The sequence below is a fragment of the Cervus canadensis genome, chromosome 25, assembly GCF_019320065.1.
Source record: "Cervus canadensis isolate Bull #8, Minnesota chromosome 25, ASM1932006v1, whole genome shotgun sequence".
NCBI lineage: Eukaryota > Metazoa > Chordata > Mammalia > Artiodactyla > Cervidae > Cervus > Cervus canadensis.
This window is the reverse complement of record NC_057410.1, coordinates 34,168,984-34,421,450: the sequence shown is the minus strand read 5'-3', so window position 1 is coordinate 34,421,450 and position 252,467 is coordinate 34,168,984. Positions and strand designations below refer to the sequence as shown.

At 37.6% G+C, this 252,467-nt stretch overlaps 1 protein-coding gene and 1 pseudogene across 6 annotated transcripts; one reads left to right on the top strand and one right to left on the bottom strand.

The window, feature by feature from the left end:
- The first annotated feature begins 17,247 nt into the window (after positions 1-17,247).
- LOC122427551 lies at positions 17,248-146,227 on the top strand. Of its 5 annotated transcripts, XR_006265439.1 has the most exons (6): positions 17,248-17,856; positions 52,502-52,687; positions 68,489-68,581; positions 89,274-89,392; positions 144,608-144,697; positions 145,970-146,227. XR_006265439.1 is itself a non-coding variant. In XM_043447103.1 (5 exons), the coding sequence occupies exons 1-5, from the start codon at positions 17,738-17,740 to the stop codon at positions 101,888-101,890; spliced, it is 690 nt and encodes a 229-aa protein (XP_043303038.1). In that variant the 5' UTR covers positions 17,248-17,737; the 3' UTR covers positions 101,891-102,441. The 5 variants fall into 5 exon arrangements, 2 of the variants coding, with proteins under 2 accessions (XP_043303038.1, XP_043303041.1); XM_043447103.1 differs by lacking the exons at positions 144,608-144,697; positions 145,970-146,227 and adding an exon at positions 101,718-102,441; XR_006265440.1 differs by lacking the exons at positions 52,502-52,687; positions 144,608-144,697; positions 145,970-146,227 and adding an exon at positions 101,718-102,441 and having other exon boundaries at positions 68,489-68,577.
- LOC122427550 lies at positions 38,463-39,826 on the bottom strand (annotated as a pseudogene). The gene has a single exon (XR_006265438.1). The product of XR_006265438.1 is annotated as a Y-box-binding protein 1-like (transcript).
- Positions 146,228-252,467: the final 106,240 nt, after the last annotated feature.

Here is a 252,467-nt window from a genome sequence, read left to right as displayed (position 1 = left end):
CGTTAGGAAGCATAACTATGAAAAAAGCTAGTGGAGGTGATGGAATTCTAGTTGAGCTATTTGAAATCCTATAAGATGATGCTGTGAAAGTGCTGCACTCAATATGCCAGCAAATTTGGAAAACTCAGCAGTGGCCACAGGACTGGAAAAGTCAGTTTTTATTCCAATCCCAAATAAAGGCAATGCCAAAGAATGCTCAAATACCACACTCATCTCACATGCTAGTAAAGTAATGCTCAAAATTCTCCAAGCCAGGCTTCAACAGTACGTGAACTGTGAACCTCCAGATGTTCAAGCTGGTTTTAGAAAAGGCAGAGGAACCAGAGATCAAATTTCCAACATCCATTGGATCATTGAAAAAGCCAGAGAGTTCCAGCAAAACATCTACTTCTGCTTTATTGACTATGCCAAAGCCTTTGACTGTGTGGACCACAACAAACTCTGGAAAATTCTTAAAGAAATGGGAATACCAGACCACCTTACCTGCCTCTTGAGAAATCTGTATGCAGGTGAGGATGCAACAGTTAGAACTGGACATAGAACAACAGACTGGTTCCAAATAGGAAAAGGAGTACTTCAAGGCTGTATATTGTCACCCTGCTTATTTAACTTATATGCAGAGTACATCATGAGAAACCCTGGACTGGATGAAGAACAAGCTGGAATCAAGATTGCTCGGAGAAATATCAATAACCTCAGATATGCAGATGACACCACCCTTATGGCAGAAAGTGAAGAAGAGCTAAATAGCCTCTTGATAAAAGTCAAAGAGGAGAGTGAAAAAGTTGGTTTAAAACTCAACGTTTAGAAAACTAAGATCATGACATCTGGTCCCATCACTTCATGGCAAATAGATGGGGAAACAGTGGCAGACTTTATTTTTTTGGACTCCAAAATCACTGCAGATGGTGACTGTAGCCATGAAATTGAAAGACACTTGCTCTTTGGAAGAAAAGTTATGACCAGCCTAGACAGCATATTAAAAAGCAGAGACATTACTTTGCCAACAAAGGTCCATCTAGTCAAAGCTATGGTTTTTCCAGTGATCATGTATGGATGTGAGAGTTGGACTATAAAGAAAGCTGAGCACTGAAGAACTGATGTTTTTGAATGGTGGTGTTGAAGACTCTTGAGAGTCCCTTGGACTGCAAGGAGATCCAACCAGTCCATCCTAAAGGAAATCAGTCCTGAATATTCATTGGAAGGACTGGTGCTAAAGCTGAAACTCCAAAACTTTGGCCACCTGATGGGAAGAACTGACTCATTGGAAAAGACCCTGATGCTGGGAAAGATTGAAGGCAGGAGGAGAAGGGGATTACAGAGGATGAAATGGTTGGATGTCATCACCGATTCAATGGACATGAGTTTAAGTAAAGCTCAGTAGTTGGCGATGGACAGGTAGGCCTGGCATGCTGCAGTCTATGGGGTTGCAAAGAGTTGGACACGACTGAGCGACTGAACTAAAGTGAGACAGAAGGATTGGTGTTCTAAGGCACTGAGTGTTGGCATCAATCGTCATTTGGCAATAGACAACCAAAGTACAAGGAATTTTCAGATAAGGTTGATTGGAAAAAAGTCAAAACTCACCAAATATCACCACCCCAAATGCTGTTATTTACAGATTTGTAGGGAAAAAAATGCATTTAACAGCAAACATAAGAAATAACCACATTTTAAAATAGCATTCACTTCTATGTATTTATGCATTAATTTACATGTTTATGCATATACATGGGCTTCCCAGGTGGCTCAGTGGTAAAGGATCTGCCTGCCAATGCAGGAGACACAGGTTCAATCCCTGCTTTCGGAAGATGCCCTGGAGAAGGAAATGGCAACCCACTCTGGTATTCTTGCCTGGGAAATCCCATGGACAGAGGAGCCTGGGAGGCTATAATCCATGGGATCACAAAAGACTCAGACACATCTATCGACTAAAACAACAACAACAAATATGCATGTACTCACACATACTTTTACTGCTTCATTTATTCATGTCTATTTTAATAATAATTGAGGACCAAGTTAGTATCAGGCACTAGACATATGAAGTAAACTATTGAATAAAACTAATGTATTTCACAGAAATTGTGAAAGATAGTAAGTATTTGCATCATTAAGCCACCATGTTTTATGTAATTTGTTACAGAGGAATAGATAACTAATTGGGGAGCTCTATTTCTAATAACCCCAGGGCCCACAACTTTGTTGCTTACAAAACATGGGTTCTGAAATAAGATAGACCTGGTCTCTGATTACAGATTCATGACTTCTGATTCTTGTGTTCTTGAACAAGTCCCTTGACAGTTTTGAGTATCTTTGTGCATGTTAGAAAAATTGGGCTGTAACATTTATTTCTTGTGAGTGTTTTGAGGGCTTAAAAAGACAAATATTAATATAAGCTTTGTTGTCATTTCTGCTCACGTCACATGTCCCTTTAGAAGAAATTCTCTAACTGCTAAATTGATAGGGAAATTAGGGAGTGGGGATCAAGAACTGACATGAAAAGACAAGTGATTAATTGCCTCTGGGGCCCAGACAATGCATAATGGTGGCTCAAGGAGGGTTGGATCAAAATAAGACACAATGAGAAACTAAAAGGAACAGAAATTCTTCTTGATGATGTCCATTAATTTTTAAAACTTTTATATTCCTTTAAATATGCCTTCACATCTTTAGGCTAAATTTTTCTACTTCCTTTAAATATTTCTAATATACCATTTCAGTCATTCATCTATAAATGTATTTTAATCCTTCTAAATGGTTCTAAATGAAGATACCCAGAACTGAATGAAACAGTCCAAGCACTGACTAATCAGTACAGAGCTGAAGTGTTGCTTCCCTAATTTTAACTACAGTACACTTCCCTTAATAAACTTTGAGATGGTATTGTCTTCTTGGTGATGAAATCACCCCTTTATTTGATATTGAGTGTGCTGCTAACCACAAAGCTGCCAAGTCATGGCTTCCTTATTTTGTACCAGTGAATCCTGTTGACTGCACATGCATGGAAGTCTCATATTTACCTTTGATAAATTTAACCTTGAAACACTTCCTATATCCTCAGTTCATCACCATCTCTTTGCAGACACACTTGTCCAGAGACACATTTGTTCTCTTCCTCACAGCTCACCATTAATTTCAATTTGGCTAATTTTACCAAAATTATAGCTAAACGCATGGATGCCTTTATCTACATGTAGATGAGGAAATATTAATTAATAGAATATAATCAGCTTCAAAATGTATTTGAATATATCTAAAAATCATCTCAATGAGTGTAAACGAAATAACCAGGTGTGAGTGATTCATATTATTATGTTTATATTTCTTTCATGTAATATACTGATGAGAAATTTATTCATTTACTCATATTTTTCAGTGTGAGCTGTGTTCTTTGCTGGGTGCTGGAGATACAGCAGTGAACAAGACAGACTAGGTCTGTGGTATTACAGAATTCATGACAAGCAAACAATGGCAACATGGAGTAGACTCTATTTCACTGACAACCATCACATGAATTCTGCACGTGTAATCAATTTTAATTGTCAGATTAATAGCAACCTCACCACATTAAAATAAATTTCAGAACATTTTGTTCTACAGCTGAGATGAGACTACTTGGTTTATAATTTGGGGTTGTTTTTGAAAGGCCATCAGCCTATTTCAGAATGTTTTATTTTTACAGCACATTTCTGATATCAGTCTGGGTTTTCATGGATTGCACATGTCTATTCAAAATATATCTAGCCTGTGCCTCTGCTTTGGTACATCAGCTTTTTAAAAGAGTTGATATTATAATGGTTAAATAGCCATGTTTAAAAGAACTACTCCATTGTAAGTTCTATTTTCTTTTTAAAGTTGGTTATAATTTTGTCTTTGCGATGTAGCTAGATTACATCCAAGTGTCTATTTCAAAGGAGAGAGATCACTGAAAATGCAAGATGCATTCAGTGGACGACACTGACCCGACATATACTGCTACAACCGAGTGTGTAAAACTAGATGGCAAAGAAAGCTTAAAGATATTTGGTTATATGTGCCTCATGTTGTAAATGAGTTATGGGGAAAATAGAGGATTCCCAGGATCTAGCAAAGACCTGAACCCAGATTTTATGTCTTCCATTCAGTGGTGTTTCCAGTACCCCATGTTTCATGCTTATACTAGGAATGCTAGGGATGTTTATACTAGGACTGCTAGGGATGTTTATAATAGGACAGACATAGAGAAAACAAAATTGGCTATGTCCTATTTCTGGATCATTGTTCAGTATGGTATTCTCAACTGAAATTTTCAATATAAGACATTTAAAAGTAAGTATAATAGAAAGAGATCATCTCTCATTTAGCATGCTATCATAATTTATACTGTAGAGGCTACTGAGTATTATATAATTTTTGAGGAAAGTAAGTACAAATTAGAAAATATTTGCCACTTTTGGGCACATATCCAAACAAAATCATTCTAGAAAGAAGAAAGCAGAGGGACCTCCCTGGTGGTCCAGTGGGTAAGACTCCACGTGCGCTCCCAGTGAAGGCGGCCGGGGTCCGATTCTTGGTCAGAGAACTAGATCTCACATGCTGCAACTAAGAGTCTGCATGCCACAACTAAAGATCCCACAGGCTGTGTTGAAGATCCTGAGTGCTGCAACTAAGGTCCAGCACAACCAAATACGTAAGTAAATAAATGTTTTAAAAAAGAAGAAACTAGAGGTTATTCTAGGAAATTATCATGTTATAGAATCATCATTTCTGTTATGGTAGAAACTTCTTTTTGTTTTCATGCCCACTGTATTCAGTACTCTTGATAAATTGCTGTTTCTGCTGCCGCTGCTTAGCTGTTCAGCGGAGTCCAACTCTTGGCAACCCGCCCCCTCAGTCTCCTCTGTCCCTGGAATTCTCCAGGCAAGAATACTGGAGTGAGTTGCCACGCCCTCCTCTATGGGATCTTCCCAACCCAGGGATAGAACCATGATCTCTTCCATTGCAGGTGGATTCTGGTAGCTTTTCTACCAGGGTAGCCCTTGCTGTTTTTGTGTTGTCCAAAATCTCAATACTTGTGAATTCAGGTCACAAAGTATGTTAAATACATCTTAGAAAGTTGCTAAAACAAGGATAAAAAGAAAAAAAAAATTCTTTTGTATATTTTTGCTAACTAGAAAATTTTACAAACAGAACTAATCATATTATATGAATTGGGGTTATTCAGTGAGCTTCAGGGTACTTATTCTGTAGGATAAAGTGCATGACTCCAACAAATGCAGTGCTGATAACATCCCTGAGTGTCGAGAATGCTCTCAAAATTTTCCTCATGTCTTATCTAATGTTTATGGCAGAGAATAAAGAAATGGAAAATTTTTGCCAATGACTCTAAAGATAGTGGATTGCTAAACTCTTTCCCAGATTCAGGACTATTCTTGTTGCTTAAGACACCGCAATTCATATTTTTTTAATTACTCATTCTTAAGAGCCTAGTGTGTCATGAAACTTGTGGCTATAACTTTGAAAATTTATTTTTTCCAGAGTTTTCAAAATGAGCAAAAATATTATAGTAAGCCACTGAACTTTCCAGGCTTCTTCTTCACAACCACAAACTGCCAGCTCTCTATATTTCATCTGAGATGATTCAAAGATTGCTCACCCAGTATACATCCCCAAATTCCCAGTTTGAGCAAGCATAGAGCAAGGATAGACATTTGATGAGGAGTCAAATCCAGAAGAGCATGCCTAGGCTTTTTTGCACATGAAATTGCTTAGAATTAAGACTAACTCATTCAGGGACCCCAGACCAGGTAACAGTTCTTTTATTCTTTGATCTCTGTCACTGCAGGAGAGATATTGTATTCATTCATTTATTCATTCATCTGTTCAATCGTTCATTCATTTATCAAGTACTTATTTGTAGAAATCAATCCCCCTTGTTACCATATGAGACTTACACTCTGCTGGGTCTGACAGACAATAGTATGTAAACAAATAAGCAAGGTGATTTCAATAGAAATAAATAAAAATTTATCCCATCTCCTTTCTTCTAGTTGTGTGAATTTGATAGTTTCCTAACTTTTTTTGATATATTAATTTTTAAGATGTTAATGTTAGCATTTCTCCTAGGTTTTGTGAAAAGATTAAATTAGATTAGGCAACAAAGTTCTTGGAAAATAATATGTGCTTCATTTGCATAAGATATATGCTAGGATGTCTGCAGTGCTATTTTTAATGGAAAAAAATGGAAACAAGCCAAATTTCCCCAGAGGAAAATGGAATGGATAAATAATATGTATTATATTTGTATGATGTTTTGCTTCCCGGCTATTGAAAGGTACATAGTCCTTGATTTTAAAAACTATAGACCTTAAAATATAATTTGAATTAAAAAATGTGGCATTAAAAGTAGAGAGAGATATAAAACATTCATTTACAAATAGGTATGTATGCAGCAGTATTTTAAAAGGAAACGAAACATATATATCATATTAATGATGATAAATATACCCAGAAAGAAGGAAAAGACACTGTGACCAGGAAGAGGATAGAGGAATTCAGTGCTCTATACTTTATCTGTTATATATTTTTTATTTTACTTTGAGAATAAAGCATGTGATAAACTGAGTTAGAAATAGTAATAGGCAAAGTGGTAAGGGAGATAAAATCAATTGTATGGATAATTGAGATACAATATGAAAAAATATTCAGGAAATCAGCCCTGAGTATTCATTGGAAGGACTGATGCCGAAGCTGAAACTCCAATACTTTGGCCACCAGATGCGAAGAACTGACTCATTAAAAAATACTCGTATGCTGGGAAAGATTGAGGGCAGGAGGAGAAGGGGATGACAGAGGATGAGATGGTTGGATGGCATCAAGGACTCAATAGACATAAGTTTGAGCAAGCTCTGAGAGTTGGTGATGGACAGGGATGCCTGGCATGCCACAGTCCATGGGGTCTCAAAGAGTTGGACTTAACTGAGCAATTGAACTGCACTGATATGAAAAAAAAAAAAAAAAATGGTCATGTGAAAGGAAAATTGTTTGTATATTTGTGGCCATCCTTTCTACAGCCAGTTACTTTAAGTTTGAAAGTTCATTTTCTTTGACTTAGCAAAATTTTGTGAAATGGATGTGATATTGGGTTTTAACTCCCATTTTTGAGTTAAAACATATTTACTTAGGATAATCAAGAAGATTTTTCTTGATATTTCATTTTTTATTATTGCCTTTTTTAACTTAATGTTTTATTTAGGAAAACATTTTTGCACAGTGTTTTTCGCCAGGGACTTCAGCACATCTGGGTTACGGCACAGAACTCCTGACTGCTATTCTTGAGTTGGAGAAGAAGTCAGGGTGTTTCAGTGAATTGTCACAGAATAGCTGGCACATGATTGCTCCCTGCCTCATGTATTACAAAGACTTGATTGACTTTTACAGATTCCAAATGGTCATTCTTCATGGCCTCATGGTATTACTAAATATACACATTTGTCTGTCATTGCCAGCCTAAATCCTTTCCAATTCTGATGGCTTTTAACTTTCACTGAGTACTGACAGTCCACGCACATAGTCACTAAGTGAGATTGTTAAATTTCCATTTTCCATCTGACATAAATAGCTACTCAAGCAGATGTGGACTGGGATGGGTATCCCCTAAACCAAAGCTATTTGGCAGAGATCTGTCTTTCCTTACACAAGGGAAGAAAGGGTTTTGATGACTAACATCTTGACTCACTGCATTAATACTTCGTGAAAACAGATCTCCTCAAAAATAGTTTTTGGGGACTCACGGTAGGGAGAAACTACTTCTAGATGGGAATTAAGATATCCTATGTGGAGAAAGTAGAATTTGACTTTAGAGAAGTTTTCATTCATTCATTTAACACATAGTTTTTCAAGTAGCTAAAATTACTTTGCATTGTGACCTACACTGGGCTGAAGAAAATTTTACTAGGTGAAGAGAAAGGGATAAAAATCAATGAGCAGATGAGTAGTTTAAGTAGTTACAAGAATGCTTGAGCAATTGCAGTGGGTCAGTCTAGTGTTCAATTATCTGTTAATACATTCAGCAAACAGTTATACCATTTCTATATGGGCTTCCCTGGTGGCTGAGCAGTAAAGAATCTGCCTGCAATGCCAGAGACTGCCTGCAAAGTAAGAGGCATGGATTTGATCTCTGGGTTGGGAAGATCCCCTGGGGGAGGGTGTGAAAACCCACTCCAGTATTTTTGCCTGGGAAATCTCATGGACAGAGGAGCCTGGCAGGCTACATTCCATGGGGTCATAAGAGTTGGACACAATTTAGTGACTAAAACCACGTAGTTGATATTGGATTAACTTCTTGGAATAAAAACATGATACGGAACAATGCTGTCTTTTTGCAAGAATTCAAAATGTAGTGAGACAAATAAAAAAATTTCAGAAAAAAATGTGATAATCAGCGTATATAAGTAGCCATGCCCCCAGAACTAATCAACACCAGAAAAGAAAAAAAAAAAAAAAAAGATTAATCTCTTGCCCTTAGTGAGAAACAAAAAAGGTAATATAACTGATATAATAAATAATGAGATTAAGAAGAGATACAGGTAATATTTGCTTTGGGGGATTTGAAAAAATGTTAGGAAAATTTTAGGAGATTATAGATTATAGGAGAAAGAGACCATGGCTAGATACTGGATTAAAGAAAAACAAGAGGTCCAGGTCAATGAGGGCCAGGTAGTCTGAACTTTAGCCTATAACCAGTGGAAATCTTTGAATTTTTAGTCAGAGATGTGATCACAATGGCCAGTTTTGATGGTCAGCTTCACTTGTGACATAATGCAAAAGAAGGATGGGACAAAATTTCCAAAGGTTGGTTTAAAAATGAGGCTATAATGTGGCAGAGGATACCACAAACATTGGAGTAGGCAGGGAAATCAATAAAAACTTGCTGAATAATTGATTCAACAATTCTTTCCTGGTTTCTTGCCTGAGAGAAGAAAAGCACAAAACTTGGAAGATTTTACTTGTATTTCAGTCCAAATTCCGCTGGAGAGGAGCAGGAACACAGGAGGAAGGAAGGGCACTGAGCCACGCCACATGGGCCACGGCTGTCTGCAAATCCGTGTCCATCTGGTCAAAGGGGAAATTGGTTGGCCTGAGGTAAATAAATGGCCCAAAGACCATTTATTCAGAGTTAAGTAACAATTTTCTTTTTGGGAAATTTACCTGTTATATCATAACTAAAAAGTAAAGTTCCACATACAGTGGTTCATAGCTTCACAGTAGCTATTCACATAGCTTCTGTTCAACATTCCAGAAAGTTCTGCTTTGCTTTTCCAGTTCCTCTCTTACTGAAAGTATTTGGAGGTAATTAACAGTTGGGAAGTCTACATTCTAAAATCTCCTCTACATATGCTTTTTTGTGAAAACACTGGCATCTCAAATTCTGTGGTTTCTTTCTTCACTTGAAAACATATCTCCATGTCCCTTTTGGTTTTAATATTTTATAAATCTCTTATAATAACCTATAACAACCATTTTACTTGAGAAATCAAGTAATACTAAATACTTTCAACATCTCCTTTTAGTTCTTACTATTTTATCGTCTTACCTTCACTCAACTCACATGCTCAGTTGATCAGTTGTGTCCGACTCTTTGCGACTCCATGGGCTATAGCCTATCAGGCGCCTCTGTCCATGGAATTCTTCAGGCAAGAATACTGGAATGGTTTACCATTCCCTTGACCAGGGATTGAACCTAGGGAGTGAGCCAACATCTCCTGCATTGGCAGGCAGATTCTTTACCACTGAGCCACCTGGGAAGCCCCTCACTCAATTTAACCATTCTTTTATTATTGATGCTTTTGAACTGTGGTGTTGGAGAAGACTCTTGAGAGTCCCTTGGACTGTAAGGAGATCCAACTAGTCAATTCTAAAGGAAATCAGTCCTGAATACTCATTGGAAGGACTGATGCTGAAACTGAGACTCCAATACTTTGGCCACCTTATGGGAAGAACTAAGCCATTGGAAAAGACCCAAATGCCGGGAAAGATTGAAGGTGGGAGGAGAAGGGGATAACAGAAGATGAAATGCTTGGATGGCATCACTGACTCGATGGACATGAGTTTGAGTAAGCTCTGGGAGTTGGTGATGGACAGGCAAGCCTGGCATGCTGCAGTCTGTGGGGCTGCAAAGAGTCAGACACGACTGAGCTACTGAACTGAACATTTGACTTTTTGTCTTCCTGTTGTTTCTTTGTTTTATTTTTCTTAAACTAACTTCCCTTTATCATTGACAAACTTTTCTAATAACTTTTAATATGTCATACTTTGGGTCCCAAATAATTTTTCTTGTCATTTAAGTCTTAGTGAAATTTTATCCTGTTAAATAGATTGTCCTTGATTTTTGTATGATCATGCAAAACTACACACCAAAACATTCCATCTGAATTCATTCAATTTGAATGAGTTTGTTAGTTAAGCTAAAATGTATTATTCAATTAATCATATATTCATTGCTACACACACACATACACAAACACACACACCCATCTGACATAGTACTCATTGGTCTTGTTTACCTATTGCACTATTAAATGTCTGAGGACAGAGATCTACCTAACTTAATTCTACTAAAATAATGTAGAACTAATATAGATCCACATTTATTGTAGGTGTGAACTAAATATAGGATGATGATGATGTTATACATTGTTATAAGAGCTGTGTCCAATCATCAGAGTGATTGAATTGGCTAAGATATTGTCAAACTTCTTGTACAAATATGAATAAATGGAATTATATGTTTAGAGGGAAAATGTACGCCCAAAGAAATTTTAAATATTAAAAAATTACCCTCATACCCTTACACCATTTTTTCTAAGAATAATATAATTTTAAGGGACTATCTGAAGAATACACAATGAATGAGATTAAAAACAAGAAATTAAACATTCTAATACATATATTATATTGCTAAGGGGCTTCCCAGGTGGCACAGTGGTAAGGAACCTGCCTGCCAATGAAGAAGACATAGGCGACATGGCTTTGATCCCTGGGTCAGGAAGATCCCCTGGAGAAGGGAATGGCAACCCACTCCAGTATTTTTGCTGGAGAATGCCATGGACAAAGGAACTTGGCAGGCTATAGTCCACAGGATTGCAAAGAGTTAGACAGGACGAGTGAATGAGCATGGATTATAGCACTAAGTGTTAGTCGCTCAGTCATGTCCAACTCTTTGTGACCCCATGGACTGTGGCCCATCAAGCTCTGTTCATGGAATTCTCCAGGCAAGAATATTGGTTTGGGCTGCCATGCCCTTCTCCAGGGCATCTTCCTGACCCAGGGATGGAACCCAGGTTTCCTGCATTGCAGACCAATTCTTTACCATCTGAACCAACAGCACTAAAGAGCTACATAAAATTTTAATTATAATATTCATTTGAAAAAAAAATTTTATTTTGCTCTCCCTCATTTATTTCTGAGGGGGTTGATATATATATCTGTAGGATGGGGGATAAATATTCAATTTTGTACCCAAACCAGACTTTATCACTAACAACAGGTCAGTGGAACTCTTTTGACATGTCAGCAGGAATCCCCACTACAGATTCTGTTCATTTTATCTGTCTCTCCTTTTGTTCTTTTTCTGAATATGAGGTTGTCATTGGCCCTAGGATAAGTATACATTATTGGGGTTTGGTTTATCCAAAACAGTATATGCTCAACTATGCTAAGTAGAGGTTTAAACTTGAAAATGATGTTGAAATACTACTTTGGTTGTATACACGAGGGAGAAAAAAGAAGAATTTGACTTTCCATTGCCAATGTTTTCCACATCAAGGAGACTGGGCTACAGTTGTCACTGGTGTGTTTCCTTTTTTATTTTGCACCTCAGAAGCCCTTTCTCCCTTCTTTTCCTCACTTTTCTTCATGTATGAGAAAGGTCAAAAGGCCACAAATGCTTTTCCTTTTAGATTGAGTAGCCATGGGCTTCTTTTCTAGGTTAAGAAAGAGATGTAGTATCTGGAGACACCCTCTGCTTAGCTCTGACTTACCAATGAGTATCATGGTAGAGTCATAGGTTAATTTGCTGAAACAGCAATTTCTGTTTTGTTCTTATTCTGAATTCCCTCTGGTTTGAACAAGAGAGGCAGACACTTTGTACTCTTTCACCCCAGAAGAGTCCGTGTAGTGTATTCTGCCTCAAATATTCCTTTCTTTTTTTCGGAAAATGAAACTATTTAAAAATAAGATTATAGGGATGAGAGGAAAGAGGGAGAAACCAGTCAAAGGGGAGAAAAGTTTTCTTCATTCCAACACAGGGGCTGGAGGCTCACTGCCTTGTGAACAGTGCAGACCAAAGCCTTGAAGCATCCAGAGAAGTGGGAGGAACAACATATTGCTGCAAGCGGCACTTGACTTCCAGCACAAACAAATTATGATTTGCTCAAGAAACGTAGACATAAACTGAGCATCGGTGCTCAGCAAGGTACTTTATGATCTTGGACAATGGATGTCTAAGGGGTAACTCAGTATGAACAAAAGGCCCTTAGCTTAAATAATCTGAATGGGAAATAGGGAATAAGTTAATGATTCAAATTGAAGCTTTTGCTGCATCTAAGGGACAGAGCCTTATTGTCAGATTTATCATGATTTAAAGGGTGGTTATGACCAACCTAGATGGCATATTAAAAAGCAGAGCCATTACATTGCCAACAAAGGTCCGTCTAATCAAGGCTATGGTTTTTCCAGTGGTCATGTATGGATGTGAGAGTTGGATGGTGAAGAAAGCTGAGTGCCGAAAAATTGATGCTTTTGAACTGTGGTGTTGGAGAAGACTCTTGAGAGTCCCTTGGACTGCAAGGAGATCCAACCAGTCAATCCTAAAGGAGACCAGTCCTGCATGTTCATTGGAAGGACTGATGCTAAAGCTGAAACTCCAATATTTTGGCCACCTCATGCAAAGAGTTGACTCATTGGAAAAGACCCTGATGCTGCGAGGGATTGGGGGCAGGAGGAGAAGGGGACGACAGAGGATGAGATGGCTGGATGACATCACTGACTTGACGGACATGAGTTTGAGTAGACTCCGGGAGTTGGTGATGGACAGGGAGGCCTGGCGTGCTGTGATTTATTGGGTCGCAAAGAGTCGAACACAACTGAGCAACTGAACGTAACTGAACTGAAAGGGTGGTTAGAATCCTACCCTATTTATATAAAGTCATACTAATAAAGGGGTGGAAAACTAAACAAAATAATATTAATATAAGAATGCATATAGCAAGTGGATACCTCACGGCAGGTAGTTAGCTCATTTGTTTGTATAACTCTTAGATAAAATTGCAGAAAGCTGTCTGATCCTTTAAAGGACTAGGTTCTGGGCCTTAAATAGTTAATATATTAAGTCCATTGTTAATTTCTATTAATATGACTTTATGACTTTAGAGTTTCACAGGATGGTAAATGTCAAGCCTGAATGCTGGCTAATAGTCTTGAAATTTTGTCCTGATGGGTATTTTAGCACAAACCTTACAGATTGTACATCTCCTGGGAAGAACTGAATAGTATTTGCAAGTAGCCTCCATAGAGTAAGGGAAACTGTAGGCAAAAGTTGAAGTAAAACTTCTAGCAAAATAACACAGCAGCTTGCAGTTATAGACTGTGAAAATCAAATACCCATGGCATATCTCAGCTTTTCCTTTGTCATTAATTAATCTAAGTTTATTTATTCATTAATTAAACATCTATTTAGTGAGTCTCTATTAAAGTAAGTCTCCCCAACCTACTGGCTGAGGACTGGTACCTCCTGTTGGATCAGAAGTGGCGTTAGATTAGAAATAAAGTGCACAATAAATGTAATGTAATTGAATCATCCCGAAAACCATCCCTTCTATCCCCAGTCTGTGGAAAAAGTGTCTTCCTTAAAACCAGTCCCTAGTGCCAAAATGGTTGGGGACAACAGTATTAAAGGATAGAAATATTTGTAATAAATTACTGAACAAAATAAGCAGTGGAGTGACCTTGTGGAGTTTATAGTCTAGGAGGCAAGTTATCCATAGTGAGATACTTTTTTTGGAACAACATAAGAACACTTAATTGTTAACTAAAGTCTAGCTAGGAATAGCAAGCTCTGAAATAGTAAAGGAGATAATAATCTGTCCCAAATAACCTGTGGTTGTTTGGAACTGGAATTTTGAGCTGCATCTACATGCATAAAGATCATTTAGCATTTATTTTACAATTTATTAGACCCTGATAGACTGTGTGCTAGCTATTGCAAACACAAAAAGGCAACGTCCCTGTAATATAGACATAATGGCTTATGAGATAAATGTTATTTTCACCATTCATTTTGAAGAACAAGAATAAAGATGGTGTAGAAAAGAAAGAAAAATAAAGAAAAATAGAAGTCCCTATTTATGAATCACATACTTCAGGTCTGATACTATGCTGAGCATTTTATAGATTACTTCATTTAAGATCTATAACAGCTCAAAAATATATTATTATTCCATATTCATGATGAGAAAGCTAAGGGTGAGAAGATATGTTACTTGCTAAAAACTAATCAGTTAATTAGTAGGAAAGCTAGAATTTGAAACCCAATCGGTATTATTTTTTCACCTATATCTTAAATCCTAGCAATAGGACAAATTTCTATGTCATGAAAATCTTTTAAAATGTCTAGTGCATTGGAATAACCAACTAGGTAAAATGTGAACTCCATGGCTGAAAATTGCCCATAAATATTCAATTTAAAAATATTTTCTGGGAAATTAAAGAGCTGCTATAAATGACTGACAATGAATGAATGAATACATACATACATACATTTTATATATATATATATATGTGTGTGTGTATATATATATATATATACACACACCCACACATAAGTCAATCCGGAAATTTAGAAAATTTAAAAATATCTCAGTACCTCCTAACTTAGTTTTAAATGGATTGTCTAGTTTTCACATAATTTTATGTTGTTGTCAGGCAAAGATTTTTAAATTTAACATTATCTGCTTCAGGGCAAATTAAGCATTGCTTAATGATCAAAGAAAGAGTTATATTTTAAAATCTAAACAAAAGTATACCTTTTGGTTACCATTTTCCTTAGGAAAATCATGTTAATTTCAATATGAATAACATATCTTATAATTAGCTTATAATTTTCCTGTATTACTTTTTCTAATATTTGAGGTTTTAACTGAATATATGAAAATGTGTCAGCCTTTGAGAGTTTGAAAAAAAATCTAAAATTTTAGAGTCTCTGGTTAGGTTAGGCGTAGAGTTATGCAAAATACTTTTCACTTCTGGCAAAAACAACAGGAAAAAAGCATTAGTCTCTCCAGGGTGATTTGGTACTTCCTACTCTAGGGTAGTCCAGAAACAAAATGAGGTCAGAATTTTTCACTAATTTCTGGCCTTCTGTTCCTCCACATTCTGGCAATGAAATGTGGAAAACATATTTGTTCAAGGGCAATGTGAACTTTTTCTGAACCTCTTAAGACATCCACTCTTAGTCATAGGAAAATAGAACTTTTTGGTTCTTTTTTAACTTCAACTACTGAAACCACTAATGAATCGTACAATGGGTTCTCCCAGTCTCCACTCAATCACAAATCATTTTCCTTTATTTACTTATCTCCTCCTTTTCCTTTATTCACATTTTAAGTAACGTTATGCCAAGATGTGGATTTACAGAATGCTTGATCAGAGACAGGAAATCAGTTTTGTTGTCAGAATGAAATAGCCAATATTCTTAAAAATGTTCCCTTTCTGCCTCCTGAACTATTTAAGCCAAAACAACTAATGAAATAGAAATCATGGTTAATTGACTGAGTAGGATGAATTCTTTTCTAAAAGGTCGGAGCCTATTACCATGTTTATCTCTATTAGCCTATTACCATGTTTATCTCTATTAGCCTCCAGAGTTATTTGCTTATTTGAGGGTGGTTATGGAAAGGAGTTTGAGGTTGTTTTTTATTTTATGAATGGAAAGAGAAAACTGCATCAGAACAGCAGGCAATATTTGTTTAAATAAGTATTACACTATTGACTGGAGTCCCAAGAGTTTTTCAAATACTAAATGCTTCTTCTAACACAGTGATTAATAAAAGTAGGAATCTGCACAATGTCTAATTGCAAAAGAATTTACACACATATAAACTAAAGAGTAGGAGCCCTCTTGGAAGAGACAAATATGCTGAAGAGAAGTCAAGAGTGTCTCCGAAATGAAGAAACAAGAAAAGAAAGCAAAGAGAAATTACCTTTCCATCCATCTTCCCCCAAATCGTCTGCTTCACTAGTAGAAGGGGTGTTGAGTAACTTTCAGGGATTGCTATTACAAGTTCTCAGCTGAGGATATTATTACAGGTTGTGAAAGACAGCCTTAGGTATACGAATTTTTATTTTATTTCACTCATTTCTTCAGTAGAGTTATTCAGTACTTCATTTTAAGAAAATCCACTGATAGCATTACTGGTAATAAATTTATTTAAATTCTTTTTAGAAATATCAACCTGAGATTTATATTTTCATTTGACTTTTTTAAAAAGTGAATTTAGAGCTTAATGTTATAGAATATAAAAGGTGAGCTACATGATTTGGGCACACACTGATCCAGACCATATGTTCTACCCAGTTTAAATATCATGTTCCATGCTGTTTCTATTGTGTTGTGACTTAAGAAACACCAGGTTTCCATTTCAATTTTCTTATATAGCTTCAGGGCTTAAAAGCACAAAGAACAATTACTTTAGAAATTCTTTGAAAAGCTATTTAATTTGCTTTCCTGTTTTCAAGAATTTTCTAAAGTCATGAAAGCATATACCTTGGATTACAGTACACCAGAGAAGAAATTCTCTTTACTACATGAGGTGTCTTTGTGCATGCATGCTTGCTAAGTCACTTCAATCGTGTCCAACTCTTTGCAACCCTAAGGACTGTAGCCCACCAGCCTCCTCTGTCCATGGAATTCTTTAGCCGAAAATACTGGAGTGGGCTGCCACGCCCTCCTCCAGGGAGTCTTCCCTATCCAGGGATCAAACTGGGTCTCTTCTATCTCCTGCATTAGCAGGTGAGTTCTTTACCAATAGTGCCACCTGGGAAGCCGGCCTTTGTGCAGTGGCCAGTAAACTTTTCTGTAAAAAAAAATATTTTAAGCTTTTTGGCCACAGTCACCTATTTGCACGTCAAAGAACTTTCACTTTCCATAAAGTATTATTATTATTTTTATTTTTTTAACCTTTAAGTGATTAAGTATATAAAATTACTCTTAGCTCATGGACCATATGAAGAAACCAGGCTGAAGCTGGATTTGCCCCTGGGTTGCAGTTTGTTGACCCCTGACTTGGTGCATTGGTTAGAAAAATTAGTCTTGAAAGTAGCTAGTCTTGAATATAATGAAAATTCTGCCACTTATTTTACAAAATAAAACTCTCCCTATATTCATTTTTACAAGCACAACATCTATTTTGAAATATGAGGGTTAAGTAAAGTTCTTATTGTATACTCCTTGAAGTAGGTTCATTATTGGGCTATAACTTTTTCAAGCAGAGAAGGAGACCTGCATCACCCTGCTTCAATCTCTGTGTAAACAATTGCCAACTACTATCACTGGCAAATAATATTTTGCAAAACTTGAAACTTTTTCATGTCATTCTCCTTCCTACCTCAACCAATGCTGATTCTTCCAGATTTAACTTGGAGATATTTTTCTTCCAACTCTTTACTCATGTTCTGAAATTCTTGTAAATGCTCTGAAATGATTCATACTCCTCTGAATTTTGACATCAAGAAAAGACTGAATTTTTTTACTGAATATGAGCCCTATTCAAAGTCATTGCTTAACCACATGAAACATTCCCAGAAGAAGAATTGCTGGTTGGTATTTTCTGAAAATTTAAGTTACATATCTAATGCTTTATATTACTAAGCTTTCATTTTTCAATTTATATTACAGTAGTATTTGCTGTTTTATACAAATTCAAAATCTTGTTAATGCTTAAAAGGATATCTTGTTTGATTTTTTATTCCTTCAACTAGCTACCTCAGTAGTGCTCTTGAGAATTTCCCTTTTATCTTTATTTCCTCCTTAAATTTTCACTGCAAAGAGGGCTTCCCAGGTGGGGCAGTGGTAAAGAATCCTATCTGTCAGTGCAGGAGACACAAGAGACTTGGATTCAATCCCTGGGTTGGAAAGATGCCCTGGAGCAGGAAATGGCAACCTACTCCAGTGCTCTTGCCTGGGAAATTCTATGGACAGAGGAGCCTGATGGGCTACAGCCCATGGGGTTGCAAAGAGTGGAACATGACTGAGTGACTAACACTTTCACTTTTTTCTTTTTAAACTTATTAATATGATTGATTACATTGATTGATTTTTGAATTTGGAAACAACCTCCCTTACTTGGAAAACACCATTTGGCCATGGTGTATAATTCTTTTTATGCATTGTTGGATTCAATTTTCCCTTATATTTCACACATTTATTCACGAATAATATTGGTCTAAATTTTTAATTTTATTTTGTTTATTTGTACTGTTTTTGTCTCGTTTTGCCATCAGGGTAATTCTGGCATCATAAGATGAAGTGAGACATTTCTCCTCCTTTTCTTCTTCTGAAACAGATTGGGTAGAATTAGTGTTCATTCTTCTTTAAATGATTGGTAGAATTCACCACTGAAGTTTTTTGGTCACAGAGATTTATTCTTCATGAAAGTTTTAATTATGAACTCAATTTCTTTAATTGTTATAGGACTATTCAAATGATCGATATCACTTTAATTAAGCTTTTTAAAAACATTTTTTGGCTTACCATGATTTGGCCCATTCATTAATCTAGATTGAATTTATGAGCACAAGTTATTCATACTCTTCCCTTCTTATCCTTTCAATGGCTGCAGGAATTGTATTTAGAGCCCATTTACATGTAATTTGCATTTTTTCTCATCTCGCTTTTGTCAATTGTGCTAGAAGTCCATCAATTTCATTTTATTTTCAAAGAAAGAACTTTTGTTTCATTGTTTTTCTCTATTATTATTTTATGATTTTGATATCATTGATTTCTGCTCTTGTCTTTATAATTCTACTCTTTTCCTGCTTTGCATTTATTTTACTTTTGGTTTTCTAATTTCTTGAGTTAGTATTTAGATTTGCTCTTTTTTCAACATAAATATTTTGTGTTATAACTTTTCCTCTCAGAACAACTTTACCTGCATCCCACATACTTTGATTTTTTGTAGTTTCCTTTTTGTTCAGTTCTGTGCATTTTATTTCCTCTAAGAATTTCGTTTCAAGCAATGATGATTAAGAAGTATATTGCTTAATAGCTAAGTGCATGGAGATTATCTTGTTGTCTCTATATTTTTAGTTTTTAGTTTAATTCCATTATGCTTATTATGATTTCAGTTCTTTTAAAGTTGAGGTTTGTTTTATCACCTAGTATTTGATTTGTCTTAAAGAATGTTTCATGAGCCCCTGAAAAAAATGTATATCTAGGTGCTGTGTTCTATAATTGCCAATTATACTATTGTGTTGGCTGTTTGATTGTGTTCTTCAGATTTTCTATATCCTTGTTAATTTTTTCCTTACTGTGTGTGTGCTCAGTCATGTCTCACTCTTTGCAACCCCATGGACCATAGCCCACCGGCTCCTCTATCCATGGGAATTCTCCAGGCAAGACTACTAGAGTGGGGTGGCATGCCCTCCTCCAGGGGATCTTCCCAACCCAGGGACTGAACCCAGGCCTTCCACACTGCAGGCAGATTCTTCACCATCTAAGCCACCAGGGAAACCCTTTCTCAGTAGGTCTACCCATTTCTGAGAGGGGGATTGGTTGAATTCCCTAACTATAATTATGGCTTTATCATTTTTTGAAGAGAATTTATATACCAGCTTAATCACTTTACAATTCTTAGAATTATGACAGAATGTGATTTTTTTCAAAAATTGAGGCATAATTGATATATGACATTGTGTAAGTTGAAGGTATACAGTATATTGATTTGATACATGTACATGTTATAGTATGATTACCACCTAGAGTTAGCTAACACCTCTATCATGTCACATAATTGTCATTTCTTTTTTGTGGTGAGAACATTTAAGATCTAGTCTCTTGGCAACTTTGAAGTATATAATACAATTTTGTTGACCTTGGGCTTCCCTGGTGGCTGAGCAGTAAAGAATCTGTCTGCAATGCAGGAGATGCAGGAGAAGCAGGTTCAATTCCTGGGTTGGGGAGATCCCCTGGAGAAGAGCATGCAACCCACTCCAATATTCTTGCCAGAAAAAATACCATGACAGAGGAGCCTGGTGGGCTACAGTCCATGGGATTTCGAAGAGTTGTACATGACTGAATCGACTGAGCATGCATGCATGTATGCGTTGTTGACCATAATCACTACACTGTGTTTTAGATCTACAGGAGAATGTGATCTTGAAAGTTCTTTTACCACTGCAAATTTCTTACTCAGGCAGTAGAAGGAAACAAAATAACAGAATTTTTATATATTCCACATGACTAGTGACCAAACACACAAACTGGGTGTTGGAAAAAGTAGTAAATTTTAACCAGTTGGTGGCCAGAAGTCCAAGTATATGCTGAAGAAGTCAGTTCTCTGTAGCACTTCTGGTCCTGTATAATATGCATGTATATGTGAAAATGGCGCAGCATTTCTTAATAGGCAAAGTTGGCTTGACTTTTTGTAATAAGTAAATAGTGAGTAACAGTAGTTACACTAGGGCATATGACAAAGCAATCACTAACAAAGTTGTGAGTGGAACCCGGTTTATCTAACATTTACATTCTATTTACTAGACTCAATGGCCTTACATATGTAGGTCTATTTTACCATCTCATTACAGAGACTTCTATTAAATTTGAAACAAGAAAACTTTTTTCTTGTTTGGGCCTTTGTTTTCCGTAGCCACGAAAGACCTATAACTAAGGGAAAACAGGAACATTCTTCCTGGTAGTGCTATTATCTAATGGATCACATCTGATTTTGTTGGATAAATAGTCTCAGAAGAAAATTTTATAATATATTGAGAGTTTAATAATTGCTGATTCAGTACATCTTTATATAACAGGAAAATAAGAAAACTCTGCCGTAAGCATGTTGAACAAGGTTTTAATTAAAAGCAGTTCTACAGCTGGCAGCAGACTCTGCCCTAACTGCGCTTTTACAAAAGTCTTCAAAATATTTTAAATTTCTACCTTTACTTATTATAAAGCCTGTTTTGCATTCTTCTCACAGATATAAATAAGAATTATTTTCAGCTCATGTAACTAATAGAGCAATAAATTTACTTATATATTAGAGTCAGCCAGCAATGGGTGTGTGTGAAATAAAAAGCCCACTCCTATCTCCCTAGTGTATGACCTCAACTTTGGAGAAGATAATAGAAATGGCTTATGTAAGAGATTAGTTCCTGATGTTTACAGACTTAAAATCCACAGAATGTGCTCTTTGTACAAAACCAGAAATGGGAGCTTGCTCTTGTAGTCGATGCCTTATTTACATGTATACACATGCTATGTTTTTGAATATGTCTTCAAGTATAAACTCTATTTTGCTTCCAACTTCCATCTCACTGTTGTGACAAATTTTCTTTCTCATCCTCTCTTACTTCTATTTATGACAAGTGGTAATCTGACATTACAAGGAAAAGGCTAATCAAAATAGCCTGCAGCTTTTTCAGTTTTTAAAAAGAGAGCACTGTTTGAGGTTTTATAAGCCATGTTAAATGTCCTCAGTTCTCCAGTGACTTTGACAAATGACTTTAAAGAAGTTTTGTTAAAACAAAACAAATCCCCGGGATATACATTTCTCTTGTAGCCTCATCTCCTTATTTTTCTCATAATTGCGCTGGGACTCTGAGAACATCTGGGAGAGCTCTGATTACAAAATCCGAACTGTTTTGAGCACAGAGTAGTTTGTAATTCTGATTTGCTTTGTTTGTAATTCTGAATCTTGCCTTCTCATCCTTCCTTCTCTCTTTTCAGATAGACACCAAGTCCAAGATGCCTTTTAAATGGGTTAACTAAACTTAAGTGCCATGGAGTTAGAATTTCTCATCACTTAAGGGAAATCTGACACAACAGTTATCACTATATGTCAGTTGATGTCATGTAGGACGAGGCAATTTAATATAAAGAGGGACAAGTGCTGTGGAACAGGGATCTGAGGTTGCAAAGCAAATTTCTTAATTTCAGTATGATAGCACCCAGTGAAGTTCCTGTAAGAATTGGCTCATATACTTATTAGGACCTTTTACTCAAAATGTCATCTTGAAATTCATTAAAGTTAAAGAATGGATTTTGCTGTATTCCTATGTGAATTTCCAGTGCCTAACTCAGAGACCAGCACAGAATATTCAATAATCATTTCTTGAATCAAATTTATATACAATTGATATATAGGTAAAAAGATAGATTAAGAAATAATTATTTTTTAGGTTGTGAGTTCATTATCATTCTAAAGATCTTTAGTAAAATTTAAGCACAAAAAGTTAAATTTATAGGTATAATTTTTAAGAATCTGTTTTTGTCTATTATATGTGATATTAAGATAAAATTAGCATTATCAGCTTGATATATTACAGCCTTACACTGAGTGGTATAATAATCATCATAACTAGCACTTATTTGGATCTTACTCTATGTTCTTAGCGTTTTACAGCCATTATTTAGCAATCTCAAAACGATCTCTGAGTTAAGGTATTATTATTTCATTATGTGGCTCAGTGGTAAAGAACCCATCTGCCAATGCAGGAAATGCAAGAGATGTGGGTTTGATGCCTGGGTCTGGAAGAGCCCCTGGAGGAGGACATGGCAACCCGCTCCAGTATTCTTGCCTGGAAAATTCCATGGATAAAGCAGCCTGGTGGACCACAGTGCTTGATGACACAGGGTCAGACATGACTGAGAGCCTGAGCTTGCATACTCACAAGAAAAGAATTCAAAACTGAAAATGTTAAATAACTTTCCTAAAGCGCTCTGACTGAGATTTGAATTCAGATATGCTTGACTCTAAAACTTGACTCTTGAATCATTATTGATGAAACTAGTACTGGATTGAGAATGAGACCAAATTTTATACTAAGCTTTGATAATAGCTCTGGGTCACGTTGGACAAGTGATTTAAAATTCTCTGACCTCTTCCTGATTTTGAAAATAAAAGTAGAACTAGTTAATGTATAAAGTCCTTTTTAGTGTTAAATGTTGGAGAAGGAAACAGCAACCCACTCCAGGGTTCTAGCCCAGAGAATCCTGTGGACAGAGGAGCCTGGCGGGCTGCCGTCTATGGGGTCGCACAGAGTCGGACACGACTAAAGCGACTTAGCAGCAACAGCAGCAGTGTTAAATGTAATTATTCAGTGAACATAGATTGTGGTTGTTAATTTCAGTCACTATTATTTCCTTTCTCTGGTGGCTCAGATGGTAAAGAAGCCACCCACAATGCAGGAGACCTGGGTTCTATTCCTGGGTTGGGAAGATCCCTTGGAGGAGGCATGACATCTTGCTCTAGTACTCTTGCCTGGAAGCCCCATGGACAGAGGGGCCTGGTGGGCTACAGTCCATGGGGTCTCAAAGAGTCTGACATGGCTGAGTGACTAGGCGCAGCACAGTTCTTTTCCACCAAGGACAGCAAAGTCATGACCAGGGCAGTGAGGCTGCAGTGATTCCTGCGTGCTCTCACCTGTGAATACATAGGAAATAAGTAACTTATGAAAGAAGCCACTCCTGACTATAGAGGAAAATAAAATCAATTTAAGACAGGAAGGGACCCGGAATGCACCCAGTTAAAGGCCCTGATTTTACAAATAAGGAAATTTGGGACCTACGAATTTATGACTTGCCTAAGCTACAGGGTTACTTTGCCAGTGACTGGACTACGTCCAAAATCTCAATATATTATTCTTTCTGCTATGGTATGATGATGATTTCGTCATGAAGATCTTAAAATTCAGAAGTAAGGATCGAAGCATAGATAGTGTTACACACACACACACACAAAACAGTGAGAAATCTGCCTCTAAAACAAATACATTCATCTGTGCATTCAGTCAAAAAACATTCATTGACCACCTCTGTCTCAAGACTGCTTACTTAAGACATGATGCCTGAGACAACAAAGAGCTTCCTGCTCAATGGAAGAAGCAGATAAGTAAATAGACTGTTAAAGAAGTAGTAAATCCTATGGGAGAAAGCACAGGCTGCTCCAAGATAGCACATCTTGCCCAGATTGGGTGGGTTAAAGCACAGACCTACAGTATTTTTTCTCATTTACCCGTAAAAAGATAAAATCCTGTACTCTCTTGTCTCTTTTAAACTGATACCTGAAATTTTTCATCACCGATATTATAGTTACAAAGTATTTCATTTATATTATAAATACTGATTTTTAGAAATAAAATATGTCTCTCTTTTAAGTATATTATATCCAGTGGAATTCAAATTGCAAAGCAGTATGTCACCAACCACTTTCCCTAATGTATACATGAACCAGCTGTTCTTTGACAGTCAGAAATTTTCCATCATTTAAAAAAATTTTTGAATTCATATTTCCTTTTCAATTCTTCCACTGATGTTTTTCAAATACAGACTTATACCTAAAAATATTCTCTTGATTGCCCTAATATCATTTCTACAACCAAAATATTTCATAGATTATATAAATTCTAATGTATGATTTTATACATAAGAACACTTGGTATGTATTATGCAATATAATTATATTTAAATAAGATAATATATAATAATATGGGGTTTCCATGGTGACTCAATATAAATAAATTATAAAAATTTTAATTTATATATATGTTCAATTTCGTGGAATCTTACGGCAGTAACTGCTAAAACAATTTCTCTGGAGTTATTTATTTCATTTTAATGTTTATTACTGCCAACTGATAAAACAACATAAATATGTGACTAATTTAATGACATGAATAAGAATAGTTTTCATTTAGTATTTCAGATATTCATTCTTGAATATTAATTATTGCTTGAATAAAGCAGATTACAATGTGAATTTTAATTCTGATTTTAAAAATTCATGTTTATAGAAGCTAACACTTATAAACATTATTTACATAAATGCATACTTGTGAATGGAAGGAACTTCATGGAGAAAAAGAACCAATTTAAAAAAAATTTTTCTATTTATATGCCATGAATCACATAATAACATATCATCAAATATTTTGAATGAACCAAAGCTCAAATAGGCATTTCTTAACTTTATCAAAGGCAAATAAATAAAAACTATCTGGCATTAAATGAATTTGTTATCAAAAGTCACTTGCTTTATTTCAGAAAGATTTATGTATAAGGCTTAATCAAATCTCATCAAATTATTCCTTTATTTTGCTTACTACCTTTTCATTTAGAGGCATATTTATTGAACCAAAGTTAGGCAAAACTGAGAATAAAATTTCATAAAATTGGAAATTTCACATTTTAGTATTTTCCCCCTCTTTAAAATGCATGAGCAATGGACAGAAAAACAGCATTTGATAATTACACTAGTTATTTCTCTTTATGGTTGAAAGAAATCCTGTTCATAATCATGCCTTTGACAGAATTAATGTGGTATATCAACTGAGAAAGAAGGAACTTGATCCTACTTGAAAGAAACTGATTTTAAGGCTCAGAACATATTTATACATGGGTAACTTTTTTATCATAATCCACTACGTGAAAATTAACACTAAGGAATTAAAAACCAAAATATTGGATCTCTACTAAAGCAGCTGTGAAAGTGTAGTAGTAATTATTGCTAATTGTATTATCAGCTGCTGATTGTATTTGTAGATTCTATACTATTCTATAAATAATTAATAGAAATGAATAATGAACAAATGTATATATGATTGCAAGGAATCTTGGAGATATGAAAAATTGCCTAAATTTAAAAAATAGATATACTAAATGTACCTTTAACTTTATAAGAAACCACCACTTATGTCTTTTTCCCCAAAGAATTTTATTATTTGGTATTCCTACTGCATAAAAGTGTTAGTTTTCCCAAATCGACAAACGACACTTGGTATCACTAGCTTTTTAAATTACTACTCTTGTTAGTATGCAGTGTTTTATATCATTGTGTTTTAATTTATATTTCCTGGTAATTTATGACTCAGAATATTTTCATGGTTTAGTTTCTATTTATATGTCTTGTTTGGTCATATATTTGTTTAATTCTTTAGACTTAAAAATTTTATTATTAGGCTGTAAGTGTTCCTCATATATTTTGGGTCAGGGTTTTTTTCTTTTTCTTTTTGTTTTTTTAAATCAGGAATAAGTATTGCTAACATTTTCTCCCTGTTTATAGTGTGTCTTTTCATTTTCTTAACAGTATCGTTTAAAGAGCAAAGTATTTCTAAATTTTATGGATTCAAATTTATTCTTTTTCAGTATTTCACCTTTAGATGTTTACCTAAGTTTAGAAAATATATGTATTTGTATAGCCCAAAGTTGAAACAACCTATACATCTATTGACTAAATATTTCATATCCATACAATGGAATACTACCTAGGAATAAAAATAAACTACTGAGATACACATAACATATATGAATCTCAATTGCATGAAAATGAAAAGTGCCCAACAGAAAGGGCTATATGCTATTTGATTCTGTTTTTATGAAATCCTGAAAAAGACAAAGCTATTCAACAGAAAGCAGATCATTGTTCCTAGAATGTGAGCACGTGTGTGTGTGCTGAGTCCCAGCCGACTTCTTGCAACCCCAGGGGACTGTAGCCCACCAGCCTCCTCTGTCCATGGGATTTTTTCAGGCAAGAATACTGGAGTGGGTTGCCATTTCCTGCTCTAGGGGATCTTCCTGACCCAGGGATCGAAACTGCGTCCCCTGAATTGGCAGGAAGATTCTTAACTGCTGAGCCACTGAAGAAGGGTTTTGACTACAAACAGGCACAAGGGGACATTTTGTAGAGATGCAATTATTCAATATCATGATTATGGAGGCTTATAAAAGGAATGAATATAGCTCTCAAAACATTGAATTGTATATTTAAAATTGGTGAATTCTTTTACTCATAAATTACAAATAAGTTTTTAAAAAATGAAAAAGTATAGATTTATATCACTTTATTATTTTTTAAAAAGCTAATGTAAAAGCTTCTGTAATGTATTATAAATGTAATGAAAAATATCTTTCCTCCAATAGGTATTCTCTTTAAACAAAAACTATTAAATAAGGTTAATTGGTAAAAGTATCAACAAATGCATAAAAAGAAGAGTCAAATGATTTAAAAAAAAAAGTTATCACTTCCACCTCTTCACTCTACTATACCTGAATTTGAAACATTTCTAAGGCCACAATTAACCCAGAAGGGAAATGTATTTAAGATTAAAAATTAAGTCCTATATCAATTAATTAAGACTGATTCATCGACACTCAGTCTTCTAATAGGTTCTTTAGTTTTCTGAAGGATTTTATGTCCTGGAGCAAGATAAGGATAGATGCATAACCAAAACTGTCAAAAGCTCTTTTACTGAAAACTCTTGTTGGACATCAAGTTCATAGGATGTCATTGCCTCTTAATAAGATAAGGCACAACAGGAAGGGAAGACTACTTTACTCTGGAGGTCAAATGTCATGGCCTGAAAGTAATTCCTAACAGCTTTCATCTAAATTGAGAAGAGAGAGTACAAAATCCTTCAGAGGCTGACAGAAGCTAGAGTTGTTGCTAAAACACTTCTGCAAGTCTTCTAAAACTAGCTGCGAAGATGTTTGAAAGAGCAGGACACATAATATTGGACAGAAAGGTGAAAGATAATTTTAATCCTTCCCCTCTCTCTCTACATGTATACATAAAATTATTAAAAGAAAAAGTATATTTCCCTCCCAACATCATTAAAAGAGATGAAGGTATTTCAAATCTTGCTTACCCCTACGTCTCTGTGTGTTGCACATTTTTGGGACATAAATAGATTCCAAGCTTCATCTTTCTCAGTTGAAGACCCTGAAAGGTAATGGTTCTTTATAGTTAAGCTATTTTGAATCCCTTGTGTTCATTTATTAGCCAACTATGTGAGTGCAAGTTCGATCACATCATTTTGGTGATGTCTTTCTCCTCCTTATCCAACGTTTGCCTCTGTATCCTCTCCTGATTTCCTTACTACAGCCTGGAATTAGCTCAATTAAATTTTAATTAAATAATCATTTTCTAATTTGTTTTGGTTTCCAATAAAATTAGTGAAGAATTTAATTTAGTAAAGATTAGCAAACAACTAACATGTGTAAGACCCTGGGCTAGACATTGTCCAGGATATAAAGGTGAATAATATGAAATTAATTTATGAAAGGCCATCTAGTAAGAGACGGAGGAGAAATTAAAAAAAAAAACTAACAATGTATAATGTGATGTTTGCAATATGAGAGATATAAAATGCTATGAAAGAACCTAAGAGGAAGATATTATAGATGTTTTAGACATAGGACAGACCTTGGAGATCATCTAGTCTAATGGTTCTCAAACTTTAGCAGCAATTAGAACTACCTAGAATCTCTGTTAAAACACAGGTCACTTGGATCCATCTCCAGAATTCCTGATTCATTAAAGCTGGTGTCGGCACTAAGAATTTGCATTTCTAACAAATTTCCAGGCAATGTTCATGCTGTTGGTCCAGGGACTAGACTCTAAGGGTCATTGATTTATTTCATATATTCTTAATTTACAGTGGAGAAAAACTGAGTCTGAGAGAGGTGTACTGTGTGCAGTTGTGTCTGACTCTTTGCAGCCCTGCCAGGCTCCTCTGTCCATGGGGATTCTCTAGGCAAGAATACTGGAGTGGGTTGCCATGCCCTCCTCCAGAGGATCTTCCCAGCCCAGGGATCGAACCCAGGTCTCCAGCATTGCAGGCGGATTCTTTACCATCTGGGCCACCAGGGAAGTCCCTGAGAGAGGTGAAAACTACTCAAAATGCGCGTAGCTTATTAGAGGCTTCCCTTGTGGCTCAGTTGGTAAAAGAATCCATCTGCAATGTGGGAGACCTGGGTTTGATTCCTGGTTTGGAAAGATCCCCTAGAGAAAAGAAAGGCTACCCACTCCCTTATTCTGGTCAGGAGAATTCCATGGACTGTATAGTCCATGGGGTCGTTAAGAGTCGACCCAACTGAGCGACTTTCACTTTCACACTATTAGAGACAAGATTGGGATTAAGATATACAAGGCCCTTGACTGCAGTTGAATTTTCCTTTTCTAAATGCATATTTCTTTGAAACAAGATGTGAAAGGAAGGGAAAGATTTCTAAAGATTGAAATTCATAACAAGGCCTTCCCACACCCAGGAGCAGGGACCCAGGTAAAAGGTACAAGAATCACAGTATTTCAGTTTGGCTGAATTCATTGGTTAGTGCATGAACCGTGATGGAATCGTTCACTTAAGTTATGTACTGAGCAAACTGAGGGAGAAAACCACCTGAGCTCTAGGAAGTTTGCAAAATCCAGTCAAGAGGTAAAAAAAGGCCACAACTAACATTAGAGCAACAATGAAGTAACAAACTGTCTATGGTTCAGAAGGTAACCAAGTATCTCTTTTTGACTAGAAAGCATCCCTAATTATAAATTTAGAGTAATACTGAAATTCAGAAGACCTTGAGTGGAAAGGAAAAAAAAATCATATTCAATTGAATTTTAAATGTCAGAATTAACTCTCTAATGTTGCAGAAGAGATATACTCTGAATATTTCAACTCGTAATAAGTTAGAATGATAAATAGTTTGAAAAGAAACATGAATTTCCTAAGCCAGGTCTAAAATATTTTTATTAATAACTCAAAAAAACCAGAAATGATATTCATGTCTTCTGGCTCCTGCTATCCACTTTAATAAAATAAAACAGAATAGAATAAAATAAATAGAAAAAATAAAAAATTGAATAAATTCTAAGTTCAGAGATCTAATATTTCTTGTTTAAGGGGTTGAAAATTATAACCTTTTGAGGCTGGTTTTAGTGAATATAAACTTCAAAATTATGCTTTGTCCAAAACTACACGAAGGGTTTTATTTGAGGGGAAATTAAAAAGGAGGATTTAGCTCAAGAATTTAATTTCCTAAATCTGACTTTTATTCTTTTTTTTTTTTCCCACAGAAGGTCAGCACAAAATTTCACAATTAGAACTCATCTGGCATTGTTTTCTACAGGAAGACTAAAAACTAAAGGGTCTGTTGTGTAGCTAAAAGCCAATTTATTTATTTATTGGGGTTTATATTCATGCCTGTGGGATGGTACCTTAATATTCTACCCAGTGTTTTGGAAGACATCAAGAAGCCAGGGGAAATCATGAGGTTGGAATAAGTATCTCTGGTGTTCCTTGAATTAATGGATGATTTTCAACCCTTCTGAAAAATCAGCAAAATTAGTACCGTTTCCTCTTGTTCCAAGGATCAGACTGTGCCCTTAGTCATCCATCCCAACCTCTGTCAGGACAGCTGCTTCTACACAGTCTAGTATGTCGTGCAGATCATACCCTGTGACTCCCATGTCCCTCCTGTGAAGTGGGTGCCTCGGTCAAAGGCTATTGTGTGAGAGTTCCCGTTTGTACATCTACACTGTCTTAGCCCCTGAATAGTCACACTGTGTGAGGCTCTATGGAGATAAAAAGCAAATCTACATCTGGAATAGGTATACCTTTCTGTGAAGGTAAACCCTGGCCCTTCTAGAATGGAGGGGACCCAAAGAGATGACTTGCCATCAGTGGGCACTTGGTCTCCTTGAGGAGCAGTGCCATGGGAAGTCTCAGCAATGGTTTCTGTGGTTGCCGGTTTGGACATACAGAAACGTCTGTAGTCTGACTCAGTGGACGGCCATTGGGCCAATTGCGTAGCTTCTACCTCTGCTACCATAGCCAGTCTGTCCAAGTGCCCATTGTATTCAGGGTAGCTGAATACAAAGACTGGTGGAATCATTTTACCTACTCAGTATTCCATGCCTCTCCAGCGTGAATGTTTTCTGGTGGATATTAACATGCAATAACACAAATCTTCACACAAGTCCTGTTTCATTATGTTCATTCACATATCTCCACTCCAAACATCCTTGTCCTTGATCCTCCAGTAGGTTTCCTTCCAGTGTATCTGTAACACTGGCCCTGTCCATTTGTGGTTTGTACCAAAATATCATGCTGATTCCTCCATAAACCAAACTTAGGCTTTTTATTCCTCTTTGATCTGGATGTACAAGACCCTTATCCGGCCATGGGAAAATGAAAACTGAAGGAAGGTCTCAGAAGCAACTCTGGTGGGTGATATGGGAATCTGGGCCATGCATCTTATTCAGGCCTTCTGATCTGGTCAAACTCAGTTACATTTTTTTCTCATGATAGACCATCCTAGGCCCTTCTGACTTTATGCTTGGCAGGTCTGACAGAACCTAGCTCATGATGAGCAGTTTCGGAGACATGGTTACTTGGCGTGTGTGTATGTGAGCTCTGTCGCTCAGTGGTATTCGACTCTTTGCAGCCCCATGGACATTGCAGCCTGCCAGGATCCTCTGTCCATGGGGATTCTCCAGGCAAGAATACTGGACAGGGCTGCTATGCCCTCCTCCAGGGTATCTTCTGAACCCCGGGATTGAACCCACATCTTTTGCATCTTCTGCATTAACATATGGATTCTTTACTAATAACCCCACCTGGGAAGCCCTGGTTACCTGATACTCTATGGAAATTCTTCTACATCTTCCAGGACTCAGTCACTTACAACAGGCTGCTTCTCAAAAGGAATATAATTCTCCTCTGCTGTTAGCATGGCCATGGTCTAGAACTCTAGGAGACGGTGTTAGGATCTCCCTCTGGGGCTTGTCCTAAAGCCACACGGACACTATTTTACCCACTTACTCTTCAAACACAACTGGGATGGATCATCTGACCTAAATGGCAGGGCTGTTTGGCAGCAGCCTAAATTCTCTGCTGAGCCCTTTATTGCTTTTGGTTCTACTCAGGTCTGGCAGCCTTTTGTGTTCCCTGGTACATCAGTCAGAGAAGTAGACCTACACGTGAAATCTGTTGCCTCTAGAACCCAACAACCCCTCCGAGCATTGTGCTTCCTTCTCTGTAGTAAGGCATCAACATGTAGGAATTTATTTTTTACTTTGTAGGGGTTATATCAGCGTATCCCTCACCGTGTGTGTGTGTGTGTGTGTGTGTGTGAGTCACTCACTCGTGTCCAAGTCTTTGTGACCTCATGGACTGTAGCCCGCCAGGCTCCCCTGTTCATGGAATTCTCCAAGCAAGAATACTGGAGTGGGTTGCCACGCCCTTCTCTAGGGGATCTTCCCCATCCAGGGATCAAACCCAGGTCTCCTGCATTGCAGGCAGACTCCTTACCGACTAAGCTATGAGGGAAGCCCCTTAGGGAAAGCAGACATAACAAACAGCTAATAACTATCCTGGCTATAATTGGAATCATAACTCACGTTACTATTGCTATTTTACCTCAGTGATTCATCCACACATACAAAAAACACCAAGGGGCTGTTTTGGGACTCCGTACTAGATGCTTGAGCTCATATAAAAAGGAATTCAGATACAAGGCTAACAAGTTCTGAAATTTGCCAAACTTCTCACTTGGCAAGGCATACAAATTTAAGAAACAGTTTTTAAAGACAGTTGTTGTTAATTTAATATAAGCATATTTTATTTATGGTATTAGTTTACATTCTTTCAAGGAGTTTTAAGTTCTCATTTATGCAATTATTTTGTTATTCGTTTTCTAAAAGGGCACTCAGTTGAGTTCAGTGCAGTCACTCAGTCATGTCCAACTCATTGCGACCCCATGAGTCGCAGCACACCAGGCCTCCCTGTCCATCACCAACTCCCGGAGTCCACCCAAACCCATGTCCATCGAGTCAGTGATGCCATCCAACCATCTCATCCTCTGTCGTCCCCTACTCCTCCTGCCCTCAATCTTTCCCAGCATCAGGGTCTTTTCAATTGAGTCAGCTCGTCACATCAGGTGGCCAAAGTATTGGAGTTTCAGCTTCAACATCAGTCCTTCCAATGAACACCCAGGACTGATCTCCTTTAGAACGGACTGGTTGCATCTCCTTGCAGTCCAAGGGACTCTCAAGAGTCTTCTCCAACACCAAGTTCAAAAGCATCAATTCTTTGGTGCTCAGCTTTCTTTATAGTCCAACTCTCCCATCCATACATGACCCCTGGAAAAACCATAGCCTTGACTAAAGGGACCTTTGTTGGCAAAGTAATGTCTCTGCTTTTTAATATGCTGTCTAGGTTGGTCATAACTTTCCTTCCAAGGAGTAAGCGCCTTTGAATTTCATGGCTGCAGTCACCATCTGCAGTGATTTTGTAGCCTCCCAAAATAAAGTCAGCCACTGTTTCCACTGTTTCCCCATCTATTTGCCATGAAGTGATGGGACCAGATGCCATGATCTAAGTTTTCTGAATGTTGAGCTTTAAGCCAACTTTTTCACTCTCCTCTTTCACTTTCATCAAGAGGCTTTTTAGTTCCTCTTCACTTTCTGCCATAAGGGTGGTGTCATCTGCATATCTGAGGTGATTGATATTTCTCCCGGCAATCTTGATCCCAGCTTGTGCTTCTTCCAGCCCAGTGTTTCTCGTGATGTACTCTGCGTATAAGTTAAATAAGCAGGGTGGCAATATACAGCCTTGACATACTCCTTTTCCTATTTGGAACCAGTCTGTTGTTCCATGTCCAGTTCTAACTGTTCCTTCCTGACCTGCATACAGGTTTTTCAAGAGGCAGGTCAGGTGGTCTGGTATTCCCATCTCTTTCAGAATTTTCCACAGTTTATTATGATTACACAGTCGAAGGCTTTGGCATAGTCAATAAAGCAGAAATAGATGTTTTTCTGGAATTCTCCTGTTTTTTTGATGATCCAGTGGATGTTGGCAATTTGATCTCTGGTTCCTCTGCCTTCTCTAAAACCAGCTTGACCATCTGGAAGTTCACGGTTCACATATTGCTGAAGCCTGGCTTGGAGGATTTTGAGCATTACTTTACTAGCGTGTGAGAAGAGTGCAGTTGTGCAGTAGTTTGAGCATTCTTTGGGATAGCCTTACTTAGGGATTGGAATGAAACTGACCTTTTCCAGTCCTGTGGTCACTGCTGAGTTTTCCAAATTTGCTGACATATTGAGTGCAGCACTTTCACAGCATAATCTTTCAGGATTTGAAATAGCTCAACTGGAATTCCATCACTTCCACTAGCTTTGTTCGTAGTGATGCTTTCTAAGGCCCACTTGACTTCACATTCCAGGATGTCTGGCTCTAGGTGAGTGTGAGTTATCACACCACTGTGATTATCTGGGTCGTGAAGATCTTTTTTGTACAGTTCTTCTGTGTATTCTTGCCACCTCTTCTCAATATATTCTGCTTCTGTTAGGTCTATACTATTTCTGTCTTTTATTGAGCCCATCTTTGCATGAAATGTTCCCTAGGCATCTCTAATTTTAGACCCTTTAAAAAAATTGCACCAGGGGCTTCCCTGATGGTCCAGTGTTTAAGACTCCATGTTCCCAATGCAACGGGAAGAGGTTCAATCCCTGGTCAGGGAACTAAGATCCCGCATGGTGCACAGCACTGCCAAAATAAATAAATACATAAAATGAAAAGAATAAAAAGACTGAGAAAAAACATTTAGGTTAATGGATTAAAATAATGTAGACATTGACTTGTGTTATTGCATGCAACACTGCACCACTGGAGGAAGCCCCATTCACGAGGACTATGACCTGATTAATACCCACTATGTTGTGCAGCACATAGTAAATAAAATTGTATAGAAAGGTCCTATAGTTCTATTACTTGCAATCATGATGTAGCCAGCGCCTCTCATGCAGGAATTAGTAGGAAAGTTTTGCCTCATCCTCGCATTTGAAAGCCTTGAATTTAACATTTGGATAAACCCAAATGAGTTGATGTACTCCACTATTATAATGTCATGCTCTATAAAGTTTTAATTTGGTAAATGTAAATATTTAAAATGTGCAATGAATTTTTAAAACATTGCTACTTTGTTCTTTAGCAAACAGCATTAGAAAGCAATTGAGCAAGCAACACTAAACAAACAGAAGCAGAAAGGTCCAAGCTTTAGTACATGCCAGCAAGGTACAGAGATTATTACCATTACCATTTCCATCTATCTTTAAAAAAAAAAGAAGTGAATTGCAAAAGACCAGGTGTTGAATTACAAATGTAGCTTCTTTAATGTTAGTTGATGTTGTGATGCATCTCTATGAGGAGATAAGGAAAGAAAACAAAAAATTGCCTCTCCTGGCAAGGTAGGGGCTAGCACTTTGTACTCCTGGGAAAATAACCTCTGTTTCATAAACATTTATTGCTCTCAGTTGGGGAATAGAAAAAGGAATATATCTCCTTTCTCTTGAAATTTAGACTTGTTGAGAAAGACCAAAAATATGGTAATTATTTCTATATAATTTCTATGTATTCTATACACTTTCTATGTATTCTATACATACAGCTTCCCAGGTGGCTCAGCCATAAAGAATCCACCTGCCAAGCCGGAGATGTGGGTTTGATCCCTGGATCAGGAAGATCCCCGGAGACAGAAATGGCAACCCACTCCAGTATTCTTGCTTGGAAATTTCCATGGACAGAGGAACCTGGCGGGCTACAGTCCATGGCGTCACGAAAAAGTGGAGTTGGACCCCACTTAGAGATTAAACAGCACAACAAAAACAACAACTCTATATAATGTACATGTGCTGTTTACTCTGCGTAATGAATGATAATTGTGTGCAGTTACATAGGTCACATACCCATGATATGTTCCTGCATAGTCAATTCTTCTCTGAAACACTACTGAACCTATAGTATTAAGCATTTTATTGACTCCTTGGCATTCATTCCATTTCATCCCATCCATTTCGTTAAGGTGGAATTGGCGCCACCCTCAGATCCAAGTGAATCCTAATTGATATGAACCAATCATTGTAATCTTATCCCCTTCCCCTCAGTAAAACATGCAATAACCTGAGTTTAGGCCAAACAGTCTGAAGCCTAGATCTAGACCCAAGTGATCTGTTCATATTGATCCAATCTTATTGAAGTTCAGAACTGTTATTTGACTGGGAAAGAAGGTCTTTCTCTTGGTGGTATGACATGCAGAAATGCGGTTGAAATTTCTGTATGCCACTTCCCTTCCATGGAGGAAGCAGACAGAGGACATAGGTCTCAAATATTTTCATGTCCCATGCTTTCAAGTCTTTGTTTATAAGCCAGTGAAAATCCATCAAGGCTCCTAAGCATGAGAAAGAAGACATTGACAGGTTTACAGCAGGATTTCAAAATTTCAGAAAAAAAAAAAATGAAAAAGGAGACTACTGGATGATCAATGTAGAGACAAGTCATGCAGATGTAGTAGTAGAAGAAAAAAAATATTGTAAGAACAAAACAGCAAATGTGAATCTGTAAACTGGCTGTTCTCAAGATTGAATGTTCCCCTTTGGTCCCTCTTAGGACCTTGGTAAATGTCAACTGTCAGCTGCAAGTAGGAATTTTGAAGAGGGAAAACAGGAAATCCTGAGAATTTGATGCAGTGGGAAGAGGAGAGGGGAAAAATAAGAAAGAATACAATTAAGAAAGAAAATGACAAGAGACTAGTTAGTTATTTAATTATACTTCTGAGGTGGAAAATAACATAAGAAATAAGAAAAATTTATCATGAAAAATTTATGATGAATAAGGCAAGAACACTTACTCTGCTCCACTTTGATATACTTCCCCTTTTCCCCAGTAAAACTGAATTCCAAATCTGCGCCCCATCCAAAAGCCCCATCTAATCCCTGAATGTCCCACTCTATTCATTGAAGTTATTTCTCCTATCACAGAAATGTGAGACCACCAGAGGTCAAATGACTCAGCATTCTGCCACTCTAATCACAATAGCATCTCCTACGCAAGAATCTTTTCTTCTCTCAAGTCTCCAAAAAGGAGGTTCTGTATATCTTTGTGCTCACTCAGTCGTGTCCAACTCTTTGCAACCCCATGGCCTGCAGCCTGCCAGGTTCCTCTGTCCATGGGGATTCTCTAGGCAAAAATACTGGAGTGGGTTGCCATGCCCTCCTCCGGGGGATCTTCCTGACCCAGGGATCAAACCCACGTCTCCTGCATCGCAGACAGATTCTTTACCATTTCAGCCACCCAGAAAGCCCCTGTATATCTATTATTGAGGCTAAAAAAACCCATTCATACTCTTCACCTTATTTCTAAACCTTGGTTTATCTATTTTCCCTTCAAACTCTCTCATTTCCGGCAGAATCCTTCCTTTCAGCTCAGACATGTGTTTAACCTCTCCATCTTTGAGAAATTTCTTCAATACATTATATTGCTTTCTAGCTAACTTTTTAGAAAAAATAAAACTTTACACTTGCTTCTTTCACTCATACAATATTATAAAAGCCACATTTTCAGATAATAAATGATCTGATGACCACATCCAAAGTGTAGTCTCGCTATGATGTTTTATTTTTTAATTACTCCTTCCATGTAGAAACCCTACGCCCTCTGTTTCTCTGACATTTGCTTTTGGTTTTCTTCCTACGTATATGATTCATTTGCTGGAAACATTTTGCCTGCTCTTTAAATATCTATGTTTTTGACTACATATGTCTTCTCAGTCTCTATCTTCTTCCCTAGGGAACCTACATTCCCCAAACTTACATGATGGTACCTTTCAACTTTATATTAACATCTCTAGACTTTTATGCAAAGTGTCTGACCCAGAGAAACTATTGTCTACTAGGGATTTGCACTAAAATATCTCACTAGAAGTTATATCTTCTCCAATAATCACTGAGATCTTGTCTTATTCCCTGGCTTAGTTAGGGACAGATAGTCTCCCAAGCAAGAAATATGGGAATCAAGTCAACAGTTACCCTTCTTTAGTTCCTATGACTTTACCATCATATACATACTAATTCAACTAGCCTTCTAACTTTCAATCTTACCCTCTTTCATCCTTTCCTCTACAAGCTGCCAAGAAGCATATCTCTGATACAAGTAAAATATAAGTCTGATCATGTCATTTTCTTGTTCAAAATTTCCCAACTGTTTCCCATCACCTGCAGGATTAAAGCTAAATGAAGGCTAAATGTCTTTGACAGGCATACAAGAACCTACATGTTTTGGTTCCTATATACTTGTCCAGCCACATGTAGCTTACCAAGTAATTGCTTAAAATTCTCTACTTGTTACTGCTTCAAGTTCTTGAAACTTCATGCATGCTAGTCCCTCTGGTCTGACTGGCATCTCTTTCTCTTTTCTTTTTCTTTTTTTTTTTTTTTTGACAATTATTTAAGACCTTTATTAACAGGTGCTTGCAGTTTGTTGACTTTTTTTTTTTTAAAAATCAAGCTGTAAACTTTTATTACAAATTAAAAATGAGGTTCTTAAAAATCTCAACTTGACCAGATATGAAACAATTTAAAAACCTTTAAAGGTGTATTGAGAAAAAACAGGCTTTTTTTTTTTTTTAAAAAACACGTTTGTCATTACCAAAAAGAGACGTCTTTAGGTAAAAATAATAAAAACCCCATGCTGCATAGATAATGCAGATAGTTCTAGTTATCTGGTCAACAGGCAAAAAGCAAGCACTTAAGGTCTTCAGCTCCAATCTTTTGTTCATTTCTTATTGCTGGAATTTCATATTCATTTCTTCTTGTTGGATGACTAAGCCGGATGATGGTAGAGATGGTAAGCCGGCATTTACTCAGCCCCGCCCTGCTCAGCCTCGGGAGCGGACGAATTCTCAGCTGGTGGATCGGCTGCTTTTGTCTCTTTGCCATCTTGTGGTTTAGGGTTTTCTGGGCGTCTGCGTCGGTAATTGAAGTTGCGGCGGTACCGACGTTGAGGTGGTTGCTGACCTTGGGTCTCATCTCCTTGATTTTCCTTATCTTCTTCATTGCCGTCCCCTCTGGGCTGTCTTTGGCGAGGAGGGCCCCTGCGGAATCGTGGTCTATAACCCCGATACATATTCTGTCTCACTGGTCTACCTTGTTCTCCTGCACCCTGGTTGTCAGCACCCTCCATCACTTCTCCCTGCACAGGAGGGTTGGAGTACTGTGGTCGACGCCCATAGGGTCTCCGCATGTAGTAAGGTGGGAACCTCCGCCTGCGGTAGGGCCGGCGCTGTTGGGCCTGGCCTTCGGGAGCGCTCTCCGATCCCTCATTCTTTTCCCCACTCTCACTATTCTGGTAATTCTGCTGGTAATTGCGTGGAGGACCCCTGCGACGTGGATAGCGCCTATAATGGTTACGGTCTGCTGCGTATTTACTGCCTTGCACTGGAACTCCACCAGGGCCTGTAACATTTGCTGCCTCCGCACCCTTTTCTCCTTCAACAACATCAAACTCCACAGTCTCTCCATCTCCTACACTGCGAAGGTACTTCCTGGGGTTATTCTTTATGGCAGTCTGGTGTACAAATACATCTTCCTTGGTGTCATTCCTGTTGATGAAACCATATCCGTTCCTTACATTGAACCATTTTACTGTTCCCAAAACCTTCGTTGCGATGACCTTCTTGTCCCCGCCGGCAGGCGCCGCCGATGTGAGGCCGCCGGGGCCGCCGCTCCCTGCGCCGCTGCCCGTCGTGCCGGGCTTGGTGTCGGCAGCGCTGAGGGCGGGGGCGGCGCGGGGGCGGCGGGCGGCTGCTGGGTCTCGGCCTCGCTGCTCATGGTTGCGGTGATGGTGACTGGGGCCGGCTGCGGCAGCTGCGGCTCCTCCCGGGGTGTGATGGTAACTAGGCCGGCGGCGGCGGTGGGGCTGCTCAGGGCTCTCTGGGGTCCGCTCTCCCTCTTTCTCTTTTCAACTCTGAAATGTTCTCATGTATCTTTTGAAACCTAGCTAAACATCATCCACTCCAGGAAATGTGACCTCTGCCCCTAGACAAAATCCATCCCCCCCCACCCACTGTATTATCATTGTATCTTTAACTTCTTTTCTTGTACTTTTCAAAAAATACCACAATTTTTATTCACTATCTTTCTCTCCTGTTAGTCCATAATCTCTTGAAGGTAGAGTCTTTGTCTTATTTATTTTCTATTCCCATAAACATAGAACAGTCTGATTCATGTTTCATCTCAACAAAGACTGGTTCAAATGAATTATATTTCAATCCATTCAAGACTTTTAAAGAGAATATATGTTATATGAATGCACTCAAGTTAGTAAAGGCATGAGAAGAGCTGCTACTAATGGGTCATTTAGGAACCTTAATTATTGTGTCATATTTAGGGCCCAAAGAATATTCTATGTAAGCTCCAAAGAAGCTTTTATGTAAGCTTCAGAGTATGGAAGAGCATGGATTTACTTTGGAGATTGTACAATTACAAAAGGATTAGGGCTTCTTCCACATAGCAGATCGAGAATAAAAACTTCTGTTCCTCATTTTCCCAGTTGTGAAGGGACAGCTGGGTCTGTGTAAACGGATATCAGGATACATCAGTGGTTCAGGAAAAGAAGCAGATGGATTAAGAGTTTAGCTACAGAATAAGTGAAGGTAAGAGAGTTGTTGTAAGGGCAAGGTAATGAATATAGCCTAGCTGCCAGATATTGTTTTAATCCATTTACAGTGAGAGATTTTGGTAGGAAAAGGAACTAACTAAAGATACTCTATAGACATGGCTGAAGAAGTATATGAAAAATCAGTTAAGCATGGGTCATTTTGTAACTTTTATTTTGTTGAAGTATATTGTTTGTTTACAATGTTGTGCTAATTTCTGCATATAGCAAAGTGATTCAGTTATACTGATACATATATATTCTTTTTCATTATCATTTATCACAGGATATTGAATACAACAGCTCCCAAGTAGGACCTTATTGTTTATCCATCCTACACATAGTTTGCATCTGCTGATCAAGCATGGGGCATTTTTACTTTATACAATAAAAGCACTGAATATGGGAGTGAATTTTAACTAAATCTTGGTAGAATTTTGATAGCACTAAAAATAAATCATATACATAGAGGCAAATAGGAATTAAAGATTTTCTTTCAGAGTTGAGAAAGTGAAGTTGTGTGCATCTCAATAAATATAAATTGTGAAATAAAATTACAATTGTAAAGAAAAATGACATGCAATCAAGTTCGTTTTCTACATTTGGTCTCTAAGGCCTTTTCCTCTTAGGTCATTTCTCCACCTGGTAAGCCTTGGTGAAGACACAGATAGCCTCCAGTGGAAGCGAAAGGTCATTTTCCAAGACAGTCACCAAGGCTTAGCAGGTAGTGCAGAGGTAAAGAATCTGCTTGCTAGTACAGGAGATGCAGAAAACAAGGGTTCGATCCCTGGGTCAGGGAAGATCCCCTGGAGGAGGAAATGGCAGCTCCCTCCAGTATTCTCTCCTGGAGAGTCCTATGGACAGAGGAGCCTGGCCAGCTACAGTCCATGGGGTTGCAAAGAGTTGGACACAACTAAGTACACATACAGAGCACACACAGCAATCTCACCAGATCCTAACTCTTCAGCTCAAAGGTGTTGAATTCAAAGAAGCAGGCTGGTGAGAAATCCATGTAGGCAAAAGTAGGCCATCAAATAAAGATGCATAAAGTTTCAGAGCAGGCAATGGTTGTGATTCGGTCTACCTGTCCCAGTTCTAGCATTCATGATTTCCATAGTACCACAGCTCTGCCAGTGCATGATTGCACAGAGGTCTGTTCATGCTTAATCACTTCAGTCTTGTCTGACTCTGCAATCTCATGGATTGTAGCCCACCAGCCTCCTCTGTCCATGGGATTCTCCAGGCAAGAATACTGGAGTGGGTTGCCATTTCCTTCTCCAGGGGACCTTTCCAACCCAGGGATCGAACCAGCAACTTTTACATCTCCTGAGTTTGCATGTGGGTTCTTTACCACTAGTGCCACCTGGGAAACCTGCATAGAGGTCTATATGGACCCAATTCTCCGACATCACTTTAAAGATTGTTCCTTATAGTCTGGTCTGTAAGCCCAAGTTCTAAATGTTCTTTCAAAATTAATTTTCTGTTTGGTTTATGATATATAAAATGAAAAACTTTGACTGATCATCTCCCTAATGCATCCAGAACTATAATCTCCTATTGAACATTTGCTGCACACACAGGGAACGACATTATGTGCTGGGCCGAGTGGGTGTGGGAGAGGCGAACACCAAAAATGTAAGACACGGGCAAGCTCTCAGGGGCGAGCAGCATAAAATATCAAAATATGGGGGCAGGATGTAGTACTCCTAGGCTAGAGTACAGGCTGTGTGGTACAGAAGAAGTAAAATCATTGCTGACTGATGGAAGCATGGGGGACATCACAGAAGAGATAGATCTTTAATAAAGTCTAAAATAATGAGTAGGATTTTCAGTATGGAAATGCTTGGAGTGAAGACAGCAGGGATTCCTATTGAGGGATGATCAGTTTAAGGGACATTATAATCAAAAGCAAGGAAGAGGAAGTAGAAAATGTGGTGGATCAAGATGGAGGCTACTGTTTAGTCCAGCTATAATCAGGTACTGAGGAGCATTGTCCACTTTCAAAGTATAGTCCACTTCAAAGTGGCCTAATTGTTTTTAGAAGCAAGAGAATTCCCAGGCACACACTTGGAGGGCCTGAGGTTCTGCCACAAGCCTGAGTTCTAAGGATGCTATTTCCAGGCCTCCAGGAGGTGTAAACAATTCAGTGCCTTGTAGACCCAAGTTCCTTGGGTAGCTTCAGGTGTACTAAACCCACCTCAACCTGATGCTTATCTCGTGTTTTTCAGAGTTGCACAAATCTTGAGTCAAATGACAATTTTCCAATTTGGGGGGTTAGGAATAACTTCTTCAAAATACTATTCAGAAGTCTAATATTTAAAAGCAATGAATATCTTCTCTGGTGGATGGAAACATGGGAAAATCTCACAGCCTTGCTCTCCGCCCCTCTTCCCCTCCTCACCACATAATACTCTTTGACACTTTACCTTGGAATTTCAAAGAATTTGGAGAATTAAAGTTTCTAAACGACCAGGTTATGAAGAAATGGAATTCCATAGAAAAAGCCAGAGACCACCTTAGGAGGAGATATGATGGAGGAAATCATACTGACATGTGCTTGATTTCTAAATCAGTTGTCTCACAGACTCCTGGAATCACCTAATCTATACTGTGGTATAGGAAAAAGAATGAACAAATAAGTTACATATATAGAGTTTATGGGAGCTCAATAAAATTATGAGAAAAGGAGAAAATAAATGTTATATTTTGGGAGATGAAGGCATTTTTAGATACAAATGATAATGATAATAATAAAGACCAAGATACAACTCCAAAAAGACTTCCTAGGTGGTGCTAGTGGTAAAAAACCTGCTTGCCAATGCAGGAGACATGAGACACAGGTTTGATCCTGGGTCAGAAAGATCCCGTGGAGGAGGGCATAGCAACCCACTCCAGTATTCTTGCCTGGAGAATCCCATGAACAGAGCAGCCTGGTGGGCTACAATCCATAGGGTTGCAAAGAGCCAGATATGACTGCCACTTAAACCATAGCATAATACAACTGTGAAACGCTTGTTGTCAATGGCTATAGAAGAATTTAAAACTTAGGCATAGATATGCATTTATTGTTTTTATAATAAAATCATCTGTGATGATTATGCTTAAAGTTATCTTTTTAATGCTAACAATGTATAAAATAATATAATGAGTGAATCTATGATTTTGGGGGTTCAAGACAGTATGAAGAATACACTTAAGCTATCAACACGAGGATTCTAGGGCCAGACCACCCAGGAGCTAATTAGACTCAATAAAGGGTGTGTTCTGTTTGGCTGGTTATGTGTCTGTATTCCCAGAGAAAGAAGTTTTTAGAATGTGGTATATTAAATTATACACATATGCCCTGAAGCATGTAGTGAGTTCAAGCATGTTTGTTCACTCTTTTATGCCAAAGCAGGCATGGCAAGATGTTTCTAAATCTTTAAAACAATAAATCAAGGTACTTTCCTGAGAAGGATTCTTTGGAGAATGGTGATCTAGGGTCCTGGGTTACTACTTAGGAGTTACACCAAGTCACCTACAGATTAACCCATTTTTTTTTTCTTTCGCAGTAAGCCTCAGTTGTGCTTCTCTTCAAGAAGTAAGAAGACCAAAATAGAACAGTAAAAAAGAAAGGGAACTAAGGAGTCATGGAGGATAGACAGGATAAATTAATTTTTCCACAATGTTAAGAATAATTTCCACCTATAAAAATAGGTATGGTTAAGTGCATATTTATATAAAGCTCTCCGAATGTTGCCTAACACAGTTTTAGGCACAGACAAAGTGCCTACCTTCTAATAGGGTAAGAAGGTCAATAAATAGGAAAACAGAAAGATGAACTCAAAATGCAATAACCTGTATAGAGAAAATACACTGAGAGATGTAATAGTAACAAAGAAAGGGTTTTATTTCTTTAAGTGCTTTCATTTTATTAATAATCTTCATTATAAAGAGTGCTGTGAGGGAAAGCCTTTCTGAACAGGTGCTCCTAGTGCACAGAGCTGAGTAAAGTGACGTTGGGTATCATGTGAAAGTTCTAGGGGAAAAAACAGTTTAGGCAGAGTATCAGCATATGTAAATCTCTGAGAAGGAAGTTGTTTGGTATGTTTGAGGGAAGAGTATGAAGTGCAAGGGCTTCCCCTACGGCTCAGCGGGAAAGAGTCCGCCTGCAATGGAGGATACTCAGGAGGTGGGGGTTCGATCCCTGAGTCAGGAAGATCCCCTGGAGGAGGAAATGGCAACCCACTTCAATATTCTTGCCTGAAAATCTCATGGACAGAGGAGCCAGGCGGGCTACAGTCCATGGTGTTGCAAAGAGTCAGACACAACTGAGCACATTACAACATGAAGTGCAAAGAGTAAGGTAGATAATGGTGAGAGGAGGGTGGAGAGCTAAACAGTGGTCAGGCCGTGCCTGACCTTTTAGGCCACAATTGTTGTTGTTCAGTTGCCAAGTCGTGTCAAACTCTTTCCTGCAGACCCCATGGACGGCAGCACGCCAGGTTTCCTTATCCATCACCATCTCCCAGAGTTTGCCCAAGTTCATATCCATTGAATTGGTGACGCCATCCAACCATCTCATCCTCTGTTGCCTTCTTCTCCTTCTGCCTTCAATCTTTCCTAACATCAGGGTCTTGTCCACCGAGTCAGTTGTTTGCATCAGGTGGCCAAGTATTGGAGCCCCAGCTTCAGCATCAGCCCTTCCAATGAATATTCAGGGTTGATTTCCTTTTGGATTGACTGGTTTGATCTCCTTGCAGTTCAAGGGACTCTCAAGAGTCTTCTCCAACACCACAGTTTGAAAGCATCGATCCTTTGGTGCTTTGCTTTCTTTACTGCCCATCTCTCACATCCATACATGACTACTGGGTCACAATAAAGAGCTGAATTTAACTCCAAAATATTTGGAGGACACTTAAGGGTTTTAGTAGGAAAAATGACCTAACCTGGTTCACTCTGTCAAAGAACACTGTGGTTGCTGTGGGGAAAATTAAATATGCCAGTGGAATGTATGGGAGAAAGGAGATTAATTAGAGGCTATTGGAAGATGGCATATTCCAGAAGCAAACTGGAGGTGAGGCTGATGAGCTTTCTGACAGTTTAAATGTGGCAAACGGGTCAAAGGCTCCCAAGGGGAAAGGGGAGGCTCTGTAACAGTCACAAGTTTGGCTTGAACAACCGGATGTACTTGCCTTCCATTTACCAAAATGTGGAAGGGTGTGGAGGATAATTAGGTTTGTGGAAGAAACCAAGAGTTCTATGTTGAGTCTGAGATGTTTCTGAAACATCTAAGTAAGATGCCAAGAGTACAGATAGATCTACTAGCAGAGCTTTCTCATATGGTGCTTAGGCAGCTGATACATTACACAGAAGCACCCAGTGGAACATCCCCAGGGGCAGAACTTTTTTGAAAAACTCTACACAATAACTCTGGATATGTAGATGCATCATGGCTTGATTTGGGTCTGGATTCTAATCCTCAATACCAAAAGTGAAAGTGAAAGTGAAGTCGCTCAGTCATGTCCCACTGTTTGCGACCCCATGGACTATAGCCTACCAGGCTCCTCTGTCGGTGGGATTTTCCAGGCAAGAGTACTGGAGTGGGTTGCCATTTCCTTCTCCAAGGGATCTTCCTGACCCAGGGATTGAGCCTGGGTCTCCCGCATTGTAGGCAGATGCTTCATCGTCGGAGCTACCAGGGAAGTACAATACCTAAAGTATCTTCCAAGTCTAAAATCCATTTGCAGTATGGAGGACTTATAAACATTGGAACTGTCCTCCTTGTAAAAATTCTGATCTATAACATGCAGTATATTTCCATTATGTCCAACGGGAGATATTTTACTACTTAACCTTTACCTCAGGTGGCCTGCCTGCTGTTATTTTCAAAAGATGAATCCTAGGGGGTTGTATTGCATAAGGCTGTTCTTTATTTGACCTGAAGCATGCCTTCACTCCTAAAGACAGACAGGATGTGTCCTAATAGGAAAGGGTTCACGAAGCTCCAGCCCCAGTTCAGCTGGCGTCCATTCCCTGCCTGTTGCTGCCAAGGCTGGGAGATGGCTGCTTCTCTGTGCAAGTCAGACTCTGCAGCTGGGAAGGTGCAGTTCTCTGGGAATAGCTTCTCGCTGGGTCCCCGAAGTGGGTGGTATGTTTATCTTTCCCCTTGAAAAACAAAAGGTCAACTAGGAACACATGTTTCTATGACAACAATAAATTCAAAGGAGATGCTAAGTCCCAGCAAGTGTGCACGTGGGGGAAGAAGGAGAGAGAGGTTGGCCCAGTTCTGGAGGACAGGTCTTGATTGTACATTGAGTTTCTTTTTATTTCAGCTGATTCCCTTCTGAATTTATACTGGATGAAAATCTTTGGTGAAGAAAATATATGAAGAAATGATTAATGCCCCAAAGATTGTGATCTGTTCACCACTTAAGAGGGAGGTCTTCATTTGGTAAAACAAACTAGTGACCTTACATCAGTAAGGAATGCTATTGATTCTTAAATGGGTATCTTGTCAGTATTAGAAATGACTCAATCTAGTCTGCCTTCTCTGCCTTTATTGAAAAAACACATCTGTAAATGTGTGATTGAAACCTTTTTTATTTTGCCCTTTGCATTTTCAGTGGCCCAACCTATTTTATTCTGCCACAATTTTGCTATATTTTTTCAGTACACAGGCACTAATATATGAAATGTGGAATACTATGTCAACATTGTACAATAAGATAATAGGAGAAAAAAATGAAAAAATCAAATGGAAGGAAAATCCTATTCAGAATTCTTTATATTTAAAATGAATAGAGAGAGTAGAAGTGATAAGCATGTAGAAAAATCATACTACAGAAAAATAATACTCCAGAAGAGGGTTATGTGTCATTTCTTTCAATGTATAAAAATGGAAAGAAATACTCCAGAGTGTTACAAAATATTCTCTCCAACTGTCTCAGGAATAACAAAAACAAAAATGACCAAATAGAAATCATTTTATTTTAAAAATCACAAATCTAATGCATACTTATTGTGAATGCTTCAAAAAAAAAGTCACAGAAAGATGGAGAGAAGGTAAAATTCTCTTCACTGCTGTCTCTTCATTCCCACTGTAGAAACATTATCTGTCAGAAGTTTGTTGTGTAGTTTTCCAGAGCTGGTCCAGTTACACTTTAAGGGGACTTGGAAGGGAGGCAGCTTGAGGTAGTGGAAAAGCACCAAAATGGAAAAGTCACTTCCCAGGTCTGCCACTCTGCAGCTTTTGGAGAATCAATTAACTTCCTTGGGACTCTGTTTACTGACACGGAACACGAAGTGGATCTTGGGAAGGCGACTTTGGGGAGGCTCTCCTAGTCATTTTGAGAAAATTGCCAAAACATTTTGATACCATGGGGTACTGGAAGTTGGTAAAGATATTTTGGCAATTTTCTCAAAATGAGTAGGAGAACCTCCTCATGTTTGTTTCCCTGAGAACAGGGATGCCAAACATTTCCAAACACAATAAAGAATTCTCTCAGTCTGAATCTCAGTAGTACCCTTGACCCCAGGAAAAAAAATCTAGATTACTGGAGTCTCTTCTAATTGACCTAACATAGAATACTTACTGGTGATATGAAGCAACATCAACACTTGTTGGCTTACAAAGTGAACTTCCTACTTACAAAGAACATTTTTGCATTTTTGTACACATCATAAATGGTATGACAGTGGGGTTGGTGGTTTAGTTGCTAAGTAGTGTTTGGCTCTTGCGACCCCGTGGACTATAGCCCTCCAGGCTCCTCTGTCCATGGGATTCTCCAGACAAGAACACTAGAGTGGGTTGCCATTTCTTTCTCCAGGGGATCTTCCCCACCCATGTATCAAACTTGGGTCTCCTGCATTGCAGGCAGATTCTTTACCGAATGAGCTGCAAGGGAAGTCCATAAATGGTATATTTACATTAAAATGGTTTTCTTTGTTTTCTAATTCAATAGGAAAGGTCATGTATACGTCTAGATCTATTACTTATTTTGTTGATCTCTCAGCTTGCACTTTGCTTTTATTTACATTAAGAGCCTCTGCTATAGAAGCAGTTGTTTTGATTTTTCTTTTCCTTTTTTTCCTCTGGTATTATGTGCATCTCATTAGTTTATTTTTTTTTCCACAGAATTTTGTCTCTGTTATCACACATGCTAATATCAAAAAAACTTTGTTATACATACTAAGTGTACACTATAACCTAATCGCCTCAGAGTTAATGTTGCACCCAAGTGATTTTTAAATGATTATTTAATATTTAAATATTTTCTAAAATGCTCTAAATGCTCCATGAGGGCCCAGTGTTCAAACCTTCCTATTAATTTTATTTCAGGAAAGCTAGCTTTATAGACTGGCCTAATAATAATAGTGGTAATAATCAGCTACAGAGTAATACTTGGTAGAACGTAGATGAAAAATTAGAGCTTATTTATTCTAATGCCATCAGGATAATTATCTTATGTGACACAACAAACTTGAGAGGCTGGGTAGGGTATTACTATTTTCATTTTGTATTGAAGGAAAGGAACAGTACATAGTTAGCTTGAAGTCCAGAGCAACTTCTTATAACAATCTAATTTTCTTTAAGGGTTTAAAAAATACCAATGTGAACTTTATTTTTTCTTCTTTTTTGCAAATACGCTTAATCTGGCAAGATTCTTTCACAGAGCAGTAAATAGTATTTGTTATCTTTGAGGGAAAGCCAGCTGGTCTCCTTCCTAGTCCTCAGATAAACAGCAGGCTGCCTGCTTGCCTTGGGTCTGCTCTTGCTAATTAGAGAATTTGTGGTCTGTTTCACTTTAAGGACCTTCTGGAAAATAGTAGTTCCTTTTTCTCTCAACTTTCTACAGAGCTCTGTGTTGGAAATGTCTCCTTGAGCACTGTTTTCTCTTCCATGGGGGTGACAGGGAGAAAATCCCTAAGATCCAAGGATCTTAGTGAGCAGGAGCAAAAGAATGTCTGGATAAGGAATTAATCCATAGATGGAATGAAGGCCTTGAGTTTTCATCTGTATTCCAATTTAAACTAAACAAAGAATAAGCAAAATGCTTTGACTTAATGTAAATATGTCTCATTAGTTTTTTAGTTGAAAATCTTAAAGATCAAGTGAAAAATTTTTCTCACCACCTTCTACTCAAGCCCTCTCTACAATTTAATTGGCCAAGAGTAAAGATATGAAACCTTGAATTTTTACAGTCTAGTTTCCTCCCCACTTCAGCTAAAGAATATTCAGTCTTGCTAAGAGGTTTCTGGATACTTTTATGTAAATGAAGATTGTAACAGATGAGGGGGTGGAATAAAGGCAATGGAGGAAAAAAGCATCTAAGGTTCACACAAGCAAAGGTGAAGGGAAAGTTTTAGGGACCATTAGAAAGAAGATACATTTGAGAGAGCCACTTCTTGGTGGGAGATACTTTAAAATAAGAGATGTGATGAACGGACATATATGAGAAGTTTTCTTCAAGTGTTAAGTATATTTTCTTCATTTCCCCACTTTTGGTAATTTTGAGAGAGAATCAGTAAAAATGCAATATGCTTTGAACTTCTTGTTGACAGGCTGTTGTTGTTTGTTTGAAAGTGATGTTGGCACAGGACAATGAGAAAGCTTGTTTTTAGATACATTTAAAGGTTGACACTTTCCTTGTGGAAAAGTCATACGTCCAAGAAAATCAACTGTCTACTCCCCAGAGATGAAATTTTTCCACATAACTACTATCAAGTGACACTAAGAAGAAAAAAATGGCGAGTTACAAATACTAATGACAAACATGTCTATATTCATTTTTGTTTATTTTTACTTAACTTTCCAGATTATTTTTTCTGTTTTCCAGTTTTACTGTGATATTATTGCTTAAGGTGTACAATACGGTGATTTGATACACGTGTATATTGTGAAACAATGACTATAGTCCCCTCACAGAATTGTTTTTTATTTTTTTGGCGTTGATGATATTTGATATCTACTCTCAACACTTTTGAATGATATTATTTTTGAATACTTTACTTAATCTTTATTTTTAAATTCTTCTTACCCTCTGAAACTTTTCCTGGTATTAGTATTCATGTTGTAAAAAATGTAAAATTCAGAAAATAAGAACTATTAATGTTTTTCAAATCAATTCAGTGTTTGAATATCCACTCTGTTTCCAGAATTAAACATTCACTTTTACTTTACTATGGAAATTTTATACAAGTACATTGGCACACATCATATACAATGAAATAAGATAACTGTTTCAGACACTAATGCAAGTCTGGAAAGAGAAGAGAACTAAAATAAGCCCCTTAAAATTATGCAATTACCTCCACTTTTCATTCACTGAGTCCTGAAAGAATTTGGGAAGACAAGACATATGTTGATTTCCTCCTTACTTTATGACTTTTTTTCATTAAAGAGTTGTTTTTAGTTAGGCTTCCCCAATGACTTGGTGGTAAAATCTCTGCCTGCAATGCAGGAGACACAAGAGACACGGGTTTGATCCCTGGATCAGAAAGATTCCCCTGGAGGAGGAAATGATAACCCACTTCACTTTTCTTGCCTGAAAAATCCCACGGATAGAGAAGCCTGGTGGGCTACAGTCCAAAGGGTTGCAAAGAGTCAGACATGACTGAGCACGCACACATGCATCTTTAGTTAGTGTTTTTTTTTTTTTTTTTTGAAATGTGAATTATTTATTTCTCCCTAAAGTCACATATGCTGACCAGAAGTCTGTACTATCCTCGGAATGATGTGATTTTCAAAAATCATCATTTCTCCTAAGAAAACTTCCTGGAACTTAGGGAAATTGGGTAGAAGCTCTTCAATGTCCTCTGCGTTATCATTTCTTGACCTGTCCAAGTGGTTGTTTTTCCATCATTGTTTTTCACATCTTTCCCTTCAGGCAGTTTGATGAATTGTTGCTTTTATGCCTGCTTATTACTTTTATGCCTCTTCTGAAAAGTAAAATCAAATTCAAAAAGATGTTTACAATAGTGATGTCTATCATTGGAGCCAAGACAAGGCTCTGTGTGTTTTATATTCAGACCAGTTATGAAAACTTGGCATCCCTGTGTCTCTACCTCCAAATCTGTGAACATATATGAAAAATGATTGCTGTGTGTGGTTTTAACAATAAAACCTTGGAGGCCAAACCACAACCATCTCTTGTGCAGTTGACGAATCATTGGGTATCTTATAACTGACTCACTGTCAGTCATCAACAAAATCTGCTACCTTTAATTTTGACCCTCTGTCTTTGTTTTTTTTACTTTAGTTACAGCTTGGGAGATCTTTAGTTGTGGCACGTGGGATCTACTTCTCTGATCAGGGATCAAACCCAGGCCCCCTGCATTAGGAGTGCAGAGTCTGAGCCCCTGGACCACGAGGGAAGTCCCAGTTAGCCCACTTTTGATCTCTATTTCTCTAATATCCCATCTCTGGAAATCCTATAATTACTTTCCCTGTGACCTTTTCACTGTTCAATTCAGTTCAGTTCAATCAGTTGAGTCTGACTCAGAGACCCCATGGACTATAGCACACCAGGCTTCCCTGTCCATCACCAACTCCCAGAGCTTGCTCAAACTCATGTCCATTGAATCAGTGATGCCATCCAACCATCTCATCTTCTGTCACCCCCTTCTCCTCCTGCCTTCGATCTTTCCCAGCGTCAGGGTCTTTTCCAGTGAGTCAGTTCTTCACATCAGGTGGCCAAAGTATTGGAGTTTCAGCCTCAGCATTAGTCCTACCTATGAATATTCAGGACTGATTTCCTTTAGGATGGACTGTTTTGATCTCCTTGCAGTCTGAAAGACTTTCATGAGTCTTCTCCAACACCACAGTTCAAAAGCATCAATTCTTCAGCACTCAACTTTCTTTATAATCATGTTCATACTTCTCATTTACTTCTGATTTCATTATCTGCATTATAATCATTACTTGACACATATTTTCAATCCCATTGTCCTCACCTGGGTAGCTACACCCATAACCTTGGTTAAATCCCCTTTCCTATCTACTCAGCACCCGGATCCACGTAATCAAACATACTGGAGAAAAAGAAAAACATCCAAGCTTTTCTTGGTGTTTTGAGGAGACACCATCAAAGCAAAACCCTGTTTTATTGACTTTGACAAGAGATATACTCTTAGAAACAATGACACATGCTTGGTTTTCTTCTGAGACAATCAACTTTATTTTCTTGAGAAGGTAAGACCTGAAACAAACCAAAATCGGACAAAATTTTAGTTATTCAAGGATTAAGTATTCATTCTGTAATCAATTCATCACTATCTATGTAACCGCTTCCCTCCTGCATTTGTGTGATTTCAAAGGAACGGACTAGTGCCTTTCTCTGTTTTTGAGTAGTAGGACATGTTCATCACTACGGGGCTTGTCAATCATTGCAAACTCCCAACAATTAATCCCTGGTGTAACAACTATTAGCCACTATTACAAAATAATAATAATTATAATTAATTTTAAATTCAAATTTATTAATACAATCAACAGATATACTACTTGTATACTTCTAGTTATGAGTTAGATGTAGCTTAAAACTAATAAAATTTGGTTAATATAGTGGATTTAATGATATTTTGGCCCATGGTTGTTATTAAAATTCAACTCTAAAAATCAGAGCTTGATAATAAATTCTAGGATAAAAGAAAACATATTCCCATGTTTCTGAATATTATATAAAAACAAAAAGAATCATAACAATAATAGTATTTATTTTTTTATGAACTGACACAGTGCCCCAAGAGCAGTGTTAGTTTTTTATCTACTTATTGCTATAATGCTTATATTTACTAGTATAAGGAAAGACTTCACAAAGTAGCAAGATCTAAGCTGATACACATGATTCAGTAGGAGACAGTTTCAAAAGTGATTTGGGCTTTGGGTAGGGAGGGGGTAGGATGAATTGGGAGATTGGGATTGGCATAGCTATACTATTATCAGTATATAAAATGGTCACTAGTGAGACCCTACCGTATAGCACAGGAAACGCGACTCAGTGCTCTGTAGTAACCCACATGGGAAGAAAACGTAAAAAAGGGTGGATTAATGTACATGTGTAACTGACTCAATTTGTTTTATAGCAAAAGTACCTAGAAAAATAGCAAAAATTCTTAAAAAAAAATACTTGCAAACTAAATTCAACAGTGTAAAGGATTATGCACAATGACCTTGTGGAATTTATTTCTGGAATGCAAGGAACATTCACCATATGAAAGATGATCGGTGGAATACATCACTTAACAGGATGAAGAGAAAAAAAAGCACATGATCATCTCATTTGACGCAGAAAGAAACATTTGACACAATTCAACATTTCATGATATAAAGAAAAAACAGAAATAGAAGAAAACTACCCCAACATAATAAAATCTATGTGTGAAAAATCCATAGTGAACATTATACTCGACAGTGAAATACTAAAAGCTTTACTTCTAAGATCAGGAACAAGGCAAGGATGATTTCTTTCACCACCTCTATTTAACATAGTACTGGATGTCCTAAATAGCAGCTGGGCAAGAAAAAAATAAATAAGACGGTATCCAAATTAAAAAGGAAGAAGTAAAATGATCTCTGTTCACAGATATGACCTGTTATACAAAAAAAAAAATTTTTGTTTGAACTAATAAAACAAATTTAACTAAGTTGTGGAGTACCAAGTCAACACACAAAGGTCAGCTGCATTTGTCTACACTAACAGTGAACACTCTGAAAGGAAAATTAAGAAAATGATTTTATTTACAATAGCATATAATGACGGTATGGGCTTCCCAGGTGGCTCTAGTGATAAATAACCTGTCTGTCAATGCAGGAGACATAAGAGATGCAGGTTCTATTTTGGGTCAGGAAGATCCCCTGGAGGAGGGCATGGCAACCCACTCCAGTATTCTTGCCTGGAGAATTCCCATGGACAGAGGAGCCTGGTGGGCTACAGTCCATGGGGTTGCAAGGAGTGGGACATGACTGAAGCAACTTGGCATGCACATGGCAACCCTCTAAAACATCACTGAAAGAAATGAAAATCAAAAGTAAATGGAAATACAATCCACGTTTGTAGATTTGGAAGATTTAATATTAAGATGTCAACAGTTATCAAAATGATCTACAGATTCAGTGAAATCCCAATCAAAATTTTAATGACAATTTTTGGAGAAATAGAAAAGTCCATCTGAAATTCAAATGAAATTTCAAGGGACCCCAAAAACGCAAAACAATTTTGAAAAATATCAAAGTTGGAGGATCTGTACTTTGAGATTTCAAAACTTACTACAAAGACACAAACTTACTGCAAAGATAATCAAAACGGGTGATGTTGGCATAAATACAAACTCATAGACCAATGGATTAGAGCAGAGAGCCCAGAAGTAAACCCTTACATAAAAAATCAAATTATTTTCAACAAGGCTTCTAAGATCATTTGAAATTGGATATCCAAGTGCAAAAGAATGAATTTGGACTTTACCTAACATATATGCTTAAGTTGACTTAAAATGGATCAAATGCCTAATTATAATATCCAAAACAATAAAACTCTTAGATGATAACACAGGGCCAACTTCACAACATTGGATCTGGCAGTGCTTTGTTTTTTGTTTTTTGTTTTTTTTTTGATATGACAGAAATATCAAGACAATAAAAGCAAAATTAAACAAATTGAATTTAATAAAAGTTATAAATGTACATCAAAGAATACTATCAACATAGTAAAAAGGTGATCCATGAAATGGGAAAAATATTTGCAAATAATTTGATAAGAGGTTGATATCCAGCATTGGAGACATCTTAAAACTTAACAACAACAACAAACAAATAAACTTATTAAAAAATGGGCAAAAGACTTGAGTTAATATTTATCCAAAGACATGAATGGCCAATAAACACACACACAAAAATGTTCAATACCACTAATCATTAGGTAAATGCAGATAAAAATCACAATTGCATATATATAATCCAAAACTGACAACAATCTTTATGCCCATTAACAATAGAATGGATATATGGAATAGTGAAAAGGAAGTATCTGAGTATACATAGTATGGATCTGAAATACGTAAGTGAAAGTCACTCAGTCATGTCCGACTCTTCGTTACCCCATGGACTGTAGTCCATGGAATTCTCCAAGCCAGAATACCGGAGTGGGTAGCCTTTCCCTTCTCCAGGGGATCTTCCCAACCCAGGGGCCAAACCCAGGTCTCCCATATTGCAGGTGGATTCTTTACTAGCTGAGCCACAAGGGAAGCCCTAAATATGTAATGATGCTCCCAAATAGTCAGACACAAAAGAATAGACATCATATTATTCCTTGTGGATATAGTTTAACTGAAATAATACACAAAAAGCAAAGGTATATGCTATTCAAAGTTAAGAAAGCAGTGACAGTTTGGGAGAAGGAATGGATAACAATTTGGAGGTGGCATATCAGAGAGCATTTTGGTTGGTAGTGATACCTATTTTCTGACTTAGAAGTGCTAAAAATGGTTACTTAGATGCACGCTTGGTATTGATTCACTGAATTGTACATTTATATTTTCTTGCACTTTTGTACAGATGTGCTCTACTTCTTAATAAAAAGACAAAAAATCAAAATACAAAAGAACTGTAAATACCTAGTGACAAAATTAGTAATATAGGTAAGTTGTCTATATGAAATAAACTATAAAACAAAACCTGAATAAATTAGGAGATGACCTATGTTCCAGAATATATAAAGACTTCCTACAAATTGATACAAAACAATCAAAATGGAAAGCATCAGTTGGTAAAAGAGATGGACAGGCAATTCACAGGAGAGACAATTCAAAGACTAAAAAAATTTATTTCAAAGGTGTCAACCAGAGTTCAAAGGAAAACTCAGGAAAATGCAGGTTGCAACAATAATCAAAGACCTATAATATTCAAGTCTAATAATGTGAGAAAACAGAAATTTTCTTAGTCATACTGCTAGTAAGAGGGTGTTAGCTGAAACTTGTCTTGAAAATAGTTTGGCAGTATCTATTATAATCAAATCTTATAAGCCGTTTCTTTGGCTCTACCAAAAGGACAGTGCCATATATAAAAATACCTACAATGTTTTTGTTCGTTTGCACCACTGCTTATAATGGCAACACTGGAAACAACTGGAATGCTCATCGTGGATGGAACAAATCTTTGCCTACTTAACTAAAGAGCTGCCATAATCCACTGCAAAATGAAAAAGACAGTTGCAAACAAATGTGGTCATATCTTGGTTCTGTAAAAACATTGCCACACAAGCCCATTTATCTGTGTGAGGATTTGTAAAAGACATAGTTCATCTTCTACTCCCAGAAGCATGGAAGTAGTTCGGGGTGGTGAACTGGAAATATTTTTCTCTTGCTTATGTTCTTCTGTTATTGTTTCATTTGTGATAATGAACATGTATTTGTATTTTTTCAAATCAGGATTTTATAAAGAAAAATGTTTCCTTCACTGATTAACATGGCGCTTTTCTTTCTTTCCCATGTGACCTCATCTTTTCAGTTTCACCCACTGAGAGCTCCCAATACAAGTTGTTTCTTGCCCCTTTTCATCCACTTCCCTTGAAACTGGCCTAACTGTGCCAGCTTCTCTTTTATTATAATAGTTATTTACATTCTACAAGTATTTATAGCTTGTTAAGATGGCTCTGTGGCCTAGTTTAAAAGGGGATTCTGGTAAATCCCTTCCACTTACAACACTTTTATCTATTAATTTGCTGTAGTTCATTGCTCTACTTTTGTTTACTTAAAGATTTCATCTAGGTTCTTTAAGCTTTGCCAGCACCCAAAGGCACACTTTTCTCTTCGTGCATTCCAGTTGCCATAGTACTATTTGCTGGCTTGATTCTCTAAGAGACAATCCTTTTATTGAATTCAAAGACTCTAGATTGAACCCAAGATAAATGTTGAATATTGCTTGGGGTCCTGGAAAGCATTAGACACTCTGTGAAGGAGTGGCCCTATCTCTAAGTTAAAAGCAGCCTGTTTAAAGTTTCAAATGCACATTCCATGCCAGTGTACACTGTCACCATAAGATTTCTGTACCCTGGGCTCACCTTGACAACCTGAATCCTGTTCTTTCTGGATCAGTTTCTTTCCTCTGGGAATTCATAGACATTAAGATTACTTGGTTTTCCCTTATTGTTTAAAATAACCTTTATTCTTCTGTTAATTCCAGGTTTTCAAAGTCACAGTGGCCCCAACCATCCTCATGGTCAAAAACAGACTCTTTACATATGACTCTCCACATGCTACAGAGATAGCTTAACCCAGTAAAATCCCATCTAGAAAGCTCAATCCAACCAGTTGTCTAAACAAATCTGCCTCATATCATTTTCTCCTTAACATTCAATGGTCCAAGAGTCTGATAGAAAATATCCAATCTAAACCCTGCTCTCTACCCGACCCAGTTCAATGACCACTAGCTTGCCTGGATTTTTTTTCAAGTGTCTCCTGATCAATAAAATAGTCTTCTCTCTGAGCTTCTTACTGCCAATCTTCCCTGTCATACTAATCCTGTATATATGTCTGTCAAAGTTACTTTTTTCAAAAATAAGAACCCAGACTTTTGACTCCCTCCCTAAAGAATTTTCATGTTTCCCTAATAGTTCATAGAAAAAGACTGAAAGGCCTCAATATGTTACTGAAGTCTCTCTGAAAATTCATTTCTGCCCATCTTCCTTATCTTGATGCATATATTATGCCATCATTGCTCTCTCTCAAAGATGAGAGGCTTTGCCATGCCTTCTTGCATTTGGATATGCTCTTTCCTTTATGGGGTGTTTTTCTGACCCTCTTCTGCTTGGTGGTGTCTAATTCATCTTTACAGACTCTACTCAAGTGTCACAAGCTCTGAAGCCTTCCAAACTCCTTTGGGCAAATACCTGTTGTTTGTTTTTGTCTCCATAGTGCTATTCAGAATTCTGTTTTAGTATGTATCAAATTGTACTTTAACCATCTGACTCTATACCTCGCCTGACTCCCTTCTTAAATCATGAGTTCCTCAAGGGCAGGGATGATAACCTTATACCCACAGTTTCGGGTTCAGTTCCCGATATGGAGAAGGCGTCCAGTGTGTGGTTATTTGAGGATTGCAGGAAAGGCAGAATAAACAGAGCTCTTTCACAGAAATAAAGTGTCTCAATATTCCACAGACTCTTGTTAAAACTTGACTAAGTAAGATCAGGAAATGAATCAGGGAGACGTCTCTGTTATTTTGTTTAAAGAATATCCTCCCAAAAAAAAAAAAAGAATATACTCCCATAAACTTCTGTTGAGATTCAGTGGAAAATGACATGAATTTCCATCATTTCAATTGTGGACTAAATAATATTACCGAAACATCTATTCTTAAAAACTGAAGATTTGGTTTCCAGACTGCAGAATGTCTCAAACCCTTGTCTCCTTTCACTATTAATAAATCAAGGTTGCATTTTGTTTTCCACTCAACATTTGATTTTACTGCAGGTTCTTAGAGAAACCTTTCATGTTAGTGAATTTGTATTTAAAGGGCAAATCCTGCTGATCAACTTGTGGTGTTTTCTCCTTCATCGTAACTATGATTTAGCTGTTATAATCATAGTATATAACCTGCTAAAAGAATGAATTTTTTTAGGCACTGTGGTAGAATATAGGTATATCTGAAAAGAAAAAAAAAAAGATTTAAATCTCATATGTATACATATTGCACTAGTGGTAAAAAAAAAAATTGACCTGCCAATGCAGGAAATGCAAAGACTCAGGTTCAATCGCTGGGTGTAGAAGATCCCCTAGAGGAGGAAATGACAGTCAATTCTAGTATTCTTGCCTATAAAATGCCATGGACAGAGGAGTCTGTCCATGGGGTCACAAAGAGTTAGATGCGACTGAGCGACTGACCCCACACAGCACATGTCTATGTTTCAGATGAAGGATCTGAGACTTAGGAAGCCCAAGTCACCTATTAGTGTGAAGGGCCATCCTAACTTACTCAAGATAAAAAGGATTCTTTGGACCCTGGGCTTTTGATTTTAAAACCAGGAAACTCCCAAGTAAATCAGGAGTAGTTCACTCTGTCATTTATTCAAGGTCATACAATAAGTTGTAGATACAAAATTCAAATTCAGTCCTTCACATGCTCCCAAATTTCATATTCATTTACATGCTGCCTGTTTGATTTGGACTTCATCCATAATATTTATTTCCACATTGAAAATCCTATAGTGTCAATAATTAAGGTTTCCAAGAGCAATAGAGAAATGAAAAAAATTCTAGTGAGGTATTTTAACAGAATTTTAAATTATGTAGTATTAGCAAATTTTATTTCTGCTACAGATGTTCATCTTCTTATTACTTGCCAAAATTACTAGCTAATAGATTTATTTTGCATACTGCTACATTATAAAATCATATCTAATTATTTATGGGCTTGTTGAGACTCTCAAATTAGACAATTATTCCACTTTCACTGTGAAAGTAGAAGTTCTTAATAATTTTTTGTGAATGTTCAGAGAGATTTAGTGTCCCTCACTGGGCCTCCATTTCCAGTATCAATATTAGAGACATTTACAATACATAAAGAAGAGACAAAATAGTAACATTTGAACTGTTTTGAAGATAAAGGTAGGAAGCTAATGGATATGTCATGGGGAATGAGGAAGTGTATCAAGACAAACTGGATGAGGGGACAGTTAAACTTTAAAAAGGATGGCAGGTACCACAGAGTAGTTCTAGCAATGTTCTCCAAAAGACATATGAGCTTAATATATTTTTCCTTGTGAAATTTCACCACCAACCTGTGTGCATTTCTAAGGAAATACTTTATCTTTTCTTGGATATAATTTCTAAACCTTCAATGACATTTGATTACTTTCTTTCCAGGTATACTTGAATAGAATGTTACAGATATGGTTATTTTTCCAAATGTGTCTTTAACAATAATCTAAAATTTGTATCTTAATATTAAAAACATTGAGATAAATGGGGGAAAATAACATTTATAGCATTGTACATTAAACAAACAACAGCATGATAATAGTCCACATTTTAAGCCAAGGATTAAGGATTTTGAGTACTTGTTTTCATTCTATTAAAACTTGTGACTAACTAGCTGGGTAACCCTGAGAAAAATCATGTAATTTCTCTTTTTGGTTTTCTATTAGTAAAGTGGGGAATACATTTGCCCATAGGCATGGAAAGAAGTTCATCTATGTGACCATGATGCATGTTGGGAAGGAGAGTGTTTGGTAAATTTGAATAAGGAAAAGAATAATCTTAATAGTCAATAGCTATATGTAAACCCAAAGAAAATCTAGGAGGCTTTTGAGGCAAGATGGGTTGGGTACCAATCACAAGATACTTGAGCTCACTCAGTTAATTCTTAGGCACTTTTAAGTTTGTGAATATTGCAGCACATTGGCACTTCTTAAACTTCAGTGTGAGTACATACTACCTAGAGAATCTTGTTAAAATGCAGATTACAATTCAGAAGACCTGTGTTTAAGTTTGAGCACTTGTGCTTCTAACAAGCTCCCAGGGGATATTAATAGTACCTGGACCAGCTACCACATTTGAGCAGCAAGGTGGAAGGCTATTTAGTTTCCCAGTTGCTCAGAGGGATGATGAAGATAAGTGGCACTGTGATGTATAAGCAAGAGTCACTCTGATGTACTGGATATTACAATATGAGACTGATTTGGAATTTGGATAAAGGAATATGAGTGTGAAGTAATAATATGGCAAGAGAGAACCTGAAAAGGGTAAAGGATATCAAAGAACAGACTGGAAAAATCTTCCAGAAATCTATAGTTGAGAAAAGTCTGAGTATCTAGAATACAGAAGCAACTTGCTTAAAAACAAAACAAACTCAAACAAAACAATAAGGCAGAGAGTGGTTCTTGACCAGAGAAGAACAAATTTAAGCAAACTTCTTCATAATAAGTTAAAATAAATGGAGACAGATACAGTTGGATCATCTTCAAGGTCTCAGAACGAAGGAGGAATCTCCAACATTGAGTGGTAACATCTCCACATGTAGGGAAGAACCTAAAGCCACTAACAGAAAAGGACAGAGGATGAGGGGGTTTTTGAAGAGAAAATAAAAAAAAATTAGATGCTTTTCAGGTAGTGATATGGCAAAAAGGCAAAAGAAAACGGGCTAATAATTGATGTTGCAAGTCACCTCCTTGGGAAATAGAACCCATTCTTTGAAGAGTGAATAGCAGAGGGCAATCCTTCTGAATCCACTGGGAAGGAAAGAAGAAATGAGAGACATTATCTAGAGCAGCAATTAGGGAGGGAGGCTACAGAAAATGAAATGTTCCCTGCTGGGTTTCAAGCTAAGAAGATCAAAGAGGTCAGTGAAGGAGATGAGCAGGAATTGATCCTGAATCAAGAAATAAATGCGGAATGAAAAAAGTCACAAGAGAAAAAAGAAATCACATTCAAAGGGTGTCTTTACAAATTAAAATCACAAAAAAATGATTGTTTTTATGATTCCCTATTAAGAAGGGAGGCGATGACATCAGTTCCAAGTTTTGACAAATTCTAACTAACCAAATTAAAGACTGATGGAAATGGATTGCATCATAAGAATAGAAATTATTTTTAAAAGCTGAAAAGAGCAACATGATTAAAGAACATGTTGAAATAAAGTGGTGGGGCAAAGAGTAAAAACCAATGACCAACTCATTGAAAAACATTATGCAGAGAGCAGAGTAAAGGAAAAGAATTTGCAGATGTAAAAATAAGAATTCTGTTCATTTGAAGGAAGTTGGGAGGTTTGTTGAAGCTTGTCTATGACAGACACACTGGAGTGCTCTTGACCCTTGATGAGCCCCAGTAGACTTCCTCTCTCTTTGGTCCTTTTCCTGACTTCTCACCCTCACTCATTTGTTAGTGATATATTGCCCCATCTTCTTTCCAAAGATATCTGAGACTGTTTAAAAAACCAGAGCCAGAGAGTAGTTAGCTGGTAAAAGTGGTAAACAAGACAATTTTGTTCAGGAACTATTACAATAGAGGGAATGAGACCTCAGTACAGAACTGGATTCAATTCCAAATACAGCAGTGAGAATTTGGAGGCAAGAAGGGAATTTACAAGGATCAGTGGGAATTTACAGCAAGAAGCAGGTTATGGGGAGGGATAGACAGAAATGACTGAGCGGAGATTTCAAGGCTAGGGGGAATTCTTGATGGCTAGATCTAACAGGATTCTTGCTGAAGGCAGCCCAGGATAAAACAGCTGCCACCTTGATGGGTGGAAGGATGAGGGTTTTAATCAGTTATCAAGAACGATCACATACTGAGGATGAGAGTTGGGCATTCTCACTAAATTGACTAGCAGGATTCTTGCTAAAATTGAGTTATGCAGATGTAAGGGCAAGGCCCAAGGATAAGGTCTACTGAAAAAAGCACTTAGAGGAGGTTGGCTTAAGTTTGGTCAAAAAGAGACTTCGTCAGTCAGAGGTTCAACTCTTCTCATATTCTCCCTAGACTCTCCTGGCCTTCCATGTGTTTGGCATCACCATGTCTTGAAGACCTTTACTTTTTCATCTCTGCCAACAAAATATCAAGGTTTTTCTCTTCTCTGGTTTTCCTTCAGGTCCTAGTAGATAGCTCATTGGGCATTTGATAAATGAATTTGAGTTAAATGCTTAATAGTAGCTTCTATCTCAGTTCTTCCAGACGTGTTTGTAAGACTAAGTAAGTGATGTCTGCATTGGGATTATAGGACCAGAAAGCAGATAACTTCATTTTGAGGGTATATTTAGCTGCATGTACTCCCTGGAAAGAAGATCAGTTATATGTGATAGGCACAGCACTATAATTTTCAAACATCTAATTGGACTTGGTCTGTATCCAATCTGCCATTAGTCAATGTTCTCAAATGTATTTTAGGATTTATCAGAGAAAGAGAGGGGAAATTATCCAAAAACAAATAACCACATGAATCATTACTGATTATGATGTGTCTCATTAAAAAACAAACAAACAAACAAAAAAAACCTTTGAGATGCACAGAAAAGTAGACCAGAGGTATAATCAATGACTATCATGTTAAGGATAAAAGGAAAAATGATCAAGCATTGAAAATAATTTAAAAAATAATAATTTTAGCATAATATACACATAGAACTAGCTGGCATCTTTCATTATAGTCATCATAAGAGATATCGTACAATGATGATTCTATTGCTCATGACACTTTTAAAACAATTTCTGGAAATTTTCATCAGGACCATTTTATAAGTTATACAAGGAAATTATTCCTGTAAAATTATAGTCATTGCCTGCATATTCACCATAGCATCTGGATCTTTATTTTTAAAAGCAAACAAATAAAAATGCTTATTGTTGAAAATTATCTGAGTGAATGTAAGTGAAAGGATCCACGTGACAGGTTGGAATAAGAACCTAAGTAACACTGAACATAGTTTTCAATCTCAATTTGCTTTGAGGATCAAATTTCCTTACTTCTTACTGATGGTGCTCTCTATTGGCATTTGTTTTCCAAGGCAAGAAAGAAAATAAACTTCATTCACAATTTATTTGGAATAAACAGGATGACATATTCCCTTTGCAATTTCTTTAGGCATGAAAAGGAAATAGCTCCACAAAAGATTAACTTGGAACAGCATATTAATATACTCACCATTATCAAAGCAGGAAACTAAGCTAAACTTTTGGCAATTTCAAAGAGTCATTTTCAGAATGGAAATTACAATGTGTTTATCTCCCAGTATGAACAACGCGGAATCCCTATATAGGCATATCACTCCGATGTCCAGTTTAGAATTTGGGAATCACATTGCATGTCTATCATTGTGTTATGTATTAACATAATATTTTTGTGTTCCTTCCTCCCAGTGTGAGTCAAAACCACTCGATATGAAAACATTTCCCTTATAAGCGGAGGGTTTGATCATAACCACATGTATAAATGATTCTATTCTTTTGGTATGGATTATTTTAATTAAAAGTTCTCTGATTAGATATTACATATAAGGAAGTCAAATTAAGAATATGTCAGTAAAAAGTTTATTTCCTTAAAAAAATTCCCATTAAACATTCACAGTAAATGCCCTCCTGCCTTGCATTTTACAGTTGTGTCATTGGGTAATTGTTTGGGGACTAGCCAAGAAGAAATAGAATAGTCACCGGGTTTTGGACAAAACTGCTATCTTTGCTTTCCATCTACAAACACAGAGTTATAATAACATTAAGTCCTGGCATGTCTAAAGTAGTTTATAATCTTTGAAAGAGAAAAAATGTGGGTGTATATATAATTGTTAGGAATAGTAAAATGCACACACCATCTTTTCAAGGAGGTAGAGAAGTCACATGCTTAAGGCTGTGGACTTTGGAACACAGACCTGATATTAGATTGAATCAATCTTTTCCCACTAACCAGCACTGTGGCTTTCTGAGTAGGTTGCTTATCCTCTCTGAGCCTTGTCTGTCAAATATCAGATGCAGATGATAGCACATTTTTAAGACATTTATTAGAAAAAAATTATTAAGGTAATACATGAAAAGTGCCTACCAAAGTAGTGTGCCTTATATGTTGTAAATAATTCATAAAATACTGGTAATTCATAAAACATAAATATATGTGTTTATTATATATCCTCTTTAGAACAGTTTATTATATGTTGTATTAGTCAAGTCCACTTTAGAACTGATTTCAAGGCCTGCCAAGGGAGAGGAGAATATAATGTTGTTTTCTGCTTCTATTTCTACTTTAATAAAAAATGAACATATGAATAAATATCTGGAAGAGGTTTTGTAAAGCACAAAGATCTCCACTACAAGATTCATTCATTCAACAGAGATCAGTTTAGGTACCCAAGAGAAGTTGGATTGTGTTTTGTTTGGAAACCAATAAAGACTTTTAACCAAAGTGGCATGATATGTTTAAAATAAGTATTTTGCTGCCATGTGTAGAAATCCTTGAAGGGGAACAGGACTGAAACTAGCATGGTCAGTTAAGAAGTTTTCACAATGGCTTAGATAAAACATCATGGTAGTGAGTGGGGAGGTACTTGGATCTTCACCCATGGAGCAGACAGAATGTATTAATAATTAGATATCAGGAAAAGGAAAGCATGAACAATTTAGGATAATTCCTCCATTTGTAGCTTGATCAACTGCAATAGACAACAGTGCTATTTCGTGAAAGAGAGATGACAGAGACAGAGAATCAGGTTGCAGAAGAAATGAATCAAGCATTCTCAGTTGGCCATATTAAGGCTGAGATTCTTACTCTGAGATTCTTACATCTCCACAGGGAGATGTCCAGGAGGCAGTTGAACATAAGGTACGACATTAAGGAGAAGGGACAAGTTAGAAATAAAAATATAAGAATCTGCAGATCATTGGCATAATCAACTTAATTAGATGAGTTTAACAAGGAAGAATTGGAGAAGGCAATGGCAACTCACTGCAGTCCTCTTGCCTGGAAAATCCCATGGATGGAGGAGCCTGGTGGGCTGCAGTCCATGGGGTCGCTAAGAGTCGGACACGACTGAAGTGACTTAGCAGCAGCAGCAACAAGGAAGAATAGAAGTAAGAAGTGAACTCAAAACATTCCCAAATTAAAGGTTGACTAGACAAGAATAAGTAAAGGAAAAGGAGAGAAAAGCCGTAGCAGCATGGCTTTTCATAATGAAATGTTTTCCAGGAAGGAAAATGTTTTCAAAACAGAGACTGGATGATGGTGTCAAGCCCTTCTGAAAGGGCAATAAATGAGACAGTGCTTGTGGAAGCATCTAGTACACTTAACAACACACAGTAGGTGCTTAATAAATACTCTTCCCTCTACTTCTTATTTCCTTTCCAAGAGGTCGTCTGTTCAGTTCAGTCGCTCAGTCGTGCCCAACTCTTTGTGACCCCATGAATCGCAGCACGCCAGGCCTCCCTGTCTATCACCAACTCCTGGAGTTTACTCAAACTCATGTCCGTCGAGTCGGTGATGCCATCCAGCCATCTCATCCTCTGTCGTCCCCTTCTCCTCCTGCCCCCAATCCCTCGCAGCATCAGGGTCTTTTCCAATGAGTCAAATCTTCGCATGAGGTGGCCAAAGTATTGGAGTTTCAGCTTCAGCATCAGTCCTTCCAATGAACACCCAGGACTTATCTCCTTCAGGATGGACTGGTTGGATCTCCTTGCAGTCCAAGGGACTCTCAAGAGTCTTCTCCAACACCATAGTTCAAAAGCATCAATTTTTTGGCACTCAGCTTTCTTCACAGTCCAACTCTCACATCCATACATGACCACTGGAAAAACCATAGCCTTGACCAGACGGACCTTTGTTGGCAAAGTAATATCTCTGCTCTTGAATATGCCAAGAGGTCGTAGTGCTTAGTAATTAAGAGCATAGGCATAGGGACCAATCTGCCTAGGTTTAAATCCATCCTCTGCTGTCCCATAACTGTATGACCTTACACACAAGTCATTTTACCTTTCAATAGTTTGGTTCTTATATTTTAAAGTGGGGGCAATGGCAATGCCTATTTCATAGAGATAAAACCAACACATTGCTATTAATCACTCAGAATAATTACCATTTTCATTCCTGTTTATTTTTCCCATGTTTAGTATTTTCAAAAACTATCCAGTAATAAATATGAATTACCTTTTGATTTCCATAATGAATTCTTAGTTGAGTGACAATAATTAATTTTATTTCCATAGCTAGAGAGACAATGAGCAAATTCCACCTTGCTTCTCACGTGGTGCACATGTCTGCCTTTGAAGAATAAACTTATTTTTATTGACTAGAATCCTGACAGTGTGTGCACACAGTAAAGGCAGAAAACAAAGACTGGCGGGGTACCCAGAAAATTACAACAATGGAAAGTCATTTCCACCCATGGTACCCAAGGAACAAGAGGAAGAAATGGTGCTAGTGGAGGGCACCATTCCTACAGAACTGGAATTGCAAAAGAGTGGTTTCTTGGTGGGAAAGAGGAACTGATGCTTACCAGGGACAAGATGCTGATAAAAGGAGGGAGAGGGGATGAAAGGTACAACTTTCCCTTTCTTTCACCTTCATATCCCATTCCACTGGGACCAGTGATGATTCTAAGGAGAAGTCAGCTGGCAAGGGAGCCCAGAGAAGCATCTTCAGATATTGCCTTCAAGGCCCAGAAGTCTAAGGCCCAGCATGGAGCAGAGACTAAGAAGCCAAAGAGAGAACAACCAGGCATGCTTTGTTATTCTCCAGTGTTTTGTTCCTAGCCAAGTCCTAGTAAATGATACCCCAATAAGGGTGAGTCCTTCACATCTCAATACCTTCCTGCCATGCTGGTAGACAAAGCACCATCAGCTTCTAAGTTGCATTTAACATCAACTAGGTTTTCAAAGATATCAAACAATATGGAATCTCCTTAGTACTTTGCTTCTAACTTTAATAACTATACACACACACATATATATATATCAGTTGAAAGAATGTAAGTTATAAAAATGAAAAGCTTATCTAAACTTTTCTGAAGCATAAGCCAAATATTTTGTTTGTTTCAAAGATTTGGACAGAATTCCTTGACTTGATGACATCCCACAAGAATGCCTTCATTCCTGGTTTTTACTGGAAACTACTAAACTGTTGACACCATGGATTTTAAAAAGTAAACAGATGGGCATGTCTCCATGACTTCATTTTAGGTTGAGAATATAAATATTCAGAGAGGCAAAAGACAATGTCCCTATTTTTCAATGTTTGTAAATAAAAGAATTTGCTAATGTCATTTTATCCATCCATCCATTGCCTGCTTGTTGATGTTTGTCTATGTCTGTGTTGGGAAATTCTTCAATCATCACTCATTCTAGGTAATTTAGAGTTGTTTTTTTTAACATATAAAGGAAAGAAAATTTTGAAAATAGGCTCAGAAGTCAAAGTACCTAAAAATGTGAGATTAGTAAAATTTGTTATAATCATGACAAGATGAATGAAAAATCCTTTTCAGTGAAAATAACTTTTCTTTATAAAGAACCCCCTTTTTTCATTTTACAGGCCAAAAAGAAAAGATATTTGGCATGGAGTAGTACTGGACTTTAGCCAGAGGAGAGTTTGTTCAGAACTTTGTCCCTCCTTTAATCTGGGTGAGTTCAAGCTACAGCAAAATTATAGTTTCCAGTATCCCTTGAATTTCCAAAGAGTTCTGCTGAGAAGGAACCTCAGAAGATAATGACTCAACACTGTTAAATTCGAGACAGGGAAGCATAAAAATCTTTGATGTTTAAATAATACCAGAAAACCAGTTTGCTATCTCTCTTGCTATGACATTTGAGATGAACAGACCATAACCCATAGATGCAAAATGTTACCATCTTCCCAGTAAAAGACACTTTGGAAAGTAATGGACACTATTTACTTTCATATAATAAGCTGGCATACACTACCTTGTCATTTTCAAACAAGATCAGTTCTTATACAGTTCTTTTGAGTGGATACTGTACTATCACATTCTGGTGACCGATTATAAGCTGCATTTTGCCAAATAGAATCAGAGAGCAGCAAAGATCTTTCATGACAAATTAGTAAGCAATTATTATAGACCAGCTAAGTACAAAGGCACATAGTCAAATTAGTAAAAGCAAACAGTTTGTTAATACATTCCTTGTCTCTGTTTATTTCTCAATTTTTAAAATTTTGTTTAAGAGTACTTTGTACAAATTATTTTTTTCTGTAATGTAATGCCATTAAATTTATATCTTAGGGAGAGGATATGATCTTCTGACCTCTGGTTGGACCTTTGCTCACATCAAAGATGCACAATAACCAGATCATGCACTTCAGGATCTAGCATTTTGTCTGTCAAGAGCAGAGCCATATTAAAGAGAAAAGCAATGAGGGGAAGAGCAGGGTGATAACAGCCAACAGGTGTCTTAAATATTCAGAGTAGGTGGTGGTGGTCTGACTAAGTCTAAGTCGCATTCGACTCCTGTGACCCCATGGACTGAAGCCCATCAGGCTCCTCTTTCCATGGGATTTCCCAGGCTAGCATACTGGAGTGAGTTGCTATTTCCTTCTCCAGTGGATCTTCCTGATGCAGGGATAGAATCCCCATCTCCTGCATTGCAAGAGGATTCTTCTACCGCTGAGACACAAGTGAAGCCCCTCATAAAGGAAAGGGAGCCCAAATATTCAACAAGTTTCAAGATTGGAACTGATAACACCAGCAAGATTGAGTGCATAGCCCACGGAAGTAACTTTTATTTAGAAGCAAAGCCTACAGAGTGGTGGTCTGGCTATTTTGGTTTCTAAAAGACTTTAAAAGTAACAACTCATTTAGAACCTGTCTGTTGCACAAAAAATTTTTCTTTTGGTATGAAAAGTTGCATATTTCAATGTGGTCAAGGTGCATACCTTAGGGAAAAAAAAGCCAAGTTGACTAGTTGAAATATACTGTGGCTATGAAAGAGGAACACGGAGGCTTTACTGGGAGATAGCTCTGTGCGCATAGTCGATGGAGAGATTCCCAACCACAGAATAAATACAGATGATTCCAGCTGAGACAGGCATCAGTGCCATTTTAAGTATGAATCCAACTTCTGGGTATGGCTTATTAAAGGATTTTTTTTTCAGCACTTTATAATGCTGTGTAATATAAATTGGAATATATTTTAATGGTACCAATTCACTCTTCAGCTAAACATGTATGGATCATCCCCTATTTTTTTTTTTTTTGTAGCTAGTATCAGAGCATATTTATTTTGCAAAATGCAAACCTCTAGTTTTCTAGCAGAGAATCATACAAAACCTCAAGAATATAACAAATTTTATCTTTGACCAAATGCTTTTGTTTTCCAAAATTATTTTTTTTAGTGATAACACATTCTAGAAAATGTTTTGAGTTATACTATCACACAGTCTATAGGAAATAGATTTACTAGCTACATTGTTTTATAGACTCTCTTAAAATAAAACAGAAATATAGAATATAAGAAATAAAATTTTCTTTTTATTATGTTTTTCCAATTAATTTTTTTTACATGACATTATAGTCCAAAATAATAAATTCATTTTCCCAAAGCCACATAGGTAGGGAATATCTGCTCTGAAAAAGTTATGGTGCTTATTCATTACCCTGGGCAGCATATATATTAGTTGATACATGAATACACTTTTGTTATGCAAGGAGAGTGTATTGAAAATGCATGAACAATATTATTGGTTATGAAAGCCTTTATATTCTAAGATACTAGAGGACAATACTGAAAGGTAGAAATAAATGAATTGTAGACCAGAAAAGGAAGTTTCTGTCAATTGATGGGTTGGGAAGAAAAGAATATGACCCACTGAAATGTAGAAAATTCATTCTAAAGATGATTTTTGCTGGATTGTTTGTTTTGTTTTCTTTGTTTTGGTAGAAGAGTATGACAAAGTGAAAAAGATGATGAAATCAGGGAAGTACTCTATGAAGGACTGAGAAAAAGTGTCAGTCAATTAAATTCTGTATGGAAAACCTGATGACTAGGATAAGAAAACTTGGCAGGTTTATTGAAAGTTTCCATTTGATGAAGATAAGGACCATCTCTAGCTAGGTTTCTTTTATAAATAAATGCAGTACTATCTCATTGTCATACAATTTGTGATTAAAATAATTGCAAGTAACACAGGGTACCATGAGATCCATCAAAACATAACAAATAAGATTTGGCTGATAACTTGAATGTATGAGGGAAAGTCTTATTATAGTAGTCTTCATACAGAGTGACATGATGTGTAGGTAAAACCTTGCAAATACTGTGGTGTGGAGATGGTTAGTGATGGTCTGTTACAGCCCACTACCAAACCACTACAATGATGGGACAGTGGTATCACATTCCAAGCAAAGACTACTGGAAAGACAAAATCTATGTAAGACCTAGATTTTGGATAACATCTGGATTTAGGTTGAATCATTCATTTATGCAGAAAGGCACACGAAGTGCCAAAACTCAAATGTTGCATATTACTGATATTGCCCTGATTGCCTGCAAATGGTGTGATTTTTCTTCATCTGCCAATTGATAAGAATTACATACATTCTTTTCTTCCTTAAGAAAGAACATTTGTCTAATCTATACTTAAGCTCTTTCAACCCTTACAGGTTCTAAGTATTACTGATAATAGAACATTAAGCACAGGTCAGTTTCACACAAGGACCTTCTACAAGCCCTTAGCTGAGAGTTCCCAAAAGAAGCCCATATAAAAACACAAATATAATTCTGACTTTATTCAAAGGAATTATGAAAACTGGACTTAAGAGAATATTGATATATAGAAGGCACAACTTATTTGATAATTCATTGGCAGATGTCAGAAAAAATTAGGAAGTTGGCATCTGGTCCCATCACTTTATTTCAAATAGATGGGGAAATAATGGAAACAGTGAGGCACTTTATTTTGGGGGGGGGGGCTCCAAAATCACTGCAGATGGTGACTGCAGCCATGAAATCAAAAGACACTGTTCTCGGAAGAAAAGCTACAACCAATCTAGACAGCATATTAAAAAGCAGAGACATTACTTTACCAACAAAGGTCCATCTAGTCAAAGTTATAGTTTTTCCAGTAGTCATGTATGGATGTGAGATTTGGACTATAAAGAAAGCTGAGCACCAAAGAATTGTGGTGTTGGAGAAGAAACTTGAGAGCTCCTTGGACTGCAAGAAGATCCAACCAGTCCATCCTAAAGGAAATCAGTTCTGAATATTTATTGGAAGGATTGATGCTGAAGCTGAAACTCGGATACTCTGGCCACCTGATGCGAAGAACTAACTCATTGGAAAAGACCCTGATGCTGGGAAAGATTGAAGGCGGGAGGAGAAGGGGACAACAGAGGATGAGATGGTTGGATGACATCACCAATGCGATGGACATGAGTTTGAGCAGACTTTAGGAGTTGGTGACGGACAGGGAAGCCTGGTGTGCTGCAGTCCATGGGGTCACAAAGAGTGGGACATGACTGAGTGACTGAACTGAACTGAACAGGCATAAATCAATCTCTGAATTTGTCATAGATTTGAAAAAGCACAGATTTGGTGTAAAAAGACATCCTCATTCCAGAATGAGGATACCTTTTATTACCACTTGTATTATTTTGGGCAAGTCACTAAACTTTTCATAATAAGCTTCCAACTCTTTTTTAAAAAAATGTTTATTTCTTTACTGTTGGTTGCATTGATTCTTTGTTGCTGTGAGCTGGTTTTACTCTTTACTGCATTGCACAAGCTTCTCATTGTAGTGGCTTCTCTTGTGGAGAAGCACAGGGTCTAGGTGCACGGGATTCAGTAGTTCCAACATGCAGGCTCAGTAATTGTGGCCCCCAGGCTCTAGAGCATGGGCTCAGTAGTTGTGAAGCAAGGGCATGGTTGCTCCAAGGCACGTGGAATCTTCTCATATCAAGGACTGAACCCACGTCCCCTGCACTGGCAGGCGGATTCCAATCCACTGCTCCACCAGACAAGTCCAAGCTTCCATCTCTTAATTCAAAGAATTATTCTAATACTACTTGCTTTTGCTAATTCAGCTAGTTAGAATAGCTCATTCAATACCCTGAATCAGTTCTGGAAATGTGTTTTCCTCCTTCCTGATTCATTATCACAGAGCATCTAAGTCTTCCTTTTTAGTTACCTAGTGCAGTTTGTCACACAGTAGGTACTCTATAAACATTGTGAAACGTAATTGAATAATGCACAGAAAAGGGAATATAGTACTTACAGACTTTTCTTGAACACTCTAAAGTGAAGAATATTGGTGAAGGCAAAAGTACAGTGAAAAAGGGAGGGAGGGAAGACCTAAACATACATAAACCTGCTAGTTTTCCAGAATTGGTTGTAAATCTTCTTATAAACCCATGTAACAAATGCTTCTAGCCATTACACACTGGATTACCCCATGATGCTGTGTGCCTGACTTTATGTTGCCCTCTTCTCACGCTCGCTACAGTTAATGATCTGTACAAGTGTTGTCCAACAGAACTTTCAGCAAGGATGGAAACTCTATGTGTACCCTGCCCTGTTAGTAGCCACTTGCCATTTGGAGCTGTTGAACACTTGAAATGTGGCTAGTATAATTGAGGAGTTAAGTTTTAAACTGTACTTAATCTTCATTATTTTAAAATTCAATTAAATAGTCACATGTGGCTAGTGGCGACTATACTAGACATGACAGATCTAATAAGTTATAGGGTTAATGAATGATCATATTCCTTCTTGGAGCAGGAAAAGGCTTCTAAGACCGCATAGTGACTCAAAATTATATGTGCCTGAAAAAAAAAAAAAAGAACCATGGTTAAACAGATTCCAGTTTTCAAAACTATCTGAGATTTTGTTTTCTACAACCTGTGACTTAACACATCTCTTTGACAGATCATTGCATTCTTTCATCAGAAGTACACACAAAATTCAGTTGCATTGCATTGAACACTTACTCTTTAGCTTTCTGGGACTCAGTTTTTTCGTCTGTAAAATGAGGTGGTTGGACTTCATTAGATCATATTTAAAATTCTTTTCATCTATAGGGATAGGGAGCAAACTTGCTTGAATTGTTGGAAAGAATCTGCTAGTTGGATTTAAGTCTCATTTGTTCATTTCTGTATCATCATCAGAACCTCTCCAATATGCTTTCCTTTCCCTCTATGCCTCTCACACTTTCTTGTCTGTTCACAGTTCAAAAGACTTCTCCTGTCCGAATGATTTATCCTTCTGGATTTATGCTGTCAGAAAGGCTTGTTTAGATAGAATCCAGACATACTTGTGTGTTGCTTATGCATTCTAATTAAGAAGGACAACTTCAAATGGATCAAGGTTATCTTAAAAAAGAATTAGAACCTTAGTCAAAGATCAGAAGAGAAGAAGAACATTATAAAACAAACTTAGGATAAAGAATTCCAAAGTTTAAACCAGACTAAGACGGGAAGCATGTTTTTCTTTCTCAAAATCAGACTACTTCTTATTTGAAGGGGTTTTAAGAGCACAGAGTAGCTGCAGTTGCAGAAACACAGGTTTCTGACGTGGCTACTTGGAATTTGTTAAAGAAAAACAATTCTGAAAATTCACTCCGGTCCCTCTGGCTCCCCTGGTTCTCTGCACCCTGAGAAAGAAAAAGATTACACAAGTGCCATCTTTTGGAGAAAACAGCAATAGCAGCAGATGCCAGATTTTAAAACATTAACTCTATTTAACTCTCAAAAAGAGAAAAGAAGTTGTAAACATCATGTTAATCTTATAACAATGTTTTATCTAAGAGTTTATAAATCATCTGATTCAAAAATAAAAGTAAAAGCTAAATTAAAATCTGGCTTTGGTTTTCTTCATCTTTGAATTATAGTAATGAAGTATATCTGATTCTGTTTTAAAACAATGTTTGAGAAAACGACAAAAGAACAAAATGCTACCCCAAATCCCGATGTTATTATTATTTTTAGGCTTGATCATGGATAGAGATCTACTGGGGATATTAATTGTTTGCACCCAGTGACTCTGCCCTAGGTTAGGTAATCCTTAACGTCACTCACATAGTGTCTTGTTTTTAGTGTTTAGAATGGAAAACCAGAGAGGCAGAGAATTCTTATTTATCTGAAACAAGGAAAAATTGGTGCCAGGAACCTGCTAAGTTTCTTGGACTTGGACAGTCAAGGTTTTTGAAATCCTACGAAGCTTGGTAGAGGATGTAAGCATACTTACTGTTTAATGTGTGCAAACAGCTTTCACATGTCCTGGGCAATCTGGGTGTGCTCTCCATTGGTACAATGGCTGTCTAGCACAAGATTCTGCAACTAAACAGATGAAGCTGATCTTTAAAATACTCAAAGACAGAGATAAAGGGATGTCTGAATTTTGCTTTAAGCAATGTTGAGATAGCCAAAAATTTGACTTAGCAATAATTGTCATTTTACTGATATATTGAAATCATAAGTATAAAGCACCCCTCCTTCTATATTTTCTTCTCTGAGGGCTTCCCAGGAGGCACTAGTGGTAAAGAACCCACATGCCAATGCAGGAGATGTAAGAACACGGGGTCAATGAAGCACCTTTCAAACATAAGCTATTAAAGGCATAGAGGTAAATCTGATATGTGGCTGATGGCTTCCATGTTTCTCTGAGTTTACTCTCCCAAACTATTTTCTTCGTGTAACCACCCACTCATACAAATTTAATATGCATACAAGTTTTTAATGTTTACCTTAAGTCATACTCTAAATCAGATTCTATGTTATCCCCTAAATCAAGTATCACAAAAACTGCCGTGATTTTAAAGTAAGAAATGAAAGCTGCCCTTCTAAATAGCCATAATATTTTGAAGAGCAGTATATTACTGAATATACGTACTACATTTTTTATATCACTTCCTTCTCCACTCTGCCATGTAAATTTTAACAAAATTATTATGCCTGAAAATAAATACTAAACAGATAACTAAAACAGCATTTTGGATTTTACACTCGGCCAACGTGAGACTGCTAGGAGTTGGAGTTAAAATTCTCCAGCAAGCCCTGCTGTGGTTGTCATTCATTCATATCTCTCCCTTTCTGAAAAACCTCAAAATAGCTTATGATGCCACGTACCATATGCGGAGTAATAATTAGGCTTACCAGGGTGCTTTCTGCTGGACACTCTCTTTGGCATAGACAAAGCCATAAAATCCAGCTTTTTACACAGTGTCATCCAATTTTTTTTCAAATGCTTTAAAGACCATAACTGTAATATCACTTGACAACTTTGGCCACGCTTGAAGCTAACTAATGGGTACTTTTAGATCTGGGTTTTTTTTATACATTTTTTTTTTCCTACTGGGACAACTACCAGAATTTGGGAATTGAATCAGTAGTACACATCCACAAGCTTTGAACTTTGAAAAATTAAAGTGAAGACATTTAACAGTATCTCTTGCAACTGACTTTTGCAAAAATTATTTGTAATTTCAAATTAAAAGTCAATATGAAGAACTTCCAAGGAAATGTAATATTTTTAATGACCTTCTGGGAGCAATATATATGTATCGTTTTCCTAATTAGAATCCTTATATCTGGTCTCTCCCAATGGGTGCGTGTGTGTGTGTGTGTGTGTGTGTGTGTGTGTGTATGCTCAGTTGCTCAGTCATGTCTGACTCATTGCGACGCCACGGACTGTAACCTGCCAGGCTTCTCTGTCCATGGGATTTTCCAGGCAAGAATACTGGAGTGGGTCGGCATTTCCTACTCCAGGGGATCTTCCCAACCCAGGGATCAGACTTGCATCTCTTGCATCTCCTGAATTGGCAGGCAGGTTCTTTACTACTGCACCACCTGGGTTCTCTGGTGGCTCAGTAGTAAGAATCTGCCTGCCAGTGCAGGAAATACGGGTTGAATCCCTGGGTTGGAAAGTTCCCTAGGGAAGGAAATGGCAACCCACTCTAGTATTCTTGCCTGGGAAATCCCATGGACAGAGGAGCTTGTTGGGCTACAGTCTGCTGGGTCACAAAAAAGTCAGACAGGACTTAGAGACTAAACAACAACATTGATGGGTACAAAAACCTCTGTAATTTGGCCACATAGAAGTCTTTTTGGGATTTGCTCTTTGCATCCGAAACAGTCACAAAGCACTTGCATCTAAAATCGGTGTCCTCTGATTCTGTCATATCATCAGGAAAGTCAAAGAATTATCAGAAATAAAAGATCTAAATATTTAAAAAGTAAGATCAGGATGGTTGAAGCTTGTTTTCTTGACATCAAGAAAAGGGGATGGGTCTTAAAAGTCTGTGCTTTACCTCTTCAGACGTATATACACACACACTCTCAAGCATAGACATTGAGGCATATTTGCTTATATAAGCAAGTCTAAGGTAGGGTTCTTTAGGACTGCAAGACTATGATGATATCCTGAGTAAAATAAGAGAAAACTATTCATAACTATTTGATAAATTCATTTTCTATAAAGTGCAGCTTCCATCAAATTCTTGTTTCTTCTATGTTTTATTAAAATTCATAGGGGGGCATGGCAATAAAACAGAAGCAAGGATTTGCACAACCAATATATTCAGAATGTTCCTGATTGTTTTCACCTTAGCTTAGAAACTGGTCTATTTTGTAGTTAATTTTCAAGTACCGTAGCCCATATATTTCAGTACTTGAGTAAGAAAGCAGTCAAAAATCATGTTTAAGATTTCTTTTTAAAACTCTGCTTAAAAAAAAATAAAATGTACACACACACACACATGTAGAGAGAGATATATTCACATATGGGCTTTCCTGGTGGCTCAGACAGTAAAGAATCCACCTGCAATACAGGAGACCTGGGTTCAATCCCTGGGTTGGGAAGATCCCCTGGAGGAGGGCATGTCAACCCACTCCAGTATTCTTGCCTGGAGAATTCCATGGACAGAGGAGCCTGGAGGACTACAGTCCATGGGGTTGCAAAGAGTCAGATAAGACTGAGCGACCAAGCAGAGCACATATTCACATTTATATAGATATAGATGTATATATATTTTACCATGTTGTATGTAGGAAGGGTGGGATATAGACAGTCTGGGAAAAATGTAGAGCCTTTTATGACCCAAGTAAAAAATGTTCTCAAATGAATGCACAAAATTAAAAATTATTCACATTCTCAACAGGAAAATTATTAAAATAGAGGCTCTTTGGCTACTCATACTTTTATAAAATGCAAAATGCAATATTTTGTTACTTAAAATTATATAATAGGAGAATGTGGGCTTTAAACCATAAAGTCTGGGGTTTGAAACTTATTTGCAATATCTTGAGTAATAGTCAAGATCTTGTGATCTTGAGCAGTTATTAAGCTTCTGAAGCCCCAGTTTTCCAGTAAGAAAAATCTGACTTTGTGGGTTATGGTGAGGATTTAGTGCAATTTCCTGTGCCTTTTCCACAAGGGATACTTAGTAAATATTAACTCTGCTCACTTTAACAGTCTAAATACTTTTCAGTGAAACCACCCTGATATATAAGGTAAATGAGCATCATTGGTTTGCTAATGTTGAAATGGAAATGAGGAAAAAAAGCCCTTTAGAAAGGCTTTCTTGTTGCATTTTGCAAACACAGGCTTCTTCCTTCCAAAGCTTTGCAAAAAGGCTCTTCCTCCAGGCGATCCTTATCAATAAACTCCACCCAATTCAATCAGTCTCATTCATCCCAGCATAAAGTTAATTGATTTAAAAACTTCAAAAGGATAAATCACTTCTGAGATTCTGCCCAGTCATATCTGATGAGCAACAGGGGGACCATACGTCCTTCTTTTCATTTTTTCCCTCACCCTTGCACTCACTTCTTCATTCAATCAGCCATTGAAACATTAAACACTAAGATCTGGGTGTGTAGAAGTGTTGGATTTCTCTAGAAAAGGTAAAGAAGAGCAGGGGACACAAGTGTGCATAATTGACCTACTGGGTGAGTACCTCACAATCTTCTGAGTTTTCCTCTGTTCATTTGACACCCTTGTGTATGAAGTAGGTAATCAGAGGTGAAGAGGATGATACCTCCAAAACTGTAGGGTGTTTCACTGTTCATGAAGGGCTGTTGGCTTATTTGGGGCTTCCCAGGTTGCTCAGTGGTAAAAGATTCATCTGCCAGTGCAGGAGACTCAGGTTTGATCCAAGGTCAGGAAGATCCCCTGGAGTAGGAAATGGCAATCCACTCCAGAATTCTTGCCTGGAAAATTCCACAAACAGAGAAGGCTGGTGGGCTGCAGTCCATGGAATTGCAAAGAATTGTACATGACCGAGTAACTGAGCATGCATGTTGGTTTATTTGATCTTGACAACCCCATGAGCCCATTATTCTCAACTCAAAAAGGCCCAGAAACATCCCCAGGATGACAGTAAGTGAAGCTGGCCTCAATGCTTAAGCCTCAGAAGTTGATTTACTCTGAAGACACTGTAACAAGTTTTCTAATTTTCTATCCCATGGAGAAGACTATCTATCCCATAAAGAAGACCCCAGTGTGTATTGGTCTCAAGCCATGTAAACCTGATCAGCCTCTGCTAGACCTGTACTGCTTCTTTTTGTTGTTGTTGTTTTAACTAATGTTATGAAGATAACGCTTTTAGCAACTGTATTTAAAATATCCAAACCAGTGGTTCTCAGCTATATTGTGCATAATATTTATCTGGAGAATTTGTTCAAATATGATTCCAAAGTTCCTACCTTAAAGAGCTTCTGTTTCAGTAGTCTAGTTTGCAATTTTAAGAATACAGATCTTCCTCAACTGGAAATATTCTAAGTTGAAAATGCACTTAATATGCCTAACCTATCAAACATTAAAGCTCAGTCTAGCTTACCTTAAACTTGCTCAGAAAGGTTACTTCAGCTTACAGTTGGGCAAAATGATCTAACACAAAGTCTATTTTAGAATAAAGTGTTGAATATCTCATGAAATTTATTGCATACTGACTCTTTGAGACCCCATTGACTGTAGCCCAAGGGCTTCTCTGCCCATGGAATTTTCCAGGCAAGCGTACTAGAATGAGTGCCATTTCCTACTCCAGGGGATATTTCCAAACCAGGGATCAAACCTGTATCTCCTGTGTCTCCTGCATTGGCAGGCAGATTCTTTACCACTGAGCCACCTAGAGAGCCCATTGCATTTTGCACTGAAAATGAGAACTAACGGTTGTCTAGGTATAGAATGGTTGTAAGTGTATTGTTTGCTCACTCTCGTGATCATGTGGCTGACTGGGAACTGTGGTCACTGCCTCTACCCAACATCACAAGAGTATCTTATCCTGGGAAAGGATCAAAATTCAAAATTTGAAGTACAATTTCTACTAAATGCAAATCACCTTTGTACAGTCATAAAGTTGAAAAATCATTAAGTTGAAAACCATCTACATATATGTTGAATATTATATGTGCTATATATGCAATATATATGTGTCTAGTCAAAGCTATGGTTTTCCAGTAGTCATGTATGGATGTGAGAGTTTGACCATAAAGAAGGCTGAGCACCAAAACACTGATGCTTTTGAACTGTGGGCTGGAGAAGACTCTTGAGAGCCCCTTGGACAGTGAAGAGATCAAACTGATCAATCCTAAAGGAAATCAACCCCACATATTCATTGGGAGGACTGATGCCAAAGCCCCAGTACTATGACCACTTGATGCAAAAAGCTGACTCACTGGAAAAGACCCTGATACTGGTAGACTGAAGGCAAAAGGAGAAAGGGGTGGCAGAGGATGAGATGGTTGGATGGCATCACCGACTCAACTGACATGAGTTTGAGCAAACTCCAGGAGATAGTGAAGGACAGGGAAGTCTGGTGTGCTGCAGTCCATGAGGTCGCAAAGAGCTGGACGTTGTCTATATATGATATATTGCATATAAGATGTATATGCAATATATTTGTGTGTATAACATAGGATCGTATGTTTCATACTATATGCAATATATTTCTGTGCATATTTATTTATATAAAACCCAAGTACCTGCACCCCAGTTAAGCCCGCTTATCTTTGGATGACATGTTAAGAATCAAATATAAGCTAAGAATTTTAAAACTGAAAGGAGCCTTAGAATTTTTCTTCTACTGACATTTTTCATTTAAAAATAAGCTGAAGTTTTTGCTGCTCTGTTGGGTGACTTCCTATCTTTAAATGACGACAACTGTAAGGTGCTAGGGAGGGGGCAGAAGTTTCAATTTGTAAGCACTCTTTCTAAACGTAGCCCTTGAGCACTAATTTGGAGGTATTGATTCTACTCATATGAACTCTGTCACAGACACACCTGATCATTCAGAACACCATTAAAACTCCAGTTGCAATGTCACAGCAATCATAATAAAAATGCTGAAGTTGTATATATAGATTGACCTAAAAATAAAATGTAAATAGTTGCCACATTTCCACTTTGTAGACTCTGCTTTATAGCACTTTTAGTCCTATTCATCTTATTTTGCTTTAGCTGCTGTCTTTATTTTAACCCCTGTTCCTTCCACAGGATCCCTAATTTCTGCCAACAACCAGTTCTCTACCTCATTCCAACACTTCCCAGCCTCTGCCACTCCACAACTCCATCCCATCTGCCATGAAGCAGGCACTGTGGTGGAACATTCATTAAAACCTTGAGAGATGCCATCTGCTACCTAATAACTGCCTATGAATCATTCAAGATTATAAATATTACCTTTGCATTGTAGACCTGGGACCTTTGAAAGACTGGCTCAAATAATTTGACATCATAGTTATCATCAATGGCCTAGTGAACTACAACATTCAAATATTATTTCACCAAAAAGAGCAATGGCTTTTTAAAAAGTACAATACTCTCCTTTTTCCTTATCTTCATCCTACTCCAACCAAATGCACAGCTGGAATGAAAACTGGGAAAACACCAACAATTTAAGCTTCACTAAAAACCAATAAAGAGCTGAAATATAGCCAAAAAGCAAATAAATTATTTACAGACATTAAATAGAGTGGAAAGGGAATATAGATTGATGAGTAACATAAAGTATATAGTGCATTATAGGGTTGGTTTTAAGTTTATTAAAAGCAATAACTGTACTCAATTAAGAGTGAGATTTCAATTAAATTTCAATTAATTGAAAGAATGAGACAAAGCTTTATTTTTCCATCCATTCTTTTACCACGTGAAAAGGACCCGTTAACATTATGAGTTATATAATAATTAAAATTTGGAATTTATTTTAGATAATAATTAATCCCAAATATTAAATAATATTTATTACCAAAAAAGTTAAAATCATTTAAATAATTATATGACATACCAAACTACATAGAATGATTTAAATAATATGTGTTTTATATATATACAATCATTTTCTTCTGAAGCAAAGGCTAATAGAGTTTTGCCAAGAGAATGCACTGGTCATAGCAAATACCCTCTTCCAACAACACAAGAGAAGACTCTACACATGGACATCACCAGATGATTGACACCGAAATCAGATTGATTATATTCTTTGCAGCCAAAGAGGGAGAAGCTCTGTACAGTCAGCAAAAACAAGACTGGGAGGTGACTGTGGCTCAGATCATGAACTCCTTATTGCCAAATTCAGACTTAAACTGAAGAAAGTAGGGAAAACCACTAGACCATTCAGGTATGACCTAAATCAAATCCCTTATGACTATACTGTGGAAGTGAGAAATAAATTTAAGGGACTACATCTGATAGAGTGCCTGATGAACTATGGACGGAGGCTCATGACATTGTACAGGAGACAGGGATCAAGACCAACCCCATGGAAAAGAAATGCAAAAAGGCAAAATGGTTGTCTGAGGAGGCCTTACAAATAGCTGTGAAAAGAAGAGAAGCAAAAAGCAAAGGAGAAAAGGGAAGATATTCCCATTTGAATGCAGAGTTCCAAAGAATAGCCAGGAGAGATAAGAAAGCCTTCCTCCGCGATCAATGCAAAGAAATAGAGGAAAACAATAGAATGGAAAAGACTAGAGATCTCTTCAAGAAAATTAGAGATACCAAGGGAACATTTCATGCAAAGATGGGTTCAATAAAGGATAGAAATGCTATGGACCTAACAGAAGCAGAAGATATTAAGAAGAGGTGGCAAGAATACACAGAAGAATTGTACAAAAAAGATCTTCATGACCCAGATAATCATGATGGTGTGATCACTCACCTAGAGCCAGACATCCTGGAATGTGAAGTCAAGTGGGCCTTAGAAAGCATCACTACGAACAAAGCTAGTGGAGGTGATGGAATTCCAGTTGAGCTATTTCAAATCCTGAAAGACGATGCTGTGGAAGTCCTGCATTCAATATGCCAGCAAATTTGGAAAACTCAGCAGTGGCCATAGGACTCAAAAAGGTCAGTTTTCATTCCAGTCCCAAAGAAAGGTAATCCCAAAGAATGCTCAAACTACCACACAATTGCACTCATCTCACACTCTAGTAAAGTAATGCTCAAAATTCTCCAAGCCAGGCTTCAGCAATATGTGAACCGAGAACTTCCAGATGTTCAAGCTGGTTTTAGAAAAGGCAGAGGAAGCAGAGGTCAAATTGCCAACATCTGCTGGATCATTGAAAAAGCAAGAGAGTTCCAAAAAAACATCTATTTCTGCTTTATTGACTATGCCAAAGCCTTTGACTGTGTGGATCATAATAAACTGTGGAAAATTCTGAAAGAGATGGGAATACCAGACCACCTGACCTGCCTCTTGAGAAACCTGTATGCAGGTCAGGAAGCAACAGTTAGAACTGGACATGGAACAACAGGCTGGTTCCAAATAGGAAAAGGAGTACATCAAGGCTGTATATTGTCACCCTGCTTATTTAACTTATATGCAGAGTACATCATGAGAAACACTGGGCTGGAATAAGCACAAGCTGGGATCAAGATTGCCGGGAGAAATATCAATCACCTCAGATATGCAGATGACACCACCCTTATGGCAGAAAGTGCAGAGGAACTAAAAAGCCTCTTGATGAAAGTGAAAGAGGAGAGTGAAAAAGTTGGCTTAAAGCTCAACATTCAGAAAACTTAGATCATGGCATCTGGTCCCATCACTTCATGGCAAATAGATGGGGAAACATTGGAAACAGTGGCTGACTTTATTTTTTTGGGCTCCAAAATCCCTGCAGATGGTGATTGCAGCCGTGAAATTAAAAGATGCTTACTCCTTTGAAGGAAAGTTATGACCAACCTAGATAGCATATTAAAAAGCAGAGACATTACTTTGCCAACAAAGGTCCGTCTGGTCAAGGCTATGGTTTTTCCAGTGGTCATGTATGGATGTGAGTGTTGGACTGTGAAGAAAGCCGAGCACCGAAAAATGGATGCTTTTGAACTGTGGTGTTGGAGAAGACTCTTGAGAGTCCCTTGGACTGCAAGGAGATCCAACCAGTCCATCCTAAAGGAGATCACTCCTGGGTGTTCATTGGAAGGACTGATGCTGAAGCTGAAACTCCAATACTTTGGCCACCTCGTGCGAAGAGCTGACTCATTGGAAAAGACCCTGATGCTGGAAGGGATTGGGGGCAGGAGGAGAAGGGGACGACAGAGGATGAGATGGCTGGATGGCATACCAACTCGATGGACATGAGTTAGAGTAAACCCTGGGAGTTGGTGATGGACAGGGAGGCCTGGCGTGCCGCGATTCACGGGGTCGCAAAGAGTCGGACATGACTGAGAGACTGAACTGTGTGTACTGAACTGAATATTTTTCAAGTAATATAAGACTTCATAAGGTATATTATTTTATAAAGTAAATTTTTAACAGGATGATGTAACTGGTTCAGAAACCAAAATATATATTACATATTATTTTCATTAGCAGCCAGGTTGTAATTAAGGACTTTAATTTACTAGAATGACCCAGTACCGCCACCTGCTGTTTAAAACAGAAAATACAACTCAATGAGTACAATTTATAGAAACGGGAGCTCAAAGTTTGGCTTAGTACCATCATTATGATTATCTCTCAGATTTTAAGATTTTTAAATAATGTATTTTTTGAGCATATGTAGAGATCTTTAAATATGCTGATATTATGAAAAAGGAAAGAGATCAGTGGAATAAAACGAGTAAAGCCAAGTGAACAAAATAAACACAACTTGAGTACTCTGCTGCAATCTAAAAATAAGAGAGAATTTGATTTTTCTGCCACGCAATCTCATCAGCTCTTGCTGATCTCACAGACTTTACAAGTTTATTCCTCTGTATATTTATTAATGGTAGCAGATATATTATCAATGTAATGCCGAGAGAAAACATGGCCTTTTCAGTTAGGACAAACTTGGATATGTATTCCAGCGCTTCTGCTTGTTAGCTTTGCATTCAGTTCAATTATGTAGCCTTTTCAAAACCCCTGCTGCAGATTTTAAAAATTGAGACATCAACATGGACTTTGTAGGGTTTTATTAGACTTTCAAATGTTACATTTAAGGCCCTGGGGATACATATTGGGCACTGTATAAATGACATCTCTGGCTATATTTTCCCATAATTTTTGTATTTAAACATATGAAAAAATATACATCTTCTATAGTTTCAAATAAAAGCTTATTAGCACACAAATTTCTGAAATGTATGGCCATGCACTTAAGTTAAATTGACTTAATTGATTTCATTTGTAATCACTTGAGTTCCATCCTGTACCTTGGCAATATAATGGAGTAGTGTCACTAATATCCCAAATTTGGGAAGTTTAATGGGCAGATGTCACAAATGTCATGAGAGGATGTAAGAAGTCTTAATCTTTTGAGCAAATGTAAAGCATAGGACTTGTTAGACACTCAATCTGAGAAAAATAGCAAATTTACAATAGTCAGGACTTACAGTTTTAGCCTAAAATCCAATCAGGGATTATTTTTGACAAGGAGACTAGGAGAGGACTGCAGACAACCTAAATTCATGTTCCTTAATAGATTTGGATTCATTTGATGACATGAGGTCATTTTGGAAAGTATGAATCTCTCACTTATGGATGAGCCTCCAACAGAGTTTTAAGAATGGACTTTATCCTGTTTTCTGACGTAATCCCATGAAAAAAATAGTAATTTTTTAAAACCTTAGTTATCCTTAGGGAAATGATATTTTGAGTAGGATCATCATTGTGAGTTTTCTGTGAAAATTCAATTAGGTGAGAAAAATGAAATAGGTCTGTACCATGGGATTTTTGGGCCTTCCCCAGTGGCTAAGCGGTAAAGAATTGACCTGTGATACGGAAAATGCAGGAGACCTGGGTGCGGATGATCCCCTGGAGGAGAGCATGGCAGCCACTCCAATATTCTTTCTTGCCTGGAGAATCCCATGGACAGAGGCGCCTGGCGGGCTACAGTCCATAGGGTCGCAAAAAGTCAGACACAACTGAAGCGACAGAGCACGCGTGCATGGAGCTTTTTGGTACTACCCAGAATGATGCAATGGGTGGATTAAAAATGACTAAACAGATGGATGTATTAATATATGGATTAACAGATGAGGAGGGCTCAGAAAAGAAGTTTACCAGGGGAGAAAGGATAGCTCTTCCTTACAGTAGAATTTCTATTAATCAAGGTGGAAGGAACTACAGAAGTATATAAATCACTATTTGGAAACCAGCTTAGTACCCCAATAATAATCAAATCTAATAAAAAGATCAATGGGTTTGTAGCAGGATGATGATATAATCTCAAAGTAACTCTCAACAAGATACTTATTAATGACAATAGGGGAAGTGGTAACTTTACATTGAAGAAAATTGCAGGTACCACATTTATCAAGTGGACAAAGTTAAATTGTGTGTGGTGTGTGTGCGCTCAGTTATGTCCAACTCCTTGCAACCGCATGAACTACAGCCTACGAGGCTCCTCTGTCCATGGAGTTCTCTGGGCAAGAATGCTGGAGTGGGTTGCCATTTCCCTCCCAGGGATCTTCCCAATCTGGGAATGGAACCCCCATTTCTTGTGTCTCCTGTGTCTCCTGCACAAGCAGGTGGATTCTTTAACTGTGCACCCAGGGTCACTATCATAGTAAGGGTATATATCATGGTGCATTGAGAAAGACACAGCATCCCTATGGTGTTCTTTCCCAAAATGCACGACCTAAATCTAATTAAGGAAACATCAGACAAACTCAAACAGAGGGACATTTTACAAAGTACCTGCCTTGTATTCCTCAAAACTATTTGTCATGAAAGTCAAAAAGCAAACCAACAAAACCATTCATACACAAAATTTAACAAAATGAGGATCTGTTCCAGATTGAAGGAAGAAAAAGAAACATGATAACAATATACTACATGTCATCCTGGATTGGTTAAAAACAGTAGTAGTACAGATAGCGGAATCTGAATGTTTCACAGATTAGACACTAGTACTTCAGTTTCTTTAAAAATTTTTTAAGTTTTACTGAGAAACAATTGACATAAATGACTGTATATGTTTAAGGCATGATGGTTTGATTTACACGTATTGTGAAATAATTATCACCATAGATTTAGGTAGCCTCTATCATCTCATATAGATGCAATAAAAAAAGAAAAAAATTCTCCTTGTGATGAGAACTTTCGGTATCTACTCTCTTACAAACTTCCACACGTAAATATCACACAGCAGTGCTAATGATAGGCATCATGTCATTTGTTACATCTCTAGGACTTATTTATCTTAAAACTGGAAGTTTGTACCTTTTAATTCTCTTTCTCTAAGGCCTTGTTTCCCTCTCCTCTGATACCAACAAATCTAATCTCTTTTTCTATGTTTTAATTAGATTCCATGTACAAGTGAGATGATACAGTATTTGTCTTTTTTCTGACATTTCACTTAGCATAATGCCTTTAAGTCCATCTGTGTTGTTGCAAATAGTAGGATTTCCTCATTTTTATGGGCAAATAATATTCATACATATATATATGTATATGATGGACTTGTTAGTTTCTTGATTATATTCATGAGATGTGATTACATAGCAGAAAATATATACTAATATATTTAGATGTACAGGGTATCACGTCTACAACTTGCTTGAAATATTTCAGAAAAAATTTTAGATACAGGTATATTATTATCAACACTTATATCTTTACCCAGGGCTTCCCTGGTGGCTCAGTGGTAAAGAATCTGCTTGCCAATGCAGGAGATGTCAGCTCGATCCCTGGGTTGGGAAGATCCCCTGGAGAAGGAAATGGCAACTCACTGCAATATTCTTGCCGGGGGAATCCTATGGACAGAGGAGTCTGGCGGGCTACAGTCGGTGGGGTCGCAGAAAAGTCAGATATGACTCGGCAACTAAGCAAGAACAATATCTGTATCCATAGCCATAGCCATGGTGCGTTGGGGGGACAGAGAGTGAGTACAAGAAATGGTGATAAAAAGAAATCTGGGTTGGGGCATAAGGGAATTCTTTGTACTAATTTTGAAAATTCAGGAGGCATCTGAAATTATTTCAGAATTAAACACTGAAAATGGTAAAGGAAGTGGGAGAGAAAAGCAAAGAGAAAAAGATGGAAGAAGAGGAGGAACGAAGAGGAGGGAGATGAGGAGAAAGGCTTACCTTCTCAGAAGATCTTATACCAAAATCCTCTCTCTCTGAGCTGTTCCATAACCTCAGTAATGTACGTGTGAATTTACTGAATTAAGATAATTTGGGTGGAAATGAGGAATGAAGAACTAGAAGCTTGAGTTTGGAGTAAACTACACATCTAATTGAATGCATGTCCTGTACTATAAGCTATTTAAGGGCAAAAAGCCAATCACTTTTTTCCTCACTCTTGTTCATCGGGCTCCGCTATGATGCCCAACACACAGGAAATGTTTGATGAATATGTATGAAAAGAATAATGTACAATACCTACTTTGTGATTTTCTCAACTCTTATGCTTCTATTTTGCAATTATCTTAATGCCTTCTTAGAATCTGTCCACCAACTGTCTAGGGATATTAAGTATATAATTATTTGCTTGAGTAGCCTTTTTAAGGAAAATCAAAATGTGTGAGGCAAAGATGAAATCTAATAATTCATTAGCGACAAAACACTGGCATCTCTTTGCTGACCAACACGAAAAAGAAGGTTTGTGCTTTATTCCTAGTGAGTAATTGTAAACTTCCTTGAACATTAATTCAATATGATAGCCTTAAAGGGCTGTCAATTGTTGTGGTAAAATAAGATGGCTGGTAGAGTGTAGGATTACATTTCAAACTAAAGTTCAAAGTCTCAGCAATATCTACTTTTTTGGAATGTGGATTGTGATATTTGAAATTACCAGGATAAATGGAAACATTAAAAAAGTGTAACGATATCACAACCAGACTGGACCTGCAAACCAGCCTGAGGGGCAATGAGCGGTAAGAAATGTTTTAAGCCTAACTCACTAATTTTCTGTCTTTTCTTGGTGACATTTGCGTTTTCTTTTACATTAGAAAAAACAGACCAAGTCTGAGAATGCCTGCAACCCTTCAACCTAAGGCAACTTGCTTAAAGAGAAGTCTTCAGGATGACAACATATGGATCCCACATCTCCACACTCCACCCACAGCTGGTAAAGTCACAGTGAGCCCTTGACCCGATGCCAACCTATCCGTCTAGTCAGTGATACCGATGCAGTGGTCGGGAGCTAAAGACTGATGATGGCCTTTATACTGCTTTGTGTGGTTTTTTTTCTTTTTAAAGAATCATTGAGACATAGCTGACATAAAACAATTACACATATTTCTATATTTATATCTATATCTGTATTCATCTCCAGGAGGACATCGCCACAACAGACATGTTGAATGAAACTGTCACTTCTAAAAGCTTCTTTTTGCCCCTTTGTAATTCCTCACTCTTGCTCCTCCTCACCTTCCTGCCATAGCAGGCAGCCACTTACCAGCTTTCTACTACTATACATTAATTTTCATTTGCTAGATTGGATAGAACCCTACACTATGTCCTATTTTACATAGCTGCTTTTACTCAATATATTTTGCTAACTAACATTTACATCCATGTAGTAGGATAAATTCCTTTTTATTAGTGACTAACCAATATTTTATTTTATAAATGTACAGATTATTTATCCACTCAGTTACTGATGAACATTTGAATTGTTTCCAGTTTTTTAACTATTATGAATTGGGCTAATAATTAACATTCACATAAAAGTTTTTGTAAAAACATATGCTTTTATTTCTCTTGAATAAATAAATAGGAGGAAAGCAGCTGAGTTTATGTTTAATTGTTTAAGAAAAGCCAAACTATTTTCCAAACTGTTTGTACCATTTCACTTTCTTCCCAGGAATACATGACAGTTCTAATTCCCCAGCAATGTTGCCAACACTTTGTACAGTAGGTCTGTTTTATTTAACCATCCTAATAGATACATAGTGTTAGCTCATTGTAGTATCTCATTAATTTGTACTTCCAAAATTCATCATCAGCATGTATCCTTTACTGAACTACTTATTCAAATGTTCTAGTTGTGTTGTTCATTTTCATTATTATTCCATTGTAAGTACCCTTTATATTCTGAAGACATAGCCTTTATCAAATATCATAAATCATATGTATTACCTGCATAAATATATGTATATTACATGCATATATATATATTTATATATATATATGTTGTGCAAACTTTTTCTCCCAGAATGTGACTTGCATTTTTATTCCCTTAACAATGATTTCTCATGAAGAGAAAATTTTTTTAAATTATATATTATTTATTTGTTGGCTGTGCTTGTCTTCATTGCTGACCATGGGCTTTGTCTATAGTGGGGGCTCCTCTCCTGTTGCGGTGTGAAGCCTTCTCATTTTGACGGCTTCTCTTGTTACTGAGCACAGATTCTCGGGTGCGGAGGCTTTAGCAGTTGTGACACACAGGCAGAGTTGCCCAGGGTCATGTGGAATCTTCCTGGACCAGGAATTGAACCTGTGTCCCTTGCACTGGCAAGCAGATTCTTAACTACCGGACCACTAGACAAGGCCAGAGTAGATGTTTTTAATTTTAATGAAATTCAACTTATCAATTTATTTTTCTATAAACCACGCTTTTGTTTTATCATGGTGCTGGAATAGGTGTGGACTAGGAGGACTTATGAAAGGGCTAACGAGTGAGGAAAGATCCAGTTCATTTAAAATTTTGTGAAAACTTTCTACCATAAGTTGTACTTTAGGACCCAGAACATATTCTCTTGATATGAATACGCAGCAAGAGGTCAATAAAGCTGCTAAGACTTACTTTCTAGATTGGTCACTGTTAGTCTTCATTATGCTATGTAGGTGACTCCAGGGAGGCCATAACCACTGGGAGGCCCTGCAAAAATGGCAACTGGTGTCACCTACAACCAAATGTGTCAGGAAGATCAGAATACCAATATAAAGTTGATCCGTCAAAACCTGCATCAAGCAGATGGACTCCTGGATAGCACAGCTGCTGTGAGATGCTCATTAAAGCACAATAAATCCCCAAACACTATGCTGTGAAACAAAGTGAAAATTGTAATAAGAATATCAGGACACATCATTAGCACCTAATGAAATACACTATAGACAATTCATCAGAATCCTCTAAATCAGAAATCTTTTTGGATTATGCAGTAAGAATGAACTATATAAAAAGCAGGAAGATACCACTGCCATTTTGAAGAGAGAAATCTTCAAAAAAATTGGGGCAGGGAGAGTTTTTTAAGACCTGGGTCAAAAATCCTTCAAAATCCACCCTCTTCTATTTAATCTAATGACTTACTCAACAGGTATCATGATATTTGAGGTTCATTGACAAGACTTCCCTGGATGATAGAAAAGATTGTTTAAATTATTTCTCTATTCAACACATATACATTAAGCCCTATAGAGTTCCAGGCACTGTTGTAGGCCTTGGGGATACAGCAGAGAACAGATTATATATTAAGTAGAGATAAATGCAATGCAGAAAAAAAAACAGCAACAAAGAAAGTTAGAGGTTGATAGGAATGTGCTGTTTAAATAAGAGGATAGAAAATTTATCTCTAATGAGGTAGCATTTGAACAGACATCTAAGTAAACTGATGGAGTGGACTCTGTGACTATCTGGGAGAATTTTCCAGATATGGAGAATAGCAAATGACAAAAAATCCAAAGCGGTAGCGTGTTTGGGCATGTTCAAGAAATAGCGCAGTGACCAGTGTGAGCTGGAGTAGAGCTTGCCAAAAGTTCAACGTGGACTGGAGGTGTCCTTCAACCTGCTACTTCCCACCAAATTTACCTCCTCTCTCTTTAAATTCAATAATGACCTTGCAGAATAAGTTATTTCAAAAATTCTGATTCTTTCAAGTTCCTTTCATCAGTTGCTTTTCACATGTATTTTATGAATTTCAACATGTCTGTAATCTTTGGGTATACTTAATACCGCAGGAAAAATCCCTTTGTATTTGCCACAGGCTTTTTTTCCTTCCTGTTTTTTGATGTCTATGTGGACATGTCCATCTAGGAAAGGCAAAGGCAGGTGCGGCTGATAGAAATGAGCTCTGATATGTTCAGATTCAATCCATAAAATTTCAAGGGTTTATATTTCGACTTCGCATCATCCACCGAAAAATATAAGAAGGATAAAAGGAAAGGGCTAGATTTCAACAGAAGAAAGATAGACAATAGCTGTATTTTGGAAAACTTTTCTTGGGAGCCAGTTTAGAATTGCTGGCAATGCTTGTTATTGAAAGAACAAATAGAAAAATAAAATCTGTACGTTACTTCTGTTAACTTACTGTGAAACCTAAATAGTAAAAAACATAGCTAAGAATTTCCCTCACATAAAGTAGCCCTCGACAGTACACTTTTTGCTTTCTTCTGTTTGTAAGAGCTCTTGCAGTATTTTGTTCTTGGTGTTTTTCAAGGAAGAGAGGAAAAAAACAAACAAGTCATACAAATTACTTATATTGGCTAAGCAAGGGCGATATTTGTGTATGTAAAATAACCAGCAAGCACAAAAATGATATGACAATTTATAAATATTTTGATATCATTAGGTTTTGACCAAATTGAAAAACTAAATTTCCTCCACTCTGTTTTTGTGACATATCAAATAGTCATTGGCTCTGTGCGGGCCTTTAATCTATGGTGATTTTATATCTCCAATTGTAAAGGAATGCTGGTAATTTAATTCCAATCAATTTCACAACAAGTAACATGGACTTATTTTTTTTTATGATATTTCTTCCTCCTTGGTCATGAGTTTTCAGAGAAAAAGAACAGATCAAGAAGGGGTTGGGGCAAATGCTGGAGAAGTTGTCAAGAAAAGGAAACTCTCTATTACTGCTGGTGGAAATGTAATTTGGTGCAGTCACCATGGAAAACAGCATGGAGGTTCCTCAAAGAGCTAATGGCATTGCCATATGATCCAACAATCCCACTCCTGGCATATACTCAGGCAAAACCATAATTCAAAAAGACACATGCACTCATATATATATATATATACATGTATATATATATATATATGGGGCTTCCCTGGTGGCTCAGATGGTAAAGAATCTGCCTGAAATGCAGGCAAGCTGGGTTCAATCCCTGGGTTGGAAGATTTCCTGGAGAAGGGAAATGGCAACCCACTCCAGTATTCTTGCCTGGTGAATTTCACGGACAGAGGAGCCTAGTGGGCTACAGTCCAAGGGGTTGCAAAGAGTCAGATACAACTAAAGCGGAACATTACTCAACCATAAAAAGAATGAAATAATGCCACTTGCTGCAACATGGATGGAACTTGAGATGATCATACCAACTGAAGTTAAGTCAGAAAGAGGAAGACAAATACCATATGATATCACTTACATCTGTAATTTAAAATATGACACAAATGAACATAACTGCAAAACAAAAATAAACTCACAGATATAGAGAACAGATTTGTGGTTGCCAAGGGGTGGTACAGGTGGGAAGGTTTGGGAGTTTGGGATTAACAGAAGCAAACTGTTATATATGGGATGGATAAATAATAATGTCTTACTGTATAGCACAGGGAACTATATTCAAAATGTTGTGACAAACCAAAATGGAAAAGAATATGAAAAAGAATATATACATGTATATGACAGTCACTTTGCTGTGTAGTAGAAGCTAACACAACACTATATATCATTTATACTTTAATAAAATTTTTTTTAAAAAGAAAACTCTTTATATGCAAAAAAAATTATAGAAAAGGTTAAGGGAAGTAAGGCAAATTTCCATTTAAAGATAAATCCAGCAACATAAAGGAGTAGATAGGATTAATTACATGGATGAGTCTTTCTTCATGAAGAAAATGTGCTCTAGGGCACTTTCTGTTTAAAGCACTCAGAATAACCAGTGGATTCAAAGTACATTTGGGGGATAAACATATTAAAAAACACTGGGGATTCCTGACCCAGACAGTAAAAGAGCTCTAATACATGGCCTTCATGTCAACACAGCACTTACCATTCTACATTAAAAAGGGTTGAATGTTTATATTAGTTTCACTTAGTTGGGATATTGAATCATGTGGCTTAACTCACAAAATTGAAAATAAAGTCATTTCAACATGATCTTTAAATAAATATAATTCAGTTTGAATTCAGTTTTCTGAATATAACAAAAAAAAAGCTTACCTAGAATTGTCTTCTCATCTCTCAAGTTGCAAGGATATATATTTCCTTATTAAAAACAGTTCTTTGGGATTCTGCATGCCCCAGCATTTTCTCTGCTTTCTCATTGCAGATAATTCAGGTCTTTTAGGGAATTTATAGATTAAGAAAAGTACTACATTCCTTCCATATTATATAATATTTCTATCATTGTGTATAACTTAATGCCAGTTTCTACATCACCCATCTATATGACAAAAGGCCCAATAAGCACTGAAGTTGGGAATATTTGTATATTTTTTAAGATATTTCTGAGGTTTGGTTGGCAAAAATCATAGTGCTGAAATTGTGTCAATGATACTAATGTTTCACAGAACTGGAATGAAATTTAACCGTGTTTTTCTGGCATGAGTATAAATAAAAAAAAATTTCTTTCTGTTTTAACAACTACTTAAACATAAATCATTTCTTTATGTTGCAATCAAAGTTTTGTCTTCACATTGGGGCGTATAATACTGCAGTGAGTTTTCTATAATCCTTTTGTTGTCACGGTTGTTTCCCCTTATTTACAGTTTTGCTAAATAGTTTTTCTTATTGCTCCACTAGCTTTATTTTGAATCTACATGTTACTTCTTCCTTTCGCATGTGCCTTTTTAATTCCATTTCAGGGCATGTCCCAGTGCACCAACTGCCCAGGTCCTATTGGACTTGCATCACATAACTGAGTTATTAGACAGTCTTGAGTACTATAGCGTATTCAGGGCCTGAGCTATGCTTTACTATTAACTAATAAATTTTTTTTAAAAAGTCCTTCAATTTAATAATAAATTAGTCCATCAGAAATGGCCTAGAAGAGTTTGGGGCACAGTAACAAACCTACAGGAAGTCAGTCATCACAGATCCTGAGTGGTATCTGGAGGGCGATTTGTTCTTCCCATCCCCCTAAGTCCTGTGGGATCCTTAATATTATGTATTTCCCAGAAGTGGAAATATCCCCCTGTAAGGTATAAACTGAAAGATAATTTATATAATATATATAATAATAAACCACGAGACTTTCAGGTTCCGGAAGAGAATCTGAACGTACATACCTTAAAGGTGCTTCTCCTTTTATCTGTCTTGAAGAACACACACACATTTTCTAAGTAAAGGGACAATTTCAATTTTCTCTAAAAAATTGTTTGCAACTATAAATCTTGCTTGATTCTGACCAGAACCCAGCTGAAAGACCAATGTGAGTATATTAAATAGAAATGTTAGAAAAGAAAGAGAAAGTTCAGTTCAGTCGCTCAGTTGCGTCCGACTCTTTGCAACCACATGGACTGCAGCATGCCAGGCCTCCCTGTCCATCACCAACTCCCAGACTTTACTCAAACTCATGTCCATTGATTGAATCAGTGATGCCATCCAACCATCTCATCCTCTGCCGTCTCCTTCTCCTCCCGCCTTCAACCTTTCCCAGCATCAGGGTCTTTTCCAATGAGTCAGTTCTTTACATCAGGTGGCCAAAGTATTGGAGTTTCAGCTTCAGCATCAGTCCTTCCAATGAATATTCAGGACTGATTTCCTTTAGGATGGACTGGTTGCATCTCCTTGCAATCCAAAGGACCCTTAAGAGTCTTCTCCAACACCACACAGTTCAAAAACATCAATTCTTTGGCATTCAGCTTTCTTTATAGTCCAACTCTCACATCCATATATGACTACTGGAAAAAACCATAGCCTTGACTAGACGAATCTTTGTTGGCAAAGTAATGTCTCTACTTTTTAATATGCTATCTAGGTTGGTCATAACTTTTCTTCCAAGGAGCAAGCATTTTTTAATTTCACAGCTGCAGTCACCATCTGCAGTGATTTTGGAGCTCCCAAAAATAAAATCAGCCACTGTTTCCACTGTTTCCCCATCTATTTGCCATGAAGTGATGGGACCAGATGCCATGATCTTAGTTTTCTGAATGTTGAGCTTTAAGCCAACTTTTTCACTCTCCTCTTTCACTTTCATCAAGAGGCTCTTTAGTTCTTCTTCACTTTCTGCCATAAGGGTGGTGTCATCTGCATATCTGAGGTGATTGATATTTCTCCCGGCAATCTTGATTCCAGCTTGTGCTTCTTCCAGCCCAGCATTTCTCATGATGTACTCTGCATATAAGTTAAATAAGCAGGGTGACAATATACAGCCTTGACGTACTCCTTTCCTATTTGGAACCAGTCTGTTGTTCCATGTCCAGTTCTAACTGTTGCTTCCTGACCTGCATACAGGTTTCTCAAGAGGCAGGTCAGGTGGTCTGGTATTCCCATCTCTTTCAGAATTTTCCACAGTTTATTGTGATCCACACAGCCAAAGGCTTTGGCATAGTCAATAAAGCAGAAATAGATATTTTTCTTGAACTCTCTTGCTTTTTTGATGATCCAGTGGATGTTGGCAATTTGATCTCTGGTTCCTCTGCCTTTTCTAAATCCAGCTTGAACATCTGGAAGTTCATAGTTCATGTACTACTGAAGCCTGGCTTGGAGAATTTTGAGCATTACTTTACTAGCATGTGAGATGAGTGCAATTGTGTGGTAGTTTGAACATTCTTTGGCATTGCCCCTCTTTGGGACTGGAATGAAAACTGACCTTTTCCAGTCCTGTGGCCACAGCTGAGTTTTCCAAATTTGCTGGCATATTGAGTGAAGCAATTTCATGGCATCATCTTTCAAAGTATGTGATTAAATATTTTTTATCAACATGAATGTATTCCTACCTACATGGTACACTCAAAGAAAAGAGAATATTTAAGAAAGACCCAATATAAACTAAAAGATCTAACATAAATTGAAACTCCTAGATATAAAACAAAAAAATAAGTAAAAGGTATAGTCTATGTTCTATTCAGAGGCAAATGGTGAATATATCTGAGATATATTTTATAAGAAATAAATAGCAATTGACTTGTTTTTAAAACACAAAGTCTGGAAAATGTAGCATATAGATACTTTACCCTTCATCTTGATTCCTTAGAATCTCGACCATAATTTGCTGAGAATTGAAGTTGGCTAGGCAAAGGGTTGTCAAAAACCCAGGCAACCAGTAAGTGAGTTTAATTTCTTAGATCAAAAGTATTCCTCATAGTCTTGTTTCTGAAATTGCCAATTTTGCACATTGGGATAAATGGAAAGATGTAAATTTTTGACACCCTACCATGTACATTTCACATAAAATTTACGTGTAGTGCTCACACCCTCCTCTGAGCTGGGAACCATGCCTGATCAAGGATAAGGAGACAAGAGTTTGTAGAGGGATTAGAATCCCTGCCTCAAATCCTCCAGCAAGCAAGTGATGGAACCAAGATTCATGCTCAGGTCTATGTTTTCTGAAGTCAGCATTTTTCCTTAAATTCTATTGCTTTTCATTTCACAGGCAGGTATTCAGGACCTTGGAAGACTGATTTCAAGGATCAGGATGCCTGTGAGAGAGGAAAGACTAATTAACATTCCAAGGGGAGGCAGGAAAAGAATAGGTAGTTTCCTGCAGTGTGAACTGTGGAGAGTGGGTATTGATATGGTCCCTGAAGCAGCTGTGGCACTTCCAGGGCAGAGTAGAAAATTGGGGTATGGAGGGTCTGCTCAGAGCAGAGAATGATTGAAAAGGTGGGGGAATCTAAGAGAGATAAATAAATAAATAACAACTCTACTAGAGTCTAATTTATTCCAGAGTCAGGACTGGTTTTGTATGTGTTTGTGTCCACCATGCATTTTATTTACTGGGTGGTTGTCTCGTCTCCCTCCACTAATTATATTCAGTAACCTCTCTCGGTCAAAGCCAAAGTCTTCCTTTTTCTCTGAAGTTCCTGGAGGGAGAGTACAGTGGACAGATCAAGCTGGCCAGATGACTAAAACTTCAAAAAGGCCCGATAACACAGAAAGAAATGTTTTGCGAGTGCATATGTTAGTGGCACAGCAAGAATTTCCTTCCATGGAGATAGGGCTTACCGCCACACGCTGACCCAGAGGCTCCGTGGTAATGAATCCGCTTGCAGTGCAGGAGACACAGGAGACCAGGAGACGGGGGTTTGATCCCTGGCTTAGGAAGATGCCCTGGAGGAAGAAATGGCAACCCGTTCCAGTGTCCTCGCCTGGAGAATCCCATGGAGAGGTGCCCAGTGGCATATAGTCTATGGGGTCACAGAGAGCCTGACACGACTGAGCAACTGACACACAGCACGCTGATGTCAATCACCTCCCCTTCCAGACCCTCCAGGAAAAACAACACATTAAAGACAGGAATCCGGGGGTGCTCTGTTTCGGGAGATTCCCCCTCTACGCGGGTTGCTGGGTCTGATTTTGTGGCACAGGGCACTCATCTGTGAGGGTAAACAGAGGGTCCCTGGACCGGGTCCACTCTGTGGCCTACTTGGCCACGTGTTTTCTCGAAGCTTTGTTTGTTTGCTGATTCACCAGTAGCCCAATTGTATTCCAAGTCATCATTCTCTCTGATGCTCAAATTCAGACCACCTTTAGTGCTCTAGCCTAGTTCAGGTAGGATGCCAGGACTCCTGATAATTGTTACAAAGTACTTTATAATTATCAAGCTCTAATATCTATCTAATTTTATTGTTCAAAGCTGTCATTGAGAACTAAGATACTATTTTTTCCTCAGTTATCAAGATGTGGAAACTGAGGGCCAAAGCTGTCACATCTTTTTTCATAACACCTCATGGATGACTTAGGAGCCAGAAGTTTTCATCTTCACTGCTAGCCTGTCTTATCCACATGACTTTATAAATATGATCTATAGAGTATTTCTACACAGATCCCTGCTTTTAAGTGGCAATTCTCCCAGTGTTGGGAACTTTTAAATTCCTGTTATGTTTTAGCACCTTCCAAAGCAAATGTAAGACGAGATAAAATCTGACTGGTGGAAATAATCACAGAAACTTGAACTGATTTCTTTTCATGTTTAAGAATACAAGTAACCCAGAACACAGTCTTGGAAGATATTCTAAATAAGGAGTCTGATGACAAAGTTGATCTCATTAGGAAAGTGTGAAGACAATATCCAAAAGTCAAACCATATGTCATGTAACAGTCTGGAGGTAAATAAAGAAAAGCTGCTTTGGTGTTTAGAAATGAGAAAGTCATAATTACACACTAGTTGGCATCAAAATATTCACCACTATAACTCATGAAACAGATTTAGCCTATACCAGCTTGAGAAAGAGGTAGGTCAAGGACAATGGACAAGGACTTGGCACACAGTCAAAGCTTAACTGATGTTTATTGGATATATGAATGAGCATATGGATGGAACTATTGTCACAGACATGGTGAAAAAAGAATAGGAGGTATTTCCCCCCAGTACAGATCTAATTCTGTGCCATTCTACGATTTATTCCTCAACTGTTTTTTTTTTTTTTAATCTCTGCTTTTCTCTAGCTCATGGATCTGTGGGTCTCACCTAGCTCTACATAGACTGAAGAAATGTTTAACTGCAGAAAAATTAGACTTATGATGGTAGTAGTAGAACAGAGCTGAGAGAATGTATCTACAGAGAGGGGTTCAAAATTAGTGATATTAGCTGCCACTGTCTCCCTGTGTGCTAGCAGCTTTATCACTGCTAACTTGAATTATTCTCCAAATTCTTGGAGGTAGATATTTCTACTCCCAACTTATTTGTCAAAAACTAAAGATAGAAGCATCATGTACAAAGGCAGCAATGCTGAAATTCTAACATATGTCTATCTGAATTCAATGGTCCCTGCTATTTTCACTAAACCACTCTCAGACCATCGAAATAAACCAGCTTCTGCATTTTGCACACGAGCAATAATGGGTTTGCCAGGTGGCACAGTGGTAAAGAATCTGCCTGCCAATGCCGGAGACACAGGAGATGTGGGCTTGATCCCTGGGTCGGGATAATCCCCTGGGATGGGAAATGGCAACCCACTCCAGTATTCTTGCCTGGAAAATCCCATGGACAGAGGAGCCTGACTGGCTCAGTCCACAGGGTCACAAAATGTTCAACGCCAACTGAGCATGCATGCACGCAGTGAGAGGTAATTCCACTGACGCCAGAAGACTGCAGGTGGTTATGGATCCAGGTACTTTAAATCCTTTTTTGGCCCTTTCTATAGTATATCAAAGCTGGCCATTGGCTTATTAGTTGAAGACGAATCTAAAATGTACATCAGATATACAGATTTAGCATTCTTAAGACAACTGCTAGTCATGTTAGTAAAAGACAAATGAGCTTCTCCTACAGAGTCCTTGCCTCCAGATGTCTCATCATGAGGGTGGCCTGCAGCTGCTCTCCTAAAAAGCTCTGTGATGCCCAGTCCTGGAGAACTTGGCTACTGGATCTTGGCTCCCGGTATCCCTTATCTTGGTAGCTGAGTACCTTAGCACCTGGGAGATCAGTTTCAGAAGCTTGCAATTTATATACATATCTTGCATTTCTTTTTTTATTTTAGGTGCCATAAAATGTAGGTAATGATTTATAATTCTTGAATTAATCAAAATCACAAAATTAAACTAAAGCAAATATGCTTTTCTTCTTCCCTGTTTATAAAACTATAGTATTACAGTAAAAGACGTTTAAAATTGTGTTTCAAATACTCTATCTGGTATCTAAATCCATCCAAAAATGTAAAATTCTATAGTTCTTAAAAATATTTCTTCAAACTACATAATTCTAGCCTTTGTAAGTTTTCACATATTTGCTAGTATAAATTTGATCTCAAAAGTTAGCTATTTTGATTTATTTAGAGGAAAAAATTTTTTTTCTGATTATTTATTTAAATCATTTTGACAAAACTGTCAAAATAACCTTGAAAAAAACAAAAAGTGATTTTGGCATGCTGTTTAGGGTCTTCCAATTTAAAATAAAAAGGAAAAATAGAAACTGGCATATGCTTAGAGACATTAATGATAGGCTTAGATTGCTGAATACTCCCCCAAAAGCAATAGAACATTTTTCCTTTGAAATAACAAAATAATGGCATTCACAGCCCACAGTTACAGTGAAAAACTGGAATAAGAAGACAGTGGGAAGAAATTCCAAGGTGAATGCCAAATGCCAAGGTGAAGTGAAAAGAATGATAATAGTTCCTTACTTTCCAAAGATGAGCTGACCAGTGCTCCTGGGAATAAGTATGGAAGTGCATTGCATGGGTAAAATGCATACCTAGCCATATGAAAAGTTTGCTGAGAACAATTACAAAATCCTAAGTAGCATTTATTCTTGAATGTTTGCTCTCAAATCTTATTACTTACCAATTCAGAGTGAGGACACTGCTGTTAGTTGCTAAAATGAGTCTTTTCTGGTCCTAGAAAATGGCTGTGAGATCTCAGACTCTTGGAACTCAAATAAATGGTACTCACAGGAAATCAAACAGATCTATCCGTGTCAGTACAAAGAAGTGGATGTCCTTGGCTGGCTTTGGGAAGATGATGGAATTGTTGTCTTCACACCTGCCTTCTTGTATGCTGGAAATTCGACCTGAAGTAGTGTACCTATTCAACGTAAATTCTCCTGGACCCACCACAAGTTAAATAGGTTTAATCTCCTATCCTGTGCTGACTCTGTTAGTAAGTAAAACTGCCTAGAGGATGCTTGAGGATGATTTTGAGAATAGAAGAAGGCTTAGTGTGAAATATTGCTGTGATGAAATAGCCATGTCTGTTGACTGATGGCAAAGACAAGGGAAAGAGGGATTGGAGAAACATTGGTGGAGGGTAGGGGAGCAAAGGCACTTAAAATGCTTGTTTTCCAGTTCTGTTTCAAATCATTATTAGTGAACAACTAGCAAGATGTCATTAATGAGTAGGTACTTGTTAAGTCTAATTTTATCTATTGACATCCCTAGAGAAATGTGTCTTTATGATGCAAATGAAATGAGACAATGTTCATCTAACAGACTATGATGTAATATTTGCAAATTTTAAGGGGAGCTGAACACCCATCAGAACAGCATAAATGAGAGATACTTATTGTCATGGGGGATCAGGAGCACTTCCTTTATGTATTCTAACTAAATAAACAATAAACCTGAGATATAAGTTCTAGTCCAAGCATGTGAATTTGGAGAAGTGTCTTCTTTTCTTTTTCAGCTGTCCGTTTGGAGTTAGCTACATGCTTTGGTGGCAAAACTCGGCCTCAAATATCACAGGCGATGTTTTTACCAGATGCTTTGCCACAGTACTTCAAGCATCATCAGGTCTCTGAGCTGGAATAGTTATTTGTTTACCATTCACTGTTTGACTGCTAATCAACAGCCCTGTGTTTTTTGTTATAAAAATGAGGAACATCCAGACACTAATTTCTATAGTAGCTAGTTGTTGTAACAAAGTACTTTTAAATGGAGTCGATGTTATAAGACAATAGCCTATAAGTCACTCTTGTAACAAGTGATGAGCTGTGGAGGGCTGGGGGCAGCTGCTACGAACACTGGTCTTCTAGTCCATGCATCCGAGGAAAGAGGCTACATGGAAGCTGGGCGTGTTACTTGCACTCATCTTCCATTGGGGGCTGGGGAATTCAGTCGTAAGGCTTCACTTAAAATTAACGGCTTTTATTTGGGGCTTCCCTTGTGGCTCAGCTGGTAAAGAATCTGCCTGCAATGTGAGAAACCTGGGTTCGATCCCTGAGGTTGGGAAGATCCCCTGGAGAAGGGAAAGGTTACCCACTTCAGTATTCTGGCCTGGATAATTCCACGGACTGTATAGTCCACGGGGTCACAAAGAATCAGACACAACTGAATGACTTTCACGTCTTCATTTCATTACCAAGAGGAATTAAAAAAGAAGAAATACTGAAAGATCATTGGTAATCTCTTCCACAGTGGACTTTCAGTCAAAAGCAAAGCTAAAATTGCATATTTACAATCTTTGAGAATATTTGTCTCCTAGACACAGGCCAAGTGCTCTCTCCAACCTGTTTCCCTCAGTCAGTGTTCTCTACTTGGAAGTCATTTGAAAGGATCAGCCTATGAAATAGAGGCACAATTCTAATGAACAATCTCTGCTACCCATGTGTACATAAAAAGTGCCACTTTGTTGAGTGAAGGCTGTTTTATTGGATTTATTCCTACTATCTTTTTAGCTTGTTATAACAACAACAAAAAGCTATGTGTTTTCAGTTCTTCAATGTTTCATGTTATAGTACTCTGTCAATATTAGATTACAAGCCATGGGCAAAAGACCTCTCCTCTTTTTCTTCCTTCTTTGTTTCCAGAAATGTTTCTTCCAATCTAGGAACATAGGGGAAAAAATGTATGTTATGTGAATATATATATATATATGTATGTATCCCCGTATATATGTTGATATATATTTGAGATGTGATACTACACCCAAGAAAAAGGTGAAAGTTGCTTAGTCATGTCCAACTATTTGCAACCCCATGGACTATACAGTCCATGGAATTCTCCAGGCTAGAATATTGCAGTGGGTAGCCTTTCCCTTCTCTAGGGGATCTTTCCAACCCAGGGATCGAACCCAGGTCTCCTGCCTTGCAGGCAGAGTCTTACCTGCTGAGTCATCAGGGAAGCCATACACACACACACATATATATATAAACAAAAGAAAGCATTCAAATTGAGGCCAAACTTATAAGTAATCTATGCAACTTGGTAGAAGGAATATAAATTTTTTGAAATACCGTTTTATTTATGTATTTATTTGGCAGCGCAGGGTCTTAGTTGGCGGTATGCAGGATCTTTAGCTACTGTATGTGAACACTTAGCTGCAGCATGTGGGATCTAGTTCCCTGATCAAAGACGGAGCCCAGTCCCCCTGCCCTGGAAGTGCAAAGTCCTAGCCATTGGACCACTAGGGAAATCCCAGAAATATAAACTTTAAAAAAATTACTGTGTTTAAATACTGATTCAACTCAAGCTTGAGATAAGGGAATCTCATCATATCACCTTGAGAACTTGTCTCTTTGGCTTTTCCCTAGCCTCTGCATAGGTTGGATAAGTCTTCCCAAGGAAATAATATCTCCCAGGGTACAAGCACAATAGCAAGCGCTGCAGCTAAGGCATTACAATTCTGTAGACTTAGGATCACCAAATGAGCCAGCCTAAGAGCATCCAGCTATGAAGAACTTGGTAGACAACAGCTATGGTGAGACAAATCAGAAACTCTACCTTTTCCCTATTCTGAACCAAAGGAAATGGTTTTCAAGAACAAATATTGTGATCTGAAAGGGCACATCTAGCTTCTCTCTGAAGCTGTATCTGTTAGATTTGTTGGTGTGTGCCTCTCATTCAGCAGTATGCTCCTAGTCTCTCTTATTGTAAAAACTGGAATTGGTGATCTTGGTAGTGACCTTAGCAAATTTCCTTAATCTATCTGTGTCTCCCTTTCATTCTCTGTAAAAGAAAGATGATAACCCTTCATATGTAGTGTTGTCATAAGGATTTAAGTAGTTCAGTATTAGAGGGCTGGGCACAGTCCCTTGCAATAAATAAATAATAGTAGCCATTGTTACTGTTATTTCCCTGAGACCTTACACAGAGCCTGGCACAGAGAAGGTGTTCAGTAAGTGAATGTTCTGGTTGTGAACTCCAGGTAGATGCTTCCCAAGGTGGTGCTAGTGGTAAAGAGCTGGCCTGCCAATGCAGGAGTCTAAGAGACTCCAGGTTCTGTCCCTGGGTCAGAAAGATCCCCTAGAAGCGAGCATCGCAACCCACTCCAGTATTCTTACCTGGAGAATACCCTGACAGAGGAGCCTGGCAGGCTACCGTCCATAGTCCATAGGGTCCTGAAGAGCTGGACACCACTGAAGCGACTTAGCAGGCACGCAGATGCTTAGTACATTTATTCACCGTACGAATTTATCGGTGATACAGCAGTGAACAAACCCAGCGTCTGCAGCACTGTGGATCCTCATCAGGACCCTGATTCAGTAATTTTGCACTTTCACAATTGGTCAGGCCGCCCTGGCATGGCTGTTACACTTTGCTTTTACTCATTTGCATGTGCCCGTTTCTTGATCTGTGTTCCAGCGCTGGCTTTAAGTTGACTGTACTTCTTCCTTTTGCTTATGGATGGCTAGCAACCTAAAACACTTTCTCCACCAACCTAAAACACTTTCTTTTGACAAAGGATGTGGTGGGTTCTCAACTATAACACATATCTATCTTGGAAAAACTTCTGACTGTGGGAAACGACCTTGGTCACAGCTTTCCTAAGAGCGAGCGCCGGCCCCGGCACTGAGTTGAGCTGCATTGCCATCTAGTGGTTAGATTATGTGGTGTCCAGGTACGGAGTTCCCAGTAAGTGTGTGAGTGAGTAGGTTTCCTAAGTCAGGTAGAGTTGAAGGGGACTCTTGACTACTTTCCTTATTTATGCATAAGAAAAATGAATCCGAAACAAAGGAATGACCCAAATTTTATGTTACAAAGAATGGTCTGCAGAAGTGCCATCCCATTTAGTTGCTATTTCCCTCAACGGTGTGGAACAGGGGTTGTGGCACTGTGGCTGCATATTTGCGTTTTCTTTCATGCAGCTATACAACCCTCTGTGAACCTGAGTATTCTTATTTTTAAGATGGGGACGATGTGGTTGTTCTAAGCATCAATCGAATAATAGGATATATAAAGTGTTAGTCGCTCAGTCGTATCCAACTCTTTGCAGCCCTAAGGCCTGTAGCCTGCCAGGCTCCTCTGTCCATGGTATTCTCCAGGCAAGAATACTGGAGTGGGTTGCCATGTTTTCCTTCAAGGGATCTTCCTGATCCAGGGATCGAGCCTGGGTCTCCTGCACTGCAAACAGATTCTTTACTGTCTGAGCCGTCAGGGAAGCCCACATAAAAGGGCTTTATAAATAATGTATTATTTAAAATAATTATAAATTAATAAATTTTTATTTTTTATTATTAATTTTTTTTGGTATGGAAACAGATGTATCTCACTCAAAGCTGCTCTTGCACTTGAGAGTCACTCACTCATGTCTTCATAGCTTGCTTTCACAAGTACATATTGAGTGGCTGCTATGTCATCATCATAGAGAAAGAGGACACAAGGACCAAGAAAACACAGACTTTTCCCTTGAGGGAAACCACAGTCTAATAATAAAGACAGACATCAATACATGCAATGTGTTGTCATAACAGATATTGGAGTAGAGACTGGTATTAACTTCAGTGCTTGCTCATAAAATGAGATTACTCACTTTAGCTAAGTTGGGGTAGAGAGGGGTTGCAGAGACAGAAAACATTTTATGTAGGAAAAAATAAAGTAGGGTTAAGTTTAAGAGAAACACTAACGGTATTCCAGAGAAATAGATGGGGATAGAGGTAGAAATCCTAGATGTGGAATATGAACACCTTGAAAAAAAATTTAAAAAGAATAATATCATCCTATAGCTATGAAAACATTCCAGTTCTGGTACATATGTCTTCATAACTCATAGGTGGGATCCAAACAAATGACAAATTAATCTGGTTTGGAGCCAATATTTCATAACATAACAAAATTTGATACTTTGTTTGCAGTTATGAAAACAAAGATTATTTTAAATTGTGAAATAGTGTATAATCTAAAGAGCCAATAGAAAATTATGAGAACTGCATGATTTCATGAAAGCTAATCTAGACTAATCATTCATTGGTTTCTATATTATATACCTGCCCTTCAGTTCTGTGTTCATGGTTGTTGGTTTTTGTTTTTTTTTTTTCCTCCCTCTCTCATCATACTGCATATTTGAAAAAAAAAATCGTAATGGCCTAGGAGTCACACTTTCTCTTTTCAAATCCCTCCTAGTCTTCCTCACCATCCTCTCACATTCAGAGAATTGCTTTCTAGACATATTGATTGACTGTCATCTATCCACACATCATTCATTCCAAATGCCTCCCTTCTGGGCCGTTTCAGGGTAAGAAGTGTTCATTAGTCCTTCAAAACTTATCAGTAAGGACAAGTCTGTCAAAAAGACATTTCCATGTACAGTGGAAGTCTACAATGACATTCTTCAGAAGAAGGTTTTCCTACACTTCTGCATGTCAAAGAGAACCAGAAAAAAAAAACAACATGATTTTTTTTAATCAAATAAACAACAATGCGACAAAATAATCAAGTGAGAAAGAAAGCAATCTCCTTTGATTAAGGGAATAGGGGCTTCCTGGGTGGCACAGTTGGTAAAGAGTCTGTCTGCCAATGTAGGAGACGCAGGAGACGAGCTTTCAATCCCTGGGTCAGGAAGATCCCCTGGATTAGGAAATGTTGGCCCACTCCAGTATTCTCGCCTGGAAAAATCCCATGGACAGAGGATCCTGGAGAGTACAGTCAGGGGGTCGCAAAGAGTCAGACATGACTGAGCGCGCACACACATATACACACACAAGGAAATAGAACATTTCCAAACTGCACACACAAAAAACGTCTGTTTTAAAAACTGGTTTTGAACCTCTCTTCTTCATTTACCCACCACAAGCAGCATCATTTCCAACAAGGTGTTGTGTCCTGATCTCATGCTTTCTTAGGTCAATCTGTCTGCCTTGAAGTGCCATCCTCTCCCCGACTTTTCACTTTTTCAGTGACAACTATCATTACAGATGAACCCTGGAAATCACATCCTCTGGGAAATATCCCCTGACTTCTTTTCCCTAAATATATTCACATTCTTTCCACTCCCTCAGCACTTTGTGTGGTCTCACTGCGGGGGATTGATTGCAGGCATGGCCCCAGTTGCTTGCCTCCCTCTTTCATGTTCTTTAAAGTAAAACTTTGGACCACTTCCCATTGAGTCTATTTCCCCATCCTTTGAATCTGGGTTAGCTTTGTGACTTTCTCTGGCCAGTAGAATGCAGAGGAATAATTTGCCAGCTCCAAGCTAGATCTCAGAAAGACTGTATTGTGTGGAATCAAGGATTTGTGAGATTCGATCAGCAGACACTGATTCACTGCCTGGGTTCTTCACCCAGTAGCTCTCCGGCATCTCCATCATGGTGGTTCATAAAAAAAGATGACAAAATGCAGACATTCTGAGATCTTCTTACACTGAATAATTTCACTGACATTGACCAGGAACTGTACCCTGAGGCCAAATGGCCTTGGACAGTGTCTTTCAAACTAACTGGTTGTCAGGCTGATCCTGAAAACTGGATATTATCAAATCTGTATAACTAATGAGGGGAGAACAAAAGCAAGCAAATTATTTACGTATATATACCCTGCGGGATTCTCTCAATCTTAAAAGATGCTCATAGTGAGCTGTTTGACCACTGTCAGTGTTCATTAATTAACAGAAAAGATTGCTGGGGAATATGAATTACTTTGTGGTGTTAGCCTATTTAGTGACATAATTGGTCTTGGCAGAACTCTGAAAGGACACACATGACAACATCTCAAGGTGCCAGCTGCCTTGAAATTGAAGGCTTAAAATTGTCCCTTGGTGATTGACAGTTCTGGCAAAGCTCTGTGAAGAGCACTGTACATCTAATATTCCAACAAGGAGAAATCAATACATCAGGAAAGAAAAAAAAATCAGTGTCCAGCAATGGGCTTGGTCCCATGAATCAAAGGGAACAAAATGTTTTCCATCTGGGGAGGGGGGTTGTGGCTCCTATGGGAGGTTTCAGACTTCTCTCAATTATTAGAGTCAAGCTGGGGCATGGGGTTCACAGAAGAAGAAAGGTGAGGTACAGCTGGAGCTCATTTCTCCTTCTCTCCCCTCTCCCTGAAGTCTCTGTACTAATCCTACTATGTTCTTCATTTGCTTTCAGTTTCATGCTTCCCAGGTGGCCCTAGTGGTAAAGAACCTGCCTGCTAACTCAGGAGACACTAGAGATGCAGGTTCAATCCCTGGGTCAGGAAGATCCCCTGGAGGAGCGCATGGCAACCCACTCCAGTATTCTTGCCTGGAGAATCCCATGGACAGATGGAGCCTGGCAGGCTACAGTGGCAAAGAGTCAGACACGACCGAAGCGACTTAGCAGCAGCAGCGGCAGCTTTCAGTTCAGGGGAGAAGCACGGGCATGCCAACAGTCTTCACCATCTAGAATTTTTTTTTTTAACGTCAGACATACTATCCTCTTCTCAGGGTAATATTTCTAGCCTAAAATCTTTCCATTACAGAAAATTATGTTGGTGTAGCTTTTGAATTATAGCATAACAACAATTCATATGCATGCAAAAATACCAATGCTCAATTTCCCAAATGGCAATGACAGGCAGAGTGTGTGCATGCTAAGTCGCTTTGGTCATGTCCAACTCTTTGAGACCCTATGGATCATAGCCCATTGGGCTCCTCTGTCCGTGGGATTTTCCCCTGGGCACCTGGCTCTCTTAGCATATTTTCATAAGAAGCCCAGGAATTATGCCACAGGATTTCCTTCTTCAACTTTGCCATTTAAGAAAATCTTATATGTTACCATTGAGGTGGTTTGCTTTCGATTTCTGCTTCGAGGTGGGTGACAGAAGAGTGATGCGTGAGCATCCTTTTCAGTGTTCGGTTTGCTTTAAGAACGTACTACAGAAACGGAACTTTCTGAGCTCTAACACAGTTTAATGCAGTGCAGACCACAGCGGTCAGGACTGTGATGGCGGAGCAAAGCGTCCAGTTCTGCAAGGAGGGCAGAGGATTGCTCTACACTGAGGGCTTCTGAGCTGGAGGGAAAGAGCTGCCGTTGGGAATCCCACCTCCTTTCTAACTCCTAACCGAGGGTCAAAGTGCGGGAGAAAAACAGACCTGACCAAGTAAAGGAATTTCACTGCAGTGGGGCGGATTTTCCTGAATAAAATTATTTAGATGATAAACTACTCTCATTGAGAGAGTTGAAAGAAAGCTCACTGGAAAGAAAATGGGAACCTTTCACTACTCTTCTGCACCAAGGAATTAGTAAGCCAAGTGAAGTAGTAGATGGGGGCATTACCTGTAAGGAGGTGCGGCAAACCTGCCTATGGGCCAGATCTCAAATCCCACTGCAGAGCGCTGATCTGAAAGACAAGGCAGGAAAAAAACCACTTTGGGAGAGGGTTCTCTACCTTCTCTACCGCAGGAATGTGCCTGGGGAAATAAGCAGTTATCCTCAAAGGAGCAATTTACATTCAATCACCTGATTCTGGGAGAACCGGGTGGGAGGGAAGGGTGGGAATAGGGCTCACACTGTCTGAAGTTGCTCAGAGAGAGGAATTTATTGTCTTGGAGTGGTGATTTAGTCTCCAAATTGTGTCCGACTCTTGTGAACGCATAGACTATATCCTGCCAGGCTCCTCTGTCCATGGGATTTCCCAGGCAAGAATACTGGAGTGGGTTGACATTTCATTCTCCAGGGAATCTTCCCAACCCAGGGATCGAACCGACATCTTCTGCATGGCAGGCAATTCTTTACCAGCTGAGCCATCAGGGAAGCCCCCTTGCCTGGGAGAAACCAATTCAATACATTTTCCTATTGTCTATGAAAGTTCAACACCTAGAGAACTCTGTACTATTTTGCAGGGGTGCAGTTTTTCCAGGAGATATGCAGGGATAATATTTTGAAATACCTCATACTATTTGTTTCTTTCTTAGTAATTCATTTTCTTGCTCTTCTCTCCTCCATGTGGAGTTGAACACAGGGTTTCTAGAGAAAAGTATGATCAGGCAGAAACTAGAGGAAAAAAGAGGTGTCTTTAATGTAAGAAAGATACCAAGCATTTCTTTCTATCATTGGGAGAGCACTTGTTTAGAAAACATTTTCCCAGATAGTAGAAGAAAAGGAAAGACAAAGAGGGCAGAGATAAGAAGAGTGATAATGTTGGGGTTCTGTTTATGGGATTGCATGTGAAGGGGCCACATTGACAAGAATGTAGAGTGCCATGACACAGGGCTACCCATGAAGGACATTGTTTGTATTCCCAGGGGTTGTAGGGACATTGATTCAGCATACAGCCGACTACCCAGCCTCAGCCCCAGGAAGGACCATACACAGAGGCTCCCCTGGGTCTGCACTAACTTCTTCCCTCCAGCATGGGAGGAGGATTCCCTTTACAATAGCTGCATACAGATGAGAGTTTCTGCGTCACGATGTTGGTGAAAATCCACTGCATCGTAAACAGAGTGGTCACCTCTCTTATCTCCCTACTCCTCTATGTCCCCCGTCACTCCTGACTCCGCACTGCTCTTCTCTGACTGTGCCTTCTCCTTTTCTGTCACAGGCCATTTACACCTGCGGTCCCTGGTGTCTGGAGGGCTCCTGTCACCTGTCCACTTGCTCCTGCCGCTTTCTCCTCTACACACATACATGTTCAAGATATTTATTCTTCAGATTTCAGCTGACAGGTGCATCCTTGGGGAAAAGCATTTTATTAACTTTCAAGAGCATTTAGACTCTTATGTACATATACACATACTTGAACTGTCATTCTTAACAGAGTGTAGCCAAATTATAATTGTGCATACATTATTATTAGTATAATTCTGTGATTAATGTCCCCCTGTTCTATTTGGCCCTAAATGCACTGAGAACAGGGATCACATCTTTTTGGCAAAAACACTGTATTGCCAGCGCACAACATAATGCATGGCAAACCTGTAGCTGCTCAGTAAATATTCCATGAATGAAAAGATGCATCTTTATCTAATAATGTCCCTGGCATGCATATAATACACACATATTTATAGACAAACATATGTGCATATACATCTTAAGTAAATATATAAACCAAACATGTTAAGATATGTTAAATAAATAAATTCATGAATGATTTTTTAAGATGCTGTGTGGTAAAGTAAAATAAAAATGAACTTTTCAACCAAGCACACGTTAGGATTGAACTGCAGTTCTTCAACTAACTGACTAAGTTTGGGCAAAATATCATTCTGAGCCTCAGTTCACTGACCTGAGGGAAAGAATAACAACTCTGAACATTGCTTGTCATGTCAAATGAAATAATGTACAAAAACTGCCAAGGCTGGTGATTAGTATTAATATATACTAAGTGTTCAAGAAATCATGGCTATTGAAATGATTGAATTAGTGTAAATTAGGATATAGAGCTCAGTTTAGTTGAGTTGTCCACAAAACAGTGCTGGATACATAAAATGGATTCAATAAATAGGATAAACAAGTGAATAAATGCATGTTCAGAGTGACTTGAAATCTCTATTGTGTGAGCAACTTATTTTTCAAGTTTCCTAGAACAATGCAGAATCCTGCCGCTAGGGGTCAATAAATAGACACTGAAAAAACAAGGCTTCAGATTACTAGATTCTGATAACTGATGTAGAATTTTTTTGTAAAAGTAATATTAAGGCACGACAAATATTTATGTAAACAAAGTAATGTGCTCAGTCAGTTATTCAAAAGTTCTCAACCATCTAACAGTTATCTATCAAGTAAATCATATATTCACAATCTTTCTCTTTCTTCCTCCCTCCCTTCCTTCTTTTCTTTTCTCCCTATCCGACCTGTCTCTCCCCCCCTCTCCTTCTTCCTTCATATCAGGAAACAAAGAACAAAACCTTTACCTGAATTCTCACTATAACTTTATAAGGCATTATTGTTGTTCAGTCGCTAAGTCACAGCTGACCCTTTGCAGCCCCATGGACTGCAGCTCGCCAGGCTACCCTGCCCTTCACTATCTTCCAGAGTTTGCTCAAACTCATGTCCATTGAGTCAGTGATACTATCTAACCATCTCATCCCCTACTCCTTTGGCCTTCAATCTTGCCCAGCATCAGGGTCTTTTCCAATGGGTCAGCTCTTTCCATCATGTAGTCAAAGTATTGGAGCTTTAGCACCAGTCCTTCCAATGAATATTCAGGGTTGATTTCCTTTAGGATTGATTGCTTTGCTCTCCTTGCAGTCTAAGGGACTCTCAGGAGTCTTCATGCCCAGGCATAACAGGGAAGCTAAGGCTCTAGAGCTGGCCCAGGACTAGGCTAAGAATGTGAACTTTCCACTCTATCTCAACTGCCTTCAGTTTGCACCAACTCCAGTAACTGTTTAAAGGTCACTCCACCTCTTTCTCATTGTGGTGCAACTTCCTTGATCTTTTCCCCCAGTTCATCCGTGACTCAGATTTCTTCTATTTTCCTCTATTTACATCTGGGTAAAGACTTATCTCTTCCTTGGCTCTGTATTTAGAAGGCATCCTCAACAATGTCTGATTTTAGCCGTCCCTCACTAGATAAGGATTCTGTGTTACGTGCTATATTAATTTGCTACAGCAGCTATAACAAAGGTTCACAGACTCTCTGGAAACTATTAATGCAACTTCAAGAACAAGATATCTGAAGGGTTGGTTTTTCCAGACCTCTCTCCTTGACTAATAGATGGTCATCTTTTCCCTGCATCATCACATTGTCTTTTCTCTGTACATGTCTGTATCCAAATGTTCTCTTCTTATAAGAATACCAATCATACTGGATTAGATTCCACGCTAAAGACTTCCGTTTAACCCATTTTCTTCTTGAAAAACTTTATCCCCAAATACAGTCACATTCTGAGGTACAGCGAGTTAAGACCTCAACACGTGAATTTTGAAGAGACACAGTTCCTCTCATAACATAAACCTTCATAGTACCCCAAAATTTCTCAATTGCACTTACCATAACTGTAATTATTTACATGCAGAAGTCATTCTAAATGTCTCCTACATACTTGTAGGCTGAAAATTTCTATAAGGGTAGGAATCAGCTATGTTTGGTAACCTTGGTATCTGCAAGTGTACCTGGCACCTTGTCCACAATACACAGTACATTATCTTCTTTACACTGCTCTTAAGATCACCCTCTTTATTATTATTTCCAATGTAACTCCAGTCTCCAGCATGAAGTGGCTGCGTAAACATTTGAAGACATGTAATAGCAGCTGAAAAGAATGCTCTGAACACCTTTTTTTTTTTTTAATTAACTATTCACTCTCTTAGAATGCCAACCCACTGGTGAGGCCATCCTGCCCTGGCCACGCATTTGCATTAGTAAACAGAGTAAGGATAATTCACACAGTCAGGTGTGTTTCATAAAAGCTAGTTTGTTGCAGCGTTGTGTTTTTGATCGTTCACTAAGGACACAAACTGTGCTGCTCTGTGACCGCAGGCAGGCGTCCTGTGGCGCCAGACTCAGTGCTGCCCGGATCCCAGGCCCTGGGGCTGCCCGCCTGGCTTGTCCCACTGCTCTGCGATCTGCACTTCTCTCGCCAGACAGGAGTTTATGCAGCAGAAGTGCATGGACACCTGTTACCCACATTCCCTATCTTTCCAGACTTTTCTCCAGTTACTTAGGACCCTGAATTTCCCTGCTGGAATTCCCTAAGATTGCTTATGGGGTTTGCATAAACCCCTTCTTTCCCAGCTCCATCCTGTTGAGAGTACCCGAGACCTAAGAAGTGCTTCCTAGGTGGCTTAGTGGTAAAGCATCTGCCTGCCAATGAAGGAGACGTTTGATCCCTGGGTCAGGAAGATCCCCTGGAGGAGGAAATGGCAACCCACTCCAGTATTCTTGCCTAGAAAACTCAGTAGACAGAGGAGCCTGGCGGGGGGAGAGTCCATGAGGTTGCAAAGAGTTGGATGCAGCTGAGCATGAGCGTGGGAGCAGGAGGGCAGGCCTAAGAAACTGCCAGTGATCCCTCATGGTGTAACCTCAAGAGCCAGGTTTGGAAGGAAAGGGGGACAGGGCATGATCAAAGGTCCCTATGTGATCTTAGTTCTGTCTCTCGAAATATAGCAGCAGGCCTGGATGTCTTTGCATATTTTATATTCTAGTGTCTCACCTAACCAATTACACTAAAATCCACAGGAAAGTTTCCCAAGATGCAGCCCCAGGAAATCTTATGCCTCTCTGGAGTCAAAGTTGTTGAACGTGTTTGTTGCCTGGAGTCAGTCTGGCCTAAACCTGAATATCAAATCTACTAGCACCATCTGTGTGACTTTAAACAAACTGCTTAAACTTTCTGAGCTACAGTTTTCCAAAGAAAAATAGATTTTGAGGAAGTTAAATATGATAATGTATTTATGACAAAATTTTGTGATGTTTTTCTGTTGCTCTGGAGTTGATTGCTAGAACCTAAAGCTGAGGAGCAAGAAGTATTGTGTATCCCACATTAAAAGAACACATCAGGTAACTATGTATCCAAAACGGGGGCCCAATACCTCTGACAGGGTATTTAAAGAGAAGGCCAAACCCTCTCTGCACTCCAGTTCATCACCCTAACCCTCTTCCTCAGCATAATCCTGGCAAGAGTAATTAAAGAGGGCTAAGGAATGCATGAAGAAGTAAAATATAGCAATTGAAAAATGCATACAAAGAAGAAAAGCAGGGGGAGAAACACTGGTAATGAAATGTGGAAAATAACAGACCTGGTGTTCTTAATGAGTCATAAAGTAAATGGCAGTGAGAGGCAATGTTTGCATTTCAAGCAGAATCCTTCCTTTTTAGGCTATTGTACCTGTGTCTTTTTCCATTCATGCTGGGCACACGCACTAAATGAAATGAGGTCTCGTTTTTAGCCCCTGACATTGAGAACCCAGAGAAAAGGTGAAGAGATCATCAACCAACTGGGAAATAAAAGGACTAAAAACAAACAAAAGAAGGAGGACATGAGCAGAGAAGCAAGTTCCTTTTCCATGTATCTTAAAGTATGATTTTTTAGGGTCCTGTGCAGTCTTAAGAAGAAAAAAAAAAAAAAAAAACACAATATCAGAGGAATTGAATTTCTAGAGAGTATTAGGATTTGGGCCAATGATACCCAGTTATTAACCAGATGTATGCTCTGAATATCTGAAAGGACATTTACCGTTATACTCCTTTGACACTTTCTCTAAAACCATAAGTTCAGGCACATGACAAACTGTCTTGTTACCAAGATGAATGTGCCCAGAAAGTCTTCTAATTGTAAACAATTTATCTAAATTAGGAAGGTAGTTTACTGATTAGAATACTGAAAAAGAGCAAGATGCCTGATTCTAGTGGGAAGTTTCAGCTTTGTGTTCAAATCTTGGCTCTTCCTGCTAGCTAAGCAATTTCAGGTGAGTCACTCAAAATTTCTGAGCCTCACTTTCCCTTTTAGAACGTGGGATCACAATCTCTACCTAGCAGATATGTTGAGAGTGTTAAAAGTGATTTCAAGTAGAAAGAACCAACAGTGTGCCTCGCAAAATGCAAATGCTCCAGTCATTTCTGCCTCGGTAGTTTTGAATTTCTCTACTACAAATAAAATGGAGACTATCTCAGCACCATTTACAGAACGGGTAATTCCTGAAACGTTAATTGTTATTGTTGTTTAGTTGAAAAGTTCTGTCTGACTCTGCGACCTCCTGGACTGCAGCATGCCATTCTTCCCTGTCCTTCACTATCTCCTGGAGTTTGCTCAAATTTTTGCTCATTGAATCAGTGATGCTATCTAACCATCTCATCTTCTACCACCCTCCTCTCCTTTTGCCTTCAGGCTTTCCCAGCATCAGGGTCTTTTCTGGTGTTATTATCTCTTCATATTTAAAGAGATCAAATTAATTCCCTTTTTTTTTTTTTTGAGGTCTCGAACTTCCAGTTATTAAATAAATAAGGTGTACAGATATAATGTATAGCTTAAGAAATACAGTCAATAATATTGTATATTAACATTATAAGGTAAGTGAGAGTCGTGTCCAACTCTCTGAGACCTCACCAACTATACAGTCCATGGGATGCTCCAGGCCAGAATACTGGAGTGGGTAGCCTTTCCCTTCTCCAGGGGATCTTCCTAACACAGGGATCAAACCCAGGTCTCCCACATTGCAGGCAGATTCTTTACCATCTGAGAAACAAGAGAAGTCCAAGAATACTGGAGTGGGTAACCTATGCCTTCTCCAGGGGATCATTCTGACCCAGGAATCGAACTGGGGTCTTCTTCATTGCAGGCAGATTCTTTACCAACTGAGCTATCAGGGAAGCCCCCTTTGTAAGCTAATTGGATGGTAATTAGACTTACTGTGGTTACCATTTTGCGATATATACAAACATCCAATCACCATGTTGTACATCTGAAGCAAACCACTAATTCTTATACTTTTGAAAATTGACATAATTTTACTTATATATTAGAAGAATGAAACCTAGCAGAGTCAAGTTACTGATTTGGGGGCATTGTAGAGAGAACTAGGAGTCAAATTCAGCTCCATCCTGTCAGGCAAAAATGAGCTCTTCTTTTAATTTGAGTAGTACATGACTAAAGAGAAAAAATAGCTCTGCCATTAATACTCCATTAAACTGATAAAATAGCTACTTTTTTATTTAGCCCAGAACACGTAAGAGTTCTGTGTATCTGAGTGGTGTGTGGCCACATCCTGATCCACTCGCCAGCCGCGGCACCTCTATTGCAGCCTCAGTTCCTGAGATGGCAGCTGCTCACAGTTGTCCCCTCCTCTGGAGAATTTCTCTCTTTAATCCCGTACTGCCAAGCCTGAGAGGCTATGCCCACCCCACTCTACCCTTTTACAACCCATAGCCAATGACAGACTGTTGTTATTTTTGTCGCTAAGTGGTGTCTGACTCTTTGTGACACCCGTGAACTGTAGCCCGTCAGGCTCCTCTGCCCATGGGGCTTCCCAGGCAAGAGCACTGGAGTGGGTTGCCATTTCCTTCTCCAGGGGAATTTCCTGACTCAGGGATCAAACCCATGTCTGAGACTAACCAGGGATAAAAATGATAGAGCGCTTGCCTCAATGTGAGCTACAATGTATGCTTCAGAGATCCAGTAGGATCTGGCTGGAGTATCTCCCGCCGAGTGTCCATTCTAGTTTAGCTCCTCCTCCGGCCTGTCCTGCTTCTCTCGCTCCCTTCTCTTGAAGGCTGTTTTGTTGATTAAATACCCCCATCTGAATTCCCGTCTCCAGTTCTGCTCCTAGGAAACCCAGTCTAAAACACTGAAGAAAGGAGATTATTAATGATTAATTTTATGTTTGAAAGAAATGGATTCAAAGAATAAAAATTAGGATTCAGTTTCAATGCCAGAGAAAAAGCATTTAAAACTTGGAATCCTAGAACAACTTTAAAATCTTCTTGTCGTTTGAATAGACAAATTGTAAAAAACTATGAATGCAAAATGTTAAAGCATTCCCATTACATTTATCCCCAGATCCATAATGGCATAGAATTGGAATTTGCCATCTAAAATAGCCTATTAAATTTCTCAGTGTTTTTATGGTTTAGGAAAAATACTTTCTATATCTCCTCCCTATCAACCCTGAAGATTGAAGCCTCAAATTTCCCAAGTTTTGAGAAAACATTAGTGACTTTAAGTGGCCAGCAAGGTAACTTTTAGTCAAACTCTTAAATAAAAGTGACAGGTATATCTGCCATCCTAATGTTTACAAATTTTCTTTTTTTTTTTTTTTGGAGTATATGCGGTTTATACACTGTGTCAGCCTCTGCTGATATACTGTATAAGATTTCAGCACTCAAATATCTTCTTTTTTATTATAAGACTAAAATTAAAAATTGCTTAGAAAGCCACCCAAAGTCTTTAAGAATGAATATCTGAGATAATTCCAAAAAGATATGGGATTTCAAAACTGTAAAAATTGAGAAAATTAAGTAAGAGGAAATTAAGGTTTTAATTTACTAAAGTACATGATTTCCAACTTCTATGTTCTTTCAGAAGTAGGTAAAAATAAGTTTAAAGAAATGCTACCCTATAACCAAATATTCAGAATAGCTCATTGCTAAACACTGACCTAAAATGCTGTATTTTCTGTTCTTTTAACCACAGTATTTTGCAACTGCAACTAATGTTCTCACAAGATATGTTGTCATGGTTCTTCGACATATTCAGACAGACATTTGCACAATAAGTTGTGAAGTTGCCAGTGAACCTGAAAATCATATCTAAGAAGAAACCAATCCAAAACTCATAAAAGAGTGTGAGTGTGAATAACATTAGCCCTAACTGGTCACAGCGAGGTTGGTCAATTCTGATGAAGGACACCTCAGGCCTTAAGACACTTGCCAAAGGCAGAGTGACCATACCGCCCTATGTGCACTGGAAAGTCCCTGGGATGTGTCTTCAACATTGCCAACCATGCTCAGACAGCCTAAACTGATGAAGAGAAAAACAGCAGAAGATAAGATAAATTGGCTAGTTCCTAATTTTGCTGTGGGAAAATCTTCTTCCTTCTCTGGTTTTTGATAGTTGAGGAATGCAACAAATATCTTTTGTAAGACATCAGGGGGCAAAGAAGTTCATCCAAAGTGAAATGAATGGTTTACTTCTCTTTTTCCAGTCTGTTCTTACTTCTTCAGTGGAGACTGGATTATTGTTGAAAAGAGTTGTGGAAGGAGAAACTCTTTTATAAACTAAAGGATGTTTGTATGATTTTCTGGTAGAAAATATCTGATCAGTTGTCTTCAGCCTCCGTATTTCTTCTGGCTAAATATTGTTTATCTTCTTGGAAGACTTTGGCAGGTTTTCTATCCTTAGGAAATGAGTCAGGAAACAGCAGTGAGACTTCAAAGGAAGGCTCAGGGTTATCTCCTGATTTATGAAATGATTATTTCCATCACTTATCAGAACACCAAGTCCTTCCTGTGGAACTACAATCCTGGCATGTAAATAGAATGGGGGAACTTCTGGTTATCACAGTCATTATAAGAAACATCACTCCTGAAAGGTCCATACCAAAGTGGTGGGAATCCTAAAAGTCACATTGAGGTTCAGCTGAATGTTTAGTGAATGTAAAACTTTGGAGATTGGGGAACAAGCTTTTTTCCTTTAATTTATGCTGTTACACTTTTGTCCAAATTAGGGCATTAATTCTCTTTCTGAAGTTCCTGTTGATTTTCCCTATTTCTTAATTCCCTTGCTCTCAATAACTAAGAATGAAGAATAGTGGATCTCATTCTGGTTGTGCCTCTGTCTTGTTATCTGAGCTTGAGAAAGTTATAAGACGCCAATAGTCCTTAATTTTACCACCCCTTATATGGAAATCATAGGCCAGGAAAGCTCATAGTAAAAAAGATAAAAATAAAATTGAAATCCAGATGCTGCCCCTAGAGATTCTGATGTAGGAGACTCTGGTCAGCTTGGAAAATAAATAGAAGTAAATATATAGAGAGAAATAGAAATAGAGAGAGCTGCCTTGATGACTTTGATCATGAACTAGTTTCAGGCACCACTGGACAATATTAGATAAGCTCTGAGGACTTTCACAGACTTATGAATATTAAATATATTCTACGATAAAAGGAAATACTGATGTAAAATAATTTCCTCACTTCAAGGTTGCCAATTCTTCAAATGGCAACTTCAGAATCATTCTGCATATCCTTGGTAATATTAAATAGCCACTCACCTCAATGAGAATGGAGAGACAAGAAAATGAGGGGAAAATAAAATTATTTAAACCTGGCAACTCTGGGCAGAATGAACTTCTAATTTTTCCTCAGTTATGTCGTTATATGAGTGTATCAATCAGGATATCATTAGAATATAGTTGTGCTTAAGTGGGATAATTGAGGGAAGTTTTACAAAGGGACTGTCTACTCCAATGTGGGCAGTGGGCAGGGAACCCCCAAATCGATGGCTCTGTGAAGCATGGAGAAGGAACCATTACCAGCATCGAGAGATTTGAGGTTGTCTGGTAAGAAGTGTGGCCTTCAGTAGAGGGATAAAGCCAACCTGTAGTAAATGTAGCAGGGAGAAGCTCAGGGGACTGCAGTCCTGGCTTAATTGCCTCCCTTCTCCCAGGGTGCTCTTGATGTCTACTGCTTCTTATAGACAGATGCCAAACAGGAGACGGAAGGCTAGATGAGGCAATGCCTACTTTGTGCCAGTCTCCTGGGGACACGAAGCAAGATATATAGGGATGCTGCAGGACAAACATGTGATTAATATGCATAAAGACCTCTTTCCCAGTGGTTTCAAACTTAAATAATTTGATCTGAATCTTCTTTCAGTTCAGTTCAGTCGCTCAGTCATGTCCGACTCTTTGTGACCCCATGAATCGCAGCACGCCAGGCCTCCCTGTCCATCACCAACTCCCAGACTTTACTCAAACTCATGTGCATCAAGTCGGTGATGCCACCCAGCCATCTCATCCTCTATCATCCCCTTCTCCTCCTTCCCACAAGCCCTCCCAGCATCAGGGTCTTTTCCAATGAGTCAACTCTTCACATGAGGTAGCCAAAGTATCAGAATTTCAGCTTCAGCATCAGTCCTTCCAATGAACACCCAGGACTGATTTCCTTTAGGATGGACTGGTTGGATCTCCTTGCAGTCCAAGGGACTCTCAAGAGTCTTCTCCAACACCACAGTTTAAAAGCATCCATTTTTCAGTGCTCAGCTTTCTTCAGAGTCCAATGCTCACATCCATACATAACCACTGGAAAAACTATAGCCTTGACTAGACGGACCTTTGTTGGCAAAGTAATGTCTCTGCTTTTTAATATGCTGTCTAGGTTGGTCATAACTTTCCTTCAAAGGAGTCTTTTAATTTCACGGCTGCAATCACCATCTGCAGTGATTTTGGAGCACAGAAAAACAAAGTCTGACACTGTTTCCCCATCTATTTGCCATGAAGTGATGGGACCAGATGCCATGATCTTAGTTTTCTGAATGTTGAGCTTTAAGCTAACTTTTTCACTCTCCTCTTTCACGTTCATCAAGAGGCTTTTTAGTTCCTCTTCACTTTTTGCCATAAGGGTGGTGTCATCTACATATCTGAGGTGATTGATATTTCTCCTGGCAATCTTGATTCCAGCTTGTGCTTATTCCAGCCCAGTGTTTCTCATGATGTACCCTGCATATAAGTTAAATAAGCAGGGTGACAAGATACAGCCTTGATGTACTCCTTTTCCTATTTGGAACCAGTCAGTTGTTCCATGTCCAGTTCTAACTGTTGCTTCCTCACCTGCATACAAGTTTCTCAAGAGGCAGGTCAGGTGGTCTGGTATTCCCATCTCTTTCAGAATTTTCCACAGTTTATTGTGATCCACATAGTCAAAGGCTTTGGCATAGTCAATAAAGCAGAAATAGATGTTTTTCTTGAACTCTCTTGCTTTTTCAATGACCCAGTAGATGTTGGCAATTTGATCTCTGGTTCCTCTGCCTTTTCTAAAACCAGCTTGAACATCTGAAAGTTCATGGTTCACGTATTGCTGAAGCCTGGCTTGGAGAATTTTGAGCATTACTTTACTAGCATGTGAGAAGAGTGCAATTGTGCAGTAGTTTGAGCATTCTTTGGGATTACCTTTCTTTGGGACTGGAATGAAAACTGACCTTTTTGAGTCCTATGGCCACTGCTGAGTTTTCCAAATTTGCTGGCATATTGAATGCAGCACTTTCACAGCATCATCTTTCAGGATTTGAAATAGCTCAACTGGAATTCCATCACCTCCACTAGCTTTGTTCGTAGTGATGCTTCCTAAGCCCCACTTGACTTCACATTCCAGGATGTCTGGCTCTAGGTGAGTGATCACACCATCATGATTATCTGGGTCATGAAGATCCTTTTTGTACAGTTCTTCTGTGTGTTCTTGCCACCTCTTCTTAATATCTTCTGCTTCTGTTAGGTCCATACCATTTCTGTCCTTTATTGAAACCATCTTTTCATCAAATGTTCCCTTGGTATCTCTAATTTTCTTGAAGAGATCTCTAGTCTTTCCCATTCTGTTGTTTTCCTCTATTTCTTTGCATTGATCACTGAGGAAGGCTTTCTTATCTCTCCTTGTATTCTTTGGAACTCTGCATTCAAATGGGAATATCTTTCCTTTCCTCCTTTGCTTTTTGTTTCTCTTCTTTTCACAGCTATTTGTAAGGCCTCCTCAGACAGCCATTTTACTTTTCTGCATTTCTTTTCCATGGGGATGGTGTTAATCTCTGTCTCCTGTACAATGTCACTTTAAACGTTTCTTATTTTATTCATACAAATGCTTCCTATTTGGCTCCATAACCCAACTCAGATGTCTTCTGTTCTGTAATGTCTTTGCCTTTAGCCTACATGCAGTAGCAAGTCTCTCTAAGAGCCAACTTTTACAGTTGCTCTTTTCACATCACAATCTAGGCCCATACTTAAATTATTTTTGAATCTCTCATATTTTGAATAATCTATGTCAATGTGTCCTTGAGGTTTTTGGTTGAGTTAAATAGATCAGCCTGCAGTTTGGTTTTCGTTGACAAAAGGACAGCATTTACTGCTGGTTTGTTCTCTCTCCCGTTGTTGAGATGCCCACCTGAGAAATCACAAGCTGTGGTTTGGGAGTACAGAAAGCTAGATGGACCTTGTAGAACAGCCTTCCTGGCTAATGCTCCCAGCTCTGATATCTTGGTATAGTCACCTCCACTGTGTAGGTGGGTTAGCCAGAGAAAGTCAAATAACCATATCAAATGATTACAACCCCTTCTTCACCTCTGGCCCACCATCTTTGTTCTAATTGTCATTGGCACTTAATCTCTATGTCACGGCATTATTTGAAATAAGACAATTTTCTGTAAATGGATTACTGCTTCCTTTCCATGTAAATACTGCATCTTCAGTCATGGTCCCTGTGGATAATTCTAATCACTTGTGTTGAACTTAGAAGGTACCCTGCTAACTACTACTGATAAACTATTTCTTAGAAAGGGCTATTTTGGATAAATAGATTTGTTTTTGTGAATTCTCTTGAAGTTACAAATTTAGGTATGTTTGAGTTATTTTATTTACAGATAATAGTTAAGTGTTGGTGGTTTAGTTGCTAAATCATGTCCGACTCTTGCAATCCCATGGACTGTAGCCCACCAGGCTCCTCTGTCCATGGGATTTCCCAGGCAAGAATACTAGAGTGAGTTGCCATTTCCTGCTCCAGGGGATTTTCCCAAATGAAATCATGTATATGAAGACATTAATTTAAATATATGATTTATAGAGAACTCTCAATAAAAAAGTAACCATGGTTATGTTTGGAGTCGATAACAGTAGCTTACATTTGTAAAACTGTTGCATTTTTTGTTGTTTTAATACATATTATCTCATTGACTCCCATGAAGTAGGTATTAGCAGACCTCCTGCACTATTGAGAAAATTAAGATTGAGTGGTTACCTGAGCTTCTTATAAAAGATCACACAAGAGAAAAGCAGCAAATCTTATATTCAAATTCAGCTACTCTGATTTCCAAATATGGTTGCATTTTACTATACAATTTCCCTCTGTGGCAACCAGTTTGCATCTCTCTGCACACTTATTATGTCATATTATCACATTTTCATTTTCCGCACCTGGAGTTTATGATGCCCCAGGTACAGAATAAATCCCTTTCAGTCGAGGGAACTTTGAGGAGTCCCGTATAGGGACTTGATGTGTTGTTGTGACAAACCAGGATATTTTCTTACATGGACCCGTTACGCTAGGCACAAGGCTCCTGAATTCTCTTGGCAAACACTGCTTTCTTGGATCCATGTCTTCATTAACTTCCGAAGGACTCCATTTCGTCTGAACTTTGAGTCTTGCTTGTTATTGACCTCTCTTATAGGCTGAACTGTGTCCTTCTGAGATGCTTATGTTGAAGCCCTGACCTCTAGTATGTCAGAATGTGACTATATTTAGATACTCATCTTTAAAGATGTAATTCAGTTAAAATGAGGCCATTAGGGCTTCCAACATGACTGGTGTCCTTATAAGAGGTGATTAGGACGCACAAAAGGACACTTGGATGTATGTGCCAAGGAAGGGTCTTGTGAGGACACAGAAAGAAGGCAGCTGTCTGCAAGCCAAGGAGGGAGACCTCAAAGAAATCAGCCCTGCCAATGCCATGATCTTGGCCTTCCAGCCCATGGAACTGTGGGAAATTATCTTGTTAGTTAAGCCATCTCGTGGTGTTTCGCTCTGGTGGGTGTGCACGCTTAGTTGCCTCAGTTGTGTCGGACTCTGCTATGGACTATAGTCCACCAGGCTCCTCTGTCCCCACGGACAAGGATTCTCCAGGCAAGAATACTGGAGTAGGCTGCCATTTCCTCCTCCAGGGAATCTGCCCAACCCAGGGACTGAACCTGAGTCTCCTGTGGCTCTTGCATTGCAGCTATATTCTTTACCACTGAGCCACTGGTGACTAAGATGCCATCCTCCTGAGGAGTCCTAATTGGAGCTCACAAATGTTTTCTGGATCATCCTTCCTTCGGACTTTCCTCCTATCTGACTGGAGGGATCCTAGGGGCTCCCTAACTCAATGCTCCCCGCTGTGCCTCTTTCCTCTTTGGTTTTATTTTGACTTACTTTCCTGGTGTGTAAAACCCACCTGTGACCTCTGATAGCAGCTGTGGTTTTCATTACACTGTTGTTTGTGGATGTGATGGTACGCATTGCCTGCCCTTGGAGAAGAGATGTAAACAGTCCCAACCCATTACTATGTGAAGTGCCAGCCTCTCTGAATTCCTCCTGAATTCTGAATAAGCTCTGCTATTTTTCTAGCCTATTTCAGGATATATCTCCTTGGACTTGATTTTGGCCCTCTCCCGCCTTCCCCTTGCTTGCCCACTTTCTACTAATCCATCAATTCTTCATTTAGAAATAACTTCTTTGGGAAACTTCCCATGACCCCACAATCGAGTTAGCCCCTTTGCACATGTTCTCCCATACCACCCAACGTTTCCATCTTACTATATTGTACAAGTTTGGTGGTTCTCAAATGAGAGGGCCTCAGAGTCAAGCATAGGCTTGTTAAGCAAGGACCACTGGGCCCCAACCCAGAGTTTCTGGCTCAACAGATTTGGGACAGGCTCAATAATCTGCACTTTTTAGCAAGTTCCCTGGTGATACAGATGCTGCTGGAACTGGGACCACCCTCTGAGAATGACTGCTACAGATAAATAGCCTGTGTTTATGGTTCCTTCCATTAACCTTCCCCATTTACCTATGATAAATTGTACACCCTTTAAGAGTAAGGATTTTGTCTTTCAAATAGCTATGAGCCCAGGATTTTGCACAGTGCCAAGGGCATGACAAATATTCAACAAATAACTGTTTAATACATGAATGAATGGAAATGAGAATTCTTCACGTGTTTTAGAGTAACAGCGTGCTCGAAAATTCTTGTTGTACCAAGGCTAATTTAAAATACACAAACAAGAAAATCAGTACTCATTTAGAAAGGGCTAAGGGTCTAAAAGCTTAATGCTATTTGTACTGGTCTGGTATGTACACAAAACTGTTTTATAAGAACTTTGACTAGGGTTATTTTGCCTCAGGGAAATGTAAAATGTATAGCTCAAAAAAAGAAATGTGAAATATGATGTGAAAATGAGTCATTAGGAAAGCAGGTCATTATCTAAGGAACACGGAATGGAGCCCAAAAGCTAATACAAAACGGACGAGCCTCCACGACCCAGGATTCCTCCACTGGTAAAATTTTAAATCGCAAATCGAAGTCCAAAAGATAAAGGAAATAAAGCAGAAAGTTTGACTGTGAAAACATTGTATGCCAAAGCAGAAACAGCTGCACTCGCTTGAGGCCCAGTCACTTTTACAAGAGTGATTTTCTGGACGTTTTGATGTGCCCTGCAGCCCCCCTTCCTCCCTTTCTACCTCCTTTCGTGGCCCCGCCAGCCCACTACGGCAGAGAGCATAGTGCTGGGATCCAGCAGGCTGCACATCGCTGCACCAGCTGAGCTACGTAAATATTAGTGGCCTGAGACCAATGAGAAAAAGGAGCAGTGATTTGCCAGCTCCTCAGCTCTTTCCCCAATATTTTTCTTTGAGTAAAATGTCAAGACAAGAAGCCTTGTTTTGCTGACTAGCTAGCTCACCAGCAAGTTATATTTCTAGGGAAGTAAAAGAGCAAAGCAATATTGCTTCTTGAGCATCTGAAGGGGTGAAAAGGGAGGCCTCATGGATTCACTAACCCGATTGAGTTTTTCTTTAGCCCTCCAGGAAAAAGTGGGCCCTTGGGTTCATGTCACTAGCAAAAAGTTCCTTCTAAACGCTAGTTCTCAATGTCCAGAAATTTAATCCAGCCTTCACCCTGGTATCAGAGTGTTATCAATCTAAAAATTACAACTCATATCAACATTTTCCTCTTCGGAATCCTTCAGTGGTACCCTTTGCCTAAAGCTAGGGTAACCATGGGTCTCAGTTTAACAAAGACATTCCTGGTTTACATTCTCATCCGGGGAAATAGTAATAGCACCCCTCTATGTCTCACAAAAGCATCCTGGTTTAGATTATAAGTTACCTGGTCACCCTAAATATAGCATGACACAGCAGACTTTTTAGGATATGGAGCCAACTTTAAGTCTAGGTCACCAGCTGTTCCTAATACATTATTTTCTCTGAATATATTTCATCAATGCCTTTGCACAAGGAGTTCCCTTTGCCAGGATGTCCTTTCTGTCCTCACTCAACTGAACCATCCCCTTCTGAAATACCCACTTGTCTTCCTGGTCTTAGTTTAAAGGTTTCACAATATCTTCTCTCATGTAAGTATTCCTGTTTAATGCCTATAGCATATAGCAAACATATGTTTATTAAAGTACTGGATACTTTATTTTGCAAATGTTTCCACAATAATCTATATGCCAGTCATAGGTAATTCTCAAGGATAGCAGTTATGCCTTTTCATCTTTACATGAAACCTCAATGTAGAATGAATGAATGAATATAAAGAATGTTCTGAAAATAAGCTAAGGGAAGTCAGAAATAATTTGGAAGGAATATTTAGTTCTGTGTGTTCTCCAAGTCCCCCTTTTAGTTCAAGTGCTTAAACCAATCTGGAGCAACACATGCGCCATGGGCTCTGTTTAGAAACATCTTCATATGTCCATCTCTTGCAAGAAATTGGATATCCTTCCTAAGCAGGGAAAGCTCTGTGATCACTTCACTTCCTTACATGGTCTTGGTAGTTCGCCATCTTTCTTACTGCCCAAGTTAGCTAACTTAACCTTATCAGGAGCCATATCAGTGGTCTGATGGACCTACCTTTTACTTCCTCCTAGAAACCAACCCACCCCCACCCCCCCCACCGCCCCGGCCACCAAACAAATTCATTGTAGGTATTAGGGATAACTCTCTGAGCAGCCTTCCTCACTTGTTCTTCAAGTTCTATGGGCTATGTTAGCCTTGAATTATGACTATACTGTTTGGTGAGAGTATAATATACGAAATCCAAATTGTGAACATACTACCTGACTCTTGAGTCCTGAGAAATTATATTAAATGAAGAAAGATAAACTGGCAAGAGGGGAATTCTAAAATGGATTGGGTTAGAAGCTTATGATTTTTCTTTCAGCTTCCTTAGTTCCAAGTGTGCTCAGCAAATTCTAGCATAAGGTGAAAGGTTAGAGAGTAATTTCTTGCATTTCTCAGCCTTAGCATGTGGAATGACCACACCTTGTATATTTTCTGCCAGGCAACATGAATACTTCAGTGTCCAGTTTCCCATGCTGTCTCATTGCCTTTTGATACCAATGGGTACATTTAAAGAAAAATTTACACAAAGTCTGGGATGATTTTAGTGAAGGAGATTTAGTCCCAAAGGTTAATGGGGGTTCTCCATTGTGTAAAGAGTAACGCCTTTCAATGGTGACAAAAGTGATACTCAGCAACTTTCAAGCTACCTCATCCATCATCAATTTGAACTGTGTCTTGCTACTGATGTAAAGTTTAATATGGAGTCCGTCACAAAGCATCATGACTCCTTTTCCCAAGCTGACCCCAGGGGCATATGTCAGCCAGCATCTGGGCACTACAGCGGTGAGGTTTTTGAGAAGTCTGTGCGTACGTCTCTTTCCAGGAATAATTTGCTGAACAGCTCATGCGCTCATCTGAAGCCTGCACTCTGGCGCCACAGGCACTGGTCCTAGTGTGATGGGTCCTATAAAATATTCAATCATGCATTTTATTATTGTAATCAAAGGAAGCAGACCATTGACATTCCAGTAAGTAAACACAGGAACAAAGCAGGACCTTGACATGGACGTTAGTACTCACACCCAAATGGAAAACAGATTAACAGAAGCCCTTTTCAAAACAAACCTAAGTCATTATGTGTCAAGACAAGCTACAGTTGTCGTTCTACTTTTAGGGACTCCACAGAAGGACAGAGGTGTTCCAGTCAAAACAAAAAACAAAAAAGAAAAAGAAAAAAAAAAGGTTAAGTGATTTTCACAGCATTTTCCCAATAGTCTGTGTTTGGCATAGGCTTTTAAAAGCATTCTTTTGTTAGTTCTGTCAGTAGTAACCAACAAACCTCACTTAGAAATTACAACGCCTTTCAAAATGCAAGAAAGGAAAGAACTACCATTGGAACGGTCAGCTGTAAATAAGACTCTTAGGCATAGAGCTACCATGAAGACTATTCATGGTACCAATTCATGGCGCTACTTTCATTGTGAACAATTTCTAATGGGACAGGAGGACCTCACCTAGGAGCTATATAATCTTTAAGGCTCTTTAAATTCATATTTATGGGTGACCAACATCCAGTTACATACCTTCTCAATTGATCACATCTAACTCTATGATGAATCTTCACATGATTAACAATCTTAGATGCTGTTGAAAAAGAATATTTAACTACTCTTTACAGATTCTTTCAAATTGTTGTTACTTCAAAATTGTTTACATGATTTTGCCCCACCTAAGTTTCTCCTCACCTTCTTTATTTACGTTCTTCCAGTATTTTTCCTTAGCATAAAAGCCATAGAGATAAGCTCTGTTTTATTAAAAATACGAGGAATATTGGGATGTTATTTCTGTTGCTCTGAGGTCTGTTTTTCCACTCTTCAGCATCTACCTTTGAAATCTAATAGGCAATGTAATGTAAATACAATTATTTTTTCATTTGGGAAATATAATTCTGAGTAAATGCTAGCAATATACAATGTGTGTTTTGATAAAATCCAGAAGATTAAGGCAGAGCAAATTCCAATTACATGTCCTATTTTTACTTTAAACTTGATATTTTGCTTGTTTCCACGATTAGTGTTTTTTTTTTCTTTTTCTTCAGTTCAGAGTTGTAAAAATTTTAATGACATCTATTTGCCCCTAAGTCACTTGTCACAATAAAATCTTCATTTTCCCCATAGAATTTACCTCATTCAAGTTAAAAGGTTGATGTAGACAGTTTGCTTTAAAATTGTTGTTTCAATTTGTAGGCTATGTTGCACTGTCAGTTTCTAAAATTTTCAAATGTCAGCCATCCCTGCACAGTATTGCACTTTAACTGAAACCATTTCCCCGAACTTCCCCTGATGCCAACCTAGGATGCCCTCATGTCATTGAAGATCCCTGTTTCCTATAACATACTCAAAATTTTGTGGAAACTTACCTCACTCACAACTAATCTACTAAATCACACATATGATTCTAATTTTCTTCTCATGTTTTATGGTTTTCATATTAATATTGCACAAATTGTCTGCCCAACAGTGAACCATTCACAAGATTTTTTTAAAGGCCAAGAGACAAGTGACAGGCAACTATTAAGCCTATTAGGGTGAAACTCTTAAGCCTGAAAGTATATTTATATAGACTGGCTTCCTGCACAATAGACTCGACACAGCTAACATAATTCACACAGATTTTCTGTGAGACCACAAATTAATCAGATTGAAAGGATGACAACCCAGGAAGACAAGGAATGTGTTCTGTGGCACGCACACACACACGCACACACACTTATGTTCCACAAACTTGTGTTCAATGGCACAGTAACACACACAGACACACATATACAACTGAAGAAGAGCAATTTTAGAAACAGCTACCATATTTTCAATTGAATCTAAGCAGAAAAAAGAAGGCTTTTCTATTCACTTCTACCTGCAAATTTGGAAGATGGGGAAGGAGTGTTTGGGGCCATGGGGTAGTCTTGGCCTGTGGTAAGGCTACACAGAAGGGAGAATTAAAACAAGACTTGAAAGCACTGCATTCATGAGGTGAGAAGAAAGCAGGAGATGCCAGAAGTACCCGTGAGGAACTTGGCTTACTCCACAGTTTCTCCAAAACACAGGAAACTCTGTACTCTAAGAAAATATTTACTTCACTGTAGGTGAACCTAGAATTTGACCCGTTATAGTTGTGTGTGTCTGGCTTATGGGATCTATACATTTGTAGCCATTAGTTGCAAAATCAAGTTATTTCAGTTTTTCACAATTAATATTGCAGCAATTATCTATCAATTACTAGCACAGTGGTAAAGAATCCTCCTGCCAATGCAGAACAGGTTGCATTGCTAGAGATACAGTTTCAATCCCTGGGTCTGGAGGATGCCCGAGAGTAGGAAATAGCAACCTACACCGGTATTCTTGCCTGGAAAATTTCATGGACAGAGGAACCTGGTGGTCTATCGTCTATGGGGTCATAAAGAGTCAGACACACCTGAGCGCGCGCGTTCGCGCACACACACACACACACACACACACACAGAGTAATCATTCACTTCTTACAACTACAGTCACAGATTCCAGGATCACATGTAGGTACAGAAAAGTAAAATAAGCAATATTACATTTTGGTGCCTCCAGGCAGTCTATAGTTCCTCTATCCTTTAGGTATCTATTAAGACCCTTTTCCTTTTCTGCTCACAACTCCTATGGAGAAGCAGTTGAATGCAAATTTGCATGTTTCTCCTCCCACAAGGAACAATGGTGGCTTAGTTGCTAAGTCATGTCCGTCTCTTGCAACCCCATGGACTGTAGTCTGCCAGACTCTTCTGTCCCTGGGATTCTCCAGGCAAAAATACTAGAGTGAGTTGCCATTTCCTTCTCTAGGGGAACTTCCTGACCCAGGAATTGAACCTGGGTCTCCTGAATTGCAGGCAGATTCTTTACAAACTGAGCTACGAGGGAAGTCCCACAAGTGCCTCAGTTCCCACAGAAAAAAAAATGCATACCACCCAGGTTTAAGACTAACCAAATGCTAGGTAGGAAGGTTATGATATAAAAGGAGTAACACATTATTTGTTTTATTTAATTTGCTTTAAAAGAGTTTAAATACAAATGTATAGAGAAAATTAGAAATATACAGAATTATAACATTATCATTATATTTATTATGCATTTATTTTTTAAGCAGACAAGTATAAAACTAAAGAATTGCTCAGATGACCAAGTCTGGAGCCAAAACACCTGACACAATAAAGTGAGAAAATAAAATGTAGGTCTTAAATGGAAAAATCAGTTCAGTTCAGTCGCTAAGTCGTGTCCGACTCTTTGCGAACCCGTGGACTGCAGCATGCCAGGCTTCCCTGTCCATTAACAACTCCCAGGGCTTGCTCAAACTCATGTCTGTTGAGTCAGTGATGTCACCTAACCATCTCATCCTCTGTCGTCCCTTTCTCCTCCTGCCTTCAATCGTTCCCAGCATCAGGGTCTTTTCCAAGGAGTCAGTTCCTCACATCAGGTGGCCAAGGTATTGGAGCTTCAACTTTAGTAATCAGTCCTTCCAATGAATATTCAGGACTGATTTCCTTTAGGATTGACTGGTTTGATCTCCTTGCTGCCCAAGGGACTCCCAAGAGTCTTTTCCAGTACCACAGTTCAAAAGCATCAGTTCTTCAGCACTCAGCTTTCTTTATGGTCCAGCTCTCAATACAATGGCCTAATTTCTGCTAGGGTTCAACATGCCATGCCATGACACATAAATACGAATCTCACTTGGTCTCAATTTATCAGATTGCTTTAATTTACTAAGACTGCATATTAAACTATTAGCAGCTGGTTGTCTACAAAAACCTAGCTAAACTCCTGGGAGCCATGTATGTATAGCTGCCTTCTTAAAATCTGTCCCCACACCAAACTGATGTTGAAAAAAGTAGATAACTCTTCCCAAAGTGCCTTATTTGAGTTTCATCTTCATAAACCCAGGGGACATATCCCCTCAATACCGAATTCTGTACCACTTAAAGTACGGAAAGTTTACTTTTAAAACTTCTTTGTGTTCCATTCACTCTGGTAGAATTTTTTGTGCATCACTTGGCCTATACCTGCTGTATACCTGGCCATCCTTGCTCATAGAAGACCATCACAAACCACTTCTGCAATCCCAGGGTTGGATCTTAAATCTTTTCTCCTTCTTGAAGTCTTCCAGTTTTCTGGATATATATATATATATACTCATATTACAGATTCCCTGTTATACGTCTTAATGGCATGATGATCTCTTGCAACCAGAAGTAAAAAGGGATTTTTCTTAAAACAAGCAAGCAACAGCAAATGAGTTCACAGTCCAAGTCTGAGTAATAAATATTGGGAAATCTGCAACCTCAGCATATTTTTAAGAATTAGACATAGATTTGCTCTCCCTCCCCCCTCAGGAAGTCTCCTTTCCTGTTAATAAAATTGCTTTATGCTATGAAATTTTGGTTCAGTCTAGCTCTGCCTCCTTTTTGCCTGGTTAGCTAGATGGCTGATGGAAAACCGGTTTCAGACCTGAATTTTCTCATTTGACAATTTTCATTTCCTGATAATATTACATAATTAACAAATTGTGTGGGCTTCCCTGATAGCTCATTTGGTAAAGAATCTGCCACCAATGCAGGAGACCCCGGTTCAATTCCTGGGTCAGGAAGATCTGTGTTCTAATGCTTCATCACTTCAAGTGCATTTGGGAAAAAATACTCTTGTGCCTACTGAGTAATGGCTCAAACGAAAGAACAAGATCAAAAGAACGCTTAATCGCCACGCATAAAACACACTGAATATTTATGATTTTAATTGCTACACACCATGTGCATACTCGTTCGGACAATTATATACATCTCTAAAGGTCAAAGGAAAAGGGTGACTTTTTAAACTCATGATGAGCAAGCCCTTTAAATATTCTATTAACTTGAAATGATAATTTATAGAATTTTTTCAAAGGAAAAAAACTCGTTAGTGTTCTGTGTATGATAACTGGCATTTTTGTGTATTTGTGAAATAATTAGATGCTTTTGGATTAAAAAAAAAAAAGGAATAGTGACTATTTCTTTGACTTCCTGCCTCTTTACTAAAAGGATAATTTGGAACTAGAAAATGTAGTTCTATTCCTAAATTTATTGTTTACCAAAACTCATGCTAATATAACAGTGTATGAGTAATTAAAGGAAAAATGCCAAACACGTTGCGACAGGCAAAATGTACTTCGCTGTTTGCTTTAACTATGCTACTTTCATTCTGCAGCCTACCCTCTCCAAGACCAAGTATTTTTGAGAGTGAGGCTAAAAATAGCCAGTCAAGCCTAACAACTAGCTTCTGATTGGCTCGGTGAAAAGGCCACTCAGCCAATGAGAGCTTCTGGGAACAAAAGCAATTCTTTTGTGTGTGAGATGCTCAGCCCACGTCAAAACAGCTTCAGGCTGTAGAAATGATTTTGGTTGAGATTTAACAAGGTAATAATGCATTGCAACTCTCTGAAAGGTTTGAAGCAGAACAAAGGGGGTAGTGAAATCTACAAAACAAATGGAGCGCTCAGGCTTTCAAGAGATGAATCATCCCGGAGCATGAGCTACACACATTTGCAAACCCAGAAAAGCAAGAGTGCTAGGATTCTTTTTTTTTTTTTCTCTTTCTCTCTGATATTTTACATTATTTTCCAAGCTTTTTTTCTGCCCAAGCGAATCAAAGGCGTTGTGTTCTGACTATGCACAAATGTGTTATTACGCTAATTTTCTGATAAATAGAAAGTAATTCATTCATGATACCTTTAGATCGCACAAAGAGAAGATAAAAATTAATGTGCCATGGAGAGTAGGTAGTAAAGCTCTCGAAACTTTGGACTTGGGTTTCTAGGCAGCAAAAATACCTCTTGTTCTCAAAATAAAGGCAGTTCTGTATTAATACTGTGATAGCTCTTGGGATAAACACAATAAAGCGAGACTCGCTTTGAGGCAGAAGCTTTGAGCTCTGAGAGGTTTTGGCCACTGGCAAGGCATTTCGCCTCTAGGGGGCGCTGTTGCACAGCTGACGAACCTCTCGCGTCTCTTCAATCTCAAATGAAAGGAGAAAATGGGCTTGGTAAGTGCCTTTCAGGTTGGACAAAAGGGAGTGGGGAGTCAGTGTTTGAAACCCTTAAGCACGGTTTATGATCATCAGCATGGGACATGCATCCTGTAACAATACAGATTACTTCACATGGAACTGAAATGTACAGGACAAAATGTTGCTACAGTAACCACTGGAAATGTTACATAACACATAGGAGCCCATAAGCCATTTCAAGGTTCTAAACTGGCTGTATTGAGCAGATGATAATTCAAAGATAGTGTGATGCTCCATAGGCTCCAAGCTGTAGGAAATACACAAGGATGCACACTTTAACTTCTTGAATAGAAAACCTGTACAGTTTACTAAGCCCAGAACACTGTTGACAAGGAAACACAGATTGCAAACACATTATTTGTGCATTTGTTCCCTTTCCAAGAAACCACAGGTTCAATGCATTTTTGTCTTCAATATAGCTTTTCTGATAAATGATTATTGAATGAAGCCTTAACTTTTATTCTTGGTGTGACACAAAAGACCTAAATAAATCAAACATCTCAGTAAAATGGAATTACACTTTTATTATGTGATCAGGTGTAATCAGAGAGGAATATTTCTTTAAAAGTTACCTGTTTAAGGAAATGCATAGTCTTAAAATATTGCATTTGCTAATTGTTGGTTCCAACTGTGTTTAGGAGCCTAAATAAATCTTTTGCCATAAAACCTGGATGGCAGAAAGGGGGTTTGCAGAGAGGCGTATCCTCCTCTCCTAACAAATAAAGCAAAATCAAGAGAGGTAATATACCATTTTGGCACTCACTTTAAAAGTCTCCTATGGGGAAAGATCAACCTAGAAATTATATTCCTGAGCAGCTAAATCCCCGGAGAACTGTGTTTATGTCGTTTTTAGCATTCCCTGTCTAGAATGCATTGTTCTCTTGCAGTACTTTTGTGAGTTGTATGGTCTTGGTTTTATCATGTGGGCTCAGAGTCTGTTAAAGGGATTCATCTCCAACTGTGTAGTTACACTACCCGAGAGGGGGTGTCCAGCACGGGTTTCCAGTGGGAGAGGCTGGGGGAGCAGTCTGCGCCGTGTCCCCCTGAGCCTAGCAGCTGCCGAGTTGCTCAGGCCCCAGCCCTGACAGCTGTTCCTGCGTCAGGGTGCTCTGTAAGAGGAGAAGAGAAAAGAAGGAAAGCAGAAAACCCTCTCCTGTTCCCAGTGCAACTCTGACGCTGGGGTCAAATGCACAGAGTAAGCGCCTTCCCTCCTCTTCTTACAGGCCGAAAGTATCCCTCACAGAAAGTAAAGCCGCTTTCTTTCCTCTACTTATTATCAAAATATGAAGCCTTATATGAACGTTTGCATAAAATGTGTTTTAAAAATCTTGTTTCCCTCCTGTTTTGCACCCCTGCCTTCCCTTCTAAGGAGTAACAGATTCTGTGGCTCAGGTTCATCTCTTCAGAGAGGAACGTGGTAAGGCAAGAAGCAGAAGATGGACAGACCCTCCGGCTTTGGTTCCCAGGCCCATCCCAATAATTAAGAAGAGACTCTTATTGGCAATGGGCGTCAGGGCAGTGGAACCAGAGCCCTGGTCCCTGGAGGAATGTTGGAGAGGCAAGATGACTCCAGAGTTCAACACTAGATACTGGAAGCCCCCAAGAGTAAGGTGGATACAGAGAATTGTGACAACACCCAGGGTCCCACCTCTTTAGAGAGTCCCCACGGAGAACATTAGAAAGCATGTGAGAGCCACCAGACCTCAAGGGGATCTCTTGGGTAGTAAGAAAAATCAGAAGGAACCATGTTAACTGGGATGTGACAATCTCTTCCCTGTGTTCAGGGAGATTTAAGCTTCCCTAGTCTTTGATACTATTTTGAGAAGGCTACAAAAATCCTTGACATTATGTTGGAATTGGGTCTTGGAGTTAAAAGTGGGTTAATTTAAGAAAAATAACACAAAAGTCATGTCTTGCATACCTGAGACTTAAATTATACAGAAACCATACTTCATATTTCCTAACGATGTTACTGGTTACTTCATCTGATCTTCAGTGCAGTCCTATAAAGGAGTTAGGTGTTTATCATTTAGCATTAATAAAGCAAGTCATTTTCATTTTTGTGTTATTCTTTAAAACATTCACAAGGATATTTCATTGTTACAATCTCCATTTAATAAACATTTTAAAAGGTTTATAAACACTAAGTTGAGGGATTTGGTGATCATTCAGGCTGTCTCTTCTATGTCAGAACAAAATTAATATTTGAGGTATTCTTTTGGGTAGTTTTTATTTTCAAGTTCTCCTCTTTTCAGAATTACCTGTAGCACTTATGTTTTATTGTTCATTTTGGAAACAGAACCACAGGCTCTGGAAGGAGCACTGAGTTGGAAGTTAGATTTTGAGATTAATTGTTACATAAGTGCTTAGGATTCAGTCAGTTATAGGTATCAGGGAGAAACTGGTCTTAGTTGGGACACTAGGAGGTGAAGGTCAAAGGACATAAAAGACAAGAAACTATGACTGTGCACTGCGTGGAGAGATACGGTCGCCAAGACCAGAAGCCTAGCCATTCTACAGTTAATCACGATCCTTCTCTACAATTAGTAGAATTGCTGCTACAAAATCACGTAAGTAACTCAACAGAGAAGCCCACAATTATGACATTATGGATAGACAAAGAATCTAGATACCAGAAGCACAGCTAGAACTGGGAGTGTGTGTGTGTGTTCTTAGTCACTCAGTCATGTCCAACTCTGTGCAACCCCAGGGACTGTAGCCCGCCAGGCTCCCCTGTCCAGTGGATTTTCCAGGCAAGAAAACTGGAGTGGGTTGCCATTTCCTCCTCTAAGAACTGGAAGCAGTAGGTAACAAATCTGAAGTCCAGAGAATCACAGGTGTGGCTACATGGTTAGCAGGACACAATTTGGTTACCAGTGGATCTGAGCATTCTTTTCTGTGAAGCCCAGAAGCAGCCTGAGAAGGCTTCTCAACAGTGCCCCATGAAACCACAGGTATTCCACTGGACATTACAATTTTAGGTCTATATAAAGCAAATAAGTCAGTATATCCTACTAGAGAATGAGAATCATGGTTCTATAGGGTAAGGTAACTACACATCCCAGATTTTCCAGAATGGTTCTGGTTTATATCTCTTGTTGCAGTGTAATTATTAATATCATTCCATTCATTCTCAAAAGTGTTCCAGTAGAAACTACAGATTATATGGCCCTGCTATTGGGCAAATATCAAAGCATCTAAATCCTACTTCTGACTGATCGTGTAATCTTCAGGTTGTGTAAAATCAAGTCAGCGAAGAAAGCAGACTCCCTGAGTATTTGATACTATGGAGACAGCAATTGTCTTATGCATACCTATCCTGTCTGTACAGACTCAGAACCTCAGATTCCCTTCTAAGGGAAATTAATACCTGTATCCAAAATGAAAATGGAGTAAGTAGTGACATAAGAGGTACTTGGTGGATTTTGTATCATTTAGACCAGAGGCTCTGAGAGCTGGTAAATGACATTTTATCTATTAAATAACGTCACTGGATAAATTCCGGGTGTTATTACTATTTGTGTAGCATATGTACTCATTCTCTGAATAGTTACAGAATGCCCTGTAAAGAAGCAAAGGTGAGGCACGTGCACTGCCATTTCCAGTTTCCTGCTCCCATGGCAGACGTCACCAGTTGATCGTGGAATTCTTTTCCTCTTAGAACAAGTTCAACATCAGGATCCTCTTCTATGAGAGCTCCTGGCACCCACACCAGGAAAACAGAATTGATACTAGAGCTGAAACTAACTTTCTGTTCATCCCTGGCCTACTGTATGTCAGACATCATGTTAGGAAACATTAGTAATTGCCATTGCTTTGAGGTTCCTCATATATTGAAGGAAGGAAACACCTAGACCATTCATTGCAGCGGTAGAAGGACTCAGCGCTGCTTGTACAACAGATACCAATCACATCATTGTCTACTGATGATGGACCTATATATAAAGTCTAGAAGGATTATAGATGAAACTCGGGAACAGTCCAGGGAAAGCTTTGCAGTTAGAAGTTACTTAAGTTGAAAATTAGAGTGCCTAGGAATAATTAGCCTAAGAAGAGGGAAGGGATTTCAAAGCAGAAGAAACAGCATGTGCAAAGTCTTTGTAGACCAGATGAGAGGCAATAGAATGAGGTAGTGAGGGAGAGGTTGGCATGCCGATACAGAAAGATTTGGTTTTAAGGGTTTAGTGCAAAATACAAATTAGAGCACATTGAATTGACCATATTGAAAACAACTCACTAGGAATTTAAAGACTCACCAGTTAATTGATAGTTCTGCCTATACATGAATCTACTTTGATGGAATCTTTTTAAATGAATTAAACAATAAAGAATTTATTAAATCAACTGCTCTCTCCCACTGTCACTACCACTTTGCCTTAATGTAGCCACAGATACAAATTCCATCATCACTTGTTTGGTCTTTTGCTTCTTTCTCCTGAAATTCCCATCTTAAGTGAAGAACAGATAGCATTGTCTTCCCTAATACATTAGTCAGGTCTTAATGTTTGTTGTTTATGTTTTTCAACCTAAGATCAGGTAAACTTTAGCTATGATATCTACATTTAAATCTAAAACATGTATTTGCTGAAGACCAAGTGAAAAATCATGATGGTATTTTATTTCAATATGTGGAAGTTTCAGTTAATGATTCCTAACCTTCAAATATTATTGGAGACGTAACCCGGCAGGCTACAGTCAGTGGGGTCGCAGGACTTGACTTAGTGACTTACCAACAACAATCTGTCCGTAAACCCACAGTCCTTCCAGACCAGTCTTCAGAGAATGTAATCAAGCTCCATTCTTTGGACTCTCTAGTTGTGCTTGCTTTATCCAGTAAAGTGTGTTTAGCTTTGTGGACTGGATTGCCACTAATTTTAACCCATATTTGTCATAATGTGTATCTACCTATCTTATACAGCTAGCTTTGGGTTCTGTGCTACCCATTGCTCTGGTCTACCACTAGAATTACTCAAAATTACCTTCTAGAGCACCTGGAAAACCTTTGTTTATTTCCAATATTCTCAGTCCCATGCCAAGTATCCTGGGGTTTTGTCTGTGTTACCTAAAGATTATGTCCTCTTAAGAAATTTTTTAAATTTTGTAGCTTATAAATGTCCTAAAATAATTGAGTGAACCCCTTTAAGGGGACTATTATTCGTTATTCTGCCAAAATTTCATTGAAGCACAATGATTTATAAACCTATCTCTACATGTGATATAGTATAGTTTGTAAATTTAGAGGTAGTTTTTCTCAAGATACATATTAAAAGTAAACTATAGTCTGGTTTTTTTGTAGAAGGTTTTTTTTTTTTTTTCTTTTTTATAGTACTCTGATGGTTATGACTGATATGAAAACCTCAAAATATTTTGGGTTTGGTTCAGATAAGCATCTGTGACTTCGAATGTTATTTGAAACTCTTGAGTCCATAAATTAAAAATGCATGAGCAAATGGCTTATGCCAGATTTTTACTCTCAGATATAATCAGCTTCAGCAACAAAGCATGAGAATGACAAGTGCAGTATAAATTGTTCCTGATCCATAGGCAATCTCATGCTTATGAGCAGGTTCTTTCCCAAGAGTTTATGTGTAAGGTGCTTAGAACTCAGAATCAGGTCGTGAGGTACCTAGCATCAGAGCCTGGCATGGAGTGAGTGCAAAAGCTTCTGATTACCTTCTGCCTTGATCTGAGTTGGAGAAGAGTAATAATGTAGTGGATTATTCAACTCTACATGTATTATCTCCTTTAGCAACAACTCAGAGATTCAACAATTTGGGTTTCATGCTGAGTTTATGAGAACAAAGAGATCTAGTCACCTACACATAGACTCAGTTGATAGAGGCAGAATTTAGGCCCAAGTATTCTGGCTTCAAGGTTAATGTTCTCAACTACTTCTTCCAGAAAGGGTTGTGAGGGGTAGGATGGACAGAAGAAGCTACTGGACCAAATGTGTAAGTGAGGGGAGAAGACAACGGGATGATGAGTTGAGAACAGCTAGCACCTAGGAAAGGGCACTCATTTTTTAACAGCGTAGAAGTTTTCCTTCATTCTTTTTTACTATTCCTAATTCCTTTTTAATCTTTTCTATTCTTCTTCTTCTATTCCTTATTCTTTCTATTCCTAATTCTTTTAAAATCTTTTCTATTATTTTCATTCTGATATGAAGAACTGACCCATTTGAAAAGACGCTGATGTCGGGAAAGACTGAAGGCAGGAGGAGAAGGGGACGACAGAGGATGAGATGGCTGGATGGCCTCACTGACTCAATGAACATGGGTTTGAGTAAACTCCGGGAGCAGGCGATGGACAGGGAGTTCTGGCGTGCTGCAGCCCACGGGGTCGCAAAGAGTCGCATTCGACTGAGAGACTGAACTGAACTGACCTGACCCTTGCTTACCTGTTCCTTCCGTTCACTTCTTGCACTACTGCAGACTCCATCTACTATTAAAGGCAGGACTGGGCTCGGATGGACAAGGCTGACTCCCTGTGTTGGTGTGCCCACGCCACAGGGGTTTCTGAAGACACCAGATCTTTAGTCTAAAACCAGGAAATTCCCTGGCAAACTAGGACTAGGCTGGTGACACAGTGTGTGTATGACAGGAAGAAGACTCTATAGAGATACAAGGAGGAACAAAATAAGGACCAAAAAGAATTCCTCAGGAGTGACCATGGGACATTGCTATGAGCTGAACTTCAAGCAGTTGAGTTTCAAGTTTTAAACTCAAAGTGCATTGGGAACATTAAGCAAAAGTTCTTAAGTAGTATTTAGACATGTTAAATTTGGCCTCAACCTAGGTCACAAGGTTTTGAAAGAGTATAGGGCAGAGTGGGAACCAACTTTAATCTGATGAAAGCAACCGGAAAAACAACTCTGTTTAAAGTTTCCTTGTCCCTACAGGAAAGAGATATTCAGATTACTCAATGGAATTTTTTGTTGTTTTTCTGATTTAGTGATTGAAGGAATAAGTAACACTGCTATTCACTTAAGTTTCATACATAAATACTTTCTGTGATGATTATTAAGTTATATCTTATTAAGAAACTGTAAAATTTTATGCTATCTACTATGTTCTGGTTTACCTTAAAGTACACATTTATTAGCTATCACTTGAATTACTGTCCTTATCTTCTTAAAAATATAATTGGTTGAGAGTTTATTTTTTAGTATTTTTAAATATTATTAAATGAATGAAAATTGTTTACCATTATTGACTTTAAATGAGTGCTATCTTTCTTGAAAATGAATTTTGAAGAGGTTTACAGTGAAAAAAATTCCCAAGTCTGCAAAAATAATAACCTTTGAAATGCTTTATTGATTGTTCAAAGGCCCATATTATATATTTTAATTTTTTTTGAGATAGCATGTTTTAGATAGATAAACTTCCTAGACTACTCTTCATGAAGTACTTTTAAGTTGGAAATATCATGGCATAGTAATGCAGTCTGTATAATTAAATAGAAATGTAAAATGCTCATTATTCAAGATTTTATAATGAAAATTCTATAACATTTTGAATAACAAAGGTGAACCTTCTCTTATTTTCTCCCTTCTGTCACTAAAAAGAAAAAACAGAATAAGATAAAAAAAAAATCTATGCAATAACCTCACCTCAAACCTTGGTTACTATAGCAGTCAATTTTGGGTGAAATAAAATATCAGTGACATGACATAAACATTTAGTTTCTGTTTATGTTACATGAGTACTAGGACTCACCTGGATCTTGTTACTGCACATCTTATCATTCAAGATTAAAAAAGCAGCTGCTGTCTGGGACTTGCAAATTTCATGGCAGAGGGGAGCAACCCAAGTGTGAACTGAGTTTGATGCAAACCTAGGGTCACATATTATATCACCCTAACCTATGTTAAAAAAAAAAACCCACACAACTCCTGGGTTTAGTCTTTATTCTCACATTATTACCACACTCACAACATTTTTGACAACAGATGGGTGGGGGGGTTTTCACCCATCAAGCAATTCTGAGCCATCAGTTGGGTGTTCTACAATTTAACTCAGCTCTGACAGTACCTACCTTTAGATAGAGTCCACAGCTTAAGGGTTCCATCTCACAAGACTGCCCCCACCCCTTCAGATGATTGCAAGTCCAGATCATCACCTGTGCTTCTGACTGATAGGCACTAAATCAGAGGTTCCCCCCACTCCCTCCTCACATTCTATTAATTTGCTAGAGCTACTCACAGAACTCAGGAAAACAGTCACTGTTTGCATTTATTATATAAGGACTTGGCAAAACATGCAGATGAACACCCAGATGGAAGAGATACATAAGGCAAGGTGTGGAAAGAGGGACAGTGAGCTCCCTGCACCGCCCTGAAGCTCTCCCGACCCTGTACAGCACTTTGGGGATTTTTATGGTGGCTTGATCCCATAGGCATGATTGATCATTAACTCCATCGCTAACCCCTCTCTCTTCTGTAGAGAATGAGGGATGGGTCTGAAGATTTCAAGCTTCTAATCGTGATTTGGTCTTTCTGGTGACCAGCTCCCATTCAGGAGCCTCCTAAGAGTCCTCTGTTAGAACATGGGCTTCCCCGGTGGCTCAGAGGGTAAAGAATCTGCCTGCAATGCAGGAGACCTGGGTTCAATCCCTGGGTTGGGAAGATGCCCTGGAGAAGAATGGCAACCCACTCCAGTATTCTTTCCCGGAGAATGCCATGGACAGAGCAGCCGTTGGAGCTACAGTCCGTAGGGCTGCAAAGAGTCGGACTCGACTAAGCAACTAGCACTTTCACTTTAGAACAAAGGACGCAAATATCACCTGGGAAATTTCAAGGGGTTTAGGAACTCTATATTAGGAACTATGATCAAAGGCCAAATATTATAACAAAAGATGTTCCTGTGTGCATTCTTATTACTTAGGAAATTAAAATAATTTTAGGAGTTCTGTGCCAGGAACTGAGGGCAGAGACTATATATATATATATATATATATATATATATATATTTCTATCTAAAAAATATATACATGTATATATATACATGTATATATTTCTATTTCTCAAAGCCCACTTCTGACGCACTAGACATGTGACCCTTAGCTTTTCTGTCTCTGGGCTTTCTCTGTGGCACTGGTAGTCCATTCAGACTGCACACATTCTTTGCAGAGCAGTGTCTCCAAGTTGGTGCTTCAGCTTCAGCTTCAGCCTTCAGCAGATCATTCCCAGAGTCTTTCACTCCTTTTATGCCTCTGCCATTTTGCTTGGCAATTCAGGAATTCTAATATTATCAAGACTTTCTGAGATTCTTACCAGAACATCATATCCCATTTTTCAAGGGAATGGCTCCACGTCAATAAATTCTTTCTTTTTTAGTCATGAACTTCCTGAGCTGTTGACCACACACTCTGAAAATCCAATCCCAAGGATCCTTTCCTGACTGGCTAACTCTTGAGGATTCATGGGGTAATTATCTCTTTTCTTATGTATCAGTCTCAGTATGCTTTCATCTTACTGCTTGGTAATACTGGAATTTAACCATAGTTTTCAGCCTAGAAGCCAGGAGAGAAGGTAGGCAAATCCTGAGGGATGTACCTTTGTGGGAGCAACCTCTGAACTATCCTCCTGCAAGGGAAACTGTCTAGCTCTTCACAGAGCTGTTTGGACCAACTCTGCAGGTACTTGGGTTGTAGCCCTTTGAGGGAATTCACCTAGAGGCACTCATTGTATGTATCCATGCTCCAACTTCTCCTAAGCAGACCTCTGGCCTTATCATAAGAACATTCCTCAACAGAACACATTGAATCATCTTTGCAGTTCAGTGACCCTAAATATCAGATTCTGAATATTCTCTCCAGCTCTGTGGACTCTCCTCTTGCAAAAGACAAGAAACTGTTTATAAGCTACCCAAGAAGCCTTCATGCTTTCACACTGACATTTGAGCTATTTCTTAACCATGTTCAGTTTCTTATTAACTCTCTTTAGATCTACAATATAACTTACTAATAATCAGCCATTCCACTGTCTTTATATTGGTTCTTTGCACCACATTTTTTCAAATGCCTGAATATTGTCCTAGCTAGGGAATTCACGTTCAGTGAGACATTCTCCAAAGTCACCACTGACTAAATGTTTATCAACAGAACTGCTGCTCTGAGTCAGAAACTATTCATGATCCATATACCCCTTGGGGAGGGATCCTCATTTGCTGGTAGGTGGCAAATGACCCTGTTGCCAAACTCCACCTTATTCACTGAAACCATAAACTGCTTCCAGTGTCAGCCACACCAGTTTAGCTCTTTTGGAAAGCAGAAGCCATTAAAATTGCATAACAAAACCAAATGCCCAAAAAATGTATTGGGAAAAAATTCCACAAAGCATAAGAAGGCAAAGGGGGCAAGAACATCCAATGAAAGCCCTCCAACTGTGATAAATTCCTGGCTCTGGTCACAGAGAGAAAGGAAAGCCAGAGGATTGGGTAGGGTGAGCCTCACATAGCAGCACAGCTCAGAAAATCTCAGCTGACCTCAGGGGAAGCTTCTTTGGAAAGGCTGCCTTTTGGGGAGTCCTGTTCTGCCTCAAAGTTGAGCTTCTCTTCCACTGCCATTTTCAGGGGCTGAGCATTGTGGGAAACATGAAGCCTTGGCCCACGTTCAGGGTCGGGATAGCCTGAAGGCACATGGACCGGGAAGCTGTGAATTAACTATACTTCTGTCAGATTGTTTTTTTTTTTTTTAGAAGGAAGTCTGTGCCTCACATCTCCATGGCTGCCCTGAAGACTTCTGACTAACACAGAGTCATTTCAACAACTTACTCAAACAGCTAAAACTTTCATCCCAACACAAAATAGCTCCAAAAAGTACAAGATTAAAGGAAGCCATGAATGCCTGTTTTGCAATAAACTCCTTCACACTATTTGCTATGTTTTTCACTCTTTCTCTACTCATTGTCTCTTAATATCCTTCTCATTTTATCCCCTGTTGTGACAAAAATGTGCCTTCCATCTTTACATTTCCTTGAAGTAAAACCTGTCATTATATTCCTTTTCTTCTCATAGCTGTGATACTGTTTTTATGTAAAATCTGTGCTTTTTGTTCATTTTTCTAAGGAGCAAAACCTAACAGCCAATATGAAAAGACGGTTTATTGCACACACACACACACACACACACACGTGCGCGCACAACACACATACATCTCTAACTTCTACAAAACATTGAGTTATAGGAAATAAAAGAAATTTCTTATTTGGTGTCTTACTCCAAGAAGCCCACAGTTAGCTAATCAAAGGGTAGAATTATGCTATCTTTTCTCCCCTCCATCTCTCATATCATAAAAATAACACTGCCCTTTGTGGAAGATAAAGACAGTATCCTCTTTCCACTTCCTGCTAAGAGAGATTAATTTGCCAGGACGTGAGGATGTTGATCTTCATGAAAGCTAGTCTCTTGCCTAATTAGGAGAAGTTTTCTTATCCATATTACTAACTGCCTTCCTGCTTCTCTTTAGTGATAAATAATTTTTTTCTGGGTGAAATTCATCTTTTCTACAGCCTTAACTCTATATCTCATCTCAAAGTACAAAACTCAATGACCACATCATAACATTCCAAGACACACTTAATCAGAAGTTATTAAACACTTTTGAGAAAGTGATTCCAAGTGTGTATGCTTTTAAAATTTTTAAATGAATACCCCAAAAATACTTCTGGGTGGATGATGCTATTTTAGGGACCCCAACGTGCTTCCTAACAAAATAATGTTCGTATTCAAACATGCAATGGCTCCAAATCATGAAATGCATTTGTTTTTGTACTTATGTATTTGTTTAGTTATTTATGCCAAACATTGAGCTAAATACTCTGAAATTTATACACCAAAAATATAAGCTGGGTCTATGTTCCCAAAATATGCAGTAGATACCACTCATTAATTCTTTCTAAGAAGAAGATAACAACACAACTAAAATTGTTGATGATCCAGAATGCAAATGAACAATCAATTCTGAACTAAGTAAGTGGCTATCATATATATGGCTGGTCATAAAAAATGCGAAAACCAGAAGACATGTTCCTTTGAAAACACATTCATTCACTTCATTTTTTTTTAACAGGTTGCATTTTGCACCTTTGCTTTATGTATATCACATAGAACAAGTTAGTGGTTTAACTACTCCTCTTGTTTTTCTCGCCTACCCCAAACTTGGCTCTTTTCTAAAATAGAATGTGACTAATGTGCTTTAGTTGGGAACATGTGCAATTATGTTGGTCCTAAAACACTGCTTAATAAAAACTATTCACAGTGAACTTGCCTTCCCTTTGAAATATGGAATAAACTTCTATTAAAGTCCTGAGATGATCAATAAAGTCAGTGGAAATTTCATCAGAATTTCTTCCATTTATTTGTGTTATTCTTTGGCCCATTTTACATGTAACTGAAGCTAGAGATGACCCCCAAATTAAGCCAAACAATGAGTGGAAATAGCAAGAAAAACTAATAACATCGTTTGGAATGTTGGCTTCTTGAGAACAAAGGAATTTTAAATGTGGTGAGGTGATACAGGGCAGAGTTTAAGATGAAGGACTTTTGGGGTCATATTGACAGTGGGGCTTTGTAGAGTTTATTTAACTGTTCTGAACTTCAACTTCCTAATCTGTTCAAAGTATCAATAATACCTTTGTTATGGAGTTGTTTTAAAGATCAAAATAATTTATATCAGCACTGACACACTGCTTTGCATACAGTAAATGCTTAGTAAATTGTTATTAACCATTATCAGTATAACATACATCTCCAGAATATTACACTTATTAACACAAAATAATTTGGCAAAAAGTGAACTCTTGCTTTTAATATTCTACAAAAATATATCACATTCTGTTATAGGCAAGTTACTAAAAATACATCACTTACTATAAATTTGCTCAAATAAATATATGTTAGATTTCTAGGACCCATTTGGTAACAAATAAAATAATAATTAAATAACATTAAGGTCAGCCAAATGGAATAAAGGTGTTTCTACCTTATTGCATGGAGTGAAAGGAAATGAGAAGACAACTCCCCAAAGTCCTGGAACCATTTGAACATTTTTATCTCTTAATTTTTCTATATGAAGATGTACATAAGAAATTTTACAAGTTTGAAAGTCATGGCACACATACTTTGTTTAAAATGTTTTGGAGCAGAGGCCAGTTAAAAGATACATATAGGGTTTGTGGGTGAGTTAGTCTGCTCACCCTCAACAGTCAATTCTTGCTTGGTAACACAGTTACTTGGCTTCCCAGATGACTCAGTGGTAAAGAATTCCCTGCCAAAACAGGAGACATGGGTTTGATCCCTGGGTCAGAAAGATCCTCTGGAGAAGGAAATGGCAACCCACTCCAGTATTCTAGCCTGGGAAATCCCATGGACAGAGGAGCCTGGCGAGCTATAGTCCATGGGGTCCAAAGAGATGGACACAACTTAGTGACTAAACAACAACAAAAAGCCATGGTTATTTACTTGATACCAAGGGGCCTTGTTCTGGGCCCAGAGAAGAACTTTGGGAAAGAATTAGGCCTTGTTATCTGCATACAAAGTTTTTGTCCCTGAAGATCAGGATGATCCCTCAATGTATCTGGATCACTTGCAGGATCGGTTTCAATTTTTATCATACGGGCTAATGTTAATAGTGGTTTATGCGAACTTAAGATCCAGCAAGCTGACCTGATTTAGAGTAAGAAAGTGTATAAGGATACAAGCCTTAGCCTTCTATCAGTCAGTCCAAATGCTGACTACAGAATATAAATTCAGCGTTCACAGACCATGTCTGTTCTGTAGAGGACTGTACTCCCCTGTCTGCTGATGCCAAGGACAGAGTAGGCTTTGAATGAATAAATGGACTCTGGCCCTTTTTTGGTTGGATTTTATGCCTAATCAAGGTATTAAGATTTCAACTCAGCTGGATGCCAGTTGGCCCCTTTGCTTTTACTGATGGGGCTTTCAGAACATTGTGGAAACCAATTCACAGGTTTCTCTCTGGATCTAATCCTTGGTCAGTTCCTTTTAAGCCCTGGGCTGCTTGATACTTCCAAGGTAAATGGTTTCAACGTATAATCAGACCATTTCCATTTGAGTTTAACAGCTCAAAATAATTTCTCGACTCTCCCTCTAATCTGTTATTCAAGAAACACTCCTCTCTATCCCATCGCCTCCATCTCAACCATGGGAATGGCCTTTGAAGTTTTACAACTTAGAAACATTATAAACAAACCCTGCAACAGCAGCAGAGAAAATTTATAACTTCCCAGAGCAAATATTAAATCAGTCTTAATGCTTAGCTAAACCAAATAATTCCTGACTTTTCATTTTGCTACCACCAACACAAAACCATGAATAAAGACAACCAGAGATGGTAGCAGAAAGGGCTCACCTATACTAATTTGACATAGGCCCACAGTTTAATTCTGTTCCAACTTAGAAGAGCCAATTCAAATTGCCAAGTTAAATAATCCTTACTCAATAAGAATTTCCTTACAGGCTTTGCTTTCTTAGTTAATTATTTTATCTTTATCATAATTATAATTTTCTTCTTCTGCTTGTCTACCATCTGTCTTCAGAGAAGAGTCTGTTCAAACCTTTTGCTTTAAAAAAACCAAACTATTCTCTAATCATTGAATTTTGAGAGTTCTTTGTATATTATGGATACAAGTACTTTATTAAGTATGTGATTCACAAGTACTTTCTTCCAGTGCATAGTTTGTCTTTTCATTTTCTTAAGAGACTGGGCCTCAATTCCTTTGGCATCCTGTCCACAGAAAAAAGTCACTTCTATGACTTTCATGGAGCAAAACTTGTTTACTTATTTTTTTCAAATTTTGGTATAAAGTCCAAAATATGGTTTAAATTAATCACACATTGTATCCTTTACCTAAAAGAACTTTTATGGTTTTAGATTTTATACTTAGATCTATGGTTTATTTTGTGTTAATTTTTGTGTAAGTTGCAAGGTATAGACAATACTTACTATGCCTATGGGTATTTGTTGTCCCAGCACCATTTGTTGAAAAGATTATCCTTTCTTCACTGAATTGCTTTTGAGCTTTGGTTAAAAAATAAATTGAGAATATGTGTGTAGATCCATTTCTAGATTCTTTTCTATTATATTGATCTATGTGTCTACCTTTTTGTAAATCTCACACTGTTTCAATAACTACAGATTTATGATAAGTCTTAAAATCATACAGTATACATTTTTCTATCTTATTACTATTTTATAAAGTTATTTTAAACTATTTAATTTTTTTTCATTTCTCTATGGATTTCAGAATTACTTCATCATAGTAATGTGTTATTAAATATTCCTGCCTCTTCAATCGTCTTGAAGATTTTGTGTAGAGTTAAGATTTATCATTTTTTCCCCACCATTTGGTAGAAACCATCTGGGCTTGGACTTAACTTTGCATTTTGAGGGTGTTTGACCAAGGAGGGCAAGAATTCATTGATGTAGAGACTCTCTCTTTAGGACAAAGGGTGTAAAAACTTGCCAATGAATCCTGAGGTAAGAAACATGGAAAATGATGGCCAACACTGAGCAAAGTGGATTTCTTGATGCCTTTGCAGAGAGTAGAGGAAGGGATAAAGAGACTGAGGAAAGTGGGCCTGCTGTGAGGTCAGAAGGTAGCCAGAAAGTTATACTTTATTAGAGGTCCCAGAGAATACCATGTGCCATGATTGTCCAAAATGTACTGGTGATTTTGGCTCCAGTGAGACTTACGAGGTCAGTATAGGTTCTTTTCTGCAGACCAGCTCTGAGCATGTAAAGTCATTGGGAACAATGGGACTGCAAAGAAATAGAGGTCAAAGGACAGCTCTTAACCACCAGAAGCCTGGGGGCCACAATCATCATTAATACCAGCAAGGTCAGAAGGACAGTGAAAGGGATGTGACCTTCAGGGGGTTATGGCTATGGTTAATTGAGCATGGTATCCCTAAAAGCAGAATACACAGGCAGCCAAAAGATGGTTGATTAATATCTACAACCAGAAATAGTCAAAAATGGAGAACTAGGAAGTTGACAGTAGTCTTCCAGATAAAAAGTCACAATTCCCTGTTTAGTTGCTAAACTGATTTTCAGATCTAGAATCTACTGACTGAAAACATAACTAGGTCTCTAGTATGAAGGACTCTGCAACATCAAAACAACTAAATAATGTAATGGTTCCCTTAGTCCTCTCCTAAAAGGACTCATGACCACCTACACAAGTGGGAGAGATAATCAAGAAGTACAGGACACAGGGTCTGAGCTGATGCTGATAGCCAGAGATTCTAATCATTCTCATGGCCCTTCTGTTATAGTAGGATCTTGTCGAAGCCAGATGATAAGTCCTGACTACAGCTCAGCTCACAGTGGACCACTGGGTCTGTGGATTAATATCATCATCATTTCTTCAGATTCTAAGTATAGAATTGGAACTGAGGCAGTGGGTATTAGAGTAACCTCCATAATGGGTTCTTGACTGATAGGGTAAAGCTATTATTGTGGTAAAAGCCAATTGGAAACTTCTGAAACTGACTCCACTGGTCCAGATGGAAATTAAAAACCATATCACATTGTGGAATAAGGATAAGGTAGTGAAGATTGGTGCCATCGGTAAAAAGTTATAACTTTGAATGACACGCATTTGCTGACATGGTCTTTTGGGTCAAAGAGGAAAGCTGGAGAGTGACCCTGTTTTATCAGTCTTTGTGTCCCTGGCATCTAGGACAGTGACTTGCTATTATGGGGACTCTAGTCAGCGTGTCAGAGTCTTTAACCATGGTGACCAGTTTAAATTCCTAACAATTGCCAAGGATTCACAGCTGAGCAACTTCCAAGAACTATTCTAGTCAACTAATGACCTAAAGGAAGCAATAGCTAGAGATTACCACTTGCCAGTGAATCTGAAGAACCAAAAAGACATTGAAGTCATAAAGTACATGGCTTTCAAGACAGATTTTCCCCAAGCTTACATGATTTTTTGTCTCGGGGAAAAGCATAGATAAATACAGATAAATACATAAATATCATGCAATCTTTTATTTCTCAGACAGAATATGATGATATGTCTTCAATATCCAAACTGTTTTTCATTTGTTATCATTTTATGGAAATCTTGTAAAAGGCATTATAATTGTCTAAGCTTTATCAAACAGAAATTGGCATTTTTGTTAAAGAAATATGTCATGACAAAATACAGAAAGCTAGAATGATGATTACTATCATATTTCCTTTTCTGCTGCTGTCTGGTCCCAGCAGAAATAAGATGGATGCTAGAGATACCCAAGCTCAACCAATTACTAGTACTGATCACAGCTGGTGTGTGTAATGTGGGATCATTGCTAGAGCAAATTAATAAGGCCTCAGGTTTATGGCATAAAGCCACTGATTTGTCAAATGTGTTATTTTATATTCTCATTGGAAACAAGGATCACTAACAGTTTGCTTTCACATGCAACAGTATTAATTTACAGTTTTGCATCAGGGCTATATTAACCACACTCCCTACCATGACATAATATAGGGTGAAAAGCTCTGAAACATAGGGACATTGGACAGGAAGACAGATGTGGCTACCATACCGGAAATCTTGGCAAGACAATGTGCACATCATAGAATAGGAGATAAAGCCTAAGAAGAATCTTGAATCTGCTACTTAAGTATTGATTTAGAGGTTTATTTGTCATGGGTGTGCTGGGATATTACCTCAAAACTGAAAGACATATTGCTGAATTTTGCATCTCCTACAGTAAAGAACATAGCACAGTGTCTGATAGACCTATTAGGGTTATGGTGACAACACTATATTTAGGAAATGAGAGATAAAGAGAGAGAGATTTGTGCAGTGGCAAGTTACCTAGCCATCTGGTCAAGGTCCTGGAAGGAAAGGGGTTAGAAGATTGAAATCAAGGACGTCTCACACAGAAGCAAGTGGCTGGACATACTGGAGTGGAAATTAAATGTGAAGAATTTTGTATCATATGGTAATGGCTACTAGAAAACATCCAACATGGAAAAGGCACTGAATACCACATAAACATAGTGATTCAGCCAGCTGGCATTAGATGACCTTCATCATTGGCTTCCCTGGAACTGGCATGATGGACAAAAGAATGCAACAAACATAGTGGGAGAGATGGAGACTATATATGGCATCAAAGGCATGGGCTTCAACCTACAAAGCCCATTCTACCGACTGCTGCCTTTCTGTGGCCAGCAGATACCAACTCTGAGCACAGGATCTGGCTCTTTAATCTTCTAACCTATCTGCTAGTGGCAAGTTGACTACATCACACCTTTTTTTATGGCTAATCCTGATAGGGATAGATACCTATTACCTGTATTGATTACCTTTTGTGCTTTAGTCAGTTCAACTGTTCAACTGTCAGTTCAACTGCCAGGAATGCCTGACCCACAAACACGAAATCCCAAACAATAAACACCCAACCAATGAGCCCACTTTACAGCAAAGAAGGTGCAGCAATGGACTGCATCATATATCACAAGATCTAAAAGTAAATAGGAACAGTGAGCTGGAAAATGCTTCTAAAGACCAGTTGAATTACCGGCTCAGCATAAACAATCTGAAAGAAAGGCGTGCCACCCTTTGTAATGTGGTATAGACCTTAAATCAGAGGTCTGTATACTGCTTTGTGTCCCAAAGAGGAAGACTGTTTGGGATACAAAACCCAAGGGATGGAAACAAGGGTGGTCCCACTTAGCATCACAATTCTACATCTACTGTGTAGAAGCCAGTGATGCTGCTAAACATCCTAAAGGTGAAGGACAATCCTCCTACTACAAAGTTTTATCCAGCCCCAAATGTTAAAAGTGCTGAAGTTGAGAAACCCTGCCTTAAGGATGCACATTTATTAGGGGAACAGCAAGAGTAGTATTGAACTACACACTGCTGTGTTCCCAGGGCACTTAGGATTCCTTGTGTCAAGAAAAACAGTTGCCGTCATACAGGAGAAATTGACCCTCAATGGTAGGAAGAGGAGCATGTGTGGAACCTGGGTGCTTTCTCACATTCCCTTGTTCCACTCTAGTTATGGATGGATAGGACCAACAAATCCTGCCAAGAATGGTTGCCTAGGGCTCCGATCCAGGAGGAATGAAGGTTTAGCTCAAGCCGACAGGTGAGATACCTAGAACTGCTAGAATCTGGAATGGATGGTGGGGGAAAGATAGGATGAGTATCCGTTGCTGCCCCAAGAACAACTGTAGTGATGGGAGTTGCAGTCCTTCCATTAGCCTCATTTTGATTTTTCTCTCAGGAAGAGAGGCCCACAAAGACCGTTAAGGAGCTGCTCCCCCAAATATGAGGAGAGTGGCACAAGGTGAGGCTGTGGTAACTATGGACGAGCTCTGGTCAGACTTGCCTTCGAGGAAGGACTTGTCACACGGGTGTGATTAACTGGCCCTGGCTGCCAGGTGGGTCGTACCTGCCTCAGCTGCTGGTCACCGGCTTTGTTTTCTCTCTGCTTGATATAAAGTGCGGTGAATACATGTGAAGCTGGAAAAACAGGTTAACTTATCATTAACAGGAATTAGTAGTGGCTTAACGTAATTGGTAGTGGCTTGTCAGATGTCTATGACTCATGTTAGCATACAGCTTCCTTGTTAATGTTTTTTCCCCCTTTAAGAAAGAGTAATTCATCTGCATTTCATTTTATAGTTCTTTTCGTACACCTTGTAATGGATAGGAAATGCACATTTAATTGCAACTTTCACCTGTAGAACTTTATTGGTTAACCAAAGGAGATGAAATTAACAAAAACAATAATTTAGAGGGAAATATTTCTGCATTTTGCTTAGAATCCTCATAGACCTGATATATACTCTGTCCCTTTGCATACTGGTTATATTAGACTTCTATTCAATGTTGATTATTGACCATTTCCAAGTTGTTTCTTATTTTAAAATGACTGTGGTATCTTATCAAATTTGACCTGTGATACATGAGTTTGAGTAAACTCCGGGAATTGGTGATAGACAGGGAGGCCTGGCGTGCTGTGATTCATGGGGTCACAAAGAGTCGGACATGACTGAGCGACTGAACTGAACTGAACACTGTTTATGAACCTGGATATCTATCTTTAAAATTTGGGATATCCTGTTTCCAAATTATTTCTTGCTTTTATTTAAAGTGATTTTTGTTGATCATGTTTCAACACATCTGCTTAAAGAATGATTTTATTTTTTAATAGTTTTTAAAATTTACTTATCTCCTTCCTTCCTTTCCTCCCTCCCTCCCATAGTATTTATTGAGCTTCTGCCTAGAATGCTTCTGTTCTTTTTTCTTTGACATGTAGCTCAGTGGAGCCTTACAGCCATTCATCTCAGAGCTTTATCTGCTTGCTCAGGTACAATGATATAATTAAGTGTTCTCTTTTCATTTTCTTTATTTAGTAAGTAAAAGTGAAACTTTAAGAAGTAGATCAGCAGCAGCATAAGAAAGACAGAATTATCTCCCACTAATTTACCACGAAGAGGTAGAAAATTGAAAAAAATAATTAGTAAATAAAAGGCATAGATATACCCAAACTGAAATAGACTAGGGGACATTTAGCTTTGGAAAGTCATGTAGCCCAGTTGACACAATGGTACAAGATAGTAAAATTCTGGTGAATAGGTGAATAAACACTTGCACTTTATGAGATAGAGGTGTTAATAAATTTGTTACAAATTAACAATCCTATACAAATACTGCAGATAAAGTTAATCAACGATAAATTAATTTGTTGGTTCGAGTAACATTGTTTAATAATTTAAAAAATTTTTCAGTCTGCAGACAACTCACTTGATTACATACCAAGTGAGGGTTAATTAACATACCAAAGAGGGTTTAAAAAAAAAAAAGGAAGAAATAGTCTCGGGAATGAGAATAAGCACAAGTAGAATCCGTCAGTGTCTGATTTGAGAATTGAACCCACCTACATCCTTGTAGCTTAACTATTAGGAATGAGAACTGAGCCCACCTATGTCAACATGACTTAAGTGTTTGTTCCAGAAAAGTTCTCACCTAGGAAGATAAGAATACAACCAATAAATAACTTCACTCTTGGCTTTAGGAAATTTGTGCAAACCAATTTGGGCAAATAGTTTGCTCAACTAGGTAAACAGCTCTCCTATCAGGACAATAGATTGCTCACCTGGCCAACTGCTCACTTATCAAACAGTGTTTTACTTACTAGAGCTGCTTCAAAGCTCTTGTATAAAACTGCATCCACCAGTTTTATGCCACCAACCATGTCCAATCTCGATCAGTTTTCCATCTTGAAAGAGCCACTTTAAGCCAACAGTGACCGGATCTCAAACCTGATACAACTATCCCTCTCTGACTTTCCCTTTCAGAGACCTAACTAAAACTGTCCAGGTAGTGTTCCTTCTTACTGCAATAGGTCTGATATGCACCTCTGTCTAATTAACATATTTTTTGTGAATTTTGAGGGGGAGTCGATGAAATTAACCTAGCACCCCTTCCCTTTCCTCCACTGCTACCAACACCATTCATGTACCACCATTAACTCAATCAAAATCAACTGATTTCAGTTGAACTAATACAAAACATCAAAATACATAAACACACACACTAAAATTAAGAAAAAAAATTATTCTATAAGAGAATGAAGCTGATTTAGGCAAGGAGGTGCTTAAAGTATACATAGCTTGCCAATTCTACAGTTATACATGAACACGTTTGGATATGAACAAAATGTGGGCAACAATGACTGGACTATGTGACCTTGGAAAAGTATCTAACCTAAGTATCATCTGTAAAATAATGATTTTTATATATATTTATAATTTTTAAATAATAATGGAAATTTCTAATACATATTTAGCCCTTATGACATCTGATATGAAAATGAACTCAACACACTTTTCTGTTGTGGTAAATAATTCTTGGACTGGGTAAAAAATTAACAACAAACAACTACAATTGTTCCTGGAAGACACAACAACTAAAGCAACTCATTTAGCAAGATTAACTGCTTCTGCATCAGTACTCGTACCAAGCCCCTTGCCTCACTGTGCCCACCAGTCCATAACTCTCACAACAAATATGGCCTAATCCCTATCAATCACCTGCTCGTAAAGACTCCTCCAAAAATCACCAGTCCAAATTCTAATACCATACACACATAAACATATATATATGTACACACACATAAAATGTACATATATGGTATTTTATATATATATATATTTATGTTATATGTATATATTTTTTCTTCCTTTTGACTTCCTCTGAGACTCTCCTAAGACTATGGTACTCCCCTTTACTGCAGTTGTTCAGTCAGCAAGTTATGTATGACTCTTTGTGAACCCATGGGCTGCAGAAAACCAGGCTTCCCTGTCCTTCACTGCCTCCCAGAGTTTGCTCAAATTCATGTCCATTGAGTTGGTGATGCTATCCAACCATCTTATCCTCTGCCACCCCCTTCTCCTTTTGCCTTCAATCTTTCCCAGCATCAGGGTCTTTTCCAAAGAGTCTGTTCTTCACATCAGGTGGCCAAAGTATCGGAACTTCAGCTTTAACATCAGTCCTTCCAAAGAATATTCATGGTTGATTTCTTTTAGGATTGACTAGTTTGAGCTCCTTACAGTCCAAGGGACTCTCAAAAGTCTTCCACACCACAATTTTAAAGCATCAATTCTTCAGCACTCAGGCTTCTTTATTGTCCAGCTCTCACATGCATACACGACTACTGGAGAAATCATAGCTTTGACTACAAAGGCCTTTGTCAGCAAAGTGATGTCTCTGCTTTTTAATACTCTGTCTAGGTTTGTCATAGCTTTACTACAGTAGGTTTAACAAATTGAGTTCTGCTGGTTCAGCTGGCTTTTGGGGGCTCCTTATTGGGGTTGATAGATAGCTTAGACCTTCTCCTAAATACCATATATGTATTAAATTCTTTAATCTTTAAAATAGCCCTATGAGAAAGGTAATAATAGTATTATTATCCACATTTTACAAATTAAACAACAAATCTCTACTATTTAAACAACTTAGGTAAGTACTTTTTGAGGATTAAATATAAAAATGCAGAAAAAAAGTACAGCATAGGTACTAGCACAAAGTAAGGTTTATGAAATATGACTATATTTTTCTGTTATATTAATAATATAAAAGAAAAAAAATAAGCAAGTCAGCCAAGAGATCTCTACTATGAATACTTTAGTGCTGGGAGAATTGTATGCATTTTTCAAATCCCCCAAATGTTTGGTCACAGTGAAGCTAGAAGGTGGGAATTTTGCAGCAAGTGTTCATTTTTGACTGTCATAGGAAAAAATAACACATATTCATATTTATGTTTGTTTGCTAATAATATCTTCTTTTTTAAAAACTATTCTCCTAATCCTTGATCTAGAGAGAGAATGGGACACTCAGGAAGCTTTTGTTTTATGGCCAGAGCTGAGAAACTAATGGTTATTAGCTACATACCATCTAGATCAGGAGTCAGCAATATTTTCCTGTAAAAATCCAGGTAGTAAATTGCCCTCCCTCTGGTCTTTGTCACAATTACTCAAAGTTGCCACAGTAGCACAAAAGCAAGCATTAGTTTTATATGGAGGAATGGGTGTGGGTGTGTTCTAATAAAACTTTATTGAAGAAAACGGCTGGCTCTTTTTAGTCTGTGGACCATAGTTTGTCTACCACTCTTCTGGCGTGACTTTGAAAGAGTGGGGTTTCCCAGCTGGCGCTAGTGGTAAAGAACCTGCCTGCCATTGCAGGAGATGTTAGAGATGCAGGTCCATCCTTGGGTCAGGAAGATCCCCTGGAGGAGGGCATGGACACTCACTCCAGTATTCTCGCCTGGAGAATTCCAGGGACAGAGAAGCCTGGCAGGCCACAGTCCATGGGATCACAAAGAGTCAGACGCAACTGAAGTGACTTCGCAAACAAACAAATGAAGCCCTGTGCTGTTTGATTTCCTTGATTTCCTCCTCTGGTCTGACAGTCCTGGAAAGCATGTATTCAGGGATATAGCATTACTACTCCATTCACATACTTTATCACTAACTGTTCTGGGTTGTCATGACATTTCATATTGTACTTTGATGGCTTCTGTGACAAAATAAAGATATCATAAGTAAACCCTGGCTGAGAAACAACGCAGTTCGCTGCTGTTTTATGTGAGATCCAAAAGGCTGAACAGTACAACACTGGCGTCACCCGGGCTGGGCTTTAGAGAAAGCAGTCTCTGTGGGAGCTTAGACAACTTCACTAGGGATAAACGAACTATTTTGTGAAATTCAGCACCCAATCTGGTTCCATTATTTTAGAATATAAAAGTGTATGGTGATTAGCTTTGTTTACACTTGGCAAAGTATTGCTTCCTTTTCTGAGGGGAGAAAAAGGACAAAAAGGCTCATAAAAATTTCAAAAGGCTTTTCACTTCAAATAGTTCTTGCAAAACTACATTTGGATGAGTTAAGTGTAAAGGAATCAAAACCATATGGATTGTACTTCTTTTAAAATAAACACTGATTTAAAAATTGAGGAAAAATTCTTGGAAAAAGTAGGCTTTAGTCTTCACAGACTCCAAATACTCAAAAACAACATCGAGAAATTTGATAAACCCAAAGCACAGCTGGGTTTACCCATTCTTAATTATAGTGTTTTCATTGTATATCATGTAAAAATAAACAGCCTCAGGAGTGGCCTACATTCAGTTATTTTAGAAGAGTATAGGGATTTTCATATATCTCTGGAGTAACCTCTGCCCAAATCCTGGATTTGAGATAAATCACATTATAGTATTTGAAAAGCTAAAATGTTAAGCAATTGTGACTCATCAGATTTTATTTTCAAATGTCCAGTCTTTGCTCTAAATCAGAATGAACAAAATGTTGAGAAAGACCTACACTTGATTCTCATAAGGTGACTTACTCTGATTAAATCTATATGCCTAGATATTTAGTCATCCAAAACTGAGAACCTGGTACTCTTAATTAAATGACATTTCTGGATAGGAATTAATACTCATCACAAATAACCAAAACCAAGTTTTCTCAACCACAGTCTTAGTTTCAATGAAATCAGTTCAAATAAACATCAATTTATTCCTTTCCGTATTGCAAGACCTTTGCTATGCACTGAAGCTTCCAAAACAGAAAGGCACAGTATATCAGAGAAACAAAAGGTGAAATATAGTTAGGCAAATTATTATAAGACAATGTGATATTCTTTGTAACACATGTAAATATAAATTATTATGACTCCAGAGGACAGTTGACCAGTTTACTGGAGAGAAAAAAAGTAAAGACGTTTTACATGAACAGACATTTAAATGGGGAATGACAGGTCAATAAGAGTTTGCCTGATGAAAAAAAGGAAGTAAAGCATTCCGTGTACAGGAAACAGAACATACAGAAAGTGAGATACTTTGGGAGAACCTGGAGAATCTCTGCATGGTTAGAAAACAGGCATAACAAAGATATTTCAGATTTGGTTCCTGACCACCATGATAAAGTGTGTGTCATAACAAAGTGAGTCACACAAATTGTTTGGGTTTCCCAGTGTATATAAAAGTTATGTTAACACTATACTGTAGTCTAGCAAGTGTGTGATAGCACTGTGTCTAAAAAAACAATATACATACCTTAATTAAAAATACCTTATTGCTAGAAATGCTAACATCATCTGAGTCTTCAGCAAATTGTAATCTTTTTGCAATGGTAATATCAAAGATCGCTAATCACAGGTCACCATAAGAAATATAATGATGAAAAAGTTTGAAATATTGCAAGAATTGTCCAAATGTGACATAGAGACACAAAATGAGCAAACGTTGTTGGGAAAATTGTGCAAACAGACTTGTTTAATGCAGGATTGCCACAAATGTCCAATCTGTAAAACAAAACAAAACAACATGGTGTCTATGCCAAGTGCTATAAAACAAGATATACCTGCATAGGTGGGTGGGGAATGATCAGAGATAAAGCTGGAATGTCAAGCTAAACCACATAGAAAAAGACTATGTATGTCATGCTATGGCTTCTGTGGTAGCTCAGCTGGTAAAGAATCTGCCTTCAATACACGAGACCCCGATTTGATTCTTGGGTCAGGAAGATCCGCTGGAGAAGGCATAGGCTACCCACCGGTGGCTCAGCTGGTAAAGAATCCTCCCACAATGCAGGAGACCTGGGTTTAATCCCTGGGTTGGGAAGATCCACTGGAGAAGGGAAAGGCTACCCACTCTGGTATTCTGGCCTGGAGAATTCCATGGACTGTATAGTCCATGGGGTTGCAAAGAGTTGGACACGACTAAGTGACTTTCACATAATTCCTTACTATGTCATGCTATGGAATTTGGAGTTAATGGGCAGTTATGTACTATTTCTAAGGTCAGATGCAGTGAGAAAAATAATTCTGATAGCTGAAGGATAATTTTCAATGCTAAGTCGCTTCAGTTGTGTCCACTTCTTTGCAACCCTATGGGCTGCAGCCCACCAGGCTCCTCTGTCCATGGGACTCTCCAGTCAAGAATACTGGTATGGGTTGCCATGCTCTCTTCCAGGGGATCTTCCTGACCCAGGGACTGGACATGTGTCTCTTGCATGTCCTGCATTGGCAGGTGGGTTCTTTACCACTGCCATATAACAGTCAGGAGAGATGAGAGACCCTATTCAATAACTGGGGATCTTATTAGGATTCTCCAAACACGCATACAGGCTACTACAGCGTTTGCAAGTGCAACTTAAAAGTAGATTCTGTGAAGGTAGGGGCTGTACCTGGCCTACTTACTGCAGTATTCCCAGCCACCAGCATAGTACCTGCTACATAGGAAATTAGTAGTAAGAACCTGTCCAGTGAATAAGTGGAAAATGAAAAGATAGGTTCTCACTCTCAGCACCCTGCTCACCTAGCAAACAACAGAAAAAGACCTAAGAAACTCTTGTGAAGTTCACAGATCAGTAACGAAGACTGACTATAAGACTGAAATTTCATCATAGGAACACAGAATTTTTCTCCTATTCCACATATCACTAATACATTACTAAGGACCAGTTTAGAGCAGTTCATCATGCATTGCATCATGCATTGCATTTACAGCAGTGCATTGCATCATGCATTGCATTTACAGCAATGTGTCATGTCCACAAACCAGTCTGAAGACACAGAGCAAGCATGATATCAGATATAGCAGGGATGCTGGAATTATCAGACTAGGAATTTAAAACAATTCTGCTAAGGGATTTAATGTATAAACAACATGCACAAATGGATGAGGAATGTAATCAGAGATGGAAATCCTAAGAAGGAAGCAAAAAGAAATGCTAGAGATGAACACATAAAGAGAAGTAGAAAATTCCTTTGATGGACTTATTTGTATGTTGAACCTACCTGAGGAGAGAATCTCTGGGGACATATCCATAGAATTCCTAAAAATTGGAAAACAAAGGAAACACACAGAATGGGAAAAAAAAAAAGAAGAACATAATATTCAAGAACTGGGACAACTACAAAAGGTGTAACACGTATAATGCTAATACCAGAAGGCAAAGGAAGATAGAAAGGAACAGAAGAAATATTTGAAAAAAAAAATCACTGAAATTTTCTTCAAATTAATGGCTGTTATCAAAGAGCAGATCCAGAGAGTTCAGAGAACACCAAGCATTATAAATACAGGAGAAAAAGAACTGTATGTAGGCATTCATTTTCAAATTACATCAAAAATAAAGAAAAAATTCTGAAAGAAGCTGGGGTCAGGGAGGGGACACCTTATCTATAGAGAAACAAAGATAAGAATTACATCTGACTTCACTTGAGAAATGATTCAAGCAAGAAGAGAATAAAGTGAAATATTTAAAGTGTTCAGGGGGAAAAGATATCAATGTAGAATTCTGTACCTTGCAAAATTATCCTTCTAAGTGAAGAAGAGATAAAGACTTTTTCAAGCAAACAAAAACTTAGAGAATTTTTTTGTCAGTTGATCTGAACTGGAAGAAATGATGAAAGAGGTTTTTCTGGCAAGATGGAAAATAATATAGGTCAGAACTCAAGTCTACAAAAGTAAGAAAGAGCATCAAAGAAAGAATAAGTGAAAAGTGAAGTGAAATTTTTCTTTTCCTTAATTGATACCAGGTACTAGTTTGTTGGATGCAATCTAAAAAATGACAGAATGATCTCTGTTTGTTTCCAAGGCAAACCATTCAATATCACAGTAATCCGAGTCTATGCCCCAACCAGTAATGCTGAAGAAGGTGAAGTTGAACGGTTCTATGAAGACCTACAAGACCTTCTAGAACTAACACCCAAAAAAGATGTCCTTTTCATTATAGAGGACTGGAATGCAAAAGTAGGAAGTCAAAAAACACCTGGAGTAACAGGCAAATTTGGCTTTAGAGTACAGAAAGAAGCAGGGCAAAGGCTAATAGAGTTTTGCCAAGAGAATGCACTGCTTGTAGCAAACACCCTCTTCCAACAACACAAGAGAAGACTCTACACATGGACATCACCAAATGGTCAACACCAAAATCAGATTGATTATATTCTTTGCAACTAAAGATGGAGAGGCTCTCTACAGTCAGCAAAAACAAGACTGGGAACTGACTGTGGCTCAAATCATGAACTCCTTATTGCCAAATTCAGACTTAAATTGAAGAAAGTAGGGAAAACCACTAGACCATTCCGATATGACCTAAATCAAATCCCTTACAATTATACAGTAGAAGTGACGAATGGATTCAAGGGATTAGATTTTATAGATTGCCTGAAGAACTATGGACGGAGGTTCATGACATTGCACAGGAGACAGGGATCAAGACCATCTCCAAGAAAAAGAAATGCAAAAAAGCAAAATGGTTGTCTGAGGAGGACTTACAAATAGCCGTGAAAAGAAGAGAAGCGAAAGACAAAGGAGAAAAGGAAAGATATACCCATTTGAATGCAGAGCTCCAAAGAATAGCAAGGAGAGATAAGAAAGCCTTCCTCAGGGATCAATGCGAAGAAATAGAGGAAAACAATAGCCTTTCTATTGTAAGGGAAAGGCTAGAGATCTCTTCAAGAAAATTAGAGATACCAAGGGAACATTTCGTGCAACGATGGGCACAATAAAGGACAGATATGGTATGCACCTAACAGAAGTAGAAGATAATAAGCAGAGGTGGAGGATACACAGAAGTACTATACAAAAAGATATTCACGACCCAGATAATCATGATGGTGTGATCACTCACCTAGACCCAGACACCTTGGAAAGAGAAGTCAAGTGGGCCTCACTACGAAGCATCACTACAAACAAAGCTAGTGGAGGTGATGGAATTCCAGTTGAGCTATTTCAAATCCTAAAAGATGATGCTGTGAAAGTGCTGCACTCAATATGCCAGCAAATTTGGAAAACTCAGGGGTGGCCAGAGGACTGGAAAAGTCAGTTTTCATTCCAATCCCGAAGAAAGACAATGCCAAAAGAATGCTCAGACTACTTCACAATTGCACTTATCTAATGCTCTAGCAAAGTAATGCTCAAAATTCTCCAATCTTCAACAGTACATGAACTGTGAACTTACAGTTGTTCAAGCTTGATTCAGAAGAGGCAGAGGAACCAGAGATCAAATTGCCAACATCCGTTGGATCACTGAAAAAGCAAAAGAGTTCCAGAAAAACATCTACTTCTGCTTTATTGACTAAGCCAAAGCCTTTAACTGTGTGGATCGCAACAAACTGTGGAAAATTATTAAAGAGATGGGAATACCAAACCACCTGACCTGGCTCCTGAGAAATCTTTACTCAGGTCAAGAAGCAACAGTTAGAACTGGACATGGAACAACAGATTGGTTCCAAATCGGGAAAGGAGTACGTCAAGGCTGTATATTGTCACCCTGCTTATTTAACTTATATGCAGAGCACATCATGAGAAATGGTGAACTGGATGAAGCACAAGCTGGAATCAAGATTGCCAGGAGAAATATCAATAACCTCAGATATACAGATGATACCACCCTAATGGCAGAAAGTGAAGAGGAACTAAAGAGCCTCTTGATGAAAGTAAAAGAGGAGAGTGAAAAAGTTGGCTTAAAGCTCAATATTCAGAAAACTAAGATCATGGTATCTGGTCCCATCACTTCATGGCAAATAGATGGGAAAATAATGGAAAGAGTGACAGACTTTATTTTTGGGGGCTCCAAAATCACTGCAGATGGTCACTGCAGCCATGAAATTAGAAGACACTTACTCCTTGGAAGAAAAATTATGACCAACCTAGACAGCATATTAAAAAGCAGAGACATTACTTTGCCAACAAAGGTCCGTCTGGTCAAAGCTATGGTTTTCCAGTAGTCATGTATGGATGTGAGAGTTGGAATATAAAGAAAGCTGAGTGAGAAGAATTGATGCTTTTGAACTGTGGTGTTGGAGAAGACTCTTGGGAGTCCCTTGGACTGCAAGGAGATCCAACCAGTCCATCCTAAAGGAAATCAGTCCTGAATATTCATTGGAAGGACTGATGCTAAAGCTGAAACTCCAATACTTCGGCCATCTGATTAGAAGAACTGACTCATTTCAAAAGACCCTGATGCTGGGAAAGACTGAAGGTGGGAAGAGAAGGGGACAACAGTGGATGAGATGGTTGGATGGCATCATGGACTTGATGGACATGAGTTTGAGTAAACTCCTGGAGTTGGTGATGCACTGGAAAACCAGGTGTAATGCAGTCTATGGGGTTGCAAAGAGTCAGACAAGACTGAATGACTGAACTGAATTAAACTAGTTTGTTGAGGTTTCCCAGGTGGCCAAGTGAGTAAAGAATCCACCTGCAATGCAGGAGACACAGGAGACATGGGTTTGATTTCTAGATTGGGAATATCCCCTGGAGGCGGGCACAGCAACCCACTCCAGTATTGCTTGGATAATCCCATGGAGAAGAGAATACAAGTGGGCTACTGTCCATAGGGTCACAAAGATTAAGACATGTGCTAAGTGACTTAGAGTGCATGCAGGCACTAGTTTGTTAAAAGTAAAATTACCAACAATACATTTGATTATGAATACTTGTGTATATATTTTATATATAAATACATTCTTATGCATGTTTATGAGCTTCACAGGTGGCATAGTTGTAAAGAATCCACCCGTCAATGTGGGAGATGTAAGAGACAAGGGTTTGATCCCTGGGTTGGGAAGGTCTCCTGGAGCAGGAAATGGCAACCCACTCCAGTATTCTTGCCTGGAAAATTGCATGGACAAGAGGAACCTGGGGCTCTACAGATCATGGGAAGGCAAAGAATCAGACAAGATTAAGTTACTGAGCATGCACACACACATATATGCTTATATATAAGTGCAGTGAATAACAGAAATGATAAAAGGTACAGGAGGAAGAAATAAAATAATTTTTAATTATAAGGTATTCACGCTACCCATAAAGTGTTATAGTGTTATTTTAAAGTGAAGTTAGATTAGCTGTAAATTTCTGTGTGTTCAGTCGCTAAGTCTCACTCAACTCTTTGCAGCCCCATGGACTGCAGCATGCCTGGGTTCCCTGTCCTTCACTGTCTCTTGGAGTTTGCTCAAATTCATGTCCATTGAGCTGGTGATGCTATCTAATCATGTCATCCTCTGCTGTCCCCCTCTCCTTTCACCTTCAATCTTTTCCAGCATCAGGGTCTTTTCCAATGAGTTATATCTTTGCCTCAGGTGGACAAAATATTGGAGCTTCAGCTTCAGCATCACTCCTTCCAATGAATATTCAGTGTTGATTTCCTTTAGGATTGACTGGTTGGCAAATTTCTAGTGCACACTTTAGAGTAGCCTCTAAAAACAGTAAAATAATAATGTGCTAAGCTTAGTCGCTCAGTCGTGTTCAACTCTTTGCAACCCCATGGACTGTAGCCCGGCAGGCTCCTCTGTTCACGGGATTCTCCAGGCAAGAATACTGTAGTGGTTGCCAAGCTCTCCTCCAGGGTATTTTACCAACCCGGGGATCGAAGCCAGGTCTCCAGCATTGCAGGTGAATTTTTTACCTATTGAGGCACCAGGGAAGCTCAAGAATATTGGAGTGGGTGGCCTATCCTTCCGCCAGTGGATCTTCCAGATCCAGGAATCGAACCAGGGTCCCCTGCATTGCAGATAGGTTGTTTACCAGCTGTTACCAGCGAAGCCCCAATAATAACAAGTATAATTAATATGCTGCAGCTGCTGCTAAGTAGCTTCAGTCGTGTCTGACTCTTTGCGACCCCATAGATGGCAGCCCACCAGGCTCTCCCGTCCCTGGGATTCTCCAGGCAAGAACACTGAAGTGGGTTGCCATTTCCTTCTCCAGTGCATGAAAGTGAAAAGTGAAAGTGAAGTCGCTCAGTCGTGTCTGACTCTTAGCAACCCCATGGACTGCAGCCTACCAGGCTCCTCTGTCCACGGGATTTTCCAGGCAAGAGTACTGGAGTGGGGTGCCATTGCCCTCTCCGAATGAATATGCTAAGAAAGAACAAAGTGGAATCATAAAATGCTCAATTAAAGTCACAAAAGAAGTTAGCATGCTTGAGGGGCAGATGGGGCTTCTTTTTACTTTCCTCCACATCTTTTTATGGTTTTGTGCTGAGAAGGCAAGAATTCACACCCAAACTTATTTAAAGACAGAGTAAGAATAATGTCAGTCTACAAACAAACATCTAAAAACAATTGCTTAGACTTTTAGAGCTGGCAACAACTTCCTGGCCCCCTTCCCCATCCACTCTTCCCTGCCCTAAAAAAAAAAAAGTAAATACATAAAACCACAAAATTAGAGAAAGTAGAAATAAGAACAAAAAATGAGAGCAACAAATATGGTGAATAGTAATCTATGTCAACAATCACGTTGAATGTTAATGGTCTAAAAGTACCAATTAAATGACAGAAACTGTTGGATCAAAACCTATGATTGATTCATGTTGAGGTTTGACAGAAAACAAAATAATTCTGTAAAGCAGTTATCCTTCAGGAAAAAAATAAATTAAAAAATCCCTAAAAAAAAAAAAACAACACCCAACTACATACTGTGTACAAGAAACCCCACTTCCAATAGATATACAATATAGATTAAAAGTAAATGGATGGAAGAAAATATGCCAGGCTAACACTAATCAAAAGAAAACAGGAGTTACTATATTAATTTCAAACAGAGCATCTGTAAATAGGTGTTCACTATAAAATAATTCTGACTTTGCTGTATGAAAATTATTAAAATAAAATGTTGGAGAAAGATTCAGTAAATAATGTATTTAGTAATATGATAATATCAAAGAAATGTGAGTGCAGACTGGATATTCAATGATATTAAGGGCTTCCCTAGTGGCTCAGACAGTAAAGAATCTGCCTGCAATGCAGGAAACCTGAGTTCAATCCCTGGGTCAGAAAGATCACCTGGAGAAGGAAATGGCTACCGACTCCAGTATTCTTGCCTGGAAAATTCCATGGACAGAGAGAGGAGCCTGGTGGGCTACAGTCCGTGGGGTCACAAAGAGTTGGACAGGACCAGCAACTAACATTAATCAGAACTACTATATTTATTTTTGAGGGTGATAATGGTATTGTGGTTATATTCTTTAAAGAGATCTTATTTTTTATAGATACATTGCAAAATATGGAAGCCAGAGACCCTCGGCTTTTTGAGACCAAGACTTTGACAAGTTTTTCTTTATTCCTCAAATTTATATTTTTTAAACTCATGTAATTGACCTTAAGGTCTTCTCAGTTCTCTTCTTTTTACCTATGGCTATAACATATTAACCCTGAAAACAGTATCTGTATTAAATCATGGGGCAAAAAATAGAGCAAAAGAGTGATCGTTAGTGTAGGAATTTACAAGTTAGAGCATATGAGCTCAAAAAGTGCTGAACTTAAGAGAATCACCTCATATAGTCTATCACATCAAAGGGCTAAAAAAAGAAAAATCTCATGGTCACATTAATAGACACAGAAAAAGCATTTGACAAAATCCAGCACCCATTCATGATAAAAACTTGTGTAAAAGAAACAGCATGGATTTGGAAATAGAACAATTTGGATTTATATCTTAGTTCCCTCACTTACTAGTTGTATGACTTGAGGCAAATCACTTAGTTTCTCTGAGATTTGTAAGATGAGCACAATAGACTACACATTACAGAGGCTTTATGAGGATTAAATGAGCTAATTCATTTATTTTCATTCATCCAACAAAACGAGCACCTACTATGAGCCAAACACTGTGTTTCATCTAAAAGATACAACATTGGAAGAGAGAGGGTACCTAACCTCAGAAAATTTTACACTAGTGCAGAAAGGCAGTAAAAAATTAAACAATTACAACTTTGTAGATTGTTATAAATTTTATGAAGAAAACAGACATGATGCTGTGCTAGATGATGATGGGAAATGATGTATGATATTTAAGGTGACCAGAAAACATGTCTTTGGGGGAACAGCTGAACAGTGTATAGTTTGTGCTCTGAATCAATAAGGGTTAACCAGTGGAAGACACACACACACACACACCAAAAAATTATATCGTGCAATCAGTCCTCAACAAAAAAGAAATATACGTTATTTATAATTATACACAAAATACTCTAACTGAAAACACACATATATACCATGTAAGTATGTGAATGTATGCTTATATGAATATATATATATATATTTGTATATAATCTAAATGATTTATTGCAAGGATCTAGCTTATGAGATTGGCTAGCATGGCAAATCCAGAACCCATTATTTCAGCCTGGAAACTCTAGAGGGAAGCTGATCCTGCAGTCATAGGTGAAATTTCTTTTTCAATGAAATCTCAGTTTGGTTTTTTTTTTTTTTCCCCCAAGATTTTCAACTGATTGGATCAGGCCCACCTAAATTATCAAAGATAATGTCCATTATTTAAAATCAATTGATTGTAGAGTTAATCACATTTACCAAAAATCTTCACACCATCACCAAGATTAATATTTGTTTGTTGGAATAGTTGGGTACTCTAGGTTATCTAAGTTGTTATGAAATTAATTCATCACATGATCTAAGATTCTAGTTTTTTTGCCACAAATGACTTAAAGTATAATTTTGCCATAAATGACTTAAAAGTATACTTTGGAGGACCTGGGTGTATAGTCACCTTTCTGATGAAAATCATTCTCCCAAGGCTTTTAGACCATCTCTCATATCAAAACCACAGTAAATACGGATTTTGAAAAGACATATGTTTCATTTAACGAACTGAAACAAAGCCTTAGTCAATCTTTCCTGTTGTAAGATTCTATACCATGACAGCTGAACAGGTTGAATTCCAATCTGCTCATTATTTTTAAATATGAAAAAAATAGTAGAAAGATTTCACTGCTCCAAAAGACCCAACAGGCAGTACAACTATCAAATACCCTTAAATGATTAATGGCAAAAAAGCTATGCTTCCTTCCTTATGGTACTTCATATTTTTGATTCTAGAGAAATATGTTTTTAATATTCATTTAGTATTGATCAAATACCCATGACTTTCATATTAAAACAAAATTGAAAGCACATTTATTTTGCAAGTTAATATTATACAACATATGAGTTGGAAAATCCAAGTTAAAAATCAGTATAGAAAGTTTGTTAAAATAAATCACATGTAAAATAAACTAGAAATATATATATACCCTTATCCCTCTTCATTTATCAAGCATGAATGCTCTTGTGTGGGTTTTTTTTTTTTTTCCTTTACATGAAAAAGTAATTTTAAAGTAATGGATGCTTGTTTACCTTTTTTCCTTTCTTGGTTTGTGAATTCCAAACAGTATAGTCTTAAGTTCTTGGTTTCATAAATGTGGACAGACCTTGGTACTTCTTGCCAACTTTTCCCCTCTAAATCAGGGAACATCACTTTTGGCAGAGTTCCAGAAAGATGAAAGATAACCATATTAACTAAAGAAAGTATTAATAAAACAGCTCCTAGACTCATTGCAATTTGTTATTGATTATGCCATTCTGTCACATTGACTGGAAACTTATGCTTTCACTAGAGTTTGAAGACATTCTTCCTTTGGGTATGAAGGGAGCTTGGTTTAATCTAACTGCTGAAACTTTTTAAAGTGCCTATCTTCCTCCTAGTCTGACCATAGTGTTCTGTATCCTGATGCAGAGTACTTCTAGTCATCTTGACCATACTAGCTATAACCCATAATTGATACTTTGAGATCCAGTTTTCCCCTCTAACCACAGAATGGGAGATTGGAATATTCCTGTAATTCAGAGCTATGCTCCCCTCCAAGATGATTTTGTTTTTTTAAAACTATTTTCACCCCTGTTCTCTCTTTCAAAATTATTGTTAAAATACATGTTACACTAAAAGTAATTTCTCTTGCTTCTAGTAGAAAGCTATCTCTCAAGTTAAGGAATATTGTGTTGAAATTTTTGTGGTGCTAGTGGTAATGAATCTGCCTGCCAGTGCAGGAGAAGCAAGAGTTGTGGGTTCAGTCCCTGGGTAGGGGAGATCCCCTGGAGTAGGAAATGGCTACCCACTTCAATATTCTAGCCTGGGAAATTCCAAGGACAGAGTAGCCTGGTGGACTACAGTTTATGGGGCTGCAGAGAGTTGGACACCACTGAGTGACTGAGCCCACACCTGTACTTGTATAACTGTTATAATGATGAATATTAAATAAAGATAAAAAATCATGAATTGATATTTTATTGAGTAGCAAAATCTCTGCTAAATTTCAAAGATGAGAGTGGAAAACTATACATAAATGAAACAGATGAGGAAACTAAGTAATTGGAAGATATCTAAATTAGTGGAGTTCCCATGCTAGGCATGGCAATTTTTAATGCCTTATTACTTGCTCAGGGTTTATACCATGAGACTTACAGGTCTAGTAAATGCCATATGTTGTAATTTCTTCCCTGTGATATATGATGCATATTAGCATATTAAAGACTTCAAAGTGAAGAACTCTGAGCTTGTGTTGCCTAAATTTACAACTTTTCCTTGGTATCCCTGGGGAATTGCTCCCACTCCACTGATAACCAAAATTTGCAGATGCTCAAGTCCCTTGTATAATGTGACATGTTATTTGTGTATAACTTACACATATCCTCCCATATACTTTAAATAATTTCTAAATTACTTACAATACCTAATACAAGGTAAATGCTATGTAAATAGTTGCCTGCAAGAGACAAGTTCAATTTTTGCTTTTTGGAGTTTTCTGGAATTTTTAAAAAATATTTTCTATCTGTGATTATCTGAATCCACAGATGTGGAATCAGCATATGTGGATTGGCTGATTCTATCTAATAATATTTCTCTTTTTTTTCTTTTTCTTTCCTGAGGTGCTGTGGCTTTCTGGAATATGTTTTAGATGATATTATGCTAGTTCTAACGGGTGGTATAAAATATAGTCAAAGATTTGGGAATTAGAACCAGAAATATATAGTCCCCAGGATTCAATGAGGAAACAGAGGTTACAGAAGGAAAAGCAATGGAGGGGAAAAAAAAAATCAAAACATCAAGAAGGAAAGAACCAAGGAAAAGAACATTAGGTTTTGATCAGGATGGGAACGCTAGTGACTAGTGGTGTTAAGTTGCAGGCCAAACTAGATCTCAGAAATGTTAGTGATAAAATGTATTAAGAGCAATTCAACTCCATTGATTTAGTTGTGAAAGAAAATAAAGAACTAGTTAGAAAAGGTAAGTGTGTTAAAACGTGAACTGAGTATCGTTTAATTAGCAACAGTTGAAGCTTGCTATGTTAGAAGTTAGAAAGGAAAGACTGACTGTTCAGTTCAGTCGCTCAGTTGTGTCTGACTCTTTGTGACCCCATGGACGCACGCCAGGCTTCCCTGTCCATCACCAACTCCTGGAGCTTACTCAAACTCATGTCCATCGAGTCAGTGATGCCATCCAACCACCTCATCCTCTGCTGTCCCCTTCTCCTCCCACCTTCAATCTTTCCCAGCATCAGGGTCTTTTCAAATGAGTCAGTTCTTCTCATCAGGTGGCGAAACTATTGGAGTTTCAGCTTCAGCATTGTCCTTCCAATGAATATTCAGGACTGATTTCCTTTAGGATGGACAGGTTAGATCTCCTTGCAATCCAAGGAACTCTCAAGAGTCTTCTCCAACACCACAGCTCAAAGACATCAATTCTTCGGTGGTCAGCTTCCTTTATAGTCCAACCCTCATATCCATACATGACTACTGGAAAAACCATAGCTTTGACTAGACGGACCTTTGTTGGCAAGTTAATGTCTCTGCTTTTTAATATGCTGTCTAGGTTGGTCATAATTTTTCTTCCAAGGAGCAAGTGTCTTTTAATTTCATGGCTGCTGTCACCATCTGCAGTGATTTGGGGACCTAAAAAATAAAGTCTGTCACTGTTTTCACTGTTTCCCCATGTATTTGCCATGAAGTGATGGGACCATTTGCCATGATCTTAGTTTTCTGAATGTTGAGCTTTAAGCCAACTTTTCACTCTCCTCTTTCACTTTCATCAAGAGGCTCTTTAGTTCTTCTTTGCTTTCTGCCATAAGGGTAGTATCATCTATATATCTGAGGTTATTGATATTTCTCCTGGCAATCTTGATTCCAGCTTGTGCTTCATCCAGTCCAGTGTTTATCATGATGTACTCTGCATATAAGTTAAATAAGCAGGGTGACAATATACAGCCTTGACGTACTCCTTTCCCGATTTGGAACCAATCTGTTGTTCCATGTCCAGTTCTAACTGTTTCTTCTTGACCTGAGTAAAGATTTCTCAGGAGCCAGGTCAGGTGGTCTGGTATTCCCATCTCTTTAAGAATTTTCCAGTTTGTTGTGATCCACACAGTCAAAGGTTCTGGTGTAGTCAATAAAGTGCCAGAGATGCTTGGAGGACTCAAACAATCCTCATGTGCACCAGGACCCAGAGACCCCATAGAGACTGAGCTAGAATTGTGTTTGAGTGTCTCCTGCAGAGGTATGGGTCAGTAGTGGACTTCCGCAGGGGCAGGGGCTCTGGATGCAGTAGATCTAGGTACGGCATAAGCCCTCTTAGAGGACATCACCATTAACCCCACCACAGAGCCTCCAGAACTTACACAGGACTGGGGAAACAGACTCCTGGAGGGCACAAACAAAACACTGTGCACACCAGGAACCAGGAGAAAGGAGCAGTGACCCCACGAGAGACTGACCCTGACTTGCCCATGAGCGTTCAGGAGTCTCTGGCGGAGGCGTGGGTCAGCAGTGGCCTGCTGTAGGGTTGGGGGCACTGAGTGCAGCAGCGTCTGCATGGCACCTTTTCAGGGAGGCTGCCATTATCTTCATTACCTCCACCATGGTTTGGCCTCAGGTCAAATAACAGGGAGGGCACACAGCCCCACCCATCAACAGAAAATTGGATTGAAGATTTACTGAGCATGGTCCTGCCCATTAGAACAAGACCCAGTTTCCCCCTCAGTCAGTCTCTCCCATCAGGAAGCTTCCATTAGCCTCTTATCCTTTTCCATCAGAGGGCAGAAAGAATGAAAACCACAATCACAGAAAACTAACCGACCTGATCAAATGGACCACAGCCTGGTGTAACTCAATGAAACTATGAGCCATGCCATGTAGGGCCACCCAAGATGGACAGGTCATGGTGGAGAGTTCTGACAAAAGATGGTCCACAGGAGAAGAGAATGGCGAAACACTTCAATATTCTTGCCTTGAGAACCCCATGAACCGTATGAAAAGGCAAAAAGGTAGGACACTGAAAGATGAACTCTCCAGGTTGGGAGATGTCCAGTATTCTATTGGAGATCAGACTGATTGTGGGAAAATAAAAATTAAAGATCAGAAACAAAGCTTCCAGTAAAGAGATGAGATAAAAGCACATGAATTTATCTTCTTTCCCTTCCAAACCCAGTATTACTAAGATTGGGCTTGGGAGATTCATTATTGTTGAAGTGTCAGTTCTTCTCAGAGGTCTATAGATTCAATGCAATCCTCACGAAAATTCCAGGGGGCAATTTCATAGAAATTGGCAGACTGATTTTAAAATTCCTATGGAAATGCAGAGGACCTAGAAAGATCAAGAAAATTTTGAAAAATTAAAATGTTGGAGGAATAGCATTACTGGTTTTCTGGACTTACTATAAAGGTACAGGGAGCAAGATAGTGCTGACTTGGTGTCATAGTAAGGAATTAAGTCACTATCTCAATATTCCAGAGACAGTGAGGAATTTGAGTCTTTATATTGAGAAATCTCCCTGAATATTCAGCACAATCTACATTTATGTAAAAATTGCAAAATTTTAGAATATTTCACCCCAATTCCTAATAACTGAGCACAACATCCAGATCCTAATTCTTATTTGTCAATAATCTGGGTGTTCTAAAATTTCATATATTTTTTCTATAAATCCTATCAGGAAGTAGGGTTATTCAAAATAAGAACAGAAGTCAAAAAATTATAAAAACTCCATTTGTTTCAGGGTTGCAGAAAAAAAAAGGGGGGGTTAATGATGTAGAGAAATGGGGATGTGCTAAGTACTCCATTTCTCCAATCACAAAGGGGAAGATTTAATAGAGGATTTCATGCTGGGTGATATCAATTTCAATAGAAGAGTATAATGTCCCTAGTTTTAAGAAAGAATGTTAAAATGGAAATTTAGAGGAAGGACATCTCCTGGTAATGTCATCATGGGAAGACAGACAAATCAGTTCCTCCAGTTACTTGGATTAGCCACCATGTGTTTCATTTGTAACACCCTATTTCGCTCAGCTTTTGTACAACCTCAGTTAGATGAATACTTCTTATCACCTTGTAAGGAAATGCAACCAAATAAATGCTTTGTTTTTAGGTGCTGGATTCCCTTGGGCTTTCTTGGTGATACTGGCAGAGAGCAGTGAAACTGGGCAGGGAGGGATGGCAGTTCAGGGAAAGCTTGCGGTCTACTCTCTTGAGAGCAGAAAATGGCCTAGAGAAAGAGCCTTGGCTCCAGGATCAATGTACCATAAAAAAAATCAGGCTCAGCCCTGCTATGGAAACAAGGCCTGGGTGGCTTCCTTGTCACTGGTTTTTAAGATATCATGCGTTCTAAAAATTGTGTGCAATACTGAAGAGAGTCAACTCAGCACTTGTGCTTGGTATTCTCATAATCCTTAATCGTTGACATTCACTACAACTTTGATCACTCTTCATCACTGTTTTTTATCATGTGTCAGGAATTTTAGGATCTTTGCTGCTGACAAAGATCTGCAAATATTCTCATAGACAGATGATGTTATTTTCACAGGGGTTGCATGATGTTTTGCCTCATCATAGCATAAAACGGGTGCAAAACAAAAAGTATGTAGTCTTTCAGTTAAAAATTCCATGAGGTTTTGTATTATTGGAGTGGAGTTTTCAGGTTAAGTATGTCGTGAACTGACCCCTCCTCAAGAGAAATTTGTTAACGAATCCATGAAATATCACCCATTTTTATTTAATCAAGGTACATTTACAGAGCACCAAAAATATGCATGGCAATATGAGATGTTCTGGAAAAGGAACAGAGAGATTAAGAAGAGACTGAAATATCACAGAATATTTAAAATGACATTGACAAAGAAGTTCTATAATAGAAGGATGTAAAGAGTATTATAAGAGCACAGAACGGATCTTTAGGAAGTTTCCCTCAGATGACATTTAAATTACATCCTGGAGGATAAATATACAAATTCACTTGAGGAGTGTCATGGATCAAAAACAAAAAGACAGGAAATGTTCAATGGAACAATACAAGATCATGGTTTTGGTGTTTTTAAAACAGCATGGATTTTACTAAAGTTAAACAAAAGTTGAAACTAAAGTTTACCAATGGTATACCTGGGGCAGGTGGTGAAGAAAGACACATGAAGCCAGAAAGGTAGCTTCAGAATAATAGTAAAAAACAGACAAAAGAACTTTTTTTACATTAAAGGTGAAAAGTGAAAATGAAGTCACTCAGCCATGTCTGACTCTTTGCGACCCCATGGACTGTAGCCTACCACTCTCCTCTGTCTATGGGATTTTCCAGGCAAGAGTACTGGAGTGGGTTGCCATTTCCTTCTCCACATTAAAGGTAAAAGGTAACTAAAGGTGGTTTCTAAGGAAAAGACCAACATGATTAAACAGATGAAGAGCTTAGATATATTACTATAGTAGAGTGAAAGGTGGCCTGGAAGGAATGGTAAACAGTAGGAGACAAACTAAAATGCAAATCTCTGAATTGACGTTTTTCTCTCCCAAATATTTATAATTTCTAAAATATAAGAGGTTTGATGTTTGGAGGAAATTCATGAAGCATTTTCTAGATCCAGAACTGATGATACACGCATTTCTAAAGGAAATATCCACTTTTTAAAGGAATAATTCTGGCAACTCTTGGGTTTGAGCAGTGCTGGTAGCCGAGGACCAACAAGAGGGGCATCTTTGGAATCAAAGAGCAGGGCAACATAATTGTTTTCACAAGTAACTGGTGAATACTCTAGATGGCTAAACTGTTTTGTGTTGGACCAAGAAAGACCTCCTCTCTGAGATGTGTTCCCAGAATTACTTTTTCTGGGTAGAACTGTATTATATATTATGATAACTTTTGGCATGGTTCAGATCTGATACTGTTTGGATAAATACCTTTAAAAGCTAATTAGAAAGGGTTGCTGTTGTTTAATGATGATGTGGGATAGGAAAAACACTGTTGTATTCTTTAGGGAAAATAATAATAATCAGATTTCAGCTGACAAGGTTTATATTTATGGTGAACCTTTGCAAAGCTCTCTGCTAGAAGAATCCTGTATCCTGAATGTCACTAAGCTCCCAGCACGGTCACTGTAAATGTATGAAAAACGCTTTCTTTTTGGCTCTTTAAACTCCTAAATTGGACTAACTCTGTGATTAACCTATAACTCATTGCAGAGAGCTTGGTCATTTAAATATTTGGGGGTCCCAATGCCTTGGGAAATGCAGATCTTGCTTAAGTTTAGCCTTCTACCTAAACCAAAACCAAATTACAGCATGTGAGAAAACCTCATATTTTTATTTTTTCAATTTATTTCCAAATGACTGCTCACTGAACATTCTCCAGAGACTGTTATTTATCTCTACTTCTTGAAGGTGATATTTTTCTTAAATAATTCAATTAAAAAATTAATACTCACTATGAGTTAGATGTCATGCTGGACACTAATTCAAAGATGACTTAGACCTGCCAAGAAGTCATCTATAAATGCTGGTGTAAGTGTGAACTGCTGTGCCATCTTAGTGTTATTAGGCAATGAGTTCAGTTCATTTCAGTCGCTCAGTCACGTCCCATGGACTGCAATACACCAGGCTTTCCTGTCCAGCACCAACTCCCGGAGCTTACTCAAACTCATGTCCATTGAGTCAGTGATGCTATCCAACCATCTCATCCTCTGTCACCTCCTTCTCCTCCCACCTTTAATCTTTCCCAGCATCAGGGTCTTTTCTGAAGAGTCAGTTCTTCCCATCAGGTGGCCAAAGTATTGGAGTTCCAGCCTCAGCATCAGTCCTTCCAATGAATATTCAGGACTGATTTCTTTTAGGATTGACAGGTTGGATCTCCTTGCAGTTCAAGGGACTCTCAAGAGTCTTCTCCAACACCACAGTTCAAAAGCATCTATTCTTTGGTGCTCAGCTTTCTTTATGGTCCAACTCTCACATCCATACATGACTACTGGGAAAGTAATAGCTTTGACTACATGGACTTTTGTTGGCAAATTAATGTCTCTGCTTTTTAATATGCCGTCTAGGCTGGTCATAACTGTTCTTCCAAGGAGCAAGCATCTTTTAATTTCATGGCTGCAGTGACCATCTGCAGTGATTTTGGGACCCCCCAAAAGAAAGTCTCTCGCTGTTTCCACTGTTTCCCCATCTATTTGCCATGAAGTGATGGGACCAGATGCCATGATCTTAGTTTTCTGGATGTTGAGTTTTAAGCCAACTCTTTCACTCTCCTCTTTCACTTTCATCAAGAGGCTCTTTAGTTCTTCTTTGCTTTCTGCCATAAGGGTGGTGTCATCTGCATATCTGAGATTATTGATATTTCTCCCAGCAATCTTGATTCCAGCTTGTGCTTCATCCAGTCCAGCATTTCTCATGATGTACTCTGCATATAAGTTAAACAAGCAGCGTGACAATATACAGCCTTGACATACTCCTTTCCCGATTTGGAACCAGTCTGCTGTTTCATGTCCAGTTCTAACTCTATTAGGCAATAGAGGTGCATAATCCCTTAACTACAATTCTGAAATGCAGATAACACTGAAAAACAGATTTGCTGTCAAGACTTGCCCTGAAATGATGGAAATGAAGTTATTTCTGATCTTATTCAACAGGAAAATTCATACATTTTGCTGTGTAGATGCTAGCATGTTTAATTACTAGGCGTTAACCCAGATAAGACTCCTAGTGATTGACATGATATATGTCACATGTCTTGTTATTATTATGTCATCAAAATATGAAAAATTCTCAATTCTGAAGCAATCTGAAATTGAAAATTTTTATCTAAGTGTTTATGGATCTGTATTTCCCTCTTCCAATGTTATTAAACATTTTGACATGCAAAATGAGCTGTGTAAATAAAACTATTAGCATTTACCCCAAATCTTTTGTTTTATAGACTACATTTAAACAGTAAAGAATCTGCAGACCTCCTACCCAGCTAACTTAATAGTGCTAAAAAAAAAAGACAGAAAAAAGAAAACCTCATTATGGTGTTTTAAAATGTTTATTATTTTTTTTAATGTTACTTTTTCTATAGTGAGAGTTCTCTTTTCACCCATTTTTTCCCTTTGTTACTTGTATTGGGTATTGTTATACAGATCGCTGTGGAGGATTTTTATGGAGCCAGAGGACCCACATTGAAAACCACCCCTGGAAGGGACTATTTTAGATGGTGTATTAAATAGTACAAAAGCAATTTTGTGTTGCTGCCCCTCAATTTTGTATGTGGCACAGAACCAAGACCTTCCTTCACTCTTAACTGGGACCCATGTTAAATTAGTTCCTTATGTGCCTGGTGTTTTTTAGTTTTTCAGTTTATCTTGTGCAGTCATATAAATTTATAATGAAAGCTGAGCTAAGTCTAACAAGAAAAAAATCACACACAACAGGATTCAAGAGAAGATAATTAAATCCCTCAACTGCTGTAAGGCCAATATTTAAAAATATGAAGAAATTGGTCTCTCTTTTATATTTTAGCATGCCTCTTCTATCATCTGCACAAATGTAGCTTCTTAGCCAGAACTTACTTAATCAAATGGCAAAACAACTTAGAGGCTTAGTTCAAGGGCTTAGTCATAGTTTTGAATTCAAGCCACATGAGGAATAAAACAAACAAACAATCAAATTTACAGGAAAATCTTGCCACTGAATCTAAGTTTATGATTTTCATGATTGGACCCCCCCTTAAAATAACTAATTTGCATATGGATGAAGGTTGAAGGTAATATTGCTAATTGAGCATTCTCTTCCACTAAGAAAATATATTCAAGGAAAAGTTATAAGGTTGACATCCTTAGGTACCATAGCCAAGGATTAAAATGTTGAACACCAACTATAACCTTACCACAAGTTTTTATTTACTTCCAGTTTTAACCACATTCTTTTTTTTTTTTTCATACAAATTGTTTGTTCCAAATGATGTTTTTACCTTTGGTATGAACCATTATGAGCCCATTGGCTTAGGAATTTCCATTATTTCTCTACAATGCCAAGATCAAAATATTTTTGATGTGTGTCACATAGACATTCTTTAGGGTGTGTATTGGCTGCAAATTGTTTAGGGAAGTGTGATTGTGACACTGTATTTTTGTGTATTTAACTCCCTGATGCTTGCCAGCTATCTGATGTGAAGATCTACAGCTTCGGCAGAGTTTCAAAAGAATTATAGTTCTTAAATAAAGGGGGTTAGTTGTGGATGTGCTGTTTTGAGAGGTGATTTTCACACTGTTTTCTATTGAAACTTAGTTCTTCAAGGTGTCTTGAAAGGTTTATTGACATTTGATTCCAATTTAACATTTTGAGTGTAATAAATTGTTAAGACACACATTAAATGTGTTATATACTAAATTTCAACACATTGCAGACCACCAGCACACTGACTTCTGCTGCCAGGTGAGTTCATTTTTGTGCATGCCTAACATAAAACCTTTCTTATCATCTCTGGGACTGTATTTGAATTTGTAGACATGTGTCCTTGATTAAGATGGTTATAGTGGTGCTGATTTTTTGTTTTTGTGACTGATATCTATTTATGCCTGTATACACACACGCACGCGCATGCGCACACACACACACACACACAAGGTCATACCCTCCTGCTGGTCTGTAAGTGTCAAGATGTTCTATTCCTAAACAACCAAGTAAATTTCAAAAATAAATTGAATGTCAAGGTTGATCGGACCTCAGCAATCACCTAAATTACTATCAGAAAGTTTTATGGTTGTCAAAGAGAATCTTCACTGGTTTCTATGTTATGTGTTTCCATGCTATTTGAATGTTTACAATGTATATGCATTATTATTGTCAAAAGAAGAATAATTACATGATATTACATTTTTTATGTAATACATGTAATATATTTCATGTAATATTACAAGAAATATTACATTATAAAATGCAGTCAGTCTCCTTTGCATTAGATTTTTTTTTAAAAAAGTATTTCACTGCTAAAATATTTGAAAAGACTACTTTAGATGAACTGATTTCAAAATGTACTTACAGTCATGCTAATTTGTAATTGATAAGTACTCAGGCAACTGATTTATATTGCTGTTGTATCTCTTTTATTAGTTTTGTGTACCAGGGGAAGAAACAAGAGTATTTCTAAGCTACTTCCTCAATAGTAAAATATAGTTAAATAGCTACCTAGTTAATATAGTAAAATATAGTTAATAGTTACCTCCGTGGTTGTTGTAGGGTTAAAATAGAACATTTAACATTGTTCCTAGCTCATAATAAGTCTTTAACATATGGAATAAAAGAATTAAATGCACTGAAATTATTTTGAAAAACTAAGCAATTCAAAATGCATAAAGCTTGATGCTGTAATGTGAAAGAAACAAGTAAACACAAGAGCTGTATTAATTCAGTTTTCCACAGCATCTATTCAAATAGATATAAAACGGTTAAGAGCTGGGTTCTACTGGAAATATGCTAAGATCAATTATATTTCACATTTTCTCAGCTTTTCTAAATTGAATTTCCCAGTTTGCAGATGGCATTAAGCTTTCTCTGAGTAGTGAAATGCCAGACAGTGGGGTGGAGGGGGATGCACAGTATTACTGTGAGTGGGTAGAAAAGAGCTTGGATGAATTCCAGGGAAAAAGGTAACCTGTTGAAAGGGAAAAACATGCACCATAAGATGTCCAAGAAATGATTCTTCTAAGCAACTCCTCACAAAACAGGAGTGGAGAGGTTGCTATAATGGGAGTTTCCCCCACGAAATGAGTTTTCAATGCTGCTGACAATTAAGTGTTAGACATCTACAATAAGTTTTCTGGACATCCAACCAAAGAATTTACTTTTACCTATATTCAAAACTATGGTGTATCTACATCTAGGGCAGCATTTGCAAAACTGACCAATTCAATAAGAAAAAAAAATGCAAACAAGTACAAACTGACTACTAAAATAATTATATGCTTAAGGGGATATTTACTTGACTGTAAAACTGAAATTCTTAAAATCATCACAAGAGCTGACTGGAGGCAAAATCATGGTATAAATAGAACTTGCTTCAAGATGGCTTTCAGGAAATACCTAGCAGTGACCTACCGTGAAGCAAAACAAGTGACATTTGCCTAGCGCATGACTATTCACAGAGCAATTGTTTACCTGGTACCCCATTTTGTCTTCAAAGGAGTTCAGAAGAGCTCCGGGTGAGGTGAAAAACTGGCTGGCGGGGAGGATTCTGTGTATTCTCAGCCATTTGTAGTGTGGAGCAGCAACAATAACGATAATATTCTGTGGAGGAACAAAGGACTCTAAGACAAGAAAATATTTTTTTATACATAAATCTTTGAGTTCTTTTAGTGATTTTATTTTTTTATTTTTTTTTCTTTTAGTGATTTTACAAGGTTTTATTAAAAAATATTTTTCTCTTAAGCCCATATCATTGTGGGATTCCTGTAGATATTTTAATTACTTTTAGTTTGTTAAGTACAAATATAAATTAACATTGTATATGACTACTTATTTTTTCAGCTATTTCTTGGGAGGGGATTGAAATTTGTATTTGGAACCAAACATTGCAATCACCCTCTCCCATTCCAGTCTTAAGCTAAACAAATAAAATGCCATAAATCTGTGGTTTTCCATTTCTTTATATAGTCAAAGATCATTCAGCATGCCTAATACTAAAAGTTTCTTTACATCCATTCATTTTGATATTTTGTTTTTGGTGATTCCTAGTGATGGGATCCAAACTGAGATTAAAACCAATTAACCTTGAGGTCATTGCAATGCAAAACAGAATTTTCCAAGACTGGGCAGGTGGCCTGAACTTCTTGTTTATTTGGATTTAAATGATCTCTGGACATTATTTTATATCAGATTGGTATAGTGGAACTAAGTAGTCTGATTAAAAATCCTTGATTTTTATTCAAAATTGCCATACTCTGAGGACAAAAAATGGATATTCCTTGGCATAAAATAACTCCAGGGATGTTTTTTTATCAGGACACAAGAATGTCTGAAGTATTCACCTATGTAAAGATGAGACAAGTATACCCCTCTCTCTGGGGACTGCCTTTCAAAGTCCTCCTCTCAATTTTACTAGAACTGGACTTTGTTCTCCACTGACTGACATAGCAATTGTAATAAAATGATGCTTAATGGTGGTTAAAATGTGCCAGTAAGCCCACAAACACATAAACTAAGAACGGTGACAACAAAATCCAACTTAAGAATGTCAGATGCAATATTTTTAATCAAAGTAATTTACCTCTTTCATTTGTTTTGCCTCCATTTCCCCTTATTTTTATGTGTCATTATCATGCCTATTTTCAAAAATTGTGACCCAGTTTTTCTCATTAGAAGCTCAACAAATTTTTTCACTATTCAAAGCCTTTCAGATCACTAGCAGCCATGAGAAAAGTATTTCAATATTTCAAACAGAAAAATAAAAAATTTATTATAAAGGTCAGAAAAAAAGGAGACTCTAAGAACAGGCAACTGAAATGACATATTCTATATTGGGGAGTTCAGAAGCATTGAATTTGATATTTTGATGATGAAGGAGTCTGTGGAATTAGGTAGCTCCCTAATGTTTTCAGCTCATGTTAAACGTAAGGACAGAACCAAGTAAAGAAAACCAAAACTAGTTCTGCGTTACTGAGAGTATTTAAATTTTTCCTTCTTGAAATCAGGCCCAGCAATAAATAATGCACACACTTTTGAACAAAGCACAATTTAATTAGAAAAAAAATGAATTTTGTGTCATTCTCTAAATGAGGACTATTCTATGTAATATACATAATATACATTATTAATTGCTCATTTTGGGATAAAATTACTTCCATTCGGAAAGTCCTTCTCCCCCGCCCCCCACCAAGGTCAGCAGAAAGTATAATTATGCACATTTTAAATAAAGGTATATATTTATTTATGCCTGGAGTATGTTAGAAATTATGAAATGTTCATGTAAAAGATGAATAACAGCATGAAAGTGTGTATAAAAATATTGAAAATGCCCTGCTTGAATAAGCAATCATTTATGAATAGTGTGAGCACAGAGACAGGAAATGCCACTGGAGGAGAAGGCTGGAGCTGAACCTGATCACAGGTGTAAAAACCTGGCTGAAATGGGCAAAAGGACTGTTTCAGGTTTGCAGATGAAAACAGAGGTGAAATAAGGAGTGAGTTTTGAATGAGAACTTTACTTGCCTATTTCCCATTTTCTGAGCACACTTTGTATATCCTGCCTCTGCACCTTTGCTGGACACAAGTCAGTGGGCCTTGGGTGCTTATCAATTATCTTCTCAACATTTCTCATGGGGAAATTCTATACAGATGTTAAAATCAAGCTTAAATGCCACAAGCCCCACAAGATTTTTTAATCCTTCAAGCTATGCTCTCTACCATCTCTAAATTCTTATAACACTTCATAAAACAACTCACATTAATTAGTCATTACTCTACACTAGGCAAGACCTTTACACATGTACCTGAGTTCACTGAATTTTTGCCCAAAGACTTATACATCTATTATTCTCTTTTTAAAGATAGGAAAATATGCCTAGCAAATTTAATAACTTATTTAAAGTCTCATAGTTAGGAAGTGAAAGATTTGGATTCAAAACCAAAGTTAATTTTTTAAAAAGTTTTATTGAATCCTCTTTTATGTAATAACTTTTTGTGATTTTTTTTTTTTCCATGTAAGACATTTTGAGATGCAAGCAATAGAAATCCTTTTCAAACTAAATTAAACTTAAGCTGTTACAATAGTACCATATATGGGGTCATATCACAGAATTCAAGGGCAGAAAGGGCGATGGAACTTTGTGAGGGAGTGACATGAAAGTTAACCAGTAAAGAGATGGATTGGGATCTGTAGATCTAGGGTTGGCTCCTTGAGTTTCTTCTGCCCCTGCCACAGTGTGGTTTGAATAGGATCAACATTAAACTCTGATTCAGGGAGCAGTCTGTTAGTCTAAGGGTTAGGGTTAGTCAAAGGCTCATCACGACCGTAGGTCTCAGACAATCAATATTTGGCTTTTCCTGGCCGCAGTGATGTCTTCTGGGTTGAGCATGTGACTCAAGTGGGCCCAATGAAAATGAAACCCCACCCTTTTTTATGATGGTTAGAAAAGGAGACATTCTCTTGTTTTGATGGATAGTTTCTGGACATGAGACGTAGAGTGATCATCAGTTTACTACCATGAGGTAGTAAATGAGGGAGGGTAGTGACTCAGGGAGATGGAGCTGGCCCCTGAGTAAACTGTATCTGACCTGTGTTCCGAGTGGCGGGTGGCATTAGTATTTCAGAATATTCATTGAATATCCTTCTAAGAACTATACTTACCACTGCCTTAACATCAGTCATTACCATGCAACCTTCTCTATGAGCTGAAAAGAGCATGTGATTTTTTAGAAGTTTTAGAAGCCAATAGATAGTTCCACCATTTCTTTGAATTATTCCATGAGATATCCTAGGTGGGGGCTGCTCCTTTAGCCTGCTTATGAAGGTAAAGTAGAACTTTGTAGAGCGCTAGCTTCCTTCAGAGAAACATTTACTACAAACTACTGAGATTTTGGAATTCTTTCTATAGCATAACCTAGTGAAAAGTGAGTACTACTATCTATGATGTCTGATCTTTGCCATTGAAAAAGAAAATGCATGTCCTCCATTGTTGTAGCCAGTATGGGGTTTTTTTTGTTGTTGTTGTTATTGTTGTTACTCTGTATTGGAAATATCTTAACTGACAAACTCATTTTAGTCAATTGAATAATGTTGTTAACCCTCGATGGTAGCAGAAAAGTCCTTTAACCTGAAAACTTCCAAAAGACACATCATTACATAATCTTGCGTCTGTAATGTCCAAAAGCTTAGTTTGGGGTAGTTGTCACTTCCAGGCGGGAGGACCCCATCTCTGTGGACATTCACATGGATCAGAAAAGAACTTTCCAGTTTCTGTAATCATCTTAATGAAATCATGTAGAATGAACTTAATATAACGAATAAAATTTTACCATTTTTATTATCAAGAATTTTTTCCTTCCATGCAAACTGTATTCTCCCTCACAGACAAATAAAATCAAAGCTGAAGCACAAAAATGAATCTCTTTGATGCTTATTTCAAAGCATTTCAGAAGAATTAATTACAGTAATGCACTAAGAAATATTTAAGGGTTATTATTTCTCTTCCATACATGGAGAGGTGGAAACCCTGAGAGTTTAAATATCTTTCCTAGAGACCACACAGGAAATCACTGGCAGAACTCAGTGTTCCTAACCTCATTGACCTCTACAGTTTCACTGTGGTCTGTACCCTTTTACATCAGAACATTCACAGGAAGAGGAGACTTTTTACCGAAACACTACCAACAGTAAACTACAGAGCTTGTTTTACTGCTTATTGCCATTTATAGCCTTTTTTGAGCCCACCCTCAGGATCAATAAGCTATTTGAATTAAGTTACTGCAAATTCTGCAAATTAGCCAATGCCTGTTTTAAATGCCTTTTAGGCATAAACATAAACAGGAAAAGACTTTGTTCAAGTATCCTTTGAACACATTCTCTTCCCTTCCTTTAATTCAACTGAGTTGTCAGAGCAGAGTTTAAAGAGTGAGAGAGAAACAAAAAGACCTAATGAGGAAAAAAATGAGAATGCATTACCTCTACCAATATAATATTAATGTTAATAATAAATTGCTGTCATACTTGGTCTTATATTACTTAATTGTTCAATAGACTATGTAAATAGTAATGATTTAGTTATCAAGAAAAAATGAATTTAAGAGAAAATGATGAATCCCCAGCCATTTATAGAGATGCGTCCCAAGCATCAGGGGTCAGGGTTGTAATTAAAATTTGCAAACTTTCATAGTGAGCTTTGAGTTCACCTTGCAAACTGTATCATTTCTTTTAGACTATACAGCAAAACAGAATATAAGTCTAAAATTATGTATTATTTTGCTTTGGTAAGTTTTCCTAAGACAAGGATACTCTACATAAGCATGATACATTTACCACTTAGCTATCATGCTTGTACATATATTTAAGCCAAGAGATTATTAGGTACAGTATTTTAAAATTTGAGATCTTAATTTTAACAGAGAAAATATTTTTATTGTTGTTTTAGTTTAATATTTTAACTATCTAAAAATTGTACTACTGAGCCTACTTTTAGCCTGCTTCCCTCCCCTCAACCCCTCCACAATGGTTCAATTCTACTTAATTAATCAAGGAAAATAGAACAGTTCTTAGATCCATAGATCTGCCTGAGGGAAACTAGCACTCTTTCTCAGCTCTCATTAATTCCATGGAATGTTTCATGCAACTTATTTGCATCTTACTTTATTTTTCCCATTGTGCTAATTTTACAAGAGCCTAAGTAAATTTTGTCAGCATCATTATAGGAAACCCAGAGGTCCACTAGAGAAGCAAAATCAGAAAACATACATGTGTGTATACAAAAATGGAAGCCCAGACTTTCAAAAAACAGTATAAATATTAATCTGAAGATAAACAATTTAAATATCATTAATCTTTTTTGATGCCAACATCTGGTAAGCAAAATAAGAATAGTGGATACAAATAATTGCGTTCTGCTGCACTATTAAATGTCAAGTTGTATGGTCTATACTTTAAAAATCAAGCCATGCACATGTAGAAATATTTTATGCCATGAAAAATTCTGAGTATAAGCTCTTGCTTTTGAAATGTCACTTTTGGAAGAGCTAGATATTACATAATACCTTACTCATTTCAACTAACTCATCCATTATTTATATTCTTTTAAATAAAATTCCAACCAAAGAGCTCTATAATTGTGGCAGTGAGGACTAAGTAACAATGGTGAATTTTAGGACACAAGAGGCCTGTAAGCTGTCCCACAGTTTTGTCAATAGATGCTTACCTTTGATTTTGGAGAATCTACAATGTTATGAACTTTGACTTTTGTTTACACATTCTGTGAACTGTATGAGATTGAGTAAATTATGAAATGTGTTATGGGTAGAAGACAATGCCCTGACAGCAGAAGCCAGGAGAGAACATTGGCCTTTAAGTTGGGAAAAACAATCTTGTGATATTTGTAAAAGACACTGCCAAATTCCATGTGTGTTATGTCAAAATATAATAGTGGCTGTGGCAATAGTGGATGTAGCTGGGGATATCGTTCTTTCAGTTCTTTTGAAATATTTAGCACTGCAAAGAATAAAGATTTCTAACATTTACCTTTCACCACAGCCCTGAAATGCTACTATTTATATTGGAAACAAAGATCATAACATATTCTCTTGGAAAAAAAATTCATGATGTGAAATTTAATTTTGAAATAGCATCTTGTGAACACTGAGGAATTTAAAGCAAAGAGGAGGGGAAGGGAGAGAGAGTTTATACACACACACACACACACACACACAATTTTATTGAAGATACTGATTCCTCCAAAACCTGATGTGGATATTATTTCACATTTTAAAAACCTTTTCCAATGTGCTCTAGGAAAGATGAAGGTGGATAGGGATGACAATGATATACATTGTTCATTCATGTATTCATTCATTCATCAAACCTTAATTTAGCTCATGCTATATGCCACGTTCTGAGGATACAAAATCAAGCACACATAGTCCTTGCCTTTTGGGAATTCATAATCCATTTGAGAGAAAGACAGATTACTCATTATAAAGATTACTGCATGAAAAGTGCTAACTCAGGGCTTTCTAAAGATTGTTAAAAGAGACTAGAATAGGGGCACTTTAATCAAATCTGAGTATTAAGTATTCAAAGAAAGGTCATTTTTAGGCTGGTTTTTCAAGGATTCACCCATATGCATTAAAGAGGCCCAGAAGGATTAGCAGGAGTGCATTTCAGCCAGAGAGAACAGCATGTGGAAGGAATGGAATAGCATGGAATAGCATCATATGGTTGGGGAGGTACAATAGGATATTGGCTGAAAGGCTGGTGATTAGATTGTAGACAGGCTGAAGCCAGATGAAGGAAGCCATTACATGCAAAGCTAAGGGGACTGAAGGCTATGGAGAGCACTGACACATTGTCAGCCCTGTGTTTCAGGTAAGGTTTGCATTTTAGAAAGGTTATCCTGGGAAGAGAATAGGAGAGGCACCATAAGAGGATCAGTCAGCAGGCACTTCTGTTATTCTGATTCCTCTATCACATTAAGCAGCACACTTGATCTGCAAAGGAGAGTTTCTTTGTATTTGTTCAGATTCTGCCCTCTGTGGCAGAAAAATCTACCTATGTACACAGAATAGCCAAGTGTCTCCTTTCTGAAATCCCCTTCATTCATACCAATGGAGAAGGACAATTTTAAGAAACAGAATTAAGCTATCATATCTAGAAGAGCCAAAAATGAATTATTAGCACATTTCTGCCCCGGCAGTTTGCAGAGATCTGAATGTATAAGGAAGAGAATTTGCAGTTCAGCTTTTACCCCACTGGAGTTTCAGTGATGAGGGGGAGAGGCAGAGGGAAACAGCTGGGAAAGAAGAGAGTTTAATGTCATGAAGTCTCCCAAGTGATAGAGAAAGGAAGAGAGAAGGCTGGAGAAACTCCAGGCGGTGGGCCCTAAATGATGAGTTGGGGCAGGCTCCAAAGGAATACTCAAGGTGCATGATGGGAAAAGCTGGGAAATTTGAATTTCATTCCCATTTGAGAGTTAATTTTCTTTCTACCTTGGGAAAAGCACTTAATTCTCTTAACCTATTTGTTTCTAAAGAAAAGTAACATAGGAGTAGAGAATATCTGAAATCCCTTCAAGGTCTAATATTCAAATGTTCAACTCCCTGACTTCTGATGGTTCGACTTAGATTTTTCAATTTTACGGTAGTTTGAAAGCAATACACATCCCATAGAAATTGTACTTTGAATTTTGATCTTTTCCCAGGCTAGCCATGTGTGGTACAATACTCTTTCATGTTGCTGGGCAGCAACAGAAAGTTGGAGCTCCCAATCAGCCGTGCGGTCACAAAGATAAACAATCTATACCTTTACCACCACTTTGTTTTCCAGTTTCAGTACAGAAGTTTCACATTTGAGACCTTCTCAGGCTTCACCCTGTGTCTCTCTCTTTGGCTGATTCAGATTTGTATCCATTTGCTATGATAAAAGTGTAATCATATGTAAAAACACATAGCATTTTCCTAAGTTCTGTGAATTATTTTTTTCAATGAATTACTGAATCTGAGGTGTTAATGGAAATCTCCAAACTGGTAGCCAGTTGATCAGAAGTATAAGAGGGCCTGGGTACCCCTAAATTTGGCTGATAGCTGACATAAGGGGAGTTCCATGGGGACTGTTTCTTTAATCTGAGAATTTTGTGCCAGATTTGGATAGTTAGCATCAAAACTGCATTATTAGGGCTTATGGGATATCTTGGCAGATTTTTAAATTAAATTAAAAAAAATTTAGATATATTTTTACAAGTAAACTCTCTGGAGTGTGAATGCTTCATTACAATATCCATGAAAGAGTTAAATGTGAATTCAACAGAAGTACATAGCCTCTTGAAAAGAAAAAATGAACAGTATTGAATTGCTGCTAGAAGAGAAGACTAAAAGAAGAGAATATCTTTTGCAACTATCAAACAAGAGAAAAGGACAGAGAATAATGTTTTTAAAGAGAGGGGCAATCAAACATCTCACAATTTTTTTTTTAAAAGAGACCCAGTAGTGTACAATAAAGAAATAAATAAATAAGAAAAGTTGATATGCAGATTCATCAGGATATTATATAAGGTCAAGTACGAGAGGAGTTTAGAGTACAGCTTACTGGGAAAACATAATTATATTTGAAAAATCTGGTAAAAGTTACGTACGATAAGGCTTTGTGAGAAATTTTACTAGTTTAGCATAAAGAATGTTGGAATTCATTTATAGTGAGATGTAATTGTGACAACTGAAGCTTCAGTATTTCGGTCATCTCATGTGAATAGCCAGCTCATTGGAAAAGTCCCTGATGCTGGGTAAGATTGACAGCCGTAGGAGAAGAGGGCGTCAGAGGATGAGATGGCTGGATGGCATCATCGATGCAATGAACATGAACTTGGGCAAACTTTGGGAGATGGTGAGGGACACAGAGACCTAGAGTGCTGTAGTCCATGGGGTCGTAAAGCTGGAGACGACTGGGCAACTGAACAATTGTGACAGACAATTGGGATTGACATAAAAATCACTACTATATATAAAATAGATAACTAATAAGGACCTACTGTATAGCATAGGGAATTCTATTCAGTGTTCTGCAATGACCTATATGAGAAAAGAATTTAAAAAAGAGCAGATATATGTATAACAGATTCACTTTGCTGTATACCTGAAACTAATAAAACATTTTAAATAAACTATATTCCAATAAAAAAATTTTAAAATGTGATATGGCCTTTTCTCATATGAGGGGGTAAAAATTCCCCCCCACCCAAAAAAAAGTAATGTTAGGATGTTTCAATTGCTTTTTCAGGTAGTTAATTTTTTCAGTAATGCAAATAAGCTGACATCATGCATATTGATTTCATGAGACAGTGTAAGTTTAACGTAAGAAAACTGATTTGAATCATCATGTCCCTTTTCATAAGTACATAATCAAATGTAACTTTGTTTCCTGGTTGGCAGTTTGAGAAGGCAGCACTCAATTCAGAGGAGAGGGCAATCCATGTGCTATATAATTGTAATCATTAGAAAATAGAGGAAGAACACTTAGATGAATCATTAAAAGCACCATTAAATTCTGTTCAAGTATTTTTTCACAGTCTCTGTATGCAGAAAAGAAAAAAAAAAAAAACCCTGGAGTTCTTTTAATCAAAACACACAGTGTACAGGTGAGTCAGTTGTCTGGACTAAAGCACTTGTCACTTCCAGAAGTCTGGTGGTCTTCTTGGTGTGAGGTGGGAGTGCAGCTAAGTGATCTGACTAAAAGAGAATATCCATCAGTGATGTGGCTGATCATTGCTGCTTTCTGTAGAGCTACCACTAGCTCTTTCTGGAGAGAGCCTTTCAAGTTGTGAAACTAGAGAACAGTCTTTCATTGGTTCATTAATCCTTCTGATAAGCTCTTATTCATCATTTAAGGCCCAGAAGCCACATTGGCAGACTTAATTACACCATTAAATTAAGGCCCTATAGCTTTTTATACCTGTATTCTCATAGGTACATGCACCTGCTTATATGTTCCCTCTTCATAAATGTTTTGCCTGACCAAAATGTTGCACATTGATCATATGTGTGTGAGCATGTGTATAAAATACTAATGTGCATTGACATTGTTTTGTTCCACAAAGAAATTCAGGGAAATTGTCACTGACCAAGTTATTCCATCCTCTTGTTTTCCTGTCCTGCGGGGTGTTGCCTTTCTTGCACTGCTGGAGCTAGATCATCTCTGTGATCTAGCTCACAGTAAAATGCAAAGGAAAAATCTAAAAGAATTCACTCTTTATTTTAATGCAGTGCTTTTGAAGTACCACTCCAGTAAGTTCATTACTAAGCTTTGCCACAAGTGCACATCAATCTGCAATGGAATCTGGTATATGTAGTCTTTAATGGAGTGGACGTGCACACCCATTACCATGGAGAAAGGACAGAATGGTTTTCAGGGGAAGTCCATAAACTTACCACATTTACTACATATACAACATAAAATGGAAAAAAATCCAAAGAGTAATTGAGAAGAAAAAAAACTCCAAAAAACCTGAATGCTCCCTGGCAGTGTTTCTCAACTAGGGACATTTTGTCTCCCCAGGGAACATTTGACAATGTCAAGGGATATTTTCAGTTGTTACAAATGGGGGTGGGTTGCTACTGGCATTTAGCACATAAGAGGTCGAGGATGCTACTAATCATCCCACAATACATAAGAGAACAGCCTACATCACAGAGAAAATTATCTGGCTCAAAATGTCAATGTCAAGTTGAGAAACTTCACTTCATATAATAATCTTTGTATCTTCAAAATATTGCATGTCATTTTGAACAAATCAGGAACACAAAAGTTATGTGAGGATAATGTGTTCGAGATACTCATGTTTCTTCTACTAATTTCCTTGTGTCACTCCTGCTTGACTTCAAGCAATTTGAGATTAGAAATCGTGTTCTGTTCTTGTTTTCACCAGGGCAATCAGTTCATGGTCTTGGATGAATAACAATAACATGGAGCATCTTTTCTGTGCAATGTTATGTACCAGACTCTCTGGTGGTTGCTACAAAATCCATGGACCCTGTTTCTGAGGTCCTTGTTATTGACAGTCACTATTTTTGCTACTTCTGCTTCTTTATTCTCCCTCAATATGAGCAATATCTCAACTCATTTTTATCACATTCACAGAAATATCTGTGTATTAAGATTGCTTCCAACACCAAGGCCATCTCATTTGGAAAGTCCAAGTTAGTGACCCATAGCCATGTCTATCACATTAAGACGCAGGTTATCTCAAATGTTTTCTGTCAAAGAGGAATTCAGGCAAAGCAGGAAATATCACTAAATTATTAACTGTTTAACAACTCAGCTCTGTGGAAAATAGAATTAAGATTTAAAAGACAATAAAGAGGATGGTTGTTATTTAACTACTCAAAGTGGGAAATGGAAAGAAAACCTTAGGTTTTGTAAGATGCTGTGGCATAACCAGAACACTCAAAAAGCTAAGAGGAATGAATTAGGGAAATGAGCAGAGCATTTGATGAATTTCATATGAATTTACGACCTTTTCAAGGGTTGCAAATGTCTTTCCTACCCTGTGATCCAGTTTCCCAAACAACTTCCATTTTTTCTTTGTTTTCTCTCTTTTTCTCTGTCTCTTTTTCTGTCTCTCTTCCTCTCGCTTTTTATCTTTCTATTTTTCTCCCTCCCTCACTTTTCACATTGTCCAGTCTTTATTTCTAGGCCATCAATTCAGCCTCTCCTCTACCTAACCTAGTGCCTTTTGCAAACTGTCTTAATCCAGGTCAGAGGTCATAAAATATGAAGGCCCATCTCTCTCAACCTTCATATATCCTCTGACTTTCAGAGACCAAGAGTGATTTTGCAGCACTGCCTCGGTGTTCTACATTAAGGGGAAAAAATAGTATTAGATCATGATCAACCACACTGCGAGGAACCATATAAAAGGCCACATAGTGCATGAAGCTTACTGAATTGCAAACAGCTTTCTCTGAAATCAAGGCTGCCCCCTGATGCAAATCAGATGCTTACATAATGCTCCTTTCTTGGAGGGTGACGAGGGAGTGATGGGATTAAGATGCCCCTTTGTGGTGTGGCAAAGCTTTTCTGTCTTCTTGCTTAAAGCAGAACATTTTGACATATTAACTGGATGGGCAGAAAAAAATGTATCTAAAGCTATTGAACACACCTATTTTCTTGATATGATTTATACCAAACCTCTTTCCAAGAGTTTTGAAGCAGCTGGAAACTACTATAATGTTTCTGCCCCTTTCCCCCTCCCACTTGTCTGTCTCTCCATATCTTTCTCCACCCTTCCATAATCCTTAGATACGCATGCTTGAAAAAAGAAAAAAAGAAAAACTGATCACAGTGTGAATGAAAAAGAAACCCATCTTGTTCTCACATGATTTTATAATTTAACATCATTTTGTAATGTCAATTGTACATACATGTGCTACAGTGTTTTTGCTTTTTTTTTTTAATGGCTGGCAAACTGAATTAGGACCGGTGATCCGGCCGCTGTCTTTGCATAAAGCCAGATTCCAGTCTGACATGCAGTATGCATCACAACACATCCTGAAGAAAAATGCTCTGTTGTGTTTACTTGTGTCTTCCCAGCAGCTGATTTCTGCACTTGGGTGCTGATGCATGGCATGTATGAGACTGGACTATACCTCGTATTGTGCAATCCAAATAAAGTAAACTGCATTTCCTATAAGATTACCCTGCCTTCCTTTCTTTTCTCATTCTATCATTCCTTCACTTTCTCCTATTTTCTTCTTTCTTTTGCTCCTCGTCATTCCTTCCTTTAATATTTTCCTCTTTTGATCATATTTTTCCTTTTTCTGCTAATCTAGAGACTCCTTGAAAATAGCACTATATACCTTTATATTTTTCAGGGTCTGGCCATAAAAGGGTGTCAATAAATATTTATGAAATAAACTGTGATGCTATGTCCAATAGTTAAAAGCATATTTATTTAAGATGACGGCATAATGCTAATACATAGAAGTTTTACCTTTGTCATTGTTGTCACAGTTACCACTTGTCATTATCTTTGACATTATCATCATTATCATATCATACTGAGTGCCTACTTTCCATACGTAGTAAGTACTATTTCATTTTACTCTATTGTGGCCTTGTTAGTATAAAATGGAGATAATAATAATATTGTCTCCAGAGGTTTCTTGTGAAGATTATATGGAATGGTATGTATAAAGTTCCTAATACATTACTTGAATAAGAAATATTCTATAAATGTTAGCTATAGATATAATGATTATTTTAATCCCTATCTTACACCTGAAGAAATAAGAACAGAGAAGTTAGGTGATTACCAAAGGTCACTGAGCTGGTAAGTGACAGAAATTAGAAACCAACTCCCCATCCTGGCTCCATAGACAAGGGCATTCCAATATTGCCTTTCCGCCTCCACAGTTCTGGACAAGAGTGGCAATAAAAAAAATCAAAAGAATAACTGTGACAAGTTAGAGAAAGAAATCTTTTTCTTAAAAAAAAATGGTAAAGAGGGAGCAAATTTCTAAATGAAAATAAATAATGTCCAAAGTTTTAATCCTGACCATGAAAGTCTTTATCACAGTTTGGGAGCACAATGCAATGATACTTACATCAGAAGTTTATCTATGAAGTTCCTTTTTCTGTTAAAGCCATAATCATCTATTCTTATAATTTTTATACCTTGATATCAAAGTTTTGAATAATTGATAAATATAATTTCTATAGCAAAGTCAAAATAATGAAATCTGCTCTAAGGAACAAATGTCAGCCTGTCTTACTCTTTCTTTCTTTCTTTTTTCCTGCTTTGCTGATCTCTGATTTGTTTAATGTTCGTTGGAATTAATGAAGGAATTTTGTTTTGTTACACAGGCAAAATACCTAGATGATTATAGGTTAAACAACATATTAAAAATGGTAATAAATATCTACATGATGAGGGAATTAACACATTTTTAAATTGCAACAAACAGTTTAGAAGAAAAAGAATTCACACAAAAAAATAGAAGTGAGTTTAAAAGCTAATTGTTAAAATTATTTCAAATAAACAAAACATTTATCAATGATAATATTGTAGTGATTCTCATACCATTGCTTATTACTGCCATCTAATTTTTTGTACATAAAAGAAAGAAAAAATTCAGCCAGTCAAGTGACACAATGCCTTCTTATCACTTAGACTTTTAAACTTCATGTAATAAAAGAGCGTTTTTAGACATTTAAACATAATTTTGACCACATTTATCTTTTACCTACATAAAATAAATTAGCAAATGATACTCATTAAAGTACTCCTAAAATGTCTTTCTATTCAGAATTTGTCTTTTTAATCAATTTCTGAGTCAGAGCCATCATTGTCCATGTTTTCCCACATGATATCATCCTCTATACCAAAAGAATGTTGGTGCAGCATTTCTTTTTTTTTTCTAATTTTTTTTATTTTTTATTTATTTTTTTTTTTGGTGCAGCATTTCTTAACAGAGTCTATATGGAAATTAAAACTACTGATGCTTGGTTTTTAAGCCATATTGCATTACCTAGGATCACTCTGCTGCTGAGTTCAATTTCAGAATGCTGCTACACACTTCGATTTTATGCCTCCCACTGCTCCTACCACACTATGTATGAAGTGTTTAAAAAGTGTTTCACTAGTGTATTGTACACAGGTTTTGGGTTTAGTCTGTGTGTGTGTGTGTGTGTGTGTGTGTGTGTGTGTAAAGACAAGAGTAAATTAAGCTTAAGGTAAGTAGAAGAAAAGTAATCATACAGACAAAGACTTTTTCAAACAAACAAAAGCTTACAGAACTCATTGCCAACATACCTATACTACAAAAAATGTTAAAGCATGTATGTCAGGCAGAAGAAAATTAGAATACATATGAAAATTTGAACTTATATAATTAATCCTAGAAATCATATAAACTAAATTGTGTAAGTTATTTTTCTTATTTTATTAAAGAGCTAAATATCTCTTAAAAAATAGTAGCAAAATATTATGGGTTAACATATACAGAAGCAAAATACAGCACAAAAATAGCAAAATGGATGGAAGTGAGGAGGTGGAAAGATGTGAAAGTATACAGTTGTAAAACAAAGTGAAATGGAATAATATAATTTGCAGTGAGAGAATATAATTTAAAGGTAGAATATATCCTAAACCACAGAAAAATAACAGAATAGAGGAAAAAGTAACAGAAGAGATAGTATAAATATAAAATAATAACAAGTTAGTAGATTTAAATTTATTTAGCAGTTACATTTAAAATATGGCCTAAACTCCTCAACTAAAAGGTAGAGAGTGGCAGTTTGGATAAAAAAATTGAGATCAAATGCCTCCCACATAAAGCCCATCTTAAACATAAACATACTGATAGGTTAAAAGTAAAATATGGAAAAATATACACCAAGCAAATACTGATTGAAAGGAAAGGCAAGTGACTATATAATATTCAAAATAGAATATAGAATGATATTCAAGCCTAAGAAGAGATATAGCTGGAAAACAATTCTCCATGTGTCTCTAATATATCCTCACATCTTGTGATTTCATTTATTATGGATAATCCTTTTAAGAATTGTGTCTGCCTTCATCTCCAGGGCATAAGGCAGATTTGTTTGCTGTCTAGGATAATAAAGATAATGTCCTCCAGGGAAAATGTTGGGCAGGTCTCCTAGCAGCCTTCTTTATAGGATTGGGATTTCCCAAGGTCAGGGTTTCTCAACTCAACACAAACCCATTGTGGGTACAGCATCTGCCTGAGTTTACACTTTGTCTTGCATTCATAAGAGTTAGGGGAAAGGAAGAGTTGATACTATTTCCTGTGCTGTGAATAATAAAACGTTTTATCTCTGATTCCAAGGTCTTGTGTCTTCTGCCAGAACCTCTGAAATTACTGCTTTCTGCTGATAAAGGAATCAATTCATCAAGAAGATATAACAATCCTAACCATATATTCACTTGCAGATTATCAAAATATATGAAACATAACAGCTTCCCAGGTGGCACTAGTGGTAAAGAACCTGCCTGCCAATGCAGGAGACATGAGTTGCGGGTTTGATCCCTGGGGCAGGAAGATCCCCTGGAGGAGGGTGTGGCAACCCACTCCAGTATTCTTGCCTGGAAAATCCCACGAACAGAGGAACATGGTGGTCTACAGTCCATAGGATGGCAAAGAGTTGGACACAACTGAGGCGATTTAGCGTGCAAACACACACACACACATGAAAACTGACAGATCTAAAAGGAGAAGAAGACAAACCAACCATTATAATTAGAGATTATAAAATTTCTTTCTAATAATAAAATAAGAAGATAGAAAAAATTAAGGATATAGAGGATGTAAAAGAAAAGCAGTATCACACACTTCTTTCTAATTTCATTATAGAACACTGGACCCCAAAGCAACAGAACAAACAGTATTTTAACATATGCAGAGAATATTCACCAATATAGATCATACTATGACTCATAAAACAAACAAGTACACAAATCAAACAAAAGTATTTATCCAGGCACAATGGAGTCAAAATAGATACTGATGGTATAAAAAATGTGGAAAACCTTGAAATACTTAGATGTAAAAAATATAACTCAAAATAACTAGTGATTCAAAGTGGGGAATGATAAAATATTTTGCAATGGAATAAAATGAAACTACAATATACTGAATTTTGGGGACAAAGCTGAAGCAGTACCTGGAGACACTTATAACAAAAATTATAGTAAAAAAATCTCAAATCAGTAAATTAAGTCATTACATTAAAAAATATAAAAATAAGAGAAAAATTAAAATCAATGCAAATAGAAGAAAATAATAAAGAATATAAGTAAATTTAATGCAATCCCTATCAAAATATCGATGGCATTTCTCATGAACTAGAACAAAAAGTTAAGTTTGTATGAAAACACTTAAGACCCTGAATAGCCAAAACAATCTCAAGAAAGAAGAATAGAGCTGAAGGAATCATGCTCCCTGACTTCAGACTGTATTACAAAACAGTATAGTACTGGTACAGAAACAGATCATAGATCGATAGGTAGAATAGGACAGAAAGCCCAGAAATAAATCCACACACTTATGGTCAATTAATCTATGACAAAGATTATTTGTCATAAGAATATATCATGAGATAAGATTATATCATGAGAATAGGTCAGTCTCTTCAATAAATCTTGATGGGAAAACTGGACAACTACATTTAAAAGAATGAAATTATAACATTCTCTAACATCATATAGCTAAATAAAATCAAATGAACTAAAGACCTAAATGTAAGACCAGGTACCATAAAATTCCTAGAGGGAAGCATAGGCAGAATAAGCATTGACATAAACTGCAGCAATATTTTTGGGGATCTAGCTTCCATAGCACAGGAAACAAAAACAAAATAAACAATGAGACCTAATTAAACTTAAGAGCTTTTGCATGGCAAATAAAACCATCAACAAAATGAAAAGGCAAGCTATTGAATGAGAGAAAAGATTTGCAAGTGATATGACTGATGAGGGATTAATATTTAATATATATAAACTGCTCATACAACTCAATATGAAAAACACAACCCGATTAAAAAATAGGCAGTGTAACTCAATAGACTTATTTTGAGACAGGAAATGCAGGAGGGCAACAGGTACATGAAAAGATGCTTAGCATCCCTAATCATCAGGGAAATGAACCAAAACCACAATGAGATACCAGCTCACACCTGTCAAAATGGCTGTCATCAAAAAGAATACAAATAACAACATTGGTGAGAATGTGGAGAAATGGGAATCCTTGTACATTGTTGATGGGGATGTAAATTTGTACAGCCACTGTGGAAAATGGTATAGAAGTCTCCCAAAAAACTAAAAATAGAACTGCCCTTTGACCCAGCAATTCCACTGCTGTGTATATATACATAAAACCAAAAACACTAACTCAAAAATGTGTGCATCCCAATGTCCATGGCAGCATTATTTGCAATTTCTAAGGTAAGAAAGCCACCCAAGTGTCCATCAACAGATGGATAGATAAAGAAGATGTGGTGCATACATACACAATGGAACACTACTCAGCCACAAAAAAGAATAAAATGTTGCCATTTGTAGCAACATGGAAGGATTCAGAAGATATTATACTGAGTGAAATGAGTCAGACAAAGCAGGATAAATGCTGTATGGCATCATTTACGCATGGAATCTAAAAGATACAACTAGTGAATACAACAGAAAAGAAAGACTCGCAGATACCAAGAACAAACTGGTGGTTACCGATGGGGAAACGGAGGTACAGACCACTGTGTATAAATAAGCTACATGGAAGTGTTGTACAACAAGAAGAATATAGCCAATATTTTGTAATGAGTATAAGCAAAATGGGGCTTACCCTGTGGCTCAATGGTAAAGAATCCACCTGAAATGCAGGAGACACAAGTTCAATACCTGTATGGGGAACAACCCCTGAAGGACTGCATGGCAATCCACTCCAGTATTCTTCCTGGAGAATCCCATGGACAGGGGAGCCTGGTGAGCTAAGGTCCATGGGGTTGCAGTCAGACAACTGAAGCGAATAAGCATGCATACACAGTACGCATAAGTGAAGTATAACCTATAAAGTTTGTGAATCACTGTGCTGTATACATGTAACTTGTCTAGTGTTGAACAGTAACTATATTTCCATTAAAAATAAATAAAATCAATGAATCTAAAAACTGGTTCTTTCAGAAGTTCAATCAAATTGATAAAGTCTTATGCAAAGTGCTGAAGAAAAAAGAAAGTAGGTAAAATCACAAATATCAAGAATAAAAGAGAACATAATTACAGATCTTAAAAGGATAATGGTAGAATATTATGAACAACATTATGACGATTCATCTTAAAACTTAGATAAAGTGGATAATTTTCTGGAAATAAACAATTGAATATCACTCATGAAGAAGGAGACAATTAAAACAGCCTGGTATCTATAGAGTAATATTAATTTGGAACTTAAAAATCTTCCCCCAAAGTAAATTTCAGGCCCAGGTAGCAGCATGTATAAGTTTTATGAAACATTTAAATAATTACTCTTTTAGAATAAATTCCTTTAGAATACAGAAGTGAGAGAACATTTTCCAATTCATTTTATGAGGCCTGTTGGTACCAAAACCCGAGAAGAGCAAAAACAGACCAATACAAAAACAGTGTTAAAAACAAACAAACAAACAAACAGCATTACCCATTACTTTCACCTTAAAATAGATACAAAATTCTTTAAGAAATTCCTAGCAAGTCTAGTTTAGAAACAATAACAAAAAAGAATGGTATAAGAATCAGTGACATCTACTTAAAATAAAAAAGTCACATCTATTTCAAGTAAAAAATCTCTCAGCAATCTAACAACAGAAGGGAGCTTCCTTAACTTGGTAGAGTACACTTAACAAAACTCATAACTGACAGCATATTTAAATGAAAAATAATAGTACTTTTACCATAATGTAGTAAATAATAAGACATCCAATCTCACCACTTCTATGCAACATTGTAGAGGAGGTCATAACCAGTGCATTACAGACTTGCAAGGAATAAACATGGGTATAATTACCTTCAGAAAATCACAGTTATCTATGAACACAATTTCAAAGAATCTACAAAATACCTCATAGAATCTGTAAATGAGTTTAGAAATGTCACTGGATGCACAGTCAACTTATAAGAATCAATTATATTTTTATATACTAATACTTAAAATTTGGATATTGATATACATTTTTAAAAACTGCATTATTTATAATAGCACAAAAAAGGAAACATGAGACATCTAGAGCCAACTAACTTAATACATGCAAGAATTTTATGCTGAGAATAAAAAAACTGACAAGAGAAACAAAACGATCCAATAAATTGAGAGCTATATTATGTTTTTGGATTGGAAATCTCAACATTGTTGTCACTTTCTCCTAAATTGATATATAGGTTCAAAAAATACTAATCACAATCTAAGAAAACAGTTTTGGAAATTGGGAAAATGATTCTATAACTTATGTGGAAAGGCAATGGCCTACATAGTCCAACAAATTTTGAGTCAGAAGAACAAATCTGAAAGACACATAAACCAGGCTATAGTAAGCCTGATTTCAAGGCTTACTATAAATATTCAGTAATCAAAAGAATGTGGTTTTAGTGATATCGACTGATGGAACAAAATAGAGAGTCTAAAAATAGACCGATATTTCTATAGTCAATTTATTTTTGACAGATGTAGTGTTCCAAGGGAATTCTAGAAAGTCTACTCTTTTCAACAAATTGTGTGCTAGTGGGAGAAAAATATTTTCATTTCTTCTTTTCATACATGTGTTAACAAAGAAAAGTTCAGCATGAAGGGATCATGAAACCTATATGTGAAACTTAGAAATATAAACATAGGAAAAAATATAGGAGAAAATCTTTGTGATCTGGGATAGGCAAATATTCTCATCTAGCACACAAAAGTACAAACCACAAAAGTCGAGAATTTATGCTTCAAAACTAAAACTTTCTACTCTCAAAAGAACTCTTAGAGCACAATATTCATATGACACACAATTCAATATAAGTGGATGAAAGTTTTAAAGAGAAGCTTCATACACACACAAAGAAATTTTATATATTAAACATATGAAAAGATGTTTGGTATTGTTAATCATTGGGAAAATTAAAAGCACAACAAGATATCGCTACATCGTGCTACCAGGTTGGCTAAAATCTTCACCCTATCAACCTTACCTATATATATATATATATGTATATATATATATATAAAACTGGCGAGGATGCAAAGGGAATGGAAAATGGTATAGCCCATTTAATAAACAATTTGGCACTGAGGTACACAGTTGCATATATACTTACCATCTGAACCAACTGTCCCATTTCAAGGTATTTTTTTACATGTGTTGAAAATATCTCCACACAAATACTTGTATCTGAACATTCATAATTACAAAGAAACTGTAAACAATTTAAATTCTATTAACTGGTGAATGCATGCATAAATTGTGGTTCATCCTCTCATAGAACACTACTAAGCAAAAAAGGAACAAACTAATGATGCATCAACAACATGATGTTCTCAGGACTAAACTCAGTAAAAGAAGTCAGTCAAAAAAGGTCACATACCCTATATTTCCATTTATATGATATACTGGAAAAAGCAAAAGTATAGCAACAAATCAAATTAGTGGTTTGTAGGGGCTGAAGATAGATGAAACCTACCTTCCTACAGAGATTTACAGTATAACTTCATAGAGTACAGAAATATCTATTATATAATTTGATTGCTATTGTGGATACAGTATACATTTGTCAAAGTCATCAAACTGTACAACTACAAAAAGCAAATTTTTCTGTATACCAACTATGTTTCAATTAACAATAATGAAAAAGATAAATTTAAAAAAAGGGAAATCAACATTATAATGCTGCTGAGTTTACAGATTTCAGTTATGATTGCCAGAAACTTTTGGGGAAATAATTTGGCATTGTGTGTCAAGAGTCTTAAATATGTGCCTGCATTTCACCCATACAACTCTATTCTAGCATCCAAAGAAAATAATCTAAGATATTAAAAAATTATACCCATAAAGATGTTTACTACATCATTATTTAAATGGTGATACTGTATAAGTTAACTTAAGATCTAATAACCAGTGAGCAACTAAGATTTAGTCAACATCTTGATTTAGAATTTAAATAAATGTGAAGCTTGCCAAAGACAATTAAAAAGTCATGATGCAATATAAATTAAAGAAATTGGGAAGTCATATTCAATTTTATTTACGTTCTTCTGTTAAATAATGGCTGACCAAATATATATGTACTTCCCATCCCCTACAGTTGATATAGTTGAAAGTATGGAATTAGAAATAAAATCTTATGTAAATGGTCTCCCATTTTTATTGATTCCTTTTTGTGCGTTAACCTACTCTCAATGTCTGTTCTGCATCTGAGGTATCCATTCACAAACCAACATTTCATGAACTGAGTTTTAGTCACCAATCACCTGGGTGAGATATTTTCCTCAGCTCTTTTTTTCTGTTGTGAATTTAAATAGTAAGGCTAAGGTTAAATAATAAGTCTAAGGCTATACAAAAGAACCATACAAAAAAAGTAGCCAACACACAATAAACACAAAAGCACTCCATTGCATTAAAAGCAATTTTATCATGAATAAAAACACCTGATGGCTGTATTGATTGCAGCATTGATTTGATATAAATTGACATACTGATGATTAAAAATGACTAAAAATTGTTGATGTAGTAAGTATGTATACATGCAACTTAAACATCATTTTGAGCTTAAATATAAACAGATAATTTTCTTTGTCGTGCAAAAGCTTTTAAGTTTCATTAGGTCCCATTTGTTTACTTTTGCTTTTATTTCCAATATTCTGGGAGGTGGGTCATAGAGGATCCTGCTGTAATTTATGTCGGAGAGTGTTTTGCCTATGTTCTCCTCTAGGAGTTTTATAGTTTCTGGTCTTACATTTAGATCTTTAATCCATTTTGAGTTTATTTTTGTGTATGGTGTCAGAAAGTATTCTAGTTTCATTCTTTTGCAAGTGGTTGACCAGTTTTCCCAGCACCACTTGTTAAAGAGGTTGTCTTTTTTCCATTTTATATCCTTGCCTCCTTTGTTGAAGATGAGGTGTCCATAGGTATGCAGATTTATCTCTGGGCTTTCTATTCTGTTCCATTGATCTATATTTCTGTCTTTGTGCCAGTACCATACTGTCTTGATGACTATGGTTTTGTAGTAGAGCCTGAAGTCAGGCAGGTTGATTCCTCCAGTTCCATTCTTCTTTCTCAAGATTGCTTTGGCTATTCGAGGTTTTTTGTATTTCCATACAAATTGTGAAATTATTTGTTCTAGTTCTGTGAAAAATACCGTTGGTAGCTTAATAGGGATTGCATTGAATCTATAGATTGCTTTGGGTAGTATAGTCATTTTCACAATATTGATTCTTCCAATCCATGAACACGGTATATTTCTCCATCTATTTGAGTCATCTTTGATTTCTTTCATCAGTGTTTTATAGTTTTCTATATATAGGTCTTTCATTTCTTTAGGGAGATATACTCCTAAGTATTTTATTCTTTTTGTTGCAATGGTGAATGGTATTGTTTCCTTAATTTCTCTTTCTGTTTTCTCATTGTTAGTGTATAGGAATGCAAGGGATTTCTGTGTGTTAATTTTATATCCTGCAACATTACTGTATTCATTGATTAGGTCTAGTAATTTTCTGGTAGAGTCTTTAGGGTTTTCTATGCAGAGGACCATGTCATCTGCAAACAGTGAGAGTTTCACTTCTTTTCCTATCTGGATTACTTTTATTTCTTTTTCTGCTCTGATCGCTGTGGCCAACACTTCCAAAGCTATGTTGAATAGTAGCAGTGAGATGGGCACCCTTGTCTTGTTCCTGAGTTTAAGGGAAATGCTTTCAATTTTTCACCATTGAGGATAATGTTTGCTGTGTGTTTGTCATATACAGCTTTTATTATGTTGAGGTATGTTCCTTCTATGCCTGCTTTCTGGAGAGTTTTTATCATAAATGGATGTTGAATTTTGTCAAGGCTTTTTCTGCATCTATTGAGATAATCATACGGTTTTTATCTTTCAATTTGTTAATGTGGTATATTACATTGATTGATTTGCAGATATTAAAGAATCCTTGCATTCCTGGGATAAAGCCCACTTGGTCATGATGTATGATCTTTTTGATATGTTGTTGGATTCTGTTTGCTAGAATTTTGTTAAGGATAAGCAAGGTGAAAAGACAGCCCTCAGAATGGGAGAAAATAATAGCAAAAGAAGCAACAGACAAAGGATTGATCTCAAAAATACACAAGCAACTCCTGCAGCTCAATTCCAGAAAAATAAATGACCCAATCAAAAAATGGGCCAAAGAACTAAACAGACATTTCTCCAAAGAAGACATACAGATGGCTAACAAATACATGAAAAGATGCTCCACATCACTCATTATCAGAGAAATGCAAATCAAAACCACAATGAGGTACCATTACACGCCAGTCAGGATGGCTGCTATCCAAAAGTCTACAAGCAATAAATGCTGGAGAGGGTGTGGAGAAAAGGGAACCCTCTTACACTGTTGGTGGGAATGCAAACTAGTATAGCCACTATGGAAAACAGTGTGGAGATTCCTTAAAAAACTGGAAACAGAACTGCCATATGACCCAGCAATCCCACTCCTGGGCATACACACTGAGGAAACTAGATCTGAAAGAGACACATGCACCCCAGTGTTCATTGCAGCACTGTTTATAATAGCCAGGACTTGGAAGCAACCTAGATGCCCATCAGCAGATGAATGGATAAGGAAGCTGTGGTACACATACACCATGGAATATTACTCAGCCATTAAAAAGAATTCATTTGAATCAGTTCTAATGAGATGGATTAAATTGGAGCCCATTATACAGAGTGAAGTAAGCCAGAAAGATAAAGACCAATACAGTATACTAACGCATATCTATGGAATTTTAAATGATGGTAACGATAACCCTATAAGCAAAACAGAAATAGAGACACAGGTGTACAGAACAGACTTTTGGACTATGTGGGAGAAGGCAAGGGTGGGATGTTCTGAGAGAATAGCATTGAAACAAGTATACTGTCAAGGGTGAAACAGATCACCAGCCCAGGTTGGATGCATGAGACAAGTGCTCGGGGCTGGTGCACTGGGAAGACCCAGAGGGATGGGATGGAGAGGGAGGTGGGAGGGGGGATCGGGATGGGGAACACATGTAAATCCATGGCTGATTCATGTCAATGTATGGCAAAAACCACTACAATATTGTAAAGTAATTAGCCTCCAACTAACAAAAGTAAATAAAAAAAAAAGAAAAGAAAAGAGAAACATCCAAAAAATAAATAAATAAATGGATGATTTTCAAGGGAAAAATTCTTTGTGTTGTAAACATTGTATTTTCAGGATTAAATAATCAGATTACCAAAAAGCATTTAGGATTCTAAACCAACTTTTTTTTTTTCAGCTTTATTGAGGTATAAATGACAAACAGAAATTGTAAGCTACTTACAGTATACAGCATGATCATTTGATATATTATATATATTCTGAAAGAAGTCCTAGGATTGAGTTAATTAAAATTTTTTTTTCTTTCAGTGAGAATGCTTAAGTTTCACTTTCAGCAAGTTTTAATTATACTACAGTATTCTCAGTTACAGGCTACCCTGGTGGCCCAGTGGTAAAGAATCTGCCTGCCAATGCAGGAGATAGAGGGTCAGGAAAATCACCTGGAGAAGGAAATGACAATCCACTCCAGTATTCTTGCCTAGAGAATCCTATGTACAGAGGAGCCTGGTGGGCTCCAGTCCGGGGCGGGGTAGGGGGGTCACAAAAGAGTCAGACATGACTAAGGGACTAAACAAAAATAAATTCTCAACTATAGTCACCATGCTATATGTTAGGCCTGAGACCTTATTTATCTTGTAACTGAAACTTGAAACCCTTTTCCAGTCTCTCCCTATCTCCCTTCTGTTCCTGGCAACCATAATTCTACTGTTTCTAGTTCAACTACTGTTTAGATTCCGCAGGTAAGAGATCCCATGCAATATCTGTTTCTGTCTGGCGTGTGTGAGTCAGCATAGTGCTCTACAGGTTCATCCAGTGCAGTGCTTAGCTCCTCAGTCATGTCCGGCTCTTTGCGACTCTGTGGACTGTAGCCCACCAGACTCCTCTGTCCATGGGAATTCTCCAGGCAAGAATACTAGAGTGAGTTGCCATGCCCTCGTCCAGGGGATCTTCCCTACCCAGGGATTGAACCCGGGTCTCCCACATCGCAGGCAAATTTTAACGTCTAAGTCACCAGGGAAGCCCCAGGTTCATCTATGTTGTTGCAAAGGGCAGGATTTCCTTCCTTTTTAAGGCTAAAAATATTTCATTGTGTATACAACTGACAGTTGAACAATTCTGGCGTAGAGGCACCAACTCCATGCAGTAAAAAATCAGAGTGTAACATTACTGCCAGTCCTTCATATCTGTGGTTCCACATTAGTGGATTCCACAAACCATGGATGCTGTTGTACTGTGGTATTAATTGAAAAAAAAAATCATTGCATAAGTGAACCTGCACAGTTCAAATGCATGTTGTTCAAGGGTCAACTGTGTATACATTTCTTTATCTAGCCATCTGTCAACAGACAGTTAGGTTGCCTCCATTCTTTGCTTGTTGTGAATAATGCTGCAACGAGCATGGCAGTGAAGATATCTCTCCTAGATACAAGGGCATAATATATAGCACAGAGAATACAGCCAATATTTTATAATAACTTTACATATCACTGTTTTGTACACCTGAAACTAAAATAACATTGTAAGTCAATTATACTTCAAAAAAAATACAGTAGAGAAGTCAAAAGCATAAAAACCAGAAACAAAACAAAGAACAAATGCCTCATGGGTCTTCTATGATGGTTAGTAACCTTGCTCTAAAATGAGCTTTCTTTATATGGTTTGAAGAGTTCTACACTTTCAATCTTTTCAGTTACACAAAACACTCTAGAGAAAGCTTTAGGGTAATCTACTTTTTAGATTTTTAATTGAGAATACTCTGTCAATGACTTGGGAGAGCTATATAAAATTATTCCAGCATATTTTCTATGTTAAGATTCTACTAGTTTAGAAGAATCTTTTCTCCCCTCTTTTTCGCTAACAATTACCATTTTATTCCCTTCTCTTCTGCCCATTAAACTGTAAAACATTTCGGGCTTTAAAATGTGCCTTTGCCAAGAACCACTTCAAAGTAAAAGAAGTCAGGTGAACTTAGGTGATGTTTTACAGCATAATTGCCTTCTTTTCCCATCAATACAAGTGGTCTCTCATGCTGACTTTTCCTGGCGAGTACATATACTATAGGCAACTCTGTCAACATCTAGCAATCTTCAATTATGCTAGGCACTGGTATGCACAGAATAAATGTTTCTGTACTCAATAACCAACTTATAAAAGGGTCTGTGCTCAACGTGCATATTAAAAGGCTTATTTTCCCTCCCAACAATGCCATGTGTTGAAAATGGAAAATACTGAATATGTTATGTATATTGGCAAATGGTAAACTTAAATAGAATGCTTTAAATGAAATCTAATGAAAGGATCATTTCACAAGTTCTTGCCACCATCAGCTTGCTCTAACCCTCCTTCTGTAAAGATACAACCTCCGAGTGTAAAAGTGAAACATCATAGTTGGAATATGGTGGGAAAAAGAATCTATAAAGAAAGCAATTAATCCCTTTTTAAAATGTATATATAAATAGTATTTTCCCCCTTGCCATTTTAAAATTAGAGAATATGGATCAAGAGGTGACATTAGACTCCAGTAATAAAGGTGTTTCAGTGGTATTACCTTTATTTTGGTGGGAGAGAGGGCTAACATTTCTGCAATTTTCTGTGGCAAATGCTCTGGCTTAAAAAAATCAATCAATATTGGAATTTATAAAATAGAAAGTGGATGTTTTTCCTTTCATCACCACTATTTTTGAGTCAGCTAAATACTTTTCTAGAATTGCATATATATGAACACATACACAGAGACATATGTGTGTGTGTGTGTGTGTGAGTGTGAGTGTGAGTGTGTGTGTGTGTACAGTATCGTATATAGAAATTCTAATGTCTTCCATAAATTTGGTAATGCTTTTCTGGCAGTATGTAATAGAGATACCCACATCACTGAAGGGAGAACAGAGAGCCTCCTAATTGCCTATCACATTACTTTTGGAGCTAAATGGATGTTACATTATTCAGGATTAAGAGAGATATTTCCAAAGCACCAAGCAAGATGGATGCCTCAGAATCCCTCATTTGCTCCAAAAGCTGTTAATTGTTTGCCTTTCCTTTGCTTTGTCATTGCCACAGTGAGGGATACCTTTGGTGCACACTGTTGTTTGCAGGACCATTTTTGCCACAAAAAAAGGATTAATTTTTTTCTGCCATTTTCTATTTTCATCACCAATTTCCAACTGTCATGAAAGTGAGCTCTGTTTTCACACGACATTCCATTCTTATTACCGTCTTTGTCCCAAGAATGAAAGTCTGTGACGAGAGCAAAGCCATCGCTGGCATCGGAGGGCTGTTATAATTCACTCTCATGACAAAGACAGTAATGAGAAATGACAGTGGCACAAAACGAATCCTTTCCTATCCCAGCCCCTTGGATGATAATGAAAACAGAAGATGGCACCAACTTTATTCATCTTCATGACACCAATTGTGACAGGATTGAAAGCTGCAGCAACAAACCCATCTGAAGTTACAATTCCCCAGTCTCATTCCCGTCATGTTTAAAAAACAAACAAACAAAACAAACCTCCATCCCACCGTTTCTCCTGAGAATTCAGTTACTGGGCAGCTTTTAGAGGTTGCAGAATTTTCTTTACTACCTACAACTGAAAGCATTTCAGAGAAGTTAAAATGCTTCCATCTCTTAAAACTATGTTTTCTTTTTTATTTTGAAATCATCTTAGAAATTCCTCTAAAAGAAGTGATGGGAAAGAGGAGGGGGAGAATATAAAGCCACTTTTTGATTTCTAATTGAATTCTCTGACTCTTCTGAAAAATACAAATTTAAAGTAGAAAATTTTGTCTAATACAAAGAATACAGAATCTTACTCTTTCACATCATGCTCCTTTCCTCCTTTCCCCTCCCTTCTTCTCCTCTCCTCTTTCCTCCTCTCTGTCTTTTTGAGCTATGATTGTGTTATAAAATCTAAAAGGGAATTTAGAGCTAAGTTGGGCCAAACTCTGCATTTTGTAAATGAGAAAAAAGGAGGCTTAGGTAAATAAAGCAACTTATCCACATGTGTGTGTGTATTAGTTGCTCCGTCATGTCCGATTCTTTCCGACCCCATGAACTGTAGCTTGTCAGGCTCCTCTATCCATGGAATTCTCCAGGCAAGAATACTGGAGTCAGCTGCTACTCCCTTCTCCAGGGGATGTTCCTGACCCAGGGATTGAACCCCGATCTCCCACATTGCAGGCAGATTCTTTACCATCTGTGCACCAGGGGAGCTCCATTACCTCTAGGTAGTCCCAGAACACTCATTCACAGTTTTTTACTCTAATCTTTCTAGGATCTAAGTTGAAAATGCCAAAGAGAAAGGTAGCACAGAGTATTATGTAAATATTACACTTGATTTCTTTGCAAACTCTCTATAAAAGGAAGGTGGCATTCTCTCAGGGCATTAAAGGCTACTGTTTTGTCACTTGCAACTTCTGTGCCTTTGGGCCAATTAACTTTGTGGTTTTCAGTTTCCTCTACTGTAAAACAAATTTAGAAAGATATAACTGGCCTACTAAACAATCTATCTTAAATAGAGTAAATCACTCTATTCTATTCTCTCCCGGCTGACTTCAAATAGAACTTTCTTTTACCTCCTCCTCAGTTTGCTTCTAACTATTCTGTGGTCAGGAGCTAGGGAGGGGTGCACAGAAAAATAGCAAGTTTCTACTCCCTTACTGTGTATCTCTGCACCACACGATCTCATAGCACAGGTTCTAAACCCTTTGGATGACTACAACTGGCCTTCCACTCCCATAGCAGTATAGAAAAATGGTCCATTTTTCCTCTTGGCAGACACCCGAGTCCTTTCAAAAATACTCAAGACTGGTTACTTTTCTGGGTATCCTAAGGGATCAACATGAAAATGCATATCATCTGGCCCTGACATGCTCCGTGAGTGAGGCCAGTTTGCTGCATGCTTTCTTCTTGCTCTGCAATGAGACCTGCTCAAGGCAACCTCCAGCATTTGGAATTCTCTGGGCAAGAGACAAGCACCATTCTCTGTGTGCAGAAACTGCAGGGAACACTTGCCAAGCGGGAAGTATCTGTTCCATAATAATAATAGCATGAGCAAACCTATACATTTTGTGCAGCTAACAAGCATTTGGCAAGGAATTGGGATTGTGTTAGTGTGTCTCTTCGACGGACATTTCAATCTCTGAGTGGTCATTGGGAGGTAACTTTACTTGACTCGAGCGAAGAGAGAATGTGATAGTCGTATATATACCTATTTAATCTCTTCATTGATTTTGCTCTTCAGCAAGTCTCCATAAACTTTCCTTGCACTAACTGTTGGGAATGATGACAGGTGGACCAGTCTGGCCAAGTGGAGATGAATCTGTTGCTTTTTTTTTAGATAAGTAACAAAACCTGCCCTTCACTGTCTCAGCTTTCAGACTTCAGATGAAATTCTGAGAACCAGCAAAAGTCTCATTGCATTCTGTACAGATCTCTCATGGCTGTTGTAATAAACATAACTGTTTGATACTGTGATAATTTATTTTGTGTTTCCTGAAATACTGATATAACTCTTGAGTTATGGGGCACCTGAATAAAGTGTAGTGAGGGAAAGTGCTTTCTTCTGATGCAAAATATCAGCCCTTTGATTAAATAAAATATTTTACCTAATGTATAGTGAGAATATTACATCGCAGCACACATTTTAAGCAATCAGAATACCTAGGAGTCCTAGAGCAACCTGCGCCTTATGATTTCTCTGACATTATGAAACTCAATTATACTCTGTGTTTTATTGAACAGATCCTCTACACTGAAGATATAGCATGCCTTCAACTCAATCCCAGTTGACCAGAGCTCTTGCTCTTAGGAAATTACTTCTCTGTAAATACCTCTCTGTACAAAATGAAGCATTCATGGTACCAGTAACAGCTGGGTCCCACCAGATCTGTGCAGTAGTGGTACTTGAACTGAATATTTTGTCGTTCCCTCAGGATAACATTCTGAGATCTCTTCCATATTTTTTTATACAACCTTGACCTACCCCTAGACTTTTTGGGGTTGATTTTCATAATGAACACTTTCCTTTTATACTTTCTTTTTAACACTTCCAGACAAATGAAAAAAAAAAAAGCCAAACCTATTAAACAACAGGAATTTTGGTGAGAAAAAAAGTTCCAGATATTTTAGGTCTGCCTCTTTCGCTAATATAACAACTAACAGGTAATTTATATTTTAAGACCTAATGTGTGCAAGACTTTGTGTTCTATAGCTTTGGATAAGTAACTTCATCTCTTAGGCTTTTGTTGATTTGTGGGTAACTTGAGAGAGACTGGAATTAGATTTGTGGTTTGCAATTTGTTCTGAGGGCTCTTGTGTTCTGTTGAGATGTTCAACAGCTCCCACAGAGAAAGAAGGGATAAGACAAGTGAATTGTAGGGGCTTCACAGGAGCCTCTCACTCAATCAATGGAGGAGTTCTACTTATATCGTTTTATGTTTTGGGCAGCTACATAAGATTGATATTTGAAAAGGGAGTTCAACTTTAAAGCCACTGGATTAGAATTTCCTTTTGACTCTACATGAAATAGTTCATGATTGTAAAAACCTAGAGCAGCAAAAGTTAATTCACATTCTCTTCCAAGGCACAGCGTGAGGCTGGAGTCATATGAAACTGCTCTGATACTCAGCTTGACATCACCTGCTCAACTTTGTTTAGTGAAGTGTCACAAGATTTGTGACAGTGAGCAAATAGCACAGAACAGGATGCTCCTTGGCCATAGTCATGCAGGCAAGAAAAATCTTCATTTGAAATGCATATCATGGGATTCAAAGTCAGCTTGGAAACTGGCATGTCTGCCACGTAGGGAAACAGACCTTACCACAGGAAGACACAGAAAGAAGTCAGCCATGACGTAACCACACAGCTATCATGTTTCAATGGGAGATGTTTCCACGGTTCCTGATCTCAGCACCTTTAAGAAAGGAACATTAATGTGCAATTTATTTCTCAATAAATTTATTTCAGCTTAAAGATAGCTGGGTTATTTTTAGTAATGTGGGTAAAAATAAAAGTCATGCTAACCAAGTGCTATGGATATCATCTATAGTAATTCAAATTAAATAGAGTTAATATAAGAGGACAATATTTGGAAGAACAAAGATTAAATGCATACAAAATCTTTAATTCTATGTATACACCTGTTTTGTACTCAAATAAGACATGTGCAACAACAGAGGAAACTATAAGCAAGGTGAAAAGACAGCCCTCAGAATGGGAGAAAATGATAGCAAATGAAGAAAGAGACAAAGGATTAATCTCAAAAATACACAAGCAACTCCTGCAGCTCAATTCCAGAAAAATAAATGACCCAATCAAAAAATGGGCCAAAGAACTAAACAGACATTTCTCCAAAAAATACATACAGATGGCTAACAAACACATGAAAAGATGCTCACCATCACTCATTATCAGAGAAATACAAATCAAAACCACAATGAGGTACCATTACACGCCAGTCAGGATGGCTGCTATCCAAAAGTCTACAAGCAATAAATGCTGGAGAGGGTGTGGAGAAAAGGGAACCCTCTTACACTGTTGGCGGGAATGCAAACTAGTACAGCCGCTATGGAAAACAGTGTGGAGATTCCTTAAAAAACTGGAAATAGAACTGCCATATGACCCAGCAATCCCACTTCTGGGCATAGACACTGAGGAAACCAGATCTGAAAGAGACACATGTACCCCAATGTTCATCACAGCTCTGTTTATAATAGCCAGGACATGGAAGCAACCTAGATGCCCATCAGCAGATGAATGGATAAGGAAGCTGTGGTACATATACACCATGGAATATTACTCAGCCATTAAAAAGAATTCATTTGAATCAGTTCTAATGAGATGGATGAAACTGGAGCCCATTATACAGAGTGAAGTAAGCCAGAAAGATAAAGACCAATACAGTATACTAACGCATATCTATGGAATTTTAAATGATGGTAACGATAACCCTATAAGCAAAACAGAAATAGAGACACAGATGTACAGAACAGACTTTTAGACTCTGTGGGAGAAGGCGAGGGTGGGATGTTCAGAGAGAACAGCATTGAAACAAGTATACTATCAAGGGGAAACAGATCACCAGCCCAGGTTGGATGCCTGAGACAAGTGCTCAGGGCTGGTGCACTGGGAAGACCCAGAGGGATGGGATGGGGAGGGAGGCGGGAGGGGAGAATGGGATGGGGAACACATGTAAATCCATGGCTGATTCATGTCAATGTATGGCAAAAACAACTACAATATTGTAAAGTAATTAGCCTCCAACTAATAAAAATAAATGGAAAAAAAATTTTTTTTTAAAAAAGGAAAAAAAAAAGACATGTACAAGAAAAATATTTCATGTTTTGTGTTAAGTCGCCTCAGTTGCATCTGAGGCTTTGCGACCCCGTGGACTGTAGCCCACCAGGCTCCTCTGCCCATGGGATTTCCCAGGCAAGAGCACTGGAGTGAGCTGCCATGCCGCCTCCAGGGGGTCTGCCCAGCTCAGGGATCGAATCCGAGGCTCTTATGTTTCTTGCACTAGCAGGCAGGTTCTTCACCACCAGTGCCCGTGGGAAGAAGACATGTGCAAGGAGAACATTTCATATTAATTTTTGATTTTCGTATGTTCCCAATTTGCAGTCTAGAAGATTTGCTAGAGAGTATGTGACATCTTTACATACTTTTGATAAGTTAATCTTAATTTTGGCAGTTAAGGTATCTAGAAGATTAAAAAAGTGACTGGAAAATTCCACTCTTAATGACTTAGGTTGAAATCACACTTACTGCTTTGTCTTTTTACTTGGTTAAATGCAGTGCTCCCAGTACATTTGGATTGTTATTATAAATGAAGCTTAAGAAAAACACATATACAAAACCTTGCTTGCAATTACTTTGCCTGACAGTGATGTGAAATGTAATTAGAAGGTTTGAATTGTACAGGTACTAAAAAGAAGTGTACTACAAAATAAGCAAACCATAATGTTAAGAACTCCAGTTGGGTTATTAACATGTTATGATCTTAATTATGACATTCCAGTATTATAACCCTAGGTCTATTGCTAAAGAGAGGAGATTATAAACGTAGGTTGTCAAAATGTTTATCAGAGAAGCTATTTTAACATCATTTTTAAAGGAAATTTATTGTTTAATTATAAAAGTAATATAACTACAATCTAGGAAATATGTAAAATGGTAAAAAGTAAAACAATTACCTGTTATCACTGTACTCAAACTACCATTATTATTATTTTGGTGGAGTTCCTTCCAGGCTTTCTTCATATGCTTTTATTAATTTTTTTTGTTTACAATTCTAATGTGTGCACATAATATTTTGCTCCCTGTCTTCACACTTTATATATATGTAATAGAGTTTCATATTTTCAAAAGCAGTCTAGTTTGTATTTTAGGAAATTACTTGGTAAGAGACAGTGGTGGGCAAGGCACTGAGCCTCAGGTCTGGTCTAGAAGGCAATTCTGCTTTGCTGTGAGGCTCACAATAACTAGGCATTTTCATTGCCTGCAACCATTTCATGAGAAATCCTTTGCACTATGCTGAATACTAAATACAGGAAAAAGTCTCCATCAATTAAGGTTTGGAATGAGGCCAGACCTAAATCACTGGGGTAGAATCTTTGCATCTCAGCTTCATAGGGATCACCATATAAAGAGACCAGATGATACGAGACACCATAATTGCTGCCCTTAGAAGCCAAGGGAGGGCATTTAAACCCACAGAGATGAAAGTACTTCTTTCAAGGACACCTGAACGCATGTTATGAAACCAAGAACTGCAATAAAATCAAAATTACTTAGGAAACTAGCTGTAATGTATAAAATATTCTATGAGTGAGTGTAACTCAAATTTTTTCAAAAAAACAATATATAAGTAATGCAAACACTAAGAACCCCTGTGATTTTGTTATCTGAGATGGAAAAGAGTGAATGTTGGAAAAGTATAAAACCTATACAATATCCACCTTATGTACATATGTGTAGGCAAACTTTGGCATATGTACGCATGGGAACACTATCTTAGTAATATCCATATTAAAAACTGTATTTTAATCCAAAATAAAAACAGACCAAAGTTCATGAATAGTTTCAGAAAGGCTGACTCTCTCCAAAATGTCCAGCAGCTTCATTCACCATTCAGAAACCACAACAGATTAAAGAGGTTTAAATATTCCACTACTTGGAATGCCAAAGCCATATCAAGATTTGTGACAGTAATTACAAGGCTGTGGGGGAAAGGTGCAAATTTTCTGGAGAACAGATTAAGAGTCCACATCTAATTATTTAAAAATCTCAAAATGTTCGACTCTGTAATTGTATTTCTTAAACTTCCCCCCCTCTTGACACCGCTTAAGATTTAACTCTTGTTTTTTGTTTCTTCTTGTTTTATTGAGATATAATTGACATACAGCACTATATAAGGTGTACCACATAATCTGACTCACATGTACCATGAAACGATTATCATAACAATTTTAGTGAACATCCATCATCTCATATAGATACAAAATTAAATAAATATAAAAAAATTGTGATGAGAACTCTTAGGATTTACTTCCTTAACAACTTTCATATATAACATACAGCAGTGTTAATTATCATGTTGTATATTACATTCTGAGTAATTACTGATCTTTTCACTGGAAGTTTATACTTTTCTACTCTATAAAGATTTCACTTTATCTTTGGTTCTCAGTAGTTTAACTAGGAAGTCTCTAAGTGTAATTTTCTTTCTGGTTATACTCTGTGGGGCTTGTAGATCTTCTTGAATCTGTGACTTGATATCTAGGCATGTCTAGGACATTCTACTCCACTATTTCTTCAATTACTGTCTCTCTGATTAGACCTGTTAAACATTTTCCCTTTGTCTTACATGTCTCAAACACGTTTTGCTGAGTTTTTTCTCCCTGTGCATTGCTCTGAATATTTTCTACCTCCCTATGATCTGATTTATTCATTCTTTTCTCTTTTTTTTTGGGGGGGGGGTGGTGCTATTTCTAATGCTAATAAACTACACCAGTAAAATTTTCATCTTAGTCATTATATTTTTCAGATGTAGATTTCCATTTGATAGGTTGTATGTGTATGGGGAGTACTCTAGGTGTTTACTGAAGTTTCCCATTCTTCCCCCTATTTTCTTGAATTATATCAATTATGTTATTTTTAAATATCTGATAATTTCAGTATCTGATTCACCCATGGGTCTATTTCAATTTTTTGTTTGTTTTCAATTGGTGCTATTTTTAACATGCTTTTAATTTTTAATTTCTTATTGGAAATAGTACATTAAAATTATACAGTGTATGAATAACATATCTTCTTCCAAAGATAATTTTTTTTTTTTATGGAAGGCAGATAGAGTATCAGAAGATGACTTTCATCCTTTCAGGAGCTGATTTTAGTTTTTTGTTTTTTTTTTTAAAAAACATTATTATGTTTCCATTTCGTCCTTGTTATTCTGTCAAGGCTTTTCTGGTAACTCAGAGAAAAGTCCTGGGTATTTAGTAAGTTCTGATTTGGTGGAACTTGAAGTTCAATCTTATTCCTTAGAAGTAGGCAGATATGGAAATCTGCTCTTTTTTTTTTTCTTCCAGCTAGTGTTTTCCTTAGGTTTTCCTGCATGTATAATTAGGAATCCATCAACATCCTGAAGAGAACCAGTAGAAGATTTTCTACTTCTCTGATGTCTCCAAATTGAGATAATCTGAGATATTGCCACTCTATTTGTATTCTCTCTCACAATCTTAAATTCTGATTTCTGTCTCCTTAGTCCTTTAAGAGTCTTATTTCCTGCTTTGGCTCTATTGCCTCTTATGACAGAAAATTTCTAACTACTACCCTCAGAAGATAAGCCAGCTAAATATGGAAATCTTATGTTCTTTCCATCTTAAAATGATTGTAGTCCCTCCTGTCTCTAACTACTTTGGTTGTATTCCAGTGCCTTCAAACAGTTGTATTTTATATCTTGTTCAGCATTAATAATTGTAACAGCAGAAACATTAGTCCAATACAAGTCACTCCTTCATGATTGGAATCAGAACTTCACTTCTAGAAAATAAATTGCTCAAAGGAAATAATTATGAATGTGACCGAGATTTGGCTACCAGGATAATCTATAACAGCAATTTTTCTACCAGTAAAAAATGAAATGATCTGTAGGTCCAAAAATGTGAAATTATTTAAATAAACTATAATTTATCTACTATAAAACAATCAGAACTATTCCCACAATTAGTGGGATAACTGAGGTGATAAATTTCAAGTGTGACCAAGCAGTTTGTATGTGTGTGTATCTTCTTCCAGTCACATTTACTCCACAGGTACAAGCATAAATAGGTTAAGAATTGGACTTCACTTGACCATACTTACTCCAAAATCCCAGCCAAGGCCTATTTCTGTCTAATTGAAGAGAAACAGAATGTGTTAAAGCCCATGGATGGCTCCCAGAACCTGGTGGGACAGAGGAGTAGGGATGGGGGATATACTGCTAGGAACAGCTTCAAAAATCACATGTAGAACTGCTTCCATGAAGATACCACTGCTGAAATGTCTCAGCAGAGATACTAATGCTGGTCTCCCTGACATCATTGATATTTAACACTGGAAATAACTGCTAGCCACATCATCAGTGCTGCTTTAGAAAACTAGAAATGGCTTTAACCACTATGGCAAACCATTCCTGAGATATTCTAAATTGTTCTTAATAACTATGACTTGCTTTATTCAAATAGGTACTACCTTCCCAAATCAACTACTTTCAGATAGTTTGTGTTATGGGACAGCCAGCATCATGTCTGCGGGCCATCAATAGTTCTCCATAGGATTGCATGTGTAAATTATTTAGTTTTTGATTCTCTGAGCCAACTAAGACTGGTGTTGCAATGATGCTCAGCATGCATCATTCCTCTCCTCCATTTTGCCTTTCTGAAACATGGTTTTTGCCAGATATAATTTGTCTGTGCATAATCCTGGGTTTAACTCAATCTTCCTTTGTTCTTTAAGTTTTCAAGTTAAGCTGGGTCCAGACCATGAGTTGTCAGATTCCCCCAAGTCTAGCTTTAGGCTATTTAATTTGGTGAATGGGGCAGCTTTTTCTGAAGTCCTCAGCCATGTACATTACTTCTGGATAGTCTTCTATTTTTCTTTATGATAGTTACTACATTTAGCAGCCCTTTCACATATTTTGCAACTTTTTCTTGTTTACTGCTATATATCCCAGTCAGTATTTGGAGCATATAAATCACTCGATAACCATTTTAATAAGATTTTATATAACATTTTATATAATTACTGAATAAGTTAGATCTCTCTCTAGTTTCATTCGAGATATCATTTATATTTCTATTTCTTATTCTTCTTATATTTTTACTTGGCTTCCTAGAAGAAAAGGATGATATTGCCCTCTTCATTATCTTTAAAACCACACAAACAGCCAATTAGTAAATATTATCAAGCTGAACTAGTAGATATGTAATAACAATGCTAAATGGCCATCTGTAGGATAAGTCTAGGGGAAACCTCATTTATGCCCCTAATCAAAAATTAATATCATTGATGATTTAATAATTCATTTTCCTTTACTTGCACCCATATTAAGGAAGAAAAGAAAATAACATTCAATATTCTGATTGTTGAATACTGTTGACTGATGAGATTGTGAGGATAAGAAGGTTGTCAAAATTTCTCTACTCTGTACAAACTGTGTTTTGGGGATATGCCTTTAATCTAACTAAATAACAACAAATTGTCAGACTTAAATCATTATGGAGCAATCTGGAAACCCTGCCTCTAGTTTTGTAAAGTCTGATGGGAAATAGAAAGAAGCGAATGAACAAAAATAATCAAAAAAACCTACAGTTGTTCATAAGACTTGTACAGAATTTAGATGATATCACTATTGTTGCTCAGTCGCTAAGTCATGTCAACTCTTTGGAACCCCACGGACTGCAGCATGCCAGGCTTCCCTCTCCTTCACTATCTTCAAGAGTTTGCTCAAACACTACTGCTGACATCTCTCAGCAGAGACTCTACTGCTGGTCTCTGATATCACTGATATTTGACACTGGAAATAACTGCTAGCCATATCATCAGTGATGCTTTGGAAAACTAGAAACAGCTTTAATCACTGAGTAGATGTCCACTGAATCAACAATGCCATCCAACCATCTCATCCTCTGTCACCCCCTTCTCCTCCTGCACTCAATCTTTCCCAGCATCAGAGTTTTTTCCAAGGAGTCAGCTCTTCACATCAGGTGACCGAAGTATTGGGGCTCCAGCTTCAGCATCAGTCCTTCCAATGAATGAATATTCAGGGTTGATTTCCTTTAGGATTGGCTGGTTTGATATCCTTGCTGTCCAAGGAACTCTCAAGAGTCTTCTCCAGCACCAGTTTGAAAATATCAATTATGGTTATGGAATATCCTGTGTTATGGGTGGTTATGGAACAATCTGTCCATTGAAAAAGATATCTGTTAGAAAACTGAAGAGGTTATATAGCTTAGCCATTAAACTAAAAAACAAATTGATATTTTTGAGCCAGTATCATTTTTGCCTTTGGCAAGAGGTAACAAAGAACATGTCTCTCAAATTTATGCTTGTTCTAAGTAGCTCTACTTTTGTCAATATTTAGAATTGTTATACTTCAAATTTAGTCTTTCTGGTGAGTTTGTAGCAATATTTCATTATGGTTTTAACTTGCAATTGCTTGATTACTGAAGAAATTGAGCTCCCTTTTATCTGTTTATTTTACTATCTTCTCTCCTAAAGTATTTGCTCAAGACTTGCAGACTTGCATATTGGTTATCTTTCTCACATTCCTGTGTGATTCCCAAATACATGACCTTTGAAAGTTATGTATTTTGCAATATCTTTTCCTGCTCTTGAGTTAACTGTTTTGCTTTCTAAATAGTACCTTTACTAAGCTGACACCTTTACTTTTGATGAACAATTGAAAATATTTTCTTTTGCTATTCTTTTTATATCTGTAAAAAGACACACTATTGTTTTTCTTTACACTGTACACAATACTTTGAATGCTGCTGTACTTTGGTCACCAGATGTGTGTGTGTGTGGGTGGGGATAGGGGTTCTCATACCAGACAATTCTGTGGCACCAGGTTTGAGGACCTACCTGCCAGGGACTAGAGGAAGACCAAATATATATTTCTTATTATGAATCACAATATCATAGTATCTTGTTTAAGAAATTTTCTCTTCAAGGCCTTTAAATTAATATCTTAGGTCTTTTTTCTAGAAGCATTATTATTGTGCCTTTCATATTCAGAAATCTAAATATACCTAAAATAAATTTTTGTGAATGCTGTGCTAATTTTTAAAAACAGAGATATCTAAAGGCTTCAGCAACATTTAATGAAAAGAGATGGGTAATGTTAGCTTTGTAACAAATCAAGTGCCTGAAAACGTGTGGCTGTGTTTCTGGATTTTTTTTTTTTTCTTACTTTGGTCAACTGTAATTTTGGGACCAATATCATACAGTGTTAAGTTTTAGAAATCTTGTTAAAAATAAGACAATAGGCCCAAAATGGAGTTGCTTATGCTAAGCACCATGTCACCAAAGTAGATTTAACTTAATTACAGTTTCGGTTCTCTCAGAAATGGAATCTTAAACCAGTCAGAATCTCCTGATCAGCACTTGCGGGGTCATCTGCCTGATAGACCGTTGTCAATCCCTGAAGGAAAGTAACTTCTCATTAACTCACCGCTTCTCAGCCTAGTTTATTTTTTTCTTTCCTGCTCCCTTCTGTCTATAAAAGTCTTTCATTTTGAATAGCTCCCCGGAGCTCCTTTCTATCTGCTCGACTAGATGATGCCCGATTGGAATCGATCTTTGTTCAAATAAACTCTCAAAAATAGTATGTCTCAGTTTAGTTTTTACCAGTTCTGTTATAACAGTAAGAAGCTGGTAAGGAAGGAGAACTTGACATTCCTATGAATGACCAGCAACCAGACATGGTACCTGCTGAGTGTTTTGCCCGATGTCCGAATCCCCGAGTGGGAAGAGAGAAGGCCTCCAAGACAATGCAACTCGCAGGAAGGGAAGTTTATTACTGACTCCAGCCAGGACTCTCCGCCTGCAACCAATGCAGTGGTGCGGGTCAGAGAGCCCCGAGCCCAAGCTGTTACACAAATTTATAGGGTGAGAAGCGGATTGGTTACACGTTTGCAAAGCAATTTCATTGGTCAATACTTTCGCGTGCGCGGGACTTTCCTGGGGGTTTCCGCCCCGTTCCTAATTTCCTAATTGGCAAACATCGGTGAAAGCTAATTGATCCTAATTGGCAAACAGTGGTCATTGTTAAGCGAAAGCTACCTGATAGTAGGAAGGCCTACTCCTATCTAAGTTGCGTTACTTCTGCTCGCCTCACACTGAGACCTGAACTTGGGGCCTCTGTCGCCTTAGGAACCGCTGGGTTAGTCAGAGTCTCCGCGCCTGTTGTCTGAAAAGCTTTTAGGATTTATTTAAGAATTTCTTTTCCTCACTGGGTCTGGAAACGACGTAGACACCCAACAGGGTCTGAGGTTTTACGGGGTCCTACTCAGAAAGCCGACCGGGTGGAGGCTCGGACCACGCACGGGTAGAAACCAGATTGGTTCCCGGTCAAACTGGTTCCGACTTAAGCCAGTTTAGGCCCAGCAGGAGGTGCATACAGTTTTGTTTTAAGGCCGAACAAGCATGTTAACTTTACCAAAGATAATCCTGAATGACAGCAGCCACAACGGAGATCTTTTCACGTAGGTTACTTTATCCATTCAGGGGACGCCTCAGAGAAGAGGGGTCTCACCTAAGCGCTCACTGTAAAGCATAGAGGAAAAAAATTTTTCCTCCTCTTCAGTTTCTCATGACCAGAATGAGACCGGTTGGCACACCCCACTGGCTCCAGAGCCTGCAGAGTCCTGGGGAGACTGACAGACGCCAGCAAACGGTAAGAATTCTTACCAAAGTCAGCCCTCCTGGGTCTCTATCTGTGGTGCCTGGTTGAGAGAAGAAGGGGAAACGTCACATTGTTCTTTCCTTTCAGACTGGCAGGCAAAAAGCATGTGTAAGAATTAAATTTTTGACTCAGGACTCCTGAATTCGCTTTCGGATACTTACTGGTTGTGGTGCCCTTTCTCTCCACCTATCACTAACTGTTTAGTTCTTCTAAACCTTCACATAGATTGTTTTGTTCATTCCCCTACCCCCCCAGGTTTTCTAGTGTTTCCTCAACAGGAGGATTGTTTTGAATTATTCAGTAATTACTGGAAACAGACATTTATCTCAAGCGCTTAAAAGTTATTTTCCCCAACAAACCAAGTTTCTCCCTGAAAATAATGTTGTTGTTATGCGTGCAGGTGTTAACAAATACTTCCCCCACATTAATTAGAAAGCCCCTGATTAAGGGACAACAGTTTCTGAGTCCATCTCCTGCTATCTTCTTTCTTAAGATTATGTGAGAGATTGTGAACTCTTTTGTAGAAACTTTATGATGCCTAAAGCAGGGAAAAATGTACAAAATTTGGGATATGTAGGTGGCCTTTCAGAGAAGGCAGCAGAATGTAGGTCCTCTAAAAGGTTTGAGGTGATGGCATAGATCAGGCAATTCATTGGAAGAGGTTGGGGTATCAGAACAAGAATCAGGAAGAACAGTAACAATTTAATATACTAAGATATAATATCTTATACCTTCTCAAGGGCAGAAGAGACTGCCTTTGGTGTGTACCTGGCATGTTTTCTGGGGAGGATGGGCACTGATAGTGAACTGTTGAGATGTGTAATCAAATTCTGCTGTGTTTGAGAACTGGGTGGTTAAACTAGTGGCTTTTCTGATTAGTTAGGAAACTTCAGCAGGAATAGTGCAGAAGTGATAGTGCAGAGTCCTAACCCCTGGACCTCCAAGGAATTCCTCAGGAAACTTATGTTTAAATACAGCAATAAATAAAATAATCTTCCCAAAGGGGCTTGTGTTTCAATGCTGCTGATTCCCTCAGCAGTTGGGGGTTAGCTTAAGAGAATGGATCATAGCAGGTGGGAGGGCTCAGCAACTGGAGTAACAAAGAATGTTAGTGAATCCCGTGGTCCTCTAGATGTTTATAAGTAGCTGGTGGGAATGGAAGGGATTAGGGTGAGGAGGGCTCAGTCATATGTATTGATTTTGTTGCCATAAAATGGATACCCACATCTGCTCTATTATTCTTTGCCAAGCTAGTGGGCTAGGACAAACCTCTTAACAATAATGCAAATGGATAAGTACTATAAAAGAAGTTAAATGATAAGCTCCAATAAGAGAAGGAGGGTCGTGTGGGACTTTGCTCACAAAAGAACTACATCATGCCCAATGTAGTAGGTACGAAGGAAAGAAGAAAGGAAGGACAGAACAAAGGAAGATTTGTGTCTTCAGGGGTTCCACTAATTTTAAGGCATCTGGTATAACATGTATTACTGGGAAAGGAGAAAAGAAAAGAGAATCCATGGATTGTAGGTCTTCATTCTTGCTAAAATATTCAGTCCAATTAAATGCATTTGCCTATTACTAATAAAAGAGATTTTTGTTGTTTTCATTTGTTTCAAAAGCAGCTATCCTGTTACTTCATGTTACTCTGTGGTAGTTTTAAGGTCAAAGCAATAAATTGCTAATTTGTATTATTTTTCATTGTATCATAAAAGCAGTATTTCAGAATATATTCTTCGCTTCCATACTTTGAAGCATAAAATGCTCAGCTAGCTAATGAGTGTTTTACAAATTATTTGAGCAGACTTGAATGTCCCCTTTTACTCCCCTTCCCTGCTTTGTCCCCATATCCTCTTACCCTGCCCACACACAAACACATCCTTTCTTCCTGTGTCCCATCATTATGCTTTCTGGAAATTATATGGCTTTCTATCTGGGTGAGAATGCAAAACAGACTCCAGACATTCCAGAAGATTTTATAAACTCTGCCATCTGCACATCTGGTATGTAAGACGCCTGTAGTGCTCTTTAATCAGCAACACAGATACCTGTGCTCTGGGCACTCTTCAGAGTCACATCACAAATTGTCTGCAAATCATCAGGTCTTGTCAAAATTTACTTGAACATGGGATGATATAAAGAGACAAGATAACCAGCTACTCTTAAATATTCTCCAAGCTCTGACCTATGTTAAGAACTAAAATCAGCACACAATATTGCTGAATAATGTCCTTCATTTTCCTGAAGTTAAAATTGGAGCATGAGTAATATAAAAAAAAATTATCTTAACAAAGATTCTTTGTTATTGTCAGTAGCTTCCCCATATGTATATGTGTTGTTTAGGTTTATAGCAATTGAGGGTAAGGTAGAGAGATTCTCTATATTCCCCTTCCCCTCACACATGCATATCCTCCTCTGTTTTCAACATCCCACGTGAGTGGTACATTTGTAATAATATATAACTTTTCCAAACTGACTTCTTGCACTTAGGCATTTAAGGTTCCTCCATGTCCTTTTATGACTTTGTCATTTTTTTTTAAGTGCTGAATGATATGCCATTGTCTGGATATACCAGTTGACTTATATATTTGGCTAGTGGAAAACAGTAGCTTCCAAGTTTTGGCAATTAATAATAAATCTGCTATAAATACCCACATGCAAATTTTTGTATGAACATAAGTTTTCAACTCCTTTGGGTAAATATCAAGAAACTCTGTTAATTGGATCATACAGTAAGTGTATATTTAGTTTTATAAGAAAACACCAAACTGTCTTCCAAAATGGCTGTATGATTTTGCATTCTCACCAGCGATGAATGAGAGCTCCTGTTGCCTTAAATCCTCACCAGCATTTGGTGCTATCAGTGTTCTGGATTTTAACCATTCTAATAGGTGCCTAGTGGTATCTCATTGTTTTTATTTGAATTTCCTTGATGACATATTGTAGGAAGAAATGGCAACCCATTCCAATATTCTTGCTTAGGAAATCCTATGGATAGAGGAACCTGGTGGGCTACAGTCCATGGGGTCGCAAATAGTTGGAGATGACTGAGCGACTTTCACTTCACTTCAGTATACACATAACTTCAATATACACATAACTTCAATATACACATATGATGACATACAGTTTGGAGCATCTTTATGTGTATTTGCTGTCTGTATATCTTGGTGAGGTGTTTGTTAAGATCTTTAGCCCCTTTTTCAATCAGGTTGTTTTTTGTTATAGTTGAGTTCTAGGATTTCTTTATATATTTTGGATCATAGTCTTGTATCAATTGTATCTTTTGTAAATATTTTCTCTCAGTCTGTGACTTGTTTTCTCATTCTCTTGACAATATCTTTAGCAGAACAGAAGTTTTTTTTTTTTTAGAAGTTTTTAATTTTAATGAAATCCAGCTTATTAATTATTTCTTTCTGGGATCATGACTTTGGTGTTATATCTAAAAAGTCATCACTATACACATGGTCATCTAGGTTTTCTTCTATGTTATCTTCTAGGAGTTTTATAGTTTTTCATTTTGCATTTAGGTCTGCAGTTCATGAATTCATAAATTTTGTGAAGAGAGTAAGGTCTGTGTCTAGATTTATTTTTTTGCTTGTGGATGTCTAGTTTTAACAAAGATTTTTAAAAATCTTTTGGAAAACTGTTTTCATTTGTCCAATTATCATGTGGAAAACTTTATATTATAATCTATGAGATACATTTATCCTAGAAATCTGAGTGAAATATATAATTATTCCAAATAACTTTATGTGCTTTATTTAATGGACAGTTAAATTATTTAACCGTATTTTTCCTTTTAGTTGTCAAGAAATTTAACAGAATAATTTTGTATCATATTTCTATTTAGTACAACTTTGGTAATACATGATGAACAATGAAAAAAGGAAGAAACTATACTGCATGTTTCAGAGGAGACAGAGTTAGTGGCCCAATCTGTGTGTTAGCCACTGTTGGGGAAAAGAGAGGTTAAGATAGGTGAACAAATAGGGTTGAGTAGGAAAATATTGCTAGTGGTTCTTCAAGACTGACTTAGAGGAGGGGAAGAAAGAAAATAAAATATCTAGACCTGAGACTTTGCAGTGTGTATGAAGAAGATTAGTGTTTTACCTTGGCTTCTATTGAAGGTTTGGAGAAGAGGAAAAAGTAGTTCAGATAGAAAAAAAAAAAAGTAAATGAGTTATATAGGAATTATTAAGTGGTCTTATTTGGTTGGAGCAAAAAATGCTTGATATTATAAAATGTGAACTAAATATGGACAAGTGGGTTTTTCTTAGTGTATGGTTATGAAAGCTATGGTGAAGAATTTCAGTTATTAATTCATACCACTCATTTTCTTATCTTTCTGATGAAATGTATTCCATATGTTAATTTAGAAAATCTCTAGTAGTTGTGTTTCCTGATTTTAAATTTAAATTTTAAATGAGTTAAATTGCCTCTCGTTTTGATGATAGCAAAGTATAAACAACACAATGTATAAATGTTGGTAAGAAAAGATTCCAATAACACTCATTTTAAAAATATTATTTAAAACAACTATCTGATGTAGAATAGAAAGGGAACAAAATGACAATGAAATTTGTCTAGAGGCTATATGCAGGGTTTCCGTATTTTATTTATTCATCATGAAAATCTGTTTTTCTGGCATTTTTATCTCAGTCTTATAAGAGATGTTCTAGAGCCTACATAAATTAAATAAGTTTCCCAGAGACCCACAGCTCATAGGTGCTTAAATTCACATTGAAAGGCTGAACGTGAACATTCATTTTCTTCCCCTATTAATGTGCCTTAACCAACATAACCTAGTGATTAACATGCCTAATTTTCACAGTTAAGTTGATTGTTCTGACACAAAGTTGATGCACTTTCATATACATGTAACATAATTAATACACATTCAGATTTTAAATAAATACATAAAATAAACTAGGAGAGAAAAATCTAGAAGAAGCAATCCATTTTTGTTTTCAACACAAGAGTGTTGAATATAGATACAATTTGTCAACAAAGTCAACTGATGCAAAAAGGGATCTTGGATGATGGTTGTATTTAATATTTCTATATTTGAAAATTTTCAAAACAAATCATTTTGAGACTGGAAGCTGCAAAGGTACAGTTTCTGTACCTACTGAGGCTGCTTTGTGATTGTTCTCTGCAGTTGTTGATTGACTACATCTGTTGTTGTTGTTCAGTCTCTGAGTCATTGTCCAGCTCCTTGCTATCCCATGACCTGCAGCACACCAGGCTTCCCTGTCCTTCACTATCTCGTGGAGTTTGCTCAAACTCATGTCCATTGAGTTGGTGATATGCCATCCAACTATCTCATCCTCTGTCGACCCCTTCTCCTCTTCCCAGCATCAGGGTCTTTTCAGATGAGTTGTCTCTTCGCATCAGGTGGCCATAGTATTGGAGCTCCAGCTTCAGCATCAGTCCTTCCAATGAATATTCAGAGTTGATTTCCTTTAAGATTGACAGGTTGATCTCCATGCAATCCAAGGGACTCTCAAGAGTCTTTTCTAGTGCTGCAGTTTGAAAGCCTCAGTTCTTTGGTGTTCATCCTTCTTTGGGGCTTCTCAGGTGGCACTACTGATAAAGAACTCTCCTGCCAATGCAGGAACCGTGGGTTCACTCTCCGGACTGGGAATATCCCCTGGAGGAGGGCACGGCGCTCCACTCCAGTATTCTCGTCTGGGGAATTCCATAGACAGAGGAACCTGGTGGGCCACAGTCCGCAGAGTCACAAGGAGTTTATGGACATTCTATCATTTAGCAAATTCCAGACTTCAGGGCCACATACCTAGAAAGTATGTGGGAATTCGAAGCTCTTTGCACTGTAGAGGATATAGGTTTCAGTTCAGTTCAGTTGCTCAGTCATGTCCAACTCTTTGCGACCCCGTGATCCGCAGCACACCAGGCCACTCCCGGAGTTTACCCAAACCCATGTCCATTGAGTCGGTGATGCCATCCCACCATCTCATCCTCTGTCACCCCCTTCTCCTCCTGCCCTCAATCTTTCCCAGCATCAGCATCCTTTCCAATGAGTCAACTCTTCACAGCAGATGGGCAAAGTATTGGAGTTTCAGCTTCAACATCGGTCCTTCCAATGAACACCCAGGACTGACCTCCTTTAGGATGACTGGTTGGATCTCCTTGCAGTCCAAGGGACTCTCATGAGTCTTCTCCAACACCACAGTTCGAAAGCATCAATTCTTCGGCACTCAGCTTTCTTTATAGTCCAACTCTCACGTCCATACATGACCACTGGAAGAACCATAGCCTTGACTAGACGGACCTTTGTTGGCAAAGTAATGTCTCTGCTTTTCAATATGCTGTCTAGGTTGGTCATAACTTTCCTTCCAAGGCGTAAGCATCTTTTAACTTCATGGCTGCAATCACCATCTACAGTGATTTGGGAGCCCAGAAAAATAGTCAGCCACTGTTTCCCCATCTATTTGCCATGAAGTGATCGGACTGGATGCCATGATCTTAGTTTTCTGAATGTTGAGTTTTAAGCCAACTTTTTCACTCTCCTCTTTCACTTTCATCAAGATGCTCTTTAGTTCTTCTTCACTTTCTGCCATAAGGGTGGTGTCACCTGCATCTCTGAGGTTATTGCTATTTCTCCCAGCAATCTTGATTCCAGCTTGTGCTTCCTCCAGCCCATCGTTTCTCATGATATACTCTACATATAAGTTCAATAAGCAGGGTGACAATATACTCCTTTTCCTATTTGGAACCAGTCTGTTGTTCCATGTCCAGTTCTAACTGTTGCTTCCTGACCTGCATACAGGTTTCTCAAGAGGCAGGTCAGGCGGTCTGGTATTCCCATCTCTTTCAGAATTTTCCAGTTTGTTGTGATCCACACAGTCAAAGGCTTTGGCATAGTCAATAAAGCAGAAATAGATGTTTTTCTGGAACTCTCTTGCTTTTTCAATAATCCAGCAGATGTTGGCAATTTGATCTCTGGTTCCTTTGCCTTTTCTAAAACCAGCTTGAACATCTGGAAGTTCACGGTTCACATATTGCTGAAGCCTGGCTTGGAGAATTTTGAGTGTAACTTTACTAGCGTGTGAGATGAGTGCAATTGTGCAGTAGTTTGAGCATTCTTTGGCACTGTCTTGGTTCTCTTTTAAAGCTCCATTCTGTTCACCAGAACGATGTAAGATAATTGACATTAGCTCTTCCCATACCTATGACTAAGGTAAAAAAAAAAAGTCCCTCAAGGTAGTACATACATCATGACTGAAATACTCAGTTCCATCTTCTGTGCATTTATTTACATTTCAATGCAGAATGAAGCAAGACGTATTCTCTAGAAGTGGTAGATGGAAGGAAACCAGCTCTCCACCATCACCTTCCAGTTCAACACCTTCAAGGATGACCAGTTACTTCAGAATAAGGCTCAACTCCTTACACTGACATTTACTGTTCTCCATGTTCTGTCTTCATCTGTTCATTCTAATATTATCTCCACTACAGTTTTCCACATACTTAGTATAGAACCTAAATGGAAATATTTCTTTCCCCAAATATCCTTGTATCTTTTGGATAAGTGGTTATAAACATGAATGGCTGGGACCTTACTCTTATGGAACTTACCTTTAATCTTTTGGATACATAAAGCAATTCTTACAAGGCTTCACAGCCTATGCATATAAAAGGTACCACTCTAGTAGTGAAAATAATCACAGCCATTTTCTAGTTAGCAGACTGTTGTGATCCCTTCAGTCTTCTCTAGTTTTTTTTATTTTTTATTTTTTTTTTATTGAAGGATAATTGCTTTGCAGAATTTTGTTGTTTTCTGTCAAACTTCAACATGAATCAGCCATAGGTATACATATGTCCCCTCCCTCCCAGCTCCCTCCCCATCACACCCCTCTAGGTTGATACAGAGCCCCTATTTGAGTTTCTTGAGATGTACAGCAAATTCCTGTTGCATACCTATTCTACATATGGTGATGTAAATATCCATGTTACTTTTTTCATACATCTAACCCTCTCCTCCCCTCTCTCCGTGTTCATAAGTATATTCTCTATGTCTGTTTCTCCATTGCTGCCCTGTAAATGAGTTCTTCAGTACCATTCTTCTACATTCCGTATATATGTGTTAGAATATGATATTTATCTTTTTCTTTCTGACTCACTTCACTCTGTATAATAGGTTCTAGGTTCATCCACCTCATCAGAACTGACTCAAATGCATTCCTTTTTATGGCTGAGCAATATTCCATTGTGAATAGGTACCACAGCTTCTTCATCTATTCATCTGTCGATGGACATGAAGTTTGCTTCCATGTTCTAGCTATTGTAAATAGTGCTGCAGTGAACAATGGGATACATGTGTCTTTTTCAATTTTGGTTTCCTCAGGGTATATGCCTAGGAGTGGGATTGCTGGGATACGGTGGTTTTACTCCTAGATTTTTCAGGAATCTCCATACTATCTTCCATAGTGGCTGTACCAATTTATATTCCTACCAACAGTGCAAGAGCATTCCCTTTTCTCCACACTCTCTCCAGCGTTTATTGTTTGTTGACTTTTTGATGATGGCCATTCTGACCGGTGTGAGGGGATATCTCATCATGGGTTTGATTTGCATTTCTCTAATAATGAGCAATGTTGAGCATCTTTTCATGTGTTTGTTAGCCATCTGTATGTCTTTTTTGGAGAAATGTCTGTTTAGGTCTTTTTCCCACTTTTTGATTGGGTCGTTTGTTTTCTGGCATTGAGGTGTATGAACTGCTTGTATATTTTGGAAATTAATCCTTTGTCAGTTGTTTCATTTGCTATTATTTTCTCACATTCTGACGGTTATCTTTTCACGTTGCTTATGGTTTCCTTTGCTGTGCAGAAGGTCTTAAGTTTAATCAGGTCCCACTTTTTTACTTTTATTTTTATTTTCATTACTCTAGGAGGTGGGTCATAGAGGCTGTTGCTTTGATTCATGTCATCGAGTGTTCTGCTTATGTTTTCCTCTAAGAGTTTTATAGTTTCTGGTCTTACATTTAGGTCTTTAATCCATTTTGAGTTTATCTTTGTGTATGGTGTTAGGAAGTGTTCTAATTTCATTCTTTAAATGTACCTGTCCAGTTTTCCCAGTGCCATTTATTGGAGAGGCTGTCTTTACCCCATTGTATATTCTTGCCTCCTTTGTAAAAAATAAGGTACCAATAGGTGCCTGGGCTTATTTCTGGGCTTTCTATCTTGTTCCATTAGTCTATATTTGTGTTTTTGTGCCAGTACCATACTGTCTTGATGACTGTAGCTTTGTAGTATAGTCTGAAGTCAGGCAGGTTGACTCCTCCAGCTCCACTCTTTCTCAAGACTGCTGTGGCTATTCAAGGTCTTTTGTGTTTGTTTATGAATTGTGAAATTTTTTGTTCTAGTTCTGTGAAAAATACCATTGGTAATTTGATAGGGATCACATTGAATCTGTGGTTTGCATTTGGTAATATAGTCATTTTCACAATATTGATTCTTCCTACCCAGGAACATGGAATATCTCTCCATCTGTTTATGTCATCTTTGGTTTCTTTCATTAGTGTCTTATAATTTTCTGTGTACAGTTCTTTTGTCTCCTTAGGTAAGTTTATTCCTAGATATTTAATTCTTTTTGTTGCAGTGGTGAATGGGATTGATTGCTTAATTCTTTTTCTGATTTTTCACTGTTAATATATAGAAATACAAGTGACTTCAGTATATTTATTTTCTATCCTGTAACTTTGATAAATTTACTGATTAGCTCTAGTAATTTTCTGATACTATCTTTAGGGTTTTCTATGTACAGTATCATGTCAACCTACAAACAGTGAGAGCTTTACTTCTTTTCTGATCTGGATTCCTTTTATTTCTTTTTCTTCTCTGATTGCTGTAGCTGGAACTTCCAAAACTATGTTGAATAATAGTGGTAAAAGGGGACACCCTTGTCTTGTTTCTGGTCTTAGGAGGAATGCTTTTAGTTTTTCACCATTGAGAATAATGTTTGCTGTAGACTTATCATATATGGGCTTTACTATGTTGAGGTAGGTTCCTTCTATGCCCATTTTTTAAAGAGTTTTAATCATAAATGGGTGCTGAATTTTGTCAAAGGTTTTTTCTGCATCTATTGAGATGATCATTGATTTTTATCTTTCAATTTGTTAATATGGTGTATCACATTGATTGATTTGTGTATACTGAAGAATCCTTGCATCCCTGGAATAAACCCAGCTTGATCATGGTGTATGAACTTTTTGATGTGTTGCTGAATTCTGTTTGCTAAAATTTTGTTGAGGATTTTTGCATCTGTGTTCATCAGTGATATTGGCTTGTAGTTTTCTTTTTTTGTGTTGTCTTTGTCTGGTTTTTGGTATCAGGGTGATGGTGGCCTCGTAGAATGAGTTTGGAAGTGTTCCTTCCTCTGCAATTTTTTGAAAGAGTTTTAGAAGGATAGGCTCTTCTCTAAATGTTTGATAGCATTCTCCTATGAAGCCATCTGGCCCTGGGCTTTTGTTTTTTGGGAGATTTTTTATCATGGCTTCGATTTCAGTGCTTGTATTTGGGTTGTTCATAATTTCTATTTCTTCCTGGTTCAATCTTGAAAGATTGAACTTTTCTAAGCATCTGTCCTTTTCTTCCAGGTTATCCATTTTATTGCCATATAGTTGTTCATAATAGTCTCTTACAATCTTTTGTCTGCATTGTCTGTTGTAACCTCTCCTTTTTCATTTCTAATTTTGTTGATTTGATTCTTCTCTCTTTTTTCCTTGATAAGTCTGGCTGAAGGCTTATTTTTGTTTGTCTTCTCAAAGAACCAGTTTTTAGTTTTATTAATCTTTACTATTGTTTCTTTCATTTCTTTTTACTCGGATCTTTATGATTTCTTTCCTTCTACTAACTTTGGGGTTTTTTTCCAGTTGTTTTAGATGTGAAGTTAAGTTGTCTATTTGATGTTTTTTTTTGTTTCTTAAGGTAGGATTGTATTGCTATAAACTTCCCTCTTAGAACTGCTTTTGCTGCATCCCACAGATTTTGAGTTGTCATGTTTTTATTGTCATTTGTGTCTAGCAATTTTTTTATTTCCCCTTTTGATTTCTTCAGTAACCTGTTGGTTATTTAGAAACATGCTGTTTAATCTCCATGTGTTTGTGTTTCTTACAGTTTTTTTCTTGTAATTGATATCTAGTTTCATAGCATTGTGATTGGAGAAGATGCTTGATATGATTTCAATTTTCTTAAATTTCCTGAGGTTTGATGTGGTCTATCCTGGAGAATGTTCCATGCACTTGAGAAGAAGGTGTATTCTTCTGTATTTGGATGGGATGTCCTGAAGGTATCAATAAGATCCATCTCATCTAATGTATCATTTAAGACTTGTGTTTCCTTATTAATTTTCTGGATGATCTGTCCATTGGTGTGAGTGAGGTGTTAAAGTCTCCTACTATTATTGTGTTACTGTCAATTTTTCCTTTTTTGTCTGTTAGCGTTTGTCTTATGTATTGAGGTGCTCCTATGCTGGGTGCATAGATATTTACAACTGTTATGTCTTCCTCTTGGATTGATCCCTTCATCATTATGTAGTGTCCTTCCTTATCTCTTGTAATCTTCTTTAAGATCTGTTTTGTCTAATATGAGGATTGCTACTCCAGCTTTCCTTTGCTTCCCATTCGCATGGAATATATTTTTCCATCCTCTCACTTTCAGTCTATATATGTCTTTAGGTCTGAAGTGGGTTCTTGTAGACAGCATATATATGGTCTTGTTTTTGTATCCATTCAACCAGTCTGTGTCTTTTGGTTGAAGCATTTAATCCACTTACATTTAAAGTAATTATTGATATATATCTTCCTATTCCCATGTTCTTAATTGTTTGGGGTTGATTTTGTAGATCTTTTTTCTTCTCTTGTATTTCTTGATTATATAATTCCCTTTAATGTTTGGTGTAAAGCTGGTTTGGTGGTACTGAATTCTCTTAACTTTTGCTTGTCTGAAAAACTTTTCTTATCTCTCCATCAATTTTGAAAGAGATCTTGCTGGGTACAGTAATCTTGGTTGTAGATTTTTTCCTTTCAGTACTTTAAATATTTCTTGCCATTCCCTTCTGGCCTGCAGTGTTTCTGCTGAAAGATCAGCTGTTAAGTGTATGTGGTTTTCCCTTGTATGTTACTTGTTGCTTTTCCTTTGTTGCTTTTAATATTCTTTCTTTGTGTTTAGTCTTTGTTAGTTTAATTAGCATGTGTCTTGGTATGTTTCTCCTTGGGTTTATTCTATATGGGACTCTTTGAGCCTCTTGGGCTTTATTGACTATTTCCTTTTCCATGTTGGAGAAATTTTCAATGCTAATCTCTTCACAAATTTTTTCATACCCTTTCTTTTTCTCTTCTTCTTCTGGGACCCCTATAATTTGAATATTGGTGTGTTTGATATTGGCCCAGAGGTCTCTGAGTCTATCCTCAGTTCTTTTCATTCTTTTTACTTTGCTCTTCAGAAGTTATTTCCACCATTTTATCTTCTAGCTCACTGATTTGTTCTTCTGCTTCAGATATTCTTCTATTGATTCCTTCTAGAGTATGTTTAATTTCAGTAATTTATTGTTTGTATGTTTACTTGTTAATTCTTCTAGGTCTTTGTTAATTGATTCTTGCATTTTCTCCATTTTGTTTTCAAGGTTTTTGGTCATCTTTACTTTCATTTTTCTGAATTCTTTTTCAAGTATTTTGCCTATTTCCTCTTCATTTACTTGGACTTCTGTGTTTCTAGTGTGTTCCCTTATTTGTGTAGTATTTCTCTGCCTTTTCATTATTTTTTTTAACTTATTGTGTTTTAGGTCTCCTTTTCCCAAGCTTCAGGGTTGAATTCTTTCTTCCTTTTGGTTTCTGCCCTCCTAAGGTTGGTCCAGTGGTTTATGTAAGTGTCTTACAGGGTGAGATTTGTGCTGAGTTTTTGTTTGTTTTTCCTCTGATGGGCAAGGCTGAGTGGGGTGGTAATCCTGTCTGTTGATGATTTGGTTTGTATTTTTGTTTTGTTTGTTGTTTAGTTGAGGCATCCTGCACAGGGTGCTACTGGTGGTTGGGTGATACCAGGTCTTGTATTCAAGTGGTTTCCTTTGTGTGCGTTTTCACTATTTGATACTTCCTAGGGTTAGTTCTCTGGTAGTCTAGGATCTTGGAGTCAGTACTCCCACTGCAAAGACTCAGGGCTTGATCTGGAGTTTTGTGTGATTCTATATATTCTTTTCCACTGGTCAGATACTCCTGTCCACTCTCCCCTGGTGTTCTGCACGCACTTCTCTGTCTGAAGGTGTATTTATGATGTATCTGTGAAGAGAGACGTACTCCCACATCCACCTACTCCTCTGCCATCTTGTTCTTTTTTCTTCTCTAGTTTTATCTTAGGAATTCCAGAAGATTTTCTGACTCATAAATTGTCATTTTCACTATCATGTGGTCCTGGCCATATTCTTTTTTGGATCCATTGTTGACTCCTCCAAAGCTTTAAGTTATTCCCATGCCAAAACAGCATTGATTTTCCCAAATCATTTGTGGTCCAAACAGGAAAATATCCCTATTCCCGGGTCACGCTTTTCCATGTAGGTGACTTATCAATACACATCATAGAATCCTTCATAATATAGTTCCTGTCTCCATGTAGCTGAAGTGATAGCCTTTTAACAGTAAGTAACGAAGATACTTTCACAAGAAACAAGCATATATATTTGAACAGTATTAGAGATATTTAAAGTTATTCTGTGTTTATTCTGTGTTTTGGTTACAAGTGGTCTGTTTATCTTTTAAATCTAGTATGTTAGTGTGTCAGACAACTTATTTCATTTTTCTTACATAGTCTGAGAACCACTGTAGAACCAAAATCTGAAAGACTTCCCTGCATTGAGAGGATTCAGTAGAATGTGTATGAAATTATTTGAATATAGTAGACTCTTAATAAAGTAAAATGGTCATGTATGAGATTTTATCTTAAAGTCCGAGGGGCCAGTCAGGGAGACGAATCTTTGAAATAGAGTGCAGGTTTCTATGCCAGCCCAGCCTGCTTCATCACCACCTAATACAATGTAAGAGCCCAAGTTGGCTCCTTCTTTCCCCTTCAGTCCCAGTTCCTCAAGAGAAGTGGTGCAAAAAAATTTCTGTTGATTCATTCTGACTGTCCAAGGAAGTTCAAAACACAGCAGTAAGCAGAAGCTAGGCCATAGCTAGTACCTTTGTTTGCTTTTTTTTTTTTTTTACATACATAACTTTCTATCCTTTCCAGCTTTAGATTTATTAGGGGAAAAAAAATTGGATTTTGTTCATCACTGTGTCTCCAGGGATGCCTTGCACATAGTACACACTTGAAGAATGATTGTTGAATTGAGTCCTTTTGGCCGTATTATGCTCACTAAATCCAATTATCTTAAATTAATCATCACCATGTATATTTTTTATCTAACCTCTTATTACTTAGGAAAGTATATAAACTCATACATAATTCCAAAACATAAAGCTGATGACTTTTTGTTTTATGATAATTTTTCTACTCTTTAATCAGATGTATGTTGCATAGACACTGCCTTAGAAGCAGCTACTGAAACACAGTGTTATGTTACGAGTCCATCTGAAAGAAAAACAATTATATTAGTGTAACTCACCTGATCTTGGATAAGGAATGATTAAACCATCAGTTCCCTGGAGCTGCTTCTGAACTACTGCTCTGTACCATAGAGGAAGTATTATGGTGGCTATATTTTGCACAATGAGGGGATTCATTTTTGGAGGGAACTCTTCCAAGCAAATTAACTTTAAAATAGCATTCTCATCAGAAGTAGTAAACCTACAAGAGAATGCAGCCAGCAAGGGAAACAGACTCAGGATTCTCAGGGAAACAGAAAGCTGAAGCCTCACAGTCTTTGCAACATTTTGCAGAATATATTGGAAGGAAGTGAAACTTCCAGCAGACAGCAAAACATACAAATTTTGCATTTAAAGTAGGTACTTTGAGACTAGGCATTAAAAAGAAAAATTAGACTTGGTAAGAGTTACTCTGAGTTGAGACAAAGAAAGCTTCATTCACATGAAAGATCTTCTCAACTTAAATGAAAATATTGATGGCCAGTCTGGTCACGTGTTATCCTCCTCTATTTATTGAAGAAGACTTGGAGAATGGTCTCAGAAAACCAGGCATGTATTTTAGAACATTCTGTATTGTAAAAGAGAAGGGAATGACAGAGGATGAGATGGTTGGATGGCATCACTGCCTCCATGAATATGAGTTTGAGCAAGCTCTGGAAGATGATGAAGGACAGAGAAGCCTGGCGTGCGGTAGTCCATGCAGTCGCAGTCAGACACTACTGAGAGACTGAACAACAGCAACATATTGTAAACTACATATGTTCCTCATTATTGTGTTCATTTAGATCCCCATAGAGTGTCCCTCATATAGAGTTCGTTTTTCTTAATGAATCCTTTTATTGCCTGCATAAGCACTAAGGTGAAAAACACCTTTGCTTATTATTATAAATATATACCAGTTAACAAACACCTCTGGCTATTATTATAAATATATACCAGTTAACAAACACCTCTGGCTATTATTATAAATATATAACAGACTAGAGATATGGAAATTTCTAGTCAATATTAGTATGGGTGGTATTAAACAATGTTCCTTAAAGAATTCTGTCTGAACAAGGCTTCTTTCTTTCCAGATTCATTTTAGATGAATATAGGTTAAAAGAAAAAAAAAAAACTGTTTTGAAATGAGTCTGAAGAAGCAGCAAATATAAAATTATTCCAGAAAGTAAAAAAGAAGAGTTATATAAGATATAACCCAGAGGGAGTGTGCTGTGGAGAAAGAAACTCTGAGAGGGAAGTAAAATGTGAGTTCTAGCCTTGGCTCATCTTTAACTCTTTGGCCTTGGTTCAATTCCTCAGTCCATTTGTGAGCCCTCGTTTATCCCTTAAAGGTCAGAACAGGCTACTATTGCGAGCACACGTCTCACCTTGAAAGCCATCCGGTACATGCCACTGGTTGTCATCGGCACCAGTTCTTCCCCGTTCTCAGGGCTCAGGAGGGTGCGCAGATGACCCACACACACTACTGTCAGATCTGAGCTAATTCAGTCACCTGCTCCTGACTCATGTCATCGTACCCTTGTCCTCCACTGAGCACTGCCCCATATGAGGTCAAACAAGGGAAGATGCACTTTTAAAAATAAAACAATTTTGGCTTCATATAGTACCTTTGACCCTCTAGCTGGTCTCCTGATGCCTGATTTGAAATTGTTAAAAAACAAAAGAATGCATTTTGAGATAGAAACACACTAGTGAGACTTTGAAAAGGCCCACTGTTTGAAATGATGATTCATACTTCTAAGAATATGAAATTAGTAGTGTTTCCCAAATAGGTAAACAAGTATTATCTTAAAATATTTTTTGCTTGTACATTAAAATGCATTCAGCTGTGTGCTCTGTAAAAACAATTTTTTTCTAGAATAAATACTTATTTCCCCCCGCCCAAGTAGACCCTGAATACCAACTTATTTGGATATTTTATCTATAAAACTAAAAGTTAGGTGTTTGGATATTTTAAACATGTTCATAAATATTTAAATTTAGGCTGTCAATAAAAAATTAAAAGCTTTTGACATAGAGATGTTGAAGCAATATCACATGGCTGAGGAAGAAGGGACTAAAAGATAATCTAATGTAAATATTTTATGTTATAAATGGGAAAACCCAGGATGAGAAAAAAAATTCCTATGTCTTCCCTGAAGGTTTTTTATACTCAGCACCTCAAAAGTGTTGGTCTTTTGACTTATCGAACATTTTAAAAAGTTTAACATAATTACAGTTATTTCAAAGAACATTTGTTATATAACCTAAACTAACTGAAACAGATTTGAGAATCAGTAATTTAAAAAACTAGAATCAAATGGACAAATTTCCAATTATAAATTAAATAAGTCCTGGGAATGTAATGTATAGAATGATGACTACAGTTTATAATACTGTATTGCCTACTTGAAAGTTCCTAAGAGAGTAGATATTATATGTTCTTATCCCAAGGAAAAAAAATTGTAACTATGAATGGTAACTGATGTTAATTAGATTATTGTGGTGATCGCTTGGTAATATATGCAAATATTGATCATTACGATTTACACTTGAAGCAAATATAATATGTCAACTATACATGAATTAAAAAAAAATGTAGTGCAAACGATCCTTAATGAACTAAAATTAGCTCATTAAATACTAACATTAAACTGCTTCACTTTATCCATAGGTGATCTCTCAGTCCCTCCCTCAAAAAATATTTACAGTTGTTTCAGGCTATTATAATAATCTCACTTCTCATACTCTGCAATCATATTAGATTCAAATAGCAAATACAGAAAGGTGAAGTAAGCACATACTGTAAGAAAGTCATGCAGTGAGTGTGCAGAAGTGATTAAAAAAGAACAGCTATTGCTACTGCTTTCATGGAGGAAACGAGAGCATCCGAAGGCGCAAGGATACTAACAGGATGCCTGTTAGGATAGCTGCAGGAACATGCAGAATGATAGGATGAAAGGGAAAAGAAAATTATAGTGAAGTAGGTGCAAGATTCCAAGTAGCATCATATTCTTGGCTCTTTTAGCTTAATGTAACATTGTCCTGTATGTGTCAGGAGTTCCTAAGCACATTTTCCAAAGCAATATTTTGTAGTATTTGACATTGTAAATGATGGAATAGGCTATCAAGACAATACTCAATACATTCTGTCCTCTAAAAAGGCAGAAAAATGTGGGTTGTGGTAGACATCTCTAACAAGGTTCTCGTCTTGAGCCAGGTCTGAGTCTAAGGTAGAGGTTCAAGGATATTTGGTTATGTCTGAGGAATGCTAGAAGAATCCCACAGTGTTAACACACTAAAAGAGAGCTCTTATAATGGAGCAGTAAGCAAAGAAAGATGTAGCCAGGTACAACACACCAACTCAACAATAAGCCTCACGTGGCAACCTGGATACCACTCTTATGTCACTTCTCTGTATATTCCATTGCTCACTGCAAATTGCTTAGCCACATCTAACTTGAAGGGGCGTGAAAGTACAGCACTACCTTATGCCCGTAAAGAGGAGAGGCGGAAAGATGGGTAAACATCTGTACTTTGCCAGATAATTCCAAGTTTTCGTATGGATGCAGAGAGAAAACCTCATGTGGTGGCAGGAATGCAGACCAGAACTGCTAATCTAAAGGACAATCTGGAAGCATATACTTAAATTAAGTGTGTATATTGTGCAGCAGTTCTTCCAGGTGAAAGTTAAAGTGTTAGTTGCTCAGTCATGTCTGACTCTTTGTGACCTCATGGACTGTAGCCCACCAGCTCCTCTGTCCATGGGATTCTCCAGGTAAGAATCCTGGAGTGAGTTGCCATTCCCTTCTCCAGGGGATCTTCCTGACCCAGGGATTGAACCCTGGTCTCCTGCACTATAGGCAGGAGCCACTAGGAAGCTGGCACAAATAAATCCTCACACAGGACCACAAGGCGATATGATCCGTCCTGTAAAGCAGTGTTAGTTGGGATGGTGATGAGTTGACTACAATCTGTATGTCTGTCACTGGCAGTGGATAGGCAAAATGCTGTGTTTACACATGCTGGGGTGCCATGCAACAGTCAGAAACAACAGACTAGATGAACATACAGCAAACGTGAAAGCATAGTGACAAGGAAAAAAAAAATAGTTGGACTATATCGTCCAAAATGCTATTTATTCAAAATAACAATATACATTTCAAAGACATAGTTACAAGATCAGAAGAATGTGCATTAAATACATTAGAATTATTAACTGTGAAGAGGGAATGGAAGTGAGTAATGGAGATGAAGGGATGTATATGGAAATGAATAAATTTGAGGAGGACTTTGTGATGGAAGTGATTAAATCAATGACCTGGAATTAAGATGCAACAAAACAAAATAAGCAAAATAAATAAAACTTGAAGAAGTTATTTCAACGAAGCCATATAGAAATCTCAATGCAAATATCATTGTTTTAGGGTTCCTGTCTCTGTTGTAGGCTGTCCTGGGGCTTTGGCACAATGAACATGCAGACAGCCATCAGTGAGGCCCTGGAAGAGCAGCAGTAAAGATTTTAATACTTAAAAACACCAGGATAGAATAACCAGTGGGATCCACCCCCACCCGCTCCCCAGCAGGGACTGGGGCTACGGAAAGGGGAGAAGGCAAAGCCCATTTTGGGCTCTACGGGTAATGGCATAGTGGTGTCGCCACCTGGCAAAAATGCTGGAGTCCAATGGTGCAGGGTCAGGGGACAGCCAGTGAAAAGCAGTCCCAGGGGCAGGAGATATGGCACTTTCCAGTAGAGTTCAAGGAAGAGTGCAGCATCCACTCGAGCAGCATCGAAACTATGTTAAGTGTTTCTGGAGATACCTACAATTTAATGTCAAAAACTATAGAACGAGTGGCTACAACTATAGGACATCAGCAGAAGGGGATAAAGGAGTCTGTAAAACGCAGATATCTCATTGTCTTGGGTAAATTTAGACTACAAGTAGTTAATACAAAAATGTTGGTGTAAAGGAATATATTTAAAGTAGCCAGAAAAATCCCCTTACATAAAATTTCTTATTTTATGACACCATTCTGATATAAATTAAATTGGTTAACTGTTTCAATTACTTCATCCCAACCTTTTCAATGAGATGGGAAAGTGTGACCATTACAAGGCAAACTAAGAGTCAGCGTGTTGGAGATTACACTGATGTTCTCTTTTCCTGAGAACATAAATATATGCAAGCTGAATATCTATCTCCAGATAGCTCTTCAGAAAGGAAAGAGGTAGAGATAGCATCAGGAAACTTTGTCAGGAAAAAAAAAAAAGAGAGATTGGATTAATTCATTCTGTAAGTCAAAGGTAATTAAGAAAGAATCTAAAAATCACACTGAGGCTGACATCTTCAGTGGCACAAAGAATAGGTCCATTATTAACACTAAGATGGAATAAAGAAGAAAGGATGCTTGGAGGAAAATAATATAATTTCAGCTTTTGGAAAAAAAAATCATGAGTACTCAGGCTCAGACTATCCATAAATTGAGAAGATAATTGAAAACACAGGGAGAGATGTCAAAGGGGAATGGTATTACTTGGAAATGATGAGCTCAATTCCTTGGATACTTTCTGCTGCCACAGATCCTGATACTGAAAGTTGGGGGATAATGTCTCCAGTTTGCCAAATATATAATTCCGTGTGTGATTAAATATATAATATACTCATCTACAAATTTAATATCACAGGCTTAATGTATATATGAAGAGTAGTAGAGTGATGGAAGGAAAATGAGAAATGGAACAGAAGACAAAAGGATTTCACCATAGGTCAACTATTGGAGGTCCTTTGGCAAAGAGCTTTGCCTCTGACCTTCAATATTCTGGACTATAAAATGGAAATAATGACACTATATTAGAGTTAGTAATTACTCTAATGAAATCACATGTTTTAAGAATTTTTTTTTCCTTCAGTCAAAAAGTGAGACAAAGCATTACTTATTAATATCATTCATAGTATTTATTTTCCTAAAAACTGTATTTAGTGAGATGGACAAATTCTAGGATTGTCTACAGCAAAGCCTGAGAGCTTTCAAAAGCCAAATCCTAGATCATATGCTATAACTGATGTTGCCTGTAACAGTTAACAAACATTGGTCCTGTTAAAGAGACTGGAAAGAAGAGAAAGGAAAAGTCAGGAAAAGTGTTTACACCAGACATCCATAGGCAAATCACAGATGAAATGTCCTAATTCTTGAGCCAGAATATAATTATAAAAGGGACCTATAAATATATATATTTTTAAATCTGAGAAGTATTTAATTTTTTACTTTTCACATGAAACTTTAAAATCATATTAACACTTAAAGTTGAAAATTTACATTTCAACAGATCCTGGAGATGAAGGAAAGCATCATATTTTAAAAATGTATATGTTTGCTAAAGTTGCACTTTTTTTTAAACAGACCATATGTTAGGCAGTATGTCCGAAGATGAAAATCAGTAGAACAAGTGGTCTTGATAGCCACTAACAACAGAATTAACTGCAAGGACAATCCAGCAGATTGTAGAGGAATTTGCAGCAATAATAATGTAAATAAGAGCAACAATGACAGAACTTCATTAAAGCTAATTGAATTGGTTACCATATTAATTATACATTTCAGAGAAAACAAGGTATGAATGGAATAGCTTGATCCATAGCATTAACCCATTGTATTCCATCTACATGCAATTCTGATTGTGACCCACAAGATCCCATTGGGTCGCGTCTCTGTACTTTCCTAAGTGTCAGCACACATCAGTATCACTTTTTCTCTCTTAACTCCAGCCGTAATGGAGTTAATAAGTTAACTCATTCATGAGTGTAATGAGTTACGCTCAGTCTCTTTGTGTACTATACTCTTTTTGTTTTCCAGAAATTTTGAGCACTCTGTCTGCCATGATGTTCCTCCCGTGCTTTGCCTCACTAACTCTGACTTATTCTCGTTTTATCTCAGCCACTTCTTTTTTGAAATTATCCATATTCCTCCAGATTTGGCTGGATTCTCTTCTTCTCTCATGGTGTTCCATGAGTTTCTTGCTACACTTATTTTTATGCTTATTGATGCCTGTTTCTCCTACAAAGTAATAAATTCCTTAAGAACAAGTCCACATATATTTTTTTTTCATCATTTTATCCCTAATGCCTATTGACAGGCTTGCGTTTAATAGGCAATTTATAAGTATTTATTAGGTAAAGAACTAAATATTTAGTCTCTAAATGGCAGAGACCCCATCCAATTCTCAACTTACATGTAAGTTAATTCACCCATTCCTTCAGATAAATCCAGATGGTAAAAATCATTGTACAATGTTTATTTTCACAATCATGTTAAACTCGCTATATGAAATCCATGGTAAAAGGGAAATGACACAGTTTATGTTCAAATAACACTTTAACTCAGTGTATAGAACACATAAGGAAAAGCTGCTCCCTTTTCTGTTTATACTTACTTCCCACCTTGGTTACCTGTAATGGGGAAAGTATTCTTGTACATAAGCTGAGGATAAAGTTGTCCTGATATTTCAGCTTCATTTTTATTTTTGTTCATGTATGGCACATGTGCATGTACATGTATTTGTATATGAGATACATTAGATAGATAGATACATACGTACATAGAAAAATCATCTGTGATAAGCTCTTGCAATGATTTCCAAAAAGCAATTTGTGCTTTCATTTGTGTGAAACTCAGAAATTCTCATAGCAGTCAACACATAAGAACTAATCAATACCTGGCTTCCCTCTGAAGATCTGCTCCTGAGTTTTATTATACCGTGGAGCCATTGTGCTCAGACTAAAGTAAGATGTCTAATTTAATGAGCATGCTCTAGTTTTCAAGCCGTATCAGCTATGCTTTCTCCTTCAGAGAAAGGAGTGATAATAATATAGCTCCAGCACCATGTTTCATAGTGGTGAATCATTAGGAATATTTAGATCTGTGAAGTTTTAAAAAAAATGTCATGAATGAAGCAGAGCTGTGAAACTCTTCAGTGGAGCCCAATCCCTTATGGTTTGAAAATAAATAAGGGAAAGCAGCATGGTGAAGCAGTATCTACTTAAGAGTCAAGATCTAGTTGAATCCCAATGTCAGTTTCTTAGTAGCTGCATGACTTATAAGTATCAATACATTTTTTTACCTCGCTGAGCTTTACTTGCCTTTATGTGTTGAAAGGCAAATATAGAAGTGACCTCATGGAGTTCTTCTTAAAAGACTTACTACCATTATACATTTACCTATAGTTTTCATTTAAAATTCCTCTGATGCTGGGAGGGATTGGGGGCAGGAGAAGAAGGGGATGACAGAGGATGAGATGGCTGGATGGCATCACCGACTCGATGGACATGAGTTTGAGTAAACTCCGGGAGTTGGTGATGGACAGGGAGGCCTGACGTGCTGTGATTCATCGGGTCGCAGAGTCGGACACGACTGAGTGACTGGACTGAACTGAACTGAACTGAAAGTTGTATTAACATCCCCAGCTTATAGTGAAGTTCAAAGGTGTCAAAGTCCCACAACTAATAACTATCAGAGTAAATAGTATTGAATGGGATCTTTAGGGGCCTCTATCAAAAGTATGAGACTCTGTTTTGCTGTTGGACAGTTGGTGAAGCTTCAGACCAATTTCCAGCAACCCTGGATCAAGAAATGATTCTCAGTGGTCTCTGACCTTGACCTTCTTGCCTCAATTGTTGCACCACTGTGATTGTTTGCCTTGGGAAGTGCCATGTGATTCCTTATCTACCAGGGCCAAGTTCAGTTTCTCCAAACATGAGGTAAATAGAACAGGGACTCTCTCTCTGAATATGGATGTGATAATAGTCATCATAATCACCCTTCTACCTGTATGTTGGATAAATTGTAGAATTTTTTAAAAATTAAAATAAAAGGCATGTAATGTCCTTTGGATTTTGAGCTTATCATATTTAAATGTGCTCAATGAGATGGGCGTGTACACACTGCTATTTTTAAAATGGATAACTAACAAAGCCCTAGTGGATAGCACATAGAAATCTGCTCAGTGTTACGTGGGTGAGAGGGGAGTTTGGGGGAGAATGTATGGCTGAGTACCTTCGCTGTTCATCTGAAAATATCACAACATTGCTTGTTAATTGGGTATGCTGCTGCTGCTGCTGCTAAGTCGCTTCCATCGTGTCCGACTCTGTGCGACCCCATAGACGGCAGCCCCCCGGCTCCCCCGTCCCTGGGATTCTCCAGGCAAGAACACTGGAGTGGGTTGCCATTTCCTTCAATGCATGAAAGTGAAAAATGAAAGTGAAGTTGCTCAGTCGTGTCCGACTCTTCGCGACCCCGTGGACTGCAGCCCACCAGACTCCTCTGTCCATGGGATTTTCCAGGCAAGAGTACTGGAGTGGGTTGCCATTGCCTTCTCCATAATTGGGTATACCCCAATACAAAATAAAAAGTTTTTTTAAAAAGTGCTTGAGGTCTAGGCACACCTGTTCACCATGCCTGCTTGCCTGTACGTTCATTCACTCTGGCCTGGCAAAGACACCATATGTAACAGACATAGAACAGAATGAGAGAACAGTAAATCAGGTTCCCTCTATGGGAAAATAGAAATGTAAAGTTCTGAATATATAGGAAATATTCAGAGCATGTATCACACATATAAGGAAGAGGCAGTGGCCTGGGTATATGAACAACTACTTGTAAGTCTTGGTTCCATCACATATTAGTTGTTTCATTTTGTCCAGTTACAAAACACCAGCCTGCTTCCATACTGTGAAATATCCATAATGATACCTTCCTAGGCCATCTTTCTAACTGTATTAATAGTAAGGTTCAAATGAAATAGCATGAGACAGTGGGACAGGATACAATTCCCATATTATTGTTTTGATTTTATTCCATAAGCTCTTTTGTTTTAGGCAATATGTTCCTAAACGTGTTTGGCAGAACACAAGGTAAGTTAAAGAAATCAATGGGAGCTATACTTATAAGGGGTTTTGTATTCCAATATGTTTGGAAATTCTGGGTTAAATAAAGTTAACCCCTTATTTCATAACTTCTGAGAACTTCTGATGGACTAAGGGAAATGTCCAGAAGGGGAAAATGTGATTCAGTATTTCCTCAAGTTTATTTAAACTCATTACCTTTTATCTTTCAAAATTAGTATTATTCTAATACATATTTTGGGAAACAGCTCTAATGGATAAATACTATGTTGAAGTTTGGATTTTTGGATGGAAGCTTTTATGTATTTTATAATAAGAGCTGCCACATACTGAGTATATTTTATGTGCTAAGAACTGAACTAAATGTTTTACATCTTATGACATGACTTAATGACTTAAGAATCATTTGAATTGCATTTCTTATGCCCCTCTTAAAAGTGCATGAAATGAAACTTAGAGAAGTTAAGTAACTTAACCAAACTAATGAATCCCAAGGCCAAGATTCAAATTCAAACCAAAGTCCATGGCCTTGTTCACTGCTGAGCATTTGCTTAAATGACTGGATAGATGAGTCAGTGATCATATGTGAGATTTATTTTTCTCATTTTTGTGAATATGTAATTGACATACATCACTGTATAAAGTGTATAGCGTGATGGTTTGACTTACATGTATTATGAAAGTACTACTGCAGTATGTTTAGTTAGCACCCATCGACTCATATAGACATGACAAACTATAGTTTGCTTGTAGTTTATTTCCTCCTGGTACTCTGCACAGAAAAGCTCTGACAAGATATCTATGTATTAGTCACACTGCTTCTCCTTTAGTGGAAGAGCCCCTGCCAGGCTGAAGACTTTTGTCATTGATCCTTTTACCATCTGGGACACATGCCCAATAATGAGGATCTGCCAGTGATCCCTTAGCAGTTCCCAAGGTTTATGTTTTCCTAATTGAAGTATTCCAAAAATCAGGGATGATAACAATGTAAAGTTCTCAGCTTATTCTGGAATGTTCCAAGTATTTAGAAAATGTTTCTGACAATAATGACCTTTTTAATGAGGACATTTCCTTCATAAATCATATTTTTAAAGTATTCAAATTAACATGCACATACACAGGTCCTTTCACATTTTCTGTCCTACTTCTCTTCCAGGAGTACTTTGTTGCAGCAGTCCTAGGATATTAATACAATAACCCTGTCAAGACTTGCTTGATTAGGTGGATCCATATTAAATGCTACTTTTTAAATCAAAAGTAGTCAAATAATGGCCATTTCATAAGGTTAGCTGATACATATTAGCTATATAGTAGACATTTCTGTGGCTTGTTATCTACAAAAGAGGGTTCATAATTTGAGAGAGAAAGAAGTTTAGCAAACTTTAAATCATAATACTATCTAGTCTTCCTTACATAAGGGCATGAGAAGAATATAAAAACGTGTTCTACTGTATTACTGTATACATTATTTTGTAAGTATTTAACTTTCAGCACCATAGAAATGCATTTTATAACTTGTATTACTTAGAGATTTATTTTTGAGCTACTTACTTGACCAATTCCATATGAAGTAAATAGTCTTTACATTTTTCTGGATCTGACATCATGATTTCTTTTTCTGATTACTGGTCTTCTTCCTTCACCCAATAAACCTGAAATTCCCTTAGTATGTTTTTAAAATCTGGAAATATCTTTACTTATGGATATCTAGTATACTGAGTTGTTTATTTATAACTGTGTAATATACAAAATGGCATTGCATAGTATACTGAGTGTTAGATATGTAATTTGCTAAGAATAAAGCCTTCAAGATGTAGCTACCATAGAAATTGATTGTAACTTTCAAAGGCAGAATGAGCAAGGTTTATACAGACCATCTTGTCATGGGTCCAGATATGTTACTGCTCCCAGTAGTGATGCAATGACAGTTTGAAATAGCATTCACATTAACTGGGTGCAAATTAAAGTGGACTTTGAATAAATGAAAGTAATTGGGGCACTCATTCATTAATATTTATTATTTCCTGATAAAAATGTGGAATATCTAGGCCATTTTCCCAAGATTTGCTGAAATACTATTTAAAAAGTAACATATCCTTTAAAACCTATTACAAAGACTAACCAAACTTAACATTAAAGACATTTTCTTTGTTTCATCTAATTCCCACCAGCTGTAATTTAAGCTTCTTTTAGTCAGTCTGTTCTTTCTCATATTTTAATTGGTGTTCACAAAGGATATTCTTAACATGGATTTCCAAGGAACCAAAGTCCCACTCAAGAAAGTTTGGAGGCCTGAATGTTAAAGGAAAACTCCAAAGGAACAGTGAAAATAGCAAGATTAAGATAGAAGAACAAATCATAAAAATCTGATGGAAAAATCATAACATTCTTGAACTTTGCATAGAATATTGTCTCTTTTTATGTATCTCTTCTCCATGACATCTTAGCAAAGGGGACAATTTAAAATTTTGTGCCTACGGATAAAATTTGAAAAATTCTGCCTTCAAATACAGTCTAAACAATGTTTTTTTTAAAGGCTCTTTGGAAACAGAAGTGAATGAGATTCTACACCTTGCCCGGGAAAGAGTTATTTTCTGGTGTCTTCAGCACTCTTAAGATTTTTTTTTTTTGTATGTCTCATATTGTACTTCCTAAATCTAGTTGGAATTTGGACAAGTATTGAAATCTTCAGAGATCAAGGAATTAAACAAAACAGGGATTAAGTGTTTTGATCATACAACGGCAGAATTGACCTATTATCTGTAAGAATGTTTTGGGAATTAGAATTTTTAAAGAACAAATGCTCCTCAGAGCATTATGGAAAGATGCATTGGTTGAATTTGAAAATATATCTCTTTATTGTGAGCATCTAGAAAACTATGATTGAACAATCCTAAATAATCCTTCTCTGAAGATTAAAGAAACACAAATTTAAAGCTATTTAATCAGCAAGACCCATTCTAAAACAGAAAATGACCCTTATAGATTTAAAAGCATTTACACATTAGTTTAAAACTATAATTTGGCACAAATAGCATTATTAATACATAAAATTAAGTCTCCAGTTCTCCGTTAAAACTCTTTCAGTAGAACAAAACAAAGCAAAATGTGACCCCTCTCAACAAACTGTGACTTTAACTAACTTCTCTTTCTAAAGCTGCAG

Coding starts and splice junctions, on each gene's coding strand:
- LOC122427551 (XM_043447103.1), top strand. CDS start 17,738: ATGATTCATACTCCTCTGAATTTTGACATCAAGAAAAGACTGAATTTT. Junction 17,857..52,501: donor TCCCAGAAGAAGAATTGCTG/GTTGGTATTTTC, acceptor CTATCTACTCAG/CACCCGGATCCACGTAATCA. Junction 68,582..89,273: donor CCCTCCTTTAATCTGGGTGA/GTTCAAGCTACA, acceptor CTTTTACATTAG/AAAAAACAGACCAAGTCTGA.